This window comes from Serinus canaria, chromosome 9 (assembly GCF_022539315.1).
Source record: "Serinus canaria isolate serCan28SL12 chromosome 9, serCan2020, whole genome shotgun sequence".
Lineage (NCBI taxonomy): Eukaryota > Metazoa > Chordata > Aves > Passeriformes > Fringillidae > Serinus > Serinus canaria.
Genome location: NC_066323.1, coordinates 13,848,785 through 14,122,457, shown reverse-complemented (window position 1 = coordinate 14,122,457; position 273,673 = coordinate 13,848,785). Strand labels below are relative to the sequence as shown.

The window sequence follows — 273,673 nt, the reverse complement described above, 5'->3', positions numbered from 1 at the left end:
CACTCGAGGGACACAGCTGCAGGTGCTCTGAGCCAGTCCTGCCCCGGGAGTGTCTCCACAAGGCTTGGTCAGGCTCAGTGCTGACCTATGGGCCCTGTGCTGCTGCAGAAAGCTACATAGTACATAGAGCTTCCTTGCTACAATTAAAATCTTCCCAGTGTTACACAAGTGGTTGTCTCTGAACTGCCTTTTTTAAACTCTGACTTCCTTAACCCTGCACTACAGCTGTATGTATTTTTTCTAATACTGTTTGAGGAAGAGTTGCTTTCTGAGCATCAGTGTCAGGTTGTTATTCAGACACTGTGTGTGCATATGCCCCCCCCCCCCCAACTCCCCTTTGCAGGTTTTGAAGTGTTAGAATCAACCACTTAGGAACAAGGCTAACAAATCAATGTTTCCCAAAGCATGTATTAGAGTCGCAGTTGTCGCTGCTGTGGGTTCACCTGTCCCGGTGACATGAGAGCAAAGAGCTCATGTAACCTTAAAAACCAGAATCTTGGGATGAGAAAAGCAGGGTCAGCCACAAATGGCAAATCTGCTCTGACTCTAATAGCTTGAGGCAGCTGCTTGTGGGGTTTTCCTCCACAGGCATTGACAGTACTTCAGTGGAATAAATAAATAAATAAAATTGCAAAGCACTGCTCTATTTCTGCAGATGGACTAAGGTCTGAACTTGGTAGTTTTTAGATTGGTAGCTTGCTGCACTTTTGTACAGCTGTGTGAAGAGTTTGGGGTGTGGTGGTTTTCATCTATTCTTGGTCTGCCCTGAATACTTAAGGCGAATATTCTAGAGAAGACAGCAACAGTGGCATAACCTAGATGAGAATTTTAGTTCTCTTAAAATCAAGCACTGTTCAGTATCAATTAAGCTGCTCAGTAAACTGAGATTTATCAAATTACAAACATGATATTGTTAGTCAGAAATTTTTATCAGTTTTCTGAATATGGCTGCTGAAGTAATTTTATTAAAATAGTTCATAGTATTTTACAATTTCTTTTTCTCATTGCTGCATGTGCTGTTGCAATACTTCCAGTACTTTGGTGTTTCTTGCTGCTACTGGAGCTGCTGCTCCTCAGTTTTTTAAGCCACTCTTGTAAGGATAGCAACTAAAATGCTAATTTAATTTTGTCCAAATCTCTTTCCCCTGTAGGATACAGAAGTCTTAAACAATTGCATACTGTTTTTTCCTCCACCTGCTTCTGTCTGTGCAGTGTTGGCTTTCATGGGTGAGCCTGTGTCATTTGCCACTTCTGATGTCTGGTCTTGTGCTGAGATGTTCTACAGTGTAGCTCTGTCATAAGCTAGAAAGTTTTCTGTTTGTGGTTATTTAAAGAGGAAATGGTAGTTTCACATGGACTTTTTTGTCTTACTTGCTTTTGGGTTTGTATTTTATACAGAAAATTTTCCAATTGACATGGCAACAATAAAATTATCAGTTTGCTGATTGCCAGAAATGGTTTTATTTTTAACCTGGAAGAGAGCAGTGTTTGTGCTGTTATGCATGAGCAGCTCCTTGGCCTCAGCTGCTCTTCTGCTGCTTGATGCTCTTGTGCCTGTATTGTCCAGCCCTAATGGCTGCTGCTGTTCCTCTGTCAACAGTGACCTCTGTGCTCCTCTCACTCATTAATGAGGCATGGGCTGCTCACTCCGCTTGTCTCTAGGAATCTCCCTTGAACAAAGCAAACTCCCACTTGGGAGCAGCTCGTTAGCACTGGCAGCGGTTTGCAGGAGGCCGGGGAGGGCGTGGAGCTGGGTGGTGCTGCAGTGGGACCTTGAGTGCTGTGGCAGGGCCAGTGTCACACCTTGGTGCTGTTTTGGGGGCAGGTCCTGTTCCAGCCCTCCCTGTGCCTCTTGTTCTCTCCTTCTGTCCTTTCTGCTGCCTTGTTTGCCTTGTGGAAGGGGTGGGTGGGCACAGGGGGGCAGGCCCACGGGATGAGGTGCAGGGCAGGAAGGATGTGCAGAAATGGGGCCATCCCTTAGCAGCCATGAGCTGTTACAGGCTGTGCCTCTCTCCTTCTCCCCTTTGCTCCAGGAACACTTGAACACAGCACTCAAACCTGAGAGGAGCAAATGTCTCCAAGCTAATTTATGTTCTGCAAGATTTGTGAAAGATGAAAAAGAGGAAAGAGACCTCAGATGCCCCCACAAGATGGGAAAGGCTGGGATATGAACTCTTGATGTTGGAGCCCAGAGTATTCCTTTGGGATAGATTACAAATCCCAGTTACTGAGATCTCTGCTTAGAGCTCAGAGTTCTTAAACATGGGATATTGATCTCCCTGGACCTCACTCTATTTTTACTCTTGAGTGGACTGGCGAACTTGCTGTAGCTGTTGGCCTTAAATACAAACCATCAGTTTGACTCTTCAAGACCTTGTTAAGAGGCTGCCTGCAAGCAAGTGTGAAATGTGTTTCCTGAATCTTTCTTGGCCTCCTGAGGCTGGACCTAGGTCTGTGATTAGAGCTTGTGTATGGTAACTATGCCTGTAGAGAGGTGAGCAAGGAGAACAGTAAGCATAAGGTCTTTGTAAAGCTCTCAGAAATCTTTCACAGAAAGACTTTACCTGGCAGAATTTCTTAATTCTATATGACAAATTGTTATTGTTTTAAAATTTTGCTGGTGTGGGAAGAGGAGGGTGGAATTGATGCATACAATTTGGATTTGGGGAAGATGGACCAGCCTCTGCCCAGGATTGAACTTCAGGATCATTACCAGCAATCAGAATCATCACCAAAGCTATCACTGGGAGTAGAAACCAATTTTTATATTTTTTGAGCCATGCTAAAGAGGTACAGCTCTGGTGTTTCAGGAATTATTTATCCAAATGTTTTTACTTGCTAGATTCTGCTAGAGCAAACACTGACCACATTGTTGTAAGTAGAAACTCAGGAGGGTAGAGGTGAATCTTCTGAACCATGAGGTTTGCACTGCAGCTGATACTGGGCATTTTCACCATGAAATCTGCATCTCTTGGATTGCTGTTGATTTTTTTTTCCTTGGCTTCAGGTTTTCTTCCCTGTGCTATGAAAAAAGAACAGTCTGCTGATTAACTGAATGGAGACTTTTGCCTTGGGCAAATTCTGGGAAAGAATTGGCTATAAACTTTTAGACATGAGACTGAGATTGGATTCTGACCATTGTGTGAACTACAGGGCTGGAGATTCTCATCCTCTGTTTTTGCACAGGATAATTGTACTAAATAGATAAATAAAGAGAGAGAGAAAGGAAGATAAGTTTGTAATAAAGCCTGATTTCTAGGCAGTTTCACCAGGGGAAAACTCATCTTTCTTGCCAGCCTGCAGGAAGTCTTCACTATGATATAGAGTAGAAATATGAAAGTGCTACAGATAGAGAGTCCCTTTTCCTCAAATCCTTGGGATTTTCAAGAGTAATTAGTGAATGATTTATGTTACTCTGAGTTTTGAAGAGATGCAATGGATTAATTTCAAGAACCTTCCGAGACAGTCATTTATAGCACACTGTATGTTACTTATGAGAGAAACTGAATTCTCACTCTTTTGCCCAAAGCTCTTTGTCTGAATTTTTAGACAGGGATTGGCAACTCTCTTCCCTGGGATTTAAATTTGTCCAGTCCATAGTCAAATGAGGCCTATTTGCTCTATCACATGAGAGCTTAGATCCAAGGGAACATTGTTGTGTGGCTTCTGCCTGCTGCCCTCGGGGCCAGGAGAGGCAGGTGAGGTGCCTGGGACTGTCCAGCAGGAGGTGGGGAGTGCCAGGCAGAGCCCCTGGGACAGGGATGCTATGGACTGGGATGTTATCCAGCTCCTGGGACAGGGATGCTATGGACTGGGATGTTATCCAGCTCCTGGGACAGGGATGCTAAGGACTGGGATGTTATCCAGCTCCTGGGACAGGGATGCTAAGGACTGGGATGTTATCCAGCCCCTGGGACAGGGATGCTAAGGACTGGGATGTTATCCAGCCCCTGGGACTGGGATGCTATGGACTGGGATGTTATCCAGCCCCTGGGACTGGGATGCTATGGACAGGGATGCTATGGACTGGGATGATACCCAGGGATTATCCAGGCCCTGGGACAGGGATGATACCCAGGGACAGGGCTGCCCTGAGCAGCTGAAGGGCTCCTGGGCACCCCAAGCCCTGGGGGTGAAGGGTGTTTGGGTCATGGATTTGAAGTTTAGAGATGCCCAAATGTGTGGGGCTGAGGTAGCTCATAGGTGTGACCTGCTAAAGGTTGGGGAAGATTTGATGTGAAACAGTGCATTGCCCATTGTTTTAAAGGTATGTGGCTATAAAAGTAGAATCTCTTAATTTCCTTTAGAATCTGAACCAGTTACACAACAGCCAAGAAAAGATTTCTAATTTTAATAAAAGTCAAGTAGAGACTAATCTACACTGCAGTGTCCCCAGGACATTTGCAAAGTTCTGGAATTCCTTCAGCTGCACAAGCATAAATTTATAGTTTTGTTTACTGAAATGTAGTTTATTGAAAATGTCACCTGTGCAACTGGAAGTGAACATGAAAGAGAAACTGAGGTGGTAGGGAACAGCTTGTTTACAGACAAGTTGTCCACTTGGTTTTGTATTTCTGGTTTATGAGTGGCTGCTTTAATTTTGGTCCCTGCCAGCTGCTTCTGTGCAGACGGTTCAGAAGAACATCCAAGAGAAAATGGATACTTTAGGAGGAAGATTGTGGCAGCCATCACTTCATGGAATGGCTGCTGAAGGATTCAACATTTCTGGAAAAAAGTGTGTTTTGAGGAAAATCAGCTGCCACTGCTGCACATGCTGAATATGCTGTTAAGACATCATGCACAATACTAAAAGGAAGGGTGCAAAATATAAACACCTGCAATTCTAAATGCTACTGTAGAGATTCTTGTCACCTATCTCCAGTGGTGAGATAAAATACAGTCTAAACAAATTCATAGGTTTCCCAAATTTTTGAGAGCTACTCAATTTTTTGTTCACATTTTTTGGTCTATAATTTGTACTTTAGTTTTAAGAATCTCACTTTTGGGCAATGTTTGAGGAATTCAGGATCTCTATTTTTCCTGATTAGGCTAGATACAGGACTATTTAATCAGCACCCAGAACTTACCTCACACTAGGTTTATAACAGCATAAATCTCCATCTTTCAATTTCTTTTAAAAGATAAAATCTTGCTCAAGTTTGACTTCAGGAAAAACTTCTTGTGCCCATTGCATGCTTGTGAACATGGAAAAGGCAAATCTTAAAGCATGAAAAAGTAGAAAGTTGAGTTTATAAAATACTAAACTGTAACATAAACTATCTAAGTATTGAATGAAAAAAAAATCCCCTCATATTTTAAATTGGGGCATTTTAATTGCATTTACTTATCCCTCAGTTTACACATTGCAGGCTGCAGAGTTTGAGGTAAATACAGCCACCCTACTTCTATCTGAGTTTTGTAGTATGCAAACTCAGTTATGTTATGTAGTATAACAATCTGCACTGGAAATGGAGAACAGAGCATTCTCTTCTGCTCCTCAAAGCAAACTACATGTAATTGTCAAAGCTGGCCTAGAAAGAATTGTCGGGCTTTGAATTTTATTTTTTGAATGATGAATTGTGCTTTTTGAAGAAAAACTTTTCATTATTTGACATGGGTGATCTAGTATACTGAGATTAGTAAGCCTAAAATAGATTGACGTGAAGTAAAATAGAGGGTGGAAAATGTACACTGAAATACCTGAATATATTTGTGAAGAACCATATTTGTTCAGCTGCAGAATGTTCCTCTTTTACACACTTTCTGTGCCTCTTACCATTTTTTAATACTTTTGTGTTTCTTTGACATATATGTTGTATACAGTTAAATATAACAGATGTATAAATGATTAAAAAAAAAAAAAACAACCAACCAAAGCTCCAAACTTGTGAATTGAAAGTTGGCTGTATAAATCTCATCCATGTAAACTTATTCAATATTCATTGATATTGAGTTCTTTAAAGTGCTAGTTGACTTCCAGGTCTGAAGCTTCTGGGAAGATGAGCTAAAGCAGCTGCACTGAACCTGACTGATCACAGCTGTGTTGTGCCTGGGTACTTGGATCCACCTGCACGGCATAAACATCTACATGGCTGCAGTTTTGAAAAGTAAGATTCTGTTCAGCAGCATGTAGGTTGAATTAAAGAGCTGCTGGCCTCGTGTTTTCCTCGTTGAGTTGGAGCAGTTTGATGAAGGCAGTGTTGCTTTCAGTTCTCCTCACTCGCTGATTCAGAGAGATGTAACCACTGTGGAACAGCAGGGAAGGTGTAGAATCCAATTACAGCTTTTCATGTTTGGGTTTACTGATTAGTTTTACTATTTCAGATGTTGAACCTGCAGTTCATGTTTGCTTATCTTTATTTGTTACTTGCTAAATTTTAAATGCTGTAAGAACTGGAGCTGGCATTGTAGGTTTTTTCAGAAAATTTCATCTCTCTCTTCAACAGAGTGAAAAGGAAAGAAGGGATTAATTTGAACTTCATGGTACTGTAATGATTTTTCACTGCTATGAATTGGTTTTGCTCCCTGTAGTCTCTGTCCTTTATTGCATTAGTGCTGCAGAACAATAGTGGTGGGAGATATTGCTTTATGAACTCCAGCCTCTCAGTACTGCCGTTGTCATTCATCACCTATTATAGGCTAACTGATGCTACTCCAGACCATTCCAGAATGAAAAAGAAGCATTTCTGCTTTAGCTAGGTGATGGTTACTTCGTCTGTAGTGAGCACCAAAAGACAAATAAATATTTGATGTGAACCTTTATAAAAATATATAAAAAAGCAAAAGTCTTGTTTTATGTGAAGAACTCATAGATTAAAGAACAAAATAACTGCAAGAAGTTTATGCTAGAAGATGCTCCAGAGGTTTATTTTGCATTGTATACTGTGTTTCAAGAGTTGCAAGTCAATCGTTTTAAGCTCATGTAAACTGCACATTTCTTTTGCGGACTAGATACAAATAATTTGTACATAATGTGGCTTTAAAGACTTCCTCTGGAGCACTGCAGGGTAAAAAAACAGGCTTCCTCTTCCCCCTCACTTTGACGAAATAGGGACTTTTTCTTGAATATTTAATAGTTGTTTAAAGTCTGCTATTAACAAATTACTACTGTATGAGAAGTCACAGTGACATTTAAACACTGCCGCCAGGGTCACCGGCAGCTTGCGGGACGGTTCTGAGCTGACCAGTGTACTTTGGTGGCCATGTCGCAGCCGGCACGGAGGCTGAGGTGGCACTAGTGTCGCACACCAGGGGAACTCCCTGCTCCCACGCCGCTGCCACCCTGCCCCGACAAGGCTCGGAGAGAGGAGCCCTCCTGCTACAGATCCTACCCTTCACTGTGAGGCTGGAAGGGGCTTAGAAGTTTTTCCAGAAAGGGAGCTTGGCTGTTAAATATCCCTGCAGAAAACGTGGGAGGAGTATTGAAAAGTTTTGATAAGGGATACGAAGATTGCTTACACGTTTAGCTCCTTCACCCTCTTGTACCGTTTTCTTGCATTTATTAAATAGTGTGCTACCAGGTAAGGCACACACTGGGTGAATTTGTTCTTTATTTGCTGTTAATAAACCTTCCAGCAAAATCTCCCCAGTGTCATCTGGTGTGGAGGGATTAGTCTGAGCCAGGGGCAGCCCCCAGCGCTCCAGGCTCCCAGCTGCCCGGGGAGATGGTCCGTGTGTGTCTGTGCCTGGTGGGAAACGCTGCAACAGTGCGAGAGGTGCTGAGGAGAGAAGGCAATGGACAGGGGGGAGCGGCCGAATGCTTCTGTAACTCGTGAGCAGCCCCGGAGTGCTCCGAGCTCGGTCGGGGGCGGAGGAAACCGCTGAGAAAATTCCATAAGAGTCACTGAGCTTTGTCGGAAGCCCATCGGGAAGCCAGTGCCCCACAAGTGCGCTGTCCCTCGGGACCGCCACTCCGCGCCCTTCTCAGGCGCGTTTCGGTGATGCGGTCGTCTTGAAAGCACCGCTGCTGCCTGGAGCTGCACCACTGCTTACGGTGCCCTCCCCACAGCGCTGTGTCCCCAGGACAGAGGAGAAAGCGCTGCCCGTTTCCATTTCCACCCGGGGCAGAGAGTCTCGGAGCCCATCGCTAGCCGGCAGCCGGCTCGGTGCTGGCTCCAGCCGGGGCAGGAGCGGGGCTGCGCTGGGCTCGGGGCCGCCCGGGCTGGTTGTCCGTGGGCCGGGGCAGCACCGAAGGGGCCGCCGGGGGACCGGACACCGGCTATAAAAACACGGTGAAGAACTGCGGGCGGATGGATTTGTGCTGAGCTCTGCCAGGAAGATCAGTGTGCGGGGTTTTTAAAACGTGTTGGAGAACCTTTGAGAACTCCGAGTTTCGGCACAAACCAAGATAGAGGCGGCGGGGCTGGCCCCGGAATCCTCTCAGGCCTTTCAGGGATCTTTCCCTGCTCTTTTGTTTTTCCCGTTGCCGGCGCGACTCCGCTGTGCGAGAGGTACCCAACGGGAGCGCCCCGGCAGATTAGAGAGGGGCTTCCAGAAGCGCCCGCCGCCCTCCGCCAGTGCGGGGCCCGGCCGGGCTCGGTGCCGATCAGCCCGGGCTCCCCCCGGGGGCGGTCGGTCGGAGCGGGCGGGGCGCTGCAGCCCGAGGCCGGGCGGCGGGGCCGCCAATGGCGAGCGCGGGGCGGGCGCCGCCAATCGGGGCCGCTCCTCGGTGGCGGCGGCGGCACCGCAGCTCTCCCGGCGCGGCGGGGGCGGGGCGGGGAGCGATGCGCTCTGTCGGGGCGGCGCAGCCCCCGCCCGCCCCTCGCTACCGTCCCGTGCTGTGGGGCGGAGCGGAGCGCGGTTCCGCCTCGCCCCGGCGGCCGCCGTGAGCTGGGCTGCGGCGGCGCCCGCGGCCGCTCGGCGATGGCGGCGCGGGAGAAGCGCGGGGCGGGCGGGCGGCCGTGCCGCTGCTAAGTAGGGCAGGGGCGGGGGCGGCGGCGGGGCCGTCGCGGCGGCTGCGCTATGCGGGCCGGGCGCGGGGGGCCGGCCGGGAGACGGCGCCGGGGGCGGCGCGCCCTGCTGCCCGCCGCGGGCCCCGGGGCGCCGGGGCGCTGAGCAACAGTTGGCCCCGCCGCCGCCCAGCATGAAAGTGTGCCGGCGGAAGGCGCTGGCGCTGTGCCTGGGCTACGCGCTGCTGCTGCTGCTCGCCGCGCTCAACCTGCTGGAGTACAAGTGGCGGCGGGAGCCGCGGCGCTGCGGGGAGCCCCCGGCAGCCCCCCGCCATCACCCCCCGCCGCCGCCGCCGCCGGCCGGGAGCCGCGGCCCGGCGGGCGCCCGACGGCAGCTGGTCTATGTCTTCACCACCTGGCGCTCGGGCTCATCCTTCTTCGGGGAGCTCTTCAACCAGAACCCCGAGGTCTTTTTCCTCTACGAGCCGGTGTGGCACGTCTGGCAGAAGCTGTACCCCGGTGACGCCGTCTCGCTGCAAGGGGCGGCCCGCGACATGCTGAGCTCCCTGTACCGATGCGACCTCTCCGTCTTCCAGCTCTACAGCACGGCTGGCGCCGGCAAGAACCTCACCACGCTCGGCATCTTCGGAGCGGCCACCAACAAGGTCATCTGCTCCTCCCCCCTCTGCCCGGCCTATCGCAAGGAGGTGGTGGGGATGGTGGACGACCGGGTGTGCAAAAAGTGTCCCCCGCAACGCCTCAGCCGCTTCCAGGAGGAATGCCACAAGTACCACACGCTGGTCATCAAGGGGGTACGTGTCTTTGACCTGGCCGTCCTGGCCCCGCTCATGCGGGACCCGACCCTGGACCTCAAAGTCATCCATCTGGTGCGGGACCCCCGGGCCGTCGCCAGCTCCCGCATCAAGTCCCGGCACGGCCTCATCCGGGAGAGCCTGCAGGTGGTGAGGAGCCGGGACCCCCACATCCACCGCATGCCCTTCCTTGATGCTGGCCACAAGCTGGGCGGGAAGAAAGAGGGGGTCGGCGGCTCGGACTACCATGCCTTGGGTGCCATGGAGGTCATCTGCAGCAGCATGGCCAAGACCCTGCAGACTGCTCTGCACCCCCCGGACTGGCTGCAGGGCAATTACATGGCCGTGCGCTACGAGGACCTGGTGGTGGAGCCCATCAAGACCCTGCGGCAGGTGTACGGCTTTGTGAACCTGGCAGTCAGCCCGGAGATGGAGAAGTTCGCCCTCAACATGACCAGTGGCCCCGGCTACTCCTCCAAGCCGTTCGTGGTGTCGGCCAGGAACGCCACCCAGGCGCTGAGTGCCTGGAGGACTGCGCTCAGCTACCAGCAGATCAAGCAGGTCGAGGAGTACTGCCAGCAGCCCATGGCCCTGCTGGGCTACGAGCGGGTCGGCAGCCCCGAGGAGGTGAAGGACCTCAGCAGAACGTTGCTCAGGAAGCCGCGGCTGTGACGGGGCAGCGGCGCCCGGGGGTGGCGGAGCCCGGGCAGAGGAGCCGCTCCGGCTGCCCTTGAGTGAGGGAGGGAGCCGGGAAAAGCAACCTGGGCTCCGATTTCCTCCAAAGACTGCTGAAGGGTAACATACAGTAATGTGATGATTTCGTGTTTTTTTTTTTTTTTTTTTTTTTTTACCCGCCTCCTTTGCTTTGAGTTAGATGCGATTTAAAAAACAAAATCAAGTGGAACTGAAAATATGCGTAAAGCCCCTTCCTCCTTCTCTAAAACGCCAATGTCGTGTTCATGAAGTTCTTGCGGGTTTAAAGATGGTAACAAAAACTCTTGCACAATTCCTAACACATCTTTATCTCCCTTGGTGCGGAGGGGATGCCCTTGGAAAACAATGCTGAAAATCAGACTTTTGTATGAAAGCAAATGTTCAGACATGATAGTAATAAAAGAAAATAATAAATGATATTCATTTTTATAATTACCTCAATTGTTTGGGAAATACAGTGTTGCTTATGTACAGCTGGAGGGGATGCTTGCTTAAAATAACAACGTGGGACTTCTTAAAGGGTATGGGTGGAGGGCTGGAGTGCAACATTTGATGTGTTCAAAGAGCAGGAGCTGCTCTTGCAGAAACAAATACAGATCTTGCAAGTGTAGTGCAGGTTTCATGGCTGTGTCAAAGCAGGTTTCTATTTAACTATTGTCTTTTCTGTTGTATTTAAAAAGTCTTTCAAGTGCCACTGTATTGGTGTCCTGAGAGTTTTAAAACGTTTGCCATCGCAGCAGTATTTATTTTTGTCTTTACATGTATGTCCAGGAGTTACTGTCAAATAGAAGTGGATCTACAGCGTGAAAAGAAATGCAGGATTTAAAAAGACATTTATCATACTGGAAACATTAGCATGTGTGACAACAAAAATAAAATTATATATATTCTATGTATTCTATAGTGCTAACAAAACATAAGATGTAAGATATTTCTTGACATTGATTGGTAACAGGCAGAGCAGGGAAGCATAGAAAAATGCATAAAATGATTTATTTTTTCCCTTTGTCTGTGTCTGAGGGTATATTTGTGTACGAAGAAGGAGGAAATGTACAGCTGTGTGTTCATGGCTGTAACAGAGCTTTGATGGAGCCAGCCCAGCATTTGATTTCAGAGCGCTGGTTGGAGACTCATTGCCTGTGAATTGTCATTGCTCTGTGATGGAGCCAGATGGTGGTCTGGCTCTTTCTGGGAGCTCTGCCTAGAGTCTGTCCCATCGTTAAAACTTGATGATTAAAAAAAAAAAAAGGGGGGGGGAGGAAAGAGATTTTACTACTTCCGCTTTTGTAATTTCTTGGGAAAAGTCCTGGTTTATTAAAGGTTAAGTGGTGTGTTGCATATGAAAAGTGCAGACACCCTAAGTAGTTTTTAATCTTGGTGTTCTCTGCTGCTCTTTGAAGGCTCATTTTGGAACTTGAGTTTTTAAACAAATGTAGTTTTGCCAAACTGTTCTCTTAGGAGACTACAGACTTTTCTACAGGAAGTACATTTTACATTGCCTATTTGGGTGTTGTGCCTTCAGAAAATGTGAAGAGTATGAGAAGAAAAAGGATATTGATTTGTGAAAATAAATTAATATAAACAGGATGCTGATACGTGTGTGTGTGTATGTGTGGGTGTATGTGTGAAAATTTTAGTGATATGTTAAATGTCTATTTCTTGTAACTCAAGTTAAAGAGCTGATAACTGGCTACTAAGATTTTTGAGTTCTTGATGAAATTTTGGCATTAGATGTTGAATTTATTCTGAAAAGGAAAAACATTTAATAAACTAGTTAAAAGATTATTGCATGAGGTTGCCTACACACTTGCTGAATGACTGCATTGAATGTTGGTTCCCTCAGCTCATTTTCACCATCAGCGAAATAAAAAAATCTAGCAATGGGCGATCTTTTAATTGGCCTGTTAGGATGCATTCCCAGATTCCAGACAGCAGTGCTAGAAAAGGGAGGGATAGTTAATTTGGTGTTTCAAATACAGATTAAGGTATTTGTGTTGTTGTGGAATGATGTGTTTTGTGTTACCACTGTGCATGTTCAGTGCAGTGCTGAGAGGATTTTGGGTGTTTGACTTCAGACTGTACCCAGCAGGGATTTTTATTTTCTCCGGTTGTTGTGTCCGGGGGCCGTGCTTGAAAATGTGACCTGCTTGTAGAGCACGGTGCTTGTTTTTTCTCCATGCCTGTGTTCTGAGGCTCCCCCTGCCCTGCCCTGTCCGTGCTCCAGCCCGTGCTGCGGGCAGGGCAGGCAGCTGGAGCTGGGAGCCCCCGGGAGCTGCCCATGGAGAGCCAGCCCCGTCCGGGACGCTGGCACCGCCTCGGCTGCCGCCAGAGGGGAGCTGTGCCTGGGTCTCCAGATGGGAGCTTTTCGTGGCAGCATGTTACAGCAAAAGCTCCTTTGATTTTGGGAGCTGATGCATGGTCATTTCTGCGTGCAGAATTCCTCGGTCTTTTTTGGGAAAGTTTTCTGGATGAGTAAAGTGAACAGGAATTGATTGCCTCTGGGAGTATGAAACAGATGAGCCCAATTGACTTAGCTTCCAAAAATGTCCTTTGGCTCCTAATTATGTTAAAAAGCTCGTCCTGTCATTCAGAGAGAGCACTTGCTCCTCTTCTGATAGCGGTGCATTGCAAGCATCTGCTTCACTTTCCTGGTACAAGCACTGCCAGTAGAGTTACAGCCTCGGAATCTGGTCCACAGTTTGAGCTCCACCTACTACATTGCAGCAAGGAATCACCCACCATGCTGTACAACTGCACCCTGGTGTGCTTTGGTGAACAGAACTAATAATGCCATGTTCATTCTGTGAAAATAAAGGACTGCATGTTTGTTCAGGTAAAGCTTCAGGAGAACTGAATGGGATCCTGATTGTGTAAAATGATGGTGGGCTAAGCCCTGTGTTTAGTGCTGCTCTATTAAATATGTATGTGAACAACTGGCAATTAAAAGACGATTTTTAGCCCTTTTTTGTATTCAGGAAATAGAAGTAAAGGAACTTTAACAAGCCAAACAGAGTTGAAAAAAGTTTTAAATGTAGAAAATTACAGGGAAAAATAGGGTATCAGAAAGATGAAGGACATGGTTAGAAAAGAAGTTTTCCTTTTGTGAGGAGGGATAGCTAGCTGTGGTCAGAATAAACTTGACTTTTAAGCTTGAAAACAGTCTTGGGTTTGCTTTCTGTCTGATTTAATAATTACAGCATGATTCTTCAATGCTTGTATTAGTAAAGGATCAATAGCATAAACAAGGTACAGGGTGCACTCAGCTGCGGGGGAGGGAGATGCTTTTGAAGACTTGCCACATTGGTTTGATGGAAGAGAAAGGCCAATGGGCAGCTACGTGTTGCTTTCTGATTCAACAAAGCCAGAGCATCAAACAGGTGTGGTAAATTGCAATGATCAGTCAGTGCGTGAAAACAGGAAAACCCCCTGCCTTCCACTGAATCAACTAAACCACAAGATGTGTAAAGCTGTGCAAGTTTCTGCTGCTAACCTTGGAGCTGACAATGAAAAAATGTTAGATCAAGTATCTTTCATTCTTTCTTAACAAAAGGAGGAAGTCCCTTATTTTTCCAATCACTGTAATTTGTCAGACGTTAAACATCATGCCGTGACTGGGAAGAGGAACATAATTTAACCCCACAAACCTTGTATTTCCATTATGATTAGAATTTGGGTCTTCAGAGGTGAAATACTGATGGTTATAAGCAATCCTGAAACAAGTGTTTCTCATCCTGTAGGCCGTGAGAAGAGTAGTGAGATTACTTCCCCCTTCTTTCTATTTCCTAGTGGCATGTTGAAAATGAAAGGTGTTTAATGTGAGCCCTTGCACACCTCACAGGTGGTCTAAGAGTTGGTGTTCCAGCTTTGCTCCTGTGCATCCCATAAATGCAGGTATGGGTCCCTTTGGAGAGGTGTGTGCCAGCTGTGCCCAGCTGTGTGGGGCTGCTTTACACGAACAGACTGAACATGGGGCAAATGCTGCCTCTGTTACTTCATTGAATGGATTAAAAGTGTTCTTATTCTACTGTCATTTCAATTAAGGGTGTTGTATAAATATTACTCTGCTGGAATTATGCATATGAATAAGGTAAGCAGATTTAATTTGGAGGCTCTAAGAGAATGTGACTGCTTGCCATTGATGTATCTGACTTCAAGTGTCTGTGCTTCCTGCTAAGTTATCCTGGCAGTCAGTACATAGGGTTTGCATTTTGTATCAGAGATCCCGAGCAAAATCTTACAAAATGTGCGTGGTTTATAATTAAAGAATACATAGGATGACATTTCACAATACTCATTACATTGTGCACATTTAAAGTAAAAAAATAAGGTTTATCTGGTTTATTTGGGTTCCCTGGCAACTAATGAGTTTTGTTAACATGTCTAAATAACAGCTCTTTTCTGGGACTTGAATGGAATAGGACTTTCCTGCTGAAAAACAAGATGAAAATGTGGTTGCAGGAGCTCCCCAGATTAAATATTATTAGCGAAGCAGCCTGAGTGAGAAGGGATCTGCTGAGCCACCTTTGACCCAGCAGCAGTTGAAGTGGAAGTTGCTAAGTGGAAGGAGCTCTACAGATACAATATTAAGAAATCTGAAGATTCTAGTAAGGTTTAAGTGTGATTTTGAAGAATATCTGCATGTGCCATTTTCATTGGAGTTGGAATATTATGAAGGAGTCAGCAGGAGTTATATTTCAGGGTACCTCTGGAAGTCATGGCCTCATAAATTTGTATTGGAGGGGGCCTATGGGGGTTTCTGGTCCAAACTATTTCTTGGAGCAGGGTCAACTTCTGAGATCAAACTAGGTTGCTCCAGGTTTTATCTTGGTGAATCTTGTAAACCTGCAAGGACAGAGGCTGCACAATCTCCCTGGGCAACCTCAGTGCTGTGTGGTCCTTGTGGTGATCCATGATGCTTCAGCAAAACCAGCCCCAAAATCACCAAACATGTTACATAAATTTATTAAAACTGTGTTTTGCCTGTGACTACTGATGTGGATCATGCACTTACTTCCCTTTAACTGCAAGAGATGTTGGCTGCAGCTCAGCTGCTGCAAAGGGTCAGCAGCAAAGTGGCTAATGAGCAGTGATCTCAGTGGAAAAATGTGGATTCCCAATTAGAACGCTGCATCCAGCAATATCCCTTGTTCTACCCAGGAGGGATAAAGAGGAGAGCAAAGGCAAAAGAAATTCACTTAGAAGAAAGGAAAGGAATACAAAGCGGGGCTTATCAGACGTTGCTCTTTCTCTGCTATAGGAAGAAAGAAATACTGTTAAGGAAGATTGAAAGAAACAAATGATACCATGCAGCAAGGTCAGGAGAGGATGAATAAAGGCATTTGCATGTTAAAGGCAGTGAGGATAGAAACCTGAAGGACAGAAGAAGAAATGTGATGCTGTGTGCTGTAACCATTTGTGATTAATCATGATATGCAGAAAGAATTCCTCACTTCTAAGTTCACAGTTTTAGATTCACTGATTTTCCTCACAGTTTCAAGATGAATTTCAAACAGAAATAATTTTCATAATTATTCGGACAGTTTTGATGTTCCAATTTGTTTTGTGTATAGATAGAAACAGAGTTGCTGAACTTTTCTCTAAATATTCCTCTCTGCAGACCTCTCTGCATAAATTCACAGGCCCCCTAGTCTGCTAAATTCTTGGCACCTTCTTGTTTTCCATCTGCCAGATGGTTCCTTCTCCCACCAGTCAGGGTTATCAACAATTATCTGTTTCAAGCCATGTGCATGTCTCATAACAGTTTATCATGGGAGACATAAAATGGAAAAGTGACATATTTAGTGTTTATGTAACTTTGAGAATCACTCTTGGCAGCTCTCATCGCTTGCTTATTTGCCACTGGTGGTTCCTATGTGTGTTTGCTTTACTGGTCTGGGATCAGCCCTTCAGATCTCAATTATTCAGTCAATTTACTAAAATCAGACACTTTGCACACTCAGTCAGTTGGGGTTTTTAGGTGTACTAACTTAGTTGATGGAGTGGTGACCTGTTTTTTTCTTCAGAACACCCTTATACCTGCTTGACCTCTCTTTTCCCAAGTAATAAGTGATAGGAAATGAGGAAATGGACTCAAGTGGCACCAGTGAATGTTTAGACTGGATATTTGGAAACATTTCATCACTTTGAGAGGCTTGCCAAGCAATGGCATAGGCTGCTCAGGGAAGCAGTCCAGTCCCCAGCTCAGGAGTTATTGAAAAGACGTGTGGATGTGGTGCTTAGGAACACAGCTTAGAGCTGGGTTAATGCTTGGGCTTGATATCATAAAGGTCTTTAGAACCTACATGGTTCTCTGATGTGATGGTGACATGAGACCCTGCCAGTGCCCTCTGGGGGGGTTGGAGGCACTGGGGGTCCTGCAGCTTGAGAAAGGTCTGACTGCCAGAGCAGAGCTTGGGGCTGAACTCTGCTGAGCTCCTTGGGCTTGTGCTTTTCACCTGCTTCACTGGCTGCAGCTCCACCTCAAACTGCCAGAGCTGTCACTGGTAAAGGACACCTGGTTCAAAGAGGTACAGTGGGAATGAATAAGAAGTGGAAAACAGTTCTTTGTGCTTCTCTGCTCCTCTCCAGGAATGAGCACACAGCAGCCTGTGCTGACCATAACACTTTGGTTTGTAAGAGTTTAATATCTGGTCCCTAATTACATGTTCCTTCATGCTGAGCAGAGGTAAAAATGCACAGTATAAAAGGGTGGCTACTGCCCAGAGAATACCTGCTGTGCTGCTTTAACCCAGGAAACCTCATCCCAGGACACACCTTACACACATGTGAGCCCCTCTCCTTTTATTTTACTTTAAATAGATGTTGTATCCGATGCCACACCTGAGAGGCAGCTCTGCCATTCGGCAGGTGGTGCCCCACAGGTGTTACTGAGGAATGTTAATGAACCTGATCTAGAAGAGGGACACCTGAAAGTAGTTAGGGGGTTGTGCTGCTCAGCCTTTTCCCCTCACAGACAAGTGACTCTTGGCAAAACGGGATGGAAACCAGAGTGTGCTCTGTGCCGTGTTATTTCTGGCCGTGCCCTGCTGTGCCGGGGGCTGCCATGTGCCCTCAGCCTGGCTGGGGCAGGAGCTCTCCTGGGAGGATACATGCAGGAGGGGAGCTGCTCTTGGGGACCGTGGGGCTTTGCCAGAAGCATCCTCGATGGGAAGGGCTGCTGCAGGCTCTGAGTGCCTGAGGGCCCCATGGAGCCTGCTGGAAGGTACCTGCGCTAAAGTAAAGCTCTTTCCGGCGCTGAAGCCTCGCTGTGCCTGGGCTGTGGCCGAAGGTGAAGGAAAATCGGGACGTTTTCCAGCAGGGAGAGGTGTTGGGGCTGCTGTGCTCAGGGAAAGTGTAAAGTGCTGGTAAAACACATGGAGGAGCACCAGCCGGGATTAAGGAGGCTCCCGAGAACCCTGGAGCAGGGACCGTGACTGAGGAATGGCGCAGGCGGCCGGGCACCGTGCGGGACCTGGGGCCGATGGAGGTGATGGAGCCGATGGAGGTGAGCCAGGGTAGGGGTAGTGCTGGGATACCCTTTAGTCAGGCTCGGCTGTCGGGTGGAGCGGCTCTGGGAGCGCCGGCTGCGGAGCTGCGCTGGAGATGCGCTCCAGCTCCATTGTTGGAGGCAGCGGGCTCTGGAGGGTGGCTGTGGGCCGGGAGTGAGCGCGGCTGAGCCGTGCAGGAAACTCGTCTGGGCTGGTGTTGTGAGTGACTGTGTTGTTTGTCTGGGCTGGTGGGTTCAGGCTCTGGGGGTGCCCTGCTGCTGTCAGGGCATTTGGCTCCTGTCTGTGCCCTGGAGAGTGGCACATCACCGTGGTACTGCTGTATCCCCGCGGGCACCATCTGCTGTGCTCTGGCTACCTGGGCACAGCTGCCCGTGTCCACCTCTTCAGCGACACGCAATGCTCGGGCAAATCTCCTGCCCATGTGGAGAGGCTTCGGCGTGAATGGTTTCTTGCACACATGCTCTGACAGGAAAATTTTGTGCATCTCCTTGTCATTTACATGTCTTGTTGGGTGTCAGTGTGGAGTCCTTTAGTGTATCTACTGGTCCTGTCCCATGCCTGCAGTCACAGGTGAATTACAGAATGTGTCAGTTTCTCTTTGTCTTCTTTCTAAAATAGACATGGCTCTCCTGACCTCTCATCCCTCCTGCACAGGGGAGCTTTTGTCTCGCTCCTGTCTCATTCAGAATGGTGATCAGGTTCCCTGTTGCTTAATTAGTCCTTTCATAATGAATAATTTGGGTAAGTGCTTTGCTCTGAGTAGTAGCCAGCCATTTACCTTTGTCATGTCTATTTGAACGAAGAATTATTTGGAAATTTAGCATTTCACAATTTCTGGCTTTGTCAGGGGCACAAGTTGTAAACTATACTTAGATTGCTGAAATCATATCAAGAAATCAATGGACTTTTCCTCACTGCAGGCTTCAGGTCTTGGCACAGCAACTCATAATGGCTCCTCATTTTCACTTATCAGTCTCTGTGTAGGTGATGCTGAGAAAATGTGAGTGTGAGCTTACAGCTGGAGTCCTGTTGACTGCTCTGAGCACCATGAATATGTGTCCCTATACACTGTAACCCCTGGTTAAAATAAGAGACATAAATTATTCTCACATGTAAGCTTTGGATATTCTTGCCTTAGGTATACAGGCATCATGTAGCAGCCTTTTGGGTAGCTGCTGAGTTTATCCCTGTTTATGCTAAAACCACACAAAGATGAAACAGAAGAAATGAAAAATCTAAACATAATTTTAGAGAGTGGGTAGCTGAATGCACAGGCAGAAGATACACTTAAAATGGTTTGTGTTTAAAAAAAAAAAAAAATCCCTCATAACTATTTAGTTAGTACTTCTGTAATTAAGACAATTATTTCAAGTGTTCCCAGCAGTTGTTCTGCATTAGGTCACTGAGCTAAGATCCCACTGTTCTTACTTCTTCTCTGACTTGTGTTAAGGGGTCACTTTGCAGGCTGCTGGTGATGGGCATTCTGTTTCCACGTTAAATGGGTGGCCTTGGAGGGAGAAGGGGGGGGTATCCCAAGAGATCCAGATGGTGAATAAACTTCCTGCAGCCACCCTGGCTATTAGAGAATCTACTAGCACCCTTTGGTACAAGGCTGTGCTGGGTGCTCTGGGGGTTGATGAACAAGTGTGGCAGTGAGGAGATGATAACATGTTTGGCACAGTAGACCATGTTATTGTCTAAAAAGTTTGTTTGACATATGGTTATTCTAACCCAAATAGCAAATACCTCATTATACAAAGCTATTACTGTTTCTGACTTGGCTTTCTGGTGCTTCAGTGAAAGCAATGTATCTCTGGCATTTACTGGATTGTAGTAGTGACAAATCCACAGCACACTGGCATCATTATGTATGTACAGAACTCTATTTTTCAGGCCACTGGATACATCACAGATGCAGATCTATTCCCCTTCATTGTTCATGTATTTAGCCTGAAAATCTGAGCTCTTCTAGTGGCAGTGTGGCCTGGAAGAGGCAGCCCAGAGCTCATGTGTGACATTTCTTTCTGAGTGAAACTTCTCTGCAGAGGGGGGTTGTGGTGAGGATGGGTAGAATAGGTCATGTTTCTCCTGGACAGTTCTGGGGGTTTCTGACAACCCCAGATTGGGGTAATTAGGACATAAAAGAGCAGCCTACAGGGCTCTGCACCTGATAGGGAGCCTGTGTCCAAGAGCTCCTGATCCCCTGAGAATAATTGAGATTTTTGAGCCAACGGCTGTGAGAAAAAAAGCCATAAAAATACAGTGAATCACTTAAGAATGTGTTTTCAGAAGGTTTTTAAAATATTCCAGCAATGCTGCTAATTGTGCATATATTTGCATTCCAATTATCCAGGCTTGGTCTGTGTGATGAACACATTCAGGGGCAGGGACAGTGGTACTAGAGGTTGCTCAGTGGCTGGAGGATCAGGCCAAGGTTAGACACAGGGGTAAATTTAGTTCATTGATGTAACATATTCTTAGTTTTTACTGAGGATAGGTTTTTAAATTATCATTGCATTTGGATTAGAATATGGTTCTAACTCATAGACATTTAATTTTCACATAAACCCCTCTTAGGTAAAAAAATGGAAGCAAGATAATTTAGAGGAAGCATTTCTATGCTAATGTGCAGCATTTAGGGAACAAGTGGTGCATGAGCAGGCCACTGAAGACATGGTATCTGAAGAATGAGAATGGAGAGAAGTTTGATTTTTACACCTAATGGCAGCAGACTCAAAAAGAATTTCTGAAAACTAGGACTGGGAGCTGAGGTGTATGGCATGACAGAGTATGGATTTACAGGAGAGGCTAGGTGAAGAGGTGCAAATATGCTTTTTATATAGATGTATCATCTTGTTTTAATAAAGCTTGTTGCCTTGCTTCTCCCCTTCTGTTAGGCTGAGTGTTTCAAGTGTATCTTTCCCCACCCTAAAATGGAATTGAAATACCTAATAATTGCTTCCAGGTGTTGAATTTTGCTTTAGTCTTGCCTTGTTCCTGGGGTTGGGCTTGCTTCAGTCCCTGACACTTCACATTGGCCTGGATGCCCCTGTAAGTTGCAGGCTTTGCTCTGCAGCCAATGCAGAGCTGTAGGTGCCCCAGCACTTGCTGGAACCAGCTGGAGCTGTGCCACATCCTAGCAACATCTCTGGCAGGCAATTGTTTCACAGTTGTTCTCACATGCAGTTTTATAGCAGTCTGTGCCCTGGCAGCAAGGATAGTGTTTACAGATTTCCTAATGTGGAGCTTTTAGGGTCACAGGAACACTTCTGGTCCTAGCAGGAATTTAGTATGACCTCATACAATGACACTGTGGTTCTTTCACATAAAAGCAAAGCAGGATTTTTGCCCCGTATTTCCAAAAAAAAAAATTTATTTATTTATTTTTATAAGAGCAGTTGGCTTCCTGAACACTCCTATTATTTCTAAGGTGCTGTGGGAATTGGTGTTGCTGAGCTGGCACTCTTGCTTTCTTATCTGCTGTTTCATCATGATTTCACTGTAGAGACATTTGTTGTCAGAAAATCAATACACTGAGTTTGGGAAGAGCTGCAGCTGCTTGGGAAGTGGAAGCAACAAGCTAAACAGCTGATCTATCAAGTTCACTTGCAATATTTGTTTCAGTAATGGATCACAGCCTTATCCAGTTAAATGATGGCCTTGGCAGTCACCTCAGTACAGGCTCAGGCTGGCTCTGGTGATAGAAAAATCTGTTCATACAACGGAGGCAATACTCCTTCTGGAGACCCTGAAGGAAAACCAGGAGGTCAGCCTCAGACAGGGCAGAGGCAGCCCAGCCCTCCTTCCCTCCATACCCCTTTTTTCTCTGCACTTCCCTGATTTTTGGCATGTGACCAGAGAGGCTTGGGTTTTGGTATTGGAATATGCTTTCTAAAGTGCTACCCTGAGGGGCCATGGTCTTCACCCTGGGTTTTTTCACTGTTAAAATATTGAAAAGCTTCTTTAATATGCAGATTGATTGAATGAAATTACTAAAAAGGATGCTCTCATTATTGCCCTGAATCAGGATTGAGATTTGATTGTGTATTATATTCTTAAATAGATTCAGCACAAAATGCCTTGCATTTCAGTGTGTGAAATGGTAGGCAGGGCATCAGCTGAAATGGGCCGTGCACTGACTCATTAGACAATGTCTGATTTTTACTGAGTACCTCTATTTCAATGGCGAGTTTAACTCTTCTGATGGGAAGCAGAAATGTGCAGTAGGTAATATAACAAAATCAGCTGGTTATTTGATGGGGCTGAAAAATGAATGGCCTTTTCAGTTCAGTGAAGGATGAATATTTCTGAATGAAGCTCATCAGATTCATAACCATGCCAAATCCAAGACTAGCTGGCTGGAAATCTTTCTTTGAAAAGCATTGCCCTTGTTTTTTAGAAAACTCCCAATGTGCTGGCTGTGAGCCTGAGATGTGGTACCTTGTTTTAGTACAAAAGTGAGGATCAAATGTGTTACTGGAGTGCATTTTAAAAATACATGAATTAAATAGCTAATTTAAAAAGCTCTTGGGATTAGCCAATTTCCATAGAAAAAGCTCTGCTCTCTGGAATCTATTTCAGAGATACTATCCCAAAACTTCTTGATACAAAGTTCTTGAAGTTACAACTTAGAATAGTGAATGCATAAGGGTATAGATACCTATCAGTAGGCTATATTAATGTGTCATCATTGGTTTCCTCCCCTTTCCTCTCCAGAAGTCATGTAACAAGATTCTGCTCACATGCAAATATTAAAATCAAGAATTTTCCTGTGGATAATCAAGTTGAAATATTGCCTAATCATTTCCCTTCTTAGAGGAGGACTGAGTTACGGATTCTGTGGATAATTTTCACATTCTTATAATTACCAGAGTCTTATGGATTCTTCTGTATTTCTGGCATGGAATACTTTCCAAAAAGGGCAGCACCACTTCCACATTGATCTGAGTCTGCATGATTCAAAGCAGCCATGTGCTAGCTCTGCACTCCCCAGGTCTGGTGTTATACACATAGGTAAGGCTGGATTGTTTAGGAAGAGAATAAGGGAAAGGCCAAGTGAGATATGGAACCCAGTGGTGGAACAAAGCTGTTTCTAGCTGACTGAGAGGCACTAAACATCCATGGCAGCCTAATGAACAGTGCAAGGCCACATTTCTGTGGCAGGGAGTGATGTTGAATGCACAGTGAGTGCCAGCTCCAGGAACACCTCCTTTTCCAGGAACCATTGGCTGACTGCTGGGGTGCGGCACTGCGGGCGCGGAGACGGGACCAAGGGAGGGACACAGCCAAAGCAGGGACACAGTTAGGTGGGCAGAGGGAGGCCTGGGCTCTTGTGCCAGAGCTGTGCAAACACCTGTCTGCCCATAATGTACCCTTATCAGATGTTGTGGGTCTGGATGCTGAGCCAGCAGTGCAGTTGTGTGTCCGTCTCTTTCCATCTTCCGTGATTATAACTCTCATTGTCATCACTTAGAGTAAGCGAGAGGGAGGGTGTAACAAACTTGTGGGATTTGTGTTCTACTTATTGTTAAGCTCTCCCACTTGTAAATAACAAATTAAACCACATCAGTAATCCAGTAAGTGTACACTATAGCAAATCTCACATGTGTTTCTGAACTGAGCTGCAGATCAAATTGGAAAGTATTTTTTAGTAGTTTATAGCACACATACTGAACACAATGATTCTTTTGCTTACTGAAAAACATGAGAAACAATGTAAAGTTCATTATATAATAATCATAGAATGGTTTGGGTTGTAAGACACCTTAGAGATAATTTATTTCCAATCACCCTGCCATGGGCAGGGGCACTTTAAATTTTGTATGTTATTTTCTAAATCTGGTATTTAGTATAGGAGTATTTCAAGTAATCAAATTTTAAACTTTTGTCCCTAGATTTAATCTTTTTTTCTATGTAGCTGCCTTGACATTGATTCTGCAGCTTTTTGTACCACAGCGTTTTTGTGTGAAGTCATTGGAAGTTCATTTTAAAAACCCAGTGAAATAAGGTTTCTTTGTACTCTTCTTGGGATTGTTGAATTAGAGTCTGTACCTATTTTGTGAATATTGTTACTCTTATTCATGATATATATTTGTAGATGAAAAGCAGAGTGAATAACTATCATTGAAATATCTTTGATTCCAAGAATATCTGAAACTACCCAGGTAGTAACACCAGGGTTATTTTTGCAGAACTTATCAATAATTGCCTTAACTAGCAAACTGTTTTTTCAACTCCAATATCTGGATAAATGTCAGATGTACCAAGCATGAAACTTAATCTTCAGGGAAAGGTTTCACTGATATTTGTCTTACAATGGACTAGATACTGTCAACTACTGCCTCAATCTGACTTCTTTCAAATGGGGCCCACACAATGCTTGATCTCTGTTCAGAAAAAGTATGTAGTGAAGTCTTTTGTGCTGAAATACTCTTAAATCTGCAGAAGGAAAAGTATTTCTGGGTTGAACTCACATTTCAAGAAGTTTTAAGTATTTTTAGTAGTTGAAATCATGTAGTCATCTATATTTTTATTGGGACAGAACAATATATATGTAGGTATTTGTATTGGACTTGTGCTGCTGAATCCTGCTCTAGAAGAGTATAGACTATATAGCTGGTTTGACCACTTCTGGCAATGCCTTTTGCAACAGTTAATCCCACAAAAGTACTGTGCAATGTGTGAGTTTATGCATTATACAGCAGTAACTTATTAACTACTGCTTGTGTGTACTGTGCCAAGTCTCTCCTTTGGCTACAATTTCAAAAAAGAGATATGAAGTCAGCAAATATAAACTTTCTTACTTTAGGCATCTGAAAATCTGAAAGTTAGAGGAATTTCCTTTTTTAGGAGGGAAATGCAAAGGAGTGTGTTAGAGCAGAGCTGGAGCAGAAAGCTTTCACAGTGCCTGACACTGGTGCATTGGAGAGGTGGCTCTTGCTGCTTTCCTATGGGGAATGCCCCATCTGCAATATCCTCCAGAACAATCCTTTGGCACTTGGGTGAGGGGCCTTATGCAGAGTTTAGTTTCTCATTGCACAGAGCTACTTGGAAGGAGGAGAGGAGGAAGGGCCTGAGTTTCTGGTGCCATCACTGTAATGAGAAATAAATTAGATGCAAGGGCCCTTGTGTTGGGCCTTATGATTTGGTGCTGTCATGCTGTGCTGTGACTAATGCTTTTTCCACTTTATTGTTGCTTAAATCAATGGCAAAACTCCATTTATGTTAAGAGCACATGAGAAGATCCAGAATAAGTGAAAGAAGCAGATGACTAACAGTAATGGATATAATTGGGAAAAAACAGTCCTATCCAAGGGTATATTCAGGGCTGATTTAGAGTGCTAAGGAAAGATCATTCACATCAGACTCAAAACAAGATAAAGGCAACAGCTATTAAAGGCACATCCACTGTGCACAGAGGGACAGAGGGAAAGGGTCTCTTCATTCATTTTGATTGGAGGGAGAGTGACTGCAGATGGTAGTTATGTAAATGATCTTTTAATTGGTAAACAGGAATATTTCTCTTTGCTCATATTTATTTTTTGAGATTAAACTTGTTCTTGTGCAAACAGTGTCCTCAGGCTGGTACACAGCAATGGGCATCTGTGCTTTTTCAAATCATTAGCACTAGATTAGAAATTTTGGCTGAAATTCTGAGTATTAAGTGCTAGCTTGCAGCACCTGGTTTCAGCTGATCCACATTAGGGTAGGGTACTATCCCTTCTCTGGCTGGTTGTTATCTACCGTTTTTGAGCCTTTCTTTCACTGAAGCAGCATTTCTTTTCCCGGGAAAGCTCTGCCAGATGTGCTGCCTTCTGGCTTCTCTTGTCCCTGGCAAGGGGCTGTCTGAGAGCTGCAGAGCTGCCTGTGCTGCTGGCTCGTGGGCTGTGCAGAGGGATTGCCTCACAGGGTAGGGATGAGCTATTTAAGAAGTTGATCTGAACTTGGCCTCACTTAATGTGACCTCAAACACTGTTCTGACAATATGAAGTGGCTGTAGTCTTTTTTCCTTCTCCAATGAGTGCATGGACAATAGAGCCATGAAGCTGCCCTGCAAATATGGAGGAGAATGAAGCTGGGATGTGAGCAGGTTACATATTTGCCATCGGCTTTTGTTGTGGATCATTTGGGATCCCAGTCACATAGTTCAAGCCACTGTCTTGCTTGGTGTGGTGCTACTGTGTTCAAGGAGTTTAGGAAGATGCTGTAAAGTGTGGGACTATTGGGTAACCTGATAATGTCTCTAACTAGCAGGGAGATTCGTGTCTCCTGCTTGGTTTAGAGTGATGAATGGCCAAAATCCAAACTGCTCTTCTGTGACAGTGCTGCGCAGGGGAGCTCAAATTCTCTGAATCATTGCTTTTAGCTTGGTTGGTCAAATGTATCAAAGGGCTAAATGATAAGTGACTCCAGGAGCCCTGATGTGATTTGTGAGCTGCATGGACACTGTGCTCTGCAGCCTGAATCAGCAAGAAAGTTAGGTTAAGAGTTGTGTGAAGAAAATGAAACTGTAGTGTGAACAGAAAAGTGTGAACTTAAAGATTTAAGCAGTAGAGAGACTGATATTAGAAAGCTAGAGATGTCAGCAGATAAAGGAAATCTACAATCCAGTTTATTGCTAGCACAGGTCTTGGGTATTTTTTCTTCAAAACAGTGGGTTTAAACCCTGTCTGTTTGTGGATCCCAGACCAAATTTTAGTGGAGACATGGACCTGTAATCAGTAAATTTATTCTCGATTAAACCTAAAAATGCATGACCTTAGTGTTTTCTTTTAGAGTTCTTAGAAGATGTTTCTGGACCTTGAGGATTCATGGCTTAGAATTAATGGATTACTTTAACTCAGGAGAACTGCTGACTTGCAAAGGAACTCAGTAGAAATAGGCAGATGTATGTAAATTTAATTTCTGGTTGCTGGTTAATTAGAAGAAAATGTCCTGTATCTTGGGGAGACAAACGACAGGATGTGGCACTTGGCCACCCCTGAAGCCACAGTTCTTGGCCTCTGCTGTAACCATATTTCCTGCAACTCCAGCTGCTCTTCTCTGCTTGTGCCTGCCTGTGGCTCCCTGCCCCACGAACTGTGTTGAAACAACTGCTGCAATATTCTGCTGTACATTAGATCAGTGAGTGGGGGGCTGAGTTAAAAATAATCTGCTTTGAACCTAGATTATGTCACCAGTCTTGTGAGCAGCGGTCACACGGCCGGCAGGCAGGAGCTGTGGGTGCAGGGGGAAGGGGCTGAGTGCCTGGGACACAGAGGCAGGGCTGGCAACCTGTCAAGCAAGCTTGACATTGGAACTGGGAACTGTGAAATGGCACGTTTGGGTGCTGCTCCTTCACACGTGGGCTGCTCCAGGGCTGTGTTTGGGTCCCTGGCACCAGGAGTGCTGTAGGTGGCGAGGAGCTCAAGATGAGGGTGGCTGGCCCTGAAATGCAGGTTGTACGTGACAGTCTCTAACTGCTCCACCACGGGCAGGAAGGGCAAGACACATGGTGCTCCAGCAGACTGAACAAGGAACTGCCACTGCTAACCTCTGGAAATGGTAGGACAGAGCTGTGCCTGACATAGCTGCCTTTCCTGGGAGCCACATCAGGGTGCACATGGTGCAGATGCCATTTCTTCTGGCAGGATGCTGAGCAATGCTCCCAGGCTGTACTTGGTACGATGGCCAAGCTGTTGGAGTGCCCATGGAGGTAGATTCCTTTCTTGGCTGTAGATATTCCTTGCTGTCAGTGCTAGTGGAGGGGTAAAGTCCTGGCCTCTCTCCAATCTAGCTCTTACTGCTGGGATGAGGCTCGGAAACGGTGGGCAAGAAAGACCTTGGCTTATAACCCCCTAATTAGAGCGTTCAGATTGAAGTGGTCATTAGCTCCTGCTTCAAGGACTGTTAGACACTCCCACAAAGATGTAATCATCCCCCCAGGGGTGAAGCAGCCACATCTTCCTGGAGGCATTCTTGTCCCACCATCTGTAACATCTCTCTGAGTTTGTCAGGGCCCTGCCACTTGTTGGTGGTTAAGGGGTCATGGGGAGAAGGACAAGGCAGGGTAATAAAACATTTTGTCTTTGTTAATGGTTGAAATTTGGAAGTCAGCCTCAACAGGGCTTCAGATTGAGTCAAAGGTGAGAACCAATAAGGTGCCAATCCTTTTTTTGGAGCATTTGGTCCTGAAGTTTGTGAGCACAATCCAAATAGCTTGACAAAGATGCAGGTGAAACTGATGACTTGTACAGCTCTGCAGTGTCATAGGATGAAGCAATTATAAATGATTTCTATTTCTAAGAAGCATATTTAAATAACAGAATAATTAATATTTGGCAAATAATGTGTGGAGGTAGTAATCTTTACTGTGTAACAGCAGTATATACATTATTGAAAACTGCTGAGAAAAAACAATCTACAAATGCTGTGTATAGAAATGTCTTAAATTGTGCTTTAATAGTGGAGAAATTGGTAGGTTTTCAGTCTTCCTGGCGTTTGACTTTTTGTGAGTTATTTGGCTGCTCTTCCACATTCAGATTTCAAAACTATGATGTTAAGATCAGATGCAAAAGTTGAGCTCTGTTCAGAGACATGGAAGAGCAGTGATGGCTGTTGTCCAGAAGCCTTTAGCACATGCCCAGCCAGGTGGGGCCCAGGGACAGCAGAACAGCAGTGGCACCTGCCCTGCCCCTGCAAGCCTGCCCTCCTGCCCTGCTGAGCCATTAGCAGAAGAGAAGGCTGCAGTCAGGTGTTTATACTCTTTCCAGGACTGGAGGGGTCTGATTTCTCTTCAAAATTTATTTTACCATCTCTAGTGTCTCATACTTTCTTTTTCTCTCTTTTTCTCTCTCCAGTAGAAAGTTTTAACACAAGCTGAAGAGGATGTTTGTGGGTAGTATCAGCAGGAACAAAGCTGGTTTTGAAAGTCTCTTTATAATATTTGAGCTACTGCAATAAATTACTGCATCATTATCAATGCTTTTTTTTTTTCTTAAGGGTACTTTCTATATGTGATTACTCAGCCTTGTTTCTGTACCTCGAGAGTTTCTGTACTTAAAATAGCTGTACTTGAGCTTAGTTTTGCATAGTTGATCTGTGGTAAGATTTCAAGATGCTGCAGCTGATATTTTGGGGTTTTTTTAATGCTTCTGAGGACGCTGGCATGATATTGCATCTCAGTCCTACCAAAGTTGGTTTCTTGTAGAGAAGAAAACCAAATTGTTTAGAAGAGGATGAGGCATTTCCTTATTGTTAAATAGTTTGATAGAATCTGTAGACTAATTAATGAATATTATTTATACTTTATATTATAAATAATATAAAGTGTACATAATATAAATATACAGTTCATTTTTATGAGTAATGTAGATTATCACCCATATTATTTGTGACCCTGCTTGTTTTTCTTGTGCTGCCTGTAACTAGGATTGCTCACCTGGAAAATAATTTGTCTTTACCATACAAACTATTGCCACTTACCCAGGTTTTGTATTTTAAGGAAGTGATTAATGCTCCCTGTCAAGACTGGTCTGTTGCTGTTGGCTTTTTATGGAAGGTTGTTTCATTCATGCATCTATTTCTGTACATCTTCCCTGGCAGAAGATCCTCTAACACAGCTCAGTTGCAGTTGTCACACCTGTGCTCAGAAAAAGACAGTGTTGAAGGGAGGGTTTTGCTTGGGGTTGTACTGTGAACAGCATGATCCTTTCTTGCTAAATCTACCAAAAGGCACAAAACTGAGGGGCTGTTGTGGGACTCCAGTGACACATTGTTTGCCAGAGCAGTTTGTGGAGTGACATCTTGGGTCTGTTGCCAAGTTGGAGGTGTGATATTGTGAAGATTTTGGTTCATTTTAGGCTTGTGTTTATTGAAATTAACTACAGGCTGAGGGTAATTGCTGACTTCTTTTAGGAGACGTGTTGATGATTGCAGATAGTGACTCTAGCAAGAATCCATCCTTAGAATTGATGTCCTTGTTTCCAGTGTCAAAAAGAAATCATGCAGCAATGTCTGTTAAAGTTGTCCCACTTTACTATTCCCTGTTTTATATTTTTGAAGCACTTAAGTATTTGGGGCTATGAACCTTTCACTTCTGGAGTCCTAAATTAACTGTAAGAGGACATGGATCTCCAGTTGTTGAAATTTAGCAGAGACAATTGGTAGTGGGGACTGATCTGTCCAACGTCCCTGCTTTCCCATTTTAGCCTTTTTACTGAAAACATAGCAATGATCTTTCTTGGTAATCTTTAGTTGCTTATTCTGGTTTCATCCATGTTGACTAGATTTTTTCAAATTGATTTTTATTTCCTGTTCCTGCCCCAGAAGAGGTAACATGCATTGCTGGATTTCGGACCACACCTGACTAAATTGCTCTATACCTGTATTATATCTGCCTGGCTTTTGGCAGTCCCTCCAATCTGCAGATTTGCCTGACAAGTTGCTTCCTGATAAGACAGAGTTTAGTGATGGTCAGCTGCTAGTAGAGGTCTATTATCTTTGCTGGCTGTTTTCCACTGACAACAATTTCCTTCCTTGCTTCCAAAACTCATTACCATCTTTTACTTGGAATGTTCTTGTGAGGCTAATATTTATTTGTTTTATGCTTTGAATTTACACAGAACTCTGCTAGCTTTAATTAACAGGCATCCATCTGTGCTCTCAGACCCCTGATGGTAATTAAAATTAAGCATCTCTACATCGTCCAGAGCAATATATAGAACCAAATTTTTCAAAACACTTCTAGAAATGTCTGTGTGTAGGGGTTTCTCCTGCTGGCTTCCCTTAGTTTGTGGTTTTGTAGTGCAATCACTGCTGTGAATTAAGCATGTATTGTGACAGCTTTGCCTGCTGTTTCTCTTCAAAGCTTAGCTTTTTTTAAAAAAAAAAAAAATATATATATATATGCATGCACGTTTCTTACACACCAAGGAGTGGCATTTGCAAGGCACCCAGCGCCTGCAGCACAAATTGACTCCTGGTGGGGCAGGAATAGGCATGCCAGAATGATCCCAGCAGGGCCCCAGCATTGCTGCTCCCACAGCTTTCTGATCTGCACCTGCCTTGGGTTTGGGCTAGTGTTATGGTGAGGGTCAGGCTTAGGGTTAGGATTGAGAAAGTCAAATATCCTGCAGCTCCAAGAACACTGGGGCAGATAAGGGTGTGCCAAGGTGATCCTGGCAGGGCATCAACATTGCTCTCCTGCACCTTTCTGCTCTGAACCACGAGGTTGGGGTTGGGCCAGGGTTAATATTATGGTTTGGGTCAAGAGATTCAGAGAGCCTGCAGGTCTAAGAACACTGGTGCTGGAATAGGCATACCAAGGTGATTCTCCCAAGGTCATGTTTTGTGTGGATTTTTACCATCTTGAATAAGGCTTCACAGTTTTATTTACAATAGTAATATTTCACATTTTGTGCTGGAGTTCACCCCCTCTCCCCAAGGGGGTAAAGCACACAAGCTCCTGTGAAATGGCAAGGTATTGGGAAAGCAAAATAGAGTGATAATATAAAGGCAAAAGTTTTGTTCTAGTTCATCCATGAGCTGTGCTGTTAAAGATTGTGCTGATAGCTTGCAGGAGGCCTATCAAAAAAGGCTGTTTCTTGTGGGTTGCAGCCTGCAGCACCAGGTTCCTGCCCCAGTGCTCCCAGACCTGTAACATGCTGAAATCTCTAAACCCTAACCCTAATCTCAATCTTCACCCTGAACCTAGCCCAAGCCCAATACCATGGTCCAGATCAGAAATCTGTAGGAGCAGCAATGTTGATGCCTTGTTGGGATTGTTTTGGCATGCCTTTTCTAGCCCTAATGTTCTTGGAGGTACGGTATATTTGACTCTAACCCTGACAGTAATCCCAACCCTCACCTTAAACCTAGTAAAGTGCAAAATAATTGTTTTCTCCCATTCAGTGTCTCGGGTTCCAATGGCCTTTTTCTAGTCATAAAAAGGAATTGCTTTTCATTAGTTTATTCTCTCTTCATTCTCATCCCAAAAGCTGCAGAGAGCTTCTTGGAAACTATTATTAGGTATCAGGGATTATAACTTCTTTCTATGTTGCCAACTTGCTCTATCAGTGTTAGTTCATTTGAACATTCTTATCTTGGTACAAAGAAACCTCTTGGCAGTGGAGGAGTAGGAAGGTGATGAGTTTATGTTGCACCATACCCTGTAATAACAGCCTCAGGTGAGCCACCTGTATCTTGAGACATGTGTTTAGGTAAGGGCAGTGTCCAGTGAAAGTTTAGTCCTCTTTAACCTGGTAGAGCAGAGGTTGCAGGACAGAAGGCTGGAGGGGTAATTTCAGGACACTGGCAACCTGTAGGTAAAACAGTTGTCTCAGCCTTGAGGCTGTCTCAGTTCACAGGGGAACTGTAGAACCAACTTGTGACTTTGCAGACACCACAAAATAAGCAGTGTGTTTAATATTGTTTAATGGGGAATTTTTATCTTTAAGGTCCCTGTACTGGTGAATTCCTGATAAGGATAATGGGAGTTATGATGACAAGCAGATCCCAAGGACTGGGCTTTTTTGTACCATGGGCTGTTCAGATCTATTTTGAGATTTGCAGCTATTGGTTTTTCCCTGTCTTTAACACATCTTAGCAGACAGAGTATGTTATAACCCAGGTGCCCCCAACATTATTCACACCAAAGTTTTCTTCTGACACTTGAAACAGTGTGCCTGCTACGTCTTGCATCCATTTGCATTTCTGCTTTTGGAGGAACAGATTTGGGGAGCAACAAAAGAGGAGATTGAGGGTAGGAAAAAAACATTAAATATCTGAGCTATGAATGGGAGCACAGGTTTTTAACAAACTGAACCTCATAGTTTGAGGGCAAATATTTTCAAGTTGCTGCTTTGCTAGAAATGGGTCAAAAGGCTGGTAACACAATCTTGGAAGCTATTTTTTTCCCACTTACTGTTTAAAATCCTTATGCTTCTGACTTGCAGATCTGGCATCCTTGGTGTATTGATTTTCATATTTAAAAATATAAATTGGATAATCCTTACACTGGTCGGTCTGGCAGCCTGCATTTATTTAGGCATAAAAGACAAAATTTATGGATTGAAGTGATGTATTTTATTGGAACATCTGATCCAGCTGGAAGCAAGTTGGGAAGCATTTGGGCACAGTCTCCACATTAGGCTTCACAAAATTAGAGTAGACTTCAAGCTAAGGACATTAGCTGAAGAGCTGTTGTGCTTGCTGTAACCTCTGTGTATTAATCAGCTGACTAATTCCAAGGAAATGTTCAGGCAATTTTAGGTGTGTAAAAGTGTTGTTTTCTGGAAGACACATTCAGCCCTTCAAAACAGTCACGTGAATTATTTTAGAAGCAGGTATAATTGCTGGAAAACCTCCTTCAGATAAAAGTATTTCCAGCTTGTTTTTTTAGAAACATAGACTGCTTCTAGAAGAAGACTTTGGGATAATTCAACAAAAATAATTTGTTATCCAAAAGTAGGTTTGACTTAAATTCAACTGTGTTTCATGGCCCAAAGGACTCTTCAAGAGACCTCTTATGTTTGAACCTTGTGGGAAATTGCATTTCAGCCAAATCTGAGCCTGTGAATAACAGCAGAACAAGCACTGCAAGTCGTAATCCCACATTAAATTGTTAGTCATAGTCAACGTTACTTTCTTCTGTTTTTTCCCCCAATTAACTACACTGTGGAATTGTTGAAACATGGGGCTGATTCCAAAGGGGGAAGCATTTAGTTGTAAAATAGGATGTATGGTGCATATAAGACTTGGGGTCTGAGCTGTTAATCCCACTCACAAGAGGAGAATTTGGAGATCGAAGTCGCTTGTTTCAGCATGTGCTTGGAGGACCTACTCATTACTGGGGGTTTGGCCTCTGTAGTCATTTCCCCACCACTGAAGGGAAAAAATGTTTAATGTAAGTAAATGCAGTCTAACATGGAGGCTGGTAGCACTGGAGCTAGGAGTAAATTTAAAAAAAATCTCACTTTTGTGTGTGTATTCATGCAAGACAAATACTGAAGTCAGGACAGTACCTGGTTCTGTTTCCTTTGTGAGTACATGTAAAAGCATGAGAAGAAATATGTTCAAGTATTTGAACAATGTAATCTCTACATTATTTTCAAACTTTGGAATGCTGTTCCTGGATTAAAAAATAGCATCAATGAGGCTCCGCAGCCTGACCCCAGTTAGAGTGATAATTATTAATGAAAACAACTGATTCATGCTAGATATGACAGATAGAACACTTTCAGAAGAATACTCTTTGGTCCAAACCTAACCCTATGGGATGTTTCTGTGCATGGAACTGATTTTGTGTTTATGTGGTTTTCTACCCTGTTTTACATTGTGTAAATTGCTCAGCTGACTGAAGGCAGTTCTCTGCTCATCAGGAACCACAGCAGAGAAACTTCAGGAGGCTGATGCAGCCCCTGCAGCAACCGTGTGGGACAATTCCCTTTGGCAGCTGTGTCAGACATGGCAGATTGTCCTGTGTAGGATTGCCTGTTCCAGCAGCCCTGTGACTGGAAACTCCTGGGAGCTTGAACCTGACAGGCAATACATCTGCTCTGGGACCTAGACTCAGTCACTCAAAACCATAAAATTATCAAGAAGTTGCTCACCCAGTGTGAAGTGTCTTGGGGGAATCTCTGTATTTGAACTGTTGAGCATCTGTGTGCTTTGCTTTGTGGAGATATGTAAAAGAAAGAGGCAGCCTGGAATAACAGCTGGAGAAAAGATGAGAAAGAGAAATGAAACTGGAAGCAAAGGGGACAGGCTGAGGGCTGCAGTATTGCTGGGAGGGAATTTGTTGATTGACCATGAAGTCTTGTGAACAAGAACACACTGCATGGACACTGTTGTAGTTTGCACTGCATTCCTATCCCCTCTCTTCCTTCCTTCTCTCCAATGAATGCTGCTCATGGCCTTGCTGAGGTTTGGTTGTTTGCTTTGTGGCTCATTCTGGATCTCTTTAAGGTCCTGTGTAAAAGTAGATGTTGGGCTGCCGGGTTGAGCAGATGAGCTTGCAATATTCTGGAAGAATTTGCACGTCTAACTTTACTATTTCTGAGACTGTAAGTCTGCAGTGATTCCCTTTCAGTAGAATAAAGATGTTCAGATAAGGATAGTGTGATTTACTAGCCAATAAATAATTGATGAGAGGCAGCTGAAGGAATAATGCGGGTTTTTCTCTGCCAGTTGGGGCCTGAAAGGCAAAGTTGCAAATATTATTTCTTTATGATACCAAAAGGCATACTTCTTCCAGGTTTGTTAGAACAAGACTGTGGATGTGAAATATTCCTGTCCTTCTGGGTTGCTTACAGGCTCTTGGTGGTGCTCTCCAGTGTGGGACCTTTCTCAGTCCCCCCTTCCTCCCTGCAGTGCTGCAGAAACCCTTGTGTGCCTCAAAGCAGACCTGGCCTGGTGGTCTCTGTTGAAAGCCCTGGGATTAAGGGGGAAGGGGGTAGAGCTTTCACAAGGCATGTCTAAGCACTTAATACCATAACTCAGCATCATGTGTTTCTCACCTTCATTCCTCATTCAAGTCCTTTTGAACACGATCAAGGGCATGTTTCTTAGCTTTATCTAGTTGAATTAGGTCGTTAGATTGAAATTAGCATAGAGTAAATTGGGAAAGCAGCAATTGCCTACAATAACAGAGCCTGGGCACTAAGCACAGCTCAACATCTTTTCCTAAAAAGAAAAGCCACCCTTAAAGCAGAGAAAGTGAGCTGAATTTGCAAAAATGTTACCTTTTATTCCTTGCGGGATCCTCTGAGATTGCTCCCAAATCAACACTCTGCAGAACAATGGAGCCATTGTCTGCGGGCTGGCAGCAGCATTTGCACAGCTTGCCTCAATGAATATTTTGTCAGAACGGTTTCTGCATTGCCAAACTATGCTAACCTCCACCCCCCAAGTTGGAGCTAATTAGTAATGCATAACAGAGGAAGTGCCTTTGTTTCTTGTCCTTTCCCTGAAAGAATAATCTGACCTGCTAAGGGGTAACTTTTGGGACTATGGGAAGAACAGGCCACAGAAATGTTTTTCTTATGGTAAAGATGCAGCAGGAGGAATTCTCTGCGTTTCAGAGCCTGTCTTGGGATTGTTTTCTTGCCAAGCATTAAAGATACCATGGAAAACTGACTTTGTTTCTCAGAATTTGCGTTTTTGTCCCTTCTGTTTTGTACGAAACTGGATTTATTGTTAGAGTTCTCCTGTAAAACAAATAGTTCACAAGCCCATGCTCTGTCACACCCACCATTTGTTAGTTTATCATCAAAAGTTCTTCTGATTTTTCTTCCTTTTTCCACCCACACCACAGCATCCCTGTGAATTCTTTTGAGGAGGCTGCAGCTTTCTGAGCCCTTTAGATGAGCAGTGCAGTGGCCTCCTCCAGGCTGTGTTTCTTCTGAAGATGGCAAAATGTAAATTAGCTGTTGGTAAAATCTCAGATTCATTCCTGTTTTATAGCTAAGAATGGCTCAAGTAAAAATCTAATTTACAACATAGTCTGAGGGAAATGCTTAATTATGCACCAGGGAGGAGAAAATGGTTAAGGGGGAAATGACAACAAGCCCAAAACCCATCAAAACTAATGTGTGCTCTGAAAATCCACAAGAACTGAGGCAGACAACATAATTTATAAAAAACTATATAGGTTTTCTCATTCCCTGAAGGAAGAGAGATATTCTGCATTAATGTTGCCCTGAACAAAGCCCTTTTATCTTCTGGGGCTGATTTTGTATTCAGTGATATTAAAATAATTCTAATTCAAATTAAAATTACTTCTTGTCTTGAAATCACCTAAAGATAGGTTTGTCCCTAATTTCTGATAACTTATTTAGTAAGAATAATTTAGTAAGGTTGCTATTGGGTTTGCCAGCAACAGTGAGAAGTCTCACTTTCTTCCTTTATGAAAAGTTCCAGCTTCTGGTGTTCCTGAGGATAATAAAATGGTTTATAGCAGAAAACCACAGGAGAAACTCTTGCAGTTGTTGAACTTCTCATAACTGGTCCTTGCCTGTGTCTGTGGATCTTTGGAATTTCATTACTTGTTAAATATGTTGTTTAAATGGAAAAATGAATTCTGAATCCCATCAAGTTGGGTGATGCTGAAGATGTTGAGTTATAAGTGTTTTCTTGGTTGTATTTTTAATTAGAGCATTGATGGACAAGACTTGCGTTGCTGTCCAGGTCTTGGCATAGTTCAAGTTGTCACATGCACAGTTCTCATTTTCTCTTTGCATGAATTCAAGGCTTCTATTAACTTAGCTATAATTTCAATTTAGCATGATTTACTGAGAGTTTTTAAAGACACTTATGAAACAAAATTTTACTGAAATGACTGTTTGAACACAACAAATGATGATGACAAAGCTACTCTGTAAAATACTTCCCTGGAAGCAGTTTTGGATTTGCTTTTGCAATCAAATCTTTCTTCAGCACAGCTCAAAGGCAGCGTCAAAATGTGCTTGGCTGTCTCAAGTTTTTGATCTTGATAGGAGAAATTTTGGAAACAGGAGGTCAAATAATCATGGAATTAAGAGAAGGGGTGAACAGTGAGAGTGACTGAGAGCATGTCACTCCTGTCACTGGTAGGAACTAATACTGAAATGAGGGATTTGCTTCTAAAGACTAATATAAAGGGTGTATTGCTTTGATGGCATTCCTTAAAATCATGACCTTCTCTGTATGAAGCTTGCTGTATGATGTCTGAGAAGGCTGAATGTAAATTGGTGCATACTCTGAAAGGCTGGAACACTTTAGGGATCATGTTTAAGCAATTAGATTTGAAATCTTAGTCCTGGTGTCAGGACCTGGGAAGCAGGAGCAGTGTTGTCTCTGGTCTGGGCAGTGATGCTGCTGGCTCAGGCAGTAAGGCAGCATGTAGGATCCTGGAATTATGATCTGATGAAAAGGCTGCTGACCGTACACCAAATATCTTGTCCATCCTGCAGATGGTCTCTCTCCTGTATAATATGGCACAGAAGTTATTTTCCACCTATTACACTGATTGCCTTGAATAAAATGTATCTCACAATCATTCTGTATGTTAGTTCTTCTGTCTGCTTGTAAATGTATTTTGTGATAAATTCACAGAGATGGAAATTGCTTCAGATTCTCAGAAAAAGTAGTTAGATAAAAGTAAGTTCTACTGTTTTCTTTTCAATTGCAAACCTGGCTTTCAATTATGCATACTGTGCAAGAATTTCTCCCCACTGAGTAGCCACTCATATGAGGCAGTGTGCTTCCAGAGGAGGTTCTTCAGTAGCTTTATCCCTAATATCAGCACATATGGGAGTTTTGGAGCCATTCTGCAGGAATGTACATCATCTTGCTAGACCATATGTTCCTAAGGAACAGGAATGTAGAAGTCATCCAGTATTTTTCAGGCACAATTATTGAACTGTTTCCTGCTTTTTCAGTCCAAGTGATCAATTGTGGCATTAGCATCGTGTTGTGATGTGATAACGTGTGCAGGGTCAGTTTTTCTGAGGAAAAGCAAGATGCAGATTTTAAGGGATTAGTAGGAGCCTTCTTTTACCTCAGTCCAGGGTAGAACTGATCCTTGGGGAGACTCAAGGGCTGCAGCTGTGGTAAAGCTCCCCTCTGAACACAGCCATGCTTTTGAACATGGTCTGAGCTACTGAGAGCAAACTTGGGATGGCCTTGTGCAGGCCCTGGTGGATCCCAGGGATCTGCAGTCTTACTGACATGGATGAGAGCTGTCTGGCCCAAAGCTAGTTCGAGTGTTTTCTTATGTACTGCAGATACAGTTCTTGACTGCATTGCAGATAAACTGTATCTGTAACTTGATTTATGTACGTACATATTTATTCACCCTAAAACAGAGAAACACCAAGACTGTGTGCACCATTATCCTTGCTGTGCAGAGTCTTCCAGTGGCAATAAGCTGATTTCCAGGGAAAAGCTGTGCTTTATTTGCCTTAAACCAACGTTTTCCAACTTTTTAGTAGGGTGTCTTAGTTCTGACATCAGCTTGCATCACCCTAAGGATGGGTATAGACTGATGCACAGCAAAAATAGTTGAGTAAGTTGTCTGTGAGTTGCCCCTCTGTGTGTCCTGTGATCCCAGTGTAGTGGGTGTGATGCTCACAGTGGTTAACTTTAGGTGAACTGCTGTCATCTCAGGTAACATGGGAAAACTGGAGAGCACAGTGTATGCCCAAACTGTCACTGAGGCTGAGATTTTTAAAAAGGATTCCTTTATTATGGCCTTCTTCAATGTTTTGAGGGTATGACTGCAATTTCTATTTATTTTCAAAGAAGTGTTCGAGTATGTGAGAGTAGAGATTTGGGAAGTGTCACAAAAAATACGGTAATCTGTAGCAACAGGAACTAAGTGCACTCCCAGCAATTGTAGGCTGGGGAGGGGGGAGCAGCAATTTAGCCAAAGGTTCAAAGAGAATAATTCTGTGCCTTTACCTGCCTTTCTGAAGTTTCTGTGAACATGTGGCAGAGCCAGCCTTAGAGTTCAACATGCTCTAATTTGTGACCTAGGAAAGGAGGTGTATTTGTGTCTCAGCTGGAAAGATGTGCCTTCAAGGACTTGGCTTTGTTGATCTTGGATCTGATTTCAAATTGGCTGACTTGTAAAACAGCCCTTAAAACTTAGATAATACTTCAGAATGACTGTCAAAACAGTAGAAAAACCCAAAAATTCCCATATATCTAACCCTGTGGAGTATGGGAAGAGCAGCATGGCTGGCTGTTATGAGTGGTGTGTCATGGGCATCCAGCTGTGTAGATGTAAGGCTTCTTCCTCTGGAAACACGTGTGCTTCCCTTTGTGTTTGCTGAGGCATTATCCAAACTCAAATATACAATATTTTCTTGGGAATGGAACTGCATTTTTAAATGCTCTAGTGGCCTCATCAAACAGCCTGGAAGAAATGCAGTTGTGTACGTTTGAAGACAGAGGAGCAATGACACCTTTTCCAAAGAGGGTTACATGGAATAGAGATCAGAGAGGTAATGCTTGTCCATAGGAAGTGGTGAGATTTTTATGTAGCCTCCCAAGCTGTCCTATGCAACTTTGTCCCACTGTTCCAGCAGTGTATCCAGTTTTTCCAGATCCATCTGTACATTTATGGGGCGATCCAAGCATGAAGAGGTTTAATCTGCTGCTGCTTTGGGCTCAGGTTTTGCAAAAATATATTTGCCTGCCTAGGAGTGCTCTGGTTATTGAAGGGTTTGTAGGATTCAAAGAGAGCAGAGTAGCTTATAGACTGATGTTAGAAAGAGCTGATTGAAAACTGGATATAATAAAACTGGTTTAATATTCTGGATAATAAACAGGGTACTGGATTTAAAGCAAGGATAATGCACCATACAGGGAATTGTTTGTGCTGCTCTGCTTGTCTCTTCAGGCTATTTGCCTAGCTGGCCAACACCCAGGGAGCACAAACTGCTGTGGTTTGCTCCAGGAGAGCAGCAACTGAGGGAAACTGGTTGGGAATTAAGTCCTGCTTCCCATTCCTGATGATGAGAGGCACTCGGTGAGTGCAGCAAAGGATTTGATGGTTTTTCTAAGGAAAGCAGCTTGCCAGTACTCCAGAGGGAATGGCAGCTGCTCAGGGAAAAGCAGCAAAGCATTGGGTGCAGTGGTGCATAAGGCCAAGTCTACAGCTGTAACAGAAAATGTTATTTTAGAAATTCTGAGCTGATTCCAGTAACAGTCTGGCTGAACAACTTCAGCATGTGGCACTGTGAGAGACCTGCCTGCAGCACTGGGGCAGCTGGAGGTCAGCAACTAAAGCAGCAAAGCTTAGCAGCCTGGGGAGAGGTTTCAGGCTTGATCAGAGTCCGAGTGGGACCGTGGCTGCATTGAGCCCACCTGGGTGCAGAGAGAAACTGTGTGGGCAGCAGGCAGAGGAGCTGCCCTGGGGGTGTGTGCAGACAGGGCAGCAGGGTCACTGAGGCACTTGGGGCTGTCACAGCTCTGGATGTGTGTCATGGGAAAGTGCCCACGAGCACAAAAGGGGAGAAGAGTCAGGAAAGCTGCTAATGATGAAAATTGAAAGGGGAAGAATGGAGGATGGAGAAGGGAATGGGGAAGCTGGACTATTGAAACATAGTGGGCAAGAGGGATTTAGAGGCTGAAAAAATCTTGGGACCAAAAAGTACACTTCTGGGAGCTGCTTCTACTACAAATGCTCCTGCTCCTCTGTGCCATAAGTTTGTCCCCCTTGTAAAACAGAGACACTAACAATTGTCAATCTAATGTTGTGGGTATGTGCCCATAATTTGTGTGTGGGAAGGCCCAGAGACCCCAGTCAGGGGCTGAATCTTGCTATACCAAGTGTTGTAAACACCAGAAATGCCCAGACAGCTTTTAAAATAATTCATATGCAATTTAAGTGTATTTATATACCACTGTAAGGAAGCTGTTAGGAGAGTCCCAGCAATATGCTACAGATTAAAAAAAAGAGGACATAGGTGGGAAGTGAAGAATAACTGTGAAATGGCAAAAATAAAATAAATGAAGCTCACAGAGTTTTAGTTCTTAGATATAGACAGAAAATAAAGGCCTATAGGCAGAATTGAGAATGGTCGTTCCTGACCTTTCAGTGCAGATGAAGATTAAAACCAAATAAGACTTGGGATACTTAGGAGAGGGGCACAGAATTAGAATGGATTATGCTGCTCCTGCTGTGAGAGTAAAGGTGATCATAAATTCTTAGTCTGTAACTTCTGTGGCTTGATAAGGTGCATATTGTTAATTGTGTGATTTGGAATCATGAAATAATTATTTGGTGTTCTAGAAGTGTTATCTGGCCCAAAAGTCGTGCCTGTTTTTGTGGTGGGGTTGTTGGTTTTTGTTTGTTTTGTTTGGTTTTTTTATTGTTTTGTTTTTTTTCCAAATGAATAGTGTAGGCAGAGTACCTTCAATCCCAATCTGGTTAGAGGGAGGGTTGTTAAATGGGAAGTGGTTTATTGATTACTATTTCTGCAGGCTGTGATAGCCTACCTTTATAATTTTAAGAAATTCTTGTTTTGCCCTTTCACTTAGTGCAAGGTCATAGAACAATTGATTTGGCATTGGGTACAGTTTGCAGTTAAAGGGATGAAAGCCATGGGTGAGGAACTAAAATGGTTGCAGTGTTTGCTTTACTTCTTCCTCCTGCTCTTCTCCCCTCCCCCAAATGATTACTTGCTGCATTTTCAAGGAAGACTAATAATCAGATTGTCAATCTGTCTGCAGATTTCAGTTTGATCAAATGCTCAGCTGGATCCAATAGTTTTGTCCAAGCAGGTATTGAAGATAGAACAGGATTCTTCTGCTCTTCTCCACACCCTCCCTTCCTTTCCCTTCATAGCAAATCCATATTACATGCTGTTATCAAAAAGTGTAATTCAACTTTTGGGGTGTGAGCACGGTTATTATTTATTATTTTTTATTTTAAATACTTTATAAGGCTTTTGTCTAACATTACAGCTTTTAAATTGTAAAAAGTGTGATTTGACTGTTGTCTGAAGATACAATTTAGCATTTATTTAAAAAAACTGGAGCACACCACAAACTAACACTCAACAAGCTATCTATGACAAAGATGCTCCATTGTGATGTTAGATATTGATTTGACATAACCTCCCTCATAATGCAGCATCTCTTTCTCCATAGGGGATAGAGAGCTCCTGCTGCAGTTTGAGGGCTGTCGAAACTGGTGGGGATTTTTGTGCGGTGTGGATGGGCAGTGGTTTGGCTTTTGGGTTGGAACAAAAGCAACAGCAGCTGTGTGTGGCACTCCTGCCATGACAGAGTTCCCAGCAGCACAGCTGGGGTGGGTGTGCTGCTGGGCTGGGCAGGAAGGGTCCCTCCAGCCTGCCCTGGGCACCTGGGCAAGGCACAGCCCTACCCTGCCAGGGACAGGCACTCTGCACAGCTGCTGCTGTGTGCTGGGACTCACTGCAGCCCAGGAGGGAATTCATTGTGGCACATCTTAGCTGGAGTTTACAGGGCTTGTGTCAGAATAGATCACATGGGCTATAGGTTCCTATAGGAGACACCCTTCTTGGTACTGGGGACAAAAAAAATACACGCAGCAGAGATGTCTTTCCTTTTTCTTTATGGAGAGGAGTTTGTGATTAGAATAATTTGTCATAGAGCAGATGCAAAAAGACAAATCAACTTCTGTGGTCTGGTATCTAAGACCATTTTAACTTTAAAGAAAACTGTAAGGAGCAAATTGTCCTTAACCCCATTTTCACAATGAAAACAGATAAATCTAATTAAACCAGAGAGAAATCTAATAAACCTTTTGTCATTAGTGATGATCAGACACTTAAGGCTGTCAGTAGCCCAATTCTTTCTGTGGAACCTCTCCTCTCTAGGTAATTGCTCCCTGTGCTTTCTTAGGGAACATTTTCTGTTAACAAGCTCTATTTAGAATGTGCAAAGTGTTAATTATATCCAGTGCTTAATGAGTTTTTAGCTTCTGAGATTTTCCCTGGCTGAGGCTGAGAACTGTTGATATATTTCATAGGCAAACAGTTTGCTGTTATCTCTGCTGTGGTGATTGGCTGCAGTTGCTTTACCTTTGTAGGTGCTGATAGAGCAGAGAGGTAGATAATAGGAATGGGAATTCCCTGAGAAAACTGCTATTAAAAAACTGCTGTGTAAATTCCATGAGAATTTCTTAAGTTTTGTAGCTTTGTTCTTTCAAGCCACCCAGCTTCAGGAAAAGTAGTTGTGGTATAATGAGGTTATAACCTGTGCATGGAGCCATTTACAGAGGAAATGTGGGGATGAGGTGGCAATGCCCCTAAATCTGGAAATAACATGAAGATACCTGATTATTCCTTTACTTCTTATTAGAACTGGACTTTGTGTTTATGATAATAGATAAGCTTATTGTTATTGCAGTTACTTCATTTTATAAACTGCACTTGAAGATGTGGGGAAGGCTTAAGCTGTGTGTTGTGCCTACCTAATTTTATCTCTAACAAAAATCTGTGTTTGAGAGCTATTGATTTTCATGCGTTATAGTGAAAGACAGAATGGACCCCTATGTTGTTGTGGTTTTTTTTTTTTTTTTTTTTTCTTTTTAGATAGGGGTGCTGGCAGTAACAGTGGAAGTCTGCATGTGTGAATGATAATGACAAATGAATCAGGAAATGAATGGAGGAGAGCATGTCAGGAAATGGCAGTTAGTATCAGCTGAAAATAAAATGAGCTGTGTACAGCACTTAACACAGCCAGGAATGAAAAGGACACAAGCAATATAGTTAATATGGCTTCTTTCATCATATTTAATTTTTTCATGGGCCTGAAAGCCTGAAAATAAGCTGGAGGCAGCAGACTTTGTCTAATCCCCAAGCACCTCCCCCTTTTCCAGTGTAACTAGGGGAACCTGGCATTAGTCATCACTGCAGGTGATTGGGGAGCAGGAGGGATTTATGGCTGAGAAGTGAAGGGTTTAGAAGTCAGCCACAATTCTTCTAATCAGGAGCCACTGAACTGACTTTAATTAGAGAGCATTTGGTGTGTTGTTGGCAAGCTTTCCATCTATCATAAACAAAGACACCAAACTAACAGAAATACTTGCCAGCCCCCTTACCTCCTACTCAAAAACATTAAAAAGGCAAGTGGCAAAGACATATCTGATCAAGAATTATTACTGGCAGGGATGGGAGAGCACCTATTGATCTGCTTCTTGTAGGCATGTCTATAACTCAGATGGCTGTGTTAGGATGAAATAGCAGGTAGAGAGATGAGCCTCAGTATCAGGAAAGAAGGAATCTGCCTGCAATAATTGTATGCATGGGCAAAGAAGCTTTTAAAGCAAATCAAAGTGAAGCTTGGTCCAAATTCAACTCTACTGTACTCTACTGAGGGCAGCAGTGTTACACCAAGGATGGATCTGTCTTTTAGGCCTTCACAAAGGGGATGCTTTTGAGGCTGGTTAAAAGAATTGCCAATACAGTGTGTCTCAGGAGGGGGCATTCAGAGCAGTCAAAGCCCTGGCCTTTTTTTGCCAGGCAGTACTGCAGCCAGTGCAAATAGCTCTGTGTTCCCCTCAGTGCCACAGGGAGGGATCTTTCTTTTTGTGAGAGGGAAAGGCAGTGATGAGAGGGAGATGGAAGCCTACCTGCCTATAGGAGTAGTCGTTAACATGGGAGGAAATGATCAGCCTTTGTCTGGAGAGGTGGAAACAGCCAGCTGCCTTGCTGAACAAAGGATTATGTTCAGTCAGGTTATGCACATTTCTGCTGGGGCAGGAAAAGGAAGCAGTTGTAGAGCAAGTGCAGAGCTCATGTGGTAGTGCTATTCTGTTTTATTTATGGTTCACAGTGCTTTCAACTCTGGCTTCTTTGTCCACAGCTTAAGAAAAGTAGTGCTGGACATCCCCAGACAAACAGCCTTCCAAAAAAATGACTGTAAAATGATTCTGTTGATTCAGTGAGTGGTAATGTTTTTTCCTGACTCAGTCCTATGGCACTAGGAGGCTGGGGGATACTGGTATCTGTCATTTATCTCAAGACTAATAATGAGCTCTCTGTAACTTCTGACAGAGAAGGCGCCTGCTCATCTTTCTGAGAAAATGTAAGAGATGTATTCATTGGAGAGTCAGCTGCTTCAGAAAGAAAAATTAGGTTGTTCTAAATGAAATTTTTGTCCATTGCTTTACACATGCCTTTAAAGGTGTAAGGGCTGAAAGTACCACTTCTCTGCTTAAGTTTTTCACTCCAAAACATGGAAGTGAAGAGAAGGGCTTTCCTTGGCTCACGTTCCAGTCTCTTTCCCAGCTGAGGTGAACTTGGCTTGGGCTGTTTAAAAAAGCAAGAAAAAGTAAACTAATTTTCTGGGAGAACATTAAAATCTTCAAGTTTCTGAAGGGTGTAAATGCCAAGAAGATTGAGGCTTCATTTCCATAATGATGAGCAACATGCTGGGAGCAACAGATTGAAATTAGGGGAAGAAAAATCTAGGCTTTATATCATGAAATATTGTCTTTCAATGGAGCTTATGTGCCACAGGCACATTCTGAGGAAGAGGCCGACCATGCCAGCAACTGGCTCTTTTAAAAGTGGGAAAGCTGAAGCACTGATCCCCTGGTCCTGGCAGTGGCTGGTGATGGTATGATGGTCTGAGACCAACGTGTTCAGTGAGTCTGAGGTTATCATTTTGTTTGTGCCTCAAGCTGGCAGGTGTGGCAGAGATTTGGGTCACTGCCATGCTCCCCAGCAGGAGGGATGCAGTGCTTTCCAAGCTTTGGGCATGTGTAGACACTATGGCTTCAGATCTAAGAGACAGCCTGAAAAGCTAATTGTGAAATAATTTATTTTCAATATATTATATATATAAGTATATAGTTAATGTCTTTTATGTTCCCCTTTGGCACTGAAAAACTGGAGTACCTGGAGGAGAGCAGGAGACTGGCACTGGTGACCATGTGCACAGGTTTGTGGCAGAGACAAGGTGACAGATGAAGCAAAGAGTCAAAACCAGACTTGCAATAGGAGACTCAAACTGTAATTCCCAACCTTTCCAAACTTGAGGTAGAGATCCTTTAGGCTTTGGCTTCTGACTAGGGTCTGTCCACTCCCAGAACTGGTAGCACAAAGCTTGTTCCTCTCAAAGTGTGACTGTTGTCTAGTGTGTAGAGTTTTTGCAAGAGAAACAAGAAGCAGCCTCTGATGCAATCTGCTCCCAGCAGATGGGTCAGTTTTGTGTTCAGCCTCAGCTCTCTGCTGCTCTGAATGTAAACCCACCATAATTCTATCCATCTGAGCACACATTCCCCAGCCCATCTGTGGCTTGTCATACAACAGGGGCAAAGCAGCAGAATTTTGTTGGAGTGAATGAGACCCCTCAGTTATCTAATGGTTGCTGATTTGCACAGAATTGCTTCCAGCAAACACAATTTGTTGCTTTGTTGATAAAGACTAGGTGAATTCAAGTTGTCAATTTCCTCATTAATATTTTGAGTGGGATGGGGATAGGAGGAAATTCAAGCCCCACAAAACCACCACTCCCCCTCTGAAGGCCAGGAAACAGCAGGAATGCATTATGGCATGTCCTCTGTCATAATGGTTCAGCCAGCAAGAAAACATCAGTGGATAAACCCACTCTCAGAAATGTTCTCCTTTAACTGCTCTTCCAACATCCCAGCTGTGTAACAGCAGTGCCTAAGTCCCCTGTCCTCCTCCTCCTTGGAGCACTGACCTTGAGTTCATCTTCTGCCTCAGCAGAGATGATTCCAAAGGCTCCCACAGCTCTGCCTCCCTGTGCTGCAGCGTGTCTGAGTTCAGCTGAGGGCAGGCACTGCTTCCCCGTGGCTGGGTTGCTTGGCTGCACTGGCAAAGGAGGCCAGACACATGACATGTCACAGGCACAGTGACATGTGGCTGGCATGCCTGTCCTGGTAAACTTTCTAAGTTACAGTCCCCAAAATATGGTGAAGAGGAGGCTCCGTTTATGCATCTGAGCCCCAGGTGCAAAGGCAGGTGGTGCTTCAGGGTGAAAGGCAGGCAGGATATTTTTGGTGTTATCCCCTTTAAGTTCAAAACTCAGTTCAAAGATCAGTGAAATTATTTTGATATTTGCCTTCTGAGTTTTTAAATTTCTGAAGTCAGGCTGGTCCCTGTCCTTCAAAAAACCCTTGTGAAATATAAAAATGCAAACCAGGATCCTAGTCAGAAGGATATACTCTCTCAGAAAAAACAAATGGCAGTGCATTAGAGAAATTGGCTGCACTGTTCAGATGGGTGCACTGTTCCATTCTTCAAATTGCTGTAAAACCTAGTTTAGGTATTTGAATTCAAGCCACTGATGCAAGACAGGAAAAAGCAGCATCACGGAAAAGGAAACATTTACAGGGCAATGGCCACTGTGCATGGCAGGCCCCTTTCTTAGCACAAGAATACTGCCTGCTGGAACTAAATCCTCAGGATGAAGTTTTTTACACGGAATGACAACCCTGAAGCTGGGCTAATGCACAGATTAAGATTTCTGCAGGCGGATCTGAAGTTAAGATCACACTGGGTCCCCATAACCTTCTCCTCTCTTAAGGTGAACCACACCTTTTTTTGCTTCTCTCTGAGAATCAGGATGGTGGAAGCTGGGTATTGCAGGGCTGTTGTGAGGGCTGCCAGCAGCATCTGTGTCATCAGCACTGCAAATGCAGGTGGGAGGCATGTGGGAGCTGCCTGGGGCTGCCAGCTCTGCTGCCCAGGAGGGTTTCCCAGGGCTGCAGTCTGTGAGTGCTGCTGCTGCTTGTCCAGCCCCCAGTGCTGGTGGCAGCCCTGTCCCTGCTCTCCTCTGAGTGATGGGATTGTCACTCCTCTGGCCTCCCTCAAACTTCAGGTTTTACAATGTCCTAATTGCACTGAATCACTTAAAAAGATGGGTTAAAAAAAGCAAGATTAAAAAAAAGGAAAGTGGTGCTTCTCAGTTACTTTTGTGCACACAGCTCTCTTTTGAGCAATAACAAATTAGATCTTGTAGAGAAAAAAAGGGCACTTTTCAGCTGTTTGTCTCTCCAATTTTTTTTTTTTTTGGTAAACTTTGTTAGGTACCTTCTTTTTTTCCCCAGAACTTAACAAAACACCACACCAAAATAATTCTTCAACCCCAACTTTGTAAACCCAGAGAAAGTTCTCCCAAATATATGATTCCTATTGTATAGGCTTCCTTTTTGTATAAAGATATGTGACACTTGAAAATATCTTTTTTCCCTGTAAGAGGATAAAATGAATGTTTGCCAAATGGACAGCTTATATAAATGACTTAGCATTTTATTTTTTAATAGAAATCTGTCAGCTATGTGCAGCTGGGTGTTTAATTCATAGTGAATAATTTATGCAAGAAATTTCTCTTTTATGTATTCATAAACTGGAGTTAAGCCTGAAATTAAGATTATGTTAAAAAAAGAATTTGACAGATGCTTTTGCTCGTGATCATATTAATAGGCAGTTGTCCTTCCTCTAACTAGTGTGAGTTTCCTGGCTTTGTCATCATGTTCCCATTTAAACCTCTGGGGGTTTGGAGGGCTTGTCATGGAAAAAGATGATGGCTGTGGGATGGAGCTTATTTGGGTGAAGCCGGCAGGGAGCCAGGAAAGACAGGAAGTGAGCTGGTTTGAGAGGGCTGGAGTTCATGTGATAAATGACATTCTTTGCTATCCTGTCCCTGGCTGGAGCAGAGAGATACCTCTCCTTCTTATCTGGGAGGCCCTGTGCATGTCCTGCATCCCCAGAGGGGCTGTGGGCTGTAGTGCTTGGGCTGGAAGCAGCCTAAAACTAAGGTTCAAGGAGACATGTTGGTGTTTTTATGATGGTTAATCCTAGGAGGGACAGAAATTTCTTCTATCTGAATATTTCCTCCCCTTCTGTACTAGAATAAAAGCCTGAGATTTTTTATGAGGACATTAACCATTATTGTTTCGTAACTGAATTATTTTAAGATTTGCTTGTGAATTTGGGTATAGTATATGGGCAAATAACATCACTCTAGATTAATTTTTAATGCATAAAGTTAATAATAAATGGGCAAAATTTTAACCAAAACAATCAAAATTATTAATATTAGAGTTCTGTTCCATGGAACCTTTAATGCAATCAGCACAGTACTGTACAGCCTTTGATTTTGATGCAAAGGTGCTTTTTTGTTGCAAAACATCTGAGTGGTATTTTTGGCCAGTTCTACAGTAAGTGCCCTGCAGAAACAAGAGATAAATTCACTCTTCCTGGGTCACTCAGAATTCCATAACCTATGGACAGCACTGCAGTGGAACAGCAAAGGTGTGGTTGTCCAAGAAGAAATAAGTGTAGAAAATGAACCATCAATGAATGCCTCCCCCAGGCTTCTTTGACTTTGTCCTGTCAGCTCTTGCCCTGGCTTTGCCAGTTTTCTGCACTTGTGAGACAAGAAAGAATATTTCATGTGCAGAGGGGGACAAAAAGGGACAGGGCTGAGTCTGAGGGCAGGAGGGTTAATGGCTGCCTTCAGAGGGATGCTGCTTGCTGACCCTTTCCCTTCTACTGCACTTTGCCTGGCTCTTGAGGCAGAGCTGGCCCTGCTAAAGGTGGCAGGCAGCAGGAGAAGCAGGCCTGGGAAGGAGGAGAGTTTGCCATCTTCAGGGAAGCATCAGCACAACACTGTGACAGCAGACACTGAGGAGAAGTGCTGGGAATGAGGGATTTGTTTCTCCAGCCTTCAGGGGTGGTGGTTTCTTGTCAAACCAGTTTACCTGGTAGTGAAGTGTGGAAATGGTAGTGTGGAAATGAAGTGTGGAAATGTGAATCCTTGCAGGAGGAGAGTGGGAAGGGTGCATTTCTTGTCTGCCTGGAATGGCTGCTGTCCGTGCAGGTGAGGGCAGGCTCCTGCTTCCTGGGGAGCTTGTGGAGCATCCTTGGAGGGTCCTTCACAGAAGTCTGCTTAGGGGAGCTCCAATGCCTCATCCCCAGCAGTTAGGCAACTGATACCTATAATGTCTGGAAAACTGGGGCAGAGTTTGCTGAAGCATCCTTTGTTAAGTAGGTGGAACTAGGTTGAAAAGTCAGGGATAAGGGCTGGAAGTTGTACTTAAAGGAAAGTAGAGATTAATGGATTGCCTTCGTTGGACTGTGGTTTGAAAGCATTTAAAAATGTTGTAGTTGTAACTTTGCTTGCTAATTATTCAGAGATTTTAATTTCTAGGTAATAAAAAAATCTCTAAGGACTGTGTGATGACAGGTGATGTATTAGTGAAGTTGGCTAGTTTAATTAGAAAATCTTTTAAGTCATCTTAGTTTCAGAGAGTTTGGGTCTCTACGCCATAGTATGAAGATGTATGAGGGTGAATTCATATAAACCAGAGCATTCTTTCACTGTGGCAAAAAGTGAAGGCATTAGAGCTTCAATCCTCAATTTATGCCTGAAGGAGAAACCTCAGAGATGTTATGAATTATTTTCCCTGTATGTAGTATATTCCAGTATAAACTGCTGAGCTCATCTGTGTTTGTAGCTGCTCGTGAAGTGTATTTTCTTCATGTTTTCAGGATTTGGAAGAACAGATGGTGAAAGCTTCTAAATAAACTGAGTTCCAACCAGGGCTCTCTACATGCATAAATCCTGGATGCTAAAACCACAAAGAATGCAGGAACTTCAGGCACTGGTTCATGCTAACAACCTCTTCTCCAGCCTTGCACTATTGTGTCCTGAAGTTATATGTTTTTGTATAGAAATTTCAGAAAAAATCCCCATCCACTAAGGCTGTTCTGAGCACGAGGCCAAATCATACAGAAGGCATATGCTGGAGCAGCCAGGGGAAAATAAGCTGCCACACACTGGGCTTTCACACAAATTGTGGCTCTACTGAGAATTCATGCAGACTGTTCCACACCACCTTGGCTTGGGAGGCTGAACAAAAGATGAGGTCATCATTCCTCAGGCTTAGTCTGGTCCACCCCAGGTATCCTTCAAAAAAGAAAAAGGAAATAAAAAAACCCTCGAGCCAAATCCACCACCAATGGCCTGAAGGGGGTCAGTCCTGTTTCAGTCGCTAATTTATTCCTTACACAGAAGCTGAGTCACCCTGTGATAAAATCAGTTTCATTCCTGGAATAGGGAGTTTATTGTGCCAATCAAAATAAGGTGTGTTTTGTGCTGTATTTTTGTCTTGGAGGCTCTGCTGGGAGCAGTGTGTGTTTTGGCACTTTTGTGGGCTAATTTCAGTGTGACTTTAGGGCTGTAATAGGTTTCAGTGTGAGTTCTTGGGTATTCATCACTTGCAAAATTTTATTAGTACACACTAAGTGTCACTGCTTGTTCACTGAGGGTATTGCATGAGCAGAGAGGAATATTACTAATTACTTTTATACCTGTATGTACAGAAGGTGGAGATTTCTGTAAAATACCCACAAGAGTTCTATTCCTTGTGAAGTTCAGCTGGAACACCTGCCTTTGGTCACAAACATGTGCCAATAGAGCTCCTGAAGTGTGTGTGGGTTATTTTTGAGTGACACTTAATTTTTGATAACTGTGGTTTACAGTTATCCTTCCAGAGCACCTGAACTACACTAAGAACTGGGGAATCTGCATCCATGTGCCTTTTTACTGAAATTCTCTTCTGTGCTTGAAAATCTCAGTTCAGGGATAGACCATTGCAGTTTTCCTTTGAAGCAGGTCAGTGTGACACCCTGTCAGATGATGCCATATAGGGGAGCTCATGCAGAGGGGGAGGATCCTTCTTCTGAGCCAAATATAGGGAGTTTGAGGGTTCCTAACAGATCTCCATTACTGGTGTTTAGGCCTTCAGGTATCATGGGCTGGGTGGTTGTAGACAGATTCTTGCTGTAAACAAAACAGTTAAGAAATAGAACAGCATTTTCTTATTTTTTTCGCATGGGCCTGATGGTTCATTCAGCAGAAACTGGAGTACTTGTCTCAAGTGTCCACTTCACATTAGCTTTCATCAGAAAAGGTGCTCCAGTCACTTCTCTAATCAGCAGTGGCAGCAGTACTCTCTGAGTACCAGCAGGAAAACGTGCCTGGACCACGAAAGAGCAAGAGAGCAGCACCACATTCCCTGCTCTGGCAGCTGGAAACCTCTGCCTGGTTTGCTGCAGTTAAACGTGAGCTCTCCCATGGCTGAGGGACTCGTCCCTCCTGGAGCTCCCCAGGCTGTGGGAATTTGTGCAAAGGGTAAAGAGAGGGTTTGGATTTAGGCTGTGTGTTGGTGCTCTTGCCTATGTGCCAGCCTCTCCTGTGTGCCCAAGCTTGTGATGGCCCATCCTCACTGTGAGACAAAGCCATGCAGACAGAGTGCTCTTCTGATGGTGCTGCCTGGCCCTGGACATCTCATGGCAGCCTGACTGACAATGGTTCTGCAGCTTTTCTTAAGGGTTTTTCCTCCTCTTGGTTCCTCTAGTTAAAAATACATGAGCTCTTGCTCTTAGCAGCTGCAGTGATAGAGAAGTGCCCAAAGGATATTGCAATGTGTCTGAGCCCCTGATTTTGAGCACAGTCACCACTTGGGGTAGAGGTTATGTAGTTCATGCAACCTTGCCTCAGATATCTTAGTTTCTTTTTGAAGAACTAAAGAACTATTTAAAATTGTGCTGGGTGTGGATATCCTGCAGAGGGAGAATAGGACTTCATAATTTTGTTTGCTCAAGGGATGGGAAAAGCAAAGTTTTTGTCTTAAAGATAAACTAGAGAAGATGTAAGAGACAATTGGGTGAGGAAAAGGAATTGCTGGTGAAGGAGGGAGAGATGAAATGAGAGGACTGAAGAACTTATATCTTCAGTCATTTTTCCTTCTGCAAATATAAGGCTTGTGTTGTTTTTATTGCTTTCCAACTCTGCTATGTTGAAGGATTGGCCTTTCAGCTTTGGTCCTTTTTCCTAATTTTTTTAAAATTAGGCCAATTTTCAGCTGGTGGCTGTTCCTGCCTTTAAGTCAGTGGAATACCTAAGGTTTGCAATATAGTAGTGTCAGGGCTATCTATGGCTCAGTAAAATCTTTAGGTGTGTTCTTTGAGATAATCCTTAGTTTCTCACACTGCTTAATTTGGGTTTTAGCCTGCAGTTGCTATGAATATCTTTCTGATCTTTTTCAATTTGAATCTCCTTGGCACTGATTCTTTCCACCCTTGCTCCCCCTTTTCTTCCTTCATCGTTCCTTTTTTTGTGTAGTTTTCTCTTTCATTTCCAGTCAAGCATGCATTCAAAAGTTACTTTACCTCTGGTATAAGAAATCTCATTATGCTTATGAGATATTATCCTATTTCAATTCACTTTTATATAACTAGTCCTGGACTTGCATGATATTGAATGTCATGGCATAAGATTATTTCTTTCAGTGTTTAGCTTGTTGGGTCCAAGGTTCCCTCTAGGCTCATGTCCTTATTCAGTAAAGTACCCATACTTTTTAAATGTCCACCTGCTTTTGCTGTAGCACACCAGAAGCAGACAGCTTTGTGGCAAATAATGATGTAGAACAGTAGCTGGAAAAAGCTCCTGGATATTCTCTACTGCTTCCTGCACCAGAATTTCAAGCTCTGTTGGGTTCTCAGAAGGATGATGTTAATTTGATGTGCTCAGATTTGGGAGCCTCTGAGGCCTGAAACAATATTTGTTCTTCCATACCTCAGATATGATTTTTGTAGGGTAATAATGTTGACCAGTAACACTGAATTAGTTGGGGAAAATGTGGCTTCTGCTCTGACACTGGTGGGGGAAAAAAAGGTTTATTTGTGAGCAGAATCATTCCTGCTGGATGTTGTGCAGCAGAGCTCGTGCAGCCTCGCTGCCTCCCCTGGTGCGTGGAGGGAGCACTGCCCAGAGCCAGGGGGCTGCTGTGGGAGGAAGGCAGGGTGCTCTTTACAGTGGGAAAGCTGGAAGGATTGGAATCCCAGTTTCCTAATTGGAGCATGAAGCCTGTGGGCTTTTCCTGTGGTATTCTAAGGAAGTATGAGATGGTCTTGGCTGGTGGCTTTTCTAGCACTGCTGGGCCCATGCAGAGCCAAAGCTGGAGAGGGACACCTGACACACCCTGGGGTAACTACAGGAAAGTCCCCTTTCCACAGAGGGAAGGGGCCATAGATTGGCACCATGGGGCTGACTGAAATAGTTTTTCATTTTCAAAGATGTGCCAGGTTGTTCAGTGGGCAGTTTTCAGACTGGAAGTGTGACTTGCACCACGAGGCTGTTGCAGAGGATATTCACCTGGCTGATGCCCATCACTGCACTAGGCTATCTTACTCTTTTAATCCCTTAAAAGGCATGAATAAAGGGAGAGATAATTACTATAGTGGCAAAGTTTTCTTTTATACTGTTCAGAAACTTGCACTCTACTATGTGATCGTGATGTAAAAAATGTATAGGTTACCAAGAGCAAAAACCCCAAAACACAAAACAAGTATTCGAGGAAACAGGTTTTGTCTAACTCTCCTGAACAGTAATACCTATCACAAAAACTAATTGCCAAGCCCAAGGAAGGATGGGGTTTCCTGATCTGAAAACTGATAGGTTCTGGGACCAAGGCTGTGGGATAAATTATTTGCTTAGAAAATTTGGGTCAACTGGAGAATTTTCAAGTTCTGAAATACAGTTTCTAAAATAAAATTTTGACGAGTCCTTTACAGTTCACTAAGCAGAACTCATGTCTGTTGGGATTATATTGCCAGAGATGGGCTTCCTTATATTAAGTTATTTAAAATGCTCAGAACCAGTTTGCTTTAAGATGTCAATAAAGGCTATTTTCCACTTTGCCAGAATGAAGTAGGGGAAGAACAATTTTGTCTTTAGAAGTATAGAATCACAAAATATACTGAGTTGGAAGGAGTTTTTTCCAAGCTCTGCAGTGGCTTTCAGGGTGTTGTCTTGGTTCTCTGAAGTTTATAGTTAATATTTGTATCCTAGGAATTCCCAATCTCTGTGAAAACAAAGAATTTCAAAAGCACACCTGTAATGCTCATGTACATCTAAAATACAGATCTGAATATTGCTGCATTTATATTGTACCCAAACATACACAGCACTCGGGGTGTTACAGGGCTCACATTTCTTGATGGCTGATAGCAAAATACAAAGGAAGAAAGGAGAGAGACCAGCTCAGGGAGGCACTTGAATAAGTTGCCAGGTGAAAAAGGTGTGAGCTGCTCTCAGGGCTTCAAGGCAATTAGTTTCCTGGCTGAAGGTATACGCAGGGTTCATCAGTTTGGAGATAGACTTTATGTCCTTACTATTGAGAAGTTTAAGCTTTTAACACAGCAACATAAGTGCTCACTTCCAATGGCCCCTGTTTTCAGTGAGGTTACCAAATATTGCACTTCTCTGTGAAAGTTGTTATAGTGATCTGATATTTTCAGTGGAGTATCTTTTTGGACTGGCACTGCTGTATAGCTAGGATTTTTTCCACGGCTTTCAAACTTAGCAAAATGCTCTTCATAGTTCTGTATGAAATGCTAGTTATTACTTCTGAAACCTGAAAGGTTTAGCAGTATTCCAGATTTCTACCTTGCCTCATATTTTGGCCTTCATTCTGAATAGTAGTCACTACATTTTTGACAATATATATTACATTTCCCTTTCCAAGCAGTGTTTTATTAGATTAAGTCAGTTAGAAGGAATAGCTTCACATTTATAATGAGTGACTTGCACATTCAGTCAAACACTGTGTGATATTGAGTAATTTAAATCTCCAGTGTATAAACTGTAAATTGCATTAAAGACCTCTCTTAACATTCATTACTCTGTTTAAACAGTCATGCAGAATTACTAGTTGTCAGTAATTTTTTTCTTGAATACAAATATGTCATTTATTCTAATGTTGTAACTCTCTTGAGCTGTGTGTCATGAAAAGAGTATCTTAAAATAGGGAAATGGTGAGTGTAATGGACAATTGAGATTCTTATTGCCATTTAGCAGAAGGTTCAGGTTTGCTTGCAGCTCATATTGCTAATTTTCCTAAAAGCCAATGATACTTTTGTTACTGAGCATGATCCCAGATGATAGATGCCCTTCCTGCTGGGACCACTGATGGGCCTCTTTGGTAGTCTTGGCACAAAAATCTGACCTGTGAAATGAGAAGTATGGCTTATCTGTCATAAGGGATGACTTTCCCTACCAAGTAAAATAGCCCTTTAAGACATAGGGGTAGAACAGTGTGAAAAGCATTTGTTGCAGACTTTTTTTATAAACAGAGAATTTCAGACCCCAGAGCTCTCCATTTATCATTGTGCAAATGTGAGAAACCTGGACACAGGCACAATAAATAAATCAATCAGCAAGCCCCCCTACCGTATGCTGCAGGATGCATTTCAGAGTAGAATCTAAGAGTGAAACTATTGAAAATCTTGTCATTTCCAGTTCACGTTGCAGTTGTGAAAAACAGCTTTGCATCTTTGTTATGCTGCAGCACTTTGATTTGCAGTATAATCTAAGGACTGGAATCCATGCTCCCCAAGAAACTTGGTAAGGCTGGTGGCATGCCCTCAGGACTTCCAGAGGCTGAAACCAGAAACTGGCTACTGAACTCAGGGTGGTGTCAGCACCTGCCCCAAGGCTTCTGGCTGGGTTGCCACATTTTCACCTCACTCCAGTGTCTGCCTGCTTCTCCTTCCTCTGTTCTTTGGTACCTCCTAGTACTTGGTCACAAAACCTTCCCTCCTTACCCATTCTCCCATCCCTTCTTGCAAGCTGCTGCACGTCTTTTCCCAGCCCAGGCAGCTAAACAAAGCAAAGCACGGAGCTGGAAATTCAATAGTTCTTCTAAGAACTTATCTTGAATAAGTTAATGCCTGAATATTATTTGTTTTAAACCACGTGGGGATTAAGGCCCTTTGAAGATATCCTTGATTAGAGTTTAGGAAAAAATGAAATGCCAGTTGAAACTTCTGATTTTTTTGTAACAGTACATACAACTCCATTGTGTTCCAATTTATGCTTAAAATGGTTTTTCTAGTCACATATAGACAGAAACTACACTGGAAAAGAATGACTGAAAATTGATTATATTTGTATTTTAGGTTTTATTTGTGGTGAAATTAAGATCTATTCATCTTTAGGACTATCAACAGAGACAGTTTGTTTTTTATTCTTCAAGATAACAAATTTCTTCTTGCCTGTTATCTTTGTTTACTAAGGATGATCTTCCTTAAAAACTCCTGATGTTTTGACTTTCTTAGTAGGAACATCATCATGCATACTTAGTTGAAACTTCTGCTGTGACAAAAGGCACATGCTCTAACAACAGCAGGCTGGCTCTGTCCCTGGTTCTGCACTGCTTAGCTCTGCTGTGTGCCAAAGCTATCTGTACTAATGCCTCACAGTGTTTGACAGCCAGCTGTATGTATGGCTGAGCAGTTAGTTATCCATTTACTGTCTTTATGCAGAACAATGAACACTTTGATACTTCTCTTGTGTGGTGTGTGGCTTTTTATCTCCCCCCTTTTGTTTCTAACCACCGCAGTTCTCATTTCTAGCATAGCATCGAGTGCCCAGCATAAGAAGAGAGACAGACAAATTTATCCTTGGAGCAGGCAGTCTGAGGATATAATTGTTTTGCAGAAATATTTGGTTAGAAACAACTCTTCTTAAACAGTAAAAAAAAAAAAGAAGAAATATTTGAGTTCTTGAATCAAAGTATATGTTTAGAATTATCTTTGAAAACAAAAAACCCTTTTCCCCCTTTTAAGCTTTGCGTGTTGCCAAGCTGTAAGGACAAACGCCTTTTGGAAGAGCTACTGGTTCTAAACAGTGGCTGTGCCCATTCAGTGCTGCCATGAATGGTGTTGCTGATTTCACACACTTCCATGTCTCCTGCTATCAGTGTGCAGTTTGTGGCAGCCTAGAGAAGCCCTCTGTGGACCAGGCTATAAGGTGCATTTAGAAAGAAAATATTTGGCTGGACATCAGGACAAGTCTATACTGTGGGCATGAGGCTTTATCTATCAAGACTGAGGTGCTGCAAAGCATGTTTTAAGCATTTTCACATCACACACTCCTTGGACAAGGAATATTCTGCTTTTTCCTTATAAATGCAATAGCTACTGAGTAATTATGTGTGGATCTTGTCATGATCAGCTGTAGAAAAGAGCTGTCATTATGTGAGCATGAATGTTAGGAAGTTATTTCTCTCCATTTCAATTTACTGAAGCCTCTAAGCAATATTCAAAGGCCTGTGTACATGTGAGTGGCAGAGTACAGCTAAGTGCTGAGACAAAACATGACTGCAATGGATTTACAGTAGGCTGGTACTGTCCTTTGCCTTCATCCTAAAAACTGATACAGTCATAAAACCTGCATGTGATTGTAGTTATATGGATGTGATAGCAAACTTCTTTCCTGGGAGGAGCAGGCATTTAGTTGCTGAAATGTAAATTTTCTTTGATTTTTGCGCTTAGTACATTTTTTTCTGACCTCTTGTTTGCATAAAAGGATCTTTTGTTTCATTGTTTTCATCTTCTTTCTTGTGATTAACATTACACTGCTCATGCCAATGAATTCTTCTGGGGTTGAGCTGCAGTGTGTTGAAGCTGGAGTTTGTATCCTCCTAATCCTAGGTCTCCTTCCTGAATATCTTCCTTGCCTGTAGCCTGGCTGGAGGCTGTGCTGTCCTGTGCTGGCACTGCTGTGTGAGCAGACGAGTCATAGTTTTCAGTCAATTCATCATTGTTGATGATATAAACTGTGTCTCCATCCTTCAGTTGGTCCTGGATTCAAACAAAGAAAAACATCTGTGGAAGAGAGGCTCTTGAGGGAGATTTTTTGTTGAAGCTTAAATGAACAAGAGCTCTGTAATTTCACTTTCATTTTGTTTCATTACTTGCTTATTTTCTCAGGTGTTCATTTACCATCTTGTTGATTAAAGCCAACCATGTTCTGCTCTCAAGCAGTGTTGAGAAACATAACCTACCCTTCAGATGTTTTGGATAATTTCAGTGCTTAAATATTGCTGATGGGTAGCCAATACTTTCAGCATCTGGATGAATTATTTAGAATATATCACTCAAATTTGAAGCTCGCAGTATTCAGGGGCCATTAATGAAAATGTACCTTGTTGTCTTCACAGCTGAAGAAACTGTGTAGTGCTTAGCATTAAAAGTAAAAAGTTTTAGAAAAGGGACTGAACTGAAGTGTTCAATCTGAAGTGGCAGGTTTTGGCTAGCACCTTGAGGAGAATGAACCAAGCTGGGTACTTACCCCATATGCCCTGGGGCTGGTCAGAAGCCTGGCAAGAGGGTTGCACCATTGAGGCAATGTTGATGTGAGAGGTGGCCCAGCGTGGGTTAGGAGAGGCTTTAGATACCTGTGAGCTTTGTTAAGGGATATTTGCAATAGACATACTGGTGGCAATGTGCTGCTCTATTACACTAAGAAATTGAATTTTAAAGCACAAAACCAAATCTAACTAAACAGAAATATATAAAATACTATCTCTTTATCCCCCCCACCTCCCCCATTACTGCATACATTCACCTGTCGTCAGTCTTGTTGAATGTTTTTGAGTAGCAGGAAAAAAAACCCTGAAAATTCCCCCAAAGCCCAAACCATTTGATGCTCAAACCCTGTCTTGAAAGGGTATCAGAATGGCTGAAGGGAATGTCATGGCATACAAAATGCAGCAGGAGCTGAAACACAGGAAGTGTATATTGGATTGTCTCCTGATCAAATTGCATTAAAAAAAATCACACTTGGAGCAAGACACAGAAGAGTAAAGAGTAAACAGGACAATTAAAGATGCCATTCTATCAGCTAATTTATATAAGAACAGTAGCAAATGTTTTCTTAAACACATATCTTTTGCCTTTTGTAAAATCAATATATTTCTTCAACAGACAAAGCATATTTCATCAAATATTAAATTCCTTTATCACTGGGGGTGTAAGTAAGTTGTTCTCTGTGATACCTAATCTTCAGCATTCAATGCATTTCTTTTCCACTTCATACATCAACTCTTCTTTACATAAAATTATGTAAGTTAGGAACAGGCTTTATGCTACTGTCTCATACCTGCCTTTCCAATCTTTTTTCCAGAAGTGCTTTATTAAGATAAAAGAAAAACCTGCTCATCTTGAGCAATTACATCATCTGCATGTCTGTCAATAGCAGCTCTCCCATGAGTCCTTCAAGTTGCCTTATCTTCTCTGCCACTTTTACTCACAAAGTAATTTTCAGTGTTCTTTGGGAAGCAGATCTGTCAGCTATTTTTGCTGCTAGGGAAAATTTACTTTATTGATTTGTCGTCCCACATTCTCTCCCCTGCTCCTTCTCTTGCTTTCTTGCTTGTGCCATCTTCCCCAATCTTTCTCCCTGCCTCCTTAAACAGGAAAGGAACAAATGTAATAACAGTGATTCAGGTTCTGCAGCAATATTGTAGAAAGACTGAGCCTTGGGCCTATCCACACCACTGCCTCCTTTTCTTGCATTGTTGGCTGTTTATGGTACCACTGCTGAACACATCAAGCACAAATTCTTTATCCTGAAGAGATGTAAAACATGCTCCTGATCTCAGTAAAAAATTGGAAGGCTTAATAATTTGCTGTGTCCTATGTACTACAGACATGGAAATTGCTTTATAGTGGTGTTTTTATGTGCACATTTTGTATTTATTTTTAAAAGTTAAGCTGCTTTCTATTTATTTTTAAAAGTTAAGTCAGAAGATTGGGTGATTTCTTCACCCAAGGTCATATACCAAGTTTGTGTGAAAAACTAATTGACTCTTCTTCAGAAAAGATGGTGAGATCTTAATATAAATTCTTATCAGAACCATGATCAAGGTGAGAATCTCATGAGATCTAATTTTCTAGGGAAAGTTTAGATTTGTCTCACTACTATTAGAGTAAAATCAAGCCAAAGAATCTTTTCTGATCCATTCCCAATTTTATCTGAAACCTCCAGACTGCCAGGTTGTTAAGAGCTATTATTAAAAAGCAAAGTATGAAAGCCATTAATTAGAGTTGCTCTGTTTTCAGCACTTCAGAAAAACCTAATTAAAAGGCTAAAAATGGAAAACCAAACCTCATTCTAGGTTTTTAATCTTTGGAAATATTTGCTTTGTTATTACAAACAACTTGAATTGTTTGAACTGAGTTGTCAGACTGAGCATAAAAAGTACAGGCTTGTAAAGGAAGTTGCATTTGATTATCCTGAGTTCTGTCTGCTCTGTCCTTTCATTCTTTTCCAGAATAAGTAATTGAAGATGAGTATTACTCTACCTTAATCTGATGTTGTCTGAGCTAGGCCTTACTTGTAAGCAGCCTTATAATTTCCTAATGAGCATTTATCCCACTCTGTAAAAATGAGTCCTGTTTTGCCCATGCTAGCCCTGAGCCTGACCACACAGAGTAGGGGTGTGTGTGCTGAAGCAGACAGTCTACCCAGCCACCACAGCACTCTTCAGTCCCTTGAGCCACTACTACTTTTAGCATAAACTTTTGTCTGGTGTGTTTCACTGGCTGGCATTTATGTATGTGGATATTCTGAAGCTGAGCGATTACTCCATTTTGCAACAGGTTCTCTAAATCCCCTTCATTTTGCATTTGCTCTGACACATTCATTGTGTGCTGTCCGTGCTTTGCTCTGAAGCCTCTTGAGATGCAGTTTAAAGTGAATGCAATTTTCTTGTGCTTGTTGTGTTGATTCTGTAATAAATTATTTATCTTTGTTCCTTATTTAACTAGTTATTATTCAGCCCACTCAAGGAATTTAAATTGCCCTGGCCTATTTTTCATTGTTTTAATAACCTATGCCATAAATGTTTCCTCTTTATGGTTGACACAGTTGCTTTATAGTATTACAGACATAATCACATCGTTTAGGGCAGCATAAAAGAGGAAGAAAAATCTGTGTGCAGTGCTGGCATTTCGAAAGCATATCAGATGTGGGTCCTACAGCATTTTAAGGCTGGCAAGAAGCCTTATCACACTCCAGCTGCTCTGGTTGCATCTCCAGGGAGATGTAATTTAAATAGTGTAATAGAAAAAGGTAGATGTTGCACTAGGGCTGCTTTAAAAATTTGGAAAAACGAAGTGCAAACCTCTTGGCATAACTGGGAAACTACAGTCAGACCAAACTGGTGCCTGCCCTGTTCAGGGATGGGGAGAAGAGAGCAGGGCAGAGCTGCTTGGCACTCCAGCCCTCCCTGGGCACACAGCTGCCTGTCTTAGAGAATGACATTAATATTGGAAAGGTGGCGACTGCTGAGGTGTGAAACTGGATTAAGGGTGCCAGTGTAGGCGCGTGCAGAGGATTTTAATCCAAATGTAATGCAGGGATGTTACCATGCCCTGCTTTTATAATCAAATACCCATCTTCCCATTGATCTCCTGGCTTCCACTCTCAGTTCACATACCCAGAAATGTTTACTCTGGTTTGCCTCATTGCTGTTTGAAACTGCCCAGGCAGTTTCAGTCTTGTCAGGCACAGTTCTCCCTGTCTCACTGAAACCAGGCTCAATATCTAAATCTGTTTCCTCAGTCCTGGCTCAGCTTCTGTCTATTCTGAGTTTGACTGATCTGATGTCCTCTTTGCTCTAAGTGCAATGTATTAAAAAATAATTTCATGAAGATTTATCAGGAATCAAACCATGGAATTGTGATTTTTTTTAAAACATTGTCTGAAACAAGTATCTACTATTGAAATCTTCCTCCTGTGTATCTCCTGCTTCACAAAGATACAGGTAACCTGAAAGGACGTTTTTAAGTGAGAAGTCACAGGTAAATCTGAGGAGAAATGCTTCTGCCATCAGCCATATTGCAAAATGTTTACCTTTTCCATCATGAGGAAAAACTGAAGATGTAAAGAAAAGTTCTGACTTAATATTAGGATGAACAAACAGAACCTAAAAATTTCTGTGACCACATTTTAATTGACATGCTCTATCAAATTTTGAGGATGTTGGTGAAAATCACTATCTTTTTGATAAAATAGGATTAGCATGTTCAAATAGAGAAAGATATTCTTCCAGAAATGTTGTGGCTGTTTAGACTTGGACTTCAGAGCTCATTTTCCTTTTGTTGGAGGAGCAAAATCATAGCCCAGTCCTAATCCTAGCTCTGCTATGAAAAAATATCATAGTAAGAGAGATATAATTTTCTGGGGGGGACACCTGCCCCCCAATAAACCAAACACAACAAGGAGATTCAAACCCAAGCACCTCACCCACCCCTCAACAAAGCAGCAGCTGTGATCCCAGGTGGAAATACACGTGGCAGCTCTGGAAAGACCTTTTCTTATATCAGACTGCTCTAAGTGCCCAATTATTGCATATGTTGTTTGGTGTTCTGCTGCTAGGTGCTATATTTCTGTTCCAGGCATGAATCTCTAGAAGTTAATGTCACCACACCCCAAATTCATCCTTTGGGCAATGTTTTTAAGATTTCTTGAGCTTTGCAGCTCTTTGTTTTGGTGTCCTTTAGGTGAATATTTTGGAGTCTCAATTTGTAGATTACTTATGAGTTTTAATTCTACTTTTTGTTGTGCTTATGAAGAAATATAATTAAGAAAGGTATGAAAGTAAAGATGTCACTTCCAGTTTTTCAATCTGTTTTCTGTAATAAAGAGAACTCACATTTTGCTCATTGTTAGAGTTCAGTTTTGTGTGTGTTTTTTTTTTTTAAAGGATGATTTGGTATAAATTACATGTTAGCCTAGAGAGAAAACATTCCCATTTTGGTAGTGTTTGACAGGGAGCAGGCAAACCATGAAACTTTTCTCTGGCTGAGCTGTGCAGGTGGCTGGCTCCTGCTAACAGCTGGCTGAGGTTCTTGGGGTGCTGTAGAGCACAGCCTGTGTGCAAGAGTGGGCTGGGGAGGCACAGAGACACCACCAGCTCTGCAGGGCATGCACAGCAGGTTAAAATGCCCCAGAGGAGGAGAGGGGTTTTAGGGGAGCTCTCCTCCTGGCTCTTGCAAGAGAGGATGCTCCACGTGCTCTTGTGTACCATGGAATTTGTGGAGGATGGGGAGTTATCACTATAGAATGGTTGAAAAATTGGGTAATGGTTATGTTAGATGTAATTGGTAGAATAACAGATGTGTGTTTGGAAAAACCCATGAGATCTGTGGTGATTTAATATGTTAAGATAAGTTAATCTGCACTGTGGAGAAAGCTGAGGAAGAATCACTAAATCTGGTATAAATTATATTTTAATTTTAACTTATAGCTGTTATTAGCAAATCCTATTCTAGTTTTTTGTGACTTTTTAAAATCTTTTGAAGGAGTGGTTTAAAAAAAATTGAAGAGTCTGCTACTGTTGTAACTTAAAATGTTAAACAATTGAAGATGAAAGGAATAATACTGTAGCTCTGCAAAGTCAAATCATCACGTCTCTTTTTTTACAAGATTCATTCTTTCTGTCTTTGTCTTGCTCATGTCTGAAAAAAGGGAGAGTAATGAAAATCAGTATTAATAAGATCTGGTTCAATGTGTATTTATGGGAAAGTCTGTCTGACTTAAATTCCAGATCCAGATGTAATGTCAGACTCTAAGTATTAACTCTGGGTTTTTTGCAGAATAGGGCTAAAAATTTGCTGCTTTCAACTTTGAAACTGGAAGCATTGTAGAGATGTGGGCAAAATGGAGGAAGTTAGTGAAACTGATCTTAGTCACATCTTTTTATCTATAAGTAGCTGCAGACTGAGAAGTGGCTTGTTCTCTTGTGTGTGCTGAGTAAAATGTCTGGGGTATTTGCAGACCACAGTCTTAGTTGATAGCTCCCTGAGGCAGAGCAGAAAACCCAGACATCTTACTCAAGTTATTTGAAGTCTATTATATCCTGAATTTAACGCCTCCATGTAAGTAAAAATCAGAGATCTAAATGGAAACCTGCTTATATAACTGATGAGTGGTAATGCAGCTACTCTTGAAAATGGCAAGATAGAGCATGCAAAGGATGGAAGCATACTCATATAGAATTAAAAAAGAATATATGAAGAGACAAATTAATATTAGAAAGAAGTTTGGAAAATGCAGGCTACACGAGGCAGATAAAGAACAGAAGGAAAACTTTCCCTGCCATCAGTTGTATAGTAACAAGAAAATGTTACTTGTCTTTTTTTGTCTTCTTCTGACAAAAAAACTAGCAACTGCCCCTCAGAATAGCCTCCCAACCCTCCCAAACAAAACAAGCACTACCACCTCCATCACCAAAACAGAACACTAAACAAATGAAAAATACCAAAAAACTTACAACTGACTACACAGCACCACCAGAGATGCATAGGAGTCAGATACACACAGTGGATAGGTAAGGCTGCTGCATGAATCACATCAGTGTGCAAGACATGCATGGGACTTTGCTGAATAAGGTGTGTGATTTTAGTTGGCATCGTTGGTATCCCCTATTTTCAGACAGCTTTCAGCAGGATATCAGGCAGGCATCTAACCTGCCAGTCTTACTTTTCATCAGCCAAGAGAAATGGCCCAATCCAAGCCCGTTAGCTCTGGCACTGAAGGAGTCAGTCATAATTGGAATGACTTGAGATTAGGATGAGTTTCTTTCCCTTTTTTGACTGTAAAACAGTCTAAACAATTCAATTAGATGGAGATGCCTAATAATTAAGTATGTAAAACTTGGTGAAATGAATTTCACTTCAGAACATGAGAATATAGATTTCCGAAGGCAAAATATAAGAAATCAGACACCATGTCCTCCATACCAAGGAAGTATATAAAGGCATTCATTTTCATAATTAGAAAGCACTACATTAAATACATCATGAAGAAAAAGATAAAAAAGCATATAAATTTCTGTGTGAGAAGTATGGCACCAAACCCAACAAATGTAAATGTTTAGCTAGTGAGGACCTGCGTGAACATGGGATTCATAAAAAGAAATTTGACCTTGGAAAACTTAAAAGGATTTCCTGGCATGTTTTAAGGCATAGAAGTTTCTCAGGACATTCCAAGACTGCTCTGTCTGTAGCTTGGCAATAGGGTTTGTTTTCCTGCAGAAGAGGAACTTCTGCGTATGGTACATGCAACATGATTACAGAACTGGAGATACCATTGGTATGAGTAAGATGAATTATTGCATTAGAAAGGATGAACTCTGTTGTGACCTGGCTGTGCACAGGCCCTTAAAGCCTTAGAAAGTCTTTGGTGCCAGCTGCCTCAGGTGAGATCACTTGGAAGCTCTTCACTTGAAGTGCATCTTTTGTATAAAACACTTGAACCCTGGTGCTGGCAGAGGGAACTAATTTAGAAGCACAGGGAAGTTAGCAGGGGTTTCTGCCCTCTCTGTGGAAGATTGTTTCATGAGATTGTCCTTGGCGTCACCATCAGGCAGAGAAGTATTCCAGAAAGCAGATGTGTGAAGAATGTGGACTGGCAGTGGTTACACCCCCTGCTAATAACAGTTTAATACCAGTGGCACCACAAATCTGATCATTTGCACAGTGCAGAGAGAATAAACCTTAAAAATTAAATGCAGTGAAGTATAAGTACAAATTGTTTTTGATCAAGTAAATTGCTTCAATATCACAGAGGAGAAAAGAGAAGGTCTGATTCAAATAAAATGAAAGCTTTCAGAAACCTTTCATCAATAAATTATGTCAGGTAAAATGAATCTGCAACAAGACAGCTCCTGAGGATAGCAGTGGTTGTAGCGTCTCTACCCTGTAGAAGGAGAACCTTGGGAGCAGGAGGACGATGGAAGTAGAGGGTAACAAGAGAATAATGTGAGCAAGAGTTTCCAAATCAATTAGCAGCCTTCTGCTCAAACTAAAATACTGCAGTGAGAAAGCAAGGCAAGGAAATGGCTGCTAGAACTTTGTGAGTAACAGCTGGACTAACAGTCTTGTTATGGGCCTCTGGTGATGGAGAGCTAAAGTCATTGCACCAAAATTATGCTCAAATAGAAAAAGAATTATTTGGCATTTTTCAGGAAGTCAGATGAAATATTTAATCCAATACATGAGATATAGCAGCATTATAATAGTTAAAATAGTTCACAGATCTGTGGAGAGGGTTTTTGAGAAATCTCCAGCTTCTGCATTGCCATGAGTCAAAGAATGCTCTCAGAGTTTTAAAGGTACAACTTGAAAGGAAAATGCAATCTCTTATGAGAAAAATCCTGTAAAGAACTTCACTTCTTTTCTTGCAGGATTTAGTAGAAGGACAAGCAACAAACGTGGAAGAAGGCTTGGAGGAACAAATCTCTTTTATTCAGATACTTGCTTGTTTTTGTAAAGATTCTAAAAGAAAAAAATAGAAACAAAAGTGATAGTTCACTATGTATTTTAGAAAAGAAAATCTGTATAAAGATAATAGAATCTCTTTCTTTGTCAGAAGACTGATATAAAGATTAAAACACGAGGTTGGTGTCACATCTGAGGGGAACAGTAGATCCAAGGAAAATGAAAACTCTGAGAAAGCTTTTTGGAGACTGTTTGGTACAGCGGTGAGGATAGACTGGAGTGCTACTCTCTTAGCCCAGCATGAGTGTACAAACAGAACTTGTAATCAGGGCTGTGTGTGTCCCTGTGGAATGTAAAAGCAGGATCCCAACATGAGCTGTGCGGGGTGAAGCCCTTCAGCGAGCTGACAGCACCTGCATAGCTTAGAGTGTAGTCATGGAAATGTAGCATTGCTTGTTGTGAGAAACCATGCTCATTCCAGATATGGAAGTAGATTCAGAAGCTGTGTGGCAAGATCAGGACATAGTTTAGCGTTTTGCAGAAGTGTGTTTTACTCAGTGGCAGGCTGTACCTCAGGGCAGATTGGTAATAAGTTAGAAGGGGACTGGCTTAAAATAAGCAGTCCTTACATCTCCCTGTGCTGAGCTGAGCTGCTGAGAGCAGAGCAGCCTTTGTGAAGTCCTGCTAATAGAAAGTCTGTTTAGTTTAATGCATCCTCTGAATATCTCTACTCCTGTGAGCAGATTGGTCCATGGACTGCATTCAGACTCTCCAGCAGCTTTTCCCAATGTGTAACCCATGTTTATAGGCACAATTAGCAAGTTGGATGAAGTTGGAACTCTCTAATAGGTTTGTAAAGAAAGCACATTAAGAAGGGGAGGGCTCAGTGTTGAAGATGTGAAGGCACATTGCCCAGGAATAGGTTTTGCTGTGATCCAAAGAAAGCAGCCTTCTGGCAAGCCAGATCTTTGCTGTTGTAAGGATATTTTAATGCAGAGAGACCCGCTAGAAAGCCCTCACAAAATAACGTTCCCTAAGAGGTGTGGAAATTCTAGCGCAAAGAAAAAATGAGGATAATTAATTATGGCACATATCTAAGAAAAAAATAGGTTAGTGATCATGGAAAGAAATATGAGGTACTTATTCTAAAATTAGTTTAAAATTCTGAATACATAAACCAGAATACTTTATGAGCAGTGCCAGATTAAAATAACAGAACAGAGGATACATATTAAGAGATCAAACTGCCTTTTGATCAGCAGTGATCAAGTGTAAATCAGAAATAGGAAAAGCCAGCTCTCCAGCCAGGATGGCTCATCTCCCTGCTCCTGTCCCTGCACTAGTCTGGAGCAGGACAATTGTCTTGAGAGGGCCTGAGGCTTTCCTGTGAGCCCGTGAATGCTGGCACACTGTGAGTGGGGACAGTGAGACGTGGTGGGTAAAGCTGGAGAGACGTGGGGCAGGACGTGGGTGGGAACAAGACAGATTTTTGCAAGTGTGAAAAGTGACTTCTGTGTTTGGCATCAGTCCCTTGTGTTGGTTGCAGTACACTGCACACACACACTGGTGCTGCCCCTGACACAAAGATTGGCTGTGATAGAGGTGGGGAAAAGTACAGTACAGCATGAATGAGCATGAGGTTTTCTCATTCTGTGTTTTGTTTCAGAGGGAGAGGTCGCTTGTTAGGGTTTCAGTCATGAGCTGCTCATAATACAAAAGCCAGAAATATCATGCATGAGCAGGTGTAGCTATTCTATGAACATGATTTGGTTAAGAAACACATTTATTGAGATCATGTTTTTGTTTGCCATCTTTGACAAGTCCTGTGCTAACATCTAATCCAGAGTGGATACCAAAACTTTGAGTTTGCCACTCAGATTTCACTCTAGTAACTTTTTTTGGTTACAGATTCTTTCATAGTAGTTCTTGGTCCACTCTCAGGTAAGCTGATAAGTGAAAGTTTTGAACTAAATTTCTGCAAGACATTAAATTATAATTTATAATAGAAATATCATTGATTGCTCAGTAGGAAATAATTCAGAGTTTAGATGCTAGACAGTTGAATGAAAAGTCAAAATTTTTCCAAGGGCTTTTTCATTCAGTTGAAAGCTGATTTTTCAATAAAAACATTTGACCAGCACATTTAATACAGCTTTGTCTGACTTATGATAGTAGTCAAGGACAGAGATTTGTAAATATTTTGGATAGAGGATGGCTATGTATGTCTGACCTCAGCACTAAACAAAGTCTTTGAACCACTTTTGAAGGAAAAGGGTAGTTCAAGGACATAGAGTTACATGGAAAATTGGATAAAATGCAATGTGTTTTTAACAAAAGCCAATTGTGTCAGATTAGACCAGTATCTGTCTTTGATAAGAACTGTTTGCCTGGACAAGGTTGAAGTAGCAAATCAAATCTATATATGTGGTTTTAAGTAAGGCACATAAGGTACGCTGCCTCACGGGATATTATTATTTGAGAGAGACAAAAGGGAATAGTATGCATTTGAAGAGAGATAAGAAATTAATTTCCTGTTTAGCCAGCTTGGGTCCTCTTAGAAAGGACATTTAGAAAGAGGAGAGCCTGAGGGGTGTGCCTCAGGCCCCAGTCTTGGCAATAGAGGGCTCTGAATCTGGTGGTGTTGCATGGCTGTCCTTTGCTGTGTTTGTGAATATCAGTTACTATAAAATATGTTAAGCCCTCTCTGTATCATTCCCTCCCTGATTTTCTTATTTCTAGTTGTTTTTCTCAGTATCACACTGATTGTCACTTACAGTAAAGCACTCTGACACATGAGAAGTGCCTGAGATGTGCAGGTTTCCTCTCCTGTCACTCTGGGGCACTGAGGCATTGTCCTGTGAACCTTCTCAGGTGAGCAAACTGAAAGGAGCCTGTGACACATGAAGTGGAAGGAGTTTAAGATGCAGAAAGGTTGATAGCAGAGCACTCTTTTGACCTCACAGTTCTGACAAAGAAACTCTTAAAACATCATATCGAGAGGCAAGCAGAAGACTTTTTAACCTGAAAGAAAAGATGACAGCAGATTATCTTTTATGGCTGCAGTAACATTGTCTGAATAGTTAAATCAGCCTTCTGTGCTTGTGTAAAGATGAGATGGAACTCAGAACAGACCTATCATCGTTTTGAGATTCTGTGTGTCAGGTTGTTTTATTGGCCAGCATCTCAGTTCTGTCACTGAGGAACCTGAGAGAACTCATTCAATCTTTGGCCATAACCTGCTGAGCTGCATCCACATCACATTCTGTTCCTCACTCCAGCAATGTACAGAAAATACTCTGCAGTTTCCTTCAGGAACTGAGACTGGCAGGTCCCAGCTCCCAGGTATTATCTGTGCCTCTGCTGTATCAGCTCATTCTGGTTTACTCAATACTGCATGGGCTGTACCTGCAGGGTCTGACTTTCAGTTAAGGTGTGGTTGATCCCTCTGGGTGTGTGTGATAACATTATAGGGCAGCCTACCAAAGGGCAGAAAATTCAAATACACAATACCAGTACTAATATTAGCTGGATTTTCTTATTGGCAGTGTAATGCTTTATGTGAGTTCAAATCGCTTTTAGCTATTTGAACTCATATAAACATTTCCATTTTGAATGGTTTTTTTTTTTGTAAGGTTTTTAAGGGATGATTGTTTTCAAACACACTTGTGATTCACTTTCCTCCCTCCTCCAGTTCCAAACCTGTCCTAATGATCTTTGTCTTTTAGATGCCAAGATAAACCATTGCACATGGGCATTTGTGCTTATACCTTGAAAATTCGTGTCAACTTGGAGGAGTTGGGAGGTGATAACAAGGGACGAGGAACAGCATAATTGGATGAATTTTGCAACTGAAAGATTCTGACCCTCTGTCAAGCAAGCTAGATGGAGAGGAGGCTCTTTAGCTTGTCATATTGAACTGACTCCTGATGTTTGGCTGGAGAGTTGGCAGCTGAACAAAGCCCTTAGTGGGCAGGTGGATAGAAAAAGTAGTAGCATGTGCACTGATCACTCAAACCTGAGCAAAATAGTTTTAAAGGAAAAAATAGCATTTGTGGATAAACATTGTTTTGTACCATAGTGTACATTGCATGCCAAATGAAAATAGTAGAGATATTTTTTAACTTTTGGAAGTGAAACACTGCTGCTCTAGAAGAAGAGCAAAGCCTTTAGGTGTGCTGCTGTTACTAAGAGTTACTAGATCCTGCTAAGGGGTTGTTGACTTATGCCCTAGATTTGAGACTTGGTGATGATTTATTATTCTTAATCCCAGGGGGTTCATGGGCACAGTATGTCCTCCCTTTTTGTTTCTTCCTTTTCTGTCTTTCTTGTCTTTTTCCCTGGGTTTTCTGCTTGACATAATTTTCACAGATAATCCCACCCCATCGTTCCTCTCTTACTCAGGGTTAAGAATTGTCTTTCTACCTCTGTTTGTCATCATCTTAGCAGATGTTATCTACCTATTACATTTTCCAGACAGCATGTTCTTTGTGTTGTCCCTCTGACTTCCACTGAGTTTTCTTAAACAAATACTTCAGAAAAGCTTTAACTAGTTTGAGTTCCTTAAAGTATTATAATATTATATTAAAAATATACTATATGATAGAGAGAGGTGTAGAAAGAAATTACCTGTATCTCTGTTTGGGATTACATCTTGCAAGTTGCCATCCTGTAGGGTGTGGGAAAACTTTGGTTTTTGTGCAATGTTGAGCACAGCAGAGCCTACAGTTTGTTACTGATTGTTCTGAGAACAAAGAGTATAGTAGTAATAATAAACAAATTAGCTGAAGTTTTTTCGTTAATATCGTGCAGGGTTTTTCTATCATGTTTATACACACATTCACTGTCATACCTCACCCCAAATGTTAAGTATAAAAAGAGATTTACAATTAAAATGTACTCACCATTAAAGATCAAAATTAAAACTAAAAAAAGTACAACCCCATACCCTGAGAAATAACTAACAAGTTGGGGTGTTTTTTTTAGTTTGTTTTCATTCTGTTTTCTTTCAGTACCCTTTTACCCAGTGCAGGAGTGATTTCCTCAAAATGAGTTTCTCTTTGACTTTTGGCCATTAATGTGCCAATTTGCTTTCTGCTGCTAAATATTATCTGATTCTGAAGCTGGCTACAGCTGAATTAATGTTGCTGTCAATCACAGCTGCTTATCTGAGTCATATTGGGGCTGAAATTGAAAATTCCGTAATAGTTGGTGTCAGAGCTTCTAGCACAGCACAGTTTTGGTGTTTAGGAAGTCTTGGGAATCTATCAAATGCCCAAGATTCAAAAATTGGAACTAGGGGTAAACAATTTCTTTCAGACAGATTTTCAGACTTCTTTATCTGTTTACAGTTCTGAGTAAATATCCTCAGGTTTTGGTTCTATGGGATTAATGTAATGATTCACATGAAACAGTTTGCAAAGTAGGTATAAGTTGGCTTGTTTCAGAAAAACTCCTGGAGTCCCATCCACATTGGAGTTTTTGATCAAGACAAAGCATGCTGATGGGTCCTGGAGCACACTGGATCCCATTAGCCCACTTGTATGTGTGCACAGATGAATCTATTCACACCAGGAGCCAGTGCAGAACAGATGTTACCTTTGAAAAATTGATTTGTTCACAGAGTTTATTTATTCTGTTTGTGCTATTAAACTTTGGCATCTGTCCAAAGAACTGCTAGCATGCTCAGACTTTTTGCTGTGTTTTGGTATTTAATTTGTTAGCTTTGGGTGCATTCATATTCAGGGCTGTACCACTGAAGCTTAAATCAGGTAATTCAATCATAAATTAGGTACACTGAGTGTCTAGCGCACTAAAGGTGCCCACTGAAGGTTTTGCCTGACTTTAAGTCAGTTTTAAAATATCTCTATGGAGCCAGTGTTACTTTGAATGAAGATTGGGTGGAAGTTCTCCACCTGCTTAATGGGGTAATGCTGGGAACAGGGGAAGAGAGACATTTTCACAAGTAACATTACAGACCAGCAGTCGTACAAACCAAGCCAGATGAAAATAGCAAGCCTATGCACCACAGTCCTGCAAAGATGGATTGCTTCCCTTTCCCCTTATCCTGTCTAGCCAGTGTGACTGGGCCGGACTTTGTTCTGAAACAGGAATACCCTGTGCCACTGCCTGGGCTGCAGAGACCTCTCTTAAAAACAGAGAAGGAAGTACCTAATTTTTGCAATCAGCAGTGAACCAAGTGCGGTGGTAATTACATAATAATGTAGAAAAGGTAATGAACACTTACATGTAGTTATGATGTTGTTTTGTTATAATAGGTCAGGGGGTGCAGCTTGTATGGTCCTTGTTGATAAACCATTTTCCCAGCAAGCCCCTGCCCCTAATGTGCAGAGAAGTTATGGAGCTCCATCTGCTGAGGTTCTATAAAGTCTTTATGAAATATGTTTGTGAAACAGATTCTTTGGGATGTTTGGGTGTTGTCACAGTCAGCATTGCATCACCTAACTGCCAGACCCCAAAGTGCCTGTGGGACTTGTGAGCTTTGAGTTCTATTGTAACAAAGCTTAGTCATAGAGTTTAGAGTCCTGAGGAGTTAAAATCCCTGAAGCTACATCAAAATGAGATGCTGAGAGAGGGTGGGATGCAAAAGTTCCTCTCCCTGCTTAGGTCTCTGCTCTGGGGGGCACTCACATCAGTGGTGTGCCTTGGGTTTTGAACTAGAGTCTTGTGTTAGATATTCTCTGTGGAAAGCACTGCTGCCTCCCAGAACTCCAGACACCTCATGGCCCAGGGGGACGGAGCAGATTCCAAAGCCTTGTTTCACATTTACTCTGTCTCATCCAGAGTTGCAAGGTGAAACCACTGAGATCTCCATGGCATTCTGTGATAGCCTCTGAGGGTCCCATCTGTGATAGCAGTGGTAGTAGTGGTACTATTTACCTATTTAGATGTAAGCCTCAATTTTCCTCATATGAGGCAAAGACAGGCTTCAGTGCATTCATCTCTCTGCCTCAGGGACTATTTAATCATCTAGACAGGGTATAGTTGTTCTATTGTGAGAAACCAAGAGAACTCTGTACCTGAAGGGGCTTTCCAAAAATTGGGATTCATTCTCTGATGCAAACATGTGGCTCTTTATGGCTTAAATAGCCAGTGAGCTCTGCTGGGGTGGGGAAAATCTACCCTCAAAGGGTCTTGTCCTCTTGTGAGCACACCTGCAGAGTAGCAGCAGAGTGGCAGGTGATGCCAGCCTTCAGGCATGCTCCAGGACAGCAGCTGGGTTGAAGGCTTTGCCTGCTGGTGGCAATACAGACACCTGGGCCAGGAATTGACCACCACAGAATGGAGGTGCTTCTGGAAGCTGTTCACAAATAGATTAGCATGTCTGCCATTTAGGTTGGTAACCATCACCATTTGTAAAGGCTGGGATGCTTCTAACTTATTTTGGACACTTTCCCTGGAAATTATAGGACTCTGGTATACTGCTTCTCATGCCCTTGTATAGTTTTACTTGGGTACACTGAAAGTTTGTTCTTGAATCCAAGTTTTGTTCCTTTGGGTTTATCCTATGAATCATGCTATAGCTCTATGAAACAAGCTCACAGCCCTAAATATATCAGGAGCATAATGTATATAAATTTTATTTTAGCTCAGCACTGCAACCATTTTAGAGAATTATTTACACAGAGAAGCACAATAATATAAGAAATACATCATGTGAGATGTCTATGCAAATCAAGTCAGTATATACCAAAACCCAAGAAATAATTGATGCCCTTGGGTGACAGACTAAAGAGGAAATAGAAAAGTGAGAAATAACATAATAAATCTAAGTATCATTAGAATTAGGAAATCTGTTTAGGATATCTGTCTGCAAAAATGGAAGACTATTTGATGGAATTTTATTTACATTAGTTAGCCAAGAAGACTATTTACTGTGCAAAAATGGCAGTTATTCTTTAACTTTGGTTTGGTCTTCTCTGCTTTCAAATTCAGCATGGTCCAGTGCTGAGTGCACTGATTTCTGCAGGCTTAGATGCTTATCCAGAAGATTATTGTCCAGTCACGCTAAGGATTTCCAGTTCTGAAAAAGCCAGGTGTGTGGGGCATGGCATTTTGTGATGAAGTGGTCCCCCTTTCCAGAGGTGTTAACTGCTTTTTTCTTCTTAGTATCCAGATAGAGCTATCCTTTGTGTGTTTGAAGCTGGACACTAAGAAAAGAGGTGGTTGTAGTCAGAAGGAAAGGTGTTCATAGCAAATATACACAGGAAAAACCCCATAGCTAAATGAGTATTTTGGGGGAAAAAATACCCTAACAACTCAATTTTGCCCACATGAGGTAGTTCTGCTGTAGGAATGCATTTTATCCTTTTAGTATCACTTTAAAACATTAGGTAAGTAGACTGATGAGCTCTGCTAATTAATCAGAAATAGATGGACCTGTCCTCTCAACATGTTCTGTCTTTACAAGTCTTGGAGCATTCCTTCACCAACCAGAGGTCTGCCTGCTCAGTTCAGAGCCTGCTCCCCAGCAGCCAGGACTGTGGAAAGGCAATATCCTAAATGGATCAAGCTGCTGAGAAAAGCAGGAAAGCAGAGACAGCTGGTAGTCCTGGAGGCTTTCAGTGGGAACACACAGAGAAGGGGACTGCCCAATTTCCTTCCCTGCTCCCTCTGATCAGGTCAGCACTTTGGTCAGTCACAGAAAAAACAAACATCCTGTATGTAGCTTTTCCCTGCTAGTTTTTTGCCTTTTTCTGGCTTCTGTTCCAGGCACTTTTCTCTTTCCCTATAACTCACTTTTTTAATGCAGAGGTACTACCTCATTTTTTTTTTTTTTGACATTCAGAATTACATTCAAAATTTTTGCATTTAATATACTACACTGTAACTGAGGAGTAATGTGTTTTACTGTTTTTTTCTTTGTATCTAAATGCACAAATACTTCAAAAATATGTTTGACCTTTGTGATTACTAAACCTGAAATTTGTTTTTGATGTTTTTACATTCTGCTTTTCTCTGTTAACTGAACATTGTTATGATTGAATTAGGTTTGTGTGTTGCATTTCAAATGTTTTTTATTGTTTTGAATACATGTTGGCTTTGTGGATTAGTTATAACTTACTCTAGCTTTTAGAAACACAAGAACTGATGCCCCAGCTTGATATCTGTCCAAGGAACACCAGGAAACATTCAAGTTTCCACTCTTGAATCAAAACATATTTCTTAGTTGAGACCTGAAATATGTTTACTAATCTCCTGCTTTGCTGAAAGCATATTCTTCACTGAGAAAAAAATCCTTAGTGTTGTTTGACAGTTATTACAGTATGAGTAAGCACAAAGATCTATTTTATTTTTCATTCTAGCTTGGATTTACTGCCAGGCATCAGATTTAATAGTAGGGACTTAACAGCTTGTATGTTAGGCAGTATAAAAATTTTATCTAGCATTATGCATTTATCCTATAATTCAATGATAGTTGAGACACATTCTGTCTTTCCTAGGAGGAACCCTCAGATACTTCTACTCAGGACAGAAATTAGTTCACTAGTTTTACATCTTAATTTTAAAAAGTGCTTAAAATGGAAAATAATTGCTTGATTCCTCATATGTGAAGATACTATGTATCTGTACTCTGTTCTGAAGTTCTTGAGATGTCTTTCCCACCTGTCAAAGCAACAGGACCTCATTGTTGTTCATATGGCAGATGTCACTGCAGGTACAGACATGCCATCGTGCTGTGGTGGGAGGGCACAGTGTCCTTGAGAAACTTAAAAGAAGAAATAGTCTGTCTTCAAGAAGGTCTTCTTGATCTGGTAGATAAATGCTACTGGATCAACACTGATGGTGGCAGCATAACAGAAATCACAGAATATGCTGTGTTGGAGGGGACCCATCAGGATCACTGAGTGCAGCTCCTGGCCCTGCACAGGACAGCCCAGGAATCCCACCCTGTGCCTGAGAACCTTGCCCAAACACTTCTGAGCTCTGCCAGGCTGATGCTGTGAGAGAGCACCATGGAGAGCCTGTTCCAGTGCCCAGCCACCCTCTGGGTGAAGAACATTTGTTCTAATGCCCAACCTTAACCTCCCCTGACACAACTTCAGCCATTCCCTCAATCCTGTCACAGGGCAGAGATCAGAGCCTGCCTTTGCTCTTCCCCTCGTGAGGAAGCTGTAACTGCACTGAGGTGTCCCCTCCATCTCCTCTTCTCCAGCATGAACATAAAAGAGTGACCTCAGCTGCTCCTCATATGGCCACATATGGCTGGTTTGTTTCAGATTGGCAGACAGTACTGGCTTCTTCACAGAAATATGACAAATGAAAGGGCAGATGGAGCAGACATTGCTCTGGGATTCTCATCATGATATTAGATAAAATTCAGAGCTCCACCATGAAGTTCAAGATGAGGGAAATAAATCTAGAATACAGTAAGGATACCTGAAAGTCACATAAGTATGTCAGCCTACTGTAAACAGAGAGCTTTTGAGATGAGATTCAAAGATAGCAAACCAGAGAAAATGTCATAAAATGCAGATTAATAGGAGCAGAATATAAGGCTGCGCCAACTTTTAAAATTTATTCTAAATCTAGGGATGCTAGTTAAGAACCAGGGCTTGGATCTATTTAATCTGTGAAGACTCTATGTGGTGAGATAAATCAGGTTCTCAAAGACCAAGCTTCACTTTGTTCAAAAACTTGCCAGTTAGTAGTTAATATTTTATTTATCTGAATAGTGAAAGAAGGTGCATTTTACTCCCTTTCTTACTGCCTGTGGCACTTTAAAGGTCCTTCCCCAAGTTAGATTACTTTCCCCAAGTTAGAAAATAATAACCTGGTGAGAGCTGAAGTGAAAGAAATGCACAGCACCTCTCAAGTAACAGCAAGTGCTCACCTGGCTTTTCCAGGACTGACCAAGGCTGACATTCCAGATACAGAAAACAGTGAATTGTTCCTTTAAAAAACATATACATCATTTTTCCTCCCTTACTTGGAAAGGAGAGTGAGAAGAAAAATGTACAGTAATCCATGGAAAGGGGAAAGTCTAACATGAATTTTTAAATAGCAACTGTAATCATATTAACTTCTGGGAAATGATATATTTTTAGTTATTGTGAGCTGTTTGTAGAATATTAAAATGTACTTTGTGTTTGTGGTGAGCAGGAAAATAGGAATACACATCTTTTAATGTTGGCAAGTGTGTGCAGTTTGGGAAGGGCAGCTGTAATAAATTTTTTTTCCCAGTAGGAAGTACTCTGAAGTCATCAGGCTTCCACACATAAGTAGGTCAAGAAAGACTTCTTCCAAAATTTTTACTTTTTAGCTGCAAACAGGAAACTATTCCTCATTTTTATGTCCAAAAGGCCATACTAAACCTGACCTCAAGCTTATGTACAATTTTACTTGACCTTTATTTAGAATCCCTTCTGCTAGAAAGTTGCCTTTTGTTGTCACTAAAAATATACTTCACTGTCACAATGAGTCAGTATTCAAAGAGGAAAGCTTTCAGTCCAGTACAGAGGTGCAGTGGAATCCTGACTTCAGTGATGTCAGTGGAAATGTTTCCACCTATTCTGATACCACTACTATTTTCTTCCACCTACTTTATGATGTCAAATGCTTTCCTTACATTTTTTCCCTTCTGTTTTTTTTTTTTCCTCTGGATTACAAAAAGCCCCATTTATTTTCAATGGAGCAGTATATGTGTTTGTAGATATAGAATCATTCAGTTCTGCATTTATGGAGTGGCAGATTGTGTGACTGGCATTCTTCATCACTCCCCTCTTTATGAAAGAAATGGGATTACTTTGCTTCTCTTCAATTGTTTAAGGTGTGCACAAAAGCAGAATTCACAAACTTGCTTCTCATTCTGCTATTTCTTCTAAATATCAACCTATTTATTTTTGCTGCCTGCAGGCAGAACACTTGATAGCATAAGAAAAGCTCACTGGCCAGTTTTGTGTCTTGCTTCTCTCATGACAGCAAATCTGATGAGAAAGTTTTGATAAGAGCTGGAACAATAGCAAAATAGAGACCTATGAAGGTAATGTTTTCTTTCTTTCCAATGATTTAAAACATTCTAGGTATTTTTTTTCCTCCAGACTGTCTTCCACACCATGAACATTTTCCCTTTCTATTGGCAAGTACTTTTATAACTACTATTTGTGGAGAGGAAAAAATCCTTATAAAAAGTGTGAATCATCTTTGAAAGCAAAGTTGCAGGTGCAATTTACTGTTACTGCATCTGTAGAAATGAATATCTGGTACTTAGACTCTGTGCTGTGGTTTATTCAGCTGCAAAATGGAACAGGAATATTTATCTCATACATGCTTTTGAAAGAATAAGTATTGTAGGGTGATTTGAGACTTGTGCTGACAGACTTTTCTTACAGATGCATTAAAGGCCTTTGGTTTGAAAATTTGGCCCAAAGAGGCCCAAATCTGTGTGTATTGAGACACAAAAAGCTTCCCTTGACTTCACTGGTGCTGATCATGTCCCATGCAACTTTGGCAAGTTACACAGTGAAACTGCTTAGATTCTGGGCACAGAAGAAGCCTTAAGTCCTTTGCCTTGCAAATCTCTGTCATATGCTAAAATTTGTGGTAAGTAGAAATTCCCTTAACATTCTTCTCCAAAGTTCAGGGTATTTCTAATTCAGCAGTTCTCAAATATTTAGTGTATTTTGTGAAATTTGACTCTTAAAATTTGAGCCATTTTTAAAGGGGAGAAAAAAAAAGTCATAGAAGTTGGGCAATATTCTTGCCTTTTATGTCCAAGCAATATTAACAAATTAAGACATATAGCAGTAGCATGAAAACAAACTTGCATAGTGTTTTGACATGTGCATCTCATGGAAGGATTGCTAATTGGTGAAAATGCCAATCATTACAGAAAGTGATTCATGCTCGGGGTGGATGATATCTACTGGTGCCACATGGCATAGAATCAATGCTGAGGGAACCAGTCATGACTGATATTTGAAGTATTTGGGAGAGATTTCAGCATTCAAAATAGGACTTCCATAGAAATAAAAAGCACAGAAAAGGGAGAGTTGTTTTTTAGGGGAACATTGGTGTAAAGAACAACAAGAAATTGCTGAAAGGAAGGAAAAAATCAATGTATCCGTATTTTAATTTTCTTAAAAGGAAAAATGATGCCACTTGCCCACTCTAGGCTCACACAGTGGTGTTGAAGAATCACCACAGACAGTCCTCATGGGAGTGGTGGGGTGTGAGTGCCCAGCTGTTCAAAGGCAGCTGGAGTAGCTGGGGTTCCCTAAAGCTCTGCCTGGGGAGAGGGTGATGCTGCCTCTGGGACACACAGCCCTGGGCAAGGCTGCTGGGGTTCAGTGGCTGTCTGTGCTGTGCTGGGAGAGCCTGGAAAAGGGACTGGGTGAGCCAGAGCTCTACTCTTCCCCAGATGTTCCCCTGTGCCCTCAGCACTGAAGGATATTGCTGTGCAGCTTATATTAAAAAAAAAAAAAAAAAAAAAAAATCACATCATCTTTTGCCTATCCTTGCCTCCCAAGTCTGGAGACAAAGCTTACCTCAGTGTCTGAGGACCTGTCAGCTCTGTGAGGCAGGACATGGTTTGGTTTCTGTTATGCCAAAGTTCATTCTTCTGGTTTGTCCTGCTGCTGCAGAGGGAGCAGCAGGGCTCCCAGGGGATCATCCCTGAGAGCTGACCCAGCTGTCAGGACAGCACTGCACTGCTGGGAGCAGACAGGCAAGGCTTGTCATGGCCATTACATCCAGGGGGATACAGAACTTTCTCTCCTCTGTCAAGGATAAAGAGCAACTGAAGTTTCATTAACGGGGCATTATCAAGTGCTTGTGAGCATCATAAAATAAGCTTCCATTCACACCAGGTGAACAGTTTGCCTTCTCCACTGGTTGTTAGTCACAGCCTGTTGGTGTTAGAGCTTACAGTTTGCTGAGCAGTGGCCATGCTGGGGTATATTTAACTGAAGAATGAGACACCTTCAGAGATGTGCACTTGAATTGTAAGGAATGACATTTTAAAAAAGAATCTAAGTGAGATATAAGCTAAGATGTGTTGTAGGAACAAAGGACTGATTTTCAAATGGAGGACAACTCAGTGCTCTTGGGGGTGGGGTAGGGAAGAAATTCAGCTACTTCAGTTTCATAGATTACCAAGATGAAATTTTGTTAATGGAGTAGTGGGCAGAACCTTTTCTTCCTGCATCCTTTGCAGAGAATTCTCTGCCTTGGAGACTTTTCCAGGTACTAGAGAAAATACCTCAGTGAGCTTTTCTGAATTGCAAGTTTGCTGGCTTGTAATTTTCAGGCTGGAGGAGGAGAGCTATGTTTAAATATGTGATCCTGTATTTCTCCCCTTACAGATCAGTTCAAAGTACTGCGATTTGTCCTAGTGAGGAAGAGTGGAGATAATGACACTGGTGGGAGGCTTTGTGTGTAATTATGGAAGTTGCCTTCCACAGTAAATAGTGAGGTTTTGAATGCTCATTTTGGAATTGTACTGTATTGTATGTGCCTTAACTATTATTTATGAAAAGGGCTGTTCTAAGTTTTCACATGTATCTAATTCATGACATTTTACATCCATGAAACTGAAAAAACCGTACTACGTGCGTATGTAGAATAAAATCTGCATGTAACACTTCAAACCAGTCATGAGGCAACATTAAAATCTGAAAATGCTGTGATAATACTGAGAAAATGGAGGCCTGCAATAAAGGTAATGGATCTATGAAAAGAATACCTGTTGATTTTTGGAGATCTTTTAACTTACAGAGTGGGGCTGATCAAAGTCTTGTTTCTCCTATGCAGATGGTGTTATTAAATAATAGATGACATACCATAGTTTAGATAGCTCCAATAAAACCATGTAGAATGATCAAAAGGACAGGATCTCACTGATTTTTTTTTTTTTTGGGGTGAAGATTTTACATCACTCTTAGCACCCCAATGAAACACCTGGAAGGAGTCACCAAGGAAAGTTCTGCCCTCAGTTACAGCAATTCTAAGGCAGAGTAACTGACTCCATCTGTGCTGGGTTCAGCTCTTGGAGCAAGAGCTAAGTTATGTCAGGAGTCATATCAATCCCATGCATTCCAAAGGGCTTATTTTGGATTTACTTTTTTGTTGGGCCATTTCTTATTTGATTGATGCTAATACAAGGTGGCAATGAATGTGTGCTATTTTTGCATGTAATTCAGCTATATACTTTCCCTTTATGCTGTTTTTAGAACAGTTTCTGTAACTGTAATTTTTTTTTAAACAGAGCAAAAAAGTCACCTGTGTGCTCTAATGCCAATCCTTTTGCAAGTCAGTCTAAGAGGACTAGTAGAAATTCTTTCCAGAATCATTATACCTCTTGACCTTCCAAGCTCTTTATCATTTACAGTGATTTTTTGTTTTTTCTGGAAGACTTTACCCACCTCTTTTGTTTCCCCTTCCCTGAAACTTGTGCACTCTAGCAGCAGTCATCAAAACTGCATGTATTAAGGCACAGGGTACAGAATCACAGGAATCCAATAATCTCCTGACTGTGATAGATTGTAGCTCATGAGAATTAGTCTTGAGCATTGTTAGATAGTTACAGTTTTGCACACAGCAGCTCTAAAAAATGCTCATTGCTGAGGAACTTACACCCACCCCTGCAAGCAACAAGAATTCAAATGAATGGTAATGAGAATTGTTCATGCATCAGAAGGGGAAAAGAATGCAAGAGGAGTCATTTCTCTCCTGAAGCAGCCTGTCTCCTTGACTGTCAGGAGAAGGAAGGCATACCTTAGGAAATCAGTCTTCTCTTCTTAATTCCAGCTGAAATGGCTCAAAAAGGTTTCTTCCAAGTGTTTTGACAGAAAGTACAGAGAAGGATAAGAGATCTATTCCTCTGATACTTCAGCTGTAACTAACACAGGAAGGCTTTTAAAAAAGAGTATAGTGAGGGGGCTCCATAATCAAAATGGGAGCTTACGCATTCTTATCCAAGTTAAAATAAAACTTCTACATCTAAAAAAATTAAAAACAAATAAAAAGAAGGAAAATCTTGCTGAAAAATAGAGGCCTCTTAACAAGTGGAAGTAAGGGCTTCATCCTCTTGTCCAGTGCCTAGAAAAAACTGGGCTCACAAAGGTTGGTGCTGACAGCATGTCTTATGAGGGGAAGTCAGGAAGATCCTCATGCATCGAATGCAAAGCAAATAAGCATTTTAATTCAATCTGTCAAAATTAATTAGAAACAAGATTAAAAAAGCTCCTCACAATCAGATGAAGCATTAGCTTGTTAACATTAATTCCCATTCTGTTGTTGTGATAAACTGACTCATAGCTATTTGCTTTGCAGCTGATCAGCTGCTCTGCAGAGATTTTGAGCAGGAAATATCTATCTGTAGTGACAAGCTGTGGAGAGGGAGGCAAGGTCTTGCTGAAACTTCAGCTGCAGGAGCTCCCTCCCCACCCCAGAGAGCAGCACACCTTTCAGGGAAGGGGGTGGGAGAGGGTCCCCAGTGTATCCTCTGAGGAACTCCTGAGAGAGCCCTTGTGATGCATTTGCCTTGAGCTTCCAGGCTGATCAGATCCCCAGCTTTTTTCTTACTGTTTCATAGCTGAACTCATGCTGTTCCTTTGCTGGGTGTTTCATAGCTGAACTCCCTGACCTGCCCCTGAACACGCATGAAGGAGGCAGCAGCTCCAGCCTGGCTCAGCTCTCAGGGCAGCTCAGGTGCCAATTCCCTGGCACAATTCCAGGAAGCAGAGCTGGCTTGGGAATGTCTGGGCTCATTTGGGTGGAGTGGGCCTGCCCCTGTCCTGCCCTTCCCTGCATGAAATCATACCCCAGACTTCATGCCAAGTGTCAGGTTTATCTGAGCAGCTCTGTAGGGATGTCCCTGGACACCCACTGTGGGCACTGTCACTGCTGCTGTGTGTGGTGAGCTTTGGTCCAGGAGGTGTCTATTGCCATCAGACCTGTCCAACATTAGGAAAATGTTTAAAGTGTGTCATTACTGAGATAGGTAGCAGATTACAATTCTGTGCTGTACAGATGATGGATATGTTAGTAGAGGAAGACTGAGAAAAAGCAGTCCAAGACATAACATTCATTTTGCATTGTAGATAATGGAAGCATCCATGTAATTGTGCTTAAAACATAGATCTGGCTTTTCTAAGTACAAAAATAAAACTATCACCATAAATACATGGCTGTTTTGGTAAAACTGTAGCAACAGAGCCTAAAGCAAAACCACAGAAGTAGGTGTATTTATTGCTATGTAAGAAGTGAAAGTAAAAATATAATTTTCAGCTGTACTTTGTGTGCTTGGAAAAATTGGTGAACGTGCATAAAAGGAGCACAGTTGGCATTTTGCCCTGTTAAGAATAAACCACAAGTCACCTGCATTATTAGCCACTAATCTCCTTAGGTTCCTAATCAAATCCCTGGGCTGGGAAGAGATGTATCAAAGTGGTGGATGTAACTTGGAAAGGGTTATGAAGATATTTCATTCCTGCCTTATTTCCTAAAGTGACATGCTTAGTTAGTTGTCCTTGTACCGTCCCTAACTCATTGAGACATCAGTGAATTCAACCAAAAAACCCCTCATGCTGCCAGGTGAGTTACTGGCCATTTTTTTTACATAATAGCCTAGGTGTTAAAGCACTGATCTGTGAAGGGAAAGATCAAGATTTTTGCTTCCTCTTAGCCCAAGAGGGTTTGAAACCACTTCCTGTTTCTGTTTCCTAAAAATATCCTAGCAGGCATGAATAGAGATCAGCCTGTGTTGAGGCTATGCTGTCTCTCTTCAATCCTGCTGCTGAGGTTGTACTGTTGTGTGAGTGAGAATGAAAGCTGGGGAAATTACAGCAGAAGAATATTATATTCAATGTGGACTGCATATGGATGTAAATGTGTTGTATTTTAATACTATTCTTTCCTAATATTTTAAAATCTAAGATATTATTGAATTGACAATCAAAGATTACTAAGCATAATACTGTTTTTATATTGCCTCTTTAAATTTGTGTGGCAACTTATGGAACAATCTGGTCCAGAGTGGCTTTATCTGCATTTTCATGGATCATTAACAAACAGAATTTTCTGCATCATGCCAAGTGTAAGTCTCCAGTTTAGCTGGGAGGACCAGGCCCTAGTGACCAATCACCATCTTAATTCACTCCTGTTCCAGCTGATACTTGCCATGATGCAAAATATCAATAGCAATTTAACTGTGTCATAGCAGCCTGAATGTATGTATTTTTTACTACTGAGTTTTAACTAAATGGGAATGAACCTCATATGCAGTCATTTGTGCAGCAAGTGTAACCATCTTTTATGCATTTGAAACCTTTGGATGCCTGCAGTACATGAAAAGCACTCTATGGGTACTTGCATTATTGCATATTTCATTATAATGTAACTCTGTATTAGATATTCTATTTATGCAGAATCCAAAAATAGTTCATGCTGTGTAGCAATGCAAATTTTGGTGAATAATCCACAAAGAATTTCAAAGCCTTAACCATTTGTGACATGCACTATTCTGTATCTTTAATGAGGACTCAACCTTTGAACAAATTTTACTGGCCTTTTTATGAGTAAAAACCATTTCTGTGCTTCCCCATTAAAGAACAGTCTATCACTTCTTACCTTAATGATATCAGAAATATTAGGGGTTATTGTTACTGCTCAAAATTCCTCAAACTGGTTTTAGATGTTCTATCAAGAGCAGAAGAGTAAATCAGGCTGTGCCCCCTTCCTGGCTGAGAGCTGATCACCAGAGAAGGGAGCAGCCCCAGCATGGCCAAGGCTGTGCAGGACAGTGCAATAGCTCAGGAAAAGTCCACTGTCCTCACACTTCACCTCAAGGAACCCAACTGAAACCGAGGTAGAAGGAAGGGAATTTCTCACAGTGTGGGAAATGGTGGATGTGAGTAGGGATGGCTTTTTTACCTGGAGTACCTAAGGTGAGGACACTGGAGTCCAAGATGTGCAGTGAAGGGCTGCAGCGTGCACTGCCCGCTCTCCTGCTCTGTGAGCCCAGGCTGCAGGGCTGTGCCTCTGAGGCTCTGGTGGTGGGACAGCAGCTGAGTTGAGACCACAGGTCCTTAGTGGAACAAGCAGCAAAATGAAACAAGGGGGGAACTTCCTCTCAAACTATTTAAGAGATGTTGCAAAGCTGGGGCTTTCTACTGTTTAAAATAGATAGCACTGAGCAGAAATTTGCCTACTAAGGATATAATAAATAACAATTTACAGAATCAGCTCAGAAAAGCACCAGCTTGCTTTTAGCAAATTGAATAAAATATTTCTTATAAGCTCCTAATGAACAAATAGCAGAGCACTCCAAGTCCATCAGCACTTGGAATTTTTGAAAATTTGAATGAGATTTTACTATTCATAGCACAACTGTGTTCAGTACATAATTACATGGAAGAACAAAATAAAAAAAAATCTGTATAACTGCCTGCCTAAATAAGACATCCTTTGCAATATTTTAAAATAAGTAAGAGATTAAAACTTTTTTTCTTTGGGAATATTAGCACAAGTTAACAATTTTGAAGAAAATAATCAGATCAAAATACTTATTCCATTTCTTCATGCATATAAGCATGCATTTTAAGAAGATTGTATTATAGTGTAAGATGTAAGACAGCCTTTGTCTTGGGACATTGACATCCTCTGACAAAAGTTAAAGTGAGCTAGGCAGACGTGAAGATCTGCTGCAATGCCTCATGCAAACTTGTAGTCAGCCCTGTACCAGTTTATTCATTCCTCTGATCTGTCCTTTCCCCCTTTCCTTGGCATCCCCTTGAGAAGAGCTGAATTAAGAACTGGTACTAAGATTGGTTGATTCACAGTCTGTCTGAATGCAAGGTGATGTTCATGTTCCAGTGAATCATGTGCCTATTTCAATATCAGAAATAGAAAATGGCTCTTGAGTTTCTCTGCTGCCAGAAATTGCTTCATTTTGAATTGCTGATTGCCAGAGTGTTCTTAAAATTAGAAGCAAAAAAAGTTTTTTCCTCTCACATTTGCACATTTGCCTCAGCCTTATTGGTGCTGTTGTGTTAGGGTGCTAAAGCAGTTTAACTAAACTTGAAACTTTCATAGCCAACACAAACTAAGGGGATCTATGGTGCTTTTTCTAGAGCACCACCTAAAATGGGGAGGATGCCAATAATACAGACCAATCTTCCAAGTAAGAATTGTGTGGAGGGTCTTGTTCACACCTACTTGAAGGCACTGGAACATATCATTGACTTTATAAGGAATTTGCATCCAGATATTAACTTTCTGTAAAGAGTTCAATTCAACACTATTTTCTGATGGAAGATCATTAATGTGCTCTTTGCCATTCCTGCTTGATAAAATTAATCATCCTGATTCCTTTAGTCTCCCAGCTCTTACCGGAATCCCACTGCAATTTAACATTAATAGCAGCCCCTTACTAGGAAGTGTTACCAATTTCTTGCCTAGGTGAGGTTATAATTAGCAGTATCTTGCTGTGACAATTGCTGCTGTGAAAGAAGTGCCATTTATAGATGGTATTACAGATGCAGATGTGCAGTGTGCACATCCAGGCATTCCAATATACATTAAATGTCTGGAAACACAAGTGGTGTTCTGCACGTTTGCCTTCCACTGTTAAAGCCACTTTAGATGTACTGCAAAGTCACTTTTTGCATATATAGAGATGTAAGTGGCATAATAAGAGATTTGAAAGAGAATTTTAAGTTATGCTTGATTAAATCTGTGCTATAAGCTTCTGGTACTCTGATATCATACTTGGGTCTCTTGGGTGCTATTAAGTATTGCCAGTCAACAAACTATAATTTCATGCTTGAGTGGACTAATACAAGCCTAGGCTTCTGCTTTGTACAGTCAGCCTTCAGTTTGCTGTAATAATAAAGTGAGAAGGGGAGGGAAATAAAGAATTGTCACACAGAATGATAATACTTATCAGTAAAATCAGATACTATGATGGTTTAAGCTATAATTTGTTCAGGTCAATAAACTGTGAGTCCATTTACTTCACTAAGCTTTAGATCAACTCCTTCAAGTTCTGTATTTTCATTTGACAGGTGCTGTAACAGGCAACTATGCAGGTAGAAGTAAGCTGCAGATCTGGAAGGTGGTTTTTGTTTGGTTTGGGATTTTCTGTTTTTGTTTTTTTTTTTGTTGGTTTTTGGAGTGGTTTTGTACTGGAAAGACTAAAGTGTATTTCCTCTATGTACTATTTTATTTTTAAATTATAAAACCCCATATAGGATTGATGTTTGTGATTTCTAACTATTGCAGGTTCTAATAATTTTAATATATTACATGAAGGAAAGTTACCTAGTTGCAAAAAGAGCCATGTACTTATATTGGGTCACCTAGAATCTGTGAAAAGTCTCTGTATTCAGCTGAGGTCCTTATCAGAAATTCAGAGAACAGCTCACACAAAAGGTATAATATGTCATGTGAGCCAGGATGTTAAATAGAAAAGCTGCTAATTCTAAGCAATTGTCCACAATAAGCTCTAGGTCAGGTTCTGTGCAAAACTTTTATAAAAACCAATGAGCATTTGATGCAAAGAACAGAAAGCCTGGCCCAGCACCTCTGATAGATGACAACAAGGATTTGGTAACAGCTTCCAGAAAAGCATTCCCTGCTCCTCAGACTGTAACAATAATGACATGTTCTCCTCCACTTGTCCCATCCCTGCATTGCTTGACCATTACTTTGAACACTGATTTTTTTTTTTAGTCCCATAAAGTTTCTCCCATGTGACTATTTCTTCCTTGAAAGGCAAAAGCAATGCATAGTATTTTGAAGGCTTTAAAGAAATCAAGAAGTTTGATATAATGGCTTTGTTATCAGTAAAGTAACACATTTGGCAAGCAAAAGTCCTATTCCAGAATGGCTTAGTGTTTGTAATATCTTATGTAACTTAAAGAGTTAAGATTAGACTATGAAAAAGGATCTGGTTTTTCCATAGTTTCCCCTTGTCTGTTCCTTTTCTCCCTAATTTAATTTTTTGGTTTTGTTTTAAACATGTAAACAGGCCTTTCTGCAGTGTACTGGATCTTAGTGTCAGGATGAAAGATCTAAATAGTAAAAATTCAAGCTTTATTTCCTTTGATTATATTTTGTGGAAACAAAGTACCTGATGCTCCCTTATTCCGGAGCTGTGGTGAGGAAAAGTTGGGCTTAAAGATTTGCATTTTTTGATAAAAATATGAAGAAATTATAATGGATAATTATGTGTGTCTCCATGCAATGTAACTGTGAAAAGGATCATATGTCAAATATTGTAAAAACCCCAAGATTTTTCATTTAATACTTTGCATTTAATTTTGCATTCATACTTGTTATTTAAATCATTCTTAGTAATTTTTCACTCTAAAAAAATATCTAGACATGAATGAGATTTTCAAAGAATTGACATGAGTGAAACTTTACAAATAAAAAGGATTTTACTTGCTTATTCAGTGTGGAATTGTTTCAGAATTATTTATCTAGGTTTCTTTCTGTGAATGGAGGACAAACTGAGGTCACTTATTATTCTTGTTAATTATTAGCCATGTTTATTTATTAGGTTAATTTGCAGAGTTTCAACAATCCCATGTCTTTGAAAGGGTCAGGAAATAGCACCAACTCAGCTATACTGATTATCTGTGCTGCAGAAAGAACAATGAGCTTTTCTAGATCATGTTCTTGAAAATGTATTTTGGGAATGAGCTTTGAACCAAGTCCAGGCAATTGTTTCTAATGATAAAATCCCCTCTGGGGACCCTCCCAGTGCTGTTTAAGTTTGCAATGTTTGAGGAAACCTTATGATAGAGGCAGCTGCTTTTGTTGAGCTCATGTTCTGAGATCCAGTCTAACTCATTTACTGGGGTTTGTGCTTTCCTCTCAGCTTTTATGATCTGCTTTTAACAGCTGCAAATCTGATTCTTGGGCTCTCTTGGCATCTCTGTGCTATGCTGGCTACCTCTCCTGCCAGCCCTTTCTGCAGCAGTGCTTCTGTGGTACCTGGCTTGGCTGGAGCTGTGTTATCTAATGCTGCTTTGGTTCATGATTGGACTGAATTGTCTCTCAGATAAGATTCTTTTCTGTTTGACAACTGTGAAGCAGAATGAGTTTCTGGGCCAAAACTAGGTACCTATGTGCAATCTTGTTGTTTTCACTGAAGTGCTAAAAGAAGAATAAATCAGAATATTGGTAATTAAGAAACTCCTAGTTCTCCAGCAGGTAAAAGAAAACAGCATGCATGTGCATGCTTTCAGGCTCTTCCTTGCCTTTTCCTTCCAAAGATGTCTGATATGGGAGTGACAAGCCAGCCCAGAAGGAAAATTCAGCTGAAAGGACCACAAAATGCTGAGCTTGTCTTTGATTGTCAGTTCACCTCAGAATGCACTTTTGCTTTTAGTAGGTTTTCCATTTTCTCCCAGGCACAGAATAGTACTTATCTTGCTCAATAGTCAGACATTATGTCTGTTTTATCCATGTACAAAGCACAGGAGAAATAAAATGATAGGTGCCCTGATAAGGAGGATAAACTTTTGAAGTCTACAAAGAATGCAATTCCTTTTGGCTGATGGATTTCAGGCAGGTGCAAAGGACATAAACAACTTTTTCAACTTTTTTTTTTCTTTTAACCAGACTGAAAGGCATGAATTTCAATGGTGGACAACTGCAGTTTAAGCAGAAACACTTGAAGGAGTTACTTTATGGAGAATTGCCTCACTCTGAATCAGACACCTGCTTCTACTCAGTGCAACTTAGTGTTACTACCTCAGATGGAAAATAAATCTGTACAGAAGGAGAAAGCTCTCCTCCCTCTGCTTTCCAGGAATGAGTGTGTGTGAACCACTCAAAAAGCAGAGTTTTGTGCAAAGTTAGAGAGCTGCCTTGCTCTTTGGTAGCTTGGAGCAGTACCAGGGGTGCAGTAGGCCTGTCCTTGGAGTGCTCCTGGAAGCCACCCCAGCCAGCTGACAACAGTCATGCTCCCTCTCCTGCCTCCCCTTGATCTAGTCTTCATTTTTATTATTTTAATATTATTATTTCTTAGCCTAGATTTTAGAGAACAATATATTATTCCCAGATGTCAAAACTTGATTCAAAGAAACTTTTGCTGAAAGAATACAATCTTATTGAACCTGTTTGGCTCTGGATCAGGCTCCTGATGTTTCTTTCAGAATAAAAATAAAATGTGATTCCCAAACAGAATTGCAGGGATTTTTTGCATAGTTCTACCCTAGCATGGCGTGTTGCCATTGCCTAAGATCACTGAACTAATTGGAAACCATTCATAATGACAGCAAAGAACAGCACAACTTTTTGATTTCCTTAGTGATATTTCCTCCTTCTTGCTTTCCTCCTGTGAAGTAAATATATGTATAAGAGATGTCATTGCCAAAAGAGTGGGTAGATTTGTGTTAATGCCTAAGAGCAAATGTCAAACTATAGAAATGTCACAGTCTTGTATGCTTTCAAAGTATATGAAAAGATGTGTAAGTGCACAGTTTGTGGTGATTGGGGTGGGGCTGTGGGATCCTCATCCCCAGTGGGCACAGCTGTGACAGCAGGTGAGCAGCACTGACAGCAATGAGCCATGGAGTGCCCAGGGGCACTGACCAACCACCAAAGGGAGCAGAGGGCACACAGGGGCAGTGCAGCAACAGGAGGGGATAAAAGGCTGGGCTGAAGAACCAGAAGGGCAGATGCTTGCAGCCTGCTGAAGTGATGGGGTGTTGCTCTGTATGGGCTGATGCCTGAAGCCTTCTGATGAGGTGAGGTGTTACTGTGTATGGGAGAATGCTTAAAGCCTTCTGGAATTGTATGATAATTCTCTGTGAATTGTGGCTGTCTCAGCTGTGACACAGGTTATTAGTTTGCTGTATCTTTTCTTTGAAAACTTTATCATAATCCTCTCTTCAGTCTTGTACTGGGGACAAGTACTATGCTCCATGGCAATTTCTTCTAAATCTAGCAACATGGCTTTATAATATTAGGGAAAGGCAAAAGAAAGTTTCGGTGGATAATTTTTCTTTCCTTGAAAAGAATGTCTTTCAGAAATAGTCTTACCAAAGAAAAGCTTAGAGCTATGAGTCACAGCATTAGTGGGTTGAACTATCATTCCATGCAGGAATATGGGCATGCACTTTGAGGATTAGTGAAATGTAGATGTATTATTTGTAATAAATATATATTTTAGGGTAATGGCACAGCTATAATCTCTGAACATCTGAATTCTAAAGAAAGATTATGGCTAGACTGGTAGTGAGACACATGAATAAATGTGTTCTTTAAAAAATTCTATTTTTTAAAATCACTTAAAATATTTTCTTGAAATGCAAAGGACATAGAAACCAGAATTTATAGAATAAAGCATTAGGCACCCATATTCAAGACATCTACCATACAGATCATCTCTGAGAAGTGGTGCTTCTGGTGCTTTCTAAAGGCTTTTCATTTTGCATGCACTGCTGTCTGAATTTTTCACATTGATTTCTCTTTCCTTCTTCTGCCTCTGTCCCTTGTTTTCTATCTCTGCCCTTGTTCTCTTTCATGTCTTTAACTCATGCTTCTGTCCTGCTCCTGCCTTCCACATTTTTTGCTTGCTCTTTTTTTTTTTTAATCTTCAGAGGAAAAATTCCCCCTTCCCCTCACCCTGTTCATCTGTTCCTTCTGACTTAGTTTCTAGGATATACCACCACCACAGGCTATTTCTTCTGAAAAAGGGGTGGTTAAAGCCAGTTGTGTTGGTACTCAACATTAACATTTAAACATATTTTCTCACTTCATGTAACATTTACCTACTATTTCTGTGTATTCTTGAAGAATTATCCAATGGAAAAATTTTAATGCTAAATGCTTTTTGGCCTTTAAAACTGCTCAAGTAGATGAATTAGGGACAAACCATTCATTTCTAACCAAAAAATGTTTTTCCATCAAAAGTCTCTTTGAAGGATAACTTCAGTTGAACTCTCCAAGGAAGCTGTATTCCCAAAGAATTACATTTTATCAGCTGAAATATTTCATTCTAGTTTGCTGCAGCTGGTATCAGAAAAAACACATATGCAGCCTGAACATTAATTTCTGCTCAGTGGTGTAGGGTGACTGACCAATAGATGTGCTGCTGGATAATGGAGACAGCATTGGCAGGGCTTTGCCTGCTCAGCTCCTGAGCCAGGATGCAGAAATCACCAGGTGGGCTTCTCTTATATTGACTGTGTGTCTGCTAAAGGCTTAGGGAGGGAATTGCTACTGTGGCATCTCGCTGGCAGCTGTGCAAAGCCTGTGCAGGCTCAGTTTAAAATGACAATAAATCAGAATGGCAGTGTTTACAGGTTTTGCACAGGCATTATTGTCAGACTGTATGTTCTGCCTTGGCTTAGGGAGGATGTTCTTTTATCACTTAAAAATATTTTCTTGAAATGCAAAGGACATCAAACCAGACTTTGTGGAGTAAAGCATCAGGCACCCATATAGGTCTGTACTACACATGTCTCAGAAGGAATGTGAATAAAAGCACAAAGGCTCAGGAATCCAGAGATTAGGAAGCAGATTAAGCTTCAGGAAAGTCCTGGGAGCTTTTCACAATGGATGCCTCTTTCTCTGTTTTATTAGAGGTGTAGGTAAACCAGTGTTGTCTTTTTCCTTAGGTAGCTACTGCTTTCTGAGTATATGGTCAGGCAGGAGGCATTTGGCTGCTTCTGGCTCCAGCCTCCTGGTTCCCCAAACACAGGATCTACACCCTGTCTAAATAATGATAGGATTGGTTTTATCCAGGAATTGGAGAAGATTAATCAATTTAAATGTATTGTCCCTATGCTACTGTAGCTCAGTGCTCCATAACTTGTTTCCTCTTCCCATAGCCTCAGTCATGGCTGGACCTTCTGCCTTGGACTTGCAAGATTTCTTCTCCTTAGCAACACATTAAAGTAGATTACACTTCTGTTTTCGTTCATAAAAGTCTAATAATTTTTGTTTCTTAAACATTTTGAAGGTGAATTGTAGTGCAACTCTCATTCATGGTTTCTAACAGAAAAGGATACTTGTGGTCAAAGCCATACCATATTCTGAACAGCCATGCACTCTCAGCTTTGGTTGTACTTTTATCCAAGTTAGGTGCATTCTGCAAAGTAAACAAATGAAGTGAGAAGCGTTTTTATCAAATAAATAAAACACAGAGTACTCAATATTAAAGAATACATGTCAGACCAAATTACAGTTACATATACTTTTTTTATTTTAAAAAAGCTTTGTTGTTGCACAAATGTCATCCCTGCAAATCAGTTCAGGAGAAAATTGGCTCATACAGCACATTTCTCATTGCTGCACTCATTGCAAGAATGTAGCATTTATTCTTGTGAATGATTCCATTTTTTTAAGCAGCTGAGAAGTGCTATACTCTGAGATCAATAAAATGATATTTTGATTTAATTGCTGTTGTGGGATTACTTCAGTTTGCTCCTACAAGATCAGAGGCTGTTTGTGTATGTCTAACAAAATGTCTTTCCCAAAGGGACTGAGATGTTCTAATAACTAAGAAAGTCCTTTCTACTTCTTTCCAAGGGGAGGGGAACATGAGTTGTATTGAAAAGGCTCAAAATACCCTTTCCATTCTGCAAGCTAATTCTGTAACATGCTGCACAGGTACAGAGGTGGACTATCCTTTTCCTCAAGGTCCTAATTTGGAATAATAGATTAGGAACAGTTATCTGCTAGGTATCACATCAGTACTAGTGGAAGAATTACTCTAAGTATGAAATTAAGCATGGGATGGCCAGTTCTCTAAGGATACACAACTGTTGTCTTGGTTTTGTTTTGTGGCATGTTAGATTAGTTTAAATGAGAACATTTTTCTTTATGCAGTTTTAGACCAATGAATCTGTTAATTTTCATGTTTAAATCTAATATATTAGAATACCTTATAATAGACTAATATACATGTAAATTAGTGATGATAATGTCAGTGGTCTGACCCTCAAAAGTGAAAGGTGTAGTTCCCAGGCAACCTGTCCATGGGAATTTTGGAACAATGGGAACATTGATGTAATTGAGTTTTGACTAAGGTTAGACAGACTCCATGCTGTAGCTGTTATGATTTTGGTAATGTGGTCACACTGAACATACAAATGCACCAAATAGAGCAAATATTATTCTTGGGATCTGTGTCCTTGTTAACTGAATTGAGTATTTTAGCAACCCTTCCCAGTAACTGGGGAAGATGGAGGGGAGGGGGAAGAAGATGATACTAATCCCTAACCAAGCAGCAGAGCACTCTTTTAAGCTCTAATTATCTTAAAGTCCATTTTGGCAAGATAAAGATTGGGAAAAGGGTTGAAACATTTACCCAGTAATTGATTGTAAGTCATTGTAGGCAAAATCTGTCTTAGGCCAGAAAAACAAGAACACTGAATAAAGGAGAAGAACTTGAGCTCACAGGGGTAGAGATGAGGAGGAGAAGGACAGACCTGGAAATAAACATGTGGAGTGGCTACTCAGGTGTGGTGCAGAGGACAGCTCGTTAAAAGCACAGTGAGCTCTGTAAAAGGCCTGTGTCCTTTGTTTGAATTGTAATGTTGCTGTTGGGTAATTCCTCTTTCCAAACTCTTTGTACCTCTAGCTTCCTCTTAAGGAAGAAGGTTTCCTCATCCAGGAAAATGAATTGTTGAAAGCAGTGGACAAAGAAATCTACACAAGAGTATAACCCCCCAGGGGTTTTCTGGTCCTGACCTGGGCCTTCTTTTATTGCTAGTTTGACAATGTTGCACCTTCCTCCTTTTGTCTATGAAATGTGTTGTGTTATCAGCTCTTGCAGTAGTGGGGGCTCTGGGTGGTTATCTGGAGTGCAGCTCCTGCAGAAATAGGGATGACAGGAGAGGTTGGTGTGAATGTTTCAAGGCTCTTGCAGATCCTTGGATCCTATTTTGGATCCTACATTTTTAAAGAGTAACTTTTCACTTTCCCTACAGTTCAGAGAGGTAAAAGTAGTTATCTCTGGGAAGGAAAAATGCCAAAGTTTTTCACATCTCTTCTTCCATATGGGAATTGCCCATATGGAGATTATTCTCATTAGTCCTTGCAATAAATTCACCAACCAGCTGGCAGATGAAACTGATGAGAACAGTGCAACTAAATTCCTTATTATACTTACAAAGATGTAGGGACAGTTAAATAAACTATGCAGAGATGATATTGATAAGCATTTTGCACGGTATTTAGTTTTTTCCTGAGATAATAGCATATCCACAACATTTTTTCTCAGGTACTTGTAGAAAATACATTGTTACCCTCTCTCCACTGAAGTTAACATGGCAGAATTTGAGGTACATAAGCCATCTGAATGAAATATCCTGTCGTCTGTCTTTTTTAATGGGAATTTAGTTAAATAGCTTACTTCCACAAAGCTTTTGCCTTTTTTAAATAGACCAACTTTGTAACTATGCTTAGTGATTGTGTCCCTGCATTGTGCTTTTCAGAGTTAGCTTTTGGTATTTATACACTGAATGTACACGATATCCAGCAAAGTGGTTTGTTTTTGCATACTATTTTCTATACAATAATATATATTATTTTAGTATGTATTTTGTAACTTCTTTCAGAACTAAGTCATGACAGCCCATCAATAAGTAAATGGGTATGAATATGAGGCTACTTTCTTTTGTTTATGCTCATGTGATAAGGATTTAATGATAAATTTAAGGGTGGCAAGACAGAATTGAAATTGAGTTATGCTTCTGATGGATCATGACATGGTATAGTGCAGATGTTAATTATACATTAAGAGGCTCTACACCTTTCCTAGGGAAGGAGCTCTGGGTTCCAGGTCTTGCAATTTGAACTGGAATTTGCTGCCAGTTGACTGCCAAAATTATTGGTTCAGGTAACCCAAGATAGAAGATGATCAGAAGTTTAGAAATAACTCTGTACTTAGAATTATTGAAGAAATCAGATCTCTTCACAGAAAATTGAATTTTTGGGAGGCAAAGGAAGGAAAGAAGGGAGAAGAAGATGAGGAGGTAAAGAAGGAAAAGGGTTTTGCACTCATATAACTGGTATTGTGTCTGACATAGTATCCATGAGGTGAAAGGTCTTTAAGGCTTCTTCTGCCCCTAAAACATATCTCGGTATGGTCACATGGATTGAGAGGCTCCCCCAGCAAGGTACCCATGTCCTGGTAGTTAGACTGGTCACAGAGGAGCTCAGCTCACATCTCGGTAGCCACTTTGTGTCTTTCCCATTCTGCCCGAGTGCTCTGACTGAGCAGGGAGAGGCTGAGAGGTTTCTTTTCCATCAATTTTTGCTCTCTTTTAAATATCATCTTCTTGAAGATATTTTGTTCTTATTTCTGCTCCAATCTCCCCTGAAGCTTCAATTAACAGCACTGAGAGTGGGCACATGGTTTAAAGTTCATCTGGGCAAGAGCTTTAACTGGCAGTGGGAGGTGCTGGCACCTGACCCAGTATTTGTGCAGGGATGGATGTGTAGGAAAATCAACTGCTTCCACTGTGAAAACAGAGTAAGAAAGGAAGAAGTTATGAGAGATAAACTAAAGAAAAACATTGTTTTGGAAGTAAAGGGACAGAAAAGAGAAACACAGGGGAGGAAGAGGTATGAGAGAGAGATACAAGATGAAAGAGAAAATTAGAAGAAACAACTTGACTTGAATAACTATGATAGGTACAGAGTTAAAACAGTAAGTTCAACAAGAGAATGCAGCAAGATCTGTATTACGAAAACATTGAGAAATCAAATATATATATATAAAAAAAAAGTCAGACAAATGAAATTAAAATACCATGGGAGGAAGGAAGACTAATCAGAACAGCAAAACTGTTTTCCAAGGTATAATATACTACTATAAGGAATGCTGAACTGGACATGATAGGGCATGAAAAGTGTTATATTTATTTACACCTTCTGTGTTGTATTGCTCAGTTTTGTCAGAAGGGATAGGTGTTAATTCAGAGAGCACAGTTGGGACACTGGATGTGTTACTGTTGTAAATAAACATTATTATTTTCATTTTCAGTAAAAGAATGAGAAAATTAGATGCCTAGCAGCCTCTGAAGAAATCAGGATTTTGTAAAACATGCATTCAGTCAATTTTATGCTGCATTCTGCATTCCCTGATCTTTGATAATTCATGAGTGCTGAAAAACAGAAAATTTCTGCAATTCTGAATTTCTGTACTCCAAAAATGAATAGATGCTGGTTCTGTGTCCTGCTCTTGTTCAGAATTAGGGCAGAGGCATTGCAGGAATTCTTACCAAGATGCTTAGGAAAGTGAATTTAGCGTAGGCCCCTCAGACTCAGAATAAAGCAGTGCCTTGCTATGGTGCAGTGAAGGGTTATGCTAAACCTTGATGAATAGTGACTGGGCTGTAGAATGAAGGATGTGGTCAGTGTGAATAATACTGGTTTTCCTTCTTTAAAAGGAAACATTAGAATAGTTAGGCACCTGAATTCTACTTGTTACAATGAGAATTGAGATTTACTTAATGTGCCTTCAGAAACAGGCAGATGTGTAAATGTTAGGAGTACTCAGTATATAAGACAAATTAAAGTTTTGCCTAATGGAATCTCTAATGTATTTTGAAATGAATCAAGTATCCTGTATTTTCCTTAGCTTATTTTCTACATTTTCGTTATTGTTGGATGATTTAAATTTCAGTTCCAGTTGTGTTGTCTGAAAGGGTGCATGGGATGGTATCACCAGCATCAGGCACTTGTTGCCTTTTTGCTTTGGCACCTTGTCAGCTGTGCTGTGCCCCTGCTGTTCCACCCACTGTGCTGAGCCACAGGTCATGTCTCTGTGCCTTGACTCTACAGATTCCTCCTGCTGCTGCAGGCAGTGCTGCTCTTGAAACTCCACCATATATATATATATATATATATATATATATATATATATATATATATATATATATATGGTGGAGTTCCATGTGAAAAATAACTGAAAAATATTTTCATACACCTGACCTACTGGAGTTGAGCATTACATATTCTTCTTTTTAATTCTGAGGGATTAAAGGTTGTTCTAGGATGTCTCCTTTCCACAGGTGCAGCTGTGATCTGCCAAACATGGAACACTTTTAAATTCAGCATGTATGTTCAAAAGCCTGACATACCTGGCTCGCAGCTCTAGCTTGCAGATCTTCATCTGGATCTACGCCAACTCTGTAAAAAAAAACCCAAAAAACCAAACCTGAGGACATATGGTAATGATCTGGTGTATATTAGACAGCTTTGAGTGTAAAAATGCTTCTTGTGTCACTCATTTCCTACTAAGTGAGAAATGAGAAGAGCTGGGAAAGCATTAGGATCACTTTTTAAATTGAAGGAGTTCTGAAGTTTTTAGAAAATTTAAGTTTCCATGTAACTGCCACTCCTAACACCTGAGACTAGATCTTTATCCTGGCTCTGATGCATCTCTGGGGAGAGACAATCAAGCTGTTACTCTGTGCTAGGAAATGCTTAATTGCTGTCAGAAGAGCAGGGCTGAGATCCTGCAGTTGGAAGTGGAGGATGGGATTGCAGAACTCCAGTGTGTCTTGGCTGCGCTGCATTATGGATCACTTGAGGCACTTGGAGAAGGCTTTCCTTGGCACACCAGGTGCAGGGAAGCAACCCAGAAGGGAGAGGAGACAGCAGAGAGTGATGTACAAGATGGTGATAACCTGGGTGGCACGTTCCCATCCCATATGGATGGGAAAAAATAGAATTGGCCCTTTAAAGGGGTGTGGTTTAAAGGAAGAATTGCGTATTTTGATTATGGCTGATACTCAGAGCTGAGGAGAAATGGAATTGAAAAGTGTTTTAAGTTGAACAACAGAGGCTTGTGCTGATGAAAGACAAAAGAAAGTATGGGAAGCAGTGAGGGATGATAAATAATACACCCTATTATCACCCAAATCTGAACTCTACAGCTAAGGTGACCAACATCCCCCATACACCTTGCAAGCTCCCACATAAGTAGCAGGTCCACCAAGATAAACCAGAATTTACTGATGCAAAGAAAATGTGGTCTTTCACTAGATATTAATTTAAGGCCACAATACTGGTTTTCTGATAGTCCTAATTTTTGAGTATAGTTTTGCTTTTGGTAATAACACATCACATTATATTTTAAAATAATATGTAATATTAATAATTGCATACCTCGACATTCTTTCCTGTGAATGTTATGCATGCACTCTTATTGAACTGGAGACAATGGCAGGAACTATATGCAAAGTAGATGCTTTTCATGTGTAAATACTGAATGGATGAAAAAATAAAGACATTTCTTTCTGTCATAGCTCTAGAGCTCCAACAAATCTGAGTCCTTCAGGCATAAATATTTCTGTCTTTTTATTAAAAATAACCATCCTGGTGGTGACTCAACAAAGAGACAGAATGAATAGCAGATTCTCATTCTTTTATTTTCTTTTTTTTTTTTTTTGTCCTCTTGGCCCTTAAATTGCAAGGAAAAGCTTCTGATGACACTAACCCTATTCATTAGTTTGGAATAGAGCAAGGAAGGTATTTCCATTTCATTAAAATGGAAACATTTACATATGAAAAGGAAAAGAATCATTACCCAGAGGTTTAACCATCTATCTGACAGTGGGTTTGTCATTGCCATGTGCAGAACAGAAGTGTCCAGGGCCTTACCTGTGCTCAGCCCTGTAAAACAGAGCAGTGTGAGACAGCCCAGCCCTGCAGAGGCTGCAGGGTAAGGACAGTGCCTGCAGTGAAAGCTGCAGGAGTGGCACAAATGTGGGGGCTGTGGTCCCAAACTCATAACCCAGGTCAGAATCAGAAAGCCAGTCTGTTTCCAGAGCACAGGCACTGTTTATTAGACTGTGCTGATCCTTTGGATGTGTGCACCAGCACCTGGCCAAGATGAACTCACCAGCAGCACATCTGCTGGAGACTGCAGAGCTCTGGAAGTAAAAAAATCCAACATATTTACATTTGATTGTGCTGCAGCCCTGCCTTTCAGCTGCACCTGACTCCCCAGCACTCTTCTTAATGAGCTTGACTTGATCTCAGAAAAGGTCACTTCTGGGACAGAAGTAATTTAGCCTTCATGCAGTTCTCACCTCACTGGAGCTGAGAAACCAGCACTCCTGGCTGACTCTGGGTGTTGGAATTGTGATGTGTTATTAGAGACTGAGCTTAGACAACAGAAAACATTTCACCCAGGACTCAAACGACTCTAATAGCAAATGGAAAAAGAGGGAGGCCGTGGGGATGGTAGCACCAGAGTTTCTGGCTGTGATATTGATTCAGTAGCAGGGGTATAACTAATAGCTAATTCCACTGACAGCAGGAATTAACTGGTATTTTAAATCAAATTTTTTCCCTGAGTTCTGCAGAATTTGTGGTGTGCTGAAGCTCCTCTGCATCTATAATTTCTCATTCTTATAGCTACAGAGACAGCTGGACATTTTGCCTTGTTTATCTTGCAGACAACAGATTATTATAATACAGCACAAATGAAGATTTTCACGTGACATCCTAACAGGAGTATTACATTTAAAACTAGAAAAATGCAACAATAAATAAGGAATTCAACCTTAGGTTTTTCACATATGAAAATGAAAAGAAGGCTTCTATGCCACATGAAATCACAGAGCCTAAGCTGACAACTTTTTTTGGTCTGCTCTTTGCCCTCATTTAAAATGCATGGTCAGATGTAATTGCTGTTTTTCTCATGGAATAGTATCTCACTGCTGGGAGTTATTCTGGATACCACAACATTGCTAGGTGATTTAAAGTCCTGTGGGAAAAGAACCAAGTTATTCTTTGCATTATATGGGAGATTTCTTTAATGCATTAAAATAGCAATATGTTTCTGTAATTTAATGAAGTATGAACTAAGTAAACTCAGTCTAATCAGTTCTGAAATTGTGGCTAATTATTTCATATCCATCCATAGGCTTGGGAGCTTAATATCATGCCCCGAGGATTTAAAGTCATGGTCTTCTAGAATTAGCTCTGATACACTTGACATGAAGTAGAATTTAATATTTCTAAATATTAAATATTGAAAAAACAAATTATACCAAATTATATGAGACAGCCAAGATGACTGAAATTAATCATAGATATGCACTTCGAGTTTGCATCCTTGAATTCTTCAAAAGGTCTGCTAGATCCAATGTTATTGCCAGTAGAATTTACAAGCTTAAAATATGTATGAACTACTGTAACTGTCTCTAAGAAATATCCTGATAATATTTGTACAAACATCTTTCCCCTTTTAACAGTCTCAGGTTTCCATTCCTGTGAGAAAATCTAATGGATGCTCAGAAAAATATTTTATTAGTATTTTTTTCTCTTTTCTTGGTATCAACTTTTGTTGCTATTTTCTTGTTGTCTTTTACTTCCTGCTGCCTCTCCTGCCTTTCTGTCCCACTTTCCCTGGTTGCTCTCTGTTCCTTGTTTGTCTTCTAAATATTGTATGTTTTTTTTTCTGCCTACTTCTGGATCTTGTTCTATACATTAAACATTAGAATGATTTCTCTTCCATGAAGACATATTCAAAGACTTCTTAATCAGTTCTACACTGCAGTGAAGTTTACTTAATGCATTTAGATAGGCTTTAGTAATACCTCAGGTCCAAATGCCCTAGATAGGGAGGAAATCAAACCCCTGACAGCTTCTCTGTATTGTCCTTTTCAGGATTTTTGGGTGGGGGATTGGGGTGCGGTCTGGCATGTGGCAAGGTAGTTTTTTATTTTTAAATAAGGACTGGATCAAAACCTGGGTTCAGAGAATGCTTCCTGGTGCTCTGCTCAAAATGTGGAAGGGAAGCTTTTGACTTCAGCCAGCCTCTAGAAATTAGGCCTAAGGATTGTTGGGAACTGCATTAATCTGCACAAGCACCCCTTGCAGTGGATGGGATTTAAATCCCTGTGTGCTATCAAGTGCATCATCTTTTTTAGCAAGAGTCAGAATGTGCTTGGTAATAAGAGAAGGAATTTGTCACTGAATACAAAGCAGTTGATAACATCTTTCCTTATGTGGTTTGAAAAGAAAATGGATCAAAAGATAAATCCCAAATTGCCAGGGGAATCAGTAGTGAGAAATACACACCCAATCCCTAGGAATACTGAGTAGTAAAGCACTATTCAGGCGTTGTAAACTTTTAATTCCCTCACATCACCACAAAAACAACAGTGTAGGATAAAATCTCTGCTTTCTGCAGTGGAGTCACATAAAACCCTCTATAGACTCACATGTTCATGAGGATCTAAGCACTCAGAGCAGAACTGTTGGGATCTACACTCACGAGTGTAATTCTCAGCCCTCCCTCACTTTAAGTGCTGGGAAACCTGCAAATAGAGACATTTCTCTGAAATCTGAATTTTAATTACTGAAATTGTCCTTCTGGACCTGCCATGGGCTTTCTGTACTGGCACAGCAGGGCCTGGCTCATGCAAGTTAAGTCTTGCTTGCAGTGCTACCCAGTCTGGTTTGCAGCTGCCATGGACTCACATGGGTTAGGTGTGCCCCAGCTGAGGCAGCCAGGACTGCTTTCATTCAAAACCTTGTTCTGAGAGCATGTAATTAATTCTGTCTAGTTGAAGGCCCTAGAAAAATTGTTTCTATCTGTATTATTTAATGAACAAAAGATCGAGCCTGGGAAAGAGAAATGTCTCCTAATGCAAGTAGCAATCTTCCCCTGCTCAAAGTGTATGATGGTAAATGTGTACCTGGAACAGGACATCACTGAGCTGTCACATGAGGCTCAGGGTCAGCCAGGTGTCCTCTGTATCCTTTATTACATCAGTGGGGAAACAAAGGCACTGCAAGAGGTGTGAAAAGTCTGGCATCTCTATCCATTTCTGGCCTCATACTATGAAATGGGGATAACAACTCTTCCTTCACCCTATTCTAGCTTGTCTGTTTTGTTTATTTAGCTTGTAAGTGCACACCCTTTACTATGATTGTACAAAATCTAGTACAGCTGTGTTTTTGTTTAGAGCTCCAAGAGTGCTGCTGTAAATTAATAACAATATTGGCTTCTTTGCTTGTCAAAGGTTTCACTGGAAGAAATCCCTTTGTCAGTGCAATGGCCTCAGCCTCCCACTGGCTGTCTCACTGTAACTAAACCAGTCCTTAAGCCTCAGCTTACATCTCAAAAGCTACACATCCCAGAAAGGGTTTTTGAGTAAGTGATTTAGAACCCAATTTTTTAAGATGGCCATTAAACAGCATTTGCAACAGGAGTCTTGAATATTTTTGCATGAATAAATCTCAAGCTTGTAGTTATCCATCATCAGCAGTTTGCATTCAGTACAGAATTATTAACTGTAAAGAATAGAAACATGAGCAAAATCCAAAGAAAGGTGGTTTCATGATCTCTAATAAATCATTGTAATTGAAATTAAAAAACCTTCAGGATAAATAATGATTTCTCAGGACATTATTCTTGTCCATGTGGCAGTAAGTGTGATGTGTATCCTGACAAACAGATACCTAAAATCTGCTTTTGCTTCTAGATTGCTCTATTGCTGCTGCATGCTGCTTTTTCTGGACTGATGCTGTCAAAAACATCTGCTTTTTATATAGCACAGTATTTCATAGACTAACCCATGAGGAATTATGGCATGAGTATAGATCTTAAAGTTAGCTGATTTTCTTAATAAATGAAACCACTTCAGCATAAGTTTAAGGCAAGAGTAATCACTTGTATCTCACAGCAGAAAGAACAAATCAGTTTAATTCCATGCTGAGGAGGGTTAAAAGAAATTAGCAGGTAAATGATACTTCCTAAGTGGTTATGACAGCTGTTTGTCATGCAGCTAATGCTTTCTGTATGCAACATGTTGAAATGGAATGAAAAGTTTAATTTTAAACTTGTTGAATCATGTAAGAGGTAAAAGTGATATAATTTGGCTTTTGAACTTGGAATTTCATAAAACTGGTAAGGTAATTTTTTAAAAATGCTAAACATTTGTTCTGTGGTCAAAGCCTATGCACCATTTTTGGTGGACATATGGAGAGCTAATTGGTTGCAGAACTGACAGTTAAATTAATACACCTGTATAAATGGTGCCCAAATAAAAGTGGGGTGAAATGCATGAAGATGATGGATAAATGCAAATAGAGGAAAAGGCTGAAGAAAGAATTGTAGTGCTCTACAAGAGATCCACAAGTTATAGTTTCTAGATGGGACTTTAATCAAAAAGATTGTGAAATTGAGAGCAATGTCACTGCATAAAATTTTACCACTTTCTTATAGCTGTGCAGCTGTGTGAAGAAAATGCTGAAGTTTAAAAACAGATGATGGCTTGCATTTACATTATGAGTTTACTTGCAGAGCAGCCAGAATGATGAACTGCATCTTTAGATATCTGGTACCTGATTCTCCCCTCTATAATCCTATTTTATTCTAATATTGGGGCAGGGGCACTAAAAGGGTATGGGCACTCTGGAGTCACAGGGTACATCTGCATGGCAGAATGCAAGGTCAGATGTCTGGCAGTCATGGGAGCAGGGCACTGCAGTGCAGCATCCTGAGCAGCAGTGATTGACATCCCTGCAGTGCTTCTGGCACACACAGTAAGTTATCAATGTTACTGTGCTGTGTCAACATCCCTGTAGAGGAATCAGGCCTCTTGCTTAAAAATATGAAACTAAGTTGAGTCAAATCAACATAATTTAAGTTCTGTAGAGTTTTTAGAAATCATCATTTGTAGTAGTATCAATGCACTGAAAAGAATTGGAAAAAAATCAGCATGAAAGTTGGCAGCAACCAAAATTACATAAACTTCTAGTGACAATGTCAGAACTAAGGATGAGTTTTCAGATTTAAGGAAAAATTATTGTAATAGGTTCTATGATAGAATAAAAGGTTTTATTGTTTATTATGACACTCAGGCTTGTTACATCAAAGATCATCAAATCTAGGTGGATGGGAAGTGCAAGTTGTACATTTATGTCCACAGACACAATAATTATAGAGATTGCACCATATTCCATGTGAAATTGGAAAAATAGCAGCTACTGACTGTAGCAAACCACTGTGCTCCAGCACCATGCTACTCACAGTGAGCTGAGGAGGTTTAACTCCCAGCACAAGGCTGCAGGTCAGCTCAGCACTTCTTCATCTTCAGGCAGTGGCTGCAGGGGGTTCCTGTTTTCAAGTGTGATGCTGAAAAAGGCAGGGCTTTACAAGTTTTACACCCCTGTGTCCATATGTACATGTGTCTTTAGGGACCCAAACTCACAGTTGTTTCCTGCCTCTGATACAAAGTGATTGCGTGGGAAATTTGATTTCTGTGCTTTCTCTAGAACTGCTGGATTTCACAAGAATTGTACAATTAAATATATTCAGTGTGTGGTTCACAGACAACAAGTGAAACCCATAGGCCCTTGGCAGCAATGTTAAATATCCCACTGGGACATCAACTGATCAGAACTATTTTTTTTGTTTTACTTCCCCCTGTCCTCCTCCTGCCCCCCTTTTGATTTTGGTTTTCCTGTTTATATATACTTATATGCTCTTCCTGAACATTTCATTGCACTGTGGTAGGTGATCCTTCTACTTTGGTGTGTGTAGCTTGCTTTGCTGAGTAACAACTTGCATTTTTTTTTTTTAATTCAGCCTTAGGGAGAAGAAAAATCTGTCATAAAATGACATTTTTAGTAATTCACATTAAGATTAATAAACCTTCTGTTCTAAAGTATGTGGAAAACACCACCATTTCCCCCTCTTTTTTTAATATCCTTATTTGGAAAATGTTTCTCAGATGCAATTGTTTTTCTAGGAACCTGGCAATGTCCAGATCCCTCTGCCAGTTTGGCAAATCCTTGCTCTGTTCCCCCCTCCTCAGTAAGGACTGGCATGTGTGCCATGTGCTTGGATGTGAGCCATTCCACTCTCCCTGCACCAAAAGAGCAGGTTTTTTATAAAATCTGTTCTCATCCTAAAATGCCCCCACTGGTTTTTGAGCAGGCTCTGGGTTGCAGTGTGTGAGAGGAGGTTTCCCCAGGGCTGGGCACAGCTCTCACAGCTCCCAGACAAGCAGTGTCCCTGTGTCATTGACTCCACAGGGAGCACAGTTACACCAGGGCTGTGTCTTTCCTAAGACAGCTCCCCTGATACTTTTGCCAGCTCCTCAGCATTTCTGAGTTAGCCTGGGGTGTGGTGGCCCTTTTAACTTGGCACTTATGGTTGTACTGGCATCACTCATCAGCCTGGGTTTCATTAACATCACCTGGAGGCTGGCACTCACTGCCATTGCTGTCATTTGCTCACTGACAGAGAGATTGTTTTGAGCAGCTCATTTGTGTAAAACCTGAGATCTGTAGAACGAGGTAAGCACTTTGCTGCCTGCTTTTCAAGCATTTAGATTCTGTCTATAATCTCCCTCTTGTTTTGAAGTGCAGGAAGGGCAGGAATTGCAGAACAGGGTTCTGAGGAGGCTCAGCTCAGTGCAGTTAATGGGCACTGCCCCTCACAGCAGCACTGCACTTAGTGAGCAGGGAGGTGATTGCCTGTAGGCAATCAGACACAGATTTATGGGCAAAGCATGGGAAAGCTTGAAAGGACTGTGATCCTCCTGAATTTTTATTTTTAATCATAGCCACAGAAAGAAGCCAGACCCCAAACCCTCAGTAAATCTAAAATTCAGGATAACTGCTACCAGAAGTCTTCTAAAATGAAACTCTCATGCTAACAGTAGATTATTTGATATCAAAATGTTATAAAATTATTAAAAATATTCTTTGTTTAGATTGGAAAAAATCTGTTCGGACAGTTGAGATGGAGACACCTCTGGAGAAAAATGTGGTTACAAGGGTCACATCACTCAGGAATACTGTGTTCCAATCAATGAAACTGAAAAATAATAACACATGAGAAATAATGTGACTTGAATAATTTTATAAAACTGCAGGAGAAGTTCAGATAGGAGGAGTGTGCATGGTAGCAGCTGAGGTATACAGGGCAATTATCCCTTTCTCAACAAGGTGTCATTTTGCAATTCAGTTTTCACCTGACTGTTATATCTCAGATGAGAACTGGGACTCAGAGAATAAGAGAATCCTTAGATATCATATTATAGTGTTGATGCAGTATTGACTTTTAGGGAAGGATGGGATCGAGTTCCTCTTTTGGCAGTAATGATGTTACTTCTTTTGAGTGCCAACCCAGTTAATCCTGACAAAGGTGAGCCTTTGAGTTACTGAATCACAGCACAGTGTGGGAAGGTTGTCACGAGGTGACTGTGATGCCTCCCATCCAAAATCTTTATTGTTTAGAGGGAATTAAAAAAAAAGGGGGGCAGATACATTTTTATTTCCATTATTTAAGTCAAAGATGTATTTTCAGTAACACCAAAGTACATGTCTTAAGGAGCTGCTGATGATGGCAGGTGTTTTTTTGCTTTAAGATGTTGCAAATGGAGAGACTTAGACACACACATCTGTGTATCATCTTTTCAATAAGAGGCAGTAAAGAATACGCAATATTGATCAGCCTCCATGTGCTTTAAGAATTTCATTATTATTACCATGCCTCTCCCCCTGCTGTGAGGAAGTCTACAGATGAAATGCTCTGTACACAATATAGGAGATGCATTAATAAAAAAAATCCCTGGCATATTATTAAAAATAAATTTTCAGTTAATGCAGAAAGACAGAAACGTCACTGCATTACAAAAAGTATCATTTTTGCACATAGTGAAGATCTTAACTGCTACTTTTATGAACTCCATGGAGATGATTAGAGCTTTCAAAAAAAAAAAAAAAGGAATTAGGCTGTTATGTTGGTGTCTTAGGTTACTAATAAACTTTGTCAGCTAGGAAAAATGAGAACTGGTTTTACAGAAGATCTATATGAGGAAAAGAAACTGTGTGCAGATATATTTTGACAAAATCCTGTAGATGAGATTAGTCAATTTCTGGCTCAAAAATAACAGCTCCCTCCAGTGAATTATGTCAATGATTTTTAGAGCAGTAAAATATTTGTTCTCTGAATTACTTTAGGTGTCTGTTCCTTTATTTGCCTTGAACATAAACAGCACAGTGTTGGAAAGAAGCCCAGGCCATAGTAGATGCATTATATTATTGCTAATGTGATTAACCCAAAGTAAAACATTAAATCCTCCTGAGGCATTAGTCTGAATAATGAGACGGACAGCTTTAAGTTCCCTGGGCTCACAGCATGGGGAAAAATACATCATGCACTTCATCTCTTGCATAGACATTTGAAATTTATCATATGGAGCTGGTACTGGGAGCAATTGTGCACAGATCCATTGTGAGGGCAGAGTAACGCTGGTCAAGCTTGATGCGTGTTACGGCCAAAACGTGCTGAGTTATTGCCTCTGCTGCTGGGACCTGCTGCCATGAAAGCCATCACCCTTCTGCCCATTTAGGCTGCTCCTTCCACAAGAACCTTGTAAATCAGCTGCATTTTTTAGCATCATATTGAATTCCTGCTTTGAAATATGTTCACCTAAGATCTGTCTGAAATGCTCAGGACAGCAGGGAATCATAGTAAGGACTTGGATGGATCGATTGACCCAAGGCTGTACAAAGCAGGTTGAAGGTGTAGTCTCCTGTATACCATGTAAGTGATGCTGTATTATCTTTTTAAAATCAAAATGGCATTTCTGAGTTCTCAACACCATGCAGCACAAGGGTGTGTAGAGCTGAGGTCACTGCTCATAGGCAGAGATGCTGCAGAGCATAATCTGAGTAAGCACTGATAGGATCTTTCCATGTTTCCTTACGTAGGAAAAAGGGGTCAGACTCAGGAAAATGTTAGGTACTTACACAGAAAAGTTTTGCCTAAATTTTCATTGTCTGATGTACACAGTGCCAATAATTATTAATCTTTTGTTTAAAAGGCAGAATGACACCTGTGCCATTCTGTTTTGTGTCAAAACACACTTTAAAGCCACTTTAAATACAGCAGGATGAACAGTAGTGTCTTTTCTGAAGGCAATGTTCTAAGACACTGCTTAATGGAAAATTTAAATTTTCATTTCTTTTCTACCACTTTGCTTCTCAGCAACATGGAATAAAATAATGACTCAAAGACACCCATTTAATGTTTTACTATACTACTTAAAACCCCAAACCTACATAGATTATATCCTCCTGATATAGCAAATATCAATTAATGCATAATGGTCTTTTTGACAGAGTGACTATAGAATTGCTGGAAAAGTGTGCTTCCCTTTATCTAGTGTTTATGCTGTTCAATGTTGTTTTCATTTTATGAGTTGTTTGATAATTGCACTGTTTAGTTTAGACAGTGCAGATTTCTGTTGATTTAAATTTGCTTTTGCAATACAATATTTCCTTAAGAAACTTGGCCATATACCAGTTTCAAGCAATACATTTAGATCTTCTGTGACTGTTTAAAATAATATTTAGGGCATTCATCCAAAAACTTAGTGTATCTAAAATAGATAAGGATCTATCTATGATCAATGTGTTTGCAATGTGAGGCAATGCAAAGCTGTCACTGACAGAAATGTGTGTGTGTGTGCATGCTCACAGACACCCTCCAACCCTTTGAGCTGCAGAGGTTTCCCAGAGAAAAAGATATTTTCTGCTGAAGTTGGCAAATTTGGACCAGATGTCACCCAAAACTGTGAGACCTGCCAGTGGCACAGGGCTGATGGAGCAGCAGGTGTGGCTTTGGGACAGGGCTGTTCAGGGGGTTGTTTCCTTCTCACTTTGCACATGACTTGCACAGCAACACCAATGAAGACAGGCCCTTGTAAGAACTATAGGAAATGATCTTATTTCACAGTGTGCAAAGGCCCTTTGGAGAGTTCAGAAAGTACCCTAAATACAAATGCTAGGCTTGGGGTTGTTCTGAATTGTTTTTACTCACATTTTTCTTGAATTGTTTTTACTCACATTTCTAAATATGCATGACTTGGGAAAAATTCTTTTATTTGGAGAGAAAAGGAGCTTAAATAGAATGTAAATGATCCAGAAGCTTGGGTCTGGTGTCCTGACAGATGAAATTAAACTTGTGTACTTGCATTTGTATTGTGTTACGTTGAATTCAGGAGAATGGAGGAACTGTCAGGCATTTGTTCTGCATTTGAGCTTTCTTATTCTGGCAAAGCAAAGGTTCCAGATGTCAATGTTGGCTTTTCCCTTTTGTGTCAGTAACTCAGCTGTGCCTGCAAACCTCTCGATTCTGCTCATTCAGTTGATCTCAAGTCAAGAATTTCCTAATTTTCTTTTGGTAATGAACCAAATTGGCATTTTGGCCTTATTTTCTGGGGGCTAGCTTGTAAACATGTGTTTTGAGATTTTATTTATACTGCCTTCAGCAGTCCTTGCAAACTTGTCAGGAACAGCCAGGAGGAGGGTTAATCGCCCCTTTGTTGGACAGCACTTATTAATTGGGAAACACTGGTAAAACAATTTCATTTTAATTAAATCAAGTCTCTTTCCTCACAAGTGCATTTGAAGACATTCCTCAAAGTTTCTAGTGTTTGGGTTTTTTAATTTAAATTTTATTTTGTCTTCTCTCTGTAGCCATATACAGCTTGAGCAATAATCCAGAAGCACCCAGTTGAAGTTTAAAATGAGTGCAGGGGAAAAAGGAGTTCTGGAAGGATGAGATAGGGAGTGTGCTATAAAGTTTCACAGTTTTATTTAAGCTTCTGGTGTTGCTCTGTGGTGTGTTTGGAGGTGTTTGCTGCATCATAGTTAAGAAAAGGACTACGTTCCCATTGCCTTCTTGTAAAAATAAGAATAAACTGCTGTATGTAGCAACTGTGAGCTATCTGAATTCCAGCTGTGATGACAAGGAAAGCAATAGCTTGCATGAGATTAAGAAGAGACAAAGTGAGAAAGTGGAGTGAGAAATTGCCTTGATGAGGGATTCTGAAAGCGTAGTATCCTTCTGCCTACAGGCCAAGAAAATAAATGAATGTCATTGTGACATCCTGCACCAGCTAAGGATCTGTCCTGATTTCTGCACTGCCACTCAGCTTCCCCGGGGCTCTAAGTACTTCTCTGTGGCCAGTGACTTCAGGCAATGTGATATTTCTGTCAGTGTATTCATAAATATGTGATGGCTTGGTGTTGGCTTCAGGTTCCTGCCTTACTGAGCAGAGCAGTAAACTTCAGAGCTGAAGGGCAAGTCTAATGCCTAAAACTCCCCATAGATTCACAGAATCATTTAGGCTGGAAAAGACCTTTAACCATTAGCTGAACCAAGTACTGAACCATTAGCCCAGTACGGCCAAGTCCACAACTAAAGCCTGGGCCACATCTACATCTGGAAAGGCAAGATCCTTCTTCCCTTCTTTTGTGAAACAGAGAAAAGATCAATCAATTTTACTTTTTAAAGTGCTTCATTACTTCTTTCTGGGACATGTAAGTTGAGATGTCTGTAATGAATTGTATCAACATTTGCTTAATCTAGCTTGGGGAGCTTGTCACTTATTTATAATTCTGCTTTTCAATGTAAGTGATAGGAGAGTGGCACACATCCATTATGATTTAGATTTCAAAGTCACAAGGTGGTACAAAGAAAGGCTCTGATGGAGAATTCAGTGTCTCTTTTCCTAGTATTGCATTGAGCATAAATAAGAAAGTACATTGGCTGCAGACTGTCTTTTGGAATTAAGTTGAGAAAATAGAATTCAAATTCAAGTATTTGTAAGGCTTCCTAGATCAGAAAGCATGTGAGCAGTCATTCTTCTGTAGACTAATGAAGAGGGTACTGGAAGACCTGGATTCTGCACTTTGCTCTGCCAAAGATGAATGCATTTCAGTTGATAACTCATTTTAAATGGAACAGAAATACTTGCTTAGACAGAAGCTGACACCTCCTTAGTGAACACATTAGCCACCAGTCTGCACAATAATTTCATCTCATTTTCTGGTGAATTAAAATTATTTTCTAACTTCCCTGTTTTCCTCACCTCATGATGCTTATGCAGTCAGATGAAGAACTGATGAGGTCTGGGCTAGAATTCTTCCAGAAGGGTGGAAGAAATTGAATGTGGCAGAACCATCAAACCCAGGGAGGGAAAGCAGGGCTGTGCCTGCTGTGTCCAGGTGGGAAACAGGCTGCCATGGCATTTGCAGGGATTCTTTGAGGTGAGGATTAGAAAAGCTCAGGGACTGATTAAGACTCAGATCAAGATGCAGGCAGACTCCCTGAACCCACTCTAATTCCTGACCAGGCTTAGTGCTCATGAATAAGTGAATAGCAAAGGTAACTGAGTAGCTCCAAGGTCACCCTGTACAACCCTTGTCTACTTGTACAATAAGAGCAGCAAAGAGGCACTTTTTAGGATTCCTGTTTGGGTATTTTACATAACCAGCACTTAGACACAAACTTTTGTGCAAACATCTTTTCTGTATATTTATTTGCATAGAAAGCATTTTGGATTTATAAAACCATAATTTTATGTATGTTTTCAATATCCCTTTTTATATTACTTGTCTCTAAAACCAAATGGTGTATCTATTTGAAGAAGTAAAAAATGCAGAAGCAGAATATAATTTTAAGGGCACTGAAACCAAGTACTTCTTGCTGAGATAGGAGGAGATTTTCTCATTTTGAGCTCATCAATGCACTGACCAGCCAGTCACTGTTGGGCTGGTTCTGATAACTCGCTATACAAAAGTCTCTATTACATTGCCATTATCTGTTTATTAAAAGCTAAAAGCCCAGACTGCCATACAGAGCCCTGATTACTTAATATCTGCTTTAATTAACTTTTCACATTCAACTAATTCTGGAACAATTTGATAGGCTTGTTATCAAGCATGCCAGACCTGTCCTTCCACACTATGTTTTAAAAAAGAACACAAAGTTCAGAATTTCCAGAGGAGTATTTTATGAAAGTTGAAGTCACAGTTCTCTTCTGCCACAAAGTTCCTCTGCAAACCCAGATGTACCCAGTAATGTTTTTATTTTTTAGGTTCACTATTGTTTTGTTAGAATATTGATGTCATAGTCCATATGTTGCATAAGACCCTTAGGGACTGTAAGACCCCAAATTTTCCCAGTTATTCTATACCTTAGAACTTGTGTCTTCCAACAAGAATAGTTTTGGGTTTTTTCTTTTTGATGTAGAGTTTAAAATTGGAATGAAATGTTTTTTGCACTTTGTGGAATATTTGATAACAGAAAGGAAAACCACAGGAAAGCTTAAAAAAAACCTGAGAAAGTTTGAAAAGTTTTGGGTTTTTTTCATATTGAAATATTTTAGGTCATGCTGAAAACTTTTATCCCTTCTAAATGAAGCATTCATTTCATATTTTCTTGCTGAAGAAATTCTAGTATTCTTAGTTGGGCAAAATAGGAGAAGGATAAACATACACACTTTGGAAATTATGCAGACTAACAGATGTGAAAACCATTAATTCCATACTCTGTTTTTTAGTCCAGCTGACAGCATCACACAGTTCTTAAAATATCAAAGTTCAGTGAGTTTTGAGACCACTTATTTTGCAGATGGCATAATTTCCTGACCAATAATAGAATTAGGCAGTATCTTGTTCAATGCTTAGAGACCAGGAATATAAGATTCATCTTAGTAAATATGATCCTTATTTTTTCTAGAGTCCAGTTTGATACCACATATTTATTTCAAACTATTTTTCTGTACCTTTTGCTTACCTCCAAATGATACAGTTTTGACATATGCTTGAAATAACCTGGGTTTTTTCTTGCTCCAATTTAATTCTGACAGAGTAGTTAGAGCTCCAGAATTAATTTGGAATATTTTGGTAGAAAGCAATAAATCATCAGTCTCATTCCAAAGTTCCGAATAATTAAGTTGTTCCATAGCACTATTTCCAGATGGGTTTATTTGATTCTTTGACTTGAATAACTTCATTATATTGACTGCTGCAGAGCAGTTATCCTTTGTATGACAAGGAGTAAAGTTTTAATAGGAGAATAAAGTTACTGCATTAGATGGAAGAAAACTTTTATACCATACTTAGACATATCAAAGCACCAGTATTTTAAAATAGGATAAACTAAATAGTTTAATTGACACAAATCCAGCTGGATGGTTTCTATTCCAAATTATAGATTCATTTATAGTTTTCTGGAACTATCCAGGGGTTTTGGCCTGTGGAAAGTTAATCTTATAATTTGCTGCTAGTAAACTGAAAGACATGAATCTTTTATTGTTTTGTAATTTTCCTTCTCTCCTGTACCAAATAGTCTAGCAATAAAAGTGTATCTTTCATATCTTTCTTTCTCTGTTTTATATAGAGAGCCATGTGTAGCTAGAAATACAAGCTGTGTGAGGTGGGATTTAACTGTCTGCCCTGTTAGGAGACTGTGCTCAAAATTAGACCCCTCTGGCCAATAAAGACCAACAGAGTTGATAGCTGGAGTCGTGCACAAGTCATGCACCAGTCACAATTGCAATCCAAAATCTCTTTTTCAACATCTGCCCTGGACTGCCTTCACAGTTGCAGTCAGAAAGCCAAGTCCTCTGCATTTAACTCTTTTATTTTGCTATCAAGCCCAAATGTTTATAAATCTTGTTTAGTGCCATTCAGGCAAAATGCTGTGGTGAATAACTGTGAGAGATCAAATGCACACCTTATCTTTGCAGAGAAGTACCTTGCAAATAAATGACAGGCATTTCAGGAGATCACTGAGATTCATTACCTGGATGATTTCTCATTTTCAGATAGAAATGAAAGGAAATTATCCAATTTCTTTTTCTTATACTAACATCCAATACATTTAATGTCCAATTTTATAGTACTTCTTGATTTATAGCATTTCCCAGGCTCATCATGCTCTAGCTACCATTGCAAAAGCAGTTACCATTTTAACCCTTTCAGTGTGGCTGTCCCCCAAGAAATCTTTCCTTTGCTCAAAGGTAGTTTCATATGTGATGAAAGCAGAATGCCTTTCCAATATGGCTTCAGTCAGGAGCCCCAGACCATTTGTTATTTCTGGTAATTACTACCTACACATGAAGTGCTTACATACCCACAAATCCAGAACTGGTGGCAAAAACCACCAACCAAAGAAAAAGCAGCAAATCCAGTAATATTTTTGTACTAAAAAAGATCCTTGACTCAGTTCTAACCCAGTATTTTAGCCTGTGCTACTACAGGGGATCAAGGGGAACAAAGTGATGAATCAGCATCTGATCTTCTGCTCTCTGTGACCCGTGTCACAAGTAATCAATACATTACCATGCAAATTATTCAAATGCTGGATGACAATGATCTCTTGGCTAAACCTTTCTGCCTTTTCCACTGTCTTCCTGGGCCAGTTGCTCCCCCACCCTGCTGGGTAGGTGAGTTTCTGGGTGCACAGAGAGTGACTGGCAGCCATGCAGTTTCCTAAGTGAATCCCAAATTCCTATTTTTCTGTTGTACCCAGAATATTGTCTGCAAACAATGATGGAGCTCATCAGCAAAACAGTGTGTCTTGAAGATAAAGCTCCTTCAAAAACTCTGGGACAGCATTTCCTCCGAGCCTTTATTGGGCTGTCCCTGAACACATGAAATCTTCCTTGTTAGTTTAATTTTACTTGAATAATTTTCAAGGTGTTCTTCACAATTGTGAAAATTACTTTTTAAACAGCAATGTAGATTTTGTGACCTGACAGTTTGCACATTGATCAGAAACATCCTAAGGCTGAGGAGAGCCTGGGGTCAGCAATATGTTTTCTCATGTGTATGCCATGAGTGAAAATGCAGGAATATTCAAACTATCATCAGTATAAAAGGTGCCAGGCAAAGGTTGTCCTGTAGATGTTCACAGGAGCAGATAGTTGGCCAGCTAAGGACAGTATATTAAAAATAGTTGCAGCGTTTATGGTTAGACTTGTTACATTAAATTACAGCTGTGTCTGGATTTCAGAGGGAGTTTTTTAGGATTAAATGCTTTTCCAGGAAAAGACAGTGTGATCTCTCTTGGAAGTGTGTCTGGGTGAAAAAATTCTCAGTGGGTGAAGAGACCTGGCTGAAATTGGCCTCTCAACAGGAGTGCTTAATGCAGTGTGATTTAAATACATACTGTACCGTAGCTAAAGAGCAATATGACCCTGCAAACCAGATCAAACTTTGTTTATTGGAGCTATATTTGTTACTGAGAGGGAACGCTAGTTAGGCTTATTATGACTGTTCTAAACACAAAGCAAAATAATAACCAGTACAAAGTGCACAGAAATAGAACCGTGCTCGAAAATATCCTGCCTTTAATTGCACTGTTCATCTCTGTGCTGTGGTCACTTACAAATTACAGTTGAAGATTCTGTTTCCAACAGTAAATAACAGATGCTTCACTTCAACTAAACCGTTTTCCAGGACTCTAGAGGAAATATGACCCAAAGGAATATGGTTATAGAGGACAGAACCTGCCAAGGCCAGGAAAAAACATTGAGCTAAACCTTCTTTTCTAAACTGACTTTCCTTCTTATTGACAAATGAGGACAGGAAAATGTTCAAAGGAATACAAGGAAAACAATTAGCAAGGTTCCTAATAGCTTCTAAGTATTGAATTAGGGATCATCTGAAGATGTGTACAGACACTCTTGGCTGGTACATTCAGAGTGTCTCATGGACCAGCCGTGTTTCAGGAAGGATAATCCTCGTGTGGCCATGTGAGGGAGAAAGGAAAGCCAAGATGTGTGTCCTTAATTTAGGAATAAATGAGAGGCACTAGAGATCAAACTCCAGTTTGCCTCTAGTTCACAAGGAATGGCTGTAAGGGATGTACTGTCCATGCCCTTCTCCATGAGCAGAGCAGCACTCAGAGATGCAGCACAATACTCTGATCAGGCTTCTCTTAACCAGGCTGCAGGATCATTCCTCCTTGTCCCAGCTGACTGCAGCCCAGGTCACCTGTCAGGTGGCCTTTCTGTCCAGTGCCTTTCTGCAGCACCCCCCTGAACACAGCTGGACACAAGGAATGTTACTACAGAGTTTTGGGAATAATGAAAATATTTTTGTTACTGAAGCAGTAGTGCTGTAATCCTGGCCAAGATCATGTTGTTCCTGTGGTTGCTCTGCCATCAAGTTCTGCCTTTCAGCAGTCTATAACTAGCTGTTAAAGGGCTGAGATAAACACAGAATCATATTCTACTCACCAGGTTTTTGTTGTTTTGTGGTAGACAGCCATAGTCATACACAGCCATGGCACAGCATTTCACCCCACTGCCCAGCTACATCCCTAATGAGCCATCCTGCTCAACATTTGCACTGCCTCAGCCTTTGATGTTGAAACAAACTATTGGATACTGAAGGATCCAAAATGTTGGCTTCTTCTGCTGAGTGAGATGCTTTTGCTGAGAATGTGAGTTTGGTCAGCCTTGGTCATCCCCCAAAATGGGGCATGCCAGGCCTCAGTACTCAGAGGAAGTTGGATGTTTGGAACTGAAGTTTTAGGTGAACTAGAAATGGTGTGATTTTAAGGGCAGCCTGGCACACAGCTCTTTTCTAAAACACATTTATCACCAGCAATGGCCAGATAGGCACTGTAGTAAAAGCTACTATTCAAAGCTGCTCAGTACTTATTTAGATTATGGAATAAAATTCTTCCTATTAACTGAAGAACAGCTGCAAAGAGATGCACAAAGAATCTGCAAATCTCTTGACAAACATTTACACAGAAGGTGATGATAAACAAACAAGACCTAATACCTAGCACAATGCTTTTACAGGACATGTTTTATTAACAGCTTTGAATTTTTGCTCTGCCTGTCAGGAGAATCCTTTATCCTCAAACCTTTCAGTGCAGATTTACTGTAAAATGTAGCTCTCTATTTTTAATCAGAGTGTGGGGAATGAAGGGAATCATATATCCAAAAGCATTAGCAAGTAATGCTCCATGTCTCTGAAGGCACATTTATTAAATAGTTCAATTTGACTGGGAACTTAAATGGCTCTCTCTGTTTTGGTGTTGATGTATTATGGAATTATTCTCACATGCTGATCCAGGTTTATTCATTGTCTGCCAAGAACTGAATATTGTAGTCCTTTCACATGGGGAGTAAAAGCAATCTTTTTTCCTGTTACAACTTTAAGATAAGTCAAAAGACAATGTATTACTGTGGGAGGTGGTGCAGCCAGTTCTGCTCTCAGTGTGGCAGCTGATGGTGCTGTAAACACCTGCACCACCTCTGTGCTGGGAAGTGCTGTTACTGCACAAGGCAGCTAGGAGCTTCCAAATACAGCCTCATTTTCAGAAAGGGAACACCCCAGCCTCCCTGAAACTCAGAGGTGTTTAGAAAGGAGACAGCTAAAATAAATAAAACATTTCCAAAAGAGTAGGTTTCATTCTTTTAGAACAAAGTGAAGAAATATTCAGTCTTTGCCAAGAATTTTAGGACTCATTTGGAAGGATGCTGTGTATGAGTAAATGCAGTAGTAAAATGTGAATTATTGGTATTAGATTTCTTTTAAAACTGTGTTTAGACATATAGATACATTTAGACATCAATTCTGTTATTAGCAGGTCATTTTGCAAGGCTTTAAGAACTTTTCTTAGATTCAAGATAGAGTTTAAGTAGGAATATATGTTTTAATAGAATTTGTTAAATAAAGGGAACAAGAATTATTATTAATAATTTAGTTGATTCCTGGGATTCATTTGAGCTTTTTTTTTTTTACAAAAGCTCTTAGCTGGTTTCTTGTGACACAGCTGATTGATGTTGCTGCATTACATGGAGAGTGAGGTTGAGCCTTTTTGGGTAGCACATGGTTAATTTTGATAGTGTGTCTTACTATATGTTTTAGCAACAATTTGCAAGTGTTGTATGAGCCATACATATTCCTGGAATAAATCAACTGGTAGTTATCTCTGAGGATACATCCTAATCTTTTCTCTAAAAATAGAGTGACAGATTATATTTACATTATGTTAAATTTTAACTGAAAAAGAAAAGTGCAGATCTGATGCTATTGCTGTGAGGAGAGGGGGAAATAATGGGACTTGTAGTTATTACAAAGACTGATTTTTTCAGAAGAAGTTTCATTCCTACTCTTATTTTAAAATTTTCATTGTAAGGGAATTAAGGTGTAAGGGCATTTGTCATTTCCTTACACACCAAGTGTCCTGGTCACTGTTATGAGAACTTCCCAATGTAAATTATGGAGAGAGCAATAAATAATTGAAACATGGTATAATATGTGGGCAATAATATACAGCAAGAAGGCTGTAGAGATCTGAGTACTGTCTTCTGCCCTGACACTGTAATGCATTATGGCAGAGCAAATGGTAAATATGTGGGTGTGAGCTCTTTCTGATTTATGTTATTTTAATGTATCTTGAACTGAATGGATGAGAGATTTATTTATGTCTGAAATCCAAGCTGTGGGTAAGTTGGTCTGTACTCAAGCATTTATCTCTAGGATAAGACTGAGCTGATTGACCTTGAGGAGTTTAGAGTTGCATCTCCTGAACTAATGATAGGAACTGGACCCTATTTCACAGAGGGAGAGGGGCCACAAAACAGTGCATGTGAATGAGATTCAATCCATCCAAATAGATTCAGAAATCACATGCTCTTCTCTATTAGTCTCTGACTGCCTCCGGTTCAATTAAGTACATTATCTGCTGGATAATCATTTTATGATGAAAAATTGGCAAAAAAAGCACACTCTGCTTGGCACTGTTGTTTGCTTGACTGTGCTGTTTTTGACCATTCTCTGCTGAGAGGGTTTACCTATACAGCAACTGGTAGTTTCTGTGGGGAAAGCCAGTGTAGTCACTGCGACCATTCATGTATTTTTAATTTGCCACAAGCACTATTTTGATAAGATGAATACCTTTAGTTGTTTAGATTACCTGAGCTGGCGCTGTGCTTTGGGTTTGACTGGCAGTGGTAGATGTGCTTCCCTGGAGCACTGGGGAATCACAGAGAGGAGTTTCAAGCTGCCCTGGGAAGGTGCCTGAGCTGTGTTTGTATCAGCTGATCACAAAGGGCTGCTGTGACACCAGTCCCCCTCTTCTGTGCTCACAGCCATGCTTGCAGCATTTCCCTGGCTTCAGCCCCTTTTCTCTGTAATTGATGGCACACAAACCCCTTCCAATAAATCTATTCAGAGACAGTCACATCATTTTTGTACTTGTAATGCAGTTTCCTTGGCTTTGTCAGCTGAACCCTCCAAACTAGCTTGAAAAATACCATCTTTTTCTTCTAAAGAACCACGGGGATAGGTGCAGCTCAGAGCTGCTGTTCAGGCACAGGTGCCAGCATGCTGGGGGATTACACCAAGCAAGCTGGTGTCATTTGCTACAGCTCCAGAACTTTTCTCAGCAAACTCATCTGCCAGAATCCATACAAGTGTCAATTGTCATGAATTACCACCACCTTTGAATACAATTATTTAGCAAAATTAATTAAGACTAAAAAGATAAATGCTGGTAGCTAAGGACAAAAGTCCACACTGAGGTGTAATAAATTATAAATACAATTAAATATCTTTACTAGAAGGAGAAATCAGAGCCCCAAGATAAATTTGTAATTAAAGATGTCTATTTAAAATTTTATCTCATTTTGACCTCCTCATAATTTATGAAGATGTCTGTTCCAATGTCAAGAAATTAAGTGTAAATTATGAACCTAATAGCTTTATAGTAAGAAAATCAATATCCTGATTGCAAACTCAATTTATTCTATTGATAAAAATGTCTGGCAGATCTGATGGGATTCAGAGGAAATCCTCAGAGATGAGTGTTTCAAACCAGTAATGATTGTCTACTTTCAGTGTCTTTGGTGAAATCTGTCGTACAAGAGTCTAGAGAAAGGAGCATTGAACAGTATGAACAGTTAATATGAGAGTCAGCCCCTCACTTGTGCTCTGGGGGGGCTTTGCACCTCTGGGTAGCATTAAGGAGCAGAAGAAATGCCCTTGCATCCAATTAATTTTCTTGCTAGTGAAAGCACTTCACAATTTTAATTTAAAATTTCCCTAGAGAGCCAAACCAGGAGGGGCATCTAGTGACCCAAGCTCTCAGACTGCACGTTGGCTACTGCTCACAGCCTTTCCCCCTTACTGTATTCTCAGCATTATTCCTTATCTCCTGTTACAGAAACCCAGACTGTTATAGAAACCCAACCTAGATCCCCAAGATCTAATAAGAAAGATCTTCCTCACCCACACAGAAAAACGCTTGCTGACTGACAGTGAAAAAGTGGCAAATCTCAGAAAGATGACTGATAATGCCAGAGTGTATCCAAACTGTAATGGCCTTGATTGACATTATGGGACATGAGACATGTCATGAAGAAGAATCAAACTGTCACAGAAATAGAAAACCTCCACACTGTACATGGATGCCTGCATCCCTGTTTATCCAGTACACTTGTATGCTAGTCCTTATTTTGTCTGCAATTTTATCTCAGCTCTTTGTAAAAGCCCCAATTTGGCTATCTGCAGCTGCTATTTTATAGCAAGAGTCTGACATGAAGGCTTGTAATCAGACATCATTTTGTAAACAAGGAAAACATATGCTATATATAGAATAAATGATAAGGAATTGTGGATTGCAGGCCTACCTCGATACTGAGGATTTCTGTGGTGATCTTGCAAATCACAGCAGGGAGTTCTGAATGGATTGTGAAGTACCCAGAATCAATAACCAGCATGAGTACACTCATTATTAAAAGTTGGGTTTCAAAAAAGCACACTTGGAAGGACACTGCATTTAAATTAGATCCTTTTTACTCCAGTTTTCTATGTCGCTCTCGTAATTTAACCTCCCTTGTCATTCATTGCTCTCTGTGAATACAAGTGACTATGAAGTAATTAAAAAAAAATATAGTGAAGAAAGATATATAAAAGAATGCATAATGAATTAATGCCTGAGGCAGCAATGGAGGAAGATTTTTCCAGCATATTCTCGTTATAATCAGAAATACACGATTTATTATATGTTTGTGTAGTAACTACAGATTTAAAGATGAGGGCAAAATCTGCCTGTAAAGTTCTTTCCTCAGCAGCAAGGAGAACACGATTAAGCTGTATTCATGGTGCTTAAAAGGAGCAGTAGTGAAACAAACTTTGAGGAAACAAGGATGTGTCCTATGTCTCAGCCCATAACAAACTTAGGAAGAACCCGTTCCTTGTGGTCTGGAGCCTCTAAGAGGTGCAGAACCCCTCCCTTTGAGCTAAGCTCATGCAGAGCACACCTATGAGCATGAGGAAGTTGTAAGGAAGTTGTAAGCAGCGGATCCGCAGGGATCCCGTTCCGCTGGCGCTGCACAGACAGTACTGACCTGATCTGCAGCCAGGTGAGCATGGGCATGGTGCCCCCCCCACAGAGCCAGACCGTGAGGAACACCAGCAGCAGGGCTGTGCTGAACATCACCTGCCGGGGCTGCGAGGCCGTGTCCCGGATGGCCAGCGCAAAGGCAATCGCGCCGCGCAGACCTGAAACGAGACAGGAGTGGTCAGCTGAGAGACACAGAGAAACAGAATTTCAGTCCTTTCAGTCCAAAGCCAGCTCCAAGGGCAGAGGGAGTTTTCAGATGATGATCTTGCTTATAACGTTCTGAATCGTGCTAACTGAAAGGGTGGGATTTAATGCAGCAAATTTGCAGAAGTGACCAACGAAAGTACTCTCATATTCACATAATAATCACACTTTTGCTTTATGTCCACTGAATTCTTTGTCTTGAATAATTGCAAATTAAATAGTGATCTGAACTTTAAGCAGGTTGAAAAAGAAATCTATATTCTGCGTTAAGTGGGATTACGGATTACTCATGAAGTCAGGAGCAAGTGAAAAAGAGGATTGACATTAAAATCTGTACCTAAATATGCTACTCATTTCTTCCTTGAAAATATAGAATATATTCCTTTAAAATCATTTAATATTCTAAGACTAGTCAGAAAAACATTACTTTAAAACAATGAATAGTTTTTCAAAGCTGATTTAAAATATCTAAAAGGGGATGCAGAATAAATTAATGTACTTGAAACGTTATAACAGTTGTAGAATTATACACCCACAGAGACTGAATAAACAAGAAATTACAAAGGTGGTGAAAACAGCTAAATGAGTTTAAAAAAAAAAGCCCCATAGGTATTAATAAGGGGACTAAATAGGTCTTGATAAAAGGCCATGTTTAAAAACTGAGGGGGAAAAAGCCTGCTAGTGCCTGCAGCCCTCAGGATATATAATACAAATAATACACCGTATTTTCCAATGCCTTTCATTTATCTATCTAAGTGTACTTTATCGTTTTCCAAAAAACTTTCAGAAAATAATTCTAGAGAGCAAAGTCATTACTTGTATACAATACATGCTAAGTCCAAAAAGTACCTTGCAAAGTATTGAGAGATTAAATCTGGTAATCAAACTTCTTGTAAGGCACTGATGACATATGCAGAATCATTTAATTAACTGCTAAATGCAGCTATTTTTGGCCTAGAACTCCAAAGCTCTTTAAGATTACATAGCTAGAATGTGAATTATTTGGTATAGAAGCTGGGCTTCCAACTGTTTGGTATAGAAGTTTATCCAGGGAACAGCACAAAGCCATTTCTGCAAGAAAGAAGCAGACTGGTGTTACACTGTCTGAAATTACTCAGTGGCAGCAGGTTCAAAACCCTGCAGGCAGACCCTGGGCTTGTCCTTGGCTTTGCTTTTGTGTAAAAGACATCTCTGAGGATGCAGTGCTTTACTATTTTCTAACAGGGAAACAATATAATCTCATTTTAAGCTGAGGAGGGAATCAACAACTATTGAAATGGCCTTTATTTCAGTGGTTATAGTGGTAATCTGGATGATTAGCACAGCTACATTTCAGTGGAAAACAATGCTGCTTCCCACAATTGCATCACACCTTTAATTTTAAATCTAGAACACCTTTTTTTGTACGAGGGTGTATATATATATATATATATATACACACACACATATATATATATATACACATATAAAAGTTAATTAGTATGTCCTCTTGAGCAGTGGACTGGCTGTTTCTTCAGTTCAGAAAAATACTGAGTGACTTCTCTGCATTTTTCATTTATAAAAGGTGCAACATGGTCTATAAGAGATAATGCAGTTTCAACGAAAGACATATCTAAAGTAAAATAAATAATCAAACTAAACAACTAAAGCAGTGGGAAGCAGATGAATACACCTAAAATTGTAAAGACTCAGTGAGAAGCAAGGAACACTGCTATATGTATAGATACATGTATGTATATATCTCTCAAAATACTTTCCAGGTAATAATACAAGCGAAGGAAGGGAATTTTAACAACCTCAGAAAATGTTGAGCTACTGCAATGGTCTAAAGTTAAGCGCCAGCCATCAGAGATTCATCACAAACCTCTCTGTTGCCTATTTATATGTTGTGGAGAAGAGGAAAACAGAGTAAAAAGTAAATAAAGATGTTGGGAGAAGAATGGAAAGTGCTGTAAAGTCCAAGAGTTTAGAATGTTTCTTTTTCACCTGAGCAGAGACTGTTGGACTGCTCACTTTAGCTGATGTTCAACTTAATTTGAGAAGCCTGGGCTTAATTAGTCCTTATATAATTCCTGATTAAAAACAGTTGTAGAAGTGAATCCAACCTCTGTAATGTATTTTTAGAGGAGTGGTAGAAGTAGATAAAGAATGTGATAGATCAAAATGCTCCATAATCCACCTCCAAGCCTAACTCTTCCAACTTTTCTCAGCTGTATTGATATGCATCCTGAAGCAGAACTTAGTGACTTCAGGAGAGTTCTTTGCAGAGTAAGGTATAATCAAAGGCTAATCAACAGTGTACTTGACCCTAATTGCTTTTCTCAGCAATTTTTCTCAGCAATCACTTTGGTGATTGTGGCAGTAAAACAAGCAGTAAATGTTTGGTGGACTTGGTAATAAGATAGAAAACAAAACTAACCCCAAATTTGTTGTTTTCCACATCTGAATGTGTGATGCTGTGGTGAATGAAGGCCATTTCCCCTGTGATCAACAAGAGCCTGATGCTATGCCAGAACAATAAAGATGGTGAAACCCACAATGAAGTGGTGGATGCCCCATCCCTGGAAACGCTCAAAGGTCAAGCTGAATGGGGCTCTGAGCAACCTGATCCAGTTAAAGATACCTCTGCTCATTGCAGGGGCTTGGACCAGATAACCTTTAAAGGTCCCCTCCAGCCCAAATTGTTCTATGACTCTTGCTACAGATCTTTGTAGATAGTTTCCTTCAAACTCAAATTCAATGTCTTGTTTACTCCTCAGAAATGTGTCTCTCTCCTGGCAGCCACTGTCCTCTCTGTTTATCACTAAATGCAGTTTCATCAGTTTATAGCACTAGGAATGTTATTGGTAACTAAGCACAAATTCTGGTGCATCTTAAAAAAAAATAGAATTACACAGAAAATCTGTGTATCCTGTGAAGTGTGCAGCTGCTGGCAGCATGAGACAGTCTTTATTACTATAGTTGCAGATTCTGCCATTACTTTATTATAAAGTAAACACATTTTCTCTACAAAATAGATGGTTTTTCATCTTTGAAAATAGATAAAAATTACTTTTCTGAGAATTTTAACATTTGCATTTTTAGACGCCTGCAATACTACTGTTTCAGTTCTCAGCTGCCAGCTTGTCCTGGAAAGCTAATGTGTGTGAGTTCTCACGTTCAGCTGCTGGCTGCAGGCTGCTCCTGTTCCGTGGAGAATGAAATTTGACTGCAGAAAACGAGGGCAGAAAAGTTAAAGAATAAGAGAGACTTCAGAAGTTTTCCATCCTATACTTTAGCTGATGCAAACCAAACCTAAAATGGAGCCCAGGAACTAGATACCAAATGATATGAAGCTATTTTTCATGCTGTTGTCTAGCTGGCCACCTGCTAGGCTTACCAGAGGGATCTCCAGCTCCAAGTTGCCCATGGAACAATGGCAGGGGAGCAGTTGGGCTGAAAGGCAGCTCATGCTGGATGTGTCATCATCCCTCACCCCGCTCCCGCCGGAATTAGCTGACATTTTCAGTGGCAGCTTTTAGCAGAAGGATTGAATGGGTATAGAAATGAACTGCTGTGTTGCTCTCTAGAGTTGGAATTACACAGGCACAAATGAGGCCCCCTGATGTGGAGTACTTCTGATGAGGGAGTTTGAAATGCAGCACATTGTATTTCACTCGTTATCTGGCTAAATGGATCTCTGTACATCAAGGCTGTCAATCAAGAACTTTCATCCATACAAATGTGGAATAAATTTTTGCATAAAAAGCAGGAAAATTAAGCAAAAAAATTTGCTGAGTTTCTAATTTTAGAAAATTATATCATCAATAGCGTAGGGGTATCTGCATTTCTGTCTTTTGCTGAACAGATATTCTTGGCTTATAAGTGAGTTTTTCCTAACTAGCATTAGAAAGTCAAGCAGAATTATTTCTAGCTTGTGCAAGTAAAAAAATATGGAATCCAGATGAGCCTGAACAGTTCTGGGGATGATGTGCAAATCAGACTAGAACATGGCTCCCTCTTCTGGATTTTAATTTTTTTAAAAGTTATTCTACAAGGTTAACAAAATCAATAACATTAAATATCAAGCTGGAATACACATGAAAAGGTCTGTGGAATTGAAATAATCAGGTTTAAAAGTAAAACTGTTCCAGAAGTTGAAGGAATTGCCAGTGACCATGTTTGATCTGAGTGTCAGCACTAACACTGTCCAAGTTGTCTATTTATTTCCTCTCAGGTACACTACGGGTGCCTCTAAAACAGCACAACTTAAAGACACGGTATTCCCAAACTGTCATGGAAGTGTATATGGGGGACAATGGATTGAAAGACAATGGCTTCCTGGGCAGTGAGTTTCCAAAATGTTAATTAAAACAGGACAAGAGCACAGTGAGGTTGATCAGAAGGCATCCATTTGCTTCAGTAGCTTTGGAGAGAGTAGTTTTGACCTTGATTTTTAAGATAACAAATTCTTCGTGATAGATGTGGCTTTTCTTAGATGACTATTTTTGTCATTCATTAAACATGAACAGGAAAAATACCAAAAAAAGCCAAACTAGGTCTTACCTGAAAACATCATCATGTGCTGAAAGCTCCTGGGAATCTTTTGTTTTCGACCCAAATTCAAAAGGAAAGAAAGTGGGTATATGTTGGAAGCTCTTGCTACAAAAACTGCCACCTAAAATGTAAGATGTTGAGGAAAATAGTGGACAAACTACTGACAAAACCAGGATTAACCAAAATATTTCTCTAAAATTATTTTAAAGATGTTATTAACAAATATTTATTATCTTTTTATGTTTAACATGCCATGTTCTAATGCTCCCTGTGCAGTGGCAGAGATCTGCCTTCCCCAGACATCCTGGTTTTATATTCATCATAATATATCTCACTTCAATCACTCTACTTCTACTCATCACATTTGTGTCCCATGTGACTTCATCTTCAGCTCTTCAGGAAAATGCCCATCATCAATTGTAGAGAGAGCATTATCTCCTTGAGCAGCCATTTTCAGAGAATAAATGTACTTTTGGACCTGATTATAACTTCCTTATTTCCTGGCCATTCACATTGTCTATATCCAGCACTTTTTGCTTTTTCTTCCCCTTCTCTGCGGAGATTCTTCCGATGAAATTCTTTATTACTCCTCTGTGGAGCTATCCCAAAAGTTGCCTTAATTAGAACCATGATGCCATTATCAGGTTTAAAGAAAGGCAGTCTGAGCCCCCTTAGATATGCTTTTTGCACATTTTGCACGTTTTTTTGCCCTCCCCTTGTCTTGTGGCACTCCCAGTCTGAGCAGCCTGGACTGGAGAGCAGGTGAAGAGTTTGAGAGGTGATGTCTGAGTCCCAGCAGCTGCTCCAAGAGCTGCCTGCAGCACTGGTGCAGTCCTGATTGTTCATTTAGAAATCACATTCAACAATTACTGCACATCAACAGTATGCTCCCAACTTTCAAAGCTATTAGAGTTCCTTTAAAAGTGATAAACAGAGGGCTGCTGCTCTCAGCCAAAAAAAAAAAAAAAAAAAAAAAAATTGGATAAATTGTTAGTCTGAAAAGAATCTATACTGGTGCATGAGTAAGATTTATTGAGAAACCATGGCCCACACAGAGCTTTTCTTACTCTTAGGCGCATGATGGTGTAAATAATTCCATGTATGCTAGAGATATCAAGTAAAAAGAGAGAAAGATTTGAGCAAAGCAGAACTGTGTGATTTTTAAGGACTTCATATAATTCAAGTAGTTTTGGGGAATCCCTGCTTATAGCACCCATCTGTCTGGGGGCAGCTCTCTAGTTTGTGGATCTGTACTGGCTCCAGGCAGAGAAAAAGGTTTTGTGTTGCACCTGTCCCCACAGAAGTGTCCCAATACTTATCCCAATTTCCCACCCCACTTGTAAACCACTGGCAGAAGTTCCCCAGCTGGTTTAAAGCTATTTGCCTGTAGCAGAGGAGCAAAACAGCAAATGTCCAAAGAACATGTGCTTACGTGCATTGGGGGAGTTATTAGGATGTAGGTAATAGATGATTGCACTTGGCATTGACAATCTACTGATCTTTAGTATTCAAGGAACTGACTGGTTTGCTTGTTGACTTCTTTTTTCACATGGAACATGCATTCTTTTTATATACACACACATACAGAGAGATGTACTTCTTTAAAGCAAAGGATACAAGAGCACCAAATATGAAAAGAGGATTGAAGATGTGATTTTGAAATGTAAATAGTGCGAGTCCCATGTAACAGAAGATGACATTCTCAGCCAAAAAATTCATGAACTCGAACAACTTAAATGAGAGAGAAAGAACATAATTATGACTCATGTCTGCAGCAAACTACTGATTATCACAGGTTCCCTTGGAATACAGAACTGTTTAGATTAAAGGAACAGAAATTGCTGCTGTTTCAAGGGTGGATTTTAAACCCACCTAATTTGCTGACAAATTAGACATAAAGGTGTCTTTTAGCTTTAAAAATCATAGTTGCCTGCAGGTTTTTCTCTGATTTGTACATGAAAGCTTGACATAGACAACTGGTAAAATACATAAACAGCAAGTAAGTTATATGAGCTTCAATGCAAACTGCAGGGAAGCTGAGGGAAATTAGCTCCACTCCTGTTTACAGGGGGAGCCTGGGAAATGGCTCCTGGTTACCCAAGTGGCTGTGCAGAATGCAGTCTGGCTATGGCTACACTAAGGCCTAGAGAGAAAAAATAATCCTAAATGGTGTTTTAACGACCTGTCCCTTTAAAATACAGCACAGTCTTTATTATTACTATGAATATTATCTTGCAGATAGAAATTTGTATTGCACTGTATGGACATCAATATCAATACTAATTTCAAACCAAACTATTTAAAATGTCATTTAAAGGCTTTATAAAATAAGCTTAAAATACATGAGTAGGGTAGAATTTCTTGTGGGAAAAATCAAGCAAAGCCAAAGTATTCATTTCCCCTGAGGGGATGTTTTTGATTATATTTGCAACTGATTACATTAAAACTAATAAAATAAATTTTCCTATTTAACCGCATCTGGAAAAAATCAATCATTGCTGCCAAATAACCACAGAGAGTAAAAAGGGGCATTTCATTTCTGAAGTCACTTTTGAGCTCAGGATCCTATGCTACCAAATCCTGATGCAGAGTTAGGACTGAAGTTTGTCAGTCTGCAAGCAGCCATACATCACTATCCAGAATGTTACTATGGAGATCTTTTATTTGTCCTCAGTGGGCTTATGTATTTTTTGTAATATGTTTGTGCTTCTAAAAATAAATATCCAGTAACAGTCACTAAGATTTAACAAAGGAAAAATGAGAGCTGTCAAAATCATTAAAACAAATTTCGGAGGCAAAATGGCATAAAACCCATTAGTATATGGGAGGATATTTTGGACCCCATGGCAGCACCATCAATTATCCCAAGCACACATTCCATAGCCCTCATTTTGAGCTGCAATACTGAACAACATTAAAATATCCAGAAAAAATATTTGCAGGTTAGCAGGCTTAAATTATTTGAATTAAATTTAGATGAGAGGAACCAGTTGGCAAAAACTTCTAAGCAGGCGATCTTGTGATTCATAGAAATTATGATAAGTTCTTGCATTTCCACTTGGGAGCAAACAGGATCCTATGTCTTTGTGGGAATATCAACTGTTGCATTGTTTGAAACAATAGAAAAATGTATCAGGAGTGCCATGACAGGATCTATTTCTCTATAAAATATCTACTTCTCTATAAAATAGATATCTGTGTATGTATGAGAATCTTTTGAGAGAAGGATGCTGCTATGAGGAGCCACAACTGCATACTTTAATTATTGGGATCAGATACAGTACCCCACAGGTTTTCAAGCTGAATGATATTTCATTTTTCATTTAGAAAATCTCATTCAAGACTCAAAAAAAAAAAAAAATTAAATTAGATGTACTACTGGCACATTTTAGAAACAGAAATTCTTAAACTAAATATCCTTTCTTGTATTTTCAAAACTTCTGTTAATAAACGTTTTGGAGGAGAAGAGGTTTTTTCTATATCACTGCCTTTGCTCTATTCTTTTTCTCAGCAATCCTATTAAATTCAAGCTTTTACTCTTGCCTGGAGTGCTTTCTTGGTGTAGCTGATTTTAAACTTCTCCCCCCTTGTCTCCCAGCAATCCCACCAAGATACAATCCTTATGGATTTCTTGCAAATCCAGTTTAGTGCAGCTTTTTCATTTTCCCAAACTTTACCTCCTTTTACTCACTACATGCCTCCTGCTTCTTCCTACTTCAAACTTCCAGGCTGATTTCAGTAAATGATTGTTAAAGGGAAAAAAAGTCCCTCCTCCTTGTCTGGGTGTTTGCACTCAACATGAGCACACATTTTTCCTTTGCTCTCTGGGTGAATGTGTTGTGTCCCACAGCACAGCCCTGCTGGTTTCCTTGGCCTCTGTTCACAGTGGGTGTAACATCTGCAGCCACAGTATCTATCTCATGCCTCCAGTGTTGGAATTGAATTGCTGAAAATCAATTTTTTTTCTACCCCCTGAGCAAATATAACCCAAATATTTTTTTTGTTTCTGTGAGGTTTTTTTTTTTTTTTTTAATATGTATCTTTGCTGAACTGTGCTGTTTTTTTTTCCCTCTTATCTCTAGTTTCTCTGTATTTTGATCTTTCACTATCACTGCTTGCTTGCTAGGAGATTAAACCCAGACTACTTTTCTTCCTTTGTGTAGCAAAAATCCAGGTGTTATTTCAATAGCTAAATAAGAGCAGGCTCCACTCCTTCCTATTCCAGGCACAACCATGATATGGTCTGTTATCAAAGCTCCAGCTCCTTAAAATGGTAAAAGTAGCTTGTTAGCTTCATTTAGAATCTTCTGTGTTCCCCACATAGTTTGCTCTCCTTTTTAAAATTCTATCACTCAAGTGACACATTTATTCACTAACTGCAAGTTATTCAAATTTCTCACCATGAATTAGGAAAAAAAAATAAAACAACTGCTTCAGACCTAGTTATTGTCATAAAAGGAGTGATATCTGAATGCTTTTTCCTGGAACATGACACTTGCTGATATAGCATAAAAATGACCCACTGTTCTCTTGACTTTACTTTTATTTGTGTATTTAAGAATAGTGTTTTATTTAGTGCTCAGATCTGTGTTTTGTTCAACAGTAATACAGAGCCCATGGAGAGATTCCATTTAGCACTTTACTGTCAGTGCTGTGCAGCACAAATCCCTTCAGAGCAAAACAATTTGTTCTAAAGAGATCTTCTGAAAACCACGTTAAGAAACAGCTTCCATGGAAGCCTTTTCCCAAATTGTCATGCCTTTCAGTCAGATGTTTCTGGAGTTATTTTAAAGAGGACATGTCAAGACCTTTTGATGAGAAGCAGAAAAATAGGAGGCAATAGGCTTTCAGCTGGAATTTAAAAATTCCTGGGTGACCCAAGGAGCTGCAGCATAGCCAGTATGGGTGTGTGTGGGTGACATCCTCTCCTGCCTGAGGGGCCATGAGCCAGGGCCATGCTGAGGTCCATGGGCTGCTCAAATGCCACTCAAAAATTCTTAATATTTTGAGTTTATGTACTTGCAAGTGGGATTACTTTTGTGGGAAGAAAAAGCTAGGATTAAAGTCCTGGATTCTGAGTGTTAGGAAGTATTCTTCCTATAACCATAAATTTCCTTCCCTTGTCACCCACACAGACAACCAAGCTCTTTCTACTCTAAAATTGGTATAAAGTGCTTATACACCCCTATTAGCTTTCCCAGGGCCACCAGAAAACCATTTTAATATACAAGTAGCAATAAGACTTTTTTTTTATAGAACTAAAACCCCTCATTTGTAATGTGGTGTTTCTAACTCTCCATGAAGTCTATAAATCTGGTTATACTTCTAATGTAAGAGCTGCAATAAATCACCAATGTCAGCACATTGCAGAGTAGAGTATTAATTACAAGAACACCAGTTCAGAACTAATCCAGGCACTTGGCTTAGGTGTTTAGCTCAGTGAATTACTGGAAATAGTATTTCCTTTGCTTTGGTAATTTCCTCTGTAAGTAATGGTTATTACTAAAGATTTATAGTAAAATTAACATAATATTTATGTATTTAAAAACACATCATTCATAAAATATGCTTCTCTTTTTTATTAATCTCAGCTGTTGCAAGTACTAAGAGAGATTAGAAATTAAAAAATTCTTTATAAAGCTGGGACATTGTTCTGGAAAATGCCCCTTGCAGTTCAGCTCTCACTGGCAGAGGAAGGAATGAACCTGTATGTTAAGCCTTGCTGTAGCCACTGAGCTTATCTTAGAACAATGTTTTATTTTAACTCAAGTGATAAAGCTTATATGATATGAAGACTGCATTAGTTTTATCTTTTCAGTGAGATAAGGAAAGCATGATCTTTTTTCCTCTCCATCATTTCCTCCTCCCCCACAGTTAAGTTCCAGCCAATTAGAGCAATAATCTATGCCAGAATGGCTTTTGGTACTCAATTTATTTTCTAGAACTACTTCTATTTTCACTGAGTGTTAGAGAGATTTTCTGGGCAAGTAATTAGTGCACCTGGAAGATGGAACACACTAAGTACCAATCTTACCTGCAATAAAAATAGAATTCCTTAAAGGAGCATCAGAAGGAGAAAATGAACATAATCTATGCCACAGTCCCCTTGTGTCTGGGGAGATGGAAAATGTAAGGTTTTTCAAATACTGATATTTTAAGGAACACTTCTAATCTCAAGGGAATAAAGTTAGTATGACAGGAGTGGGTAAAAGCAGAATGGCAAACAGTATTCTTTCCTCTTGAGGGAAAACATTAGTACAGAGGCATTGGGTAGGAGCTGAATCACATCCTCAAATTCCTTCCAGCAAAATTGACTGAATTTTAATCATCGATGGCAATATTGCATTTGCTCACTTGATTTAATATCTGCTGAAGGAATGTCATCCAGCCCTTGCAGGTACCTGCAGGCCTTCTGTATTTGCACAAATTTAGCTGAACCCATGGGAAATGGCACCTCTCTGGGGGTGCACCCTACAGGGGTATGTATATTCCTGCATCAAACCAGGGAGAGTTTCCATACTCCCACAGACACTAGGAAGCCAGGATGTAAAACTGATTATAGTTATAGGAGAGATCTAAAGGTGGCAGAGCTACTAAAAACCCAAGAATTCAATGTTAAGTGATGGTTATAAAATTTATTATCTTTGAATAATGCTATTTAATTAGATCACAGATTTCAAAGTACTCCACGAAGTCAAGGATATTGATAAATTAATAATTGATGAAAATTACTTTTCCTTAACTATTTTGAATTAAAATACAGTGAGAATTCAAGCTACTATAATTTTCCTGAGATCATTGAAACCTTTATTATAGCCTAATTGCTTTATTTTATTTCTCTTCTGATTAGAAGTTTCAAAATTGGGAAAAGATTTGGATGTGAACCTTTTTCTTGAAATCTTATACAGCTATAATGAATGTTCACAGCATAATGATATAGTGCTCATTTCTGAATATGCTTAGATGAAAGAATCAGCAAAAGTAACTCAAATTCATGACAGAATATAAACTTGTTGATGGTGCTAATTTTGATATACAAGCATATCTGACTCCCAACCTGCAAACACACTAGCAGAGAGAAAATCTTACAGGATCTTTAATGTCCTGGGGAAAAATTCTGGTCATTTTTATCAGAAGGCTTTGCTACTGAATTAAATGAATTTCACCCCAACAGATTTATGGAAGGCACACAATAACTTTCTATTTCCCTATAGATCTGGGAGGTTTAAAGGATTCATAAGGCCTGAGGAAGAACTAGGAAAGGGAAAAGATCTAAAAGAAAACAGTAGCACCAAGGGGAAAGAAAGGCCAGCAATATTTTGCATTTCTGTGGTATGGCTCACTCTTTCTGGCATGATCTACTCTCCATCACCAAAATTCAGCTTGGGAGAAGCTGGGCAAGCTACTGGCACAGAATACACTTCTGACCACTGACAGCAAAGCAGAACTGTTGGCCTCAGATACAAAGGCAAATCCTACTATTGAAATTATCATAGGTCTTGAATGGCTTTGCTTAAAAACAGAAGTTTAGAGCAAAAAAGTTGAAAATTAGGCAGCCAATAAGAATTTGCCATTTAAATTATATGTTGCCTTCAATCAAATTTGGATCTAGCTCTGGATCTTGTTAAGTTGCTTAGAAAAGGGGATTTCTGCAACGTTGTTTTTTTTTTTCAAATATGGCTCAGTTTGTGAGAGGGGGAACATTTTTACATCAGTATCTCCTTTTCATGCAGCATAACCAACTTTTGCTACTCTCCAGCACCTTGAATGGTACCTAAATAACCCCAGAATGACCCCTGAAAGGAGGCTGCCACCAAAAGAGAGGTGATGGTGCCATTGTTCCTACAGCTTCTCAGCCAAGTTCTTCTTTGGTTCACAAACTAGAAACCCCCATTTCCAAAGTGCTTATTTATCTTAAATTCCTGAACTGAGATGTTGCAGGCACAAAGGAAGGAGCACCCCAGTGCTCTGTTGTCTCAGCATTATGTGCTCAGGGATTCCTGCAGCTCAAACTCGCTGAGTTTATTTTAGGACTGGTTTCTGCAAGGATTAAGGAAGGGTTCTGCTCCAGATGGGGCATAATAGAGTGCAGCTGGAAAATTGTTTGAAGGGATATAAAGAACTTTTCACTGGTCAGAAAATAGTGGTAGTACTGGAATAACTGTGTTCAGGTTGAATTTGGACATTTTTGTGAACGTTGATGCCTCTTCCATTCCCTGATAGAGGCAATGATGGTAATGGAAAATGAAGAGACTGTTAACAGCCTGTGCTGTCCAGGATTAAAGAAGTACTGTTATGAAGCTGAAATCAGACTCTGTGTAGAAGAAAAAGAATTTAAAAATGCCAGATAATAATAACATCACTGAAAATGAAGCTTAAGGATATATTCTGAACAACTTGAATGACACTTTGTTGGAATGTTCTTTCTGGGATGGCAAATCAATGATCATGTGGAAGTGGGGACATAAACAGAGAGTTAAGAGCTATGTGGAATAATGGTTAAAAAAATAAGCAAAAGAAAGAAACAAGTGGTGGCTTTGAGAAAGTAAACTTCCAGTAACAAAGGAGACTTAGCTACTTTAAAACATGTCCCTTCTTCTTCTGATCAAAGAAAAATAGGAATGTTGTCAATGTAATATAGTTGTCTTTAAAATGGCAGTGAGCTCATAGATCCTTTGCATCTCTGCATTTTTATTAGAATTAGAGGAACTGCTGCTGATATTTCAAAATGAAAACACAAAATCAATCTCATCTTTCCCTTTCATTCCTCTGAAGTATATTTTTATTTTTTCTGTGATCTGCCACCACAGTCCTAACCTCTTGCAAGCAATTCAATTTCTAACAAGGGCAAATGCAATTTATTCTATTTCAATTTGCTGAGAGGAAATATACTCTAATACTAATTATTGAAATGTGTTCTTCAAAACAGTTTCCTTCCTTGCCAAGTTTTAGATGTTGGAAATAAATTCAGTTACTCTTTGACATATTAGGAATTAGAGCCTTATTTGGGGGCCTTTAGCCTATCAGGACTAAACCCAAAAGGTTCTTTGAAGTCTGTGGGGTCTTTTGTTCATGACTCTGAGATTTCACTGCCAGTCTGACACTACAGAACAAATTCTTGCCCTCTTTGCATCTGTTCTATAGACATGATATTGCAGCTTCTACCTACCAATAGTAATGTTTCCCTTCAAAGTTTGTAAAACTAATTCTGTGGGAAAATAAAGCTGTAGAGCTATAAAATAGGAATTACTCTTTTCACCTAAACCAGACAGCAGTAGCAGTATTCACATGCATTTTTCTGAGGCCATGTTGTTGTTTTCTTTATTTGGGGCCCAATCTAAGATAAAAGAGTTTTTACTAAATAACTTGTCTAGTTTCTGTGCAACATTTGCTTGTTCAGGGTTTCCCATGTTTGCACTGCTTTGCCTTTAGAGGCTGGAGGGGAATGGACACAAGGCATTACCAGTGTCTAATCCAAGCAGAGCTTCCTCATGCTGAGAATTGCTCTTGATCTGAACAGTGTTGAACAGTGAGATCCTCATGATATTCAGCTCCTTTAACTTTTATTTAAGACCTATTATTGATGAGTCAACTTTTCACTACATTGGCAGAATGCCACCCTGGAGTTACACTGGGCAGAATTAGATGCAATTACTCTGCAATTCTAATAGCAGTTTCTGAAGCAGGATAGTGAATTAGTATGTTCACTGATCTGCTCTTATACATCTTTATGTGGGAATTTGGGGAATTCTTTTGTTTCATTTCTGCTGTCGTCTTTGAACAGCTTCTCTGCCTCCTGATGTAGGCTGCTCTTCAAGAATTGAGATGCATTTGGACAAGTAGTCTGAGAAATGTGAATAGCAGCTATGCTCTGTGTGTCACACTTTCCCCCTGAGTGTTAGAGTACGTGGCTTTTCTCATCCAGCAGTCCTTTATACTTAAAGCTGTAGTCTAGAGTGCTCCATGGAGATGTGATAAATGAGACATAATTTGCCTTCAGCTGAAACAGAATAGAAGATGCTGAACTGTTGGAAAAAGCATTGCAAGGATTTCCAGTGTTTTCAGGTCTACTAAATTACTTATGGTCTTACTGGTGATGTTTTACTGACATCACCAAAGGGGAAAAAAATGAGTGAAACAAGCAGAAATTAAAAATGCTACACTAAGATACATCTTCAAGAGTACTTAAATCTGAGAGCTCAGGTGACTATTTTACTTTAAATTAAGAATCTGTAGTGAAAGATTCTTAATTTAATGTAAAATAGTCACCTGTAAGACTATTTTACATAGTCTGTAAGATTTTGTGGGAAAGCAGAAGGTGGTGTACTAGGGACATATCATTGGGCACCTCAGAAAAATGCTTTTACATGAAAAATATTAATTACTACATGAGTGTGTGCTTCTGAGGGTGCTGATTGTCTGTTTGGAATTTTCAAACACTCCTAACTCTTCTCAGGTTCTCTGGAGGCATAGAGTTGTCAATACCTCCTTTGATTTGTGTGACTGAAGCTGAATTAAAGGTCAAAAGCTTTAAAAAGATCCTCAAAGTTGTACCCCAGTTCATTATTGTAGGTTAATGAAAGTATAAAGGTACCAAAATATGTGCAAAGATGGGGCACTTGTTTGAATCCTAGTCATGATTTAGACATTTAGTCTGAAAACTTTTGACAAAGGGCATTTTAGCCCTTAATTATGTGCATGAGGAAGAGATGAGCTATTGTCAGCTGTTTAGTATGTCTTGCACTGTGCTACCATTTGGTACAAACGTCTCTTTGGGAGGTAGGAAACCCATTAATGGTGCAGTGGAAACACAGCTGTGCAGTCACTAAAAAGACAGGATGCTGGCAAGGGCTTTAGACTATTATAATGCCTTATTTACATGTATTTATTTTCTTCTTGCAGCCTATTGTGTGAGAATTCTATTGTTACCAACATACTTGTAACAGTTTTGCCCAAAGCCTTTGTGAAGTTCTTACAGCTGATAGGGAACTTTGCAGATACAACCCTTGAAAGAGAATTGTGAGGAATCAGCATTCATGCTAAAATCATGTCAGTTAAAAAGGAGAGACATCAGACTGCAAGGATGGATCTTTGTCAGCAGCAGTTTGGTGTTAGGAATCACACAACAGCTCAGATTCCTTATGGGCTCCCATTGCCCCAAGGCTCTCTGGGCTGGCAAAAGCATTGCTGTTTAAAACAAAATAAAGTAAAAAAGCAGGAAAGCTCCCAAAGCCTGCAGGATGCTTGGGAGAGGTGAGTCCCACCTGCAGGAGAACTCTGGATTCTCTGCAGAGATCCCAGTGTAGCCTCCCCAGCCAGGCCAGAAATAGCATCTTAATTGTGTTTGCAAACACAGGCCTCACAGGAAGAGCAATTACGAACCTGGTGACACAAACTCATGCAAGTGTAAGGCAACACAGGGCTCTAATTAGGGTGCCTATTATGAATACCCTCAGCATTAAAACCTATTTTGACCTATGTGCTGAACAATGCTACTGCAGTCCAATTTAGCAGTATAATGTACATGCACAGAAATACAACACAGATGGGTTTTTTCCTAGAGATCTATTCCATAGCTGAAGAATTTAGTGATAAATCCTGTATTAAAATCATCTAACACAATAACATGAAGTGTCAGTGCTCCTAAACTAGAGAAAATCATTACCATTGGGGCATAACTATATTTTAAGAGAGTGAGTGTTTTTATCTCTGTTGTCGTTAGATATATTTAGAACTTGCTCATTTATAGCACAAGCCAAATGTCATTGAAATCAAAGGACTTTGGTTCATTATATAAAATTCTACTAAATTAGTTTTCCTGTATGAAAAATTAGGGAAGACTTAAAAGAAGAATCCTACCTCTATTTTTTTTCCTTGTCACAAATACCCAGATGAGGGAATTCTGACTGATCACATTTGATGGAATTGTTGTAATTATCATCTTTTAGAAAACATGAGATTGTATAAATTGTACCTCAAACTGAAGTTAACCATATTTGTTCTAAGTGTGGGATGTAAAAGTGCACCCTGCTCTGTTTCAGCAGTACCTGTTGATGATGTGAGAATATGTTCCTAACCCAGGACTAGATTGATTCTGGTTTGCTTTTTCTCTTTGTGCATTCCACAGTTGCTGTTATCAGGGTGCCAATAATTAGAATGGGCTTGATTTCACAGGCTACATACAAAGAGAGGATTCTCTTCACAAAACTAGATGTGCTTTACACAAGTGGGGCACGAGGCTGGGTTTTTGTATATCTGCAGACCTAAAAACTAGGGATAAGTGCTAACTACCCCAAGTAGGGAGAAGTTTCTTAGAGGTCACTCTTCAAAGCTCTGGCGAGGTTGATGGAGCCCAGCAGCCTCTGCAGAGTTCCATAAAGCTGTGTTGGTTCTGCAGCAGCTCTCACAGCCACAAGCAGTCTAACTCCACTGCACAGAGCAGCACACACGAGAGCCTCATTTGTGATTCAGGGCAGTTCCAGAGCAGCTAGGGCACAAGCCTCACTTTGGAAGTTCCTTACAAGTTTCTCCACATGCCAATGTGATTTTGGCCTATCTGTTATAATTCCAATTGGTATATGTTAGCTAATTGCTGGCATCTGATACTGTGCTGGAAGAGTAAACTACAACCTTAACAATCTATGATCTTTATTAATATTTAAAGAAAATGTTCAATGTTTAAACAGATTGTAAAAACTTTAATGAAACCATTTGGAAACTAGTTTGCATATGATATTATGTTCCTTAGCCTACCAGCATCAAAAATTACATCATTTTTCAACAAGATGAGCTTTTCTGTAGAAATACTGCTTCATTACAGTTCTGGGTTACTTCAGGGTATGAATTACATTTCAGTGTGTTATTTTCTAGTTTCTGTGCTTAAGCAAAATTAAGGAAAATATTTATTTCTTTGTTTTTCAAGAGAATTTCTCTTCTTCATAGGTTCCAAGTACTTTTCTTTATTCTCTGTGTGTGTGTGTTTAAGACACTAGGATATGATATTCTTCATAAAGTGCTGATGACAAAGGGGCACATGCCTTATGGGAGCTAATGAGGCCAGAGCACAACTGCACATCCTCAGTTAAGGAATCACTAATGCAGGTGCACAAAAAGAGGGAAAATGGGAACTACAGAATGAAGTATGGAACTGAATATTCTAACAAGATTTCTGTATGTGGACAGCCAATAGCTTCAGTATTATGGGTAGGGAAATTTATATAATTTATTATATAAACCATAAATGATGCAGGTAATTACGGATGCACCAGAGTTATGAAGTCTGCTGTTATTGGTTACTCATAGCAATGATTTCTAGCTGTTTACCATCCATCATGCAGCTCACAGCTGAAAGAGAGGAAACAATTACAGCATTTTCACATAAATTTAAGGGGAGTCACATGTAAAGAGACTGCAGATTAACATTCTTTTAGCATGGTGAAGTAATCAGGAACATCAGTCAGATAATGAGGGATTTTGTTAAGAAATTCAGACTGAAAGACATGGTAGTATAATTTCTTCTCCAGAAATCAAGATTTTCTTGTGTTTTTATGATTCTTCTTGTTAAACCCATACAGTAAGCAGCTTTAGATTTCTTTGTAGCATTGCACTGTTCTACAGGGTTCCACAAGATCTTATGGTACATCTGGTCAAACAATGCACCTGGCATGTTTCCAACATTCATCTTTTTCTGCTAAACACAGAAAATAGCTGTGCAGAGGACTGGAATTCATTGTACACTTCCTGTCAATTGCAATCCATTTTAAAGGTAACAATTATTACAAGCACTCTGCATGTGGTGCATATTCAATTAGAGAGAAGAAGGCAATTGCTGAGCGAGGGCTGCAGAGCCCCTGGCTCTGTCACAACCAACTCTGTCTGGTTGTGACAGAGCCAGGGGCTCTGCAGAGATGCTCTGGCTCTGCAGTCAGGAGCACAGGGTTCAGCCAGCACATCTGACACTGCTGGAGCTCAGGAGGGAGGGAAAACTGGAGCTTAGAAGGGAGTGCATGACAAGAATGAGGGGCTGCTGCTCCTCAGGGTACGTAGGCTGGAGCTGTAGTGATAGCTAATGTCTGGAGACCTCAGCTTTTGGACTTTTAGAAGGGTAGAAGACTCTGGCTTGTGTTGTTTCCAATATAGGTTAGTTACCTCAAAATTAGAAATTGTTTTAACCTACAGTTTCAGGTATCTGATCCCAATAGTCATAAGATAAATGCTGCATAAACCATTCTTTTTCAAACTGTGCTTACAACCCTTTTATGTAGGTGTCATTTCCTTCTCTCAAAAAGAAAAAAACCTAAGGGCCTTTCTATGTTTTCCCTGATTGCTTTCAACAGCTGCAAAATGAAGATTTTTGCTATAGGCCTTGTCTCAAAAAAAGAAAAAAAAATCTGGGTGAAATACCAGAAGACAAGATCAAGGTTTTTCCTTAATATTACTAATTTCTGAAATATTTAAGCAAAACTGGCTAAAACATGGGCAAAACTATACTAATGCTATTCCAGTACAATAAAATCTTCCCAAATGCTATTTTAATTTCAGACTCTTGTTGTCAAAAGGAGTATCTTCTCCAGACCTTTCTACTGAGCCCTGTTAGCTGGTCACCTGTGCTGTTTGCTGGGCAGCCCTGCCTGAAGCCTCTGTCTTTATCACTTTTGAGTGTGAACTCGCAGGGGTTCAAGGAGGTTGGAAATCAGAGCATTTTCTTTTGTTCAGCTGCAGAGAGGGAACCATGAGACAGTGCCCATCAGAGCTAACTTTTATGCTCAGTCCCCACTGAAATGGACAAATGTGCTTCATGCATGCAACATATTTAATGCTCACCAAGAATTTGGGCTTTACTGGATTCTTTAGGCAAAGTCCTCTTGTGTATTACTGAAGAGTGCCAGACCTGAATGCATTAGCCAAAAAGAATTTCCAGTTTGCTTTCAGAGGACTATCAGACAGCCAGCTATATGCCTTGGAAGATAAACCCCCCATTCTGGTATGAAATTTTCCTGTAGGCACTGTGATTGAGGCGTGCTGGGAAAACAGATTCCTCCTGCACAGCACAGATACAAAGACAGATTAGAATCTGGTACTGTGCTAACCTTTCTGAGAGATAACTTTTCTCTCAGTCTTTCTCTCTGCCAATCATTTGTGTGGAAATACCTGACCTCATGCAGTGCCTTAAAGGTCATTTGCCCCTAAGAAGAGGGAACAAATCACAACACCTGTCAATGAGGCTGCTCATCTCAAAAGGATGAGAATTATCCTTGTGTATTTTTGTGTTGGGGTAGTTCTGCCTTGCTAATAATCTAGGGCATTTTACTCTAAGTAGGGTTCTTCTCTGCCTAGAAATACTCTCAATTTTTTATAAGAGTTTGAATTAGAAGAGCCATTATAACCTGACATTTGTGCATGTACTTTTCTTCCTAGAAGTATAAACTCATTATCTATAAACAGTTCAATGTTTGATAATAGAAAATAGTAGGCATTAGCCAGAGATAAATTAATGTAGGCTGTATAATATAGAAGCAAGCCCAGCTCTCTTTGTTTGGTCTCTTAAACACTCACACAAATAGCAGAACCAAAGCTGCAGGGCACACACATGTCCAGTGTGACTGGGGAGGGTTTAAAATAAAGGCACCAAACCATTTCATGTTGTGCTGCAGCTCCCTGTGAAATTAGAGGGGCTGCTTCTCCCAGGTGTGAGTGCTGGATATCTGGAGTGGGACCCTCACAAAGCAGATGCAGTTTGGGTGTTGGTAGTGCAGTCATCTCTCCCCAGCTGCTCTCCTTCTCTCACAGAAAGGTAACAGCAGCAGCTGCAGCTCCTGGCATGTGCTTTTAACAACAAACTCAGGAGAAATCATTCTGCTACTAAAGCAGAATTTGCAGTGCATTATTTATTTTCTTCTCTAAAGACAGCTGATGGGAGAATCCTATAGGACAGAGTTATGTATCTGGAGAAAGGAGATTTGTTGTTGCAGTGCTGGCTGTGGCTCTGCTTGTGACTGGTTTACAAGATCCATAGGCCAGCAGAAAGCAGTAGAATGTCAGATCCCAGTGATGGTGCTTCATTGGGGTACAGTGACTTCAGTCACCTCTCAGCCTTTAGTCCTGCACTGCTCTTTTTAGTAAACATTGTCTGTTGGCATTCAGGTAACACTCCTTTGATTAATTGATTTTTTCCCCTTTCAGTTGATTTGAATACCTCTATTGCCATATTTTACTTTTGCTCTGAAGTTTTGCTTTGCTTCTCAAGTGAGTCCATAATCATGGATGGAACAGCTCCCCAGGGAAGTGGTGGAAATGTCATCCCTGGCAGTAGATGTGGCATGATGGTATTTGGTTGATGATTGGACTTGATGGTCTTGGAGATCCTTTCCTACTTCAATGATTCCGTTATTCTAAGTCTAAAGTCTATATTAGACTATACTATAACATATTAGGGTCAAGAGACTATAAGGATCTGATTTGCAGTTTTTGAGAAACTATAAAAAGTTTTATGACTCTTTTTTCAGCATTTTTTGATTAATGTGATTAATTAGAATTAAATTAATATGCTTAAAACCACAGTCCTTTTACACCAAAGTGTCTTTGGAATGCAGCTTAATTTCTGATCCAGAAATCAGCTCATTGATCCCTAGCCAGTGTCCTTGTTGGAAGGAAGCTGCATCATCAATGAGTTAGGAACCTTTTGAAAGCTTCATGTATTTTTCAGGGATTTCCAGGAAATATTAGCTGCTCCCCTTTAAAGTAATGACTTTCATTAATCAGAGATAATCATGTCTGCTATATAGTGAGATAGAGACTAAGATTTGAAGCAATCAGTACTATGCCCATCAGTGAGTAAAGCCCAAGAGCAGTCAGAACTTTGAGCCCTGCAGTGCAAACTGATCTGCTCAAGCCCCTGATTGAGACTGCATCTTGGTTAAGTTACTCCCAAGTTAAGCAGCAGTGATGTTTGTCTCATTCTCCTGCCTGTGTTAAACCTTGGAGGTGGAGGGCCACTGAAATCTTAACTTGGAATCTTGTGCACACAGCACGCCCAGTGCTGCTGAGCAATCAGGCCAGGAGCTCCTCTCTCTAAGGCAGCTTGCTCCCTGAATGGGCTTGCTAGCAGAAACAACAACCCAGGTGAGTAACTGCTAACTCCTTATGGGATTAGAAAGGCTGCTACACCTAATTTGAGAAAGCAACCTTCACCAAAAGTTAGACCCAGCTGTTTCAGAGGTGACCATGAGAACAAGGCTTAGCTTGGGGAATGAATGGGGACAGGCAGGGCAGGGTGTGACCTGCTCCCTTGTTGGCTGGACATGTTTCCTCTGTCTTCTTGTAATTCCCTGGCTCTTCTTACATAGGTGATGCATTTCACAATTCCCTTTCCAGAATTTGTAACTTGCTGACATTGTTTTGTCTGCAAAGAGAATTCTTCACATCCTTGCACACTTAACCTAAGGGAGGCATTGCCCTGCCCCACTCTCATTGTTGCAGTTCCCCAGAGTTAAAGGAACATAACCAGAAAAGATACAACTCATATTTATGGCCATTAGTCAGTACTCCACCACTAGGAGAATGTGCTGGCCTTAGCTTGGCATTGGAGTGGAAGTGATAGAGGGCAGAGAGAAACACAGAGCAAGCAATGTCTTATCTTCCTGTAGAAAACACAATCTTATCCATGAGTCCTTTTCTAGAGGTGACCTGTAGGGATTTACACTCTGCCAACTCTTAACAAACCAGGGATTTCTCTTTATCTCACAACACCCTGCCCAGCCTCTGACTTACTTGTAGCAGAGCAAATCAGCCCAGCCCAGCTGTACATCTGAAGCCTAATGTAAAATTGGAGCTGCAGAGTCCCTTTAGAAGCAACTGTCTGGCTGCAGCATAACATCAGGGGAGATAGCAGCTGGAAATAATTCTGGAGAAAGCTGCTCAGAGTCAAATAGCTTTCAATCAGATCCCAGCAGTTTCATCTTCTCCTTCACTAAAGATACACTGGATAAATTAAACTTTAAGTGCCTGAAATTCAGGAGCACTCGTGTTGGAGCTAGCCTTGCTGCCATGGAGGGCAAGGTCAATCTCACTGGTAAAATCATGATGGCTGCTGTCTGGTCAATGATGATGACTTAAAATGACTTCCATAAAACACCACCCATGTTCAAAAAATGACAGTAAAAAGACACAGAATGTTTATAAATACCTAATAAAAATGGGGATAATTGAATGGAATGAAATCTATCTAAAGCCTCCATTTTCACTAATTTTTTTAATCTACTTTTCTTAAGAGAGTGTTGAAATAATTTATTTTTGAAAAAGATTAGTGTTGCTATATAGTTTCAGATTCTGTAAGTTTCAGATGCTTGAAATCTAATATTTCTCTTTCATGAAATCTTAAACAGTGATTGACAGAATAATAAAGGATACATGAGGACTAATAATTACATGGCATCTTTTAACAGGCCTTTTTAATAGACCTTCTTAAATTCTCATTTAACAACTGTAGATAAGTTCTCCTTTTACACCAGTGACTGAAGAGAAACTTTTTACTTTTTTTAGAGCAAAGGATGATGTATTATGGGAAATGCAGAACTTGGCACCAGGGTCAGAAATACCTTCTCTGTCTCTCTATACCAGATTTTACCATCAAGCCATAAAATTTTCAAAGCAAGTAAAAAATGTAAAGAAAATTATGCAAAGCAGTAAAAATAAGGTGTTTGTTTAAAAACAGCTAACACAATTTTGCAATCTGATTTACAGTTTTAAATCTAATTTCCACAGTTTTTGTTAGCTTCAACTTCAGCCTTAACTCACTGTTTTATCAGTGTGCATTACAGTTCAGCACTCCTTTCTGAAAGATCTGTCATATTGTAACAAAAGGGAGAGACTGCTTTGGAATGATTCTACAAAAGAACTGAAAAGCCCTTGATTTTGGCCAGTAATGAGTAATAAAAATTACTTAGATTGGGAGCAAAGCCAACTGTCTGAGCAACAATATTCACTGAAGTTATATATGATTATGAGAATGCCAAGTGTGGCTTATTAAATTTGCTTCAAGAGAATTCTTGGGAGGAGAGAAAGAAAGAAGCAGTGCAGGTCTCACTGCAACAGCTGCATATGAAAGGGCAATATTTGGATTAGAAAATAAATTAGAAGAATTCAAAGGAATTCAACAACAGTGTTTGAACCATATCATAAAGGAGACAGGATTAAGGGCTTATGGGGAAGAGAAAACCAGAATAGGAAAATGTGCATAAAACTCATAGCTCCATAGAGAAACACATAATCCCTTTTCTGTGTGTTCAAGGGTAAATTTGGTTTATCTTCACTATTTTGTTTTGCACTTGTTGAATAGAAGGGAATAACAGAGCAAACATGAACAAAACCGGGATGCATTTAAACAAAATATGAGTTGATTCTCCTGCTGAAAAGCTTCATAGATAATTAAAAATACCACAGCCTTGGCTTTTTCTCTCTCTCTCTGAGGCTATACATCATTAAAACATGCAGAAGAATCCCTAAAAAAACCTTCTATTCAAATTGTAAGTTATATGCAAGGGGAGTAATGGCATATGTAATGCAGTCTTTCTGCAGAACAGAAACAATTCTATGGTAGAGTTCAGTGTTGTTCCCTTTCAATGCAGTTATCAGAGAAAGGTTGGTTCTCTGCTGGAATACTTTCTGAAAGCATCAGACTCTCCTGCTATGAAGAAATGCAATTGAAAAGACTCTACTGTTCAGTAGCTAACACTTTATTATGGGAGTAGTCACCAGAAACTTTTTTGTGATCTAAAACCTGTGAGACTCTAACAGTTGAACTGATACTGTGGCCAGTATTTTTTTCTATCAAGCAGTTTTTGATAGAAAATTGGATTTTTGATTAAATTGAGATGTGCAAGAAGTGATGAATTTTTCTACGTAAAATTTCCAGTGCTTAAAAGAAAAGAATTGCTGAAAAAGGTACAAGATTGCATCATGAAAATTATAGTATTGGGCCATAAGTTTCCATTTTATTCCAGGAGATAGATTTCCTACAACCTGGGGGTTTTGGGACATATGAGTCAACGTTAAAAGGGAAGAAAACTGCATTTAAATGACTTCTACCAGGCTCTAGGTAGTGGCAGGACTGACTAAAATTACTCATGCTGAAAAGTATTTTGAACACTGCAATGCCATAGATCTGAGAACAACCTCATGTTTTAAAAATAATTACAATTGTACTAGTCACTTCTTCAAACAAAAAACCAGATGATTGAATTTCACATTTCTAAACTCTAAATAACACATGGAAAGAATAAATCTCTATCTTTCTAATCATGGAAATTTTAATGAGACAGAAATTAAACAATGTCATTGCTTAAATCTGTGGGACAGACTGCAGTTTCTGCAATCCCTTTGCAAAAATCTGCAGGGATCCAACCTTACTTACTGGAGCTCTTTGATTTCCTAATTTTGAAGCATTTTTGTATGGAAGTTGGTGTAAGCTGCTATCTCCATCTCTGTCTGGCATTTCAGGTCTCTTGGGAAGAACTGATTCTTATATTTTTTTGCTAATCCTGACAATTGTTACTGTTTTCCAGGCAAAATCTCCAGTCTCCCCTGATGAAGACAGAGGCCTCTTGCTGTGCATTGATGAAATCCCATGCAGGTGAATTGCAGTGACTGTCACTCCTTACACCAGTGTATGACACAAGGTCAGTTATTTCCATCCTACCTGTTTAGTTCTCATTTTGGAATCTGCTGACAGATTGTTGTAGGTGTAATGGGCCTGTGTGACTCCGCAGAAAAGGACAGCAACAATACCTGGAATTAAAAAAAAAAAGGAGAGTTAGCTGCTTCTGTTTTCTTACCTAGGCTTGCAAAAGGCTGCATAAAAAAACCAAATTAGTCTCCTAATAGCTTTTTATAACAAAAGAAATTTGAGATATATGTTCTAAGGACAATCATGCTTTCATAGCATTTCCACTGTGGTGTATCTGGAAATTCAAGGGCTGTAGAAATTTTTTTTCAATTAATACATGGTATGATCCAACCATAATCTGACAGTAATTGTAAGTGTAGGACTAACATAATTGTAACATGTAGGAATTTGGACTATTTGAAAGAATTTGGCAGGGACTGAGTAGGAAAGGGAAAAAAAAAGTTGTTACACTTAAATCGTTGGAGATCACTTGGTAGGGAATGAATGCAACAGGGTAAAATCATTTCAGTCTGTGCCTGATTGTATCTTATCACAAGCAGTGTATGGCAATGTCCAGGTGAACAACAACACATTGCTTAAAAGGGCTGCTCTGGCAGGTGCAAGCTGTGCTGCCCAGAACAAGCAGGTCAGTGACTGTGGACACACTACAGACCCAGCTTGTGGAAAGTCTGGAGGGGCAGGGGAGCAGGATTGTCAGGAATAATAACAAATCTGTTTTATAGGGATATTTATCAATACTGCCTTGGCCCTGGCTGTAGCTCCCTGGAATCACAGAGTAACATCACTGTGGTGCAGTGTTGTAGTTACAGAAGCTGATAAGAGTGTGAGCTCTGGACACAGATAATGCAGGAGGAACACACATAGGGAGGAAACAGAAAACCAAAAATAGTGCCCACCAGTAGCCAAATGTAAATGGCCATGGAGGAAGAAAGCTGTGTCTTTTTCTTAAACTTGGGGCATGTCTACATAGATGATTATTTACACAACAGCTCAGGGCTTTCTCATGTCCACTGTGATCATTGTTCCCTGAAACCCTGCACACACACTGCCCCAGGCCCGTGGGGTGGGCTGAGCACAGAGCCAGCAGTGGGATCACCGTGTGCCATCTCTGTGAGTGCTCCCATACAGTGTCACCCTCCACCCCCACAGTGCCTGTGCCCTTCAGCCTGCTCCTCACTGCCTCCTGGGCAGGAGCTGCAGTGCCCTAATCAGCCTTTTAGCTCTGCTTCCCCACGGGCTGCTCAGCACACTGCTGGATCTTTTTCAGCTCTCAGGCTGCTCATATCTACTGACATCATACTGATAGGTCTGAGGCAGCAAAGCAAGCAGAAAGATGCCTGTCCAGGTCTAGGCACTATTCATCCTTGGGATGTGATTGTGCTACAGCTTTCTAGGCATTTTTGGGGTTAAACAAGCATGAACTGAAACACATAAACCAGTTCATAAACTCTGGAAGCCAAGAGCATGAAGTGAAATGGTGAAAAGAATCTCTGTGTGTTCCCCCAGCCCTGGACTGGACACTGGATAAAAGCTCCCTCCCTCTTCTCCAGGATGGTGACTCCTGACTTTACAGGGCCAGCAAGCAGAGGCTCAGTAAGGGGGCAGAGTCTGCAGCCCTGCACCTTTAGCACAGCAAACCCAATAGAAACAATCTGCTGCTTCAAAAGCATCAGCTGGAGCAGGCAGGCTCCAGAGTCCCAGGAAAAGTGGATGGGAACAGACTGAACAAGTGTCAGTTGCCTCAAGCACTGGTACCTCGACAGGTTCTTTAACAGGCTCATCCAACTCTCTAAATGTTTGAATTTTAGCAGCAAGAGGGCCCTTGAGGTAGATAAAATATCCTCCTGCCCTGAGCCACAGCACAGGAAAGGAAACAAGTCAAAGTAATAATTTAGACAATGCTGAAAGGATTTCATTTGAGGGAGGCTGTGTGTGTGGGATCTGTGAATTTTCATGTACCAGTTAAATTAAGCATTACCTTGCCATGTATTTCTTTAGACTCTCCTCATATTGCTAACTAAGCAAATATTGGTAAAAAAGATCCAATTTTCTTGCAAGCCCCTCTCCTTTTTTTCTGGGAAGAACTGAGGCCTGGCATCAATATGCTTTTGATGGAAGAAAAAAGTATGGAGTAAATCCATCTGATTTGATTTGGCACAAGGAACAACTGTCATCAGAAAGAAAACAAGGAAACAAATACATGTTTTCCCCCACAAACCACTGCAGACATTTTGTTTGCTTCTGGGTTCTCTTTCTATTTTAAATTTACCTGTACTGCTTCTACAGAACACTGACTCTTTAGCCAAGAGAAATTCCACTGAACTTTTAGTGTGAATTTGTTTCTTATATTTATTTTAAGTCTGTTTTGATTCTTTTTTTTCTACCTACACTAAGACTTTTCTTCATGGTAAATATTTTGGGGTGTGGTGAGATTGTCACTGCTGAAATACATTCCAGGAAGTTTCTATTTTTGTGAGGTCTAATTGCTCTCATAAATGTGTCTAATTCTTTTTTCTCATAACTGTATTTGATTGTGCAGAACTGATCTGGGGAGTTTAAAAATTCTCAAGGCATTAATAATATGCACTGGGATGCTCAAACAATGACATTTCAGCTAAAAATACAGCAATGTTGCTAAGTATCACTAGCTCCAGGCTCAGTAACTGAAATGGAGATAAGAGATTCTGATGCAGTTTCTTCTCTATTAATCATCAGGATGTCAAGTCTTGCATTTTAAAAATTGACTATTAAATTCAACTGTGATTATAAACTGGTTTTGACTGCTAAGAAACTGTTAATTATGGGTAGTGAGAAAACCAAGAGAGTGTCATGAAGAATAAAATGGCTTAAATCTGATTTTGCAATAAGAACAAATGAACTGAACCATGCAATTATGCAAGTGTAGAAACCAGATATACTCTGTTTCCAGGGAAGACTGGGGGAATGCAGTGGAATATTTCAATTGCTACAATTGAAAGCTTAATATGTACCAGCCATGACTCTCACAATGAATAGTTCATTAGAAGGCTTGGAGGAAATTGTTTGTAATGAATATCCATAAAATGATTACTTAAGAGTAATGATCAATTACATGTTAACTGAAAAGGAAAGAGAAGTACCTAAAGAGGCAAACACAGAACTCTTTAGTTACAAGGAAAAGGCAATCTGGGTTTCTTTGCAGCACTATTAAAGCTGGAATTGAAGTTAGCTGGGTAGCATAAATACTGTATGAACAGAGTGAGGCACAGAATGAGGTTGGTTTTGGTTTTGGGCTTGCTTTCACAGAGAAGCAGGTAAGAGCAGATATGGCAACGCTGGAGTTGAAAATAGAAAATATCCATTAGAGGCAGGAGGCAGATAAAGCAAGGTGGACCTTCTGCTTGTCCTCAGTTCCAGGCTGCTGGAGACAGCTCAGGCACTTGTTACTTGTTTAAGTGGAAAAATCAGCAATTACTGACACAGCACTAAAACTGCAGAACAAAATGCTAATTTAAAGTAAGCAGGGAATGTTTTGAGTTGAAACAGGTGGTAAGTTGTTAAATACAATGCAGCTCATGCTTATTAACAGATTACTGACATTTTCCTCTTAATATAAAAGATGAGACTCTTCACAGAAAAATGCTTATATCACTAGTAAACTTTCAGCTTCAGATCAACCTCCTTTTCTTTAGAAATAAAAACCTTACCATTTTTTTTATTTTTTTGTAACAGAGAAATTGAGACAGCTTGTTAGCTGTCAATACAGCTAGAGAACTTATTCTTACATTAGTTTCTACAAATATATGTAGTTGAAGTGGTTGTTGAGTCAAAAGCTAGTAATATAAAAAAAAAATATAGCAACTATACAGGAATTTGTACATTTAATAGTATTTTCCTGATAGTTTGAACCTTAAAATTATAGTGTGGGAATTAATTTACAAGCGCTAATCTGAAAATAGCTCCCATATTATCTCTCACTAATAGACAAAATCTTCTTTTACATCATTTCACAAACATGCAAAAAGGAATGTCAGAGAAGACCAGCATGTTCAATGTTCTTTTAATGCAAACCTGGAAGTGAGTGGCCACAATCAAAACCTGAGAATTTGCTAATTTGAAAGATTAAAACAGACATTTTTCTCCAGCTGTCAGGTCTTTTGGTGGTAAAAAAGGGAATTTAGAAAAAGAAAATCCCCAAACTGCTACCTTCTGGGGGAGCAAAGGAATAGGTAAAAAGTGTAGCTCCATTTCAAAAGATCTGTAAGCAAATCGGTTTTCAGACCAACTTAAAAGCTTTCCAGAAGTTCAGGCATGCCTCTCTAAAGATGCACTACATCCTGAAATCTCTCAGTAAAGCAGCAGGAACTGGTCTTTCTACAGAGGTGGGGAAATGAGTGGAAAAAGGAACAATGAGGATTGGGTAAAATAGAAATTATTTAAGTCAGGTAACATTTACTTTGGAGTCATATTTATGTCAGAATCTCCACAGCATCTCTTGGGATGCAGCTGAATGTGTGAGTGGCAGGAAATGAGACTGTCTGCCTCCAATTGCTGCAGTAACAGGGCCACACACCCAGTGGCAACAATCTCCCTGTCCAGGCTGTTTGAGGGTATCAAGTGTGACTAATAATTTTCTTGCTACTAAAGAAAAGATTTAAGGCTTCTTACACCAGACCTGCACCAATGCAGAACCAAAGCTCATGCTTTGTTCATGAGGCTTTTATCTCTGGAGTTGTCTGAGGCTGATGTTATTTTGAAGTGACAGCAAGCAACAAAAGATGGAGCTGAGGGGATTTTTTAGGCCCTTATCTGAGGACTGGTCATTGGTATTGTACCTGGCTGCTTCCAGTGAGACCTGGGCTTCAGTGTTGTACTTTTTGAATTGCTGAATTCAATTTAGACTGGAACTCCTATGGTGACACATAACAGCTTTTACTCTGGCCATGCTAAGAGTGCTTACCCTGTTTGTCCTGAACCTCTGCACTAGCAATAGGACTCCACTATCCACATTTTATGCAACTGATCTTTGGTCTCAGCTTAATGCCTTGCTAGAATATGTGCTTTTCTTTAAAACATACACGTTTCTCTTTTTTTCTTACTGCCTTAGAAGACTGTGCCTACAGCAGCCCCTAAATTAGGCAGACCCAAGCCCTGACTCCAGTAAGGGATTGGCAGCAGACCAGCTCAGTTGTCATCTGTCTCTGCAGAGCAGAGCAAATGCCATTTCCTCACCTATTGTTTTCCTAATTAGGCTTAGATTCCATCCTGTGCTCCTGGGAGGGGCAGAACTAGAGCTTACAAGAGTTGTATTCTCTTTCCTTTACACCTGGAAGCCAAAGTATCCCTTCTCCCTCCTCACTGGCAGGAGTCTGCCTACTCTGCATGACACAGCATGGCACATGACTAATGAATAAAGAAAAGAAAGCCACAGTTTAGAACTGAAAGCCCAGAATATCTTCCTTGTATGGAATAATGTCAGCTCAGTGAACCAAAGCCCATCAGGCACCAAGCTGCCTTGGGCTCACAGTGCTCAGAACTGCAGCCAGAAATGTTTCGGTAGATCCCTTCTGAGAGTGTCCACAGGACCTGCTCACAGCATTTTAAAAAAGCAATGAGGTAGGTGACAGATTCCAGACAAATCACAGCAAACAGATTGGAAGAGTGAACAGCATGAGGATAAATGAACTTTGTCAGCAGTATTAAAGAAAATGAAGTTGGTGACATTCATGCTTGCTATGTCCTAAATAGAAAAGTAGCACAAATTGCCCCAGTGAGAGACCAGATCTTTGGACTCATCCTGGGTACCTCATTCATAATGGGCTGCTTATTTATTTTTTGGAGGAAAAGGAGGAAAAACTTTCCTGTTATAGACTCTGCTCTCCTGTGAGCCCCTGAAAAAGAAGGCAGGTGTCACAAAGGCAGAAACATCACAAAATGTCCAGACAAGAATTGCTGAAGGCGAGGAAGCAGCAGTAATTTATGATCACAAGCTTTTTTGCTTTATAAGGATCAGAAATCAAAGGGCTCTGAAAACCAGCAAAGGAACAAAAATTACACTGTCCAACAATTTTTCCCTTCAAGGTCTATTGTCTTTTTTGTCTTCATAATGCAGGTCTTTACTAAGTAAAAATCAGAGGAGCTTGGCTGCAGTTTTGATGCCTTTACACTGAGTGACTGTGTGACTCTGAAGCATGTATCAAATGAACACACATACATACTAGTCAATTCCCATACATATTTGTGAGTGTATTTCTGCAGGTAAATGAATCTCTTTATTTGAGTATCTGGTCACTTCAAACAGCTGTAGATAGAGAAGGTTCAAGTGAGATGACCATTAAATGCCCATGTACATCATGGAGCCCTTCTCAGACTGAGTGATCATTCAAAATTTAGAAAATGTTAATTATAAAAGAAGATAACAGGCAATTAATAAATGCAAGATGTATTTTCTTAATTTACTTCAACAAGTGCTTAATTTAAATTATTTATGATTTTTTTCATAGCCTACTAGTAAATACTATGTAATGAACTTTGCAAATGAAAACATCTCTATTAACACTGACCTCACTCTAGTATTCTGCTATTACAGCTTTGCTCAGCAGTCAGGAATGATATACTCCCGGGCAAAGGAGAAAATGCACAAATTAGATTCTACTGCATGAGAATCAATTTATCATGCAAGTGTCACAGCTTGATGATATAGCTATAAGATTAATAACCATAACATTAATTTATAATTTCCAGTTCCCAGTATAACAATAATTGTGTAGTCATCCCAGATTTTTATTTTGATTTGCTGGTTCGATCACATCCATTTTTCAGCCAGGGTCAGGCTCATATATTGTGTGTTATTTATCATGGGATATCTGGAGGCAGAGGAATGAAATATTTTCTAAAATACTGACCTGTACTACGTTCCATTTAAATTTTATTTTAGTAATCTGCAAGCTAAACAAGTGAGCCCTACCACCTACTTTACCCACTAAAAAACCAGTATAGCCCATTATTTCTAAATTATTAAATACTTCAATATTACCCTTCAAAAAGTTCAGAATGATTGAAGGACTGCTGTGGAAAGCATTATAAGAATAAAATTATTTTGCAATTACATTACTTAATAGCTACAGGGAAGTACTAGTCTAGTGTTAATCCTTTGAAGTTCATTTAGAAGGAATGAACAGAGAAAACACAAGGGCCAAGGAAAATGAAGATGAATCCAGGCATAAATGTCTGAACCAGTTAATTTTTGAAGCACGTTGACACTAGCAGTGTGGTGCCCTGAATGCAGTGGTGCAGCTGTGCCACTGCTGGGCTGGGGCTCTCTGCATTCTCTCAGCTGCTTGTAAGGACAGGCACAGGTCTGTAAAACCAGAACCTGCACACACTGAGACCAAGGGCAAAGCAAGAAAGCTGGGAAAGGCTGGGCATTAGAGAGTGGGTTAGGAGCTGAGTGTGTCCTGAAGCACGAGTGCCTCTCTGCTGGGCTCCCCCTGCCTCCTGCAGCAGGGGCTGTGTGTGCCCACCTGGGTGGGCACTGCACACAACTGCATCTTGTGCACATCTCTGCAGCATGGGCACGAGAAATCAGTGCTGAACCAAAGCCTGGGGAAAATTTCTTAACCAACAGAATATTTCTGCTGCTGGACTTGGAGTTTAAAATAGTATTTTGAAAGGAGGAGAGTTAGAGCTATTTCAGAGGAAACTGAAAGACAAAGGCAACATCGAAACTGGTTAAGCCAGGCAACTAAAGGGTAATGTCAGCACAGTGCTGATAAAGTAAATGCAGTTATAAACCACAGCTTTGGACTTTTGAAGCCACAAGAAAGGCTCCATGATTTTTTTTCTGTAATAACAGCTTCTGACAAAAGCCTTTTACAGAAATTAGGTGACAAAGATTTAACTCAAAAAAGTTTCAAGATTAAACTTTGCCTTCTCACAACAGTGCAATTAAACAATTTCCATGTGAAACTCAGAACCCATGAAAATATATCCATGAAAAAATGCTAGTGACAGAACTAAAAATTCTTGATGATTTTTATTGGAATATATATGTTGGTGAATTAATTATCTTTCCTCCATCAGTTCCTATTTTGTTAAGAATTAGTTACATTTCCCAACAATTTTCTATTTTTCCCTTAAATTGAAACTTTACTGTGGTTCCACTCTCTTCCTCCTTCTCTGCCTCTGTCCATTTAAAATTCCTTACCATGGCTACCACCACCAACTGTGGTGTTCAATAATTAAATCTTTTATTTCAGATATTTTATATATTACAGCAGAAAAGAGCAATGAAACACTCTTCAGGGTAGCTACCAGGAGAGACTCTGCTGTCCATCATCACATTTGCAGCATGCAAAAAAGACATATGCCAATTATTTTTGTCTGGACATACAGTCTGTTCCTATGCCTGAGAAATGGAAATTACCTTTGGTGCAGCACCTGAGGCTCTGAAAGATATGAGTGTTTCCTTTACAAATCTACTTTTTGTGTGTAATGTGTAATCAATTGTTCAGTTGCTGAAACACAGCATCCTTGTGCTCTGTGAGGAATGCATTTTAAAACAGCCCTTGCTTGGAAGTAACTGGATTAGGAAATCTGTACCTCTAGTAGCAGGCAAGTGATCAGCAATCCTCCTTCTCTTCTTGCATTTTTCTGCAGTATTCATGCCACATTTTTAAGAGCTTGTTGAGTCTAACCCCAGGCAGCAGCTCAGACTCTCACAGCTGCTCCCTCCCTCTCTCCCTCCTCCTTGGTGGGATGGGGGAGAGAATGAGGCAAGGGTAAGAGTGAGAAACCTTCTTCCTCCAGCTTCTCTGACAGCCCTGGGGTCAGCTGTCCTGGCACCCTCAGCCCCTTTGCTGGGAGAGAGAAAAATCCCTTGGCTCTGTGTAAGTGCTTCTCAGGGATACCTGAAATATCCCTGAATTCCCAGGGCTGGTTCCAGCACCACATCAGCTACTGTGAAGAAAATTAATGTTACCCTTGCCCAAACCAGTACAGAGCTGTTAAGGGACAAAATGGACTTTCATTCCACCTGACATCTGATTTCATTGATGAAATGAAATGCCACCCTTTTGTTCAGTTCATGTAGCACTGTTTTTATTCATTGGCCTGGAGAATTTGGCAGTAAACAGGATGCAAAGTTGTATAATTAGTAAGACAAAGATGCAGATATTAATACGCATTCAGAAGTGGTTTGATTGTGTGGCTGATATTAAAAAAGTAACATGCTGGCTCCAGAGAACTCAGTAAAAATATAACTCTTGCCTTCAAAAGGCTTTGAACAATTTTGCAAACAAAGCAGCATGGGCTGCATTACCACTCCATGAAGCATTTTTCTTCTCCTGATTTTCCCTGACATTAATTAGAGCACTGGATTTCAGAGGTGACAACCTCAAGAGCATTAAAACAATCAGAAACTTTGTTCTTTTGAATCACGCTATACAATAGATTGCTGTGGAGGTAAACTCTATCCATTTATAAATTTTGCCTAAACTTCTGTGTGGACTTGAATGGAGGCCCTGGGTACATAATTGGCAGTGATTGTACAATTTCTTTCCTGGCATTAACAAAAAAACAATTGGGTCACACATCTTCCTACCTGTCACTGGGATATGGCTGTGCCAAAGTGTACATGGAGGTGCACTGAACAAGATGACTTTTTTTTTTCTAAGTATAAAGGTGGATGCAACCTACTGGCCCTGTTCTTGGTTTACTATTGATAATTGGTCTCAATTATAGATAATTGGGAAAAAGGAGAAGGGCCCAGGATATGGAGTGTGTGCAGAGGAGCAGAGGCTGGTAATCACAAGGCACTGCTTCCTTCCTTCCTTGCACTTACTGTCATCTTTGGTCCCATAGCTGGCCAGAAAATAGGGGGATTAATAGAGAGATATTAATGGGGATGGGATAATGCAGGGAAGAAAGACTGAGGACTTGAGCTGATCTGTTATGTCTTTGTCTGGAAGAATTATTCACTGTCACTACAGAATTGTTCTTAAAGATGAAACAATCTCCAATATAGCAGCAGACTTTTAGGAGCTTTATGTATGATGTCATGCCTAAAATAAGCCTTGCATTTTACCCACTCTAGAGGCATATTATAAAATTGCTTTTATTTCATTAAATGCAATACTTACCTGTAAGCCCAGCAGCTTCTGCTGATAAGAAGGCACTCCAGGATAGGAGGAAAAACAGACCTGTCTCCAACATAGGAAACTCACACAGCTTTGTGAATTTTGTCAAGTGCTAAAAGATTACTAAGGAAAAATAAAAACCCAACTGTTTTGTAAGCTAAAATTACCCCCAATCTGAGAAAGGATGAAAGAAAGCAAGTAAGCTCCCCCACCATACTCATCTAAACATATTGAATTTGGGAAGAACTGCACAGCTTCTGACTTATCTCAAGGAGCAAAATCCAGAACAGATTTTAAAGTCAGCTATTTTAAGTACTTTTGTAGAGTTTGAATTAATACCTAGTTGGTTGCATTTGATATTCTTTTTCCTAGAAAAAAGGAAAAGGGAGTAATTTTGTCCAGCTTTATAAACAAACTGGTATTTGTTTACATTTGTGTGAATGCAAGAAAGATCAAAATTACTGATCATTCTACAGTAGCATTTTATATGAACTGCAAAACCATAAAGGATATTAAAGCTGTGACAACAGCATAAGAAGATCCCATGGCAAATGATCCAGCAAAGATCCCCAGAAAATTTCCCACTGACTGGAAGAAAGCTGCAGCATCAAAAGCATTAGGATTCTCCTTAGGACTGTAAACGGAAATAGAGCTGAAAAGAAAACAAAGGGTTGGGGGAGAGGGAGGGAGGGAAAAAGGAATAACAAATTCAATCACATTGTAACAATTTTGGAATCAATAATTGCAAATGATGTTTTAGGCACTCAAAATGCAAAACAAGACTTCTCTGGGCTAATAGCAGATGAGAGCAAAGCAGATGGCGACTGGGGAGAACCAATTTGTTTTCAAGGTATCACACTGGAAATAGTCTACTGCCAGTCAGCAACACTTTTGTACTAGAAGTGCCATAAACAATATTGTTTCCAGGCCAACAAAACATTAAAAGGTGGTCGGTGGAAAAGAAAACTGCAGGGAAGATAGATAACTTTGAATTATTTATTGGCCATATGTCCTCAGAGCAGTTACATATTCACAAATATCCTTGATAAAAAGTGCAGCTTTGTGGCTGAGGTTCAAATGGGTGACACAAATCACAGCAGGTACCACACATGCAGCAGCAATTTTGTCACAAGCCACTGAGCACTTTCCTTCTTGGTGTAACCCTTCATAACCAGGGCTGGAGCTGTGGCAAGAGTTCAGCAGCAGGAAGCTTGTGGACAGAATGGAACTTGTCCCACAGAAAGGAACTGCTGCAGTTGTCCAAGGTCATCTCCTGTTTCCCACCCCTGAGTGCAGCCACCACAAGTATTTTGGGATGGGAAAAGATGCCACCAAAGCAAAGGAGCTGTGCACTAAATAATTTGAGTGTCTCAGAGTTGTTATTAGCCAGCAGTCAGTTATTACCCTGAACACCACTAACTCCATGTATGTATGTCTTTTTTCTTGTTGAAAAGTTATGTTGAACAGATACAAAATAGCCCTAAGCCTCACAAACTAATTAAGAAACATTTTACATCTTTGTGTTCTGTTGCTTTAAGTCCTGTTTTGAGTACTTTTATGATCCTTGTCAAAGAAAATGTGCTGAGCTTGGCTTTGGATTCCAGAATTGTTAAAAGTTGTGAATATTTTAAGCTTTTGAATATTAAGAATGCAATCCTTGCAGTCTGATGATTTTAATTTGGAAATAAGGCTTAGGGTTAAAGTTCTGTATGAAGGATTTTCTAAACAGATTGAGTGAAATAACAGGAAGATGTAAAAACAAATCTCATGCTTTCAGTCTGCAGAAATGGCACAAGGATTCTCAAGGCATATGGTGGAGCACCACAAATATGAGGGGGAATGCTCCTGTACTACAACAGAAGTAACTAAGCACTACAGTCTGTTATCTCCAGTAATGCTGATCAGCAGCACCACCACATCAGTGAGGTGATTTCTGGTGGAAGGTGCTGTTGATACCAGGACACAGAACTCTAGCAGCAGAGGAACTGGTGATCAGTAGCATGTTGCTGTCTAAATTTTCTGTCCTTTTCCAACTGTGGCTTTCTTAGACCAGGGGATCAGTTATAATTCTTTGCTTCTCTTGCCTAGAAACTCAGAGGTGTGTCTCGACAGCAAAGCAGCCACTTGGTTCTTTGATGTTTGTCCCAGCCAAGTACAAAGACTGCAGCTGGGGCTCTGTTTTGCTGAGTGAATTATAAATCAGGAAATGATCTTTTGTGCCACTGGTGTTCTGGCCTGCATTGAGTGGTGAATTCAGAGAGGTCCTAAAATCAAGGAAAATGGTTCTGTTAGAATGGTGAGCTCTGACCATCCTAGGGATGCTCAGTAACAAAACAAGTCTTGACATGGAGTGAGAATTTATCAGTCAAATGTAAGCCATAGTCAGTAAATGGTTTTTTTAAAGTATTTTAATCCTAGGGCAAGAAAAGTTGGCTTTATTAAGACTTGGTGGGGTTACAATTTGCCCTTTAATCTACCAGCAGATTTCGGGGATGAAGAAAACTAGAAGAAAGCATCCTATTCTTAATGTAGTTTCAGGAACAAGTATGAGGTGACTCATTCTCACTGAAAAGTTTTTCTGCTCAGTGTGCCCCCCGTGATTCTTTAAAAGCACCATAACATGACATATGCTCATTATACTGCTGGGGTTTCTGATCTGAATCTTTCCAGAACTCCTGTCTCCCTGCAGTTCAAAGAATATCTACTTCTATTTTTCATTTCACATTATTCTCTACTAGAGCTATTTATTTTTCTGGATATGTTTCTTTTTAGCACTAACTTTTAATCCTTTCAAGCATCCAAAATACATAGCAATTTACCTGAGGTTTTCTATATAAGATGCAACTCAACAGAACAGGATCTTATTCTGTTTATTCCACTACTTCCTGCCAAACCAATTATTTAACCTAAAAACAAAATTGCAAAGTTTAACACTGGAGAGAACCATAATTAAAATTATAGTGCCTCTAGTCTTCTTCCTTTTCCTTGGAGAGCAATTCAAGAGGCCTGCTGGCATGACTTGCCCTCTCTGCTATCTGCTCTCTGTACAAAGGGGATGATTGCAGTTCATTAATAAGCAGTCGTGGGTTTGATACTAAATTTCAAACTGTTTTTAGGTTTTAGAGGCTTTCTAAACTCTGAACGAATTTAAGAAAAAAACCAAACTGGTTTATTTCTGTAAATTTGTATCAGAGGTGGATTAAAGGAGTCCTCAAAGCAAATGCAGCAGAAAAATGTTTTCAGAGACTGATAAGGGCTCAGACTTAATGGCAAAGGCCTGCTGTATGTGCCAGCCAGAATGAGACAGAGTGCAGGGACAGGAATCAGAGATTTTTGTTGGCTCCTCACTGAGTACTCAATATATGGATCTCACAGACTCCTGTCCCTGTCCCTACTACTGTGTGTGTGTGAGCTTGGTAATCTCTGCCCCTCCTTCTGGTTGGAATAATACTTCACCTCCTGCCTGGGTTCATAAGGATTAGCCAGCACCTTCTATATTAGACAGCTATTTAAGAGATCTCTTTGTATTTCCAGTTTTTCTGTGTTTTCTTGAGCCAACAACATTGGACAGGCTCAAGTGCTTTCACAGCTTTCAAAAAAGGAAATACAGGCAGTATTTATTTATGCAATATATTCCAAGTTGGGGTGGTAGTTTTTTCTTGGAGCAGACAGAAGGATTAACAGTTTGTGTCAGTTGTACCACGCTAAGCTTTCCACTTCCCTCCCCTCATCTGCTGAGATCACTTTAGGATGAAAGCTCAGCATGACAAACACTTTCATTCTACACACTTTATGGGAATTTAATACTAAAAGTCTTCATTACAGATGGGCTTTTGCAATAGAAAGCATCCAGTCCAGCCACATTTCCTGTTACATCTTAATTGATTACTTTTTACATCTTCATTTATTCAAAAGATCTTTTCCTTCCTGTTAGTTTTCCCAGCCCACGAGTACAGCACAATGTACTTTCCTTGGAAAAAAGAAATAAAATAGAAAGCACTGAGCATTGCAGCAAAGATTTTCCAGTAATTCATGCAAGTTTTTTGTGGAAAAATCTGTTGTTGAGGTTAAATCTTGTATCCTACTTTTGTTTCTGTCCAAACCTGATGTGCAGAGGGCTAATGTGGCAGCATCAAATAAAGAGATGCTAATCAGCCTTAACTAGCAGAACAGCATAAAGATTCTTTGTTTTGATATAAGCCAAAGTGAAGCAACATCTGTGTCAGATGAATTTTAGAAAAATGCATTATGCTGGAGAAAATACACTCAAGCATCAGAAGGAAAATGTGTGTGAATAGCAGAAAATTTCTAATAGAATTATGTAGAGTCAGTTATTAGAAATAACCAGCAAACAGACTGGTTCATTCCTGTCTTTCTGACCAACATGAAAATAATAATTGGAGAGGAACATTTCTTTCCCCTTGCCAAGGCACAGGGCTTCCTTTAGCCAGGAGCCCTTCTTCCTCCTTGCCCTTCATCGTGTGCCATGTCACACTGCACAGGAGAGAATCAGGAACAACGTGAGAAAAGAAAAAAATACCTGAAAATACAGGAAGGTCAGATGTTCCCTAAAATGCCTTCATTGAATAAAGTGGGATCTCCCTCAGGTGATAAACAATTATAGAACTACATGGTGATTTCATCAGCTGCTAATTAAGAAAAATAAAGCAGGCCAGCAAAAAAGTATTCTAGAGTTCAAGGTTATTTTTAAGAGGGAAAGAAGGTTATTTTTCCTGAAATTAAAATTATGCAGAAAAAGCAAGGTCACTACAGCATGTTGGGAAACTTGAATCTTTCAGAGAAGTGGATGGAACCAAACAGTTTCTGCTCCCACACAAGTTTTTGGCTAGGTACTTTTCCTAAAAGTGTTGGAAGGAAGCCAAAGCATCAGATCTGTAATTTACCCCCAATATGTGTTTGAACTAGGAGCCAGATGTGAAAGTCCATGCATGGCACCAGACACCCACACCTTCTCTTGGCAAGCTGGTAGAGCCTGCTCAGGCTTCCTCACAAAAGATCTCCTCCCACAGGAGGAACAAGCAGGTGAACTACAAAGGTAAAAACTACTGGGGAAGTTTGGGATGTGACTGTGCCAAGCCAATAAAAGCATGGATGAAGCAGAGGTTTGCAGGCAGCTAAGGCAAAGCAAAGACACACCAGGGCAGGAGGGCTTAAGGACTAGCAGAGGCAGCCAATTTTAACAGTTTTGAAACAAATATGCAGAGATCTTCGAGATAAAAATTTCAAACAACAAACAAATGCATTTTTCAGATGTGTTAAAACAGTGATCAGTACGTTGAAAGAACATGGAGGAGTCTTTTGTACATCTCTCTGTATAAATGAATCTGTCTCCATGGAATTTATTCCTGCCAATATTTGCAAATTTTTAGACATTTAAGGTTCCTGAAGCTGAGACTTTGCCAAAATATAGAAATTAAGCTTTCTATTTATACAGAGCTTTATTTATATAGAGCTTTATATAGCAGATTAAAAAAAAAAAAAGGAATGAAAAAAGAAAGGTACTGGTAGCTGAATTACTGCCCAAGTGGCCAGTGTTTGAACCTTCATTATGGATACCCAAAATTTTATTCTCCTTGGCAATACAGCAGGTCGTGGTTTTTATTCCACTTACAGCCTGGTTTCATCACTGCTAGTATTAGTACTACTATTATTGTTTTTAATTCTAGAAAAAGGTCTGGCAGTGGTTTACAGAAACTATTTTCTATCTGGGCTTATACTCTGTTTCTTTTTCTCTGTGCCATGGCTTATTTTCTCCCTCTGTTTTACTTTAAACCAAGCTAAGACTTACTGTTGTTGTATATGAGCTTTTATTGCTTTTACACTGGGAATTATTTTCAGTTTTCTTCTGTGTCCAAGCCTGAGCTGACACTCAGCAGCAGCAGCAGCAGCTTGTCAGAGAAAAGAACAAATAGTTTGTGTTGTTCCAGGTAAACTTTCCCTAAGGCAGATCTTAGTTGTCATCTACCCCCAGATTTTCTGCAGTCCCCTCTGGGCACCAGGGACTGCAGAAAATCTGCCATCCTCCCTCCTTTGTCTCCCAAGCCATCATCTTTAGGAAGTCTGCTCTACCTCCCAGGGGAGCCTTGGAAGCCATCTCTCCTGGTGATCCCATTCTTGCCCTCAAATTCCTCACCTGGGCCACAAAAGGTGCTGGTATCTCACCCACCTGGATGGGGCTGAGCTCAGCTTCCCTGGTGCCCAGGGACAACTGTGCCAGTCCCTGCTGCCAGAGGTGCTGGACACCCTGCATCCCTCTGAGCCTGCTCAGAGCTCGCTCACCACGGGGCTGCAGTCACTTTGGCTGGCAGAAAGGAGATGGGAGATGAGAGTTTTGGCAATGATTAAGGACCTAATGGGCCTGCAGGCAGAGCAATTTCAAGTCTAACATCATCTCTGATCTGGTGTGGAGCTTCTCTGCCCCAGTGCACCTGAGAAATTGTGTGCACTGTCAGCTGTACAAGTGTCTTAGCTTCTCATTACCTTGTTCTAACCTGGTTGTATCTTTGGCAGAAAGAAATCCTGATGAACAGCAACAGGGGCTTAAAATCTATGTAAAAGAAAATTAAGGCTTTAACAGTAAAATTTGTTGACATATCTCCGAGGCTTGGCATAGGAATATTTCATTCTCAAATGACTGCTATTGCTTCTAAATGCCTAATTTTCATAAATCTATTTGGAAATATCACAGTCACAGTGACAACTCTTTCCTGTCCCATATCTTTGAGAGGAATGAAGCACATCAGTAGAAAACAGATGGCTGATAGTGGGCTGTCTCTGACAGCATGTGCTGCATTCTGTGTTATCCCTCTGACTGTCCTTATTTAGGAGCTGATCCTATCCAAAGGCACATGATTTACACATTTCTGTGCCTGCAAATATGATCCTTTCTCATTTGGATATCAGAACTCACTGTAATCCAACTCACTGTTTAATTTCCATTCTTTTTAAACCTTGCATGAAGAGGAAAGGGCTGTGTCTGTCTAGAGCAGCTTGAAGTCTGTCCCCCCAGTCAGGGAGCTTTCAGTGGCTTCAGCAACTGGGAAGATGCACATAGTGCTAAGAAAGTAGAAACAAAGAATCAACAACCAAGGAAGAGATGAATGTATTTATTGTACTAATGCAAAGAGCTTGGCTTCTCCCCTGCCTGGCATCTCTCTGTATCACTTATGTTTATGCAAAATAGAACAAGGTAGAACAGTACTGTAAAAAATATGCATTTTTTCTGCAAAGAAAACATGACTGTGAAAGTTACAACCCATCAACCCTCTGAGTTAACAAGAAATAATGAACAAGTTAAAAATTCTTCAGTCAACATTTAGAAGGAAAAATGAAATAGTTTTCTGTGTTATTTGAACCAAATCTGCTGCATGATGCTAATTGTGCCATAAGGGGAGTTAGATGTGCTGTAGGTGTTAAGACTCCTGCTAATGTTGCTTCATGAGACTGAGCAATCTTTTTGCCTCTCTACCTCTGACACCCGAGTTGGGAGCTCTTGTCCACTCCCAGCTCTTGCACTACTAAATTTACATTCTTCTTCATTATTCACCTTTGTGTTATCTTTGAATTTTTTACTTGAGCCACTCATCTCCAAAGTTACTTAAAGAGCTGAAAAATATTTATCAGAAACATTTACACAACCTTCCCCTTATGTGACAGTTTTTCCCATTAGTGCAGGGTGATGAGACCCTGGAATAAGGATTTTCTGTAAAAATGATGTATCATTCTTGTGTTCTGTGAGCATAAGCAAGAGTTTAATGTGCTCCTGGAGGCCTCATTGGATCCACACCAGGTTTATTTGTACAAAATGGCAGAATGGGATACTATGGGACTTCATTTACTCTACAAGCAGAGTGCAAAGAATAAAACAGCAGAGCATGTTCACAAGACACTGACTGATGTGTCCATGAGGGGTAGGGAAGGTGATTATTGGAAGAATGGGTAGTCTTAATTAACCATCCCCTTTTTCTACTAAAATTTTTGGAATGACCCAAGGGTGAGGTAACAAAGCCTTCCAACTATGCTAGTCTTTCACAGTGACTTTGTTCCTGCAAGCAAATGTTACATTGATCCCTGTCAATTGAACCCCACCTGCCTGGTGACAAAATGCTGTGGGCTGCTGGCTGCCTGCACAGAGCAGAGCATTGGAATGCTGCAGCAGATGACCAGAAATCCCTGGGATTTACTGTCACCCTGCTCTAGAGGAGAAACTGCCTCCAATTACCCCAACAGAGATCCGTGTCTGAGGTAACTCCACTGATTCAGTGCAGTTGGTATAGATGTGCATTGGTCTTACCAAAAAAGCAGGATATGACCCAAACACTTCAAGGAAGGCTTTAAGCAGCTTGGTTAGCCATGAAAAATCCTTCCTCTTATGGGCAACTGGCAGAGATTGAATGGAAAGAGTTTCCACTAAATCTTTACTAAACAGTAATTTTCTTATAATCAAAGAGCCCATGATTTTGTTCAGAAGCAGTTTAAATCTGAAACAACAGAAAATGATGTATAGTTATGCCAGACAGTATTGCTTTCATTTAGGCTTTGACTCATCCTCATAACACTGCAGGAGAGCCCACTAGACCTGTGAGCACTGTGAGATACCCAGGGATGAAAGCAGCATTTCCTTTGTAGTAACAGCTGCTTCTTATCCTTCACAAATGCATAGTCCTAGCCACCTCACCCTCCTCCAGGCTTTAAACCAACTTGTCCCTGGGATTGAGTGGTTAAACAGTTCTACAATGCACTGTAGTCTCTGCAATCCCCTTGAATGAATGTGCACCAAGGAGTGAGGGGCAATAGCACATTGCTTAGCTGATCACTGGAGGAGCCTATACAGCAGGGGCTTGTTTAATACTCAAAGGACTTTTTTCTTCTGTGACCTCTGCTGATGAAAATCTGATGTGTTCAAGGGTGGTGCACCCCCCCTGTCTCTTCACAGAGAACATTCCAGATTCCTGTCTGTGCTCAGCTCAGTACTCCCAGAGACAGGGAGAGGAGGCTCTAGGTGCCCAGTGCTGCTCACCTCGAGGAAAGCAGGCTGTCCTCTCTCTGCTTCTCCTCTTGTCAGTGGGACAGCAAAGGACCCCATTCTCAGCACTGCTCTGCCAAGCCTCAGCTGTCCCATGTCACTGCTTGAGGTGTAGCAGGGGGTGTAGAGCTTACCTAGGAATGTTAAAGAGGAGGGAAAGAATTGGGAGAAACTGCTGGGAATATGCTACAAAGAATTGAAAGGTTAAGTGAGAGAGCAGGAGAAAGAAAACTATCTTTGTGATATCTACCAGATGTCAGTTTTATATTCTACCAGCCATATATTCTGCTAGGTTGCATTATAAGAATATAAGGTATTAATTATATGCTTTCATAGATTTTTCTCAGGCACGAGGTGTAATTTTGTTTTTTTCTTCTGTTTTTCCTGTTATTTCCCTAAAATAAACTGTCACCCAAAAGCAATCTCATGAAGGCAGATTATATAATAATTATGTTTGCAACAAACCTGGATTTTAGTAAGTACGGGTACTCTTTGTCCTTTAAGAGAGTTTTATGCTACTGTTTGTGTTGAAATCATTGCATCCTAGACACAGCTAAGTGTGCTGCTGGAGGATGCAGGCAGTCCCTGGAGCAGCTGGATAATCCACTGCCAGTACTGTAGCGTGCCACAGTATCTGGCTGTGCCAAATTTCTGGCCTATCAACAGCCTTGGGCTTTTTCACTTGCAGAATGTTTTTGCCAGAGGTTTAGAAAGGAGCCCCTGGTCTGCTGTCTTCACTGAGCTTCAGCATCTTTAGAACTTCTGAACAGAGCAGGACACTGTGCAGCCTGATGCTGAATGTAGTTGATAAAGATAAGGTACACAGAACCCCACAAAAATTAGGGTGGAAGGAGAAGGAAAGTATGTCTAAAGTTTTTTTCTATTTCAGTGTTCTCCCTCACTCTGCCTAAGACTCTCTAGTGTGTGATAAATAGGAAGAAATTGGTCTTTGCTATGTGGTATATGATCCTTGTATAGCCAGTGCATGCAAAACAGATTCTTTCATAGTCAGAAGGGGGTGAAATGAGAAAAATCTGCAGTTCATATAGCTTTTTAATATCTGGAGTACAATTTGTCTATCTCCTACCCAGATTCTTAGAGAGATTAAAAAAACCAAATTAACGCTCCAAGAAATGTTGTTAATAGATGCAAACAAAATGGCCCACGTGATTTCTAATGTGCCCAGACCATGCATTAGATGACCCCTCCCCTGTCCTGACTTGGAAGAACCAAACCCTGAGGTTGTGCCAAACATCTCTCTTTAGCCACATTTTCCTCAGGAAAACAGTTCCCTTCTCTCAGGTGACACAGTGCAGGGGATGTGAAGGGCAGGACAGCTCACTTGGAACTGCTCTGTGCTAGCCCTGCAAGCTGCCTGGGGAGCTTTCCTTTGCACTCATCACTAGCACTCCTCAAGGATGGCTCACATCATTTTTCCCCCAGTGAAGACACACCCTGTGCTCTCAGTTGTCAGTTTCTGTGCTGCAGTTGAGGACACAGCTGCTGTGGGAATGGGATTTTCAGAGCTCCACAGCCCTATCGGTTTTTCCACGTGCCCACCAAACAGATAATTTTTGCCTCTTGCTAATCTGGATTTGAGATGAGCCAGTAATCTAAAGAACAAAATCTTTTTAATCTCCTGAGCTGTTCAATCCCACCTACATTTCATTATTGAAAATATTTTCTATATTTTTCTTCTAAAAAATGGAATAGCTAGGGAAAAATGACTCAGGCATTGTCTGAATGAAATGCTATCCTGCATGACAGCACAGCTTCTCTCACAAATATTAGTTCCACTTCCATTGCTTTATAATAAATGGTTGCAGCTGTTGCCATGGCAATTTTAATTTTTAAAAATGTATCCAACTGAAGACAAGAAATGCAGCTGTTGTTATGAAAAAGTCTAAAACAAATCGAGATGTGAATTGTATGATCTAGTGTTGGCAGTAATAATGTCAGAAACAAAACATGTTACATGTTTTGTTTTCTTGATATACTGGAGTTGAGGATGGGGATTTAGGGATATTCTGAATTGTGAGTCTCTGCTTCTGATCCAAATGTAGCAAATAAAAAAAATGAAATTTCACCTTAGGGAAAGGCACTTCACTTGCTAGAAAAGCTGGTCAGCCTTGCATAGAGAATGGCAGCAATATTCCTGTAGGAGAAAGTTGGGCCTCAAGCTCTCCTCTACCTTTCTGCAAATATGCTGACATTTTATTTTTTACAGTTTATAAAAAGAAAGATCTCAGCCATGGTAGAAATCTTAAAATTGCAATATTACCTATTTAATACTTTAGCACTCTCTAGCCTGGAGTTCTTTAACCTTTTATACCTTTAATGTTTGAACATTCAAACAAAATTACTGGACAGTGCTCTACAATCCAGCAAGTCCCAATTCCTGCACTAACAGTCATCCACTGGAAACACCCACAGTGCTGGGCTGGTAAATAGTCCATGGAAATCTCTTTTGGGAAAAAAAAATATTTAAAGACAGAATTTCTGAGCAGGTGATAGAAGAATAGGTCCAGACATATCTGAAAGTGAAGTTTCCCTCTGGTCAGTGCTGACTGAGGAGCAGCAGCTCTCGGCAGGAGCAGAGAGGAGTTGGGGGCAGCCTGTGCAGTGTGACAGGGAGCAGGACCTGGGCCGAGAGGTGCCTTCATCTTCTTGTGCCTTTTCTCCTTGCCTTGGAACTGCAAAGGCTGCTCTGCCTGGAGCCCTTTGGAACTGTAGCTGGCTCTCCACAGCCTGGGGGGTTCATTTCAGCAGCTTGGGGCTGCTGAGAGCAGAGGCAGGGCTGCTGAACCTTGTGGAAATTGGTTCGCTCAAGCGCGAAGTCAGAGCTGATTACGGCACCTGCCAATAGCTCTTGGCAATCTGCAGGATTGCTGAACTTCATGGCAAAATTAAACAAAGAGAGGGAATCACCACTTAGGCAGGCAAGTTGATGGGGATAGAATTTCAGTCTCAAATTCTAAGGCAATCAAAACAGCAAAACCTTCCTTTTATCCTTAAGGATTACAGCAAGAAGATAAAACAAGAAAACACACACAAATATACACTCAAAAATATACACTCAAACACACAAAAATATACACTGAGACACTCATTCTGTTTCTCTGACTTCCATCTTTGGAGATTTTTACTCAAAATAACTGGAAGTCTGTATTTCTTTATCCTTTACACAGGAATTTTGAATGATAAGTCACCTTTAAGCCTTGCTGCTTAAAGGAAATCTAAAAGTTAATGGGAATCTTGAAAATAATCTGGATAATAAAATCCTACCCATCCCAATTTCCTCAATATAAATCACTTGATCAAAGTGACCTAATACCAAACATATTGGATGAGAGGTTTTGCTTTGATAAGAAGGAATTATTTGTAAGTACTCATGCTAAGGCTTTTGGACACACAGCTGCCAGCTGATTGTGAATTATTCCTCAGTGCTAAGACTGAAAGAGTTAAGGAACATCTTCGTTTGTTAAAATGAAGGTATATGCTACTGGCCTATCCAATGCACTGGGAAAAACCTCACAGAAATTGCAGGCAGCCAAACAGATGATTTTTCTTTCTGGCTTTGTAAAGACTCCATTGATTTATGGAAAAACACGTAGTATAGCACATTCATTTCCACCACTTAGTTTAAAAATAAATACTTTCCCTAGACAGGAAGTTCTATGAGGCTTAAACACAGCTATTAATAAGAGGAAAATTATTCTGCCTAGCTTCATTACCCTGATAATTACTAGAATGTAGGAGTCTTGCCTCAGAAACTTTTGCATTCACTTCACTCTAACAATGCTCAGTGCAAACACTCTCCAAGCTATGGACTAAGTCCTGCTAATTCTAGAAATACAATGTAAAACTGTGAACATCCTATAATGAGAGTTTAGAAATACCTTTCACCTTGCTCTCTAGGAATAAAAGCACTGTAATGAAGAAGATGTACACTGTTAAATGGTTCAGGAGGCTGATATATTTCTTCAGGAATATTTTCATCTAGCTGTAACCTTTTCCCAGTGTGTCTGAGACAGGAGCAGCAGCCTGCTAGGCACTCCATTATTCTCATTTCTCTCACTATTGCTTCTGGCTGTGCTTGCTACAGATCAGTAGAACAATGTGGAAAGAAAAACAGGTTGATTTCTTTTAAGTGAAAATAAAGTAAACTTTCAGTGAATAGGGATACAAAATTAAAATGCTTTTAAGTCTAAAAACTATATTACTTTTGTGAGATTTTGCAATGGAGAAATTACTAAGGGGAAAATGTGAGTATCAGTTTATTCAATGTATTGTTGGGATATTACTTTTTTCAAAGTTTTAATCATATTTAAATCTTCCTTTTCAAAATTCAAATTCTAGCATCACTATGTCTCCCCAGAAACGTGCTGAAATTTCAATAGGAATCCAAATAACAAACACATATGCACATTACATCCAGACTATGTAGATCTTTATAATTAGCAATTAGTTAGGGAAGATCAATGCTGTAAATGCATTAAGAGCAAACTGATAAAAAGAGTGGATGTCTTTCCTTGGTACCATGGTCTTCACAGGGAATGTTCCTAAGTCCCATTGCCCTGAACACAGCAGAAATGAACCAGCTCTGTCACACTGACCTCTCTCAGGGCCACTTGCACAACTGCTGCCCTGAGTTCTCTGTCTCTGTCACAGCTGTGACTTTGCCAAAATGTCCCCAGTGAGACTACATTGCCATGTTGGATTTGCAATTTCCATGAAGATTTTTTTTTTCTCTCTCTCTCTTCTTTCCCCCTGCCCCCCCTTTAAACTGGCATTCTGCAGAGCCATTATAGAGAGACTGCCTCAGTGCTTCTCTTGGACAGAAACCTTACAACCACATAACTTCAGAGCTTTCTCACTGTACCACTTTGAAATTCAGACTTGTCATTTCCAAGGGGAGGAAAGAGGAAATTATCCATCTGTTTCCTCCATATCTTTCACCCTTGTGAAAATGTGACAAAGTTATGCAAATTTTTAAAGGTTTCCACAATGTTTAGTTGACAAATCTCAGGCAGGATCTGATAAACTTCATCAACTAAAAATCTTCCAAGATCTCATTTATTTAGGCACATACCATCTAAAACTTAAATATGTGGCTTTTCCCCCTGCAACAGCTGGTCCCCAGACTCAGCCAGCTGCTGTCCCCAGTGCTGTGACTGTCACATCACCCCTCCTGTCCTCATTGTGTCCTCTGTTTGTCACAACATAATAAGAAGGATAGTGAAGAGGTGCTTGCACCAGGAATGAAGTCAGGGTCTCTCTCAACTTTAGGGTATGAAGGAGGTTGGAGTTTACAGTCCTAGATTACCTCTAGAAATAATTTCTTGTTGTCTTAGGTGGGAGACCTAGGGACTGGAGAGTGCCACAGAAAGGGTGGAGCTGGTCATGCAGGTCAGGGCAATGGGTAGGGGGAGATGGAGATGGTGACCATTGTCTTTTGGAAAGACAAGGGAGAGAAAGACTGAGACCAGTACAAAAAAAAGCAAGTGGAAACAAGGAGAGTGGAGTTTTGTTACCATTGGAATAAATCCCAAGAACAGAAAATTGCTGAGTCTCAGCATTGAGGCAGCTGTGAAGTGCAGTAACTAGAGGTTTGCAGTCACTCCTGCTGTGCCTGGCACTGAAGGAAGGCAGCTGATGCTGCTGTTATCAATTATTCTCTTTGCTCCAGTGACAGAAGTATATCCTGAAACCATTAAAGTTCCTACTCCAAAAGGAAAAGGAAGAAATGATGTCCTGGGTATGGAGAGGGGGGGGGGGGTTGCTGTGTATAAAAAGATAAACTCAAAAAATTACATTTAATTAAAATGTTTACAAAAGGTACCTCTCAATTCCTCCTCTGTAAGATATGAAAATTTTGGGGCATTATGTAACTAGTGAGTGTCTGATAACATTTGCATTATTTTGATGTGCTTTATGGACAGTTCCTCATGCAGATATATATATATTTATATATATATATATATGCACATGCAAAAGAATTTCATGAAGACTTGTGTCAGTTCTAACAGCCTCAGTAGTTTAAGGATTTGAGCCTTAAAAGATCAAGGCTTGCAGGAGGAAGCAATTTACCTGATATTGTTGGTAAAAAATATAGGTGCTTAGAGCAGGTCAGAATGATGAAATTTAAATGGAACTGTAGCACAGAGGTTCTGGAGTGGTTCACAGAGGGATCACAAGAGACATCAGTCTTTCCCAGTGTGCCTGGGTAGCCACTGGAAATAGTCCATTCTCCCACAACAGGAATGGGTTCTTTGTTCATGTAATCATAGCCTGATCTCCAAGGAATGACAGCATTTTTATGGAGTATCCTTTGTGACAAACTCTCTGTCTCTCTGAGGTAGCTGTGCTGTCCAGCACGGTATTTCTGGGAAGGATTGGGGCAGTGAATAGGAACTGGGGGCTACCTTGCAAATGAAATAGCAGAAAGGACTCCCTCACCTTTCTGACACACACTCCTCCTCTGTCTTCTCTGCCAGGAGCCATGATATGTATGTTAATTTATTGCAAGAGCCAGACAGACTCTTACATACAGTATTTCATCCAGAGAGGATGAAATCAGCTTTCTTTTGGAACACTTCAAGGGAAATAATATCAATACTATCATTTTAAAATGAAAGGGAGTTGTCTCTGTAAGTAGAATTAGACTCTGTATGTAATTATCTTGCTCTCAGGAAAAATCTGTCTTATTCACTAGAAAAAGGTTATTTGGACAAGAAAAAACATCTGAAGAGCTCAAACCCCAGGCTGACTGGTACCACAATGTACTTCAGTTCTGAAGAGTTCCCAACAGAAATCTTTGAAATGAAGCAGCTTGGATGCCAGTTTGGTCATTTGCAGGGAAAGTGTAGCTAAATATTTGCCACTTAGGTGTGATTTGCAAGGACTGCAAGCAGCACTCTTAATTCTGAACTTAAAATCTGTCTGTTTGTGTATAAGTGGATGGAGATACCTGCAGCTCCTCTGGTTTGATTGGGTCTGACAAGTACAGACATTCCCAGCTGATTTGAGCTAAACTCTATCTTCCTCCATCCCTCAGGGCAATCTCCATAACGTTGCTCACTGAAATCTACCCTAGCTTAGCACTCTGCACCTGAGGCTGCCTGTTCAAATGAACTGCACAGACAAAGCAGGGCCAGTTAGAGAACTGGGGGGGGCTGACCCTGGCTGGGTGACAGGTGCCCACCCAGCCACTCCATCGCCCCCTCCTCTGCAGGATAGGGTGGGAGGAAGAAAATAAGATGGAAAAAAGCTCAGGAGTGAAGATAAAGGCACATTAATAAAGCAAAAGCTGTGTGTGAAAGCAAAGGAAAGCAAAAACTTCATTCTCTGCTTCCCATTGGTGGGTGATGCCCAGCCATGTACGTGGAGCAGTTGCTCTGGAATAGAAATGCAGTAACATTTATCTGCCCATTCCTCCTTTCTCTTAGCTTTTATTGCTGAGCACATCATATGGTACAGAACATACCTTTGGTCAGTTTGGGTCAGCTGTCCTGCCTGTGTCCTCTCCAAGTCTTTGTCCACCTCCTACCACTGGGGTGCTGGAGAGACAGAGCTGCTGCAGGGCCAGCACTGCACCAAAACACTGCTGGGCTCTCAGCAGGGCACAGCACAGCTCTGTGAGGGCTGCTGGGGGAAATGAGCTCCAGCTCACACACACCCAGCAGCACAGAGAGTAAGACCTTTAGCATACATTAACTAGATCCTAAGTAAAATTTTAATATGGCACTAATGTTGGAAAGAGGGATATGAAAAACTGAAATGTGAAAAAAATTGAGGAGAGAGAGCTACTTCCTGAAAATATTCTCTTCTGAGTTCCCATTTTCATACTGAAATTTTGGCTTTAAGAAGCATTACAGAAATCCAACAGCATTTTTTCCTCTGATTTAAGTATAACACTGGACTGTACAGTAAAGCCCACGGAGGAGAAAAGAAAGGAAGTTTTGTTAAGCAAAGACACAAACATTTTATGTGGGATTTCCTCTATTCTGGGAGAGAAGCTCTTTTAAAGTTCCTGCTAATAGCAAGTTTGGTTAGCTTCCCAGTGCTCACATCTCCTGTTCCAGATGGTCAGTGACGTGAAACTCTAATTATCATCAACAAAATAAGCTGGGAATAAACCCTTCCTCAAAGGTAAAAAGAGCAGATGGACAACCAAAATTTCATTATTAGGGAAATAATAGAGAAAAGGACTCCTCATCTACCTTTCAAAATCATTCACTAATGTGATGCACAATTAACTCCTTGCTCTATTAATATATAAATTACTCTGTTATTTGGCTGTTTGAATGGATGCTTGTTATATAAACCTTTCCAACAATATTTGGAATAGCAGCCAAATCCATCTTGTCTAAGGGGAACCAGTAAGTTAAATGATTGGGCTGAGCTTCCAACCTGCATTTTGTTTGCTTTCAGGTTTTCAGGGAATTCTATTTTATTCTCCTCTACAATGTTACAGACATCCCTCATCAGGAATCTTTGTGGGAATAAAATCACAAATAGCATTTATCTGGATTGAGGCAAGGCCTCTATCCAGAGATCCAGTTAGTCATTTGTCCAGAATTGTGGCTCCCAGACATTGAATTCCCTGAATATTGGTCAAGGATTCCAAGTCATGCAGGTCAGTGCCATGGAGCAGCTCTCCCTATGCCTGTTGGTTTCCAGGGCTGGTCTCACTTTGAGCTGTGATTTCTAGGTCAGGCTTTGCAAAAGCAGCCCCCCATCTAAACCTGCCACTGCTCAAACTGAGCTCACACAGGCCTCAGTCCCTCCAGGGCTGCCCAACCAGTCCATGCAAAGACAGCTACAAAGAAAGGGTCTGGGAGCAACCCCTGTATTTCTGGCAGGATCTCATTCCTTTTCTGAATTCAGGTTCACTGACTGATTGCAGCATATCACTCTTTAGAACTGGCTGTCCTAATTCCTATTCTGTTGCCAGTTCCCTACAGTTCAGGAGTAGATTTTGATGTACTACTTAAGGATTTCAGCATAGATATTCATAACAAAACAATATAAAACCGCAAAATTGCATCAGAGAAAGATAATCAGGTTCTCCTCTGCACCTTTATAAGTAAACAAGCTTTTCTTCCATCTAAAGATTTCTAGCTACAGGTTGATGTATCACTGTCATGATCTGTAGTTACACAATGAGCCTTATCTTTGATTCTTGCTTCTTTTTCCTAGCCATGCCTTCACAATGTCCATTTATTGCTTTCACCAGCTCATTTTCTTACATCTTCATTTCACCATCTCTTCTCACCTTAGAAATCTATTTCCTTTAAACAGGAAAATGTTGCATGTGTTGATACTTTTTACCTGTCACCTGTCTGATGGCACAGGTGCTTTTATTTCCCTCTTTCCTTCCTGGAAAGGTTCTGTGCACACTTTGTCCATTAGTTGGCAAGGAGTGAAGCTTTTATCCTTTTGAAAAAGAATTCCTAGGCTGAAGAGTTCTTTGTGTAGGTACACTAAAGCTATTACCTGTGTGTACATAAGGGCCCACTTGTGGATAGAAGTGGTTTTTTATGCTCTTTCTCTGTACTGATATGTCTAGGATGTGTGAATAACATCTTAGCACTCAGCTACATGTTGAGAATAAATAGAACTTAAATTAGTTTCATTTTCACTCCAGTGGCTGAGATAGTATTGTAAGAGACACTAAGGAATTGCATGAATACATACAGGGTTTAAAAAGTGGCTAAAAATATATGGGCTATAGAGAAAGCAGCATCCTTTTCCTTTTCTTCTGTGATGACTCAATACCATTTGCCATTTGCTAATAGTGCCTAACAAATCTCAGCATGAGGAAGGGGATTCAGGCTGATGGAATTCCCTGTGTTCTTAGACTGAACAAACTCCCACTTACCTACAGGTGGGGAGGAAGCTGAAACAAAGGATTAGCTAAGAGAAAAGTCTTTGTTTCTTAACTGATACACATGAAACAAAAGATTTTGACACAGTACAAATGGAAACCCACAACGTCACTTTCAAAGGACACTTTCTGAATATAACTGCACTTTGTGGGAAAAATGTGATGTGAGAACATTCAGATGTCTTTCCTCTGTAAAATTTGTTATTCAATGTGCTCAGGGATCAAAGTGTGAAAAAAAACTATACAGAATAATTCTTCAAAAATGGAAGGGCAAAAGATCCAAATTAGAGACAGTCCATGACAGAAGAAAAAAAGAAAACTGTAATCATAAAGGGAGCTTCACATCTACTGAGATATGCATCAAGCAGACACCCATCATAACTTTCAAAGCCAATATTATTCCTGCAACTCCCAGCTCCCAACTTAATTATTCAACAGCATGGTTACAATATCTGTTCTTGTCCTTTGAAGAACAGCTGATTTAATATATAATACTCAAGGACCAACTATTAGAAGTTGTGAAAAGTAGGGTAGTAACACTTGCAGGTAATGGACAGTTACATCACTGGGCCAATGACCACATGAAATACAGACTGAATTCTTGTAACTGCATTTGATGTTTGCCCAGTGTCTGTTTCTCAGTCTCTGATTACATTTCTCTCTTGTGTACTCTACATTCAAGTTCGGTGACATAATAACAGATTTAAACCTACTGGTACAATACCAATACAGGTAAACAAGCACCTAGAAAGAAAGGTTTAAAGATTCTTATTAATTTTCTATTTGAGGTCCATTATATCACAAGAGTTTCTTATATTTTGAAAATATCTAAACTGTACTAAAACTAGTAATACAATGGCTCTGCCTGCCAGTAAGTCAGAAGGAATTCTCTTGTCTGCCTAAGATAATGATAGGAATCACTGTCTGAGAAAAGACAAACTTAGAGGATGCTCTGGCCAAACTGAGCTGAACTCTGGCTTCTGAGTTATTTCCTCTGGAAACTGATACTGTTTTTCAATAATTTGTTACCCTTTCAATAAATCAGTTACCTTTGCCATGTTATTTTAGAAAGCCCTGTACAAGCTTCTGCCAAGAAAAAGGGTTTGAGCATGACATTAACTTGTTTAAGGCATGTCTAGACCAGAATGAAAGTATTTTTTGAGTGAAGATGTACAATGACCTGAGTTGGTATATGTTCATCCTGGAAATATTAAAGAGGAACCACAAAACTACTTTTATCAGGATTTCCCTCAGCCAGTATTCTGGGAAACAAAGCATGTAGGAAGTATTTGTTGCATAATTAGTCATTTGGGTTTTTCTGGGAAAAAACAGACATGTTTAATAATCTAATTAGTACTGTCTTGTAAGGGTCTGCTATAAGTTTTCCTAAATACTTGGAATTCTTGATGCTTATTTTCTGTGAGAATTCTCACAAGTTTTTATTAAAAGGAGAATTATATACTAATAACAAAAAGTTGTTAGAAAATCTGGAAGTGATTTTGATCTGAGGAAATCTTCATTGCATCTCCCGTGCCCTTGTTTAGAGAGGCCCTTGTGTGTGTGAGCTCACCCAGATGCAAAACAGATTGTCAGCCTTCCTGCAGCCACTGCTGTCAGTTTGAGTCACAGTGAACTCCCCTGAATGGATTACCTAAAAATAAAACACTCTAAATGAAAACTTGCAGTTACAACAAACGACCAGAGACAGCCTAGGCCAGGGCTGCTTTTCCTGCCTGGAGCTAGGGTTAGGGTTACTCCTAGGGTTAGCATTTCAGAAACCACAGTTCCAGGCACACTGCAGCTGCAAAAGCCATCCTAAAGAGAATGCAAAACTGCCAAAAGATGCCTGCCTCCATGGCTTTTTCCAAGGAGACAGCCTAGGCCAGGGCTGCTTTTCGTGCCTGGAGCTAGGGTTAGGGTTACGCCTAGGGTTAGCATCTTATAAACAACAAAGCCTAGAGTTCCAGGCACACTGCAGCTGCAAAAGGCATCCCTAGGAGATTGCAATTTGCGAAAAGATTCCTGCCTCCATGGCTTTTTCCAAGGAGACAACCTAGGCCAGGGCTGCTTTTCCTTCCTGGAGCTAGGGTTAGGGTTACGCCTAGGGTTAGCATCTCAGAAACCACAAAGCCCAGAGTTCCAGGCACACTGCAGCTGCAAAAAGCATCCCAAGGAGAGTGCAAAACTGCCAAAAGATTCCTGCCTCCATGGCTTTTTCCAAGGAGACAGCCTCGGCCAGGGCTGCTTTTCCTGCCTGGAGCTAGGGTTAGAGTTACGCCTAGGGTTAGCATCTTATAAACAACAAAGCCCAGATTTCCAGGCACACTGCAGCTGCAAAAGGCATCCCAAGGAGATTGCAATTTGCCAAAAGATGCCTGCCTCCATGGCTTTTTCCAAGGAGACAACATAGGCCAGGGCTGCTTTTCCAGCCTGGAGCTAGGGTTAGGGTTACGCCTAAGGTTAGCAGCTCAGAAACCAAAAGCCCAGAGTTCCAGGCACACTGCAGCTGCAAAAGGCATCCCAAGGAGAGTGCAAAACTGCCAAAAGATGCCTGCCTCCATGGCTTTTTCCAAGGAGACAGCCTCGGCCAGGGCTGCTTTTCCTGCCTGGAGCTAGGGTTAGGGTTACGCCTAGGGTTAGCATCTTATAAACAACAAAGCCCAGAGTTCCAGACACACTGCAGCTGCAAAAGGCATCCCAAGGAGAGTGCAAAACTGCCAAAAGATTCCTGCCTGCATGGCTTTTTCCAAGGAGACAGCCTAGGCCAGGGCTGCTTTTCGTGCCTGGAGCTAGGGTTAGGGTTACGCCTAGGGTTAGCATCTCAGAAACCACAAAGCCCAGAGCTCCAGGCACACTGCAGCTGCAAAAAGCATCCCAAGGAGAGTGCAAAACTGCCAAAAGATGCCTGCCTCCATGGCTTTTTCCAAGGAGACAGCCTAGGCCAGGGCTGCTTTTCCTGCCTGGAGCTAGGGTTAGGGTTACGCCTAGGGTTAGCATCTCAGAAACCACAAAGCCCAGAGCTCCAGGCATACTGCAGGTGCAAAAGTCATCCCAAGGAGAGTGCAAAATTGCCAAAAGATGCCTGCCTCCATGGCTTTTTCCAAGGAGACAACATAGGCCAGGGCTGCTTTTCCAGCCTGGAGCTATGGTTAGTGTTATGACTACGGTTAGCATCTCAGAAACCACAAAGCCCAGAGTTCCAGACACACTGCAGCTGCAAAAGGCATCCCAAGGAGAGTGCCAAACTGCCACAACATGCCTGCATCCATGGCTTTTTCCAAGGAGGTAGCCTTAGGCCAGGGCTGCTTTTCCTGCCTGGAGCTAGGGTTAGGGTTACGCCTAGGGTTAGCATCTCAGAAACCACAAAGCCCAGAGTTCCAGGCACACTGCAGCTGCAAAAGGCATCCCAAGGAGAGTGCAAAACTGCCAAAAGATGCCTGCCTCCATGGCTTTTTCCAAGGAGACAGCCTAGGCCAGGGCTGCTTTTCCTGCCTGGAGCTAGTGTTAGGGTTACGCCTAGGGTTAGAATCTTAAAAACAACAAAGCCTAGAGCTCCAGGCACACTGCAGCCACAAAAGGCATCCCAAGGAGATTGAAAACTGCCAAAAGATTCCTGCCTCCATGGCTTTTTCCAAGGATACAGCATAGGCCAGGGCTACTTTTCCTGCCTGGAGCTAGGGTTAGGGTTACGCCTAGGGTTAGCATCTCAGAGGAGAGCTGTTATAGCGGCTCAGAGAGCTGGTGTCCCTGGTTGGTATTGTCGCTCTGTGCACACACTCTTGCAGCAACAGAGCTTGTGTGGCTTGCTAAATCCCTAGAAAAATGCAGCGGTGGCTGGTTCTGCTGCTGTCCTTCTTATACTAAATGATAAACATGACAGGAAAAATAGAGACTGAGGGAGAAGCTGAAAGAAAGGGGAGAGATCAGTCTAAGCCCTTGTTGGCAGACAGCCATGCTGCCTTCACCTTGCCAAACTGCCACCTCCTGCCATAAGGGCCTCCTCTCTTTTCTCCTCCTGCCTCTCCTGCAGTGAGTCACTCCTGCAGACATTATCTTACTTATTCTGCTAGATAATGAAAGACAATGTGCATTTTCATGTTCTATTTTTCTGGTTATCATTATGTAGTGTACTAAATTACTTACTCTTGCTTTTCCAGATTTGCAAACATTATTCTCACACCTTTTTAAATAGACATCTATTGCTGTAATTAAGAACATGTTGTGTTTGCACACAAGAGCAGTATGGGTTACAGGAAAAAAAATAGCTGTTCTTTTGCAGTGACAGAAAAACAATTTTCTTCATTTAAACTCACGTTGCCTTAGCAGGGTGTTAATGACCTGAAGCTGGCAATTTTAACAGTATATCTTTACTTAAAATGCTACAGGAAGATTATGTTGGGTTGCAGAAGTATTGTATTTGTGCAGGAGCTGATTATTTAAGTCAGAGAGCAATGAAATGTGAAAGTGATGATGCCATGTATTCTCTTCAGTCTCTACAAATGATTCTAGAAATCAAAGAATTGGTCAGAGTGAATATATAAAAAAGATCACAACAATTTTCCAGTGACAAGAGATTCTATACTTAAGATTTGTAATCTCCCATGTAACAGCTAAGAAAACATGAGAAGTAGATAGGCTGAGGTGCATAACCTAGACTAGTACTGGGAGGAGCAGAGCTTAGAAACTCATGAACCATGTACTGGAATACTGATGGAACTGGAATCTGATGGGACTTTTCCTTTTAGATTTGTTCTGCAGTTGAGTTGCTCCTTTGGGAGATCTGTGTGCTTTGGCATCAGGGTGACTGAAAACTAGAGAGATTTAAAACACTCTGGGCTCCCTTGAGCTGCTTGGAGTGGGAACCTTTCACTAACAGATGAGGAGTCTAAATGAGCTGAAAATGTCCTGGCTGTTATTAAACCACGCCAAGAGAGGGAGATAAAAATCTCAGACACTGCCACCTACACGCTTCCCAATTCTAATAGCTGCTTCAATGCTTTCTGTGGCTCTCTCCACCGAACTGTTTGGTCTTTGCTTACTTCTCCTTTTGTGCCTTTTATTCTCTGATGTAGCAGAGCTCTCCCAGGTGACACATTCCAGCCCCAGTCCCGGGATGTGACAGCCATGCTCTATCTAACCCTGGGCTGCCCTGCTCAGACCCTTGACAGCGTTTGAAACATTGCTCTTGCTCTGAAAACTCTGGGAGGAGTTCAGCCTAGGTGAAGGTTACTAGGCTGATAATTGGAGAGTGATAAATTAAATAGGAATGCTATTTCTTTTTTGCATTGTGAAACAAGTTCAGGTCTTTTTGAAGCAATTATTATAAGTTGAAACTCCATGGGGTCTCAGACAAAATATTAAGTTCATCTTTTAACTACTGTAAAGTCTTTAATTCTGAGAGATAGGATAAACCCTTGCTCAAGGAACCATGTTTTAAGGAGAAAGTTGGCATTGAATTGAGGCTTACTGTGAAGCACCTTCAAATGTCGTGGAGAAGTGAATTTGACTTTGCAGTTCTGTTACTTTTAAGATTATCTGAGAGGATTATTTGTATTTCTGGCAAAGCTCTGGGAAGCATATAATACATGTAGAGTGGAGTAAACTTGAGATCCTGTTAATCATGTACTTAGCATCTATGTTTTTAGGACAGCACATGCTTGTGTGATTTTGGCCCATCATTTGTGATCTGTTTGAGGATTCCTGAGAATAAAAAAGCTATATATAAATTTAAGATAATATCATCAGCTGAAGCTCTGCCAGCTTCCATAGACAGATGTAGACAAACAGATACTATGTACCACTTTGCAGTTTTAATCTTGGAAAATAATAATTGCAATAAATAAAAATAACCTGTCTTGAATTTTATAGTTGCTCTATGTCCTAGATGCTCATTTAGCATTTTTTTCCAAGGTACCTTATTTAGATGAGGAAAGAAATCATAATAAATTAAGTCCACCATTTTACAGAATATACTGCTTTCTGGGTTAAAGAACATGAACTAAAATTGCATTCTGGATATACAGTTGCCATAAACAGTATTGGAATTCTAGTGTTAACAAACCAAGAAAAATTCTAAAACTACTTCTTTGTAACAAAACCTTCAAATGGTGTAGCTGTACTTGAACAAACTATATCAGTGAGAATGGCATCAGTGAGAAAAGCTTTCATGATCTCACCAAGAAAAGCATGGAGGTGGGTGTAACTTACTGTGTCAGCACGATGGCCACAGCATCATTCAGGACACTCTCTCCAAACAGGAGTGTGTACAAATCTGTATCCACATTCAGCTCATGGAAAATAGCAAGGACTGTCACTGTATGGAAAGAAAGCAAAGTGAGTTGGTATTTTCATCTTCCTCTGGCAGTTCAAGAAATAAAGCAATGTTAGAATACAGGTTTGAGAAGCCCAGTCCTATATATTGCCTAAGTGGATAACAATGAGTTAAGAAGGATCAACTGGAAAATATAAGATCCTTTATTCATTAAGTCTATGAGTTTTGCTGCTGCAGCTCAGTTAGGAAGAAGCTTTCCCTCTCACACAGAGAATCCTACAGAAATGAAAATGTCACAGCATGTTTCACTGTGCATGAAGCACTGAAATCTTGTGGTCACAGAGGAATAAGGGTGCTGAAAAGAGCTGGGTTTGCTGTGGATTTGGTGTGTGATGAGTGGGCTCTGCCTGTTTTAGAAGGATTTAATAACACTTATCCATCTGTTACACGTGGTCACTAAGGGATGTGCAGCATGCCCACCTTGTCCTGCCCCACACACAGCAAGGATGTGGCTCATGGCAGCCAGGAAGCCTCTGACCCAGACCAGGGTATTTGACACCTGCAACCCCTTCTAAGGCTCCTTCAGCATAGCAGTAATTTCAGTTCCTTCCTTCTCCCTAAGTTATATCCTATATTTGATTTGCAGTTCACCAGTGCAATAGAAAAAATAGAGTGTGGTGAATCTAAATTGAGGTGAGCAAATGATTTGGACACACATCATCAGGAGTATTTAGACATTTGGTTCCTCTTCAGGTAATTCAATCCTGTAGATATTAACTTAGGCCTTCTCTGGTTTTCCCTCTTCCCTGTAGAGAGGGGATCACAGTCCCTCCTATGGTCTATTTTGCACTTCATAACCTCCAGCTGAAGAAGGCTCTCTGTGTTCTGTGTATGGCTTATTTGAATTATTATTATTTTTACTATTTTCTCTTTGCATGGAAAAAGCAAGCCTTTCTCATTTCAAACAGAATTTAATGTAAAGACCCCCAATTACTTGTCTGGTTATAAATTGCATGGTAACTCTCTGCTTCACTGGTGCTCATTCTAGTACATAACTGTGCAATTGACTCAGTCCTTATAGCCCAGGAATCCTAAAGATTAGGAGTGCCTCTGGGATGCCATGTTCACATCTGACATTTTAGAAATAAAAATAATATACTTTTACATTCACATGACTGCTGATAATTTGTACAAGAGCATGACCAGCTTTGTATTAATGACATTTCTTGGAACTTTGAAAGCATTGCTGCTAAGGTTTTCTAAATGGCACTTAGATATCTATGTAATCTCAAAATCAGTTTATAAACCCAAAATAGATTCTCAGTTCTCCTGTGAGATTTTATGTTGAAGTGATCCCTGTTGATGTGTTATCTCTAAAGAATTTTGGAAGTGTTATTCTACAGAAGACAATTTAGGAGATGTGTGTAGCTGAACATTTGCTGATATAGCTATATTTAAATTAGCTAGTTATATTTAACCATCCTGGTAACCTCACCCATCCACTCCCACTGCAGTTATAATTTAAACTAGGAAAAGAGTTCTTTCCCCAGAATAGCTCAAAGGTGTAGGCAGAAGCTTTATTGACAAAAGATATTTTCTTGGTTCACCAACATCTATATTCAGGTTTTTGCCTGATTAGCAATGCTGACTTAATGTGCTAAATGTGGACTCAGTTTAGTCTCCTGCTCTCTAATGTCACTGGCATAAAAACAAACTTGTTTTCTAAAACTATTTGCCACTTTCAGCTTCTGCTTGTTAGCTAATTAGTTTGGGCTCTTGTTAATAGTCCCTGTGATAATGACAGAAGGAAAAGAAAACAGTAATCAAAGTCAGTGTTCTGCTGGGGTGTGTGTGGAGCAGGCCAAGCCAATTAGACAGATGTCTACACATTCCTCTCCTTCCTCCTGCCTCCTAAATAAACAACTTTCTCTTCTTGCTTGCACTCCCAACTCTACCCCAAAAGTGTTGCTTTAATATTTTCAAATGAAAGCAAAATAATAAAGCAAGCAACAGAGTAATGCATCAATTGCAGCTTCTGGGAGAAACTCCCCAGTTCACCCAGTTCCCAGAAAGCATCTTCCCTTTCAGATGTTTCCCCATTTCCAGGGGAGGTATTGGATCTTCTTTGCATTTCCCTGACTGAAGGGTCCTGCTCTCTGCTCTGTCCCTCTGCTTGTCTGGCCCAAGGCAGAGCAAACTTCAGCCCCACCTCTGCTGACTTCAGCCCCACCTCTGATATTTATCTGGTTTGTTTTCAAAGAACTGAAATTATGCTGGTTCCATGAAACTCAAGGGAGCCTAACTTGCTCTTCAGTATTCATGCTGAATTTATAAATGCAATTATTCCTGAATCATGTCTAACCCAAATCTCCCCTCCTGCTTTTCAAGTCTGCAATTTCCATTCCTAGCCTAATGAGAGACAAAAATTTGTCATATTTATTCTGATTTTCTTTCAGCAGAATTTGTCTATTCAAAGACTCATTTCAGACATCTCCTCCCTAAAATGACTCACTTCATTCAATCTCCTCCTTTAGTAATGTTTTCTTGCCCTCTAATCAGCTCATATCTTTCCTGAAATACCTAAAACCACATCCCAGTAATGTAGTTGACACTTGCTGTCAAGAAATAGAATGAGAAAATGCTGTAGAACATGTTAATAAATCCTGTTTTCCTTTTTTCCCCCTGTGTATTGGTACTCATGACTCATTTTCATAGGTTGTAAACTTGAAATCGTTTTCAGAAGTGAATGCTCACTTCTTAACTGCTGTCTATGAAGATGCTTTTTTTCAAGTGTAGCATTTCTCCTTGTCTATTTTAAATCATTACAGGAATCATACTGAATTCGAACCATGCCTCTCAAAGTGTTTGCAATCTCCTTTCAGCAGAGTATTGTACCATAAAGAAACACCCTCTGTTGCATTAGCCAACTCATTAATGAAAACTATAAATAGTGTCTGCACAAGAGCAGAGATCTGCAGGATCTTTAGCACATCCATCCTTTTAAGAGCTCCAGGAAACATTTTCTCCTTGTTTTGACCACCACCGTCTGGGAACTTCCCCATGACCACATTTGCCTTCATTAATTATGAGAATCTCTGGGCATAGGTGAGAATGGCCACATCAAAGGGGATGTGCTGCTCTGCTATGGAAGAAAGGTAATTTAAGTTACCTCTGGACAAAATAATGCTCTAGGAATAGTCATCATGTCACATCAAGTCACATCATGTTTTGTCAAACAGGTGACTTTAAAACTCAAGGAAATAATTTAAAAATAATCCTATGCCACAGTAACATGTCCAGTCTGTGAGAACTTTGATATCTAAGTCAAGTTTGTAGGTGTTGCACTGCAGTCAGCTGGGCCCCTGGCTTTCTGAAGGCACTGCTGAGCAACAGCGAGCAGGGCTTGGTTTTTGTGTGGTAACTACTTAAAGACTCATATAATTAATTAGATACCACATGTATTACCAAAATACTAAACTACTTTTCTTTAAAGTACTCAGCATCTCTTGTTTCAGTGTAAGCAAATGAGGACAGAAAAAGAGGTGGGTAAAGGACTGGCTGCAAGGACAGGTCACTGGGGGAGCAGTGACACCTTTTGTGGCAGTAGAAAACTGACACCAACAGAAATAACACGTGCCAGAGCTGCTGACTCAGAAAGGGTTGTGAACTTCAGTTAAAAATTCAGCGATGGGAAGCAGGAAATAGTGAGGCATCGAAGATTTTCACAGATTTTATTTATGCCAACAAAAGTCTGATTCACTTCTTCCCTGACTTCATGGGCTGAGGTAACATTTGTCACATGCTAAGCCCAACATGATTTCACTTGTACCCCAGTCATAAGAAGTGTTTGTGAAGCTGCTTTGTGAAAGGTTCCTTTGGACAAATGTAGAAACAGATTGGCTTGTTACAGATGCCTGTAAAAAGCATATATAACTGAAATATCACCAAACTACAACCATCCCTATGCTAACTGTATCCAGTGCTACTTTGCTGTTACTTTTAAAAGAATAAGGAAACAAAAAATAAATCACACCGTTATATAAAGTACTGGTATTACTGTACCTCAGTCTTCTGACTAGAGCTATTAATATCTTTCATAGCTCATGGGCCTAAATTCTTTTAGGAGTGTAGTATCAAATGAGAAGAAAATAAGATTAAAGAAATCTAACTTTTATTTCCTATTGACTTCGTCTAAAAATAAAGATTCCAATTTGAATTATAGACTCCTATCCCTATTAATAAGTCACAGCACTCACAGATTGGTTCAGTGGTGAATAAGAAGACATATATTTTAATTTAAAACTCATTTATAAGCTGTCTTACATAAAGAGTGTTTGAAATGCATTACTTTGTTGTATTTATACATTATGCTGCTTAATGCAAAATCCTTCGATTTTATGAGAAACAGAAACTGCTCTTTCTGATAAATATCCAATTTCATCAATAACAAGAGCAGTGCAAGCCACATCTCCAGTTCAGCTGTAACCATAGTAACTTCAAAAAGGGAAGAGCCTTGTGATTGTCAATGTGACCAAAGGTAAGGGAGTTCATATGGCTCAGAAATAGCTGTGCTTCAGGAAAACCTGTGAGGGTAAATCAGGTTTCTAATCTTGAAACGTCAAAAATTGGAAAAGAAAACAAAAGGAAAGGCTAAAGGTATGTGGAAAGTCTTTGGATGGGAAGGATGTTGCCCAGAAAGTGTTGCCAGCAGCAGCCCTGGAGGCTGTCAGAGTTGTGCTGTGGGTGTATTTTGGTGGCTGGGGCAGAGGTCCCATCCTTACACCCCAGGATGTGCCAGGTCTGTGCTGTTCACGATTCCTTTAGAGCCACTGGCAGCCACAGGGACAGCAGGGCCACCAAGCCCTGTGGGCAGTGTCCCTGGGCAGGTCTGTGATGGGCAGGCATCCAGGGCTGGGTCTCCACAGCAGCTCCTTCCCTGCTCCCTGTGCTGCTCCCGAGTGAGCGCCTGTGAGAGCACAGAACACAGCCAGGAGCTGCCCTGCCACCTCTGAGGGCAGCCCAAAAACACTCCCAGAGTCAGGGCACACCACAAACCCAATCCCAGGGCTAACACAAGGAAAGCCTTTCCACAGTGAAACAGGGAAATCTGTGCTGTTTTATGCAGATGAACAATAAGACATGATTTCCTTGACAATGTGATGAATCATGCCTATTGATCAGAATACAGAAAAATGTAAATACTGCTGTCATGTTTTAAATCAAGAATAATGAAGGGATAATTTAGGAATTTATAAATTCTATTTCTTAAAATTTAACCTCTCACCTGAAGTCTTAAAATGAGAAACTTTCTCTACTGAAAGTGATAAATTACTGGAAGGAGATGTTCTCTGTAAGATGAATTATTTGGTCGAGAGTGACCTTGTTTTGTCCCTGAAGTTTCTAACTGTCCTTTCTAGAGACATGAAAGTTTTTTGAGGCATCACAAAGTATTGTTGATATTTAAGGATCACAGTCTGTAATGGAAAACACAGTTCCAAGTATATCCAGTCCTAAATTAATTCCTTAATCTTAGTTCAAGTGCTAGTTTGCTATGTAAGAGAACACACAGCACATAAGAGCAATTCTCCTGAATTATTTTTATGCCAAAATATCTGGATTAAAAATCTTCAGATAAACTTCAGAACTAAGACCTGCAGAGTGCTGTGACATTATTTCCTTCTTCTTAACAATAGTAGAAAATTTTGGCAGAAAAACCTGGCATATGTTTGTTCACTACCTTGAGATTAAAAATCTTTCTTTAACATGTAAACACCTACCAGTCATCTTTACTATCACAAATAAGGAACTCAATCAAACCAACTTCTGTCAAGTCAACAAGTCAGTTTTTAGCATCTTTTGAGACTTAATTGTTTTCCATAGCCAAGGGAAATTAAATCTCTTTTTGAAATGAGTTCATAATCCTACACAGTGAAGATTAAAATGAAAAATCGTGTAGCAAATCTGACAGGAATTTACTGGTTCATCTCAAGGCCAATTTATTGTTGATAACACTAACAACATTGTACTGAAGTTTTCTTTAAAAAACCCAAAATAAGCCCTAGTTATCACAGATAAAATCTTTATACTGATTATTTTATGCCCTGATACGTATCAGTCCTCCAGAGAACCATATTTGAACTGATTTTGGAAGGCCAGTGAGCTCTTTACACACTTGAGATTATAATTCACTAGCAAATCCTAAAACACAATGAAATATTTTTAGTGGTGTCAACCATTTAATTAATGAAAAACTTAATTCAAAATTCTCTTAAGTCTTTGAGGGGTTGAAATTTATGGATAAGATTAGTGAACTCATGAAGCAACTTAGAATATTGTGAATTGATAGCAGAGGGAGCAAGACTGAACATTAAAAAACTCTTGGATGTGCACAGACTATATAAGCAGAGAAGTAATTAGAAACAATATTAATCAATGACAGTTTGTCACACTAAAAATAGTTCTCTCAACTGCAGCTTTAGTTTTTTAAGCCTGTTTAAAACTCTGGGAAAAGTAATCCTTGTAACTTATTCCTTTCAGTGCAAGAGGAGCTTCTGTTTTGTTGATTTTTTTTTCCTCTTGATTGTTGTAGATTAATCAGTGGTGATTTAATACTCTTATAATCAAAATCAGTGCATTTGTCTTATACATTACTCATCACAAGTCAAAATTTGTGAAACTAAATAGTCTTGGACTGGGAAATGGGAAAAGAAACTAAGCCAGCTGCAAAACCCTATTCATAGCACTATCAAGAAATATACTTGGAAATTGTAAGGATGCTTCTATTCCATAAGCAGTTCATTTTCCTAGGTTTTCCTTGTGCTTCCAACTTCTGTGTTTTTCTCTTGCTCTGAGGATAGGCTTCAATCATGTGCTGAATCTTATTAATATGGCTGGGTGATTGAAGAAGTGGCAGCATATTGGGTGTGTGGATTAATTTGAGAACAACAATTTCATGCAGCTTTTCCAGTAACCTTGCAACAACTGGTTTTGTGGAAACAAATTGTTTTATACTGTACTTTTAAGCTGTCAGAATGATAAATCGCAAGCCCAAAATATTTTGTTAAATATTGAGACTTCATTTAAAGGCTGGAAAAAATGTGTAGAGCAATATTGCTTTTTCTCATTTCTTTCAAAAGCCAGGCATTTGAGACCTTTATTGCTAAGTCTCTTAGAGAAGCTTCTCAAGGGTACTTTTTTAACACTAATGCAGAATTTCACATACACCACAAAATGTTTTCTGCTCTGTCTCCTGTATCTGCTCAGCTGAAAATTTTGCAAAAATCCATTGCACCCTTGCAGATTTTGTATTTTGTCTTAGCAGATAATCTCTAAAAAATCTGTTCAGTTTCTCCTTTACTGTGTTCCCACAGCTGCAAACAGCAATACTTTTAATATCTGAGTACTCTTATTGACACTTTCAACATAGCAAAACCTGGACAAATCCATGGAATCTAGGCTAGCTTTGAGATTAGACTGTTTTAATTAGAAGGTAGAAGACCTCCAGCCATCCCTCCAAATCGAAATGATTCTGTAATTCTTTGATTCCAAATTGACTGAGCCTGCTTCCCAGACTTTGCTATTTACTGTAACTCTGGGCTTTAAATCTCACATCTGCAAATTCAAGTCAATTTTTTGGTATCTGGTTTTTTGGAGTTGTATTTATCGTGAGCACTTCATTGGTATCACATAAACAGTATTTATATGGCCAAACTGGAACCCTCCATTCCCCATATCTTTCAAGGGGGTTAGGTCACACATGGAAGTGAGGTTGTGATTATTATCTGGGAGGCACCAGCAGCTCTCATATCAGCAAGCAACAGGTGGTGCCCTGAAGATCAGAGAGCATTTTCCCAATCTTTTCAGTAACCTTAATTATAAAGTTTGTGATCTCAACCTAGGAAAACCAGCTACCAAAAAGCCACAAGGGATCTCAGGGGCTGACTTGGACTTTGATTGACTTATGATTATCAGAATATCTATGGCATATAAGTTCTTATTTACTCTTCTGACTTTAAAAAAGTAATTTATTTGAAATGGTTACCTGGATCTGTGGCAGACATCAGTGATCCAAAAAATAAACAGTCAGTGAAGTGGAATTCCCATTGCTTTAACTGGCCAATGTGTTCCATGGCTTTCACAAAGCCATACATTATCAACCTGTCAGGGCAAGGATAAGACTGGTATTCAGACAGAGTAGGTAATACTTGTGTTTAATATACAGTATTAAATAGGCTCTTATTCTCTTCAGCTTCTTTTCCATGAATGTATCACATGAATACTGAACATAAACCGGTATCATACAAAAATTCTATTTCCTGTTCAACTGTCAAATATTGTATTGAAATGTCAGAGACAATTCCAAATCAAGGGTTTTCTGGGTAATTTTCATCTGCTGTTAGCAGAGAACAATGGTTTGGGCTGTTTATTTTTCAAAAGGAAAGATAAGGTAAGCTTAAGAAGACATTATTAAGACAAATTTGTCTAATGTAGAACATTTAAACAAAGGCTGTTCTACTATCAGCTCTGTAGCTTGCTCTGTATTTCTAAATGAATTGTGATATTCTGTCAACTTTTAAATGTTAGCAGCACTCAAAGTTCCACACAAGGTCTCTAAGTGGGCATATTTAACAATTCACAGTGACAGTGAGCCACCAAAAGTCACATTTCAAAATGCACTGCTACAGCCTCACTAGTTTCACAGGAAATGTTATCTCTGGTTTATGTAACTCGACAGTGCTCTCTGAGATGTGCATTCCAATTAGAATCTTGAAATAACTTGGAAAAAAGAGATTCACTTGTTGTTAGAACCTGTTGCAGATTTTTACAATATTATTCCTGTTCAGTATAGTTAATAATAAACCCTATTGCATTCAATGCCTGTTCTATAAACACAGAAATTGACAACTGTGCTCTTCTAACTTCAGGCTCTAAACCAGTCACTGAAACAAATTCCATGCTCATGCTGAGCTGGGTTGTGCCCTCAGCTTTCCTCCTGAGGAGCTCCTGAAGTCACAGGAACACCAACCCGAGGGACAGATGAAGTGCAATTAACAAACAGCCTGAGAGTTAATTACAAATCGCTTTCAGACACTTCACCAAGCTCCAGAGAAGCAGAGAGGTCACCACAGCCTTCCCCAGTGGCCCTGAGTATTTGTGTAGGTATTTACAGAAGTTCTCTAGCAAACAGCTCACCAGCAATCACCCTACAGCACTGTCTGCAGCTCTGGGTCTCCCTGATTGATGAGCTCACTTTCTCTCCCTTCCCAAAAAATAACGACTCAAGACCTTGCAGTGAACTTTGTCTCCTTATCCCCAGAAAAATTGTCAGCTCTAAGGAATGAGTTCTTCAAAACCTGACTGTGGTGCTGCTCTCCCAGTTTTCAATTGTATCCAAAGTCACAGTAATGGAAGTGAGCACAGCCAGGTCTTTTAGAAATAATTGTCTAAACCTACTTGTAGGTTTGACCAGAAACACTCTTCTCCCTCATTTAAAAATATTTTAAAATAGTAAATAAAAATAAGTTCTAACTATTTGGCAAATTTAGTACTGATAATTCTACATATTGAAAAGATGGATCCCAGTGGATACCTGAGCTCCCAATGGCAGTGATATTGCACATCATCCAGTAGAACCCAACACAGCTGTTCTTGCTGGAAACCCAAGAAGGAAAGCACCCCCCAAAGACAGCAGGACATGAATCCCAAGGAAATGTTCTGCTGTGATGCCACTACTGCTATTATAAAGTAGAATTGGGGAAAAAAAGTCTTGGTTTTTAGAGCTGCTGTCATTTAATTTGATACATTTTGTATATTTTTAGCAAGTTTACACCAAATTTCAGTAAATCAGATTGCTTTAATAATCAAGCATCCATTTAATCTGTGTTAAAAAAATTGTGAAGTGTCTATTAGTAAGCTGTAAATAAATCAAAGCATCAGTGACTCTGAATTTCCTGTGGGATGTTCCTGTCCCATGGGAACATGTTCCCACCCAGTGCTCACTGCTGACACAGAGCAAGCTATTGACACCAATGGAGTTAACATAGGAAGCTCTGAATCTGTTGAGTAGGATTGCACTTCTGTTTCCAATTCCTGTCTCTGAAATCATCTTTTTTACTGATAGAGAATGCTAAATTTTATTTTTCATTGTTTTAGAATTTCAGAACTGAGATCTTCAGGGCAGTGTAAAAGAAACAGAACTTGAGTGGCAAATCAGTGTAACTCTGACTTGCAATGTGGCTTTGAAAATCTTAATTTTAAAATAATAGTGCAAAATAATTTTATTTTATACACTTTTTGAAAACATTTTTAAAAATCTATATTGCAAATACCTTCGTAAAATCCTTGCCTCTTAAAATGTGGGATCTTTGTATCTGTGTTTTAAATGATCCTTATCTGATAATTTTGTAGAGTAAGAGCTACTTTTGTATAAGCCTGGATTTTGCATTTATACTGTGAACTGTGCATCATTTGGAGCACTGTATTTACCACAGGAGATAGTGTCCCTTCATTCTCCCCAGATGAAGCAGTGGGTAGGATTCTGTGGGACAAAAAGAATGAGGCACAGAGCTGGGCAAAGACTTAGGAGAGGAGACTTCTGTTGAAAATCTGAGTCCTCAGAACTGCTGCAGTTTGATGCACAAAGCCTCTTAACTCCCAGGAGGTTTTTGGGGGGTTTGTCCAGCACTGTGTGTGTCCAGCATGTCCTGCTTGCCTAGAGATCCTCTGGGATTCCCAAACTGATGAATGGCCTGTCTGCCAGTGAGAACTGCAGGGACACCCTGACTCTCACAAAGCCCAGAGCTGCAGGAAAAACAGGTGGCTCCACTGTGCAGTCCCTTTCATTCTCCTCTGATAGAGCAGGACATGTGAGCCTCAGAGCCAAACCTTGCTTCACCCCATTGTCCTTTATTTTCCTACACTGAGATGCCAAGCAGGGTCCCAGCTCCTACAAGCTGCTCCACCTTGCTCACAATGAGCCATTATTCATGAAATCAGGCAGCTGGAATGTGCATGGATGTGACAGTGTGATGTGGTACCAGGTGCCATGGGTCCTCTCCTGGGTGATGGAAGTCTGACCTTAAACCTATACTTTGAATTCAAATTCTTTCCCCTCTGCCCCTCTAGCTTTGTGCAAGTGTCTTGAATTCTCCTAGATGACAAACTATGCCAAACAATGCAAATTTTTTTTTTGCATTTAGGTATGTATGTCTGTTCTAGAAGCTACAGAGACAGTACAGAGCAGGGAGTTAATTTGGAATTGTCCTACCTCCTTTTCACTTCTTTTTGTCATGGATAAACCTTCAAATTCAGCAGTGTATTTTTGTGAGCAGAAAGTAGATTATCAGAAACATTATACTTAAGAAACAAATTGCAGCTAAATTGATCAGTAATTAAAAGTTGCTGAAAACTTTTCAGTGGGACTTAGTGACGGTTTGGTTCTTCAGAAAATGTTTGTGAATAACTGATTTGTCACAGACTTGGAACTGTCATAAAGTAAGAAAACAGAAGAATAAAATGCAGATTAGCTTTGCTGCAGGGGCTCTGACATTTTCTCCACCCAAACATATTTTTAAAGTCTGGGGAGGAGCCCCTCAAGTTAGAGCAAGTATTTTACCACTTCAGCAGGAAAAGAGAAAAACAGGAATGTAATGTAATGAAACACATGAGAATTCAGAACTCTCCAGATTACACAAGTCTGGCACTTAGAAAGTGCCTCATCACTAAAAAATGCTCCATAGAATGCTGTCATTACACAGTAGAGGAGACATCATATAAATATTTGACTTGCTAAAGTAAGAATTTTCTGGGAAACTGAACTTTAACTACCACAATTTCCAGTATGAACCAGCAAGTGAACCACACAAACCACACAAAATCTCAGCCCAACAACACAAAAACCCCCTTTAAACTGACAAAACTAACAAAAATAGAAGTCAATAACAGACACTGAAGAACTAGGACAAAAGCTCTTCAAGGCTTTAATTATTCTGAGCATTAGGTTGTCCTTAGATTTTTGAAGCCAGACTGAATTTTGAAGCTTGTTAGTGTAAAAAAGTGAGGGTGCAGAATCTCCATTTGTGCAAGGTCCATTTTTTTTTTTTACCAGCACAGCTCTGCTATGCACTGAGGAAAGGAGTTTGGAAAGCACTCTGGCTGTCTGAGTACTGGTGGAAGGTTCCAGTGAGTTTGTTTGTAAAGCTGCTCTCCAGGAAGGCTTCTCTGGGACTGGGACATCCCTGGACTAGCTGCAGTTTACATGTAGAGGGGAAAAAAGAGAGCCATCTCCAAAGGCCTTTAAAGAGTAATTACTACACACAAAACTTTCTAAATGCTCAGGAAGAGCTTTAGATGCAGCTCAACAGAATTTTTTTTTTTTAAGAGTTTCCTTTAGTATCATCTGGTTTTAAGGGATCTGAAAAGAGGGAGCAAAATTGCTTTGGGGGTTTTTGGGAAGCTCTTGTCAGAAAGCTTCAATAGCAAAACCTCTCTTCAGCAAACTGCCAGTGGAAGAGAAATAATTGGTAGTTTTGGAGCAGGGGAAGTGGGGTATGTCTGATGCAGAATGGGGAGGCTGCAGGAAAGATGCAAAGGACAGAAGCATTGCAAGTAGTCACAAACAGGATCAGAGCACACTGGGAAGGAAAAAGATACCAGAGTCTTCAAGACAGGGAGGCTGAAAGCCTGGCAAGAGTTTTGGTCCCCTGGATGGCTAATAAAGGCCATGTGAGCAACAGGCAGTGAGCACAGCACACCCAACAGGCAGTCAGACAGCAGAGGCTGTGCTGCTCCCAAGGCAGCTGGGGAAACCAGGCTGGGAGCAGCACTCCTGGCAATGTGAGACTGCAGGGGGGTCCAAAAGAACTGCTGAGAGCAGCTATGAACAGTGCACAAAGGGGACAAGATGACAGTGCATAAGGTACCTTAGGTACATGTGAGATGTGACAGATGCAAATTGAGAAAAATCCTTTAAATCCTTGTGGTAAAAATATGCCTCACTGGTGTAGTCAGGCAAGAAATCTGTGCTGAGCTTTGCCTCCTAAAAATCCCAGCCACACCTTCAGCTTGCAGGACCTGGCATCACAGCACCTATTCCTCTGCAACAGAACAAACTGAAAAAATTGTGGCAATAAATACAGATAGGCAGGTTAGTTTATAGGCTACTGTTTCTTTGAAAACGAACTGCATCCTCTAATGCAAACCAAAATGGGGAAAACTACCAGTTCTAAAAGAATCTACTCCTAATTTAAAGCTCTAGGGGACATAAATAGAATGGAACAGCACCTGCTAAGTGAAGATATACAGCACACACACATGCCCTGTATCCTCAATACAGATAGCCCCATCTGCCTGATGATTTTATCAGCAGTTGTATTTTCTTCAGCTTTGTTATTCATTGCATTATCACTGCTGAATCTCACCGTGGGTCTTTATTGTGTTAAAGGTTTTAAAAACATAATTCCAGATTTAAAGTGTTTGTGCAGTTATGCTGTGTAGCATGGAAGAGACTCGTAATTTACATCTTTCTTGCCAAATATATTTCTAGCCTGCAGAGAATTTTTTATCTCATAGTCTAACTCCCTAAAGAATCTTGCCCTATCTAGGCATGATTATCTTGTAGCTTGAAGCCAGTTGAACATAGCTACAGATTGTAATCATGCAAGTAAAAGTGAAAAAATATTTCTTCCTTCACATTTCTTTTTTTTCACAAGGAGTAGTGATATTAATAAACCAACAATAGGAAAAGGGGATGATTTTATTCTCACTTGTATCTGAATTATTATAGTGATTGACTGATACCACAGTAGAAACAAAAAGTCATTTTTCAGAATTTAAAATATATGCTGAAAAATACAAATAGTAGAGATGAAAATTAAAAAAATATTTCTTTATTTTGCTCTTTTTGTTTCTAACATACCAATATATTTCTATAGCTTTTTGCACACAATAGCATCCTTCACATCAAATGCTCTGGCTTGAGCGATTCCTTATTTCAAATTGCTCTGTGTGCTGCTACTTCCTTCTTTCAGTTCTCTTTTAAAGCAGTTTTGTCACTAGAAAGGGTAGTATCATGGGCTTTTCTCCAAAAAATCATTTTCTCACTAATCAAAGCAGGAGAAAACCTCACTGAAGTGTGTCAGGTAACAATAAAGCAATGGTAACATTACCTGAAGTTATTCTGTGTAAATCACACAAGAAGAAAACCCCTCTGGCTATGGAAATAACAGAGATCAGAAAAGAGCCTGGCTTTACAAATCACTGCATCCCCAGTGACCTGGGGCACAGTGGCTGTCCAACAGCTGACATCAGAACTACAGAGCTGTAGCTCTCCCAGAGCTTCAGCAGCAGCAGGTCTGACACAGCTCCAGGGAGCCCTGCTGTGCTCGGCAGCCTTGGCTGGGCTTTTCCCAACGGGCACTGCCAAAGATCTATCACAGAGATTGTGGAGGCAGTCACAGATCATCTCCTGTGTGCTTCTTACATCAGAGGTTGGGATGGGAAGGCTAAATGGAGAGAAACACACTTTGCACTTTAGAGATAGGGAAAGAAAAGCTGTGTTCCAGTTACCTTGGGTCCACAGATGGCTCCTCAGACAGTCCAGTGCTACTGGAGCTTTGGGAAAGTGAGCCTGTTCAGAGTTACTCAATCAAGCAAACAGGTATTGAATGTAAATAAAAAATCCAGCCCAGGTTTCTATATCAGTCAATTTGGGGGCCACTGGTAATAGAAAAAGTGAAGAGATCTGAAAGAGGCTTCAAAAGGGCAGGGCTGTCATGCCCTCTTTTTTCATTTAAGGAACGACCAACCATATTTGTGTTCAAGGCTTTAGGACTGGCTTGAACAAGACTATGCAGAAGGCCTGACTGCTCAGGAAGCCTCAGTGTCTGAGCCTTTGCTTTACTAAAAATGTCTTCCTATGGATTTGTCCTCATGGAAGTAAAGAATGGCTACATGTCAGTATGAATTTTATTTTGGTCAGTCTTCTGTAGTACATTCAACCATGGGTTGAATTATTGAAATATAGAGTTGCTTTCCTTTAAAATGGAAAAAACCATTTTGCCTGGGTTCAAAATTTCAAGATATAATTGTAGATTTTGCTGGTAAATGCTAACAGTGTGGCAAAAGTAAGGAGTGGAAAAAAGGGGATAAGGTGTGAACATGCATGAGATGAGAGTTAGCTGAGGTCACCAGTCTTCACTGGAAACTGTCAATAAGTGGTATTTCATGGTTGGGTTTTTTTTTTAATTTCTTATCTATTTTTTCAGCTGACTTTCAAATAGCCCTTACTCTATCAGAGGTTTACAGCAGTGTGCACCACAGACATAGAAACCAATTCCCCAACACTCACGTCTGTACACTATAATTTAATGTATTTTTAATATTTCTCTAATGAGTATACCACAGCTTCAGGATCCTGTGTTCCTGAGCTCCATTTAAATCAGAGCCATTATGCATTATATGCAGAACAACCTGAACCTCTGCAATGGAAAACCTGCACTTGATCTCAGAGTGCTGAGTAAAATGTAATAATTACTTGGGTAAATGAGCCATGAAACACTCTCAGCTGTACTGTGTCCCAATCATAGTGCCACTTAATATTTTATTGCACTACACAAATTTAAACATTACCTCAAGATTTACTTTACTCAGTGCTATAAATTGAGAGAACCTTTGAAAAGGGGATGAATTGCTGACAGTCTTACATACATACTTTGAGACAGATATCCTCATGACAGTAAAAATTAAATCTAGAAAAAGCAGACATAAGATTTTCCAGATACAATTAATGTAAACTATTTGAGAAATTCCTAATTCACTGTTTTACAGAAGGTGGTGGCATTTTAAAAAAATATTAGTGACACAAAGATACTTTCATTAGGGAAAAAGAAGGACTGAAAATACCCAGTTTACAGAGAGGAAAAAAGGCAGTGATTGTATTGTCTACAGGAGTTAAATGTAATTAAATGTCAATAACTCAGAGTTCTCAGATCACACAACTGTTGTCACATCCTGAGCTAACACACAAAGCCAGTCAGGGCTGGGTAAATTGGGTTCACTGGTTAATTGGCTCATTCAGTCAGTCAGCAATGAATTCCCTTCACCAGTGACATACTCCAGTGATTACCATAATTCTAGCAATCAGAACATGGAAGGTTTTTCTTTACCTACAAGAAGTCAACATTCTGAAGAATTTAGTCTGGTCTAAATATTTAGGGGATTTGTAAGTTCAAGAAAACCTGTTGCAGCTCATAAAATTGCCTCCAATATGAGAAGTTTCTCTCTGGTTCTCAGCTGAGTGGGTGCTTTGTATTCTGAAATGTTAAGACCCCTAATCCCATCCCATTATCAATATAAATGTCTGACTTTAATATTAAAGACCCTGCTAAATCCATGGCTTTAACCACATCTGATAGCACTAAGTGTCTCAGATTAGCTGTGGACCCAGAACAAAACTTTGTATATGTTTTCTTCGCCTTTGAAACTTCAAATGTGCCAACATATAATATCACTGTGTATCACCTTATTACTATATTGACAGAGGGATATGTGAGGATAATTTTGTCTTTTCAACCTCAGGAATACTGTATGTGTGAAGAAAACTCTATGAGCTTTCATCAGCACTCCATATGACAGAAAAATCCTACTTTAAGAAATAGTTTTCAGGACAGTCAAGACTGTTAAAATAAAGACCTGTCTATGAAAAGTCCTCAAACCTTTCAAATCTGAGTGATTAAAGGAAAAAAAACAAGTCTGATCCAGCAGAAATTCACAAGAAACTATTTTGAGTCAAGAAAGTGAGAGCCAATGGTGTTTTGAACTCCCTCTCCAAGAATATAAACATTGCTGCATCCTAACCTGCTATCAGTCTATGTTAAAGGCAGACTCATGCTTCTGGTTATTATTCATGCTGAACTAATTAATGAATTAATTCAGCTATTCTCTAAATTTCAGAATGAACTCTTCCAAAGATTCTGAAACAGCAACATTTTGCTCCACATTTGAAACTACAGTGGAAGTATTGAATTTTACACACAAAACAAGAAAATATTTTCATGTAATATTTCATATCAAAATACATAAACCCCATAATCTCATTTGCAAGGAACTTTACAATAGGTTTTCACTGCAGCACCTGATGTTTCCTTTAAATTAGCTGGTGTTATCATTAAAAGGTAATGAGGATCAGTTTGTGATTTCAGAATAATGTAAATTGGATTAGAGAATAGCCTGCTGTAAAATAGGGCGTGAAATGAACCATAAAGAAAAATGTTTGAAACAGTTTTATCATTTTTATTGGATTAGCTCAGTCAAATAGTGGTACAAGTAGCTCAAGAACAAAGAAAAGAGGTTCATACCTGCATTATAAATGAAGATTGCCAGGTACCCTTGACAGGCATTTAAGTTAGTGCAGTTTTCAAAAGTAAAATTTATTGTTTGATGAAAAAGTTAAATGTATTTAGGACAGAAAGGGATATTGCCAAGGCTTGAGAGTTTCCAGGTGCCTACCTGGGCTTGGTTCTGTCTCCCTTAGAGATAAGGGACACTTTGGAATATCAACCAACTTTAAAACACTGAAGTTCTACATTTTTAAATTAAGGTGTGGTTACATCTTGGGATTTGGATCTTGTGCCTTAGTAATTGAAATCTAAAACTGAGACCTCTGAAAGTGTGAGAATTTCTGTAACTGTATAGACAGGAAAAGATACACATCCAGCTTTTAACAAACATTTCAAGTTTGGGTTTATTTTTAAACAGAATCCTTGCTCTGATGAACAAAGATGGAGGTGAATGATAAAATTTCTTGTACCCAGGCTAGCTCCTGTTTCTAGGGATATAAGAGGATTGATGTGCAATGATGGGCATTGCTCAAGTGAAAACAGGTTTTTTTGGTTGGGAAAGAAAAATTAACTGATGGGCAGGCTTGCAGGTAGGCCTAAAGGGACATGAAACTACTGTGATGAACTTTCAGGAACAGAAACCTTCCAAGCCAATAAATAACTTCTCAGGGTGGAAGTATTTGTGGTGGTATGATTCAGAATGAATCAGCAGCACATGAGCTCCAAAACATTTACCCTGTGGCAAGCAGGTTATCTCATGCTTCTACAGTTATCCTTAACTGGTGTGCCAGATAGAAATGGTTTCTACTCTAGTAAGTGTGGCAGCAGGGTCCCCAGGAAGCCTGCTATTGTGCTATTGTATTTTCATTTTAAACACTCTTAATAATGGGTTTGTGGCTTCTGAAGCTGTCATAATGAGTTTGACAAGTATCAGTGCCCTACAGAGGAGGAGTCTGCTGTCTTGTGGGAGCTGCCTCCTCTCCACCAGACTGTGCTCCTGGATCACATGGATTCAGTGCCAGTAGAACACAAATATTTCAGTCAGCTCATTCACACAGTGGTGTTGATTTCTCTCCTTAGCACACAGTGTTTCTTCACTATAGTTTTGTTATTTTTATATCAAAGTGCATTAAATATGCATCTGTTCTTTAATTATGGCTAATTATGATAATGAGAAAGATGTGCAGATGATTTGACATTTTCATCTGATGCCTCAAAATGTGCATGGCAAAGACCTGGGCAGCTCTGGGAATGGGGGAAGAGTGAATTTGGGTAACAAGAAGGAAGTAAGACAAGTTAATTTCTAAGTTCCCTGTCCATTCTAGTGCCTCAGGGTTTATGCCAGTGACTGGCCTAAAAGGTCCCAAAAATCTCTGTCACACTGGTTACTTCAGCCTCAAGAGGAGCAGCAGATTCATGGTAAATCCCCTGGGGCAAAGACTCACAACAGCCAAACGCGTGGAACATCAGGCATTGCTGTTTGTGGAGAATGTGAGGGGTGGGATGAGAGAAGCCATTCCCTAATCCTCTGCTTTTAAGTGTGTTGTGAGCAACTGGACAAGCTCTAGCTGGTGAATGAAAATGCCAATGGAAGCATCCTGTCCCCACTACCAAGAAGGTTCTAGGTATTCAGAGTGCAAGGTGCTTTCTGTCAGACCTGGACATACCAGGGGATCCTCACAGGCTCTAACCACATAAAAAGCTCTTTGTAGAGTTCTTTTTTCCCATCTTTTACTATAGCTGACACTGCACAAAGCCCACCCACACAGCAGTATGTGTATGCTCTGTGGCTCTGTCCTGTATCCATGCTCCTCATTGACAACATCCAAGAACAGACCCCATTTAAGCTTAGGAATTGCCAAAACATTTGGTTAGTTATTGCTAGCAGAAGGCAGTAGGTGGAAGTTATTTCTTATTCCTTCTGAGATTTAGGATATAAACTATAGGATCCTGTAGGATATATGATTGAACCTCCAGCATAAATCTACAGATGTGTCAAGATCTACTTCACTCCCGGTCCAGGTTTTCATTTCCTTTTCCCTGAAGGAAGAAAAACCTCCTAAATAAATGTATTTTAGTTTTCTAGCACTGGGATGTGATAAGGAGACTTACACAGGCACAAGCTGGAAGTATAAAAGAGAGTTTTACCACAGCATTCCTGAACAGTTTGTGGCAGTAACATCTGAAGGACAGATTGATTTGGTGCATCTCATGGAGGTCACTTCTCTAAGGAATGCCCGTGCCCAGTTACAGGACACGCTGTTCCCATTACAGGATCTGTCATGATGGTTGTGTCTTGTTTAACAAACAAAGTTTCCCATTCTGCAGGATGAGGTTTGATAATCTTTAAAATCCCAAGCTACTGCTGTAGCTTTTAGTGGAAATGATTAAATGGAAAATTGCCTTAAATGCTTCCTGGGTGAGGCGAAAGAATGATAATTAAATTCATTAAATGGAAATGCAGTTGTGATGCACTGGCTGCTTTCTCATGGAAAAATTTACTTTGTAAATACATGAAAAATGGACTGTTTTGATGAGAAAAGAGAGATATTTGTTTAAAGGATTTTGACTTTGGAACAGGGCTACGAGTGACAGTGGATTACAGGAGATAAAATTCTTAAATATGTATGTAAAAACATCATGGGACAAATTATTTTTGTCTGACTGACGTACATTACATATCAAATTAAATAGAAGTGTAAATAAGACAAATATATAAGATTTGGCCAGATTACACAGCACACTTCTGTGCTGGGTGATTGAAACCAGGAGCTATATGAGTCTTGAGAACTGCAGGACTAAGAACTAAGCTTAAACTGTCCTTAAATGTCCAGGGTTTGTGAAGGCAGAACAAAACTACTGATTAGTAGAAAAGCAGGTGCAGCTCATTGGGATTCAGGGTAAATCTACAAATATGTGTCACACTGTGCAGCATCAGGATGTAGCAGTGGCTCGATAGTGCTTATCACTCTGATAAAAGCATGCAGAACAGGGCATGAGAAACAGCCTACAGCCAGAACTGCTGGGCAAGTCTGGGTGAGGGAAATGCAGGGTGATTATTAAGGCTAAGGCTAGCATGGACGCTGGGTAAATATCACTGTTCCTGCAAAGGTGTGTAAGGGGATCTTTCCACACCCATTATTTAGGGGTTTACAGTTCTAGAAACACAAACACCTTTGCATGCTACACTGGGCAGGGTTCTGTGAGAGCTCCAGTTGCTGAAGCACTGACAGACACTGCTGTATTGTTTCCTACACACCAGCACTGCCTCCAAAAATTCTCCCCCAGCCCTCTGGTGATATGGGCCAGGGCATGGGTGAAGTGGCTTTGAAGTAATGCACTGCAATCAGACATAGATTTGACAAGAGGCTGGAAAATATTTTTCCAGCAATAGGACTGATTAGGCATTCACAGCTAGAGCTGAAGCACTGTAGAAATGCAAATAGATTTGTTCTCTATAATGGCAGCAATTACTGCTTTGCTTCATCCTATAGCTGGATCAAAGCAGAGAGAAAAGGACTGACATTTTTGCACACTAGAATTGCTCCTTCATTCTTCCCTGCTCCCAGGGTTTTAGGTATACTGGACAAAGCAGCCAAGAATGAACTGCAAAGTAGCCTTTTAGGGGTGGAATAATGAGCTCTACAGTCTAATAGCTCTTTTACTGCTCTAATTTCTATGCCTTCGTGATCTACTCCTTCATTTCATCCCTTCAAAGATCAGAGGAAGATTATAGTCTTAAATGAGCAAGACTGAAGTACATTCCCTCCTTGGGAGGACACCGAGACAAATTAACTGATACTACATCACTGAGCATGGCTTACCATGAGCTACAGTAACTTCTGGGACTGATTTCAAACAGCAGCTGCAGCCAAATTGGTTTAACACTGAATTGGTGTTGTGTGATGGGATTTTGGTGGTGAGGGGGACTAAAGGGGTGGCTTAAAGGGGTGGTTGCTGCTGGAAGCTTCTCCTGAGTCTGATGGAGCCAATGGCTGTAGGCTCCAGGACAGACCTGCCCAAGGCTGAGCCCATTGGCAATGGTGGCAGCACCTCTGTGATGAGGGGTTTCAGAAGGGGCACAAAACCTGCACAGATGGATGGAGAGAAACAGCTCTGCAGACACCAGGGTCAAAGGAGGAGGGGCAGGAGGTGCTTCAGGCACTGGAGCTGAGTTTCCTCCTGAAGCTCATGGAGAGGCAGCTGTGCCTCTGCAGCCCCTGGAGGTCCATGGAGGAGCAGAGATCCATGGCAGAGCAGCTGGATGTGCCTGAAGGAGGCTGTGAGCCTGTGGGAAGCTGGAGCAGGGCGAGAACGTGAGAAATCCTCCCCATGAGGGAAAAGGAGCAGCAGAGACAAGGTGGAACAGTGTGATGAAGTGACCACCACCCCCATTCCCTGTCCCCCTGTGCAGCCATGGGGAGAAAGGAGTGAATATGGGACTCATTAAGCTGGGGGAAAAGAGAAGGTTTTTTTAAAGACTTATATTTTTTCTCATTATCCTACTCTGATTTGATTGGCAATAAGTTAAACTAATTTCCTCAAGTCGTGTGTCTTTTGCTGTGAAAGTAACTGGTGAGTGATCTCTCCTTGCCCTTATCTTGACCCAAGAGCTTGTCATTGTATTTTCTGAGCCCTGTCCAGCTGAGGAGGGCAGGGACAGAGCAGCTTTGGTGGGTCAGCAGGGTCAGCCCAGCACAAGAACAGTTTAACAGAGGGTCTATTTAGACCTCACTGTAAGCTGTAAGTTGCAGAAATATTTTTTCTCCTTTAATCTCATATGGACAACTGATTACTCAAAATGCTTGCCAGTAGCAGCTTTTCTATAGGTTGAACCTCAGTTCATCAGATACTGCTCATGTTACATTAGAGATGTCCTTCTTAGATCAGGCCAGGCCTTCACACATGGAAAAGAATTTGGGACTACTCACAAAACTTAAGAGTGCTTCAGAATCAGTAAGCATTGCTTTATTGTGCCTGTTGGTATAGTTCCAGGTAATTAAGTTAGTAATTATTTCTGGATTTTCTTGACAAAACTTTGAAAACTGGTCTTAAGATCTCCACTTCCTTCAGTTTGGAGTTCTTGCTTTGTTAACTTGATATGATATGTTTCATATTAGGTCAGGTGTTTTTTATACATGCAGTATCTTTTTTTCATGGCGGTCTCTCATGTACAAGATCACTGGTCCATGGGAGCTGACAGAGATGTTATAGATTTACTCACACCCCCAAACTGGAGGCAGCACTCCCTTGGGCTGAGCAAGGGGACAGTGATGGCAATGTTTGCTCTGTTCCTGAGTGAGCACAGCAGAGCTGGCTGCAGGCAGGCAGTAGCACCAGCAGCCAGAGGTCAGGGGACATATCTGGCTGCTGGTGCTACTGCCTGGCTGGCTGAGGAGCCCCAGGTGGGCAGTGCCTGTGGGATCCTGGGCTGGCCATGGAAGCCAGGCTGGGGAGCCCCAGCACACCGAGCCTGGATTTGCCTGGGGTGAGACATCCTGTCCATGGAAGGCAGGATCCTGCACCAAAGCTGGTCCCAGATGCCAGTCTGGCACCACCATGCAGAGTACTGAACTGGCCTAAAGCGTCCCCTAGGATGGATTATTCCCAATTTTCCTGTTCTTCCCCATCTTGTTGCAACTTGAGTCTGAAGAATACCTGTGCCTTGTTTGTCCTAGAAAGACTGTTTGTGCCTGCTTTTCACAATGATTGAAAATATCCAATCTGAAATTAATTTCAGAGAGTGTTAGAACTTCTGAAGGATAAAAAAACTGGTCCAGGGGCTCCATTTACATTCACTGAAGCTTGAGTCTATTTGGTGGCACAGAAAGCAGAACTGCCTGCAACACCTTGCCAGGAGAAAAAGCACTGATGAAAGGAGGAATCACAGAACTAAGGATTTTACATTTCCATTGCACTTTGATGTTCAGCTTTTGCTGCCCTCCCTCCCTGAAGCAAGCTAACACCGCTGTGTGTGACTACACCCCTCTAAGTGCTTGAATCTGCCTCCAGGCGTTCTCCTCCCAGTCTTCCTGGATACATTTGAAAGATCATCTGCCTCCCCAGCACCTGTTCATGAGTGATGACGGTCAGTGCTAAAGGGAGAGCAAGGGCATCCCAATGGCAATTTTATCAACTGGAAATCATACATGAGGCTTTCAAAACGGGCCAGTAAGGGGAAATTAATAATGGGTAGAATATAATGATCAAAGAAGTGTGAGAAAGCAACTCAGACATCTTTTTAGAGGCAGAAAACCCTGCAGGAAAAAGTATGAAGGCACAGATACTTCAGCACAGCATCTTGGCACTGCACTGTTACACATTCCCTTGAGATAGCACAGCTTACATAGCATCACTATGGCAAGAAAAAAGTATTCCAGCAGGGATATTTGCTGAATAATACTGCAGTGTTTCCACCCCCGACATGTTAAAAATCCGGAAAAAGATAAATATTAAGTCCTTAGACAAGATTTTTATTAAATTACTTAGCTTTTATTCTTTGGATTGTTCAGCTTTTAGTTTGCATCTGGATCATGTTTCCCAGTTTTTTTGTCTTAATGAGGCACTAAAAAATAATCCAATATGGTGTTTTTGTGCAACAAGAATATCCTCAAGAGTAGCACTATAATTAAAATATCAAAGATAAGGAGGTTTGCAAATAAAGCCAGGTTTGATAACACAGAGGTGTGGCACTCCTCTGAAATGTGTTGCCCGGCTTCAGCCATCTGTCCTGGCTGTTACCGAAGGTTTTTGTCCTTGTAACACAATGGGGCTAGTTTTTGAAAAAAGACATGTAGGCAGCGTGAATAATTAATTCTTTCAAAACAGAAGCCACACAAGGGCCAGTAATGAGAAGAGGAAGAACACAGAGGAGAAAAAGTTTTGAACTGCAGCTACAGACACCTTTGTTTACAGCTCCTGAGGAGCTAAACTCAAGGTGTGGCATTTTCTTCTCCTTGGCATAAAAGCTCTCCTGAGACTCTGTAATCAGGGAGAATATTATCTGAGAAGCTTTGTGGAACTGTTTGTCCTTCATGGAGCATTTGTGGGCAATTTTTGGGAAATGTGTTGAACTGCTACCAGTGCTCTACTGAAGTGGAAGGAGTCTGTTTGGATGCTCTGCAGCTCCCAGGTCAGTTTAATGGGAGAACAGCCAGGATTAAAGAATCTACAAGAAAAACTGAGACACAGTGGAGAGATAATGATGTTCCTTGACTACTTGCATCACCACACGCTGTCAGCCAGACTGTGCTGTGAGGGACACCGAGGGAGTGCTTGGGGACAGCAGTGACAGATGGATTCCTAATTATATAAGTTTCTGTCTTAGTGGAGTACCTGAACAGGACCCCCTACTGCCTGCCTGAGAACAACTGCTATTGCCCTACAGTAATGTTAGTGCATTTACATCAGGCACTGTGTCGTTGATAGATAATTCTGTTTTTCAATTAAAAAACCCCATATATATGTGTGTGTGTGTGTGTGTGTGTGTGTGTGTGTGTGTGTGTGTGTGTGTATACATACATGTAAGTCATCCTTGCATATAGAAGAGTTCTAAGTTATCTAGAACATCCATACCACTAATGAGAGACTTTTGTGGGAAAGGAAGCTACTTTATATTACTGCATGTGTCTTGGCTCACTGGGAAAATACTACAAAATTTATGGGCTTACAATTATCATTAGATCCTAATTTTTGGCAGGTTTAACTACTACCTTCTCTTCCCATTTAATTTTAAGCGAGTTGTGAGTTCGTGAATGTGCCAGTTTGATGGCCCCGAAGACAGAGAGTGTCTGTTTGCCTAGAAAGGCAATATATTTACAACATTCCCTTCCACAAACTGCTCCCGAAAGAGCGCTTCAGTGGCACACTTGAGGGGCTAACAAGAGGATCAGTAATGTAAAACCCCGTCATCCTGCCAACATTACTAATGAGGCTGCAATTTGCCAGTGAGAGGTTGCAACTGTAATGGCTTTTGCAGTCTATTCCTTTTGCTAGGAGGGCATTGTAACAACTCCTGCAGGCTTCTGAGTCACTTCCAGTCTTCCAAGTGCTCCCACAAATTGTGTAACTTTGTTAGGGGTGTCCTTAAATCGTTGTGTCAAAACTCCAGTAACTAAGCCCTTACTTAGAAAACTATATGAAAACTCTGGAAAATCAGACAGATTATTAACATTCTGATAACTTGGAAGACTGCACAACAATTTTAGCTAAGAAACTCTGTTGTATCCCCAAGACATCCCTAGTTTTCTAATAATTGTTCATCAGAATTGTTTCATTTATTGAATTATTCAGAACCCTGTGCAGATCAGTGTTGGAAAACGGACAAGTAAAGGATGACGCTTGTTTAATAACTTAAAGTACACCCAATACAATCCGTGCTCAAAGTCCCAGAAAAGTGAAGTGAGCGCTGCAAGTGATGCTGCCGCAGACTTTTGGAAGCTGCTCTGTCACAAGATAAACAAGAGAGCCGGCGCTGGCTCCTCCTGATCGGGATCAGGAGCACATGCTGGATCTGCATGTCCCAGACTAGGCCCCCGTGTGGCCTGCTGTCCCCAGGACCAGCCTAGAGAAGCCGTGAAGAGGAGCCCCGGGCAGTTTTGAACTGCACTTAGAACAAATGAATGCAGTTTGCTGGCGATGAGCTCGGTGCGCTCCCCCAGCGGGGTTCCGCAGTGCCCCCGGCCCGGCCCGGCCCAGCCGAACCCAGCCCGGCCCGGCCCGGCCCGGCCCGGCCCGGCTGCTCCCTTGACTGCGGGCCCGGCCACACGAGGGCGGAGCGCGGGCGCCGCCCGGTGGCTGCTGCGGGCACTGCGGGCCCTCGGCCGCGCTGTTCAGCCGCGAGCACCGCGCTCGGCCGGGCTCGGCCTGCTCCTTCTCTCGCCGTTTGTTTGTGTTTTAAAAGTAGTCGAGATGAGTTTTTTCTCCCCTCTGTGGCGCGTGGGAAGCAAAGCCGAGGGCTCGGGTGTGAGGGGGGAAGGAGTTAAAAGTGTGCGGCCCCCGGCACGCGTGCTGCGCGTTAAACTGCGATCAGCGGGGGAGCGGGAGCGCTCCGAGTCCGAACTCCAGCAGGAGGAGGCTCCCGCACCGCTCTGCTGCGGGATCAGACACAACCCAGCCTTTGGCCGCAACTGCGGGTGTTTGGGAAAGGTGCCGAAGTGTGATTAGGACAGGAAGGCGGATCCTGAGTAGCCTGTAGCCTTATCCTACAGCGACAGGGCTCCTGGCTCTGGTGCTGCTGGCCGGTGCCGGCCTCTCTGAGGCTGCTCTCCCTTCGCGAGCCTGGCTTTTCTTTATTGGTAATCTCCCCTCAAAGCCCCTCAGGCTAAATAAGTTCAGTTTCTTCAGTTTCTTCTTTATGGGACACATGTCCCTGCCCCTGTCCCTCTTGGTGGCCATCCAATGAACTTGCTGCAAGCTATCATCATTGTCAAATGTATGGAATATGGAGTCAAATGTAATGGAGTTCTTAGACAATCAATATTTTAAGGAGAGCCAAGGCTAGGGACACACCTTATATGATTTATAATCAGAAGAAAAGCTCTGTGTACTATTTAAATGTCATGTGCCTCTCTCTCACTGTGTAGGATCTGGCTACCTGACCAGACAGCTTTTGTAGGTTCTGTCTCCAGTGAATGCAGCATCTGTCCCAGGGCCATCATGAAAACTGCTGTGTTTGCAGAACATTTCAGACCAGAACCAGTTGTGCTCAGTAAAAGACTGGTCAGATACAAAAGCACCATTTGATCAGCTGGCTCAGAAGTGGGGTATGTAAAATGGTGGTGGGTGGGAGAACAAAGCATCCTTTGAGCTGGTGTATTATGAATTTTTCAAGGTAACAGGCAGGAGATCTCAGTCATCCCCTCTCTGCCTGCTCCAGTGAGCTACTTGCTGCCTTACACTTCCCAGTGTTGCTCAGCATTTGATCTAAAAGCAAACCTCTGAGTTTGAAGAGACTGCAGGTTGCAGGTAGCTCCATGCTACTGTAGTGGAATAGGGTTTTTCTCCTCTGTTTTAAATTTCTGTTGCACCTTTCACCACGAGGCAGCTCAAAGCACTTTGCAACCATCTCACAAGTCCATGTGCTCCTGACAGAGGGCACACAGTTGCCTGTTTTGACTGAGAAGGAAATGTGGCCTGGCTCATTACCTAGCAAAGCCATACAGGTATTTATGGCCTGGAGCAGTGCACAGCCTGGGCTGGAGGTGCCTTCCCCAGTTATAGGCTTGGTGTGCAGCTTTCTCATGCACTATGGGAAAATATCTGTAGGAGGTGAAATTGAACTAACCCATCAGAGTCATTGCAGCTCCCTCTGCTCTCATCTCCTCTGTGGCCTGGAATTGGTCTGGAAAGAAAGGATGTACTGAGAAAGGCAGTGGATTTCAGGATAAGGGGCCATAAGGGATGCATATTTTCCATTTCACCAGCTCTGTAGAGATGTTTTCCCTGAAAGTCATTGTGGAGACTGCAAGAGCAGATTTGCAAACTCAAAACTGCAATTGATGCCTCAGACAAGGAAGCTTTTTTGCACAGGTGTATGGATGATCTACTGCCAGAGAAACCACACTGCATGTTAATTCTTAAAGGATGCATGAACATCAGGGAAGAAGACATGAAGAGCTCTATTCAAGAGTATTCATTCCTGCAGTTAAAACATTCAAGGCAATTGGGAAGACACTTTGTAAAAAACTCCAAAACACCAAACAAAAACCACACAAACAAACTTTTTCTTCCAGGATAGGGTTTCTTGGGAAGTATCTGGACTTGAGTGTTTAGCCTGTTTTGCAACAAATGTAATTTGCATGCTTTTCAGAAGAGTACATGATTTAAATTCTTTGATGGATTCCTGGAGAAACTGCTGGCTATCAAATACCAAATTAAACATACTTTTAATTTTAGATTAATCTCCTGCTATTCCAGGTTCTTTTTGTATCGGCAGCCCCACACCTTTGGTGTTCCCTATCATACATTTATTTCCTTTGTATGCTGAGGGGTTCTTCTGGATGATACAAATAATTACATCCTGCTGCTTGGCACATCTGTTTATGAGAAGAAAAACTGTTTTTTGCATGATCAGCTCTGCTGCAGTAAACAATGTCAGATGCCTATTGCAAAATAGCAACAAATTCTGGCTGAATTTGCAGCAACACATGCTTGAAGGCATCAAAGTACTCTTGGAAGAACTTTCCACTCCGTGTGGGTGTCAGTGGTCTGGGAAAAACTATTTTATATCAGTGTCTTGATTTAATCCAGCTTTTTATCCATAATTTCAGTGTCAAATAGGAGGTGCTTTGTAAAATACTTTATGACTTTTAGAACTCTCTGAGTTATGGCTATGAGGAAGCCTTTTCCCTCTCTAGTCCCTGTGCAGAATTTCCCAACCCAAGTACCACAGTGGGTGTGTGTTTTCAAGCTTCTCTAAATTTACATTTTACAAACCCATTTTGGATTTACCAGACACCTTTGAACAAAAGTGAGAAGCAGCAATAACCCCTTGTAACTGCAGCTCTGAGTTGCAGGTGGCAACTCCACAGACTGCAATGGAATTACCTCAGCTTTGGACTGACCAAAGAATCAAAGCTACTGCTTTGGGCAACTGAGCTGCACATTAACATGTGCAATATGCATGCAACATGTTCATCTGCCTTTGGAGAAATCTGGAGAGACTTAGCTTGATTTTTCACCTGAATAATCTCTGTTGAGTTTCCTCAAGTCAATGCAAAACTGGGGCAATACTGTCTCACGAGTGAAAGGAAATGCCTGCATTCACTCCAAGATGGGCCATGGAAGCAGCCATAACCTCCAAAAGGGGTACAGCACAGGCACTGCACTCTCACAACAGTTACACTACATTCAATTGAGGTTTTCTTACTAGTTTTGTCTTTATTTCCACTCATAGGCTGAATATCTGGCCTCAAAATATTGTTAGAGTCAGACATCTGATGTTCAGGGGCTTTTAGCAATGAGGAGGGAAAGTGGTCTATATATAATTTTTCCCTCTTTCTCCTTCAGTTAATTTCTACAGCATTAAGATCCTTTAACACCTCCCCTCAGCAGTTTCTGTTTGTACCCAAAAGAAAGCTTTTATTCTTGCTTGTGGGGGGGTTAAGCATTTGCTATTTACAAGTGGTATATGGAGGAAAGATGGACCTGGGGGTTTTTTATGTATCATTTGATGATGTGCAGTACAAAGTAGTATTTTAATTAGGAAAAAAATTACTTTTACATTAATTAAGCCTAAATTAATACAAAAGTTATCACCTGGGAGGCAAGAGCTTAGCTGGTGCAGCAGCAGATAATCCTTGTACAGGTATTTACTTAGTTCATGTAGAGCTCTGTAACAGAGATTTTGTTTTTTGTTACCCTTAACCTGGCCCCATTTTCCCTTGCAGAAACAGTTCCAAAATCCAGAAGAATCCCACAGCACCACACAGTAAATTCATGCCAAACAACATTTGGCTTTGCTCTGCTGGAGCACATAGGTACAAGTGTTTCATTTCCAAGCTGTAAAGTCTATCCATAGCCCTCCAGTGAGAAAGAACAGCCAGATTATAGGGCCAGTACTGCTCCCTCTCAGCAGACCCCATTTGTATATTCCATTAAGCTTCCGGCAGAAAGCAATAAACACACCCATAACCTCCCTAAACTCCCCTCTAGCCCAAAGTACTTATGGAAATAAAAAAATATCCCCAGTCTTGCAGAGCTCAGTAACCACAACTACTGCCTGCTGAAGCTTTTGGGTATGTGTCTGCTCACCTTTAAAATAAGGTTTGGGCTGGTATAACAGCGACAGAAGGGAATCTCTGACTGGACAGTTATGTCAGGATGCATCTCACCCAGCTAAACTGTGGAAAGGAAGGTTCAGCATTTCTTTTTACTGCTGCATTTGAGCAACAATGTTGTTAATTTAGCCCAAGCCATCCTCCTTTAGAAGGCAAAAGAGGGACTGCTGTAACAGTACAGTTAAGAGTGTTGAAAAAAAATTTCATGTGATGGTGGAATCTTTATATCACAGACATTTCAATGGAAAATGTCTACTTTCATAGAAAGTTATGATGGAAAATCTAATAATGATCAACAAAAATATATGTATTGATATTTGTTATTTTTGATACTCCTTTCTCTCTTTGAAAAATTTTTACTTATATATGTATACGTCTATGTACAGAGACAAAAAAATTGCTGTGGTTTTCAAGTAAAAACCATCTAAGATTCAGATTTTAAAATAGAGAATTTAGAAAGGTATATGTTAATTATATTTATTATGTTAATTATATTTACTATGTTGTATTACTATAGTCTCAGCATTTAGTAACCATATGTGGACAGCATTTGAATATTCATTTGTAGAATGGTGAGGAATGGCAAAGGAAAGGATTCTTGATTGCCTGTAAGAATCAAGTATGATGACTTATTCCTCACATTTGAATTTAAATGTCAGGAGAGACTTTGTCCAAACTGTTAGTCACTGCAGTTAAACACAGATATACAAAAGAAATACTTTGATTCTATGAGGGTTTTTTAATTAGAACTTGAATTTTGAGCATTGATTGCCATGAAGTGATCTGACATGGTTACTGTAAATCCAGCATCCATGTGTTCACAGACATACTGGAATGAATAATGCCAAACTAACCACCTGTGGCACCTGCTGAAATAAGAAGTCCTGTCTCCCCAGCCAGAGAAGGTCGTGCAAACTGAGCAGCTAATAAAAACACCAGCATCCTTCCTCCTAAAACGGGGATTATCCTGGAATGATTTTTCCTAACACCACTATTATCAGTTATTTTCATTTCATAACTTCACTCAAAACAGCAATTATTCTACTTTTTCTGATCCAAACCCCAATATTATCTTAGCTCTCTTTGCTTTATTCAAGCAAAATTCTCACTGCAGCCACAAAGATAGATCAAACTTGGCCTACGCTTTCTGTAAATACATTTGTTATTTGAGTTGCACACTCAGAGAGCTTTAAATTCCAGAAAAATCAGGCCTTGCCAAACGTAGTAGACGGGCTGGAAAAATATGAGAGAGTGACTGCAAACGTGCTGCATTCTGAATATTGAAAATGGGGTTTTGGCATTGCAATTCGAGAGAAGCCAAGTGAAACCAAGTAAAAAATCACAGATAAGACCAACTTGATGATCTCAGTGCTCACATGCATAGGCATCTTGGCCCTGGCTGCCACTGAGAATATTGAGCAAAGAAGTCAAAAGGATTTCAGGAGAGGAAAAAATGCAAATGGTTCTACACCCTCTGCCACTCAATATGTCGCTCTGATAGGTTGTTATCACAGTGTCAAGATTTTTCCAAATACTTAAGCACTCTTCCATTATCAAAATAGAAAATATCTATGACAGACATCAATTCTGGAAAATGCACTCCAGCACAGTTTATTAAAAATAGAATCTAAGGGAAGAGAACACTATTCCTTGCAGAAATTAGCATTAGGTCCTTCTCCCTGCTTCTTGCAAAGATGTAAAAAGTAAATAAAAGGCAAGAGGGGGGCAGATGTTCATTTAATCCTCCAGTAGCCCAGTTTTCATGCACTGACTGGGTAGCATCAGCTCAGTGGTGCTCAGCTTACCATGCTCCCAGTGAGGTACCTAATGGAAAAGCAGAGCAACACAGCTAATAGTGAGGTACCTATGGAAAAGCAGAGCAACCCTATGCAGCAGAGCAGGGCTGGCTACACAAGTATGTGCAGAAACCCCTGGAGTCCTGGGCGATATCAAATGGAGCACAAATCACAATGGGACTTCACAGGAGCAGCTATGACTGCAAACCACATTGTGTTCATGGAAGCACAGTGAGCAAACCAAGAGGAGCCATTAAGTCTTTTGTTGGCACCTGGAGGTGACATGTGGAGTAGAGGCAGTTTGCACTCCAGTACAGGGAAGACAGATGGGACAGAACCACCGAGATAATTTGAGGGCTGTGGCATATGAGAAGAGACAGAAGCTGAGCTCCCTCATGTAGGTGGGAGTGGAGCTAAGTGCTGTCTTGAGGTGGGTACAGAGAGCATGAAGCCCCCTTCTGAAGGCTGCAGAGGGAAAGGACGGGAGGCAAAAGTCACAAGGTGAAGCAAGGGAAATTGCAACTGGATAAACACTTTGAAAGACACTTGGTAGTAAGGGTGCTTAGGACTGGAACTGATATCTCAGAGTTCTGGATGACTGCAGACATCCAGACATTGCTTCCAACCAAAGTTATTCTCTGAGTCCATGAAACTCAAGAAGTCCCCTACAGCAAAAGACTGCCTGCCCTGTGTCAGGCTGAAGCTCAGAGAGACTTGTCTTTCTCAGGAAGAAGTAGCTCTCTCAGTGGTTATTCCACATTGCTCTTCAGAAGATAGGAAGCTGGAACCACTGACAGAGAAAAGATCTATTGAAAGACAGAATCTTCTATGATCTTATGTCATGCAGACCCAGAGACAGCAGACTCTGTTCACCATGAAGGGAACCACTTCAGCAATTCTGCAGCTAAAATAGAGCTTGGAGAGGGGGAAGTTCCCCTTTCCCTCATGGGATCATTCTGCATGGATCCTTGCTAGTCAGATTTGGTGTGAAGGGCATAATTTATGCACTTTGATGGGAAAGCTTTATATGTTTCATGTGTATCAAGTGGCTGGGGACAGTCTTACAGCAAATATGGGCAGGCCTTCCTTAGAGCAGTACTTAGCTGAAAGCAAGTAGGTTTTGGCACAATCTAAAAAAAAAAATCAATCTCTCTTACTCCTCCTTCCCCCACCCTCAGTGGGAATATCTGATTATAGCCTTTTCACTGCAATTCCACACAGCTCCTCTTTCTTGAGGCCTTTCACACAAAAGCAAAGACTCACAAAGAGCAGACAGGCACCATTGTATCCCTGTGTTCCATGGCAACGTTTTAGCACTCCAAGAGTTTGCAGCAAATCCAAATGATGTTTCTGTCCTTTATTAATGATATTTCCCAGCTGTTTCTGGTTGACAAAGAGAGGTCTGGTCCTTCTTTGTTACAGGCTGTGCCCTGCCACTTCAGGGAGCCCCAGAGGGGTTTGCACAGAGCTCTGTAGTTCAGGCAGCAGGAGCAGAGCTCCAGTGAGAGGCTGCAGACATGCAGAGCTTGAGCCTGGGGATCTTGAGGTACTGCCTGTGTGTGTGCTCTGCTCATATAATGGGAAGAAAGCACAAGTTTAATAGTTTAAAAATACCTGTGCACAAAATACTTGTCTACAGCAATGAAACCTAGAAGTACCTCAGGGCTCTGTCCTTTTTTTTTTGTACCAGCAACTAATTCTTCACCCTTTCTCTCTTAGGACATATTTTTTTCTTTTACGGCTTACTTTTCATTCCCTTCAGTACAGTTTTCATGTCATCTTCTTCATGCAGTCATTATCTCCTCCTTATCCTGACATTATGCAAACATGCCTCACATTCACACAAGCCCTGCTCTGAATATATTTCTGCCTTCTCTGCAGTGGTTCCAGTGGGGGCTGTGGGTTTGCACAAGAACACAGTGCAAGGCCCAGTGCTTACCCCTGTCTACTCTAAGGCTTCCTTAGGATCTTTATCCCTGACTTTGGGCTTGAACTTTGAATTGTTAGTAGCAATTTTTCCTAGTAGGAACTTTGTGTAGTAGATTCTATCTGCATTTATTCTGTTTCAGATAAAATAGCATATTTTACTAAAATTTACATACAGGAATTAAAGTATTGGGAATAAAGGCTAAATTCAATATATTATGTATATTTTAACAAACTTATCAAAGCTTCTCTGGCCTTTTCCATTTACAAGGGGCAATGTCAGAGTCATAAACCAAATGCATATTTAAAGGCATTACTGGGCTGGACAACCCTGATGCTTTCCTACAGTCTCACACATCTGCTGGCTTTGGTTTATGTTCAATAGCTGAGACAAGAGAGTGGAAGCACAGGAAGAGTCCTGCTGAGATCCAGAGCCATTGTTACCTCAGAAATGTGCTACTATTTAGCTCAAAATGTTGTTTGGATGTAGATTTTTTACTGAATTTATAATTTCAATCTTAGGGGTGCTCTCTTCCATAGATGGGTATGAAAAGAAAAAAGAGCAAGGGTCACAGGTATAATGCAAATAAAGGCAGGGGAAAAATATGAGTGTTGAGCTGTCCAAGCTGTGAACTTCAAGAAGTGATGAGGAAAGCAAATTTCTTGAGTAAAGCAAAATTTCAGAAAGAAAAGTGAGATTAAGCTTTTCCTCCCCAATAAATGGGACACATGGCACAATGCCTCTGGGTCTGAAATGGAAGGCATCCTTTTTCCTGAGCCCAAAGATGTTCAGTGGTTTTTCTTTACATGAAGGGGAGATAGCCACATTGAGAGTTTACACTCCTCTGTATTACAGCACAGAAGATGATCATACTTTGATTGGAGAATCTAAATTTTCCTGGCACTTGGAGCAACCATGGCTTACAGCACATTTAATACCACAATGCCTCTGGTGCATGATGCTTACTAAGCTTGATGATTAGAAATCTAGGATATCAAGATAGATGTGATGACATACCCATAAAAGAATGGTTTTAAAATCATTGAACTCAAAGTTATAGGTCATTCATGTATTTTACTATTATTAAAATGACATTAAAGGAGAAACTTCCATCACATAATAATAAAGCCAGTAAGGGCTTTATACCTTTTCCATCTCAGCACTCTTTGAGAAGGAATTACTTTATCTGCTACACCAGTTGCTAAGTATATGGACCATGCAGGGTCTGCAATTCTTTTTACAGTTTAGTTTTTAATTGAAAGAAATACCAAACATGTGATAATAGCAGAAGGCTCACTTACCCTATGACAATGCAGGAGATGGCAGTTCCCAAAAAGGCGTAGGTTAAAATTGATCCTAAGTTACGGAAAAAATGTCTCTGGGGAGGAAAGTTTGAAGGGAAGTCCTTTGTTATATAGTAATTAGAAAAAGCATTCAGACCAAGTAGAAACACATCTAGAAGTGTTGCCATTTGTTACAACACATTTCTCATGTAGAAAATGGAGCAATATTGGCTACCTCAGTTATTTGGAAATTACAACTTAGAGGCATTTAATTTTTTCCCCTGGGTGGAATGCCATCAAAATTCCCTCTTTTTTATGTATCCGGCCAAATGTTTCAGGATCATGGCAGATTGGAAGTACCTGATGGCCAGTGGTATCATGACCCCATCTCTTGAACAAAGTCCTGATCAGGCAGGATATGAAACACAGGCTGTTCCTGCCTGCAGTTTGCAGTACTCAAAGTGGTCTCTTCTCAAAACAGGGAGACCTAAGTGCTGTAAACTGCTCAGCCAGATCTTTGCCCAGGGACAGAAAGAGAGCAGAATGAGGGCCATGAATCATTCATTTTAATCCATTCCTGCCAGGCAGTGGATTAAATTGGCAATGAAATTGTGAGCTGACTGTCCTCTGTCACTGGCCTGTTGAGTCTACAGAGCAGCAACCACACTCAGACCCTTCTGTCTCAAAAAGAAAAGACACGTACCTTCTTCAAACTGTATCCAGCATGAAATATTATGGGTGGCAGCAAAATGTTGAAGAAGATGGAAGGATCAAAGGTCATCTGCTAGGAAGGACAAAGGAGAGGGTAAGGACAAATAAAGTAGCATTTAATTTGATATGATAGTTTTATAATTGTATCTGCTCATCAGGACTGATCTCAGGCTCACCTCCATTGTTTGTGGGATTATTCTGAGTTGGTTTTTTGCAAGTATAAATGTGTAGTTCCTTACAGCTTACAGATGCAGAATACTACTTGAAAAATATTCTTTCAAAAAGGAAATCAGTCATGTGCAACATTACAGGGAACACATAAAAGCAGCTTTACCTGTGACAGCAGCTGCCCTACCAGACATCCAGCTTGACAGTCCCATGATGTAACTCCTGGTTCAGACATGATCTCCTGCTCACTTCCAGGAAAGACACATCAGCAGTGTTGTGCCTCAATTCCCCATGTACAGAAAGGTGATAAAAGACCTATATCACCAAAACCAATGTAACATTTCCTTTGAAGGAAATGATTTATAAAATAGCCATTAAAAGTTTTAAAGTAATGCTAGAATGAGGAAGTGCACTGATCATATTGGCCTTCAACTTCTGGCACAGAGAAAGACCAAGGACATTGCTCAGCCATTGCAATGCAATACAATAGAACAGAATTCTCTTTAAAATTACAGCATTGCTGGAGAAAAAAAAAAAAACCAACTTAAATAAGCCTGTGTACTGCTTAGTGTTCTGTCAGTGGGCTATATTACACCAATACTTTTAAGAGACAGGAGGTAATTAGTGCAAAGGCTTGCAGCTCTCTTGTTCAGATGAAGTGATATTTTAAGGCTATGGTATTATTAATTATTTTCCTTCAAAAGAGTAAGACCAGCTTACAAAATTACTTCTGCCTTCTTGCTTGATTCAATAAACAGGAAGTGAGAGTTGAGACTTTTTTCCATCCTGCTCACTTTGAATTATAAAGCTAAAAAATCTAGCTAAATAACCTGCCAGCAACATTAGCTGTGCTGGCACCATCAGTGCAAACCTGATGAAAAAATGATTTTCTTAATTTATGAACTAGCACTCTTAAATGGTAATTTTGGAATTATTTCAGCAGATATGTTAAAATATCTTTTCTGTGGCCATCAGAAATCCTGACTGCATGTTTTATTATTCAAAATCATGTTCTGAAGAATACATGTTTGTAAGTCATGGCACAATCTATTCTCTCTGATAAAAGGCACTAAGTAAACACTTTTCGTGCAGTCAAAAGGGAATTACAGTTGTACAAAACCCAGAGCATGGTGTGATCATGCTTTCTGTTTTCTACATTAGTGCTTTTGCCAGTCAGGAAGGCTGCCAGGCATTGTTATTGTCTCCTAAATACAGCTGAATTCATCCCCCTTTCCTTTTTATTTATTTTCTTTTCAAGAGGGCATCTGCCAGGTAATTTCAAAGGAAAAACAAGTGAAAATCCAGGCAGACTGAGGTCTCTGCAATAATTTAGAGGAACTACAATTTACAGTTGAGACCTGCAAGAGCCTTCCAGCAAAGTGAGACTATAGAAACAAGATTGGGCAGTTCCCTGCAAGGGCAAGAGGAATTTCTGATCAAGTCATTGCTCCTCCTCTCCTGAGTGAGCTCCAGAGCCAGGTCTGATGAAGAGGATCAAATGTAATGGATTAGTACACGTGGCCTGGAAGTGAAACACACACTTTGGCTAAGACAAAGCTGCAACTGCAACCAACTAGCAGGAAAAAGAATGGAGATTCAGCAAAACTTGATGAGTCTGACTGCCACAGTATTTTCATGTCTCCACCCACCACAACTCTAATGGTCCTTGACAGTCTGGTTCTTTCTGAGAAGGGCAAGTCTGGCAGTAACAGCAGACAGGCACACAATGGTGCTGCATCAGCAAGAAATTTGAGCAGATGGTTAAATGCTAATTCTGCTGAGCTCTGCAGAGTACATTCTAAGCATAACTTAAAAGTTTTCCCAGTGATAACTGTGTAATGCACAGGATCATGCATTCTGTGCTGGCCAAACAATAATACCTGAAAAAAAGCAAAACAATACATTGCACTGTTGTAAAAAGCCACTGGTAGGGGCTTAGGAGCTTCCTTTGAATATACAATGTTTTTGAGCACAAAATCCAGGTTTTAAAAAGTGCTTCTGCACTTCAGTGTTCTTCAAATGGCTGCCATTTAAAAAAATATGAACATTATAAGAAGCAAATATTATGTGGCCAGGAAAAGACTATACTAAAAAATTAATATATTTTTTTTATATACAGGAAAAAAAAAAAGGCCATGGGATTGTGAAAGACTGCAAACTTTCTCCTACACTTCCCTTTTTGCATCCAGCCTGAATTGCCCCAGTGCTGTCTCCCTGCTGAGGACCACTGCAGGAGTGGAAGAATGTATGAGCATGCTGTGATGAATTTAAGTGTCCATTGAGTACATAGTTACAAGTTTGTATTTTGAAAAATGTTTAGAGTTTGCAGTTTCCTGTGCTATCCACAGGAGGTAACCTCCTCTTACTTTATCCTGCCAGAGCAGTCACTTTGAAGGCAGAGGCAAAATAAAGACATCAGTGGGGTTTGCAAAGGTTTAGTGGCAATGAATCCAAGTTAACAGCTGTGACTGCAATGAACTCAGTGTCTGCAGGAGCTGGGACAGTCGTTTGAAACAGCTCAGGAAACCATTCTGTGAGTGCACAGTCAGCTTGGAGCTAAATGATGGTCAGGGCTTTACCACACTTCCTTTCCTTTACTGTTCTTCTTCCCCACCCTAAATTCAGAACAGACTCTCTCTCTCTGTCTCATTTGAACTTGAAGCTTTTTTTCCTCTCTCAAGCATGAAAATAAAATAAATATCTTACAGAGTTTAGAGCAAAAATAAGATAAAATAACATAGCTTTTACCTTTTGAAGCATTGTATTGCCCTGGTGACCATTGACATTGTGGTGGCTGATCTCTCTTTTGTATTGATATTCATAGACCTGGTTAGTTATATTAATGAGCAGAGTGGATGGCCCAGATTTCAGTTTTTCACATTCATAAACAGTGCCACTTTCAGCATCTGGTGATTTTGTCACATATCGTATAATTAATCCCATTACAAGGCCTGGAGAGTAAAGAAAAAAAGAAAAATGAAAGATATTCAAGTACTTTTAAGTATTTGATGCCACACATTTAGAGAAAAATTAGCTCTGCCAAAACTAGGATACCTTCTTAGTGTTTTACTTTTATAGAACCTCTCTCAACACCTCATGGATGACCACAAAATATTCTTCCAAAATGGTCATTTCATTGGAATGCAGGTGTTGGTTTGACATATGCACAGTTATGCTCCTATTTTTGTGATCCAGTTGCTGGCATAATAATTAACTGAGTTTCTCATCCCCTGCATTTTCAATAGTTATTTAGAGCAGGGAGATGTCTGCACAACTCATGTGCTGAACTGAGCATATAAACATCAGCTGTGCTCTTGGGTATTTTACACACTTCATTTGTGGGGACAAAACTCTCACACATCCTCAGGCACATTCTCCTTTCTGTAGAAGATTGCATTTTTGATACTGCATGAACATAGAAAAATCAAGTCAGGAAGAAGGGAAGGAATACTAAGACTATCTACAATTTAGGGCTCTTACAGATATTTTGTTTCCCTTTACATTTAACAGAAAGGAAAATGTATTTCTGCAGCCATCTTCTGGACAGTGTGGCTCTTTCTGTTGGCACTACTGGGAGGCTGCATTTTTAATTTAGGAGAGGTAATATTTAGCTAGATAACATTACTGAGATTATTTCCACCCTCAGAGACTTCAATTTGGTTTCAAATTTAATTTCCATACTTCTTTTATGTCAAATATACTTTCAGTCCCATGTGTAGAATGGACAGCTTTACAGTTACTAATTATTAATGCAATCATAAAATGTTAAGAATGCTCAGATGAAATACTGATGGAAGACACCTAAACATCTAGAAAGATATCCTTACTATTTAAAGACAAGAAAGAAATTAAATTAAATGAAATATCAGAGAAGCATCTGCAAAATATGATGTTACAGTTTCAGTTTGATCCCATCATCAGAAGGGGACACAAGTGATCACAAGGACCTTGAGAATCCTTGTTATTGTCACATCTCCTCCTAACAGAGACTCTTGGAACTGCAGATTCCTGGCATAGCTGTAAGTCAGGTTTGTAGCTTCTTGGAGGGATGCTGAGTAACAGCTGTGTCTGTTTTAGTGTGTGCAGGCATTTGCGTTTGTTTAGAATCTGTTGTTTAGTGTGGTTGCTTTCTGTAAGTGATAGAGGATTTCAGTAAGCTGTAGAAAATCCCAAGACCTCTCTCTTAAGTTCCACAGCATTCATGCAATAAATCAGATAATAAATCTAGCTGCAGTAAAAGACAGAATTCCTGAAAATGTTAGGGGAAGGTATGTGTGTGTGTATGTAGAGGGAAGCAAGCTCTGCTTGTGCCACTATGAAATATGACTTCCACAGTGCTCAGCCCAGATGTCCAAAATCATGAGTCAGAAACCAGGAAACCATTCATTAGTTAAAACTGTCAGGGTTTTCAGCTTATTTTTATTAGACTTCCTCCAGAAGAATCACATAATTAATTTTTAAATTCAATTTCAAATATGTTAAAAATTCAGCTTAATTTGATAGACTTGATATTTTTCATTCTCTGGAGCAGAAAATGTGTAGGTTTTCCTTTAGCATTTTTGTCCTTATGACTCAATGTTTTAAACTACTACTTCCATTACCAGGTATTACTTAACCTGCTCAGGTAACAAAAATATTTTGTAAACATTCACCAAGGCCTGTGCAAGGACACTGGCAGAAAAATACCATTCAAAAAGTGTTTTAAACACAATGCAGCATTGAAAGAGAAAAGGCTGTTGCTAATGTTCTAGATTTCTTTAAAAAAGTCTCAGCTGTCCTTTGAAGTGGGATCTTGCAGCAAAATCTCACGCTAACTACAGCTCAGTCATGTTTCAACTGAAGGCAATGCAGGTTCTCCAGGTTCTTCAGTGGAAGCAGGATAAAAGAATTAAGTACAGATCTGACCATTGGAGGGATTTTTTATTCACTGTGTCAAACTCCTGAGCTATGCAGGACTGTTCTTTCCCCAGGATTTAATCTAGTCAGCTGTTAAATGCTTTCTGTTGTAATAACACTCAGGGAGGCAGTTTTAGTCATTACTTGATTTTTCCAAATATTTAAGGTTTTCTTTCAAATTTCTTTGTCTCAAGAATGATGTTCCTCTCTACAAAATTTCATTTTCTGCCTTAATTGTGATTTTCCTATGTCTCTTCTGAGTCCCAACAACCTTTCTTCATGTGCATGTTGTAATCAGGAAGACAATGAAAGACTCTGTTTATGGAGGTTCAGAGATTTCCCTTTCTGGCACCTGTTCCATCCACTTCTGTCTGTGAGGTATAGGGATACTCAGAAGACACCATCAGAAGGCAAATGGAGTTATTTCACCCAAGAGGCTTACTGGATTTGGAAGGTATAAGAATGAGTGCTCATCATTAGACACCTCCACCAGAGCTGGATCCAGAACTGATTGTGCCTCACTTCCAAACTGAATGGGATGCTCAGAAGGGGCTGCAGAGGGTTTCTGTGAGTCAGCTTTCCCTCTGCACACCTGTCCCCTCCAGACCTGGTGAAACACCTCTACCCACAGCAATCCAAAGCCATTTCATGTGAGCACCACGATGGCTCTTCTGTCCTTTTTGTTTTCCTTCCAGTCTCATCAACTAAAGCCATGGAGCACAGCACTGAAGGCTGGTCCACTGCAACCAGCCCCACCTTCACCTAGGGGGTACCACCCACTCCCTAGGGGTGACAATTACTCAAGCTGAGAACAATTTCCATTTAAATTTGGCAATTAACCTCCCATATAAAAGGCACAGCTTGGCTTGCTGCTGGTTTGGGCTTTTTGTTGTTGAAGTTCAATTCTGGCTGCCTCCTTGCCAGAGTGTTTTAGCCTCTAACTCAGAGCTGTGGTGGTACCTCTGTGTGAGCCTGACACCTGAGCTCTGGGCACAATGAGCGGTTTGGATACCTGCACTGTTTGTCACTGCACAGCTCTGGGCTCTGACTTACATCTCACGTGGGGGATGTGAAGAGAAACTTGCTCTCTGAGACTCGGGAAAACCAAGAATGAATGAATGAATGAACAGGTAAGTCTGAATTCTTCTTGTTGTTTGTGAGTGATTTTTCAGTTTGGTCTCAAAACAAACAAGACAATTTGAGTCTTTAAATACTTTCAAGCTAAATGCCTTGCTATATATATACACATACATATACACACTTTGTGAAATAATGTTGAATTAATTCTTGTGAATGAATTCTAAGAATTCTGTATTATTCAGAATTCTTTTTTTTTTTTTTTTTACTTTGTAGAAAGATTTTAATTAAATAGAGCTATAGTTATTGTTGCTTTATTGCTTTGGTAAAAAAAAATGCACCTCAGTTATTTAAGTTTCTAAATAGATGGTATGGTTGGGGTTTTTTTCTTGCTGGAACTATCCAGCCGAAAACAATTCTGCTACCAAACCTATAAATAAAAGGCAACCCCCCCCCCTTTCATTTGTTCTCTACTTTAAATAGCACTTTCTATCAGGCTGTGTTCAGTTTGTGGCTGTTCAGCATTTTGTAGTAACTGTAAAACTTCCTGGTTTTGTCTTTCTATGTTTGTTTTTTTTCCCCTCATACTCTGCCTTCCCTGTCCTTTCCACTGCTGCTCCCCTGAGGGCACATTTGAGGAATGTGGGCCCACCTGTCATCCCGTGGGACACACTCTGCAATGAGTGCCCATGTCCTGTCACCTGAAGCCAGTTTATCAGTTTGTTGTATTGCTATTCACATCTCTAATAAATAGTTCAATGGGCTGGAGCAAAGCAAACTGTGAGGACTGGGACCTCTTTTTGTGCAGAAAAGGTAGAAATTAGAATTGTTTGGAAAGGGAAGATGAAATTAAGTGAGGCCAGGACTTGTCCCACTGTCAGTGCTTGGTGTAATGAAAATTTTCTCCCAATGTTGCTGCCAGCTAATCTGACAGCCTCTCTTATGACCTCTGAAATTTCACTTTCTTTTCAGTATTTCCATTCCATGGTGTTAAAGATAACTCCACCCATATCCAAAACTTTGAAGGATAAGAAGGGCATCGTTAGCTTTTTGGATCCTACTGATAAGCTTTTTTCCTGTTTGAAGACTGCCATAAATAATGCAAAACTAAAGAGATAGTTTATTTACAATCATGAGGAATGGTTTAATAATTCAAAAGCTCTGTCCTGCTGGAGCACTCATCTCTTAACCAATCCAAAGAATATGAGCAGGTTATCCTCGTGATGTGCAGAGTATGTTCTGGGCAGGCAGCAAAACAGAAGCAAATGATGACTAAAACTCTAATTCCATTCTAATTAATTTTAGTTTTGTTGTATTCTCCCATATTTCATTTCTGTTTTGGCATTTGTCTAAATCTTGAGAAAATGCCATCAGCTGTACATGGCAAACAGCACAATAGTGAGTAGGAAGCTACTGCAGTAGAGGCACCCATCTTCACAAAAGCAGTTTTGGGTATTGCACTGCTAGAGGATGTGGTGTGCACAGAATGTGTCAGAGCAGGCTGGCACTCAGGTAGTGACTGAGCTGTTGATTTCTATCTTCCATTTTGACAGTTTGCTCTCCTGTATGTATCTCATGGCAGCAGACACGGCAGTAGATTCTCTCAGTGAAACAGCACTGAGAGTGCCAAGAGAAGTCATTGCACAGGTAAGTGTGAGCCATTAAACCAGAGAGTAGTTGGGGAGCAAGGCAGAAAGTTCTGTGTGAGAGTGAAATGCAACATGGCAAAAGTTCATCGCAGATTAGAACTAGGCAGGCAAGCTAGAGTTACCCTACAATGACAACATTGAGAGCAAACTTGAGACACATTCTTCAGTGTGCTTTTCAAAGGCACAGAACAAAGCCAAAGAAAGCTCTTGAGATCATTTAAACTTTATCAGACAACATGTCTGTATCCACAAGGCTCCTTAGACTAACAGCTTTGAATGTTGGACCAACCCAAGCAGGCTGCTTCTGTAAACAGTGAACTCCCCAGCTCTCTGCTGCCTGAGCACAAGGAGCAGAATGCACATGCTGGGGAAAACCAGCTCATCACAGCTGCTCCCCTACCAAGGCAGCCTCTGGCTACTTCAGGAGAGATGCTGTCACATCATTATTTTACCCCACACTTATGGAGCTGATGACATTTAATTCAGCACATTTCTGAGCTTTGTCAGCACTTGATCTCAAGTGCCTCATCATAAATATGCAACTAGTCCAGTGTTATGCTGGCACTTGAATTTATACTCACCATAAAGCATAGCTCCTCCAGTTTCATGCAGAAAGCGAAATCGATGGTTTTTAAACAACCAAATTGTTAATATTGTAAGAATGAGTAGAAAGTTAAAGATTAGCAGCTCCACAGCTCCCTGATGAGAAAAGTGATCTTCATCTTTCACTGATACATATTCCTTCAACTTCTCCATTTCATTCCCTTTATAGAAAGTTTGTGAAAAATAAAAGAAGAAAGAAAAAAAAAATCCCAGGAAGTTTTGTCACCTTCAGTACAAAAACTCCAGACACTACAGAAATTCACAGCAAGCACATCTGTTTCATTTGCAGGCTCATGGTAAAGTGCCCCAGCTCAGAATTCAGCTGGATTCTAGTTACAGCTTCCTGTTTCTCTCTTAAAGCTGCCCTGTCTCATTTTTAATGGTACGATTGTGTGGCTGGACTGCGCTTGCTCTGGCTGGGGATGCACAAATTGCTTCCAAGGCTCAGACTCTCCATTTCTAAAATTCTGTTGTGAAACTCAGCATGAGTTCATCATGTTTTCTTCCTGCAGTTTACAGCCCAGTCTGAATCCTAGGACTCCTATTTTGTCTTCACAATTTAAGATGGAAAAAATTATGTGAAAAAAATGGCATAAAACTTTCACTGCATTTTGGACATTTAAGCACCTTTCCTCTTTCCCATTTCCCCATGTTTAAATGTAAATGACATAGAATAAAGGTGCTGCTTCTATGGTGCAAAGACAGAAGAAGAAAATAAATCAAGGAATAAGGATTTCAAGATTTAGGCATTTGTATTGATCCTGCCAGGAGACAGATCTCTCTGAAAGCAAGGGTCCAACCAATTACCTGGAATTAGAAGTACTTAAACCCCCCTATTGAACTGAATGAAATGCAGTGGAATATATTTTTCATAATTTCTGCTGTTTGAATGTTTTGATTTAATAAATTCATTATTCCATTATGCCAGAAAAACAGTACAAACTCTATGTATAGCAAATACTCCTGGACTTTTCTGTCTATGGTCAAGGCTGCAATGCATTTACATACAGAGAATTTTAAACCAGCTCTAATCTTCATCAGAAAAAGCAGCAATTCTACTGCTCATTATAAAAGATAATTTTCTCATTATTTGATATTAATTTCTCATAACTTTTTTAAAAACACATTTGGAGCTAACTAATCTGTACAAAATCCATTCCAGGTCAGGTAGGTGTCAAAGGTGAATAACCCAGGAATACCCAGCTGTCCATACTCAGTAGTACTGGGGCTGTAGCTCATAATAGAGTTCCCAGGGAGGCACTGCTTCTTCAATCAATCTAAATATTTTGTTCTCAATAATCAATCAGTTCTGTCCTCTGCATAAGCAAATTTCACCCCCTTTACAGGTTTCCCCTTTTTTCTTCATTTTTTAAGAAAATTATTTTCCTCCTAATTTTTTTTAATGAATGCTTTTTCTTTGCTTACCAGATATTTTTTCAGTCTCTGTCAGTGGTTTCACTTTGTTCTCTACATGTTTCACTATTTTCTCTCCTTTGTGTTTCCCTCCTTTTCTCTCTTTTTTGTAGGTTTACCTTACAACTTGCAAACATGATCAGGGTTAAGTCAAAACTGTATTTCTCAACTAATTTTCAAGGGACCCTCTGTGAGATGCAAAGCTGGCAGAAACCAGATGACACCTCCCAAACTAATGAACTGCTACTCAATTTTAAGCAAGTGTAACCATGCTGACTGGTATTTTTTGAGAATTATTCAATACTGTATTTTGAATTAAAAAATAAGGTAAGGGAATTGGGTGTAGCAATTTCATATACACCTAATAGAATGTTAGTCAATAGCCAAGGCTTATAACTTTCATAGAGGAGAAAAAAAAATAAAGGCTTGATATGATTTTCATAGTCACAATTTGGAAATGACAGTGACCTCAATTTTGTGGGTTTGATCATCCATCTCCAATGTGGAAGTATCAAAAGCAAGCAAAAAAAAAAATCAATTTAAAAGAATCACATTCAGATTCTTTTGCAATAAACCCCCAAGATTTGTTTATTATGAAAGCCAGTTCTTTTCCACCCTGAGAAATAAGTAATTTGCAGGCTCTTGTAATAAAATCAATGGAGAAGCAGCCCAAAACAGTGAAAGAAGGTAATTTTATTCTGAAAATCTCATTGATTGGACTATTCACTTCAGATTTGGGAGACCAGGCTCAGGTTCTTATATTAATTTACCTGAACTCATATTTTTCACTAAATAACAAGGAGTTCCTTAGTCTTACTGCTAGAGCAGGTGTGGTATGAAATATTTGAAACACATAAGTGTCAATTTCCAAAGCTGCCTTTTCTCTTTTGCAAAATAGGGTTGTGATTCTGCTCTATCTCACAAGATAATGTGATAGGTGTTTGTGAAGCAATCACACATTACAGCAATTTGTACCAGATCAGAGCTTAAATGAAAACAGAATTTCAAGTTTTGTATCAGGCTTGCAGGTGTTGGACTTGGGGCTTAAATTCTGCCAAAGCTCCTTCTATAATTTTGGGAAGGTCTGGTTTGAACCAGCACTCACCATGTTATAGGACTGGAGTTTCAGGTGTTGCTTTCCTCTCAGAGGTGTGGGACAGTTTCAGATCAGCTTTCCAGACCCAGCCACTCATCATAGTTGCAGCTTCTGAGGAATCCAGAATTGGCATCTTAAAACTGTTCTTCTTCTTTGCATTCTCAGCCATGGTATTTATCATTACTATGCACTATCTGAAATATGCCCAGGATGTGAGGATTAAGGCAGAATAACTGTTGCCAGATGTGTGTAAGTGATAATTTGATACATGCTTTGTTGGGGGAAATACATTGGCATGAAGTAGTGCAGGACCTTAAGAATGCTTTTTGCTTTCAATAATCTGGTGTCATTTGGTACCTCTAGGCTCTTTAGAGGGATGCCTCAAATGTTCAGAGTCGTACCTGGAGAAGAGCTAATGTGGAAGCTGTGGGTCACAGAAGAGCCTGTCTGAAATGTTTCAATCCTGTTAGTTTTGTTAGACCCTGTCCTGACTGGTATGGCTGTACTGGTCTCTGTATGCCATGTGATTTTATCAGAGGTACACAGAGCCAGAAACCTCTTGAGCTCAATTAAGCCAAATCACCCCTTCAGTGTTTCTTTAGCAAATTTTTGTTATGTACAGTTTTGTAAAGAATGATGAGTCTGAGTAGATTAGGAGCAGCTCTACTGAGAAAAGAGAGCTAGCCATGGAAAACACACAGAAAACCAGTATGGACTCAGAAAACCTTTATCTGGGTTTCCAGTAAGGTCTCACTTGAAAAACTGCTGGCAATGTGACCAGTTAAATTTTTTTTTTTTTTTTTTTTTTTTTTTTTTTTTTTTTTTTGTGCTCAGGTCTTTCCATGTTATTTCAGATAAACCTACTTTTAGGGATTTTGAGGCCCTGCAGCCATTTCCCTTCCTAAAAATGGAATAACTTCTCTCCAAGTTTTGGTTGGTTTGCAGGTTAATTAGGAAAACAGTCTGTTGCAACAGCTGCATCCTATTTCCAATATTGATAACAGATGATAAATTAAGAAGGAAGGGAATTTCATAAAATTGAAAGGTACATTTTGGCTTTAAAACAGGCTATCAAGTGAATAAAGAAAGTTTTCATGGGGAAGATATTTTCAATATTACTTAACAGGTGAAAGAGAAAAACAAGATTTTGTGGAAGGCAGTATGTCATGTAATTATCATAATACTGTGTTCTTACTACAAATAGTATTTGCTTCATCTCCTCTGGCATGTAATTTTAATGGACAAGAGGTTGTAGTCCAATTTTCTGTGTCCACCTTATCAACTTTGTGGATTTCACAGAACAGTAATCTTTAGCTTGGCAGATGCAGAAGTCTGCTGTAATAGAAACTATCAAGATGGAATAGAAAGCAAGAGGATTCTTGTAAATCAGTAGAGGGGTTCTCACCTTGGAAGATATAAAGTCAGAAATATGTAAAAATGGTAATAAATTATAGTTAGTGGGAATTCCAAGCAAAGATAGCTTGCTTTAGCACCACTGGCAGTTCTGTCAGCATAGGAAAAATATAGACAAGAGTAAAAGCAACATTGAAAACAAGTGCACACCTGTATATATAATTAAAAGACCAAGCCAAACCAACTCTTAAACTGAGAAATCAATCACTTTGTGAGTACACAGATAAAAAGTGTTCTGTCACAGCTTGCTTGCCTGAAATCCCCAGACAGACTGGAACAGGATTAGTGGGATCACAAGTGGTTATCCTTCTCTAATCCATTCCAGCCAAGAAGATCTGCCTTGCTGGCTCCTGCTCTGATACACAACTGCCCAGGAAATGCTCTGGGCTAAGGCCACTTAAGGCCACTAAGCCCACAGTGGTGGGCTAAGCATCATTTATAACTGCCAGGCCTCTGTGCATTTTTAAATCTCTTCTTCTACTGAATAGTCCTCCTATGAAACCACTTTATTTGCTGGTTGCCATTGATCTTGTTGTCTTTTTTTCTGAGGTCAGACTCTGGTTTTTCTTATTTGATATTGGTGGTATTCAATCTACATGGGTCACAGAGCCTCTAAAGACAGAAATAAATCCACATTATCTATGTATGTTTATGTTACAGCTATTACACTTAGCTGAAAAATAGCTTTAGGAATAATTTCTGCTTACTGGACTACAGCTTTCTATCCAGAAGGTAAAGTCTCTGTTGGTTTTTTTCCCCTCCTTGGTTCAGAGCCTGTTTTACTGACTTAGTAAAATACTGTAGTAATTATGATGAATATGCATTGAATTGAGTGGAACTGGACTTTTAATCTCCAAAGAATTGTGATCCTTCTGTTCATATGTCACTGTCCATTGTATGAAGGCATTGTATGAACACAGGAAAATCTTTTCTCCCCTTAGAGCATGAGTAAATTTGATGCACTCTGTGATGTAACAATCAGCTCATCATGCTGGAATCTGCCTTCAGAGACCAAATTTGGTTCAGACAGACCTGAAATGCTCATGTGTGCTTTTCTCACTAAGACAGAAATGCCAGCATGTCTGAAGAAATAAAAGCTTCAAAAGACAGGAAGCACTTTGGTTCTATGAGTTGTTACAATAGAGTTAATCTGTTCCAGTTTATACAGTTTCAGCCAACAGGTTCAGAACTAAATGACTTAGAAAACTGAGGAAAACTGATATTACATGTTTATGCAGTTTAAATTAATCCACACAATTGAATGTCAGGATTATGAAGGAAGTATTTCCAAGTTTACTTCTGTGAATTTTATGCATATTTTCAGCTTGAACTGCTGCCCTGTGGTATTATTTTTTTTAATAAGCAAAAAACTATCTAGATAATTTGTATCACTTTATCTATTGTCTAAATTACAGTTTCCTGGAGGTAGACTACTTTGGGGAGCTGACTCACGTTCAACTCTTAGAACTGTGGACCTGTGCATATATGCTGGTTTAAGTTTAGTTTCCTATAAAAGCAGGCAATCCATCAGTCACAGACTATGCTACAAGCTGGAATGTGTGTGCCAAAAACTGGGGCAAAAAGGTCATGGAATTCCTTTGTCTTTTCTGTGTCCTTTGTCAGCAGTTTCTCTGCCCCCCTGAGCCTGGGTGTACACTTGCAGGAGTCACTTCTGCTGCCCTTTTGCTCCTATCCCTGCTGCCTTACAGCTCTGTGTGCTCAGGCAGGCTCTCTGTATTCCTCCTAGGTTACCTGTTTCTGCTTCCATTTCTCTACTTCCTTTTCCTGTTTGAGCTCAGCCAGGTGTTCCTTCATCCAGGAACTTCTGCCAGGTTTGCTTGACTTTCTGCCTGTTGGGAGGTCCTTGTGGTTTGAAGCAGCTCTCATGGAGATCAAGCTCTCCTGGGCTGTTGATATTAATACCCACACTTCCATATGGATGGTGATCCCACATCACTGATTCAATTGTGTTGAATAAACAGCAACTACTGAAAAGCTGCTGAATTCAGGATGGCCACACCACAGCATCAAACATCCTGACTGTCATTGCCATTTAAGGCTTAAAAAACCTCCCAACAAAACCCCCACCAAACTCAACCCCCCCAAACCCCCAAAGGCTGCCTGAAAAAATATGTTGGTACAGTGCTTTTTGTTTTACTCAGTTCATTGTTCATCAGTGTGTCATTTGGTGCCTTCTGTTTCAGATACAAATTGTATTGCATTGCGTTGTAACCAAATGCTAGCCAGGAATGCAGGAACACACACCGGATCGAACTGCCTTGCATGACAAGGGCGGCTCTTTTGCACGAGTGGAATCTGAAAGCACATCCCACTAGAGGGCTCTCGATACACGTGAAATGGAAATCTAACTGGAGCTCTGCTCGGTCTTTTATCAGTCCTCCAGGTTAAAGATAGGTTTTGGTTATTTAAACAAAGCGTTGCACTGAATCAGTGCACTGGATTGGATCCCATTTGGAATTCCTAATTACTTTTGGGACTTTATTTTCAGAGGAAGCGTGCTGATCCTACTGAATTGCTTTTAGTTTGTGAACATGAATATTTAGAATAATTCCTAATTAAACTAAACATCTTGCCCTGGTTCTTATTTCCATTAGAGCAGTAGGAATCAGATTAGTCTAAAGTTATTATTTTATAGGTTCTGCCAATATCACTAAACTATTTTTTGTGGGGACTTAGGTTTACATATGTTGGCCTTTCTTATGTGCAGGTAACCCTGCTGCCTACCTCAGAGCCTAAAAGTGTATGGTACAGAAATAGACCTGTAATTAACACTGCTGTTTTCATCTCTATCAGTATCCAAACAGCAGCTGTTTCTTTTTTCATTTCAACACTGTTCAAAAACTTGTAAATAAGTAACATTAGGAACAGTTATCATCGTTTCTATGTAATTGTATTGTGCTATCTGCAGCCACGTTTCAAGAGAACAGATTGTGTTCTTCCATTTTGAAGGCAAACAGGGCTATGTTTGTAAAGGAATGTGGGTACAAGAAAAGCAGGCAGGAGCTTTTGAAAATCCTGGTGAACTGTAACTCCTATTGCAGACAAAGTCTGGTCCTGCACTCTTTTGTAGTAACCAGTTTTTCTTTAAGAGAACTGTGTCTGAAACATAACTATTTTAGACCTGGGAATATCTCTTTGAAGTGCCACATTGCTTTCCTTACCCAAGGGAAGGCTCTCTCTCATATCCAGTTGAGCCTCTGGCCTGTGCTCTCTCTTCCTTTGCCATTCCCTGTGTATGTTTGGGACAATCATTTCTCTTTACTCCGAGCCATGTTTTACCCTTACGTTGCTCTTGCTTCCAACCTCCCAATTCACAAACCTCTTTTCTTGCAACTGACAGTTTTCAAATATTTTTCTCTTGTTCTCTGGAAACTCTAGTTGCTATAGAGACACCTGATGATTACAGAGACAGTGACTACCTTTGTTAGAACCTCAGTTGCTATAGCAATGACTATTGGCTGTGGGTTCAATGAAATCTGCTACATGGTTCATGCCCTTTTACACAGCAATACAGCTTGTAAAGGCTTCTTTTAATTGTTATGCTCAGTAATGAGACTGTGAGCCAAATTCTCTTCTAATTGAAGTCAGTGGGAGTTTTGCCATTAACTTGGACCACAGTTTGATCTTAAACTCCTCTGTCCATAAATTACAAAAGGAATCCACTTCCAGCACTGTGGCCAACAGGGTATGTCTTCATTCAGTCAGTAACAGCTGAACCTGGGAACAAAGCTTTGATGTCTGTGACTCTATTTCAGTAAAGTCTGACTTAAATGATAATCTGTTTCTTTTGACTATTATAGGAACTCTGTCACTAAATAGTCAATTCTTAGATCAAACATATCATAGTCCTTGTGAGGACCTATGTGTATTCTTCTAAACAGAAGAACTGTGAAACAAAAATGTAATCTTTAAAGTACTTAGACTATTTCTTTTTCTTCTAGGAGAAGTGTTTCCATTTTGTTGCTTTGTGGGAATGGTGACAAGAAAGTAGACATTTTCAAGGAGATATCATCACTTCACAGAAGTATCCCTACTGGAAAGGTAGCTATAATGCTGTTCTTCCAAAGGATGTTATTTCTTGGCAGCATCCCTGAATTTTTTTTTTGACACTATGGAAATGACCTCTGAAGAATGTCTTAAAGTCAACTTTCTCTTTGAGCTATTTTTGTTCTATTTAAGGTATCCTGGAGATACTTTCAAAGTCACAGGAATGCCATTCAAGTAGAAGCTGAGGTTGGAAAGCCCTGGATTTGCTGTGTCCATCCACAGATGTTTGTTTTGTTCGGTTATACCCGAATTATCACCTGTTATCACTGTTGTAGTCATTTGTGCTTTTATCTGGCAGCCTCTTCAGGAACTCATTATTTTTCTCTTCATTCTCCTCTCTCCTTCACTGTTTCTGTGAAGTTATGGGGAAAATTGCTATGAGTTTGTGTCAGAACAGTTCTTACCCTTGATCCTGTCTGTAAGGGTTAAGTTACAGGCAAGATAACAAAACCAATAATGTTCAGCATGCCCAGAATAACAACTCTGACATGCCCATTTCAACAGCTGCTGCAAAGTTAAAAACCTAAGAAGTCCTCTTACAGACTTGTACAGCGCATATTTTGTGTGACAATCTGCTTATTTTAAGCAGTCATGACTAGGATGAAAGAAAAGTACCTGAAATAAGTGCCATTGATCTCTTTAGGAAGAGCTAGGCCAGAATGAACAGAGTAGAGATTTTCATTTGCTAAGGGAAAGGCAAGAAATGGAGAAACATTGCCATTACAGCTGAAAAACTCAAGTGACACCTTGTATCAGCACATGTTGTGAGTACATTTCTACAAGAGTCACTCCCAGGTACTGTCAGATGCCTGCAGAACATCAGGACTCTCTGGTACTCCTGTGCTTTCGGTGTGCTCACTGCTCTGTAGCATTTTTTTGTACCCAGACCAAGATACAGAAGGAATCCAGGCTCACATATCTCTCCTTTCCCTTCATATTATTCCCTCAAAACCTGGCATTTTTTTCTTGCTGCAGCAGTCATTTTTATTTCTTTTCTGCTCTCCAAAGATGAGCTGTGCAAGACTCCTACGATGAATAATGAAAAAAATCCTTTCTTCTGAATTCTCCTCTCCTCTGGTGATCAGTTTCATCTGCTGGTCACAGACCATTTAGGCACTCCTTTGTTTGTACACAAGCCTGTTGAGCAAAGTGGTTGTTCTTACAGTTTATGAATGCCAGGCTTTCTGTGGGTAGAGGCTCATGAATTGTAAACAATGATCTGTTGTGAATCCTGTGCAATTATCTTCTTGAATTTCTGGTTAATTTAACACCAAAAAATCAGAATGAAAGAATAATTTAGATTTGAAGGGACTTCAAGGGTCATCTCATCCAAAGTCTGAGCCAGCTAAGATTGGGCTCCAAGGTGCTCAGTATCTTGCTGTGTTGTTTTATTTTTCGGGTATTTATTTTGCAGGTATAAGAGAAAGAAAGCAAAAAAGTACTGCATTCAGTTCTGTTAGAATTTTGAGCTGTATACACAAAAAAAATTATAATGTAGAGATGAAATTCAAAAGTCATACATAAACTCCATTGTACTCAAAGTATCTTCTGGTGACTCCAACATTTCCATTCCTCTGTCAGTTTGGACATGGAATAACATTAGAACTGCTGCTTTTCTTGCTTAAGTTTCACTTTCTTAGGCTTTACATGAGCATCTTCCCCCAGTCTGTTATGAAAGACACAGGAGACTGAAATACTAAAAATCCTTGGGGGTCACTAATTTTTGTGAGATTTTTCTGCTTTGCTAGAAAAAGATTTATGAATTGTGTTCTGTGTAATCTGTTATATTTCTGAGCCATATGAGGAATTTTTTCCTGTCTTCTAACATGCATACACAATGTATTTTAGATTATTCACACAGTCTGCTTGGATATCTAGTGAATTCTTGTATGATTTACAGACAAACTGTGTTCTGGTATTTGAAAGAGATATTATTTTCTGTGCCCTTCTAGTAAAAGAAAATTATGACATGAGCAACAAACAAACCCAAGGCTGTGTTTGTTGCTGTCAGAGGGCAAACAGATATTTATTCTCTGTTTGAGGCTGTTCTTTCCCTCCATGCCCCACATTAAAGCTTGCAGCAGTTCTCTGGCCCTGGTAGGGAGAGGAGCTGCTGGGGCTGGCTCACCATCCCAAGGTACTAAAGGCTTGGAACAAGCCAGACTTGTGAGTCTTCAAATCACAGCTGTTTTCTGACAAGTGCTCCCTAATAAATGCTCAGCTGATTAAACAATGCACTGCCAGGACACTGAGACTGCTGTGGATGCTCTTGTCTCTCACAGATTAGACACTGTTTAGGAGGAAACAGCATTATCTGCCCAACATCCCTGGGAGTAGAAGAAAACGGTTTTAGGAGAAATCAGCTAAGTATCCCAGACAGAAAGTGGTAGGAAGTTATTTAGGCTGAGCCAGCACTTGTGGCTTTCCTGCTGTTAACAGTGCACTTTATCCACCTTGTCCTTTCCCTTGCCAGTCTCCTGCCAGGTAAGGAGGAGTTGTTCCTTATAGAGCAGCTCTAGCAAGAAAGGAAAAAGGGGTTTGGGCTTAGATTTACATCTGTTGGTGCTTGACATGGCTTCTCTGGAGCACAGCTCCAACTCTTGCATTAGTGCTCTCTCCACCATGGCTGACAGTCCAAACCTGGCCCACTGTGCCTGCTGAGCACAGCCCTGCAGGTGTGCAGAGGACTGCAGGGCAGGGCCTCACCCTCCAGAAACGAGATTCTCTAAAATGGAAAGAGACATAACTAAGGGATTGTTAGATTAATGTTTCACAGCAGTCCTTTGAAAATTTGTTTTGGTAGCAGCAAACCCCAGAACTTTTGAGCATCCTCATATTCTGGCACTCCAAAGAGGAATCAACTGAACTGGTCTTGGAAAAGAGGAGAAATTGGAACTTACTGATCAGTTACCTTTTACTGGATATGAAGGCAGAACAGTCATAAAGATTAAGCATTCCTCTTATTGCTTGGATTTTCTTCCCACCTTCTAAATGTATAGAGAAACAGCCTTTAAATGTAGTTCTTCCTATATTTCACAATATTCCCCAAGGAAAAAACAAAACAAAACCCAGGGTATTTCTGGGGTTTTAAATGGGGTATATTACATCATAAAACAAGCTTGCCACATTCCTGTGCAAGCTTAAAGGTTCTCTTTGTCACTCTGGAAGACTCTGCCAGCAAAACACAGGCTATTATGTTTATCTGTTCTCTGGTTTTGAATATGGCCTTTTGTTGAAAGATCCATTTCAACATGGGTGAGCAAATGGTCACTTATTGCCTTTGAATGAAAGCAATTCCTTGAGTTCCATTTACATTTCGTATACTGATTTAATTTTAGGGGCTTTAAAAAAAGTAAAACTTAAATACCATTATGTGGCTATGGGAGTTGTTCCTCTATCTAGGAATTATGAATTAAAAAATATAATATTATTACTAACAATGTGGCTGTAATAATGTTTTATGACAAAACATTTTTCATGTGTTACAATAGTAGAAAAACCAGTATGTTGGTATTCTGATAATACAATGGGCTGCATTTTCCCAGTGAAAGTTCAGATTTCAAAATCGCCTTCTGAATTCTCCATAGAAAACAATTCCATGGAATTTAATTATTACCCTCTCTCATAAGAGCTAGACTTCTCAGGAAGAAAAGTTAGCAAAAATGTTTTAATATATTATTTAAAGTTACTAAAACATTATTCAGGATATCCTCAAAATGAAATATTATATGCTGAGACAAACCTCTTACTATATGGCTTTTTAAAAAGAAAGTGTATCATGTAAGTTTTCATGTAATATTTCAACAGATATCCAGCATTTTAAAAGGTAGGTTAAGATGTAATTTTTAAATTGAATTGCAGTCATGCTAGACAAACAGAGGAATATTTGGATACCGAATGGTAATTGGCAAGTTTTTATGTCCTTCCTTAACAATTTTAGAATTTATATTAAAATTATAATTTTGTAAAGGAAAATAGGACAATTTTTGATATTGCAAGAACCCCCTGCGGCAATCACCAAATTTATCACTCATTTACAGTGTATGGGAAGGGACCATAAGAACAGCTAGCCAGATAAGTAATGTATTGTAAACAGAACTTTTGCTCAGGAACTAAATCTAGAGTTAGTTTGATTTGCCATCTACTCGGCCATAAATTACTGTTGTTTTCAGCTTGGCTTTTTCTTTCTGTGCAATCTAAATCTAAATCAGACACATTTTTTTTGCAGTTCACAGAGGTGTTATTGCCATGAAAACAAACAATCACTACTTGTTGCTTGTGTTGTGTCATTCTATCTGAATTCATTATAAAAATAAATCCCATTTGATATTTTTACATCTGAATTTAGGCACTTTAGGCCACCTTTTTTTTTAACACCACATACTATTGTTATATAATGTTCTGTGTCCTAAGGAAGCAGTAAAATGATTTTAAATAGTCCAAACATCATCTTGTAAGTGAGGTAATATTTTCAAAAGTACTGTAAATAATGGATTTTGTTTCCAGCATTCCTATCTGTAAGCAAAAGTTGCTTTTTGAGCTTCTATTGCAAAGCAAATAGGAGTCAATACAGTGTGAGTTAGTGGGGGAAAAGATAGTTCTTAAATAACAGTAAAAACTTGAGGCTTTATAAATAGGATCTTTTCTTCCTACTCCTTTTCACATGATGGATTTTCTTACAAAACCCCAACCAAACAACAAAAACCAGACAGTGATTATGAAATCTTGAAGGGAAATGTGAAAGGGCTTTTGGAATTAAACTACCCTTCACAAGAAATCACCACATTTTTCCACCTTGCTTTTCTTGAGACATTGGACAAATGTTACAGCTCATGGAAGTACATCTACAAAGGAAGTGGGAATTGGTCCTATCTCTCTTTCATGAAGAGGCAGAAACAATTTCCTGTGGGACAGTCACATCATCTTGTAAGAAAACTCACACAGCAAGGACAGCTGAAATTCAGCTAATATGAAGAGTCAAGGAAAAACTCTGAGCCCTCAATACTGAGACTAGTGTTGAGATGGAACTGGAAGCAGGCAGCGTCACTCAAAATACAGATCCTGTAAACCAGGAGAAAAACTGTCTCAAAAGCACACAGGTGTTGGGAAGCCACTTCCCAATAACTGAATGGTTTTGTTTTTACTTTGAACCCAGCATGATTATTTAGGAGCTATGGCACTTCTTTTTCAGAAATTGATGCTTTTGGTAAGACAAGCTCAGAGTGAAAATTGCTAATAATAAATGTAGAACTAATGAAGTCATCTTCTTCCAAAGTCCAGATATGAGAGAGCTGACACATCTGAAATCCTTTCCTGACGTTTCCACATTTTTTTCTATATGGGAGTTATCATTTATGACTTGTAGGATATAATTTATTTCTCTTTGCAAATGATTTTGGGTTTCCTGGGTAGTTACAGGCCAAGTGTTCAGAAGTGTAAAGAAATTGCCAAGCAATTAAACAGTTTTCTAAAGTAACATATCCAGCTATAGAGGGACTTGATATTTGGATGTCACCATGCCTAACCCTTTATTTTGAAGAGATGCTGCCAATAGCTGTACAGAAGACTTTCCCTCCAACTCTGCTTCAGTCCCGTTTGCAGTAATCTAAGATGTTTTTTCTCTCTAAGCACTTAACTATGGAGTGTAATTCAAAAACCTCAAATTTTAACTTACTTCCACAGTGTACAAAGGTTTGCATGGGAGAATGGCATTTCTAGAACTGCAGAATCACAGAAAGCTGGAACCTTGCCTGCAGGAGTACAAAATTATGATTGTCAAATGTGAGCATGCCCAATTTCTTTGTGTACCTGTAAATGTGAGACTTATATTAACTCCACTGAACAATATTGTATCATAAATGGATTGAAGGAGCAACCTTCTGTTCACCTGAATACTGAATAATATACTGAGGAAGATGAAATCAACACCAGTCATGTAAGCCATACATAAATAAGTGTGGGGGAAAACTAGCATGGAATCTATGTGTTAAAAGGTGTTTTTCAGAACAGCAGACGTTGATGTTTAGCATGTCTTCATACATGATGCTTTTATTATAAACTCTGCAGTGTTTATTTCCTTGTACCATTAATGTCTAGGAAGCAGACTTTCATCTTCAACAGCAGCATTTGGACAGGTACTTAAAAAATTTAATTGAAAGAGAAAAAGCTGTTGCAGTGAGTTGGTTTTCTGTCCTGTCCCTGCTGAAGACACAAGGTTGGATTCTGAGCTGAGTCACAAATGAAAGAGTAATTTTATGCCAGTCACCATCTGTGCAGCATCCCAGCACTGCCACACATCCCAGCATTGCTCTGCACACTCTGAAACCCAAGTCACAAGGACACACATCCTTGCCCCAGCAGTGAGAGGCACTGACAATGCTGCTTGGGAACACTTAAGTAGCCACTGCATGATGGTTCATTGTGTTACTGCTTCACTTATTGAAAGCAGATCCACATCTCTCTCATGTCAGAGGAAAACAAGATCACAATTTGGCACCATGGCAGCGAAATAACTCATCTGCTGCCTAATGGATTATTCTGTTAAGCACCAATACAGCAACCAGTCCCAGATGTCATCCCCTACTTTTTGTTTTAATCCTCCTGTACTTTCAAATGTACTTCCAGTGCTGGAGATTTTTTTCTGCATGGAAATAGAATTACGTCTTTAAGTTTGGGCAATGAAACATTTGCATCTGGCATGAGTGACTTTGATACCCACAGATAGATTGCATTAAGCTGACTTTGCTGCTGAAAACTGACAGGGCTTACAATTATGCCATCACTGGATCTGCAGAAGCAGAGCAGGGAAGCAGCATTTGTGAGGCTGCTCTGTGCCAGATGGCACACCATGGCAGAAAAATCTATTTGAGCCCTTGTGTTCTTGCATTATACCAGCAGATTGTCAGCTGGAGTAAAGTACAGAAAGTATGTAATTTAACTGACCTTGTCTCTGTAGCAATTTACAGATCAGAGGATGCAACTCTTGATGTTTTTCCTTGGTGAGGACATTTCATTTTTTCTTCTTTCCCTTGTACGAGATGTATCAGTGGTAGATAAGGACTGCTGCAGAACTTGCTCTGAAATGTGTATTTTTGAACTTGAAAGACATGCCATTTTAATGAAATGGCACTCTTTAATACTGCTGCTCAATCCTATGACCTCAGATCCCTAAAAGTAAGTTTCTTTGGACTGCAAATTACAAAGTACAGCTCTATTCATTTTCATGAGTGCATGTGGAAATTGTGTAATTTCACCTTGTGATCCTTTGAGTCAAACTTCAGACACAAAATCAGGCTGCTTTGTAATTCATCTGCAACTTCCCTGGAGAAACCACTTCAGTGTGAAGATACCTTGTGATGTAACACAGAGTAGCCAGCAGGTACCAACCTTTGAGCTGGATTTGCTGTGGTTGTGATCTACCTAAACCCACTGGTGTGGATGTAACCCCCTTTCTGGAAAGCCTGAGGCATGAGTAACCAGGATCTCTTTATTCTAGTCATCCTTGTCACAAGGTCTGCAAACATGTAGGCCTTGTTACCATGTCCATCTGCAAAGCTGGGTAAGCAGTATATGTTTTTCCATATGTGAAACTGTTGGCTGAAGCCAAAACTAGCTAGAACGGGCTTTCAAGTTACACAACTTGACAGCAATTTGTTATTTATTTCTCAGCAAAGCCTCAGCAGAGTGTTAAGCAGATGACTACATATATCAGATTCATTTTTGTCCTTCCAGTATATCTGCTATTGTAACATATAAAGCTGGGTTTTCATGAGCTCCATATTTCCTAGACCAGAAAGGACACAGACAGTATGCCTTACATACTGCATACAGTTAAATTTAAGAAAGCTACCTCTTGATTAAGCTAAATCCATTGCTTAACTGACCAACAGTTTATTCTGCAAGTGTGAATTGGAGAAATCACAGAATCCCAGATGAATTTAGAATGCAAAGGAAGTCAGAAGACCATGTAGTCCATTTCCCTGATGAATGTGTGCTCAGTGTGGGTTGATTTCAGCTGATTCCATGAAACTTCAACCTTTCTAGGCTTGTTATCAACTTGTTATGAGCCTGTGGGACAGCAGTGGAATGGCTCTGTGGGACTCTGCAGGTAGATGGAAATGAACTGTGCCTCCATGGCGAGAGCTGGTGTCAGCTCTGACCCAACAAGCACTGACTGCAGTAGCTGCTGACTAACACAGTGGATTCCACCACTCAGCAAAAATTTATTTTCCAAACTTGTAAACCAGCTTGCAACATTGAAAGAAAATTCTGCTTCTAATACACCTCGGTTTTATTAAATTTTTAAGAATCTTCAGTGGTTGCTTGACTAAGAAGAAGGGAAAATCTGCCTGCACAAGCCAAGGTAAAATTGTTCTAGATAATTATTTCCTTGCTGCAGATAAATTTCTCTTTCATTAGAGAAACACTTTGGAAAAATTTTTTTCCTAGACTAAACTAATTCATCTCATCAGACAGTGTGGAACTTTTCATTGCTCCTATATTGTAATAGTGCTGATTCTGCACTAAATAATATTTTTAACAGTTAAGAAAAAAAAATCTTTTTGAATTGTATTTTTAGGGAAGAGGTGTGCTAATTTCTTATGGGGTCAGACTTTGAAAGCATAGCCCTTAGAATTTTTTAAAATCTGTCTGTCCTGGTGTGGTTTATTCTCTAGGTTGCTTTTCTATGTGATCTCTTTCATATAAGAGTAACAGAACTAGTTTGGTTTTACCCACTACTGTAAGGTGTAAAAGACTCATTTCACCTTCTATGGATTTTCTCCATTCCATAGAAATCAGAGCTTTATCCAACACTTAGCATCAAAGCAGAAATACCTTAATTCCCTTTAGCAGTGCTGTTTTCAGTGACTCAGTCTTCCATGCCTTTTCAAAAACTCTCTGCTGTTTGTTGCTTTAACACATACTTCCTTGATGCTCTCACTTAGCAGATATAATTGTGTTTAACAGGAGTGGTTCATTTATCAGTGACACTTGAACCTGTAAGGAATGAGCACTGGTACCTCCAGAGCACTGAAGCAGTTTTGACAGCTGAGATGTCTGTGACTGCAGGTATGACCGACACAGGAGAAAACAACTTGGGAAGAGCCTCACAGGAAAAAAAAGTAGCCTTAGGTAAGGAAGGACATGTAGGCCATTGGTGGATCTTGGTAACTATTTCACAGTTTAAACCTTTACTTTGGGAATTTGATCTTGACTGCAACGTTTTCTAATTAGAAGTGAATTTCAGATCTTCCTTTCCTAAGCAAATATTCTTAAAATGGTGCAGTCCCTTGATTATAATTCTTATCAATAGTTTGCAGTGTTTTCAGAAGCTCAGCTTAAAGACATAGTTATATTGGCAGCCCTATGCTAAAGCTTGAATTTATCTACCAACTCCTGTGTTCATCTTTTCTACATCAAATCTTCATTTTTAAAGGTGTTTATCACCATGTAGTATGTTCTGTTTTCATTCTTTGTATTTAACCCTCCTTACAAAAACTTAACTCCTATTATCATAGTTTAAAATTTAGCTTCATATTTCTCATTACTCATTATTCTCATTAGCTGTCATAACTTGTTTTAGCACATACTTTGTACCACAGTAAAATTGATTTAATTTCTCTTTTACTTTAGGTAATTTATTTATCTTCTAGGTGAAGCTTTAAGATTGTTTGGCAAGTATAGCATATTCAAATACTTAATTTTCTCAACAATTTCTGTATTGGGTTTATGTGGTGTGTGTGTGCTGCAGGGGTGGTATGAATGTACCTTAAGTGATAGTGATAAAGGAATAGAAAAAACCTCAGCTATTAAAAAAGTAGCATCCTTTGTGGCAGCTATTTCGAAGTCAAGTTCTGTGTTTCATGACTGTGGTAAGTACTTTCAGAGTCACCAACTGTTTCTTTGTTTCTTCCAGTATGACTTAATTTTAATGAGCTCCATGATTTCACATTATGTTCCCTACTCCTGGAAGTTATCAAAATGCAGTTAGGAGAATTTATACATCCTTTAGAAGATTCATCCCAGTGGCAGCAAACTTTCAGTTAGGTTTGAAAAAAATGTATCAATAAATGGACATGAAAGCAAGTGTTTTAGGCCTTCAGTTTACACTGAAGTTGAAGCATTTGAAGATGCAATGTTTTATAAACAGAATAATAATGGACCTACTGTCAAACAGTTGATCTGCTGACAATGTTCAAATATTTGCATTTGTTTCATGTGTGAAAACCAAATATAGTAAAACTAAATATCTTTTGGGTTTTTTATACTTTTAAAGGCAATACTGCTTGCAGGGTATGGACCCTTAGGGACAAGCTACTGGCCAAAGCAAACGTCCCTGTAGACCAGTAGCCTGTCATGAAGCATATCCAGGAAATGGATGTCTAGGAAGCAGCAGGAATAGGGTGTACACATACTGTTGCCTAATACTTCTGCAGACTTTTTGCACCTGAGCAATCCTTTTCAGCTCAGGGACTTCCAAAGTCAGTTTCCATGTACTTGGTTAGCGCCAGTGTGCTTCTCTTTTGTGAACTCTCCATTTTTCCTTGGAACCAACAGAAACTCTGGCCATCTGCAATGCCTGGAGTTCCACAGCTCTGTCACCCAGTGCGGCACTCATTGTTCTGAAACAGGATCCTACAAGCTTAATTTGGGGGGGGGGGGGCAGGGTTAATTGGTTCTTGTAGTTCTGGTGGTAGAAAAGCTGAAGAAGTTCTGAGACATACCCAGCCTTTCCATCACACTCTCCATCTTGTACTTTATCTTTTTCTCAAACCCAATAGTCCTAGTTTACTTCATGGCTCCTAGGAAGGAGTTGTATTTTTGGTCAACCTTCAGTTCTTTGAATTTTTTCCAGCCCTAGTTTATGGTTTCTTTTTTTAACAGCACAACAAACAGTAAGTTCAGGTTTTAATTCTTTCAACCCTTTTCTGTGCCACATAATACTCTACATCTACAAGTAATACTAGAGATTTCAATCTGACTTGTAATCTCTCTGTTATATTTTCCTCATCTTTAAGGAAAGGATAACATTCTCTGACAAGATTTTTAAGAAGATGGATGTGATTATTTTACTCTTACTGACATGAGGAACACATTTCATATTTCCCCTGCCCACTGGACCAAAAGACACTGTGTTTAGGAATTGTCTCAATGGCACAGCACAATGACATAGCTTAGATCTAAAGACATCTCTGAAATGTAAAACCAAACAGAGCACAGAGCTGGAAGCCAACTAACTGGATTTTAGTTCTTAGTGTATGGGACATGAAAAAATGGAACAGAAGCCCCAGTTATAGATTCCTCCTAGAAAGGCTGGCAAGGGACAAAATCTTCTTCCTAACTATTGACTATAATTGCTATAACAGTTAATAAATAAGGATAGCAAAGACATTTTCTGAAACTGAATTACTGGAAAATCTTCTAATGTTTTGAATTTGACGAAACAGTCTGGAAGAGTAACTTCTCCTGGCACAAAATCATGTTAAAGCTAAAGTTCTATCTATTTTTCAACAACTCCAAGACTGAAACAAAAAACCAAAGTAAACCTAACTCACAGATTAGCTGCATTTGACCTCAGATGTGTAGCTTTTGAAATGCTGATGTCTCTTTTTCAGGCTACACATGTTAAAATTGAATGAAGAGGCATTGTCAGCTTTAATGTATATATGCAACCGCAATGAAGAGCAAGCAGCTGCTGTTGTGGATCCCAGTTACCATAGCAATGCATTCCCATAGACATTTTCAAACTCATAATAACAGTGCCTTTAGTAAAGAAGAATGCAAAGTTGCTGATAGCGTTCATGTGGTTTCCTCTACTATGGATTTTAGACGTTTACAATAAAATATCGATGTCATTATCGATGGACAGTCCCCACTGAAGGAACTTGATGAAGTAAATTATTGAATCAGTTACTTCAGACACAGGATGCCTCCATAGAAGTCCAAGCCAATATCCAAACAATGATATATTACTTTTGGTGCAGTTTTACCAGGTTCATACTTATACAAAATAATACAAAAAGAAGAAGAAAGTTCATAGGCCCACAATTTCCATGCCATGAAAATTCTGATTAGTATAATATAAAACAGTCTGATCATAGAGTGGTATACAGGAAGAAAGAAATAATCCAACCTAAACCTCCCAGCAGACAAACCTGAAAATCCATGTTAAGCAATGCTACTTCTAAATGAACAGATGTCAGATGCTACATAATACGTGTAGAGCTAATTGAACAAAAAGAGTTGCACATAAAACAGCAAAATTCTCCATTGAAAGTAAAGATACTATGTGTTTATGGTCAAATTATTGTGTAAAGTTTAAAAATGAAAACAAATTATTTTATTGAGAATCTCAAAATTTCCATCAGAAACAAAATAATTAGACTTCACCCAAGGACATAAGCACTGTCACCCTGTTCTTACACCAGTATAAAGAACATACTGCATGAAATCAGGCTAAAAATAGATGTTGACTTTAGAGGACAAAGACCATCCTTAATCTGTTCTTGAAGATGTGAGGAAAGAGAAACGAGAACTTGAAAATACTTTTGCAGCTTTTGATATTCAATTTCAGTGCAGTAACCAGGCACTGTCCAATTCATGATGATAAAGCATATTTGCTAGGATGTTTATTCAGCTAAATAATCTGTAATGTTGTTCAGCTGCTCAAAGGCTGTAAGAGGCAGCAATTAAAAGGAAGTAGAAATTGAGGAAAAATGCCAGATTACTAAAAGCAAAAATTCTACAGAACTAGTATTTCTGTAACACTGCACCAAGTACAGTATCTTATGTGCATAAAATTCAACACAATTAAAAATTTAATGATTATTTATAAAATTTTCATCTTGTTGCTTTTTTTTTCAATTTTGCTTTCACTCTAAGCAAGAATTAGTATTGTACAAGAACAACTAAAACCCCAATTTACTGCAATTTTTTATTGGTTAAAGAAAGACACTCCTTCCCACTAGTAAGATTAACAGACTAACCTAATCCACCTTTTAGATGTTATTTTTCCAGAAGCACAATACTAATTTCATTTTGCCATCAGTAAGTTGAACAACATAACAGATGAGATTTTCAAACTGCCAAGGTAGAGTGCAGAACAGAAATTGTGCTACACATCCTCAGAGAAGTGCTAACAGTGTCCCTCTGAGTGTGATGGATGGTTGGTTGGATGGATCCTTTACACAGTCCAGCCATATTTCCAGATTCCTTCAGCTATGTTCTACTTTCTGCTCAAGGATCAAATCTGAGAGATGTCTGAGGATATTGAATGTTTGTCCCAACCTGTGGCTGTCCCCAAAACATAAAAAGGGAAAATATTCAGAAATCTCAGGCATGCCCACTGCAGCCCTTGCTGGGACACAGGCTTCTGAACTATGTCAACATAAATATGTCAAGTCTGGGTTATACAGGTGCAGAACTTGGAACTCTTCTTCCAGCACGTCTTTCAGACCTATCTGGCTAAAGATCCCTATTTTGAAAGTGGCAAGGTGAATTTGGTGATTGAGTGTGGGAATGAGTGTCTAGACAATTATGAACAACAGATACTCCAAACTCTTTTGCAGTATCTGCAAGGATTTTGAGAGAGCTGCCATTTCAAACAGCTGCTTATTCCATAGTTTGAAACAAGAGCTCAGAGTGAAGTGCCCTAGTGAGGGAGAGTCTGTTATCAGACCTTTCAATAGAGCTGCTGGATTATCTTTTCTTTCTAAACTGTTTAAATTCTGAGTGGTTGTTTGCTTTCTCATTATGGAGGCCTGGAGCTATTCAAGTCTTCTTTCAAATCAATATACTGGATAATTTAACGTTGTGTAGGAGGTCTCTGCAGCTGTGGAGTCTGTGATCTCCACGAGGCCTCTTGATGTCTCTGAAAACAGTGGGAATATATTCTGTCCACTTGTATAAAAGGTCTATGCATAACTCCAACCCACCACTGTTATGGGAGATGTAAAAAACCCCTGGATGGAGGCAGCAATATTAGGTAATTGTTGGAATGTCCCTTCCTACCACACAGCAAACAGACCCTGTTGCTGGGCTGCGGGCCAGCCCTCTGTGAGAACCTGCTGCACCTCAGAGAACCTCGTGCACTGGCACTCCACTGCTGGCCTGTGTTTGCATCCCAGTCATTGCAAGCTTTGATCATTTACAGTCATATATAATGAAGTCTTCACAGGAAAACTACTGTAGCTGATTTTGAAGGCTAGTCACAGGGTGGCAACTCTAGAAAGACAGGAAATGCATGCATTAAAATGCATTATCTAGTTTATTTTGCATTCCCCTGCTCTTTGAAATGGATCATTCACAAATCAGGCTTTTTAACTCTACAAGATATACCTGTCATTCTTTCAGAATTACCCATTTTTAACTCAGCTGGTCCTCCTCCTTTGCTTTTTCTTTCCAACTCTGCCTCAACCTTTCCTTTCTACACATTTTATTCTTCCAAATGGTTGAATTTTCCCTTCATTCTCCTTTCTTTCATTACTCAAAATTTGTAAATCTGTGAAACCAAGTTAAAGACACATTGAAAGGCAGGCTCCACCTTCCCATATCCCTCACAAACAATCCCCACGGTCTCCAGTGAGTGCCAGTGAAACCAGAAATAGCTACAGAACAAGTTTTCTGATCTGTTTAGAAACAGCAGACTTTTTTGTTTATGAATTTGCAATGTCAAATGCTTTAAGAACACTACATTGTTTTGAAAGAGCGTATTAAACTATTTAAATGATTCTTTGTACTTTAAAATGGTTTCATCTAGTAAAGATTAAAATATTCCGTTTGCATTCAGAAGGATCAAGCTGTTTCCCTATAAATGAGCAAATGAGAAAGCTCGGGAAATAAGCAATGCAGAAAACAAACATTAATTCAGTGTATTTGTTTATATTTGGATTTGTAAGTGATTTAATAACATACAGACTAGATATTGTTAGATGAAAAAAACCACTATCAACATGTAAAGACCAAACATGTTTAGCTAGTGAGTTTGGAGTTTCCATGCAGAAAAAAAATCAGTTCTTCTTTCAGGATCAATTATGATTATTTGAAATATGGCATGAAGCAGTGCATTCCCTAATGAAGACTTGAATTAAGGGAAATTATATCTATCTATCTATCTATCTATATACTTAATGTCAGAAACCCACTGGTTTGTAGACCGGAATTTGCTGATGGAATGTTTTGACTCTACCAGAAGCATTTAACAAAACATATTGAAAAAGATTTAGTCGGTGACAAAATCTCAGTAAGAGTAATACTTTAGACTAGACATAGAAGTATCAAAACACAGGACATAGAGATATCAGTACATGCCAATGTGAGAAGACAAATGTATGTCCAATATTCTAGATACTAAGCACCCAAAGTTTTGTATAGTGCATACAAAATAACTGGAAATTATGCAGTCTGCTACACTTCTTTCGCAACAGCCGTGTCCCTACTACACTTTGGGACTGAACAGGTAATAAAGTGAGTTACTTTTCACAGTATGAAGGTTGTCTTTTAACTTGTGAGAGCAGAGTTTCAGACGAGATTAAGACTTTTTCTTAATCTCTGTGACTCTGTTGTGTGTTAGTTTTACAGAACGGCTCTTAGCCTGAGGCACTGCGGGTGACAGCACTCCCAGGGACGCTGTGGGGGCAGCCTCACACACAGAACATTCCTCACTCGGGGACTGGACCTCAGCACTGGTTCCTCCCTCCGGAGTGGGGATGGGCTGAACACATTTCAGAGGATCAGGTGTAGCGTTCCAGCGATCAAACGAGACGCACGAACTGCCCCTTGCGAGCTCTGGGGAGGAGATCCCGTCCCGCGGCACCGCCGAGCCAAGCGGGGACGCGGCGGGACCCCTGAGGGCGGGCGACGGGCGCGAGGGGCGGGCAGGGACACGGAGGGTGGAGGACACTGCTGGGCAGCGCGGCCGTCCCGGGCCGGCTTCGGGCAGGGCGCTTTCGGCGGACACCGGGAGAGCGCCCTGCCCCGGACGGGGCGGGGGCGGGGGCGGACACGGCGGACAGACACGGACACACAAACGGCACAGACAACATGGCGGCAGCCAGCGCCACCCCCGCGCCCCTTCCCCCGGCGGCTCGAGAGTCCGGCAGGGCCGGGGGCTGAGGGGCGGGAAGGGCGCCGCGCCCCGCCCCGCGCGCGCGTGGCGGCCCCGCCCCCGAGATGGGGCGGGGAGGGGGCGTGGCCGCACGCGACCGCAGCGCGTCACGCGCAGCCAACCGCTGGCGGCCGCCGGCGCTGGCGCTAGGCCCCGCCCCCGGGGGCGTGTCCGGCGGCGGGCGGGGGAGGAGCCCCCCGGGGCGGGGGGGGCTCGGCGGCGGCGGGAGCGGCGGCGGCGGCGGAGCCCGAGCCCCTCCCCGGGGGCGGGTCCGCCCGGGCCCGCGCGCTGCAGGCGCCGCCCCCCCTCCCCTGCCCTCCCCCTCCCCGCCGGCCCCTCAGTAACTTGGCCGCCTTTTATCGGGCGAGCGGCGAGGCGGGGAGTTTATTGGAGCCGGAGCCGCCGCGCGGCCGGGGCGGGCAGCGAGCTCGGCGGAGGGCGGGGGGCCCGGCGCGGCCCGGGACGATGCTGCGGCTGGTGTCGCTGAAGTTGGGGCGGCTGTACCGCTACGTGAAGCTGGCGGTGCTGGGCAGCCTGGCGGCGGCGCTGGTGCTGAACACGCACTCGCTGCTGGCCTCGCTGCAGCGCAACGAGCTGTCGGAGCGGCGCTTTCTGCAGCTCAATAAGTGCCCGGCCTGCTGGGGCACCAGCTGGTGCCGCAAGTTCCTCAACGGGCAGCTGCGGCTGGAGAGCTGGGGCCGCCTGCGCCTGCTGGACTTCTTCAACGTGAAGAACGTGTACTTCGCGCGGTACGGGGAGCCCCGCGAGGGCTCCCGCCGCGTCGTGCTGAAGCGCCTGGGCTCGGCGCAGGAGCTCGCCGACATCGATACCAAGATCTGCCGCCGCGCCACCGGCAGGGGCCGCTGCGACCTGCTGCAGGCGCTGCCCGCCACCGAGTTCGCCAGCCTGAACGGCGACGTGCGGCTGCTCACCCCCGGCGCCGTGGAGGGCTGGTCCGACCTGGTGCACTGCCCCTCGCAGCGGCTGCTCGACCGCCTGGTGCGCCGCTACGCCGAGACCAAGGACTCGGGCAGCTTCCTGCTGCGCAACCTGAAGGACTCGGAGCGCATGCAGCTGCTCATCACCCTCGCCTTCAACCCCGAGCCGCTGGTGCTGCAGGTAAGCGCGGCCGGCAGTGCCCGGGCGGGACCCCGCCGGCGCTCCCGGCGTTGCCCGTCCCGGCGGGACCCTCGCCGCGATGGCCCTTCCTGCCCCCCCGTGTCTGCGAGCGGGGCCGAGGGCTCCCGGGCAGCCAGCCCCAAACCCCGCCGGAACGCGGGGGCTGCCTCTGGCTCTGTGCTGGGACTGACTCTCCTGCGGAGCTGCCGGCAGGGCGAGCTGAGCAGAGGGTCCCCGGTCCTTGCCTCCTTCCTTCTTCCCTCAAAGAGTGCCTCTTTTCCCCATTTGCCGTCCTCCTCAGGGTTTTAACTCCATCCCCATCCCGCTGTGCCGCCGCGTACCGAGCGGCAGCCGCGGTCCCCCAGGAGCGTCCCGGTCAGTGCTGGAGGCTGATGCTCTCTGCTGCCTTGTGCCTTTGGCACAGTTCGGTGTCAGCGTGTTCCGCAATTCACACATTCCCGGGCAGCAGTGCGTGCCCGTGATTCATTTCTTAGGGTCTGGTTTAGGAGGGAGTGCGTAGAGACTGTGCTGCGATGCTGTTGTGCTTTCCTTGTCAGAAACTGACTCATGTGCTATGTCATGTTCTTCATGTGCACTAAATATAGTTAGCGCTGGTAGAAATTAGAGAGAGGTATTTGTAGCCTGAAAATAGACCGGCAGATAAATGGGCAGTGGGTTTTTTCAGCGATTACATGTTCTGTAGTCTTAAATTAGGGGGACTGGTTATGTGCACACACCTGAAATTTGTGCTTTAATGTGTTAAATAAAATTTTAGGTGAAAAATGCTTAGGAAACTTCTATTCTGTGGCCCCACTCTGTTGTTTCTATTCCATATCTGTTTAGATGAGGAGCTTTGCATTTTGGTTTTTAACACTATCAAGGGAACTCCCAAGTGTGCCCTTAGCATGTATGTTTGGAATCAGAACTGTTTTGTCTAACTACTGAACTCTCCTTGCCTTTATCCAATGTATGATTAAAATAATATTTGCAAATATGTTTTGACAACATTACCTCATGATTACTATTAACATCTGCTGTTTCTCTAGTGAGAGGCCAAGAAATGCTCAAAAAGCAGTGCTGCAGGCTTTACCCTCCAGAAAGTTTGCCTGCTAACTAATTTCTAGAAAATCAGTTTATGAACTTAATTATAAATATGTTTTTCAGTAGTACGCCTTCTGCCCTTCAGTCTCTCCATGTACAGCTCTTTAGTTTTGTTTTCTAAGTGTGTTTCCAGTTTGCTTCTCAGTAGATTTGAGTGGTACAGTAAGTCTCCCATTTTGCTGTGAAGTTCCTCCTGAGCACAGCAAGTGAGGAAACTCCACTTAAATAAGAAAATCAGAACTTCTTTGCTCTGCTGAGCATGTTTAGAAATTCTTTGAGAAGTGATTTGTATTGGCTGCATTTCATACAACTTTTTGGTTCCAGCGTGCTGAGTGTAGACCTCAATGGCCATAGAACAGCTGTGTTGCTTCATAATCCTTTGCAGGCAAAGGGTATGGCACACTTGTGGCATTTACTGTAATGGGCTGGATCATGGATGGTGGGCAGTGGGTTGATCAGGAGCCTTGATTCCTCTCAGCTTCTTGATGAACTGTAGATGAGTCCTGAGACTGTCAAGCAAATCTGTTGAAGAGAAGAAAATCTTGGGTGGACTTGGGCACTCTTTTCAACATTTATCTTAACAAGGGTGCAGCTGAGAGAAGAGCAGGTCAAATTTGTGGGAAGTGAGGCAGCCTTTAGCAATTCAGAGAGAAGTAAAGCAAGTCTTGCCTTTTAACAGATCAAAAGTGTTTCATAGAGTCTTGTAAATGTTGATCTTTTGGCATATTTTGGACAATATTTCTGGGGAGGTTCAGGTTAGCTCTGTGGACCTAAAGACTCCTAATGGTTTCTCCAGTAGAGTGTTAATTAACTTTGGTGCTGGGTACTCGAGGTTTGAAGACCTTCCCTGAATTAGGAATGAAATATGTAAAGTACATGAATCTGTATGATCTCTTCCCATTCCATAGTACTCCAGGTTTAGTCTCCATCTGAGAAACATTTATGGGATGGGTAATTCTGTGTTCTGCAGCTCTTGCAACAGCACCCTGCCAGACACTCTGAGAGGTGGTTACTTTCTAGAATTGATAATTGACTGCTGAGAAGGTTTGTGTTTGTACATAACATTTGTAAGACATTTTATGGTGTAGTATCTGCAGTATTGATGAGGGCAAGTAGTGCTGTTGGAATGAAACTTGAAGGCTTGTTTTAAAAATGAGCTGCTTCCAAGAAAAGAAAACTTCATGAAGTTGTATGAAGAGTCAGATTTTAAAGTAAAGCAATCAATAAATTGATGCATTTAACTCGTGCTGTCTGTCACCCAGAGGGCACAAGGGAAAACACTGCTTGTTTTTGCCTCGAGCCTTTCATGGAACACTACAGTGACTGAGCATTGTTATTCATAACAGCGGAGATGATGTCTAAACTCTTGGTGTACAGTGCATGCAAGTTCTGTGTTGCTTAATTGTGTTACAGACAAATGTAAATAGGCAATTTAGTAGAAATTCAAAGCTTGGTCTTTCATTTATAATAGAAAATTCACTGTAGTTGTCTACAAGAGCCAGCAATTTGTGGATTGTGAGGCTTTTCATCAGAGACTGGGATTTTAGCTTGAAGCCTGTGAGGAGTATGGATTATTCCTGGTGTTGCTCGTGAACTGCACCATCATAAGTGATTTACAGCTTCTGCTGTGGCACTTTTTCAGGTGGGGCTTTAACCCATAGCATGATGTTATTGTTCAGGGGTTTGTATTAAAAACATTTAAAAAATGTTTTTAACATTTTAAATAGTGGATGTTATTCAACTTTATCAAGTAACTTGGTTCATTTTTATCTTCACTAGCAAGTTGGAACATAAACTTACTGTTAATAGAAGTGACAGGTGTGATACCTCCTTTTTCATAGAGCTCCTACACTGATCCCTGTCAGCCTCCAGATTTCCTCTTTGGAGGTGCTGTGGCAGTGTCCTGGCAGTGTGGATGACAATTCCTGAGCTGCTGCTGTGGTGCTCCTGTGGCTGTGCTGTGAGCCCTGGTGTGCAGCCACGCCGTGTCTGACACAATCTGCCAGTGGAGAGGTGTTACGTTCTCTGCTTAAACACCAAAAACAACAATGCCACAAATCCTTGTTCTTGGAGTTGAGGGAAGTACAATGGGACTTGACTGCTGAAATAAGAAATTGTTTCATGATAAGGAAGTTGTTTTTCAGTAAGGTGGTTGTATTTTTCTTAAGATCTTACGCCTACCTGAAAAAACGGTTTATACCTGTACTGGCAAAACTGAAATAAAAGATTTATAAATTGTTTTGGCAAAAGGGAATCTAGAGCTGGTCTTGCAACTCAGTCTTGCCTTTGTGCTGACTGTGCTGTTGGTTTACAGTATTGCCAGATGCCATGTGGGAATGTCAGTTGCCTTTACTTTGTTTTCAGTGTTGTGTTTTAACCCCAGCTGGGAACTCAGCCCCACGCAGCTCCCTCCCCTCACACTGGGATGGGGGAGAGTAGAAGTGAGAACTTGTGGGTTGAGACCAAGACAGTTCAGTAAGGAGAACAAAGCCAAACAAGGGATTCATTCAGCAATCCCCATGGGCAGGCAGGTGCTCAGCCAGTGCAGGGCTCCATCACATGGAATGGTGACTCGAGAAGACAAATGCTGTCACTCTGGATGTGTGTCCCCCTCCTTTCTTCTCCTTTCCCCAGCCTCACATGCTGGTCATGATGCCATATGGAATGGAATGTCCCTTGGATCAGCTGGGGTCAGCTGTCCTGCCTGTGTCCCCTTCCAGTTTCTTGTGCTCCCCCATTCCCCTGGCTGCTGGGGTGTGGAGCAGAAAAGGCCTTGGCTCTGTGTGATCACTGCTCAGCAATGACTGAAACATCCCTGAGTTACCAATGCCACTTCCAGCACAAATCCAAAACACAGACCCTCCAGCTACTGTGGAAGACATTAGACGGACACACAAAATAAACTTGGAATTTGCACATATACTGTGCAATTAAAATGAAATGCTTGCACCTAATGAAGTTTTTTTCAAACTGTGGAAGGTATCTATCAATTAAATCCAGAGTGCATTAATGCAGCTTTATCTCAAGCTGTAGCTTTTAACAACCTCTTTAAATGAACATTCTTCAAAGAATGATGGTGAACATTTGTGTCTTGGATGTAAATTGCAAGTCTCAAGGACTTTTATTTCTGTAAGAGAAATTGCAATCTCTGTGTGCCAAATAGTGGCATTTCTGCATTTTTAATAGACTGTAAATCATTGCCCCTCCCTCAGATATGGTTTTAGCTTTCTAAATGCTTAAGCTAAATGACTTTATTTTTCTCACAACTTCTGATCATTCTTATTCCTTGTGGGGAAAAGCAAAACAAAACAAACCCAACAGCTGTATCTCTATTCCTGGTATAATTACTCTCCATGAACAGTCTGTTGCCACATAACCTAAAATTCTTCTGGTTTCTCTATGTGACATTGTTGGGCTTTGTGTTTGGTTTTGTTACGGGAAGAGCAATAGTTGACATCTGGTAAACATATATTAAAACTTTAACTGATCAATTTGAAACAATTTCTTGCACAGAATTCACTCAAAGTAGCAATTTAGCCAAATGTTCCACAGAATCTTTTTGCTGATCCATACATAAGTAAATGGGCAAATTCCTCATTTCTATTTTTTCCATACACACTCTTCTAATCATAAGTTATTTTCTGTAGTTCTATTCTAAATAAATTGGTAGAATGTAGAATGGCAAGTCAGTTTTAATAATTGGTACCCTTTAAAATTTGTTCATTACTGAATTTGGTGTTTCTGTTTCATAATTCTGATAGCATAAACCAAGCAGTGGATATAAGGTGGTATCTGCACTACCTGACATGTCTTTGGCTGGACTTGTGTTATTTAAGTCCTGGCTCATACAGATTTTAATAGACTGAATTTCCATTGTGAACCTTTCTAAAAGGAACGAAAAATTGGTTCTTTGTTGAATGAAAATTGAGTGGCCTCATGTTACAAGAATATTCCTCTAATGTGGTTCTATTGAAAACTGAAGAGTCATTTTTTTGCAGTGACATATGACTGTACATAGTAGACCAGAACTGGCTTGTACTTGTCATGTTAACTGTCATATTTAATTATGTTCTCTAAGTTATCAAAACTATTTTCATCCTTCTTTCATAGTGAAAGTTCCCTAGAGTAGAAAACATGTAGGGTGAATTACAAGGGATATTTTGAAAATTTTGAAATTGTCTAGAAATTCTTGAAGTTATTGTGGGGTGTATATTATGATGAATGGCTGAATTTAAAGGCTGCTGGGAAATCACTATATAGACTTAAATAGAAATTCTCTTGAGAAATTCTCACTCTTGCAGTTTTCAGTAGCAGAAAAAATTTGTTACCCCACATTAGAAACCTTGCAATGTTGTTCTGGTATGTCAGATGTATAAGGGGAGTTGTGTTTTACTTCTCTGAATTAAATGAAGCTTTGTTTTAGACTCCAGTTTTGCAAAGTTACTTTAAAAATAAGGCCATCTCTGCTAGGATTCCTTGATAGTGACATATTCCAGGCTCATTACTGATGAGAAATAAATACACAGTGATTATTTGCATCTGTTGCAAATTTTATCTGAAAAAACCATCTATAAATTTGAAAAGGTGACAACCAATAATGATATTAAATTTGCTTTATTATGGCTCTCGAGTTTAATCATTGTTCATTAATTTATTTGGAAAGGAGGCATGTCTCTGCTGATGTTTTGAAATACAACTTTTACAGTTGAAGTGTTCATCTTAACAACTGAGTATTTAGAATTTTGTGTATTTTTTGTCCTATAGTGTGTCAAGCCTGGTGTGAACCTCCTGTTGGCATGAATTGTTTATAGTAACTGGTTAAAATGTAGTCAAACTTGACCAAGAGTCAAATAAAGTAAAAAACCATGGTTTCAATGGGAACACCAGTATCTGGAGCACTCAATGAAATCCACTGTTCACACTGTGTATGTAGGCTATATGTGTATATCTCCTGTGGGAGTTCTAGGTAAATATCAAATGCAGTGGCATGGAGTTGGAGTTACATGGTTTCCATTGTACTCACTAGCATTCAAATAAACATTTGAATACATATCTTCCAGAATGCAGATCAGTTCCTGACAAAAGGAGGCATCTGTGCTTTGTAACTCCTTTGATCCAAAAATCATCATGGTAAATCTCCTCTCCAGCTCCTCATGGTTCCAGAGCTTTGCTCATTTGCCTTGGTGATTAATGCAAGTGCTACTTTTGTTTACACTGTGGAATCAGCAGTTCTCTGAGAGAGAACTCATTTTCCTTTTGAGGAAGAGCATGTTATTTGAATTCTCCTTGCCCTGCCTGTTGGTGCCTGCAGTTCAGCAGGATGATTCAGTGAAGGTGTCATTTTGCCATGAAGTTCCTCAGAGTCTCTTGGAGACAAGCCCCCACTCTGTGTGTTTTTAAAATTTCTTCACATAAAAGATGAAGCTCTTTGTTTGGGCAGGTTTTGTTGGAGGTGTTTTTTCTGAGCTGGAACTCACTGTATGCAAACACTGGAGGTGACAAATAGAGCATCTTTTGGAATAGTTTTGAAAATGAAAAGCATGTTTTTTAACAACAGAAATGTCAGTTGTTACTTAAACTGGTTTGGCTTTTTGGTCTTGATTATGAGGATGAATTATATACTTCATTATGATAAGCTAATATTCTTTTAAGTGTTTAATTCAAGGGGGATTTGTGTTATTGCAGAGTACAAAAGGCCTTATCAGCTGCAGGCTGGTGAGTCTTCACTGCCTGATCTAATTCACAGCTCTGAACAAAAAGCCCTGGCACGTTTGTGTATAATCTCAGGTTTAGACAGATGGAAGTGAAGAAAACAAATGCATTGATAGTGTGTTTTGTGCTTCAATGAAGTGATAAATTCGCTCTGTTAATTCTTAATATTTACTCTGAGACTACAGTATATATTTTAAAGGTATAAATGCAGTATTATTCTTTCAGGAACAGCATGTCCATTGTCCCTTTGACAGATTATTTAGGTTTCTAAGCCTTCTTTACAGAGATATCTTGGAGCTACACTAATTAGAGCAAGCAAAATATGTTTTGGGGGTGTGTTACTGGGAATGGAGGTAGCAGAAAGAAGTTTTTGGCGTCTTTACTGTTTTCCATCTTTCTGTTAGAAGACACACATATTTCTCTGAATACAGAAAGATAACAATGTTAATGAGGGGAATCTTACTAAGCCACCTGTTTTTAGATTTTCGTATGTATTACTTTATTTTAAAACACATGAAGTTTAATTGTGGTTTCTCTGGCATTTGTGTTGATGTTCACAGATAAAATGTGAGGGGGTGCATCAGAATCAGATTCTTTGGTCAAACACCTGTTTCTGGATTTGAACAAGAGCTTAGTTTTTAATTTGGTTGTCAGATGCAGGTTTTAAAGTCTGAAAATAGCATATTCAAGTAGCAAATTATCTAATTAAATATGTGGACCAGTAAAATAAAACAAAAAATGAAGTTACGTATTATTCCCCAGAAATCAGATTTTTGACAGTGATGTAAGAAGCTTTTTGCTTCTAAATGCAACTTGTTCATGGAATACATGTTCATTAATCATATAAGTTTGTTTTCATTTCTTACTGGCTTTGAAAATTTTAATACATGAACCAAAAAATCCTTGTCAAGTTAGCTGCAGTTTCATCTTAGAAAACAGCTTTCAAAATAGAATAGTACAAAAAGTTACAAACTGCTGCTTGCAAAGACAAGAGATCTGCACTTCAATTAATATTCTTGTCAAATTCACCAAGTGAATATAAAAACTACTGAATGAGGCACTTGTACATATTTTTATCCCCTTCCGCTACTGACTTGGGTAATGAAGTGTAGATGTGGCTGTTACATGCCAGTTGGAAGGGAGCCAGAGCAGAGATGTTGTCTGTACATGTGCAGATCTTGGCAGGATTCCCCACACTCCTGTTGTCAAAAGATGTTTTTATTGCCACAGCCTTATAAATATATCTGTTACAGCATGGCATGCAGATATTCTGCTGGTAATACGAAGGTGTGCACTTCTGAATAAACTAGACTGCTCCTAGAATTTCTTGTCTGCAATGAAATTCAGTGTACACAGTGCAGAAAGCATAATAGATGTGTTTGGAAGATCAGTGAAAAACGCTGTACTTTGAAAATCAGTTTAATCCATTACATAAATCCCTGCTGCTGCTGGAAAGGAAACGTCCTCTTAGCTCCTTCCCTCTTCTGCACCCAGCTGGGGAGGCCTTCTCTTTTCCTCTCAGCAGTGCATCCTGGCATGAGGTGGTGATGTGGTATGGATCAGGCTCTGATCCAAGGGAGCACCAGCCCAGCAAGTACGAGCCTTGCTTTCCTAGTGATGTGCAGGGGATGGAAATGAGTGTGCTTGGTGGGTTGGGAGGGAGGGACACCTTTGCTTCCAGTGGGAGCACATTCCTTGCCAGGTTCAACTGTTTGTGGTTGCATTTGTGTTTGAAAAGGGAGGCAAAGTCATCAGCAGGGCAGGACTGGAACACAGAAAAGGACAACTGTGGAAAATAAAAGGTGTGGGATGGTTCAAAGTAATATTTAAAAAAAATATTTAAGCATCGTTGAATTGAGTGCTGATAAAATTTAGCAATGAGAAAATGTCATGCACAGTTGGGGAAATTAATATTTATCAGGAAATGAAATGAGGTAACTTTTCCCCAATTTAAATAGAAGTTTGTGTGATGTAGGTTAAATAAATAATTTCATTTGATGGACATCAGCTATTTGCTTCTTGTTTTGTTTTGGTCCAGGACTGAATACAGTCACGATAAATGCTCATGAAATACCTCTTTGGTGACATTTACTGATGCCACAGCCATGTTTCTGTTACATAGTCAGTTCAGAATAAGTAAGGAAGACTGAATTAGACTTCAGTTGTTGGAAGGTTATTTTGTTAACCACAAAACAAGTGAAAAAAAAAATCTCAAAAACTCCCTGAACTGTGGAATGTGACACTTGGCCAGAACTGGTGGCTATTTGGCTGTACTTCTACCTTCATTAATTGCCCTGAATCCTGCAGGCAAATAAGCCTGGAGACTGGATAATGTCTTCCCTCTTGCATGGTAGATTTGGTTAAAAAGAGAGATTTAGTTCTGCTGAGTTACGTGGTTCACAGCTTGAACATACCATACTGCTCTCAAACCTGTCAAATTAGTTCCTATTATTCTCAGGATTGATCACAACCTGTTTTGCTATGTGAGTAGATTATGTGATAAAAATAGAGCTGAAGTTCAGACATGCAGACATGTCAAAAACTTTGAACCTATTCTTGTGTCAGTATGGCTCTGATGTCCTTTTGCCCAGCCAAGAAAGGGGGTTCTCTATAGTGGTAAACATGGTTACTTACTCAGAAATTGTCTTCTAAGGTTTGCCACCTTAGAGAGCACCTTCATGGCTTTTGCCATAAAAATAGCCAACATTGTCAATTATGCATATTAGTTAGATTTTAGTTTCTTCAGGCGTACTACGGAGACAAAGTTGGTTATGTTAGGCACCTCTTCTCTTCTCTGCATGGTCTTGTAGTCCAGACCTGTTCTACATGGTGTGTTTCCTTCCAGTCTCTTTCCCCAGGTGACAGTAAATGTTTTCTGCAATTGTAGATTTCAGAAGGTACAAGGCTTTCATTCATCCTGAAACTCACCATGTGGTCCCCCCGGCTGTGGTAAAACCTTTGCTGTGTCATTACTGCAGAATGGATCAGGGCTGGTGTCTGCTGACACCATAGCAAGGCAGAGCAGGAGGAAGGAGCTTGGTCACCTGGTGGTATCTCCTAACTGTTAAAAGTGGTGTACATCATATTCTTAGAGTGCTAACTTCTCTAAGTTTGGGGTTTCTTAAATCAGTGCTTTTGTGGTTTCTTCCTGTTGCATTCCTATCCAGCATTCCTCTGGAGTTTGGAGGGTACCTTTTAAGTGCTTCTCTGTTCACACTGAAGTCCTAGGGCATGTTCAGCACAACTGAATTAGGAAAACCATGCTCGTGTGTTATGGCTTTTTTTGTAATTTCTTGTAGTGTGTAATTTCTATTCGGTCTCTTATATTAACTTCCAAGAAAGGTACTGTTGGAGACAGATTTTACTGTTGATAACAGTGTTATGTGGCTGTGTGTAATAAACACACAGTGTATATGTAGCAATTAATCAAGAGATAGACTGTTAAGGTATACTAGAAAATTAAGAAACCTCAAAGGAATCTCATCAACTGGGAAAATGGAAGGGGTGGTGGTGGAGAGAAGGAGGTGCAACTTTGTAGAGTTTGTTTTCTTTAGGTTGTTTAAATAACCAGTTTTAATTAGAAGATCAAATGCAAAAATACTGTGATGGGAAATATACTTGCATTACTACAACAGATGTGTAATAAAACACCAAGAGAAAAAGGTAGTTGGTGAAATTTTGTGTGTAAATATGTAAGTGTGTGTGTATAGATGGAAAGCTAGATATGGGCTATGTATTGTTTCAGGCCATCCAACTTTTCCCTGCGTTAGTCCAGCAAGGCCTCTTGGTCACAGAAATTTATTTTGTATTGTTTTTCCTTTCCCTTCAAAACTTAGAAACATATGGATTATTGTGTTGATGGATATTTGGAGCTTTCTCTTCTAAGCTTCATTGAAAAGCCTTTTAAAATCTAAGCTGGTTTATATTAATTAAAAATTTAATTTTTTTCTATATTTAGAGCTTTCCATCTGATGAGGGTTGGCCATTTGCAAAGTACTTGGGAGCATGTGGAAGGATGGTGGCTGTCAACTACGTGGGAGAAGAGCTGTGGAGTTACTTCAATGCACCATGGGAGAAACGAGTGGATCTGGCCTGGCAATTAATGGAAATAGCTGAGCAGCTGACAAATAATGACTTTGAATTTGCACTCTACCTCCTTGATGTCAGCTTTGACAACTTTGCAGTGGGACCAAGAGATGGGAAAGTTATCATTGTAGATGCAGAAAACGTTCTGGTGGCAGACAAAAGGTTGATCAGACAGAGTAAGTGTCTTCTTTCACTCCCCTCACCCTGTGTGTCTCACTCATTTCTCTGCAATATTTAAAGTATGAGTGGTTGCTAAATACATATTTTGTTTGCTTTACAGCTAGACTGCTAATTAACAAATGAATTAGCTTTCTATTGCAATTAGACTACTAATTAGCTGGACCAATTTGTCAATTTCATGAGCTGTTGAGCATACCTGGACACTTCTAAGTACTGTAAACGTGCATAAAGGAAGAGGTGGGGGTGGGAAGAGAGGGTGTTGGTGCTGAGTGTGTTTGGACAGGTGGATGGACAGATAGACAGATAAGCAGCCTGGCTGTCTTCTCCACCTTAGCTAAGAGAGAGAGGATTATTTTGTCTTTTCCAAGCACCTGTGTAACAGTGGAAGTCTTGGAACTCTGCTCTCTGTGAATGACAAACAGCATTAGTGCCTGCTTTGCCTCAGGCCCATTGCCTGACTTGGCTTCCTGTTGGTTTTCTGTAATAATGGAACTGAAGGAATGGATAATTCAAGTGCTCTTTCCAAATTAATTTCCTTTCTGTCACCTGTAAAAGCTCAAAGCAGTGGCAGCAGGAGAGCTGTTTGACAAAGTGGCATCACATAGGTTTATATTCTTTTTGAGCTTATAAGGAAAACTTACAGACCTGAGGGCTGGAGACATTGAACATGAAACTCTGGATTCTGCAGAAATTCATGGCAATGGGCCAAGTGATTCCAGTTTGCTTTGGGTGAATGGATTATTTTAGGCTTTGCAAATAGGCTTCCTATGTTGTGCTGTGGAATTAACTTTTAGACTAGGTTTTTCTATCCACACACTTTTCTGCAAGGAAGTGTGTTTTGGGGTTGTTTGGTTGGTTTTTCTTATTAGATTTATTATGTGCTCTCAAGCAGCTTAGATTAAAACTGTGTGAGCCTACCAAAGAAACCTTTTAATATATTGAATATCCAGTACATTTACTGTAGAACCCTTTCCTTTCTTTCTGTTCCTTTCCCTCCCTCTTGAATTAAAATTACTGAGGGCTTTCATTTTTGAAGCCTGTCTGAATTGCTCAGGCAGAAGGATGTCCAGATGAGCTCTGAAAATGTTGATGTGTATGTGGAATAGGAGCAAGTAGCTCTTTGCAGAACCTGAATGCTGCAAGTGTCACATCTGTTGTCCCAACCAGGCTTTTGGTGTGAATTATGATTTAACAATCAAGAACACAGACAACAAAAGAGGACATGAAAAAATTCTTAGTGTTTGTATAAACCTGCTGTGGTTGACATTTACTGCTGTTTTCATGGATCTTTGGGAAGGTTCCATGAGACAGTCTCTGTCCAGAGTGATCAGTATGCCTGTTCAGATATTTCAATATGTACCTTCTGTCCACTTGCACTGTACAGTAACACCTAATTGTACTCTGTGTGGGATGTCATACTTGAGTTTGCTGAAGCCCTTTTTTTCCCATTCTCCTTTGCTGGCTTTTTTTCCACATTGACTTTGCTGTTAATTCTGCAGATCTTACATCATGTTTTTATAGTTTTAGCTGTCATCCTTTAGTCCTCTTTCTTTTCCTAATCTGTCTCTCAGTGTGCTGTGAATGAGAAGACCAATAGTCAGCTCAGAGACTGCCAAGCACTGATTAATTTTTCTTTGTACCTCACACTGCTAAGAGACATCTGCAAAACTCTGGGACTCCATGATAAGGACATCTTCTCAAAGCTGGCAGTATGGAAACTTAAGATGAAAGTTTTCTAACAAAAAAGTAGCAAGAACTCAGGAGACCTCGCACTTAGTAACCTTTTCAGTATTATTACTTCATGAGGTATTTTAGGTAAATCAGGTTTTAAGTTAAAGCTGTGAGAAGGAGAAGGGTTTGCACATGTACATAAATGCCATTTGCCTTGTTGAATTTTACTTTTCTCAAAGATTTTAAGTAGTGTATCTGCTTTTTTATATTCTTTCTGGTTACTGCTCTGTTGAAAGTAAGATGGAAGATAAAGTTTCAAAAGTTCATAGCAATTACTTTGCAATGTTGTTTTAGTCTTTGGTAGACCACTTGCTAGCAGTAGTTTCCAGGGCAACTGGAGAACCCAGATCTATGTTGCTAAAATAAATCATGTTGCTTGTTTGTTTTTCTCTGAGCTTTGGCTCTGGATTGTTCTCTTGTGCTTGCTCATGCTACATTTTTTCCTCTGGGTATGTGTGAATGTAGATTTCATGTGTTTATTGTGCTGCTTTTTTTCCTGCCCTCTCTTCGCTGTCTATTTTGCCCTCTTTCTTTCTTTCCCTTATTTTTTGTTTTGCCAGGACCATTTCAGCAGAAGGATGTATCAGGCTGTCAGATGCAGTCTTAGGCTCCAACATTTCTGAGTTTATCTAAACAAAACTGGTTTTTAGTTTAAATATTACCAGTTTGCTGTGCATGGAGCTTCTGATTGTATTCAGACACACACATGCTCTTGCTCCCCTCCCTCACTGGTTTTGCTGTCTCCTTGCATTGCACAGATAAACCTGAGAACTGGGACGTGTGGTACGAGAGCAAGTTTGACGACTGTGATAAAGAAGCTTGTCTGTCCTTCTCCAAGGAGATCCTTTGTGCTCGTGTCACTGTGGACCACAACTACTATGCCATTTGTCAGAACCTTTTGTCCAGACATGCCACGTGGCGGGGCACCTCGGGGGGGCTCCTGCACCACCCCCCAGCTGAGATTGCCAAAGAGGGGCGCCTGGAGGCCCTGCTGGATGAGTGTGCCAACCCAAAGAAGAGATACGGCCGATTCCAGGCCGCCAAGGAGCTGCGGGAGTACCTTGCACAGCTCAGTAACAACGTCAGGTAGTCCTCAGCCAAGTTCTTTGGCAACGCTGGCTAAAACACTATTGCAAAGACACGGAGAAAACAGAAGTTTTGGACTCCTCTGTTAAAAAGAGAGACTAAAAAACCCTAGTTTATCAGTTTTCTAAATACTGTAAAAATAGAATTTTATGGTGTTATAATGTTCCTTTGCAAACAAACAAGGTACTTACTGAATTAAAACTTGAGCTACTATTGACTGTCCTCCCTCACTGTTTAAAAGGGAGTAGGTCACAAAAGACTGTGATAGCTTAATTGACAGCTTGTGTGTCAAAGGGTACTTTACCTAAAACTGCATTAGTGTCACAATTTTGTGAAACTGATGTTCTTACTTGGAAAGTCAAGTTAGACTGGTGGCCTGTTTTAAAGGCCTTTTTCCTGACATCATTGTCTCATTTTTGTGTTTATTTAAACACCTTGAAGTGGCATTTACATCGAGGTAAACCTAGCTGTCTGCATTGTTTCCAGCTGAACAGGCTTTCATGTTAATGCTGTGCAGAACATTCCTACTGTGAGTGCAGAATTCCTGAGTTTACTGTCTGATTTTAGGGGGTTTTACACTGTATTTTACTATGCTTAGACATTGTGGTTTGTTTTTTTAAGATCATCATAAGCTGAAATCTCACTTGAACTAACATTCATTTAATGTCTTCTGTGGTTCTGCCATTGGAAATCTCCCTTAATGTAACTATTGTACAAAACTTACCCTTCATGCCAGTATATACACATGGCTGTTTAACAGGAAATCATGGGATGAGCAAGCTCTTATTTTTAACAGAGATAATTTGAAAAATGGAAAGACATTACACTAAAAAGATCTGTGTTAATTTAAATTGGGGATAGAAGATTGACTAAAAATAAAAAAATCAGTAATCTGGTGTAGTTTAGGTATAAGCCAAAGAAAATGGTTTTGTTTGCTAGTTTTTTGAACATACAGTAAACAAAGAATGCTGTACTGCAGTGAAACTAATAATTTTCAAAATTCAGATTTTGATGGTCCTTGGTTACTTTCTGAAGAACTTCTGAAACTGTGTACTTAGGCTGGAGAAAACCCTAATCTGAAGAATGTCAAGCATGTTAGCAGTTTGTTTTACATCCTTCCTAAGTGTGTTGAATGGAGTTTTCTGAATATTCATCTTTTGGTTTACCAGTAAGCTGTACTCACTCTAGGTACCTTTTTTGAACTAAGTTTGACTGTTCCCAGTACAGTTGAAATTGACTTGTTGAGGCTTGTGTAAATATGGAGTTGTTCTCATAAATCACAGTTTCTATAAAAGCCTCAGTTACTGCTACAAGAACTCACTTGAAAGCTTGCTCCTCAGTTTTTTTTACAACTACTACGCCTAATTTTCCTGAAATTTTGTTCATGCAAAGATGCTCTTAGGAAATGAGTGCATATTACTTCTGGTAACAGTAATGAAGGAGACTAATATTTCTTAAATGCCTGTGTAAAACACTATTTTGTACAAGCTAAACTTAATTCTGAGCAAGGCAACGTGTGCTACTTCCAAGAGCAGAGCTGCTCTGCCTCCTGTACTGCATGGAGCCTGATGGAAATTGTTCTGCAGGTGAGGAAAATGGCAAACTCACTGACTTGCCCTCCTTTCTCAAAGCTCAGAGTGGAGCCACATAGAGATGCAGAGTGCTCTTTGATTTCTTTGGTCACTGTATTTTGAGGACATGGTTTAATGGTGAACATGGTGGTGGTGCTGGGTTGCTGGTTGGACTTGTTGATCTTAAAGGTCTTTTCCAACTTTAAAAGATTTTATGATTAAGGATATTTTGGAATTGGAAATTCTCACTCTTATGTCATCATTACTGTGTAGTCTTAATTTGTTCCCAGCCCCTTGTCTTGTTTTTTGAAGCTAGAATGCCCAGTGCAGCTTTTAATTTTAATTTCTCCCCTCATTTGAACAGTTTTATGTGCTTGTTCTGGCACAAGCTGTTGGAGAACAATCATGTTACTTTTCTTCATAAAATCCAAGTATTTGAAGAAAGTAGACTAACCCTCAGACTAGGTACTACTGATGCCTTAAGTTTTAGCTTTCATATTTTCCAGATTCTGTACTGCATTAGTGTATAACTCTGAACTTCATATAAAGTGTTAGCAAGTTCTCTTCACAGTTTAGTCAGACAAAACAATCCTTTTCCAGCCTGAGAACCAAGGGCACCATTGCAGCTTTGGGCCCAAAAAGTGTGAACAACAGGGAGCTGAGGAGAGCAGTCTGGGAGGAGAGGATTGTATAACCTGAAGCTGTAATGGGACAACTAACCCCAATATGGAAATGGACCAAAACTTATAAAAGTGTGAAAACTCTTGGTCTGCTGTCCGTGTTGGGTGGAGCCACTTGTACTTTGAAGGCCTTTTAAGAAATCCCTTCTTTATTCCTTTAACACTGTCTGGCCTCTGTTCTAGGTAGCCTCTCAAGGCATCACTACCACCCTGCCATAAAAGCCTTGACTTACCACTACAGTTGATTTTTAAACATCTACCACATTTCCCAAAGAGAGTGGACTGTGATTGTTAAAGTTGTGAAAGAAACAAACACTGCCAGTTTTGGTTACTACTTGAGTCAGTTCTGTGACTGTCAGAATGTTCTCTTAGATTTTATTTGGGGTTTAGTCCCTCCAGAAACAAGTTACTAAAGCCACTTGTAAAAGGAATTTGGAAGTGAAAGGAAAATAAACCCCAAAACCCCCCACTACAACAAAAACACTACAGGGAAAACATTGTGGAGAGCAATAAATCTTGTTCCATTTGCACCTGTCAGATATTTATTGTACAATAACAGTTTATATTTTTAGTCATTGCCCATTATTATTGATGAACATGGTGAAATATTTTTGAATGAAATGTTTGGGGTTTGTATGTGCATTAAAATTGTCCTTTTGTACTGTAAGTTACTGTTTGTTTGGAATACTTTATCAAAACTGTCTCCCTGTGCCTTTATATTACAAGAAAGTTGTTTCTGCAACTTCTAATGGTATTAATAAAGAATACTTTAAGAACCTCATCTCAGCTATTCATTTTCAGATCAGTAAGTCTTTCAGGGTTGTTTTAGTCTAGAATGCTTTAAAATACACATGGAACTAGTTTTGGTAGTGTTCCAGAATGCACCATCCTCAGAAGTGACAGATAGGAACTTTGTTTTCCCATCCTCCTTTCTAGTCTGGTCCCAAGTATGAACGGTCTGTCAGGACTCTTGGTGTCACTGTCCTTGCAGGCAGAGCCTTTGGTGGCCTGGCTCCTTCTGTCCCTGCCCTGAGGAGCCTTGGCTGGATGCAGAAGGGCCCTGTCGCTGTGGGGTGTCTCTGCAGAGGGACAGGGCAGGGGCTGTTTTGGCAGCAGGTGAGTCTGCCTGTGCTGCTGAAGGTAAGAGGAAGTACCTGTTTGTATGGCTGGAAATCAAGGCAAATTCTAAGGGCATTAGTAATTGACATTGTGTGTTCAGGTCAGCATGAAAGGTCTGACTTTTAAAGGGAAACTATCTAAGGCTGGATTTTATATTTGAGTTAACTCCAGTTCTGAGAACAGCACAGTGAAAGAAGAATACACTTCAAAGCCAAACAGGCTGATTCATAAACAGTTTCTGTTCAGAGAGGAAGAGCTTTTTTGGGTGGGGGGAGTATTAGTCAAACAATATAATACACATCTTCCTATTCTGAACATGATGCTTATGTATAAGTTTGACTTTTGCTACAAATTCTATCTTTGGGTATTAATGGAGGCTTGATGCATCCACTTAATGGGCCCTTGGTATAACAACACATTCCCAAATAGATACCTTGAATAGTTTTAAAGGAATGGGATTTTCAAAATGTAGTGCATTTGTATTTTGTCTGATCAAATAAAAAATCAAATTATAGGAAATCATATTGATGTGCTTTACTTCTCCTGAACAGGGTTAATGTAAACCCAGACTCTGAGAGCTGAATGTTTTCACTAGGCAGAAGGAGGACCCTGCATTTTGACTGAGCTTCCTTACAGTTAAGTTTGTGAATTATTTATCTATTAGCTTTTGCTAATGTCATATTCAAATTTTATCTGTACATATAAATGTACACATATGGTTGTATTCAGCATAAGCTGCTATGGCAGAATTCAGATTGGACTTCAGGCTCACAACTAATGATGCTTTAATCAATTGCTTTACTTCTGGAAAGTCTGATAGCCTAATTTCCATGTCTTGTCTTTCTCTAAGTGACTTTGTTCATCAGATCTGGTGTGTCAAGGACCTAAAAACTGATCTGTAACCAGCTATTTGGAACAAATTAAGAATCCTTCTGTTCTTATTTTATTTTCAAGTTTAAATTTTTGATTTGCAATGTAATAACTGAATTTACATGGCACTGTTGTATTTACATTTTGGTGCTTTATAGAAAAGGATCTGTGGGTTCTGATTGTTGTGGTAGTTACAAAGGTATTTTGATTTATAATCAAATACTACTCTTTGAAACTTGCAGATGAAACTGCAAGTATTTTGATTTATAATCAAATACTACTCTTTGAAACTACTCTATAATACTACTCTTTGAAACTTGCAGATGTTTTGTTAGTATTGTAAGAGAAGGATTGCAGCTCTGGCTTTTAGATGTCCAGAATTCCTCAGCTGGGTCCATCATAGGAATTGTGAAATGCTCCCACAAGGACCACATCTCCTGTAATTCCCTAGATGTAGATTTGAGCCAGACTGTTTCCTTTCATGCCTGGATTTTTGAGACATGAGAAACTGTAATCCATCTCCCTTGAGGCAAAAGTATTTTGAAAAGGAGAAGATATATTCTTACAGGTGTTTTTTTTTTCTAATTGTGCTGCCTTTATGATGTTAAAATCTTGCAGAAGTCACTTTTTAGCATTTTTTAGTGCTTTTAAAATAGAATTTTTAAATTTTACTGTGATTTATTTCCATAAATAAGCAGTAATTACAAACATTTTTGTGAAGTGTAACCAAATTTTTTATGTTATGATTTCTCTGTGCTCTTTTCTGTACGTGGGCTAGCAGTTTATTCTGTAGACTGAATGTTGGCTGCCCACTAACATTGATGTGTAGTAAGGACACAATTGCAGTTACACATGGAGTTTGTATGTTTCTGGTCTGTAGCACAGCTCTTCAGTGGTAGATTACCAGAACTTCTCTATTCTACAAACAAATAAGGCACGTGCTGCATTTGTATATTATTTATGGGTGTTTGGGTACCAATACATGAGCCACATGCATTGGTACCCAAACACCCATACATGAGTCTGAGGTGTGCTGGTGTTGAACTGAAAGGAGCTGGTGGAGCAATGGGTTTGAAGTAAAGCTCTCACTTCACATGCATCACAGGCAGAGTGAGCCATGTTTGAATAACCCACACATTGGAAAGTCATCCAGAGAGATGAGCTTTTGTTCCCATGAGCTACACATGGTAATTTGCATGTGGTATACAATGGTATCAGCATATGAATTGCAGGAAGAGCAGGTATTGGGGGGTCAGGGTCTGTTTTTAAGATTTATTTGTGTTTAATATTTAGCAAAAAGAAAAGAAGTATAATTAGAAGACCATGAACCAGGATAAGAGTGTTTTCTTCCAAAGCAGAAACAATGAAGGGAGGATGTTTGCTGAAATAGCCCCTCAGTCCAGGCAGCTGTCACGCCTGCAGAAGGAAATCTGTTCAGCAGCCCATGATCATCCTGTGTTCCACGTAGATGTTGATTTTTTGTTCTGTTGATTTCATTTTGGTAGCTGTTTTCTGCTTTGCATTTAAGAGCCAGAGTAAATTTGACTTCTGCTCTTCCTTTCTAGTGACAGAGGAGCCTCAGGCCGAGCGTTGGTGGGTGCTGGTGGTGGCTCTTGGGGCAGCATCCTGCAGGAAGGGCCAGGGGCTTCACCTCCACAGCCCTCCCACCTGCAAAGGCCTTGGGGGAAATGATTTCCTAGTTCAGGCTGATGAGAAGTAGTGGCTTGCCAAAGGAA

At 40.6% G+C, this 273,673-nt stretch overlaps 3 protein-coding genes and 1 long non-coding RNA gene across 4 annotated transcripts; 3 read left to right on the top strand and 1 right to left on the bottom strand.

Moving 5' to 3' along the window:
- Window positions 1-9,017: 9,017 nt before the first annotated feature.
- Window positions 9,018-12,199, top strand: CHST2 (carbohydrate sulfotransferase 2). The gene has a single exon (XM_009100939.3). It carries the CDS (start codon window positions 9,083-9,085, stop codon window positions 10,370-10,372), a length of 1,290 nt encoding a protein of 429 aa, XP_009099187.3. The 5' UTR covers window positions 9,018-9,082; the 3' UTR covers window positions 10,373-12,199.
- Window positions 12,200-56,234: 44,035 nt separating this feature from the next.
- SLC9A9 (solute carrier family 9 member A9) lies at window positions 56,235-228,901 on the bottom strand. Its single transcript, XM_009089176.4, has 16 exons — window positions 228,566-228,901; window positions 223,111-223,313; window positions 220,187-220,264; window positions 219,502-219,578; window positions 192,404-192,519; window positions 184,299-184,404; window positions 159,670-159,808; window positions 159,160-159,265; window positions 149,054-149,142; window positions 129,976-130,089; window positions 128,368-128,479; window positions 123,623-123,776; window positions 99,554-99,602; window positions 94,472-94,551; window positions 59,548-59,653; window positions 56,235-59,057 (listed from the first exon to the last, which is right to left on the bottom strand). Exons 1-16 carry the CDS (start codon window positions 228,738-228,740, stop codon window positions 58,836-58,838), a joined length of 1,926 nt encoding a protein of 641 aa, XP_009087424.2. The 5' UTR covers window positions 228,741-228,901; the 3' UTR covers window positions 56,235-58,835.
- Window positions 226,086-236,497, top strand: LOC127059908 (uncharacterized). Its single transcript, XR_007778258.1, has 3 exons — window positions 226,086-226,388; window positions 227,889-227,982; window positions 236,472-236,497. It is a non-coding gene; the product is annotated as an uncharacterized LOC127059908 (long non-coding RNA).
- A 16,600-nt stretch (window positions 236,498-253,097) lies between these two features.
- On the top strand, window positions 253,098-270,729 carry DIPK2A (divergent protein kinase domain 2A). The gene is made up of 3 exons (XM_009089175.4): window positions 253,098-253,801; window positions 264,573-264,876; window positions 267,370-270,729. Exons 1-3 carry the CDS (start codon window positions 253,148-253,150, stop codon window positions 267,699-267,701), a joined length of 1,290 nt encoding a protein of 429 aa, XP_009087423.2. The 5' UTR covers window positions 253,098-253,147; the 3' UTR covers window positions 267,702-270,729.
- The last annotated feature ends 2,944 nt before the right edge of the window (window positions 270,730-273,673 follow it).

Coding starts and splice junctions, on each gene's coding strand:
- DIPK2A (XM_009089175.4), top strand. CDS start 253,148: ATGCTGCGGCTGGTGTCGCTGAAGTTGGGGCGGCTGTACCGCTACGTG. Junction 253,802..264,572: donor CCGAGCCGCTGGTGCTGCAG/GTAAGCGCGGCC, acceptor TTCTATATTTAG/AGCTTTCCATCTGATGAGGG. Junction 264,877..267,369: donor CAAAAGGTTGATCAGACAGA/GTAAGTGTCTTC, acceptor TGCATTGCACAG/ATAAACCTGAGAACTGGGAC.
- CHST2 (XM_009100939.3), top strand. CDS start 9,083: ATGAAAGTGTGCCGGCGGAAGGCGCTGGCGCTGTGCCTGGGCTACGCG.
- SLC9A9 (XM_009089176.4), bottom strand. CDS start 228,740: ATGGAGAAGTTGAAGGAATATGTATCAGTGAAAGATGAAGATCACTTT. Junction 149,143..159,159: donor AGAAGCTGCTGGGCTTACAG/GTAAGTATTGCA, acceptor TTTTAATTCCAG/GTATTGTTGCTGTCCTTTTC. Junction 99,603..123,622: donor CTCACCTGGCTGCAGATCAG/GTCAGTACTGTC, acceptor TTTTTTTTACAG/AGTTGGCGTAGATCCAGATG.